This window comes from Carettochelys insculpta, chromosome 1 (assembly GCF_033958435.1).
Source record: "Carettochelys insculpta isolate YL-2023 chromosome 1, ASM3395843v1, whole genome shotgun sequence".
Taxonomy (NCBI): Eukaryota; Metazoa; Chordata; order Testudines; family Carettochelyidae; genus Carettochelys; species Carettochelys insculpta.
The window spans coordinates 244,371,402-244,659,759 of NC_134137.1; the positions used below are offsets into that span (position 1 = coordinate 244,371,402).

At 43.8% G+C, this 288,358-nt stretch overlaps 1 protein-coding gene across 2 annotated transcripts; it reads left to right on the plus strand.

Moving 5' to 3' along the window:
• Positions 1-107,054: 107,054 nt before the first annotated feature.
• Positions 107,055-235,791, plus strand: WNT7B (Wnt family member 7B). 2 transcript variants are annotated; one of them, XM_074983690.1, is made up of 4 exons: positions 107,055-107,125; positions 181,931-182,157; positions 225,647-225,918; positions 235,312-235,791. In XM_074983690.1, the coding sequence occupies exons 1-4, from the start codon at positions 107,055-107,057 to the stop codon at positions 235,789-235,791; spliced, it is 1,050 nt and encodes a 349-aa protein (XP_074839791.1). The 2 variants fall into 2 exon arrangements, with proteins under 2 accessions (XP_074839791.1, XP_074839790.1); XM_074983689.1 differs by lacking the exon at positions 107,055-107,125 and adding an exon at positions 114,751-114,833.
• Positions 235,792-288,358: the final 52,567 nt, after the last annotated feature.

Below are 288,358 nucleotides of genomic sequence, written 5' to 3' on the forward strand. Positions count from 1 at the left end.
GTGGAATTCTGCCCTGTTCCGCAGGATGGAGGCCAGGACATTTATACCCCGGTGGGAGCGCGCTGTTGGGGATGTCATGATGTCTCTCTGCCTCATGGGTGACCTGGCCTACCTACACGAGCCCTGGTTGATGCGTCCATACACGGGCCACCTCACACCCTCCCAGAAGCTGTTTAACGCCTGGCTTACACGGGCCCAGTATCCCATCAGTATCCCCCACCCTCTCCCACAGTAATCAGGGACACGGTGGTGCAGATGCTAACATATATTTAACCCTCAACCTTTAACAACCATGAGCAATGTAAATAGTAAATGGCTAATAATAAAAATAACAACAAAAACCTGATACAGAGTGAACTATATACATGGAGGTAAGGAGGCAGGGACACTTAAACTTGGATGGGGACTGGAGCAGGAATGATGGGGGGCCCTAATCAAGGGAAAGGTGGAAGGCCATGAGCCCTGGTGTCCACAGGTGCCCCTCCCACCCTGGGTGTGCAGTCCCCTGCGGGGCGCTGATGGGGCTGGAAGCACTGGCAGGTAGGGCTGGTCAGCACCTGGCCCAGCCTCAGCGGAGGAGCTGGAGGCGGGGCAGGTTGTGGCTCGGGCAACCCTCCATGGTGCCCACCGTGGCCACAAGCCCTGCTGTGAGGTCCCTCAGTACTGCATCAGCAGGCCCAGGGCAGTAGGGAGGCCAGGGCCTTCGGGTCATGGGCTGGGGGCACAGAAGCAGCCGAGGGGCCAGCAGTGGGGCAGCGAAGGGAATACAAGGGGGCAGCTGAGGGGTCAGCAGGGGGCTTTTGGGGGGCAGTAGAGGGGGCCTCTGCGGGACTGCAGGGAGCAGCAGGGGGGCCTTGGGGGGGCCTCCGAGGGGGACTGCAGGGGGATCAGCTGCGGAAGCTGGAGGCTGGCCCGCTAGGGCCCTGCACATGGTGCAGAGCATCCCCACCACCTCCCCTCATGTGTCCCGCCTCCACTGAAGCTCATCCTCGTTGAGGGCCAGCCGTCTTTCAGCAAGGGTGTTCTGGTGGCAGAGGGCCACTGTGTAGGCCACAACCTCCTCTTCGCAGTGGCTGCAGCGGGTCCGGCGCACCCGTGGCTGCCATGCAGCGGGGGCTGGTGTGGGCCCAGCTGGTGGGCTGCTGGGTCCTCTGGCCTGGATGGGGCTGGCAGGCCCCGGGCTCCTCGTCTGGCTGCCCCAGCCCTTGGATGCTACTGCTGTTAAGAGAGAGAGGGTGGGGAGTAGAGGGGGGAGTCAGTGCCACATCTGGGACCTGGGTGGCATGGCCACAGTCTCCCCAGCTGGTTACCCCCTGCACAGACCCACGGGAAGGGTATGAGCCAGGGGAGGCCACTGTGCGGGCCTGTGGCAGCCAATGGGGCATGATGCTGGGGCCAGGGCGCTATCCATGGTGGCCCACCCTGGCAATGGGCTTGTGGGCTGGGAGGGGCTCAGCTGTGGGGGATTCTAGATGCAGCTATGCTGGCCCGGGGGGGCCTCAGCACACCCAGGGGGGTGCTCCATGGGAGAGAAAGCTGGGTGCTGCTCGCAGGCATGGGTGCGCCCTGGTCCCTGACTGGATATGGGCTTTAGGGCTTTGGGGCCTGGGGTTGAGGCCTAGGTGTCCCCTTCCCTCCACTGTGCTTGTCCACTGTGCACATTTACCCAAGGTGGCCTCGTATATGTCAGGTGATGCCCGACTGGAGGGGGCCTGGCTGCTGGCAGTGGAGGGCACCATGATGACGAGGGACCCGTCTCTGGACTCCCCATCAGATGGGATGTCCACACTGATAGGTCCCTCGTCCTCCTAGTCTGGTGTGGCAGGGGGCTCAGGTGCGGCTGTCTCCATGGTGGCGCAGGGTGGGGAGGTGTCATCTGCAGCCAGGAGGTCCCGAAGCTCCCAGTAGAAGGGGCAACTGGCAGGGGCATGGCTGGATCTGTGAGCGCTATCCTGGGCCTGCATGTACCCCTGCTGTAGCTCCTTCAACTTGCATCTGACCTGCTCCGGCATCCAGGAGGGATGGCCACAGCCCTGGGTGAGGTGGACGAATGCTGGGGTGTTCCTCCGGTGCCCACTGGTGTCCCAGAGGACCTCCTCATTGTGCCAGAGCTCCAGGAGGTGCTGGAGCTCTGGCTGAATCCAGGAGGGGGCCCTCCATTTTGGAGCCCTGTTGGGGTCTTGGCTGCCCTCATCCAGGTTCCTGGGGCTCCCCTGGGCAGTGTGGGGTACTGGCCTGCTGCCCATCCCTGCGGGTCGGGACTCGTTGGGCCCTGTGGGGCCTCAGGGGAGTGTGGCAGGCAGCCCTGCATGGGCTGCCTGTCTCACACTCTCAGCTTCCCACCCCGGGGTCTCCGGGTCCTTGAAGCTATAAAGGCTGCTAGGACCTGGAGACCATAGAGGCCAGCTGGGGATGTCTAGAGCAGCCCCACTCTCCAGCAGGCTGCTGCCATGGAGGACTGCTTCTTTTGGAAGAAGCAGTCTGGGAACGTCTACACATGCCTTCTTTTGGAAGATTCTTCTGGAAGAAGGTCCTCTTCCTGATTCTGAAGCAGAGTACAGAATCCAGAAAAGAGGGTACCTTCTTCTGGAAGAAATCCAAAAGAGCGGCTTGCGTGTGTAGACACTCCTCAGATCTTCCAGAAGAAGGCACTGTTCTTCCAGAGGATCTTGCCTGTGTAGAAATAGCCAGATATTTTTCTGGAAACTTTGGACCATTACTTGAGTTTTCTTTTTTGACTATAACACAATTGAATAGTATGATCCTTTCCAGTAGAGGGAAGAGGCATTTCTACTGTAGTAGTCATCTCATTACAGTATTCTACCTGCATAAGACCTCATCTAACATGAAAGGGTGTGTGTATGTCAAGATAGGGATGCATACACACACAATTCTACAAAAGGGCAGTTTTTTCTTTGTTCTGTCCAGGTGCTTAGTAGTGAGCCTGGAGCACAAGAATCCTCTTCTTCAGACCCTGCCAAGCAGAAGAGTCTGACAGAAAATTGGCCATGTGCTTTCTTGTCACTAGCTAGCTAGTGCTTAGGATATATCTAGACTGTACTCAAAATAATTTACAGAATTTATAATGAAAAATTACATTTTCACACACTGAAAGTATAACTCTTCTGTTATTGTTAAAGTCACTACCAGTCTGCACATTTTGAATAGTTTGGAACAAAAACACCATTGCACTGACTTACATTCAGGATCCATTATATATGTATTTTGTCACAAGCATGACTAGAATATCACACCCTGAAGAAGGCCAGCTGAAAACCTGTAGTTGGGTATAATGGGGTCCACCCACACGTGAGGGTCCCTCTGCGGCCAAGGCTATCACATAAGGTCTCAGCTGTTGTCTTCAGCGGTCTTAGGGTGGGGTCTGACTAGCTCTGTCCAGTCTGTGGTTAATTCCTCTTGTAGGCTTGTATCCAGTCTCCAGCCACAGGGCCTGGGTCTTGCCCAGGTCGAGGCTCAGCTCACACCTGAAGTTGTTCAAGTGCTGCTGGTCTCCCAGGCAGCATAGAGATGGCCTGAGTTGAGCTCCTGTGGTGAACTGCCAGGCCCTAGCCCAGTAATTTCTTTTATACAGGCCTGCTGGGTCCTGATTGGCTGCAGCAAAACAGTCACTCTATCCTCCCTGGAGAACCTCTTTTCTGCTCCTCTCCCTGGGATGGGGTGTGGCAAGGTCTCTGGTCTCCTGCAGGGGGCATTGGAGCTTAGTCCACCCCATCACAGTGGGATTAAAACAAGATGCCAAAAGACTCACATCCTGAAGTTCTTATTAACAAATTAATTATCATCAAGGTGGAAATACAAGAATCCAGAACCTTCAAGTTTAATGAAGTATGGCAAGTTTATGTCCACATCAATCCAGATTGAGTCACACTAAAGCAGTTACGGTATAATGTATTTAATTCATTCATTGTACTATCATGCACATTCCTATTGAAGAAATCATCCCTCTCTTGAGGAAATTACAATGTGAATAAAATATAATACAGTACAATAGACACACCGGACCACTTGGAAGAGGGTGTTACTTCCAGTCCCAGTCCTTCACTGAGTATAATGTGAGCTGACGTCCACACTTAGACAATGTCCCTTTGAAATCAATGGAGTCCTCCTGGATAATTTTCAGGATAGTGTAGGATCAGGGCCTTAAAATAAAATTAAATAGCAATTAACTATTACAGTGTTGAGAGAACTTTGAGCAACTCTTATTGCATTAGGTGGAGGATCTGACAGACTGAACTGATTTTTCCACCAGTTAAATCTCTAATATTTCTATAGTGGTTGTACTTTCAGGCTTTTATTTGGGGATCAAGGACTTGTGCAAGGTACTATACTGGTGATATTCTTCTGCAGATATTCATCCTGAATGAGCCCCAAACCAAAGGGAAAACCAGGAAACAGCATATTTAGTGGAAAGTGTATTATAAAATGTTTTCCATTTTTAATATTCTAAACTCGTATTCATAACACAAGGATTTTTATGAAATATGATTTTTAACTTAGTAGTGTCATTTTAAATGGAGGAACAACAGCAACAAAACAGAGGTCCAACTCTATGATAATTGTATAGCATCAATTGTTAATCAATGAAATCTAACAAACGTTAATATATTTGGCCTGATGCTCAAGAATTAATTGGCTGGTAGCAAATCATATCCATCATATTCCATATAGAAGGATGGAAACCAGAAATTTAACAGGTTTTGTTTCACACTATCACATTTCACTGCACTAAAAACCATGAGAGCTTTAGAAAGATGAGTTTACCGGGTAGGCCCATTTTGCTAAGATATTGGTTTTTAATAATATAATAGACTATAAGAACTTACAATAGTAACTCAAACTGACAGTGTCTACAAAGTGTAAGATACAATATAATTCAATTAAATACCAAGCTAACACTTTTATGTAAGTTATTTTAGTCCAAGTTGCACTTTCCTTTATCTCAGGAGGATCATTCTCAATTTCCTTTTCTGAAGCTTTTCTACTCTTGCACTGTATTTTGATAATATTACATCTGGAGCTGAAGACAGTATTGCCACTATCAAACCTACCAGAAAATTGTGGTCAGATAGCTATCTGTTTTAGTTATATAACTTTGCTTTCTGCTGGCTATTCAAACTGCTGCCTCATAAAGTCTAGACGTTTCAGAGAGGATGTCCATTGTTGTCCTAATACACTGTCTTTTTCTATAACATCCCTTGGGGTCGGGGGGTTATTAGCATTTGTCCATGCATGTTCGTTAGAGGGGAAGCTGTTAGCAGCATGTAGTGTTAAGGATGCCTGGCACTCCCCACTAGATGATTATGTTTTCAGTTGCTTATACCTCTGGCAAGCTTTAACCATTTGAGCTGAAATTCTCTAGACAGGCTGTCTGCTTATGACCAAAATTTAATGGAAAATTTCAGAGGTGCCAGAGTGCACGGGTGAATGGAGGAAGTGGTTGTGGCTGGGCAAAGAGTCTGGTGCATATGGATGAGTGGAAATGGATGGACAGACTGGAGCCCTAAGGTGGAGTTTTGAACTGGGAGTCAGTGGGGACAGAGACTGAGCATGGGGGTGTCTGAATGGAGGCTGTGGTGCGAGAATGCCGACCTCTGGAAGATGACTGACATCATGGAGCAGCAGGTGCGGGATGACAGTGTCCGGGAAGTCTGGCTGCTCTCTGTCAACAGAACAGATCGACAGAGAGATCCGCTTGGCAGTTTGCCCATGATCTGTCAACAGAAGTTTTGTCAGAAGACATGTTCCAACAAAAACTTCTGTCAACAGATTACTCTAATCTAGACATAGCCTAACTGATAGTTTTGTACCAGCAAAAAAGCCGTGTGTAGACTAGCTCTAATATTATATTGAAAGCTCTCTTGAGCAGGAGATACGTTTTCATATTTATTCTGTATAAATACCTAGCACTTTTGGGTGACGTCAAGATAAATAATAGTATTAGAACCATACAGTAATGGCCTTCAAGTTTTCCCTTTAAGAGGAATATTTCTCAGTGTTTACATTCTATCTTCTGGATAGCCCTTTCAATCTGGTGCTGGATAGCCCTTTCAATCTGTCTCTGAAAGCATCTGCTGCCTCCCCTTTCTGCTGTAGAATTGTATCCTAGATAGACAGGAGGCAGTTCAGGCTTTTTTAACTTTGTTGGATCTACTACAGGGCTCAGATGTCCCTTGACAGCTTTTTAAAAAAACCATCCTGACATTGTAAAAAAGATGTAAGAGCAATTTTGCTGCATGGAACAGATAGGATTTTTTTTTATCTGGCAGACCCAAAAGCACTACCAGTAGATCCACTAGTAATTGTACTTCTGTTATTTCCATTAAGAGTAAAACCAACTTTTTTTAATACGGCAAATGCACTTCTCCATATTCATGCCAAGTTTGATATTTTAAAAGACAGTCAAGTTTGAGCAGAGCCCAGGAAAAAGACTATGACACCTTTTTTCAGGTGAAAAACATTTTTTCCTCTCATTTGAGTAACTTAAAACCAGCTAAACGTATTTTTATGAAACATTAAAATATGAACTCAGAGTATAGAAATGTATGCCCTCTTAAATTCTTTCAATACATTATAAAAAACTTTTAAAAGAAGGTTTAGAATGGGAATGCTGGCAATGCAACCTCAACTTTAGCACTGTTACCATAAAGAAGTCCGCCCAATGTCATTTAAAGATTATATGTAATCAGAATGATTTACATGATTTTACTTTACTTCTAGTCATTTGACAGGTACATTTTCCATTAATGTAGCAAATCTGAGTAAAAAATAATTTTGTAGTCCTATCTTGTTAAAACCCATGAAGCCAGCAGTTAATTTGACATCACTTACTCAGCCTATTTAAACAAAAAAAAATGTTCAGTCAATAAGCCTCAAAGGAATGCATATTAGAAATAGAAATAACAGGGAGGACTATAGACCATTCAGGATAAAATTTAGCCATACAGATGCATCTATAATATTAAGTCAGTACATTATTACTTCCAACATAATATTTTTGTCATTATAAATTGTTAAAGGGGAGACGCTTTCAGAATTATCAAAGAAATTCAGGAGAACAAGCCCCTATGGAAGAGCTGGACTTGTGCTCTGATATTCCTTGGAGATTTTTGAAAAATCGCTGCCTAATATTTCAGTAGCTGTGGTGGTAGTTTTTGAAGTATGGATTCTTGTTCCTTGGAACTGGACTGCAACCATCAATCTTACTGACCTATGAACAACTGAGAACTGGTTTCAGTATATAGGTCTTCCTCTTCTCATTACAAAACAGAACTGGCTTGCCCCATCCAATTAATTATCAGTGAAAAGTAGCCACCATCCCTGCACACCCACCAGAGGCTACTACTCACAAACACTGATTATGTGTATAACAAATGAAAACTTTTATAAAAAGGGAGAGGGAACTGAGTATTAAGTTGGGAAAATGCCATAACAGTGATTCAAAAGCATATGAAGTCTAAGGAAACACCTATTCCACCTTGTTCTTGTTAAACAGTGTGTTAAACAGTGTCCTTTTATCTCAGGCTTCTATCTAATGGTGTGAAAGTCTGATGGGAAAGTGTTCTGAGACATACCACTCCCCTTTCCCTCACTGCACCCGACTGGGCCTAGCGTGCCTCTATCTTAACCTGTGCCTGCTTCTAATCAAAGAGCTTTTTGTGTGGTTAGTTATTAGAATTGATGGTTGTGTTATGCCTTGTATTTATTTTTCTGTTGCTTAGTTCAACTGAACTTGATTAGATTACCCTCATTCTAACTACCTAGTGACCAGCCTGTGACTGAAGGGTCTTCTTATTCAGGATAACTGCATGAGAGGATTTTGGGAGTGACTTCACTGAATTTCAGATACCCACATGGATCTGAGATTTGGGGTTCCTACAGTGCTTGCCATTGGAGGTTTATGTCATAGTTATCATAGCTAACACCAAACAAATTATTGTGTACCCTATTCAAACATGACCAGGCTTAGGTCTACCTTGAGCAAGAGGCAGGAAGTCACTGCTGGTCTTTGTTGTGCTTACACTTCACACCTAACATAATGATCCTTTGCTGCTAGCAACACATATTTTCATTAAATTAACATAGTTTGGGAAAATATTGCAAAACTGAGTAATAAAACATGTATGTTCTCAAAGTACATATGCAATGGTTGGGTAGGAGGGAGAGCTTGTATTGTGTTTTGAAAACCAAGAGGGTAATATGGAATTAGATTTAATGATACATACTAGAACAATAAAAGTGCTGGAATGTGGGAAAAGTCTCAGTACTGTGAATTCCATATAGTTAGGAAGGTAGGAATTTAGTAGACCATAGTAAACAAGCATTACTTTATATAATATTAGAAAATCTGCCCATATTGCTCGGATCCTTAAATCAATTAATTTTTATTTGTCTATAGTTAAGTCACTGGCAGGCAGGCCACTACATTTCTCACGACTGACACAAACAGCCTTTCTTTGACACCCCCTTAACACTGCACAGATGGTCCTGGGAGTGTCTGTTGCAAAGTTCAGTGCATCTGGCCCTTAAACCCACCTAACACAGGGGACTGGGGTCGGGGATGAGCGGTTCAGTATACAGGCTGCTATGGGGACAGTGGACTAACCCAGACCTCTCTCACCACAGCAGTTTGGGGCCAGGTGAGAGGCACCTCTCCATGTCTGCTGCAGCTCAAGCAGACACAGCCGGGGAGGGGTGGATGTCATCCACATGGGGCAGGCCCAAGTTTATCTGCCCCCTGTGCTCCCCAGCTGACGTGAGGAATGCAGCAAATTGCACTTTCCCCTCACTCCCTGACAGAGGGGAACAGCCAGCAATGTTCCCATACAAAATAATAGGAGAGGAGGGAGAGCTTCGATTCCTTCCCCCTCTACATAGATTGCATGAGATGTCAGAGGCTTGAGGTGCGGGTAGTCCCAGACTGGGTGAAGCATACCCTTAGCCAGCCTCTTTCACCTGCCTGGTGTGTCTGTCTCTTTTCTGTATGGTTTTCTGAGAAGCAATCCCATTCCAGGCACATCCCATTTTCCTGGAACAACCAAACCTTTACCTTGATTTAAATAATGAAAGAGGAAGCTGTATAATAAAATTTGGTAGTTCTACCTCTTCCTGTTTAGGACGAGTTCTTGAACAGAGAGGCAAACAGACAGATGTACTGTCTCATACCCCAGAAAAATAGCTGTGTTAGTCTGTGTATTCACGAAACAAAAAAGCAGTCATGTATCACTTTAAAGACTAACAAAGTAATTTATTAGGTGATGCACTTTCATGGGGCAGACCCACTTCTTCAGAACTTTTTGTTATTGTTTTCTCTTTCTGTTATATATTCGTTGTGTCAGTTAATTTTCAGCACTATTTCCAGATCTGAAGAAGTGGGCCTGCCCTACGAAAGCTCATGTCCTAATACATTATTTTGTTAGTCTTTAAAGTGATACATGACTGCTTTTTTGTTTTGCGAAACTGTTTCAAATATATAATAGATAGAGGTCCCTTTCTACACCCCTGCTGTCTCACTAACGCATATAGTGTCCTGGTCCCCATTTGGCCCTTTTTTTCCTCTCTTGTGGCCATTCTGTAGTGCTTCCATCCCATCTCCCCTGCTGTCCCAATATGGTCATTATATTGCAGAGCTATGTCTTTCCATTTTATGAGAAGCAATCCAATTCCAGGCACATCCCATCTTCCTGGCACAACCAAACCCTCATTTTGCTTTAAGTTATGATAAAAGGAAGCTATATACTGAATGTGGCGGTCCTTGCTCTTACCGTTTTGCAGGAGTTCTTGAACAAACAATGAACAGGTTCACAAACTCTCAAATATATAGTAGATTGGCAATAATCATGACGATGGGTTTAATAAGGTAGGGGTCTAGATTATGAGTTCTTGCAATGCTCCAAAGCTGCAGGCAGATTTAGACACTGACAACAGAAGAAAGAGAGAAAATTAAAGGTCAAGAAAATATTCAAGATTTCCAACCTGGAGGTCGAACTTAAGAATCTGTGTCAAGCAGAGGTGAACAATTTTGTATAGCCACACTCCCTGTGTCTACACATGCCCCTTCGTTTTGAAAGGGGCATGTTAATGAGTGGGTTGGAAACGTGCTAATGAGGTGCTGCAATGAATATGCAGTGCATCATTAGCATAATAGCAGCCGCGGCGATTCAGAAGTGCGGCTTTTTGAATCGCACGCTGCCCGTGGAGACGGGACCTTCCAAAAGGACCATCCCAGTTTTCGAAAGCCCTTCTTCCAATCACCAGATTGGATCACCAGATCGGAAGAAGGGCTTTCGAAAACTGGAGGGTCCTTTCAGAAGGTCCCATCTCCACGGGTGGTGCACGATTCGAAAAGTCACACTTTTGAATCGCCGCAGCCGCCAGTATGCTAATGAGGCTCTGCATATTCATTGCAGCGCCTCATTAGCATCTTTCCAACCCACTTATTAACATGCCCCTTTCGAAAGGAAGGGGCATGTGTAGACCCAGCCACTATGTATTTCCCACTACATAAACATATCCACTCTCTTCCATAAGTTCTCTGGACAGCATGACTGACTGATAATCATCCGACTGTGCTATGCTAATTTGGCGTGAAGTGTTTAGCTATATAAACATGGACAGAAAGAGACAATATTATTCCTGCCTGGAGGAGTATCTTTCAGAAGACAGTACATTTAGGAATACTTCCAGCCAATTTTGATTATAGTATAGATTATCCAAAGTGCTAGATTCTAGAAGCACAGCTACTGGCAGCGACCAAAACCATGTTAATGCCCATAGGAGTCTGTGTAACAAATGATCTGATCCATGTGTTTCTAACAGTGAGGAATCATTTTAGGAGGTACTTAAGGGTGGGTTATGTTAAATTACTGCACCTAATTTAAAAATACATCTTATATCAAGGGCAGCAAACATATAGAAACAGGCACCTTTTAGGTATTTTTATCAACTCTAAATAAATAAATGCTTTACTAGTATAAATCCAGAAAAACTCCACTGACTCTGACACAGTTACTATAGATTTATGCCAATGAAAATGAGATCATACTATGTCCCACAGTCATAATACACAAATTACAGTTAGCATAAGGGGCTGGTGACAAATAAGAATGCTATCTTCCTTCTGACCCCTTTTTAATTGAGTTGACATGATGCTAGCAAGTCAGCAGAGCTTTATAATTTTCACACCTGCACTAGATGTGAGAAAATTATCTGCATTTAAGACAATATTTTAAAACACATTTTCTGCAGTTATTTAGGAGTTAATTACAAACAAGGAAGGTTCATTATACATTCTAGAATGTTGTTCTCTGAGACAAAAGGAGCTCTCATTTGTTAAATGAAAATGCATTATTCCTCTCCCACCTCCCTCTCTTCCCGGACTTTCTTACCCTAGCCAACCTCTCCCCCTCCCTCTTCTATTGAGAGTCAGTAATTAAACACTAAAGGCTCTCAGTTTCTGCAGCACTGCAGGGGAACTCCTCCCCGCAATAAGCTCCAATTACTGGCTGCCACTGCAGTTGATGAAGGATTATCCTCTCACTCAGCTACGGCAAACTCTAGAGTATAATCTTCAATTAGTTCAATTCACGTAGCACACTGGCAGGCAGGCCACTACATTTCCCACGATTTACACAAACAGCCTTTCTTTGACACCCCCCTAACACTGCACAGATGGTCCTGGGACTGTCTGTTGCAAAGTTCAGTGCATCTGGCCCTTAAACCTACCTAACACAGGCAGCAAAACAAAGAGGGTGGCTCAAGAGCTCTATAGTACCTATTTGTTTCAGTAACAGACAGCTTTTTTTTTTTTTTTTAAAGAAAACTTGATTTGGAGTCAGAGAACAGGTGGGTAAACAAACAAACAAACACACACCACATTTGTTTGATCAACACTGTGTTGCTGCCTCTAGTCACTTTTCAGTTATATTTAAATATAAAAATAACCCTATTTTAACATAATGTGAAAGATCAGCCTTAAACTGGAAAAAGCCAGGAATGTCTGTTAAGACTGTAACTCCATCTTTTAGCCCTCCCCATTGTGGTTAAGCACAGATGTCTTCAAACAATGGCTGCTTTCATATGCCATGTGTGTCCAGTACCTTGGCATAATGGAAAAAACTGAAGATCCAACTTCAGCATGAACTCAGATTTCTGGCTTCCTCGTATTTAAGACTGGGCTGTGATGTTAGGTTGGCATTTATGTCTGTTAGCCTCCTTAAATAATGAATAACAAAAGCTGTGTTTGGAAAATACTTAAGAAGAGTGAATTAAGGCTTTTTCATGTTCATTTTTGGCCCAATTTTAAAAAGGCATATTACTGCTTTGGTTGTTGCTGGTGACTGAAAGAGTTGACTCTTTGATAACTGTTCACTAGCCTATAATTGATTATTTCAATCCAGTTAAGAGGACAGTTCTCCATATATTCCAAAACACATCATCACAGTTGACATGCTAGCCGGCGGACTGAGAGGTGCACAAGTCTGAAAGGATGTGTAAGTAGATTTACCCTTGTACCCAGCCAAAAGGTTCATGTTAAGAGAGACACTGACATCAGCATGCTGGAAAACTTCAGCTGCTGCTGCTTGTACTCTACCTGTTCTATGTATGGAGGCCTTCAGTCTCTAGGCTGTTGGTCTGATGCTTTTCAAATAAAACTGACTTTACAAATGTTTTCAGTCAATTATATTAACATGATTATATTCTCAGACACTGCAGTAAAAAAATATTAGGTGCATGAATTGAGCATTTACTCCCTTACTCATACCAAGCAGGACTACACTTCACAAATCGCTCCAGTGAAATGAATGGGGCATGTGAGCTTGTAGGACTGGAATAGGTGTGACTGAAAAATCATAGGAGATGGCCCTTCTCAGACAACTTAAAAAAAATTAATCAACAGATCCCAATAACTTTTTTTCAAGCCTTAGAGATTTTTCATGCTTATGTGCACTTAAATCAGGCAGCTCATTACTCAGCTTGCATATTTCTTGCCCTCAACTATTCTAAAGTTAAAAATGAGAATTGTGGACCATGTCCTGGGAAGTGCTATATGTTGCTTGCAGTGTTCAAATAAAAAGACTTTTCTGCTTCAGAAGCTGGTCTATGAAAGATATTACCTCATCCTTGTCTCGAATAATCTGCTTCACAAATTCTTTACACTATTGCTATAATATTTGTATACAGTGACACAGATGCACAGGGTTCAGAAGTGGGGTCAATACCTTTAAGGAGCATACTGTTTGCTAAAGTACTTGTCATGCTATAAAGTACTCAGTTTGCAGGTTGTAGCTTCTGTTGTGAGTTCCTTATGTTAGGCAGTCATGCACCATGCGCCACTGTGGCTCTGTATAGAAATGTTAGAATACTACAGCACATCTGATGTAGAATTGTCTTCTCTATTTCCAATGGACCTAAAGTTAAAGGAAGGTTAAGGTGGTGGATTTCTGGCATTTGACAAGTTTTTTGTGCTGCACAGTGAAAAAGAGCAAATATGAGTGAGGAAAAACTGAGCTTCTGGGCCCACACTTTATACTTCCTGTCCCACCATTCTGCATTCAGGGGGTGTTCTGGCTACACCCATGAAGGACTGGGCAGAGGGTTCCTTCCAGTTTATCTGAGGAAGACCACCCCTCACTTTTATGTAACTGAGTATATTTTAACACTACTCATTCGCATAACACTCCCATGATCTTATAAAAATTATGCTTGATACAATATTAAAATATTTATATTTTGTGTTGGAAAAAGTAATCTATTGTGTTTTCATTCTGAATTCTTTTGAAACTTAGTTGAAATACCTGGATATGTGGCACAAGCTAAGAGAAACAATGACTGGTAAATCAGGGATATTCACAGGTTTCTCATTCCATAGGATTCCTCAAGTTTACATTCAAGATATGGCTTGGTTAAAGATGACAAAGTAATTTGCACATTTTAAGATGCTTTGCTTATTTTATGGTACTATATACAAATACTAAGCAGCCAGGAGTTGAATCTTGGCTTTAGGATCTGCTGCCCAAAACTGCAATTTTGTCCATAGGAGCTGCTCCCTAAGCTACCTGAAGGGAGGGAAGAGAAGAGAGACTTTACAAAGAGCTATTGGAGGCTTTACCTGCAATCACGACAGCATGCTTACAATATCGTGGCAGTAGGAGGAGAAATGGATCTGGAGCTCTCAGAAGGTTGACAAACTTGCTGGGCCCTGGGTTAAGGCAGGGGGTGGCTCTGCACGTCCAGGAGGGATGGGACCTTGAGCAAATGGGGATTCCATTAACCTCCCTCAGGCAGCCCTCAGCACCTCCTGGAATGTGCACCCTGCCTATCCCAGGCAGGCCTCAGTGCTGTCTGGAATGTGCCATGTGTGGCTCTGGCAGCAATTTAAAGGGCCTGGGTTTCTGGCTGCTGCCACTGCCACAGTAACACCAGTGCAGGCTGGGCTCCCTGGGCCCTTCTCAGTCATTGGGCCCATGGGTAATTATCCCCTTTGCCTCCCCCTATTGGTGGGCCAGGGAGTGGAGCAGCTTTCCAAATACACATTGGTATTAATTGTGGGTAAATGGAGCACAGTCTCCCTTCCATGGCTAAAAGCAGAGGGCAAGCTCTCCCTGGCTTCTCTATGCAACTTTCCCTCAAAGTTCTTCCCTCTCCCTGTCTGCTAGGAAGCTGGTATGGAAACTGCTGTTTAACTGGCTACATTTTTGTGGCTTGCACACTTCTCTCCTTAAACAAGTCCAGAGCATCTTGACTAAGAAACACCAATGTCGTCAAAAACTCTCAGTCACAGACATTGCCCCCTTCCAACATGGACCTGATCATTCTCTTGGTAAACATACTGCCAAGCACATTTCCATAGACAAGGAGGTTCAGAATACCTCCCATGAGGGCTCTGCATCACTTCTTGCTCCTAGTATAGTGGTGGTGGGCTGATGGCTTTGTCTGCAAGCTCACTTGGTCCAGTCTAAAAGAAATATTGACATCCAGTGTAAATTGAGGGAATTATAGATTGTTTGCAGTGATGTGGGAGCCATGCTGGGCACAGGATCTGAGAGAGATATGCTGAGTGAGGTGACATCTTTTATTGGATGAGCTTCTGATGGTGAAAGACAAATTTTTGAGCACAGACCTGATGAAAAATGCAGTGTAAGCTTCTCTCTTTCACTAACAGAAGTGGGTCCAATAAAATATATTACCTCCCCCTCCTTTTCTCTCTGCACTGTAGATTAAAACTTGTTCTTTTCAAAAAGAAGCTGGGCTCATTGAGCAAAGATTGGCTTTGAAGGTGCCTTTGAGAGGAGTACTAGACATTTTCAGAACTGCACTCATTACTGAATGTGCTATATTACTCACTATACGCTGTGCCTTTAACATACCATACTGTCAGGGAGACTGGATGCCTCAGAGAATTAGAGAATAGAATACAGAACTTTTCTAGGTTGCCAGCTAAAAGCTGGTTCAGGTGAGTAGTGATTGTCAATTATCAGCTGATGGATAATCAATGTTCTCATAGGAGGAATGCGTTGGTTGTACTCATGCTGTAACCAAGAAGAAAAGCTGGATATCCAGAATTGTTCCTCCACTAGCAGGGAAATAAGCCAGATGTGTCTTAGAAATATGTGGGAAGGAGGGAAATACTTTGCTAAGAAAGCAACGCTATTTCTAGATGATGATGACAACACACTGATGCCCCCTGTTCACTATTGTCATATAATTATTATATGTCTCGTACAAAGTATGCTTGTGAGGTAGCATTCTAAATGCCTTGATCAGCTAGCCATTCGTATTCTGTTGGATTGCATCTGCTGTCGTTTTGTGTGAAATTTGGCTATGTATGTGTTACTGAAACATGTTTTGAGACTGAGAACATCCACAAGCAGCCTTTCAGGTACAACAGTAGAAAGACCAAACAATGTGAATGGCTTATTGAAGAAATACACACAAGACAAAGGATTATCATCCCAGGAATTGTGTACAATAGAAACCTACGAGAGACGACACTACAAAATGGGAACTGTGTGCCCCAGGTCATAGCAAAAGGGCTTTCCAATAGACTGGAAGAAGATATAAAAGGGGCAAATGACATCATGACAGGACCTTGCTCTCCCTACAATACCATACCTGGAAACACTGGGGACACAAAGGCTGAACTGGGGGTAGTGAGTATTTTTTAGCCTGTGTATGGAAGCTTGGTGGACTACTTGTACCATCAGCCAGGATGAGAGATTATGGATGCAGATCCTGTCTAATACCGTAGGCTTAGTTTGTGGTTTGTTTTATTTCTTATTGTAATCTACTTTGATCCGTTTGTTCGCACTTATTATTTTTATTGTAGTGAATATATCTGTTTTATATTTTACCTAAAACACTGTGTGTCATTTGAAGAGCAAAGGGAATAGATCTCAGCACGTGGGTAACAGTTCATGAACATCCACTTTCCTTTGTAGAAGTGGTGGACTGGTGATAAATTCATATTGGTCCAGTTGTGACCAGGCCAGGATGGTATAGCTCTGGGGTCTTTGGCTGGGAGTATTTTGCCTGTAGTCTCTCTGTTGTGGGTTCATGAGTGGCTGGCCAGGGAACTCATGAAACAGCTGGATACAGTCCCTGCGTGGGGTTGTTGATGTGCATGAAAACTTGGAAGGCTTTGCAGATTGGAGCAATTCACAGGGCAAGAGAAAACCCAGACTGGTGAGAGGCTCAACTGTGTCTCAGTTCCAGGTGGTACCTTGGGGTGGGAGGAGGTTGTCATAATGATGGAAGGAAAAAGGGTCAGATTAGATAAATAGAGTTTGTCTTACAGTAAACCCTCGAGTTACGCGGGGGTTGCATTCCAGCAACCCTGGCTTAGCTTGAATTTTCGCTCTAGTCAAGCGGAGACAAGGACCAGGCTGCTGTCAGGTTCTCAGCTCCTCTGTGCTTGCAGGAGCTGGCAAACTGACTAGCCCACCAGGAACCAACGGGCAGCCTGATCCCAGTCTCCCTGCAACTTGCAGGACCGGAAAACTGACCAGCTCATGGCTGGTCAGCTTCCCAGTCGTGCAAGTGGTGGGGACCTGGGAACCAAGCAGCAGCCTGGCTCCTGGCTCCCTTGCACTAGCGGGACCCAGGAAGCTGACCAGCCATGAGCTGGTCAGTTTCCCAGGTCCTGCGAGCTGCTGGGAGACAGGAACTAGGCTGCTGCTTTGTTCTTGTCTCCCCGCCCCTTGCGGGACCCAGGAAACTGACAAGCTCATGGCCGGTCAATTTCCTGGGTCCTGCTAGTGCAGGGGAGCCAGGAAGCTGGTGGCAGCCTCATCTGGGGCTGCCACTGAGGGCTGGGCTGGGAGCCCAGCTGCTTCCCAGGCACGGGGCTACGGGTATCCCCACCCCCTGCTGGGAACCCCGTGGCTGGCTCTTCCGGCCTCCAGCCATGGTGCTGCGGGTCTCTCTGCCCCTGGCCAGGGACACCTAGCTGGCTCTGCCAGCCTCCAGCCACGGGTCTGAAGGTCTCTCCACCCCACCCCCAACAGCACTGAGCCCCCCCGCCCCAACCCCTGTCACGTAAATGCAAGATATGCACATTTTGAATGCGTGTATCACAAGGGATTACTGTACTGAAAATTAAAGTTAAGAAGATTGTTCAAAAACTGAACAATTAGGTGTTTGGTGTTCTAAACTCCAGCCCAGCAAAGTACAGCAAAGCTTCAGGGATCTTCTGCCTTAAAGATAGACATATACTCAAATGCCTTGTGAAATCAACCAGCTCTTAAGATAAATATTGGAAAACTCTACACAATAAGACATCTAAGAAATATAATGGATTAAAATGCATGAAAAATGTACATATTGAAATGAGTTCTAAAGTCAACAATGTAGACAATTATAATGCTTGTTTTAAACAATGCTCTAAGTTTCACATTAACACTCTATGTAGGAAGTAAGCCTGAAGTCAAACTGAACATTCATATTTTAATTTGAAAGCAATTGAGAGATCTGTTTAAACTCATGGCATCATATGAGCCAAGAACTCCTCTTTTGCTACAGCCTCATCAAAGTGCAGTTTGCTCTCTCTGCCTTCCCCCTGTTCCCCTCCTCCACCTTAGAAATACAAATGGTGTTTACCATAGAAAATGTTTGTAGGACTTCTACAAAGTTCGAAATCAACATCAACAGCTCAACAACAATGGCTTTGCTCGCCAATATGCATATGTAATTTATTCCATACAAAAACCATTATCACATGTATTGCAAATTCCAGAGCTAATAAGTGACAGTGCAACAATAAACAAAACTGGCTTTGTTCCACCACAGAACAGAGAGGTGATCCCTCTGTGACCTATTTGTTTTTGTCTAAGGGACAGAAATGCTCATTTATTAGTTTGTAAGCTCAACAGAAGTTGAACTAGAAACATTTTAATAAAGATGGCCCTTGTTAGCAAGATAAATATATAGAAACATAGTAAGCAATTGTGATGCTGGCAAAGCAGCAGCAAACTCTCACCAAGGGTTTAGGTCTCAGCTGAGTACTGACAAATTTATTGTTGGAAACCATTCTGTTTCTTTTGTTCTTTAGTATGGTTAAGATGGATACTGAACTTACAACAGTATGTTTATTGTGTAGACTTTATGAAATGCTTGTAAGTGGCTGCATTAATCTCACTTATGAAGTCTGTGTCCCAGGCAATAAGGCAGAGGTTCACAAACGTTATTTTGTTGATGGAGCCCTTTTCAAATGCAGTGGTAATCACGGACACTCAACTGAGAAACTGACTGGCAGATGTGTGTACTTCATATGAACATATACTATTAGTACTGTATTAATAATACAAGTCTAAGAGTACTTATACTCTTACGCAGAGATGGGTGTACCTGCATCTTACTGCATTGGTGTTCATCATTAACAGGACAGTTGACAAGCAAACTTGTAAATCACTAGACTGCTACATTAAGGTAAAACTTGAATGTTTGCAATGCAGAAGTAGAATATTTAAGCTAAACTATATAACTCATCACACAATAAATTTTAGCTAGCACAAAATGCTAAATCCCTGTGAATGGATTACATCTTGCCCATAAGGAAAGACTTTAGGTATGTCTACACTTGGGAATTAAGTTGTATTTATCAAAGTCTACTTTTTAACACTAGATTTTATAAAGTCAAAGTTGAGCATCCAAAAGTGCTCATGAAGTTGGCATTATATCCCCCTCAGATTGCCTAAATTCGTCTGTGGCAGCACTGCATTGTGGGCACCTATTGCACAGTTCCTGCAGCCCAGTTGCATTTTGGGATTATGTACCAGTGTCTTATAGGAAAAAACACTGCTGCCAGTGGTTCTGGGTTTCTGATGTCATCCTCCCAGACTGCATTTCCCACACTTCCCACTGAAAAGAGATGGACAAGGGAATTTTCACTCCGTTTTTAAATTGACAGCCACCTGTCATTACAAAGAATAACATGGATCCTGACATGTTTCAATGTTTGGTGCAGCGTTTTGAGATGACTTCCCACACTCTGATGCAGTATATTTTGAATGTAATGCCCAGGGAGTATCAGTGGATAGATGCAAGGAGCACTGACAGACATCACAATCTGGAAAGTAGCACCATGGAGTTGTTTGTAGCACTGGAGTCATTATACACCACGGAGCACAAGTTCTAGACCTGCAAAACCAACTCAGGTAGTGGGACTGCAGTGTTTTGCAGTCGTGGGACAATCAGCAGTGGCTGCAAAACTACTGTATGCATAAAACCACTTTCATGGAATTTTGTGAAGTGCTGTATCCCACCCTGAAGCACCTCAATGCCAGAATGAGACCTGCTTTGACAGCTGAGGTGGTGTGGCAGGAGGGGCGGCTGGTGGGACAGCAGGGAGAGCAGTAGGGGGTGGGGCGCAGGAGCCGGGCCATGGTCTCCTGGAATGACCTGGCTATGTCCTGGAACACCCCCAATAACTCCTGCCATGCTGCCTGGCACCAGGCAGAGTCCTCCCAGTCATACCGGATCCTCTCCTCAGCCACCTCCACCTGCTGCCAGAGAGTCGCCAGGAGCTGGGGGTGCATGAGGGCCATCCTCTGAGTCTGGCAGTGGCACGCCCGTCCTGGTGCTGGCGGTGTCCGCAGGTGCCAGCGGTCCCTGACTTCTGGTGGGCTCTCTGGGACTATGGAGGGTGCCTGGCTCCCTGGGACCTCAGATGGTGTGGCTGTGGAAAAGGGGGAGAGAGGGAGGGGAAGGCTGTTAGTATTGTGCCCTGGCCCATGCCCTTGTACCTGCTTGGGTGCTGGGTCACCATCCCCCATCCGTGGGTGTGGAGTCCCCGTGGGTGGCCCCATTGTGTGCCCTCCCCCACCCAGGGTTAGGGCACGGTGCTGTCCAAGGGTGCAGTTGCTGATGGGCACTGACAGCCATGCTGCTGTCCTGGGACTGAGCTGTGGCTGGGCAGTTGTGGTCTGGGGTCTGCTGGGAGTAGAGGGGGCCCCCAGTCATATCTGGTGCACCCGCGTTGTGGCCCGGGGGTATGTGCCCTGTGGGGTACATACCTGACCATCCACTGCCGCAGCTGGGGGGAACCTGATGGGCAGACTCTTAGCTGGAGCTCTGGGAGGGGAAGTCGATGAGGAGCCCCCACCCTCACTGCCGGACACCTCCTCCACTGTCCCAAGGCCTGGCTCCTTGGGTGGGCCCCGGGGTGTGGGGCTGGCCTCCGGGCCAGACTGCAGCTACAAGGGCTGCTGGGACTCCTTGGCCATGGCGTCCAGTGTGGCTCGGGGGGAGGAGGTGTCCCAGGGGCCCAGGATGGCCCTGAGCTTCCTGTAATAGGGGCAAGCAGTGGGGGCAGCCCCAGACTGGCTGGCCGAGTCCTGGGCCTGGGCATAACCCTGCTGCAGCTCCTTGACTTTCCTCCAGATGTGATCTGGAGTGTGGGCAGGGTGACCCCAGGCGGCCAGGCCCTCGGCCAGCCGGGTGAATGCTTCTGCGTTCTGCCGCTTGCTCCCCATTATGTGGAGCACCTCCCCTTCACCCCAGAGCCCCAGCAGGTCTCAGAGCTTGTTGTCCATCCAGGAGGGGCCCTGCCGCTTTTTGGCCCCCCACTTGGGTGCCTGAGAGCCCTGGGGTCCCTCAGGGGGGAGTCCTGGGGGTGCTCAGGGGGCAGGCTGGCTGCCATATGTGCCGGTTGGATGGGTTGGGGTCTGTGGATGGAAAAGTAAAGGTCTTAGAGTTGTTGTAATTTCCTTGAGGAATAAACTTCCCTGTACAAATGAGATAAACTACTCAATATGCTGGTGGATCGTGTAACGGCAAATTTCTTCAGTTCAGAACTCAGAAACAAATAATTTGCTTCATGTCTAAACTCAAAGCAACTATTGGACCTAAATTTTTATTTAAATATTTGAAATAGTATATTGTGACATTAGTTTAATTTAAATTAATTATTTGAGACTAAATCAAGTGATGAGCTGTAAAATAAAATGAAATGGTATGTGGTAAAAACCTCAATTGTTTCCATTAACTGTTTCCATTAACTTTTCTTCCATTGTTCATGTAAGAGCCTGACCCTTCTGATGTCTATGGGACTTTTGCCACTGACTCCAGTAATGCCAGGATTTTGCCCCTATAATTTCGGCCCTTCCTTTTCTTCTTTATTTTTATTTTTATTTTATTTATTTATTTATTTTTGCTACTGCACCAGAAAAGACAGAAAATCACTCTGCTTGGGAAAAAACAACAAGATCTCTACCACACTTTCATAAACCTGAATTACCCACCGGGAGAATTAAAAAAACAAATCAGCAGGGCCAGACGAATAGCCAGAAACCAACTACTCCAAGATACTCTCTAAAAAAACCAATAGCAGAACATCATTGGGCATTACCTACAGCCCCCAACTCAAACTAGTGCAATGCATCATTAAAGATCTACAACCAATCCTTAATCAGGATGCCACACTCCAGAAGGCCTTAGGTGACAGGCCTGTTCTCTCCTTAGACATTCTCCCAACCTTATGAGGATTCTCATCAGCAACCACATCCTATACCACAATAATACCGATCCTGGAAATTTTCCTTGCAACAAGCCCATTGCCAACTTTGTCCACACATCTATTCTGGAGATACCATCACTGGAGCTAACCATGTTATTCACAGAATCAAAGGCACATTCTCCTGTTCCTCAACTAATATCATATATGCCATCATGTGCTAACAATGCCCACACACCATGTATATAGGACAGACCGTAAACGCTCTTCAACAAAGAATGAATGGACACAAAACAGACGTCAAAAAACTCCTAACTCAAACCTGTCAGCCAGCACGTTAATGGAGTGGGCCATTCTGTTAATGATCTGGAAGTCTGTGTTTTACTGAAAAGGAACTTTAACAATCGTTTACAGAGAGAGTGCTCAGAACTCTCATTTATATTCAAATTTGACATATTAATACGTGGTTTGAACTGGGACAGCAATTACCTGGCCCGTTATAAGGACTCTTTTACATATTTTATTTGATCTAACTCTTGACTTCCCCATTCTAAATCCTCGTCTTGCTGCCCCTCTTCTCTTCTGATTTGCCAACCTTGATAACAATTTTTCTGATTTGTCAACCTTGACAACAATTTTTGGACCTCTGTGCATTATATATTGAGTCTGTTCTGGTATGGCTATGATCTGAAGAAGTGGATCTGTCCCACGAAAGCTCATCACCTAAAAAATTATTTTGTTAGTCTTTAAAGTGCTACTTTACTGTTTTTTTCCTATTGCGTCTGTCAGGGATTTTTCATCCCTTGGGCATAATCGTCCCCGTGGGCCAGGGGAAACAAGCCTTGGGCCTTTAATATCATTACAGGGGCAGGTAGACTCTAAAAGGTACATAGGCTGCCAGTTAGCAGCCCCCTGTAACGGTCACTCTGTGTCAGTTGGTTTTACCAGTAACCTGAACTCACAGACATTTCAAAATCATGGATTTGAAATCCAGGCTCCTCATTGGACAAAGGTGAGGCAGCTTCTAGAGAAGGACCTGTTTGAAAGCAGGACCTTCAGAACGTCCGTATGTAAATAGACTCATGAATAATGCATAAGATCAGGGAATATAAGGCAGCGCCACACAGCGCTCAAGGCACTTGGTACCAGCTGCCTCTGAGGCGAAGACTTTTTGAAGAGCTCCTGCCTTTTTGAAGATTCCCTGAAGCAATTCCACCTCTGCCCAGCAGGGTCCGCCCTGCTGAGGTACTAGCTGAATCACTCACACTAAAAGAGCTTAGGCAGCAGCTCTGAGGTAAATTGGGTGAGGGGCGAACTGGCCTCACCCTTAGGGTGGGGTACTGCGCTCTCGCTCGTTAGTACCCAGAGCCTGTCAAATCACTGCGGCACCCCCGACCTCGCCGCCAACAAGCAGCTCAAAGGTGAATTTGGTGCGTGTCGAACTGGCTTCACCCTTAGGGTGGAGTACTGCGCACACATCAATTGAAGCCTAGAGCCTGCCACCTTCGCAGCACCTACGCTCTCGCTGCTCGTCACTTTGATTCTTCTTCACCGGACGTGACCAACGCACTCAACTAGACTACCGGACTGGACCCTTACACCTGATTGGACACGTAAAACCCCCTCTACGCCCTGAGACACTAACTCTAAAACCTAATTCGGGCTGTGTAGGGGGATTTAACAGACTGTGGCTCAGGTTGCAGTTTTACTGGATCAACTAAGAGCCATAACCCGGAGTTAAAATTATTTGCTCCGAGCTGTGCAATTGATTAATAAGCCCATAGTTAAAGCCGTGTTAGTTAACTGTTATTGCTAAGGTTTCTCTTCTTCCTCCTAACCTTCCCTCTTTCTCTCTCCAATCCCCACTGGGAAATCCGTCATATATTATCTCAGCTGGGAGGAAACCTTGATAGGCTGGACCTCAAGGTTTTCCAATAGGGTGGCTCATCTAGCCATCCAGAGCATATAGGGGTAAAAAGCTAATTTATCTTCCCTAGCTCGGAGAAAAACTCACTTCAAAACTCATTAAGTCTCTTTACCTTTTTGTTTTATAAGAAAAGTCTCTCACAAACTCCTTCCATGGAACTCTTGTTGGTGTTTAGTGTAAGTGTTTAGAATATAATTAGACGTAGTTAAGTTAGCGAATAGTCCTATAAGTTTAGTTTACATACTGTGTTGTTTGTTTGTAAGTTGCTGTTAATAAATATAATCATCATTTTATTCAATCTTCCTCTCCTCGTCTCACCCTTGCCTTTAACGAGAGAGCCAGCTCCTGACCTACCGGGAATTAGCATCCCCCCAGCCTCTCCCCTCTAGCACAACGCTGGTCTCTAGGCCCCCTGCCGGAGGTGGGTGGGGTTAGCCTGCTGAGGAGCGGAGCGGCCTTTGCCTGTCGGCGGGCTTCTGCCGTCTCTTCTTTGCCCTCGTCTGAGGCCCCGTGGGGATCCGGACGGAACGCTGGTGCAGGGTCAGCGGGGGGTTTATTGCCCACGATTCTGCCCGCACTGACAGCGTCAAGTAATCTATCATGTGTGAATCAAAGCTCATATGTAATGCAACCAAGTTGAATAAGAATTTTACATGTTAACAGTGAGCAAACAAAATCTGTATTGTCCAGGGATGTACAAACAAGGGTGCTCCAAGCTACTGCGAGCATGCATGACGGGAGTGTGAAGATCGAGTGAGGTTTTGACGTTATCTGCACAAAGATTGGACTGTGAACCTAAGTATCCTGGCCAAATCTCAGTCTGGAGGATCTATTCCCATGCCTCTCCCTTAACATTATCTCACACTTGCAGTTCTCTCTCCCCTACACACTCATCTATGATTCCCCCCCTCAGCAACCTATTGTGTTACCAGGTGCCTCTACTCATATTTACTGATCTAAAGTGACCCTCTATCAATGATGCCTTTCTTTTTCTTCTTCCAGATCTATGGCTCTTTCCTGTTCAAGCACCTTGCTAGGGCTGGTCTCTTTGCACCTGGTGTTCTAGGGTTCTCTAAAGACATTCTCTGTTGCATGAGGTCCCCAAGTATAGATTCGAAAGTGAACAATGAGATAGTTTCTCAAACATTCATGGGAAGTGCTGCCCAGATATGAGGGGGCAAGAAGGAAAAAAGCACACAGGTACATTTTTGAAAATTTAACAAGTGGACAAGGCAGGCTGGTGTCTTGAGCTAGTCAGAGGCAAGAGCTGAGAGCTCAACAGCAAATCAAATGTGACTGGCAGCATTAGGATAGACTGGGAAGGACCTTGAATGTGAATCCAAGCAATTTATTTTTGATGTAGTAGAGATTTATGTTTGATGCCGTAGAGAAGGGGGGACAGTTGGAATCATGAGAAGAGAGAGCTGATTTGATCAAAGTGATGGGTGAGGGAAATTATTCTGTAGGCAGCATTCAGAGTGGATATGTGCAGAACAAGATTACATGTGTCAGTTCCAGAGAGAATGATGTTGCAGTAATTGAGACGTAAGAACCTCAACAAAAGTTGTGGCTGCATGGATGGAAAAATAAGGCTATGCCTTATAAGATGTCATACAGAAAGAATCAGTAAGATTTAGGCTTATCCTAGGTGTGAGGACCATTTGACGTAAGAGGAGGATAAAGGCCTATTGTGTTGCAGTCTCAGAGCAAATGCACCCCTGTAATTACCATGCCAAGTGCCACTCAGTGCCTACTCTCATATCTCTTTTACAAACGGTGAAAGCAGCTAAAAATTAATGTTGAACAAAGAATACAGCAGCTCTGGTGGCCCTAATACTATAATAAGCAGAGGTCAAGAAACTTGAGTTATGTGGAATCTCATAACCTCATCTTCTGTATGTTGTCCTCTTCCAGCTGAAAAGTTATGGATAACCTTCTAGGACCAGGAAGAGATGGGAGAAACAAAAGCGCTGCAGTGCTTCATAAGTAGTGGATCTGGTCCTGGCAAAAACAATAAACACTCCTCCACGCACACAGAAACACAGGTTCTGAAGTGTGTCAACAATGGAGCAGGAAGTATGATTTCCAGCTCAAGCAGACATATTACAGTTAGTGATCAAACAATAACAGTGTAGCCATGGCAGTATGGGCAATAAAATGAGCTAATCTTCCTGATCATAACCTCAGATGAAACCCCAGATCAAGGGTGGACAAAATGTGGCTCGTGAGCCACATGTGGCTCTTTTGCAGTGAAACTGAGGCTCGCAGAACTCTGCCCCCCATTCTCCACCTACCAGACTGTGGGGACAAAGCATGGGGCCTCTACCTTGCAGCAAGGTGGTGGGGCAGAGTCTTGGCGATTCAGCTTTGCAAGACACACTTGTGAGGGCTTGAGGTTTCTGTAGGTGCAGGGCTGAAGCCCCATGTCCTATCAGGCACTTCCTGCAGGGCTGAAATCCTGAGCCCCAGCAGGTGTGTCACAGCTCTTGAACTTCTGAATGTTGTCATATGTGGCTTGGAGGGTCAGCAAGTTTTGTCACCCCTCCCCTATATACATAGCTGCTCGCTTGTCCTGCTGCCCATACAGCTGTGGTATTCTACTCTCCTTAGCATGCTACCTCTCTGACTGAGCTAGCGTGAGAATGTCTCCTGAGTCAGAACTTATACCCCTAGCACCAATATTGACATATCCTGGGTGGAAGCGGTAATGCCTGAATTTTAGGAACAGAAGAGGTTCCTTACAATCTAGTTCTTAAAGCACAGACTGAGCATTGGGACACTTCAAATAGGAAAGACAGAAAATGAGCCACACAGAACTGACAAAGGGATTTGTGTTCCGGGTAATGTCCCATGTGCTCAGGCCCGCCGACAGGTGTGGGGCGGCAAAGGGAGCAATTGTGCCTGAGCCTGGTCTTTTAAAAGGACACAGAGCTCCAGGCCCCTTTGAAATGCTGTGGCAGTGCTGCTCCGGCTTCTCACAGCTGTAAAGGAGTGAGTGGGTTGAGGTGGGGTGGGGGGATCCAGCACCAAGGACCAGTTGGCATGAGGGCTGACTGCCCTTGGCCAGCCCCTTCTGCTCTTGGCCCCGCCACTCCTGGGGCAGAGCCAGGCCTCCCTTCCATCTTGCCCCAGGGCCCGCTGTGGCTGTCAGCGTTGCTGCATATACTACAGATACTTAAATTACTCCATCAAAAGCTTTGAAAGTTGAGAGAGTTTTGACACGAATATGGACTTGACAGTTTGGAATGAAACCTCTGTATTAGTCTTAGAAAAAGCTGTCAGACTCTTCTAGTGCCTGAAATCTAAAAACACTAAGAGGCCTATTCTCCTGTCATTCCTTCCACATACAGCTTTGGGTGTCATTTAAAGTGAGTCATCTTGTCAGTCCCAGTTCATGCAAATCAATATTCTTCTATTCAAAATATGAACAAATCCCACATTATAATTGCCCAAAGAAAGGAAACAGGGTTTCCTCCCAATATGGGGTCATTTCGCCATATGGATTAATTATTGACATTAGTTCTTCCAATAGTTTAATATAATTTTCTACCTCCTGTCCCCAAAATGTGTGTGCATAAGCAGAAATCAAGGCACTGTTAAAGTGGAGAACAATATGTAGACCAATTTAAAAAAAATCACACCCAAGGCAAATAAGTAATCAATGTAATTTAGAAAAGTTTTAAACACCTATATTGTTTTAGTAAATTTATGTATTCTGCATCTGGCTTCTGTGATGTAGGAAGCTGTGACTCTATCCTTTTCCCCTGGGTAAGCAGGATAGTCAGCTGTCCCATTCCCCCATGGTGTCTTTTCCCTCACTGTCCAAACCACCAAGCCCCTACCAAACCACTTAAACCCCATTTTTCCTCTCTTTGACCCTCTGCTTCCTACTAATCATATTTTCCTCCCGCGCTTTGCCACATTCAACAGTGTGTTTGTTTCTCCTTCGACATCCTCCTCAACCTGCCTCCTGTTCCATCCACATGACCTGCCTCCTCATAACTTCTTGAGAGTTTGTATAAACACATTCCCCTTCTTCCTCCCTCACAGTCCCTTTCCTTGGCACCTCCACATTCTTCTATGCTCTGGCTGGCCTTTACATGGTGATTAATGAGCCACCATCTTCCATGGCTCCAGACCCACTCTAAATACTGTTTAGGTGCTTAACTTTTGGCCGTGAGGTTTAATAAATGTGGTGTACACTTGTTGTTAGTGCTCATGTTAATAATGTTCATTATCAGAATCCTTATGTAGCCTATCAAATGCTCAGCCTTTAAAAGCAAGTCTAGTAATAAATTACATTTTTAGATAGAGATTTCTCTACACGCTGTGTATTTGTTAATATTGCTTCCACCTGCAGCTTGTACCAAGTCTAAGACCATAACCTTCATTCATCAGTAACCATAACATTGGTTTCTTAAGATATTGTTACTTTTAAATTTCATGTAATCTGATGCTTTAAGTTTTACAGCAGTTTACCTTCCAAACAGGGATAAAGATTACAGTACTTAAATGCCAGATATACCAGAAGCATGCTGTATAACAGGTAATTGTTTTTAGTGTGTGCTAATCCCTTTGGATGGTTGTATACTTTTTAATAAACCCTTCACAAGGCAAGGAACCTATTACAAAATGATAAACTCACATGGGAAAGAGTGAAATAAAGCACCCTAACCTTTCTCTTCACACTTATGCTATGCCATCAATGAAGGCATAATTAAGCCCAGTTACACCATGAGGTGGTATAAGGATTAAAGCTATATTTCATCTGTTTCTGTCATTGCAACACAGAGCTTATTCCAATTCCCACTGGAACTAGTTGCAAAACTTTCTCTGGTTTCAATGACAGCAGATTGAGACCCACAATGAAGTTATAACTTATTCTAGCTTTGAAGAGTCAAATTCTACTTTCCTAGGCATTAATGCAGTTGAGAGGAAATGCTGCTTGAAAAAAAAAATTATACGGTAATTTAGAGAACTTTCATACTACAAGGAAACTAATAGAACAATGGGATCAATTACAAAAAGATTGTGACTAAAAAACAGAGCAAGTGTGTTTAAAATTAATGTATATAATGGTGGGACCAAATCAATATTATACATTCACTCTTCCATTATTTACTAATTTTGAGCTCTTAACTATGAAACTTAAATGCTGTTTACTAGTTTCTGGGATTTAATCATGTTTAGTATCTTTTCATTTGAGCCCTCTGCAATTTACCACCACTGTAATTTTCATATTGCTTCAACACATAGTATATATTGAGTAAACATAGGGGCCACACTGAACTCTGGAACAAAGATAAGTAACTCCAGTGAAATTAAACTACTTACACCAAAATTAGAATATGGCAACAGCTCTTCTAATTTTCATTTCATAGCTCAGTGAAGCTGGAATTTTTGTTTTTAATTAATATAACATGAAATTTAAAAGAAATATTTCAACCACTCATTTTGCATAGTTTTCCCACAGTGAAATTGACTTGAATACTGAATATCTGTTAATTGAATGTACAGCACAGTAATTTATAGTGTCTATGATTTTTCAATAAATAGATAATGCAATAAATCTATTAAAAGAATGAGTATCCACATGTGGCATACTGAAATATGATAGTCTCTGTAATAAGATTAAAGATATTTAACCATCAATTTAAACCAAGCATATTTAAAAAGTTGGAACTATTCTTTAATTAATTCTAGCAAAGAATAAACTTTGCATTATACTAGGGATCCTTTTGCAACAGAGAAGTTTACATTTTATTGTTTTACTGCTATAATCCTTCAATTGTTTAAAAATCCAGTGGACTCTATACACTGATCCTTTTTCCATAGCACAATCATCAAACCGTTTATTATATAGGCAGAGCCACCCTCCTATTTAATAACAACAGAAAGGGCAGAGTGGCCATGTGGTCTAGTCCCCCGTTTGAAAATCCTTGCAATACATATTTCAGTATAGGTAAGCATATACATAAAGATAGCAACCTTCCTCCAGAGTTCATCTTTACTGCAGATCATACTACCTATTTTACTGGTTTAATGAGTTGTTTGCATTTTAATTTTGACCTGACTCCTATTGTTATGGCTGAATGGCTGTATCTCCGATAATTCTGATCCTGTGTCTAGGACCTTCTCACAAGCACTTGAATATTTGTGTGTGCCACTATCAGTGGAAGCTTCAAGAGTGCAGTGAGCTTTTAAATCTTTTAAACATTTTAAGTTTTGCCCGAGCGCACAAGAAAGGGTTAATCCATTACCATTTCTAGAACTGTAATAGACTTGCTGGCACTGAAGAGATCCAACTGGTTCTGTTCAGAGTTGTTTTTAATTACTTGGCATACATTATTCCTTTCTAAGCATTAGTGGCTTTTCTGCCAAATGAACAATAAGTCCAGGAGAAGACAAAGCTTGCCTATCAGAATATAAACCTGTTCAAAGCACATCCTGTTAATCAGCACCAACTTCCACCCTCCAAACAGAAAAATAGGATCTACTCACAGAAATTTGAAATTTTCAGGCCAGAGTTTTAAACAGCTTACTTTTCATTTAGAAATCAAAGTAAGTGGCCAGAACATCGAGAGCTGAAAATCTGTCTGTAATTGCCACAGTGGAAACTGAAGACTTCTGAAAACCTAACTACAATGATGGGTGCACTGTGCCCTTGAAAATTTAACTTCCTGTCCTTAAACCTCTGGCATTTTAGAACAAGTGATGAAGAACAAAACTAGGATACACCAGATGACCTAACAGATTTTTTCCAAATTTGACATCCACGAAAGCTACTGTCATTGACAGGATATATAGAATGTTTCACCACTGCTTGCAATTGTGCTTACAGGGAAGAGGGTTAATAGCATTTGTTTCATACTAGAGGTGAATGATTGCAGAGACACAAGGCCAATAGGGTAACAGCCTTTCTTGGACCAAAACCACCTATCATGACAAGAGGAAAGGTAGTTGAAAATGTACCTCCCTGAGGGTCAGTAGCTAGGTTGATGGAAGAATTGTTCCATCAGTGTTACACAGTCAACACCAGGGTTTAGGTTGGCCTAGTTATGATTCTCAGAAGTGTAGATTTTTTAACACCCCTAAGATATGTAACCATCCCCATGTAAGTTCCCAGTGCAAACCAGCCCTAAACTTAATCCATGCTGGGACAAATTGAACCCCTGCTATTAAACATACTTGCTGTAGGAGATACTTAAAATAAAGTGGGCAACTAAGGTTTAAAAGCCAGCAGGTGGTGTTAGAAATTGTTGTAGTGAGGCATAAAGTCAATCTGGGGTCCAGGTTTTTAGTGTCTAGCAGAATTGTGAATTTAAATCCCCAGGCTTGTCTTTTGAAGTGTTGTGCGTTTCCTTTCACGCTGAGACCGAGAGCTCGGGTATGAAGTGATGGCTTTGTAGAAAGTCTTCACCCATGGATGATCTGATGTTCTTATCTTTTATCATTTTTCTGAGTGAGTTCATTAGAAAATGAAGTGATTGGCTGGTTTAACCCACATGGTAATTGTTGGAGTATTTGATGCACTGAGATGAGCAAATTTGCATAACAAATTTTGCCTTAACTGTTCATAAAGCTATAGATGTAACACATTCTTGAATGTATTCATTATTCTAAACTTCTCATTAGTTACATCTGTGAATAATCCTTGCTGTGCAAATCAAGCTATGAATATTATAGTCAGATTCAAAATTTATGCTGTGAATTATGGAAAAGGCTTGTGCAGTTTGACATCCAGACTATTTAATTGCACATTTCAAGGTTCACACTGTATTGGTTAGTTACCATTACATAAGTCATACAATCAAGGAACAGAAACAGTGCTGTGTAATTTATGTAACAAACACACAGCAAATTGCAAAGTGATTTCATACGCAAGTGTGCACTTTGACATTCCCTTCTGGGCAAATAATGAAACAATTGATCTGAAAATGCACTTTCACAAGGATTTGCACTGGGGGCACTTGAGTGCACAGGTGTTCCCAGAAAATAGTGAACTCGACTCAAAATTAATCTTTAACAAGAAGTTTCATTCCTGGAAGGAAAAGAGGTGTTTCCACTGCTGCTTTCTCCAATATGTTCTGCGTTAAGATGGTGGCAATTCATCAGGGTAAGTCCCTCTATGTACCCTAACCTGCACAAGTTCAGGTGCCTGCAGCTTCTGTTGGGCAACTATCACTATTCCCAGACAATGGCAGCTGAGGGAAGTGGCACAGACTAGGACATTGCTTCCTGTAGCTCCCATTGGCTGGAACAGCAATCCACAGCCAATGGGAGCTGCAACAACCTGAGAACGCAAACTGTGTCAAACAAAATGAGAATTCATTGTTGCAGCTTACTGTTAGTAGGCTTCCTACCATGCAACATCTTTTTTTTCTAGTGATGTGGATGGGATCCTGTTGAAAATTACAGACAAGCAGCAGGATTCTGGAACTGCCTCATTAGAAAATAGTTATCTCAAGAATGTTCAGCAAACATTTGAGTCTGAAGATACCATCTTCAAATCTGAATCAACCTGGTTCACTTGCACTGAGGCACATTGAGAACTTCCATGTACATCATGAGATTCTTGTTCAGAAAGACTTTATGACCTTGAAGCAAATAAGATGGATGACCTTGAACAGAAATGAGGGCAGCCCTGCAAGTGACTGGTGGATATTAGGAAAAATTATTTCACCTGGGGAATGGTGAAGCACTGGAATGAGTTACCCAGCGAGGTGGTGGAATTTCCATCCCTAGAGGATTTTAAGTCCCGGCTTGACAAAGTCTTGGGTGGTATCATGTAGTTAGAGTTGATCCCGCTTTAGGTAGGGGGCTGGCCTTGATGACCTCCTGAGGTCCCTTCCAGCCCTAGAAGTCTATGATTCTATTAATTCTATAGCCATACACAGCCTGGAGCTTTGTAACAGCAGTAATTTAATATAGAAATAGTGACATACTTAAGCATACTCTATGACAGCTGTCTTTGTAGAGAAGTTGCAAAATGTCTTATGTATTTCACCTGGCAAGCTTCCTGCATAATGTGGTTAGCCGCATAACAACTGCTTAAACTCTCTGTGGTTACATGTTATAGTTAGCAATCTCTATAGGATGCAAAAGGAAATATGGTCACAGTATGAAGGTAGGTACCAAACTTCAGCATGGCTTAAAGAGAAGATTTAACACTCAACTGTGGTTTCTTAGCTTGTGCAACAACACTAAAAACTGGGCTCACTTAGGTTTTGTGAGGCTATCCTGATTTTAAAATAATTTTTACCAGTAATGCAATACAATAAAAGCAAATCAGTAGCATGGGGGAAAAATTATAATTTTAATTATGGACTCCATATTGGGTTGGGTTTTTGTTGTTTTTTGTGTGTTTGTTTGTATACTTTCAATGCCTGGTTCACTCTAAAGACTTGGGAAATACAAATCAGGATTAATTTGGAGCATCATATTCAACCATTTCCTTTTCCAGTATTGTTAATAACCCAGATAGCATCTTTTTGTCATAGGTCAAGATCCTGCAAACATGTGTTTAACTTTATAAGTGAGTAGTTTTCGAGGACTTACAGACTTAACATTTAACTATGTTCATAAGTGGTTGCAGGACTGGGGCCATAACCAGGTTCCTCTCTGGTTTATTGGGTAGTGCAATAACATAGTATTGGTCCCATCAGAATAATTTGAATCACAGTGATTTATGATGTCCTAAACCCTGAACTGTAACAAGATTTATGGAACAGATAAGAATACTATATTTCTGGAGAAAATTTTTGCTGCTATATTTTGATATCCTGTGTCTTCAAAAATGCAGGTAAAAAGGTATCTAAGGGTCACTGGGGCAAAGCCAGGTAGAAGTCCTGTGGCACCTTATAAACTAGCAGATTTTTTGGAAGATGTGCATTTAACGAAGCAGGTCTTTGCCAACGAAAACTTATGCTCCAAAAAATCTATTAGTATATATGGTGCCACTGGACTTCTCATTGTTTTGCAGATACAGACTAACATGGCTACCCCTCTGATACTTGGGAAAAAGTCATTTTTATTGTGAATTTCAGTTGTACTGTGACTTAATCATAAGCCTATTTCTTCAAGCTGAGCTGGACATTTACATTTAAATATCTCCACCTTTCCCCACCTAGATTGGTGTGCTTGGACAGGCAGTACATATATAACATACTTTGATGAAAGAACTTGGAACGTTCTCAGGCCTATGGGGAGACTGCAACCGAAAATAAATATCAATGTTGTTTTAGGATATTAACATGACGTTTCTTTGACAATTTTTCATTCTAACCCCAATCAACAGCTAAACTCAATACTGTTGTATGTTACTGGTGTATTTGAGGATCACAGGGAGAAGGCACATCTCTTCATTTGCACCAACACCTGTTGTTAGCCTGGTTTAGTTTTAATGTAAATCCATAGGACTTGCTATGTAAGCAGCATAAGATAATAGAGCATCTCCATTCCTGGGCTGCAGTGAGCTGACTATTGCACAGGCACTTTTAAAGGACAAAAGGGTTGTAAACATGTTTCCCACACACCCTTGACTGTACTTTTCCTGGCACTTTGTTGAACTTTGTTTGTTCAAGATTTGTTCAGCTCAGCATTCTGCAAGATTACATACTACCAAGCAACTTTACCTCTGTATTAATGGAAGGTTTTTGGGTTTTTTCTGCCATTTCATTAATTTATTCACCTTGTCATTAGGTATTGCATACTGAGACTCCAGTTACCTACAGCAACCAGGAAAGTGAGGGTTGACATCTGCTGTTAGCACAAAGAGAACAAAGAAGCTAGGTCTCATTGGTTCTAAATTGGGACATGGAACCAATTATGTGGGAGAAGCAAGTGGACTGTACCACACGGTGGTATCGCAGCTGCTACAGGACAGGATACAGTGGATTGGGAGCTGTGGTAAGGCCAGGATTATGTGTGGTCTGATTGCCCCCTACTGACAACAAGAAAGGATGGGTTTGGAGTGAAGATCTAAGAGTAAAGTTTAGAGGAGAGACCAAGAAATCAGTCAGTGTGCACATGGCTAGAATACTAAACATCACTTGACCACTAATAGTTCCTTTAAGAAAGAACCAGTTTAGTTTAATAGGCATGGACTTATCTCATGCTATTACCTAGCAGGCAGTACACAAAATAATGGGAGAATCTTGGAGTCTTTTTATGACTTTGGTTCTGCTGTGTACTGGAAGTTCTTACGAACTGATTCAGTTCATTTAGGGAACCAATGTGGCTTAGAGGACAGCACACTGGACTGTGACTCAGGAGACATGGAAGTGAGGTGGTGTCTATTCTTGATTCTGCCAATAGCAGGTGACCTACAGTAGATTTCTTCACCTATCTTGCCTCAGTTTCTCCATCTGTAAAATGGGGATAATAGTTCTGATCTTTTTTTAAAGCATTTTGAAATCTGCTAATGAAAAACTCAATATAAGAGCTATGTACTGTTGCTCTGTGTTATGTAAGTGGCCACAAGGACCATTTTAAGGACTACTTGCACTGGTAGAATATGGACTCTGTAACTTGAGACCATTGTTCTGTGTTCTGCCATCCATCTCTACAGTAAAACCCCAATTTATGTGATTTTGACTTACACATTTATTGGATTAACGCGAGTAGAAATGAACAAGTGAATGTTAAAGGGAAACCCTAGATGTGCATATATATGCAGATATGCACTCCTGGGGTTACTGGCAGCAACTGGGGGCTGAGGACTGGCCAGAATGCAGCTCTGCTGCCAGCTCCACCCACAGGGAGCCACCTGGCTGGGGGCATCTCTGAACCAGTGGGGGCTGGGAGCTGGCTGAAGTGCAATGCTCTGCCTCAGCTCCAGCACCAAGGAGGCACCGTGGCCAGGGGAAATCCCCGGCAGCAAAGTGGCTGTGACCGGGCAGGCAGTTCAGTGCTTCACCCACTGGCTCCAGACCCCAGCACCCCCAGCTGGGGAAAGCCAGGGAGCAGCCATTCCACCCTGCAGGTCTGTCCCCCAGAACCCCCAGGTGCAGCACAGCTGCTCCCTGCCTGCCCCCAGCTGGGGGTGCTGGAGGCTGGAGCCACCAGGTAGAGTGCTGCAGTGCCTGGCCAGCTTACAGCTGCTTTGCTGCTGGGGATTTCCCCCAACCAGGTGGCTCCCCAGGGGTGGAGCAGGCTGCTGAGTGCTGCTGCTCTGGCCGGGTGCATAAGTTGGGGTTTTAGTGTACTGAGAACAGCCTACCTCCATCTGCTTTAGAGCCCTCCTTCAGGAAGCTGAAGGCTGCTATCAAGTTGCACCTCACTCTTCCCTTCTGCAAACTAAACACGTTCATATCCCTCAGCCTCTCTTCATAGGTCATGTGCTCCAGCCCCCTAATCATTTTGGTTGCCCTCCACTGGACCCTCTCCAATGCATCCACATCATTTTTATATTAGGGGAGGAGGGTCCAGAATGCCATACTCCAGATGTGGCCTCACCACTGCTGAATAGAGGGGAATAATAATTTATCTAGATCTGCTGGAAATGCTCCTTCTAATGCACCCCAATATGCCATTAGTCTTCTTGGTTACAAGGGCACACTGTTGACTCATATCCAGCTTTTCATCCACTGTAATCCCCACATCCTTTTCTGCTGCACTGCTACTTAGCCATTCGGTTCACACCCTGTAACAATGCTTGGGTTTCTTCTGGCCCAAGTGCAAGACTCTGCACTTGTCCTTGTTGAACCTCACCAGATTTCTTGTGGCTCAATACTCCGATTTATCTATCAGGTAATTGGTGAAAGGAAAGGCGGTAATAGAAAGCAACAACTAATAAACACAACCAAATATGAATTTTTGTCAAGCAACATAGTCACAAATAAAGAATCATGGGAATTATTGTATAATGGACCTCTTGGTGCCACCACTGGTTCTGTGGCTGGATCAAAGGTTTTTCAGAACAGACTTTAAAAACAGTGAGCCAAATTCTTATCTTCTGTAAATCAGAGTAGATTATTTCACTTTAGTGAAATTACACTGATTTACATCAGCTGAAGATCTGGCTCTGGGAAGTGGACTCGACGACCTCTTGCGGTTCCTTCCAGTTTTATGAGTCTAAGTGTTCGTTCTCTATATTTGTATAGTAACCATTTATTCACTACTGTTTGCCATTTTTCTGTAATCAATAGCAAGCAGCACGGAAGGAAACTATCGAAGTCCTCCTTCACATTTTTCAACCTAAATCAAAAGGAAAAAGACTTTTTCACAGGAAAAAAAGGAAAGGAAGACTTTCTCAACAGAAATCCACACATGTCCTTAATTTTCACTTTACTGAAACATTTTTGCCTTTAGAGCACTAATAGAACTGCAAGGTGCACAATTATCTACCAATGTTTAAATGAAGATTTGGGGGAGAAAGTAGGTACACACTCAGAGGTCTTTAAGTGGCCCTTATTACAAGGGATTTTCTATCACTTTTTTCTTCATACTATCAATGTCAGAAGCATGTGATGGGAGAACACAGTTTTCAGGCTCTGTGATTTAGGCTAAGTAACTGATCCCACATGAATTTAAGAATTTTACACAATCCTTTTTCTTGTCTCTAGGGTGACCAGATTGTAAGTTTCAAAAACCAAAACATACAATCTGGGGTGGGGGATAAGAGGTTCCTATATAAGACAAAGCCCAAAATACTGGGACTGCCTCTATAAAATAGGGACATCATGTCACCTGACTTGCATTGCACATTGAGTTTGTGTCTGACATGGGGGAAGGGCAGCTCATCAGGAGAGTGAGTCTATGGGACAATTAACCCTTTTGTTAAACAATTTCAGGACATCTGCCTAAAATACAGGACTGTCCCAGTGAAAACGGGATGGAGGGTCACCCTAAACATAATGCATGGGCATAACTTTTAGCTCCACTGAAATAAATTAATCTGGGAGAACTCTTTGAAGAGACAGAGTGTAAGAGGTCAGATTGTTTCCCTTTTCACATAGGCATTTGCCTGCCCAAATATGAATGAATGATGTTACAAGCTCACTACTGAGCTGACAGAAACAAAGGTCTGTAAAAGCAGCATCCCCCTTTGCCAAGGAAGGAGTGGCTTCCTGCAGAGCCCAGTAGCAAGCAGTCCCCTGTATGGTCATCTGATTATCCAGGGACAGGAGCACATAACCTTTGGGAGGTTACTTTAGCCCTTCTCTCTTAGGCTACATTTAGACTGCATTGTTTTGAAATAATTAGTGCAATTTGTGCAACACAAGTTGCATAAATTATTTCAACGTACCTTATTTCAAACTTGGTGCCATCCAAACAGCACCAAAGTTTGAAATAAGGGACTACTTTGAAAGTTCCATTACCCCTTGGATGATGAGAGGTAGCAGAACCAGAATAGCATGCCCAACTTAGCAGTGCTATTTTGGGCTCCATGAAAAGCTGCACCATTGCTATTACGGGATACCTTTGCATCCTGAAATGGCACCCACAGTCTAAACATAGCCTTAGTGCTTCAACACAACTTTTATAGAAAGTCACGCAGGCTTTGTCTACGCTAGACCATAAAGTTGATTTTAAGGCACCTAGCCTGATTTTACAATGTGTCTGTCTTCACTGCAAATACCATCGGGTCGATCTTCAGAGCCACTAAAGTTGACTTTCTTGCCCCACTCTTCTCTGGTGGCCTAACATCAAGTTCTAATTTACAAAGTCAAATTAATGCTAGTGAGGAAACAGCGATATTTTAAATCAATTTTATTGGCCTCCAGAGTTATCCCACAATGCCCTCAGTGTGCCCGTTCCAGTCGCTTTCACCTCCACTTCTCTCCGGGTGTGCAGGAAGTAACAGGAAGCGTGGGATTTTGAATTCATTTTCTTTCTGGCCGGCGTGGCTAGCAGATTTCAAGAGCAGTTGCATCTAGCCATGAGTTCTCAGGGTCTTTAAAGAGCCCCACAATGGAGTCACGAGGAGATCCAGGATCTCATTTGTGTGTGGGTGGGGGTGGTGAATCTGTACTAAGTAAAGAACAGGGATGCTGAGCAGTGCATGTGAAAATCAAGACCCGCCCCCTTCCCTCCCCACCTGGCTGCCAAGCTGTGCAGACCATGCTTCCAGACAGCGGCATGTCCTGCCCTGTGCAGGGTTTCAGTGCTTGAGAAGGCTTCTTCCCTGCACAGGATTTATCAGGAGAGGCCAAGAAACTCATTTTGTGTGCGGTAGGTTTTATGGGGCTGCCCTCCCACTCAAGACACCATGTGGCTGTTACATTTTTAGGTGGAACTGTGCTTCAGGACATCTGCCTTTGCCCTGTTCTGCATAGGATATTTTCTAAAGAGCATTGTCTGCTCTCCCTTTTTAAAAAGTAACCCCAACCCAAGAGGTTCTTTGGTTAAAGACAGTTTCCTATGCTCTCCTGCAGGGCCACACTTCCCTCCCAAACTATGTGGTTCAGGGGGACGATTCCCTAAGAAGGAATGGAACTTGTGGGCTCTCTCTCTTCCTTCCCTCTCTCACACAGGCAGTTGAGCTAGTGCTTCTTTACCAGGAAAGGCAAGAGAATCCTGGCTATTCGCAGGCTAAATAATTCTTGAGTGGGGCCGGCTGACAGTCTCTTTCCTCAACTTTTCTATCGTCTAACGCTTCCTTAACTTTTCCTCCTCTTCTCTTTTCTTTAGTCTTGGATTCCAAAATGAGTCTTGAAGTAATTACAGTGCTCTAGCCACTATGACTTCAGACGGGCTCCTTGCCTCACGCCTCATGTTGGAGGCGTCTGTGTAATGGCTTCTTCCCCCACTCTAACCATTAGACGCCAATGCCCTCCCAGCACTGGGGAGAGCGCCTAGGAGTCCTGGCTATCAACACTTCCACCCTCTAACCTACTAGATCCCACTCTTAGAGCAGGAAGAGAACATGTCATTGCATATTCTTTCTTTGTGAAGATAGTGGTCCATGTAGTCACTGCAGATGATTGCACTGATATCTACCCCAGCCACAAGTGGCAGTTGGGTACCATGGGCTTCCCCAGGGGAAGCGACTCTTGGGCCAGAAGTAGTCTCCTCTGAATTTACTTAAAGTAATGACAGTACTTCAGCCACCACTGTGCTCGAGACAGATTGGCACATCAATAGACAGCTCTGATGGTGACACTCAAAGTGCCCTGATGCAGGGACAGGCTTCAGAAAAATGGCTCTTGGTTTTGAATGGCGAGGGAGGTGGGGTGAGAGCAATGCACTCTGGCATGATGACGTCACACCCCCACAACCACTTGAGGCAACATTTTTCCCCACAAGATGCTGGCGCAGAAATCCAGAATGCAATGGGGTTGCAGGAACTTTGGGATAGATGCCCACAATGCACTGCTGCCACAGTTGAACTTAGGCAATTTCGTGGGGATGCACTAAGTCAAGTCTGAGAGTAGGTGTGGACATTCAACTTTATAAAATGTAAGCTGCGTCTACACGTGCACGCTACTTCGAAGTAGCGGCAGTAACTTCGAAATAGCGCCCGTCACGTCTACACGTGTTGGGCGCTATTTCGAAGTTGAAATCGACGTTAGGCGGCGAGACGTCGAAGTCGCTAACCCCATGAGGGGATGGGAATAGTGCCCTACTTCGACGTTCAACATCGAAGTAGGGACGTGCAGACGATCCGCGTCCCGCAACATCGAAATAGCGGGGTCCTCCATGGCAGCCATCAGCTGGGGGGTTGAGAGATACTCTCTCTCCAGCCCTTGCGGGGCTCTGTGGTCACCGTGGGCAGCAGCCCTTAGCCCAGGGCTTCTGGCTGCTGCTGCTGCAGCTGGGGGTCCGTGCTGCATATACAGGGTCTGCAACTAGTTGTTGGCTCTGTGTATCTTGCACTGTTTAATGAAAGTGTGTCTGGGAGGGGCCCTTTAAGGGAGCGACTTGCTGTTGAGTCCGCCCCGTGACCCTGTCTGCAGCTGTGCCTGGCTCCCTTATTTCGATGTGTGCTACTTTGGCGTGTAGACGTTCCCTCGCTGTGCCTATTTCGATGTTGGGCTGAGCAACGTCGAAGTTGAACATCGACGTTGCCAGCCCTGGAGGACGTGTAGACGTTATTCATCGAAATAAGCTATTTCGAAGTTGGATGCACGTGTAGACGTAGCCGTAGTGTTACAAAGTCGACTTTAACAAATTCGATGGAATTATCTCAGGCAGGAAAATTAACATTGCCCTGCCCCTCATCCACCTGTGTCAGTTTTTATTGCAACTTTTTTTTTGGTCCCTTGTACTTATAGGCTACGTCTATACTAGCACACTACATCGAAGTAGCCTATTTCGAAGTAAGAACATCAAAATAGGCTACTTTGATGCATATCGTCTACACGTTCTCCAGGGCTGGTGCCGTCAATGTTCAACGTCGAAGTAGCGACGGGGAATGTCGAAAGGAGCCGCCATGGAAGGAAATGCGGAGTGTCCACACACACAAGCACCCTCTTTTGAAATAAGGAGCCAGGAAAGCCCGCGGACCAGGTCACAGGCTGGACTAGCCCTTCCGGGGCAACAGCAAGCCTCTCCTTTAAAGGCCCCCTCCCAGAACACCCGGCCTGCGCAGCACAAGGTCTGCAGAGCAGCAGCCACTCTCTCGCAGACCAAGTCTCAGCAGATATGGACATCCAGCAGCAGCAGCAGCAGGAAGAGGAGGCCCTCCAGGTAGTCATTCAGGGGGCAAGCGCCCTGCCAGGTGCTGCCTGGGAGGCCGCCCAGTGGTTCCTGCCAGAGGAGCCCTCCCCGGAGACAGACGGGGACGCCCCTGACCACCGGACTCCCATCTTCCTCCCCCCACCGGCTGCTCCCCCGCCTCTGGAGCTACCCCACCAGCTCCGAGTGGTGGGAACAGCTCATCATGTGGGAATGGGACGACAACCAGTGGCTCCGGAACTTCTCCATACACTGGCAGACCTTTCTCGAGCTCTACCAGTGGCTCACCCCAGCACTGAGGCACCACGACACCTAGATGTGGCGCGCCCTCCCTGTCGAGAGGAGGGTCGCAATAGCCGTCTGGAAGCTGGCCACTCCAGACAGCTATCGCTCCGTGGGACACCCGTTTGGAGTGGGAAAGGCCACAGTCGGGGCCGTCGTCATGGAGGTAAGGAGGCCTGGGCACACACCCACTGGGGGCTGGGGGGGCTGGGTGTGGGGTTGGGGGAGAGGGAGGGAGGGGCTGGGTATGGGCTGGGGAGGGAGAGGCACCGGGGAGGGAGGGGCTGGGTGGGTAGGGTACCCGGGGAGGTGCCCGGGAGGGGGGTCTGGGGGAAGGGCCCTGGGGCACCCTGCACAGCCTCATGGGCGCCTGTGTTCCCTCCCCACAGGTGGTCCGTGCACTTAATGCCATGTTGCCCCAGAGGGTCATCCGACTCGGGGACCTGGACGCAGCTGTCGCCAGATTCGCCTCCATGGGGTTCCTGAACTGCTTCGGGGCCCTGGATGGGACCCACATCCCCATCTGTGCCCTGGACCACAGTGGAGGAAGATACATAAACTGCAGGGGCTACCACTCCGTGGTCCTGCAGGCCATGGTGGACAGTCAGGGACGCTTCCAGGATGTGTACGTGGGCTGGCCTGGCTGCACACACGATGCCCGTGTTTTTAGGAACTCGGGTCTGTGCCGCTGGCTGGAGGCGGGGACCTACATCCCCCAGAGGGGGATCCCTCTGCGGGACACAACCGTGCCCCTCTGCCTCATGGCAGACGCGGACTACCCCCTCCAGCCCTCGCTCATGCGCCCGTACACCAGCCACCTCAACGCCAGCCAGGAGCAGTTCAACACCTGCCTGAACCATGCCCGCCAGGTGGTGGAGAGGGTATTTGGCCATCTGAAGGGCCGCTGGCGGTGCCTCCTTGCCCGACTGGATGTCAGCCTCCAAAATATCCCCCGGGTTGTGGGCACATGCTGCACGCTCCACAACATCGTTGAGAGCAAGGGGAAGGCTTTCGTCCAGGGTGGGTGGTCGACGCCGGCACAGGCTTCCCCCAGCTGGCCACCGCACCCAGCCGCCAGGCCCACCATGAAGGGGTATGGGTCCGTGAGGCCCTGTGGGCCCACTTCGATCAGGGAGACCCCTGAGCGGCTCCCTGGCCTTCCCCACAAGACCCCCCCACACACAGCCCGCACTGCCCGCATGCTACCCCCAACACCCGCACACCACCCCCCCAACAAGCACATGCCTCCAGCTTTTTGGAAAATAAAACCTTTTTTTCTGAAACCTCAAAACTTGTTTTGTTCAAAACAGAAACTGCAATGAATATACAAAAAGAGGGACAACTGTATACATGGGGGGACAACTATATATATGGGGGCTGACGGACGGCTCTGCCATTGGCCCATCAGTCCAGGGTGGGGGTAGAGGGGCATGACCCCCGCCGGGTACAGCTGGCAACCCCCTCCCCCCGTGTCCACGGTCTCCGGCGTGGCCGGCTGGGGGCTGGGAGGACCAGCAAGTATGTCCGGGATGCCTCCACTGGCCGGTCTTCAGCCCCAGTGGGCTCTGTGGAGCTTGCAGGTGGCGAGGCGGGTGGGGTGGCAGGCGGGGCAGCAGGTGGCGAGACAGGTGGGGTGACAGGCAGGGCAGCAGGTGGCAAGGCGGGTGGGGCGGCAGGCGGGGCAGCAGGCAGCGAGGCGGGTGGGGCAGCAGGCGGTACGGCAGGGGGGGCCTCGGGTGGAGCAGCGGGGAGGGTGGCCCAGGGGGCAGAGGGGGGCGGGAGCCGGGTGACGGCCTCCCAATCGACCCAGCTACGTCCCAAAAGGCCCCCATAAAGTCCTCCCATGCTGCCCACTGCCGGGTGGACTTCTCCCACTCAAACCGCAGTCTCCCCTCCGCCACCTCCGTCTGCCGCCGGAGGGCTGCCAGGAGCTGTGGGTCCACAGGGGCCATCCCCAGAGTCCGGCAGTGGTGGGACCGTCCCACTGCCCTTGGGGGTGTCTCCGGCCACTGGCAGTGGCTGACCCCTGGTGGGCTGTCGGGGACGACCAACAGTGCCTGGCTGCCTGGGGCGTCGGATGCTGCAGCTGGAGAGAAGGAGAGAGGGAGGGGAAGGCTATTAGTACAGTGCCCTGACCCATGGCCCATTCCCCCTGCCCCCTCTTGGGTGCTGGGTCTCCGTCCCCGTCGGTGGGTTTGATGTCCCTGTTGGCTGTCACCATGGCATTGTCCCCCCACCCCTGGGGTTAAGGCTGAGTGCTGTCCATGGGTGTGGGTGCTGACGGGCGCTGATGGCCGTGCCGCTGTCCTGGGACCATACTGTGGCTGGGCGTTTGCGGGTTGGGGTCTGCTGGGGGTGTGTGAGGCTCCCGGTTGTGTCTGGTGCCGCTGCCCTGTGGCCCGTGGGTGTGTGCTCTGTGGGGTACATACCTGACCATCCATTGCCACGGTCGGGGGAAGCCCAGTGGGCGGACGCCCGGCTGGTGCTCTGGGAGGGGAGGTCGATGAGGAGCCCCCCCCCATTCTCGCTGCTGGACCCCTCCTCCGCTGTCCCGAGGTGGGGGCTGCTTGGGTGGGCCCCAGGTTGCGGGGCTGGCCTCTGGGCTGGACTCCAGCTCTGAGGCCTGCTGGGGCTCGTTGGCCATGGTGTTAAGGGTGGCCGGGGGTGGGGAGGAGGTGTCCTGGGGCCCAGGATGGCCCTGAGCTCCCTGTAATAGGGGCAAGCGGCGGGGGCGTTCCCAGACTGGCTGGCCGAGTCCTAGGCCTGGGCATACCCCTGCCGCAACTCCTTCACCTTACTCCAGATGTGATCCGGAGTGCGGGCAGGGTGACCCCAGGTGGCCAGGCCCTCAGCCAGTTGGGTGAACGCTTCTGCATTCCACCGCTTGATCCCCATCACGTGAAGCACCTCCTCTTCACCCCAGAGCCCCAGCAGGTCTTGGAGCTTGGCATCCAACCAGGAGGGGCCCTGCCTCTTTTTGGCCCCCCCGCTTGGCTGCTGGGGGTGCCTGGGTCCCCTCAGGAGAGGAGCCCTGGGGGCACTCTGGATGCCATGGCACTGGGTGCTCAGGTCAGGGTCCGGAGAGGGAGTGCAGGGCTAGCACATGTGTGTGCTGCTGCCTGCACGCTCTCAGCTTCCTGCCACAGGAAATCCGGGTCTGTGGTGCTTTAAAGGCTGCTGTGTGCGGGGACCATATAGCCCCACAGGGGCTAGACTGAGCATCTCAACCCCTCAGCTGATGGCTGCCATGGAAGACCCCACTATTTCAAAGTAGCAGGACACGGATCATCTACACACACCCTACTTCGACGTTCAACGTCGAAGTAGGGCGCTATTTGGATGGGAATAGTGACTTCAATGTCTTGCCACCTAACGTCGATGTCAATGTTGAAATAGCACATGGCGCATGTAGACGCGACGGGTGCTATTTCAACGTTGGGCTGGCTACTTTGAAGTAGCCGGCTAGTGTAGATGCACCCCTAAAGATCAGTCTGTATTGGAAATGAGATTGATCTGATGAAGTGGGTCTGTCCCACAAAAGCTCATCACTGAGTAAATCATTTTGCTAGTCTTTAAAGTTCTACATTTCTGCTGCTATGTTTTATTCCCAAGTGTAGACATAGCCACAGACCCCCCCCCAGAACTCAATCTTGAAGATTTTCAGCAAGGATTGCACAGGGACAACCACCCCACAAACAAGTCCTAAAAGAACAAGGGGAATTAACTTATTTAAGAACCAACTCCACATAATTTTATAATCATAGAACACCATAACTGGAAGGGAGCTCCAGAAGTCACCAAGTCCAATCCCCTGGCTCCATGGCAGGACCAAGCATCATTACGACCATCCCTGACAGGCATCTGTCTGACTGTCTCTTAAAAAAATCTCCAGTGATGGAGATTCCACAACTCTCCTAGGCAATTTATTCCAGTGCTTTCCACCCTGACAGTTAGGAATTTTTTCCTGATGTCCAACCTAAACCTCTCTTGCTGCAAAAAGGATTAAAGAGTTACAAAAAGTTAGCTTGTGTTCTACTTCTGTAGCTGAGCTACTCCTAACCCATGTGGAGGTTATATCTCCTTCTGCAAAGTAGCTGCTCTGACTACTTATCCACAATTGAATGTATGAGTCTAGCTACAGAGAGTCTAATAGCATGGCCAAAAATAACACACCCATTTCCAGAAACTTCTGGGCTTGGAACAGAGCAACAATAATTCAGCCAAAATGTATTCCTCCTTCCTCCTCTTGCTTCATTTCTTAAAAGAGAGATCATCTCATTAGGCATGTGGTATACCCATGCATTTTTGTTTGCATTAGAAGTTGATTTTTAGCTTGACATCATCATTAGAACTCTGAATGGATACAAAATTTGCATCCAAATCTACATCTTCATCCACAAAAATGATCCATGGATATCTGTATCTACATCCAGGGATGCAGATGCCTGTGGCTACAAAGTGGAAATCCACAAATTTGCAGGGTTTTAGGTGCATAATTTGTATCTGCATCCATATCTGCAAAAATGAACTGTGGATATTCACATCCACATCTGTGGATGTGGATACCTATGGCTATAAAGCAGATATCTGCTGATTTGCAGAGCTCTAATTCTCATACACGTACACACTGGCAGAGGAGTAGAGGGAAGTCAAAAGACAGACACACACATTATTAGATTTTTACTTAAATCATGATTCTTAGGGTCTGACTTGTTATTGTTGACCTCTTAACATTGAGAAAACTTTAATTATGTCACAGACTTTAGAACTCTGTTTTCAGGAAGCACAATGGAAAAGATCGGGGTGCTCGGGAAGAAGGCTATAGAGTGCAAGTTGCTCTGTCCAACTGTTTGTGCCATTGCTGTGTACATAAACAGAAGTTTCATAAATGAGTCATTTCCCGGAGTTATGGTGTGAGAAATGAAATATTCTAATTGCAGTCAGACAAAGAGAAGAAAATAATAATCCTAGCACGTAGATTCCCACCCCAGAGTAGCTGGAGATGTGGGCCGCAAATGGACAGTCCTTAGATCACAATAGAAAAACTATTAAATTGCAACTGGGCTGAATCCAAAAGCAACCAAGAGCAGACACAGTATTAGCTACAGTGGGCTAAGGCTGCCACCAGATGCCAACCACGTGTAAAATCCTAAAAATGCTCCAAAAGCGTTTTTAACCCACAGAAAATGTCATATGCAAAAAGTTCTCTCATCAACATGTGTAATCCCAAATAAAGAGAAACACCCCCACAGAGGGCCTTAATATCACTCTGCTGCAACACTGACGTGAAGATGACATTTACCCTGGTGCCTACAGTCCCAGCAATACCACAGCTGGCAATGCTGGAAGGAGCAACAGACAAAAAGGAAGAGACACCTACAAAGACCAAAGTCTGCTATGACCGACAAGCTACAGACTTGCCAGAACTAGAACTGGCAGTCCCTGTTGAGATCAAATTACTTCCTCAGGACAAATCAGACACTTGGAAGCAAGCAATATGTGTTGAACAGATGAATCCTCATAGATATACTGAAACCGTTGTTGGGAATGTTTCACCCCAATGACAAATACATATACCCGCTATGAACACAAAATACAAGCATGGGCATGGGAGGTGATGAAATACGCACCCTGCTGAGACTTACTCAATAGGACACAAAGGGCTGATAGATCTCATGTGTCCATCAGAACATACTCAAAACACTAGACCCCCAGAAGAACGTAGTCGAAAGCAGTCTGCTGTCACCACAAGATATGAGCTATTAGTGGACAATTTGATGTTGGAGTGAGTGCAGGTCTACATTTTGTGCGCGAAAAATCAGACTTCCCAAACAAACAAACAAAAAAATAGCTTAGTTGTCAGATGGGATATAAGTTAAGTCCTGTCTACATTTGACATGCTACTGTGGCACAGCTGCACAATCACAGCTGTGTCACTGTAGCACTGCAGTGTAGACAATAACCACACCTATGGAAGGGGTTCTCTCATCAGTGTAGGTAATCCACCTTCCCGAAAGGTAGTAGCTAGGCAGATGAAATAATTATTCCATTGACCTAGTGCTGTCTATATTGGGGGCAAGGTCTGCTTTATTATGCTGTTAAGGTGTACAGATTTTTCACTCCACTGAGTGACATAATTGCATTGACCTATATTTTTAGCATAGGCCTAGACTTAGTTAATTGAAAAAAGAGTTGATGTGAAAATATATATTTACACACACATATGATAATAAAGACTTGATGGGTTATAATAAACTGTTAAAGAATGTAAGCTGATGATGGTATTCATGATAAGGTACGTAAACTTAGAGAACCCCACCAATGGGAAGTGCTTGATGGCAGAGAATAGTGTATGTGAAAGAGCCTAAATGTTGCTCCTCTCTCTTTTTATGCTCACACACAGAACACCAAACACAATCTAAAGGAGTAATGCCAATTTCATTTTCCTTAGCTCCAGGCTGCTCCGCTTCTAGAAACTCCTTCTGTTTAGTACCCAAAACAGCAAAGGGCCGACACTGGGAGAACTACTAATCTTGTTGAAATGGGGTGATTTGAAAGCAAAAGAAAACTCATGAGAGTGCAACCAACAGATAGATTTATTTATTTATTTTTGTGAAAGCTGATTTAAAAGCCATCTTTATGGAAAATGCAGCTGTGATGCCCACATACTGTAAGTGTAATAGATTTACAAATGCCAACACCCTTTGTGGAGATTGTGCAAATGTTAGGGCAATAATCATGCCTCCCTGCCTCATGTATTGTTGGGAGCTTCTGGGATTACTCAGCTTTCAAGAGGGGAAGCTCAGGCATTGCACGTGAAGCCACACTGAAGCTGAGGTGAGTGCAGAGAGCTACATACCAAATGCGAAGACACAGGGCCAACTGGCTGGGTCTCAGGGATTGACAGGTTCTGAGGGCAAAATTCACTACATATCCCACAAAGTAGTTGGGGAGGGAGACTCCAGAAGGGTAAATGTTTCATATTCCTCCCGACCCCCATCCCCTGTTAGCTACTTCCACGGGCATTTTTCACAAGAAAGGGGACATGTTTGTTCTTAGTCATGGAGGCAAAGCATATATGTGACATTATTTGGGCAAGAAAACTAAAGGAAGCTTCACACTAACAAATGTCTCTCTCAACCATTTTTTTTCATTTTGTGCAAAGAAAAAAGAAATGGCCTCAAGCAAGCTCAGTGTGTCAAATGATAGAGAGAGAAACTAAAATGACAAGCTACTCATGAAATAACTTTTCTTGCCAAGGCAAGTATTGGTAAGGTCTTTCCCTGGCCCAAACAATAGTCTCCAGCCAGTTAGCTATAATGTTATCAAATTCAGCAGGATGGATGTGAGTGATGGAAACCAATTAGTCAGTGCTGTCATGCACAGCATTATCAGATTTCAAGTTATTTAATTTTCCATATGTTGCACTGAGTTACAACTAATGAGAGAGTGAGTGAGAGGAAATACTGGGATAGAGTCTGAAGGTTTTCTCAGGCATACATTTGTTATGTTACCTATGCAAGAGCTTCAGGGTTCAACCCATAATTATGTAATATATCTCTTAAACTTAGGATGCACTTTTCATAGGCTTCTTGTATCTGTTGATTTGCAATATGAAGCATGCAAAGCATCTTAAGTTATACCTTTTTGATCGTTTGTGTGGGAGACAGTGTATTATAATGTCTAATTAGGTAGCGCTTAAATACCTCAAACAAGGCATCTATGCCTCAATCCACAGAAGGGTTGCAGTCCCATTCGCCCGTGCGTAACTCAAATTTCACGTAAATTGGGGGCTGGCTTTTGCCCAGCAGAACACACGTTCTGCAGCTGGAGCTCCTTTGGAAAGGTAAGTCCTGGGTTCGGAGGGGGCAGTTGGGGAGGGTTAAACCTGGCGGTGGGTTGGGGCTGTGGGAGGGGGGGCAAAGCCTGGATGGGTTAGGGCTGCAGAGGGCCGATGAGTAGAGTTCAGCCAGAACTGCATGTCGGGGGGGGGGGTTGGTTGACTGGGGCCGGGGGGAGCGTTGAGCTAGAGCCACACACTGGGGTGATGAGCTGGAGCTGTGCTTGGGGGGTTTGAACCAGGGCCAGAGCCGTGGTGGAGGGGTGGTGAGCTGGAGCCATGAGCAGGGGTGGTGAGCCGACAGGGGGTGTGAACTGGGGGCGGGGGTTGAGCTGGAGTCGTGCATGTGGGGAGTGTGAGTCGAAGCCAGAGCTGGATGTGAGGGTGGGTGGTGAGCTAGAGCCAGGCACAGGTGGTGAGTGGCGTTGTTGAACTGGGGCTGTGTGGGGCTGGGGGAATTGAACTGGGACCTGGGGGGGCACGGATTTTGAGTTGTGCTGTGAGTTAATCGCAACTCAAAATTGCATGTTTCGAGGGTTTGCTGTATAAGCAAGTCCCATTTGCTAGTGATCAATAATTATCATTTGATAACTGGTTGGTCCCTTGAAATAAAATATGAATTGGATCGGTTGTTCCCAGACAGATTTCTAAATGTACACTACAGTGGAGTTGCTCTGGATTACAGTGATATAACTGGCAGCAGAACTTATTCCTCAAATCACAACACAAACTATATCTCTCAAAAATCTCTCTTAAAGGAAATGGAATAGTCTGAAGAGCTTCAGTTTCAAGACAGTCCTACCAGTAATTAATGCCTCATGTAGGGAATTAAGAACATACCCCATTCCAAGAACTGAGACCACTTGCTGAGCTATGAGCTGAACAAGTTTAATACAGTCCCGGGTCATACCTAGCTTACTTTTTTAATGGTTCTGACCTACATGTGGCAGTTAGCTATGACCCCATTTTGAAGATGAGGCAGTTACCATGGTCTGATAGGGAGCTATTGGCTATGTCTACACCGACAAAAAACTTTGAAACAGCCATGCTAATGGCCAAATTGAAGATTACTAATGAGGTGCTGAGCTCATAGGAATAAAGGGATTTCGAAGTTGGTGGAGTCCTTTCAAAAAGAACGCCCGTGTAGACGAGCTGCGTGGGAGTGAAGCACAGCAATTTTGAAGAGCTGCAGCCAGCAGCATGCTAATGAGGTGCTGAATCTGCATTTCAGTGCCTCATTAGTAATCTTTGATTTGCCCATTAGCATGGTCATTTGGATGTTGTTTGTCAGTGTAGACATGGCCAAAGGCTGTGGCCACACTTGGCCAAAACTTTGAAATGGCCATTCTAATGGCCAAATCAAAGAATACTAATGAGGCTCTGAAATGAAGATTCAGTGCCTCATTAGTATTTGCATGCTGCCAGCCGTGGTGCTTCGAAAGCTCTGCTCTTGAACGCGCGCAGCTTGGTGCAATTGAAATCCCCTAATTCCTCTCAGCTGAGAATTTCGAAATGTGAAGGGTCCTTTTGAAAAGGACCCCTGTGTAGCTGCACTGAGCCGCACACATTCAAAAGTGGAGCTCTTGAAGTGCCGTGGCTGGCAGCATGCACACACTAATGAGGCATCGAGTATTCAGTTCAGCACCTCATTAGTATTCTTCGATTTGTCCATTAGCATTGCCATTTTGAAGTTTTGGCCAAGTGTGGCCACAGCTTAACAGAATGAAAAGCAACTTATGCCTTCCCTCCTGCCACACTAATGCAAGGAGCAGCCGCAATCTGTCTGTTGTCAGGATGTGGCGATGAACTTTGTCCATCATCTCCACCACTGACAGGACTTGTCCATCAGTTATGAAATTGAGAGCCAGGCCTAAATCCATAACTTCCATTACCACAAACTGTCCAAAGAGTCATGCTACTATTCCTTAAAAGATTTCACTAAATAGAGAAGGCTTAAAAAACAAACCAACAAATCTCTGTGTATTCAGACAGAGATCTGCTAAATCTATGGGTTGGTTTTTTCCCTTCCTGCTTGGCAGTGATAGGTAACAAGTGACTATCTCTGAATAATGAGAAGTTTGCCCTCAGGCCTTTGTCACCAGATTACTACTTTACCATCGATTTTATCTCGAACATGAAAATTGATGAGCATGGTGCAATATTAGTTCTCTCTTTCTTTAACCTACTGTACACTTCCAGAGATCCCTAACTGAAATAATTCCAGGAGATGACCTCAATGGCTATTCATTGCAAGTAGTAATTACATCTCAGGTGTCGTCTCCTCTGCTCCATTACATTATAGACTGCGCCACTTGAACTTTCATTATTTCAATAGTGCCCAGGGATCACAGTAATAACTAGTTATTTTTCCTTTCTCTGGGGTTGTGTTGTTAGTCTTGTATTGGGTTCAAACTCCCACTCTTTTGTCTTGCTGTTTTTTACCTGTGAAACAGCTACTGCTTATTCACATATTCCCCCTCCTTCATTATTGCTGTAATCCTAGAGCGTTACTGTATGACCTATCAAGTCCTTCACACAAAATTATTCTTACCATATTCAAACATATCTAAGAAATAGTGAGCCTTTATATACTCTACTATGAGGCACAGAGCAAGAGCAATACCTTGGCTCTGCTGACCAAATAATTCAAAAGACATGTTTGAGCAGTTATCCCCTGCTGAGGGGATTCCCTCAGCACCAGTTTATGAGATAATAAGGCTACAGATGGAAATTTTGAAACAAACTCTACCTGTAAGAAGAAAAAAGGAAAAAAAAAAAGCTGAAATGATTAAATTCAATGTAAATTTCAGCTTTATGTCAAGTGCACTAATGATGACAGAGAAAATTACTGGCCAACTGCAATTATAATTCAGATATTTTACTGGGGCTGGACAGGAGGGTGCAGGTTTTTCAGTGCATTCAGTTAATACTGTAATGGCAGTCTTCCCAGTTGAAAATATAATGTATACTGAATATGATCTGTTCAATAAATTGGCACTACTGTTATATCAGCTTAGACTCTTGTTTTGGTAATCACTCCTTACCCTTATCTTGTTAAGAATCGCCTTGTAAGCTTTTTACCTCACCGGTGTCCTTTATGTCATCAGTTCAAGATGACATCTGACAACATTATGTTTAAATAGGGCACAATGATTAGGCAATAAGGCAAGACAAACTGTGCATTGCTCGAAGATTATTGTATGCCTCAGTTACTGTCAGGAGGCCAAAGGGTGAATGACTTTAACTGCCCAAGAAGGGTAAAAATCCCCTAGCAGCGTACTGCCTGAAATTCCTATAAAAATTATAACATCTAAGCTCCGGGAAGAAAAAATGTCAAACAACTGAGAGATGACTGAGCACCATTTATGACCAAGAGTCTAAAGTTATTTCATAATTAACAAAAGCAAATAAACTCCATCTTATTTAGGAGCATAACTTGAGACACTGTTATAACAGCCTTGGCCTTTGCCTACGTATCCAGCCAATAGGAGCAAAAACTGCAAGAGCAAGAACCTCTGGAGATTTAGGTAGCTTTCTACAGTTTTTAACTCTACTGGCTCTACCTTGTGCTGACTGGTTGTTGGCTCCCACCTTTCCCCTTCCTCACATTCTCGAGACCGCGACTTCACTCCACAGTCGCACCTCTTTCCACCATCTTGTGCCCCTCAGCCCTCTCCCTTGTTCTTTTCCTATAGGTCATGGTTTCCCAAACTGGGGGACACGCTCCCTGGGGTGTGTGAAGAAATTCCAGGGGGGACACAAGGCAACCCAGCCCTCCCCAGTCATACCCCCCCAGCCCAAGAAAGAGCCGGCCCTTGCTTCTGGCTCTCAGCCCATGCCATTTCATGTGGGTGACCCGGCACACCCGCTATAAAAAGCAGGAAGCCGGTGAAGGCCCACATAGATCTAGCTGTCTCCTGCACAGGTGAGTGATTGTGGGTTGTGGGGAAGGAGGAGTAGGATGGGATTAGATGAGGGGCTGGCAGTGCCTGGCTTTGGTGGGGGGAGGGGCTCAGGCAGGCGGATCACAGGCCCCTGGGGTTGCTGGCCCATGGTAAAGAAAGAGGTGAGAGGGGTGCGTGAGGGTTTCTCAAAAATTGAAAGGGAGGTATGATCCCGAAAGTTTGGGAACCCCTGCTATAGGTGATCCCATCATAGCTAAACCCAGCCCCCCCTTGCTTCCCCCCCTCAAAAAAAAGTGGCACTAATGTGGCATTTGATGTTATACATTCTACTTGCATGCCTACCCCTTCTTCCACCCCATGTCTGTTTTGTCTATTGGACTGTAAGCCCTTCAGGGCAGAGCCCAGGACATGGCAGAGGAAACAATGATTCCCCATTCTTGGTTGATCCAGCAGTGTGGGAACATTTTGAAGAGGAGAGGTGCTGACATCCTCCCCCCTTATACCTGTCTTCCTTTCCCTTTCTTGAGCAGAGGCTGAGAGCAAAGCCTTGATGTGCAGGGCCAGCGACTAGGACCCTAGGCATGGGGCTAGTAGCAGAGCTCCCAGCGTTCAGGACAGCAGCTGGGACCCTGGATTTGGAGCTGGTAGCACAGCCCCAACAGTGCAGGATGGCAAGAAGAAACCAAATGGATGAATGTAGTGCTGTTCTATTACAGTAGCCTGTTTTAGTAGCCAGGATCCCAGAGACGCTGCAGCAACCCCCCCACCGCACACACATACTCCAAGTTCCTGCACCTATGGGTTGATCCTGAAGCACAACCAAAAATATGATTAAACAAAAATGAATCATTAAAATTGATGTAAGTGGACAGTTGTATCTTATCCCCATGACCATAAAACAGGCTACCATAATAGAATAACACTACATTCATCCATTTTTTGACTCCTTGCAGCTTCAGTGATATAAACTTGTTTGTTACACAATTTACTGGTGTAGTGAAATGTTTCCTTCCACTTACAGCTAACACTAGGACATTGTGTGTGTGATAAACAGCCCCCGGAGCCAAAGAGGCACTGTGAATTAGTAATACAATCAGGCAGCCATGAATTTTTGAGTTCTAATTCTAGTTCAGACTAGGCTCACTGTACTGCCTTCAGCACGGCGCACTCTCTGTTTCTCAAGTGTGACACTGGGGTGGTAACAGTGATCTCAGAAGGACAGTGTGTAGATAAAATAGTTAATGTTTGCACAGTGCTTTCAAATGAAAGAACTATATAACTGTTTATTATGTTTTTTACGTTTTCTTCTTTGTTGAAGGGAAAAAATTCGAAGTAGGAACTAAAGCCTTTCATGCCTTTTAACTTCCATGGGTGCTAGACTGAGACCTACACCAATTTGATTAAGGATCTGATCCATCAGCCACTAAGGTTAATGGAAGACTCTTGATTTCAGTAGAACAGGAGCAGGCCTATAGTTAAGTTTTAAACTATATAGTACTTGTAATAAGATAAGGGTGTAAACATAAATCCATATATCCTGGGCCTGGTGTGAGGCCTGAGGCCTACACAACAATAGTCAAGAAAACTATTACTGTACTTCATGTGGCAATAAACCTGGCCAGGTGCCTTCGATCCTTACCTGATTTTGTGGTGTTTTGGAGTCTGATACTAGCTACCTGGGTAGAGCCAGCTCAGCACACATGGGCAGTACCTGCATGCAGCCAAATGGTTAGTATAATTGGATAGAGCACGATTCTGTCAGGACATCACAGTGGTGACTTCTAACCACAGTACTGAACTAGGGCAGCATCACAGGAATTGTGGTATAGTTGCAATAATACCCAGGTCCACCAGACATGAGCCCAGCACATGCCCCTTCAAAATTTCCCTGAACTGGATGATAGCAAATTTATCTAAAGAGAGTTAAGCAGGTTGCTTCCTAAATTCCTGTCCATATAATATCAAGGATGTCCACAGTAAATGACCCCCCCATTATAATCACAAAGGATGCCTTTCCCACACATTGTTTCAGCTACACTATTAAAAAAAACAAAAACAGCAGCAGCAAGTCAAAAAGGCAGTCAAGTAGCACTTTAAAGACTCACAAAATAATTTATTAGGTGAGCTTTCGTGGTATGGCTATGGTCTGAAGAAGTGGGAGTGTCCTACGAAAGCTCATCACCTAATAAATTATTTTGTGAGTCTTTAAAGTGCTACGTGACTGCTTTTTTGTTTTGATAGTATATAGACTAGCACAGCTTTCTCTCTGTTACTAAGCAGCAGCAAGTGTTATTCTGGGATGAATTAGCATGAGTATTTTAGGGAAGATATATGAGGTAATTCTTTTGCTGTACTATGTGCTGATTTGGCCTCCGCTAGAGTATTGTGTCCAGTTCTGGGTGCTATGTTTCAGGTAAGATGAGGACAAATTGGGAGAAGTCCAGAGAAGAACAAAAAATGATTAAGGGTTTAGAAAACATGACCTCTGAGGGAAGACTGAAAAAATGGGAGGAGAGAAGACTGAGAAGGGACATGATAACTATTTTCAGGTACGTAAAAGATTGTTACAAGGAGGAGGGAGAAAAACTGTTCTGCTTACCCTCTGAGGATAGGACAAGATTCAATGAATTTGAGTAGTGGCAAGGGTGGTCTGTGTTGGACATTAGAGTAAACGATTGCTAATTTTCAGAGTAATTAAGCACCGGAATAAATTGCAGAGGGAGGTCTTGGAATCTCCATCACTGGAGATTTTTAAGAGCAGGTTAGACATATACCTGTTAGGGATGGTCTAGATAATACTTAGTCCTGCCATGGTTGCAGGGGACTGGACTAGATGACCTCTTGAAGTCCCTCCCAGACTTACAATTTTATGATACTTTTAAAATAATCCACTAACCATCATGCTGTTTTAAAATGTATCTGGAACGTGTTTCCCTTTTGCTTGCACTGCAATTATCCCACTTCTTTCTCACTTGTGCTGGAGCCAGTTTCTGATCTTATAAACATTCAGTTCAGAGCACTGAACATCTATTGCTGTCAGTTATACAACACAGCTCATACAACGACAGCTGCAGAGCTTTAGAGCTTCAAAGTCAAAATTTTACCTGAGCTGCTAATGTGAAATTATTCTCTTTAAGGATGAAGCCCTTCATTAAAAACATTAACTTGAATGAAACTACATTGATTTGTATTGGCTAAGGATCTGTTCCCTGGGCATTTAAAAAAACAAAACAAAACAACAAAATAACCCACCATAGTTTGGTCACCTTCCAAGTGAATGAGAGTTAGCAAGCCTATCTAACAGGATAGTAGCACTGAAGTCCACATAGTTGTCAGGACAAGATGCAAGTGACAAGATGGTAAATATAGCCAGATCCTTTACATCATCACTAAAACCAACCAGCACAGAGAATGCACAGCCCATCAGGCTGAATATGATCATAGCTACTCAGTCTAGTAAACAAGCATATTACAAGCTCCAGAGGAAGCCTGACTAATTACCCAAAAGGAAAGCCTTGCTCCTGAAGAGATGGCATTTGTAATTTTTTCCACATGGCCCATCTAAACCCATTATTGCATGATATGTACGTCCTGGGACAAAAAGTGTGACCCACCTCGGACTGGGCACCATGCCATCTGAACAGATGGCTAAGAATGTAGGAAGCCAGGAAGCCATGTATGTGTATTTATTGTGCGTATTGAGAGAGGGATTTTTAACTGGAAATATCCAAATGGCTGTTCATCCTGAGCTTTAATACAGAAAAGTGAAAGCCATAACTACAGTGATCACAGACACAGAAATCCGTAATACATATCTGTCTCTCAGATGTACATGGTGAGCAATAAGACATAACCAGGGTCATTTCACCTGAGATCTTTCTTTTCTGTTGTTTCCCAGATTTGCCAGGGGCTAGATTCTGGCCAGCCCTTATGCACACAGGCAGTTCCTGTGACATTGAGGGGTGTCCTTCCTCAAATGGCCTGTATATGTGTTAGTTAAAATTGCACTCCCCTGAAGCAAAGGGCTGCAAGGAACCAAGATACTTCCTCCCCTCACCCTCCTCAGTACAGCAGTTCACAGGGAAGGTGGCTAGGAGGATCAGAGGGGGCAGAACTGAGGACCCATCCCCCCTGGTATCAACAGCAGGCTGGTGGGCTGGGGCAGTATTCATGGAGTGCACTGAGCTGTCCCTGGCTTTGGTCCCCCTCAGAATTTTTTTTGGCAAACCTGGTCTCATTTTGGTTTAGGGAAAGTATTATCTAGCTTCTAGCTTCATTACGAGCATTCACACAGCCCTATTTAGGAGGAATAATCCCTGGCCTTGTTTATCAGATAGATTATACAAATCCCCTAGAAAGTAAATTGTCTATTAAGAGGAAGGTTGGTGCAGTAGGTTAAACTGACCCTTGTATTTACTTCCAACCGGAGGACTAACGAAGAGCAACATATCACGTCTATTAATTCAATGCTTAACCCTGCTTCAACTGCAGCTCTTACCACTGCAAATATTGCACCTTATCAGTCCATTACAAGCTGTTTTATACAAAAATTGTGTTCATTACTCAGTCTGATTACATGATTGACTTACTGATGTTTTAAATATAATTCCCTGCATGGTCTTTCCTTAGAGAACTTCAATGCTCTGGTGTTTCTAATGAATTCACCCTGCAGTCACCCATAAAGTATTACTTCTCCCATTTTAGGGATATTGAATCTGAAACAGAAATTAAGGCGAAACCTACCTAAAGCCAAACCTTGAGGGCAAGATTAGCAATTTAGGCTAGAAAGGAGTTAGTGGGTTTTTCGAGTGCTCCTGACATGTGAACCTTTTCCACTGCTAAAATATCATACAGATTGTGCCAAGGATGAGTTGCAAGTTGTTCAGGGTAAACATCATCTGCTGTCTAGCTTTGCTGCTACTGTGAGACACTACAGTTGGTCCATCTGAGCGTGTTACCATATGCCCCAGGTTGCTTTTGCAGTGTCAGAAAGAGAGATGTGGGATTTATTCTGCTGTCTGTGTAATGTGAGACATGTTAGAGGTTTAGGGTCAGGGCCTGTGATTTCTGTCTGGTTGCTGCCTATGTTTTCCCCACTCGGTCTTGTTTACTGTATTTCACCACTGAGCACTAAGAATGTTGTGTACAGGAATAATGCTTAGCTCTTGATCAGTAGCTCTCAGAGTGCCTTATGAAGGAGAAATGCAGCATTAACCCCATTTTAGAAAACAGAGAAGGGAAGTTATTTGGTCAAGGTCACCGAACAAGGTCACCTGGAAAGAGCCAGGAACAGAAACTGATCTCCCGAGCTCCAGTCCAGTGTTTTATCCACCAACACAGTGTCTCGTTAGTACACATTTATGTGTGGATACTCTTTACCAGCCAAATAAAAAATAATCAGAATGGGCAAGACCTAGAGGCCTAGGTTGAGGTAAGACCAACATGTGCTAGACATGGACCATATACTCACGCTCTAAATGGACAAGACAGGCACAGGAGAGAAAGGGGAACCATCACAGAGAACGGAAGTGACTTGCCTGAGGTCACCCAGCAGCAGACCTAGAAACAGAATCTTGGTTTCCTGACAGTCACTCCAGCATGCCATAAGAGAGGCAGACAGGCTGTTGCAGCAGGCAACCACCCCTCGCTCCCAGCCCAGGTAGTCCCTTTCTGTCTTCTCCAATTGTTTCGCTCATTCAGAGCAACCAAAGGAGGTTGATCTTCTTCCTCAGAGTGCCCAGCAGCCTATCTTTGCAAAGGCCCCATCTACCATCTACTCAAAGCTGCACAAAACCTCAGTGGCAAAGCATGGGGTAGACTGAAATCTACTGCCTCAGTGTTCTGTGAATCAGCCACAAGATCATCCTTCCTCCCTTTTTACAGGCTCGGTCGCACACATCTGCTCATCCAACAGCCTGGTCCCCAAATGTTTCTATATTTATCTATTTTTATTATAGGAAGAGAAGAGACAGATATAAATTACACATATGGTGCTCCTTACTTTAGCGCAAGTTTCCAGTAGGCTTAGTTGTTTTGGGAAAAAGTCCAAGGCAAGATGTTTGTTGTTTTGAATGCCAAACAGAACTGTAAGTATTGCCAGTGGTTTGCTCAGATTTGATAGAGCCGTTCATAGGATCTAATGAATGGAAGGAAAATTCCATCATGGAATAGCTGATTTAAAATGCAAAATCTCACAGACTCAGTTTAAGAGTATCTGTTAATACTAACCCAACTTGCAGATAAATTCTGACTTTCATAACGTAGAGCTTTCTATTTGTGCTAGAAAACCTCAACGTTTGGGTGGTGTTTCAAAACACACAAAAATTCCAATTTTGTAGCTGCCTTCTAATATGAAACTCCCTTGAAACTTCTGAATATGTAAAATCCAAGTCCACAGATTCATGATTCTGTTCTCTCTTTCCAGTTTCTTCATATATAAGCGGTTACTTGGTAATACTCAGAAAGAGTGGCTGGGATGTAGAGACATTACAATACAGAATACCCCTGCATCATTATCCACATGGGGATAGCAAATAAAGCTGGCAATGCTTCACATTAATTTGCTGGTCCTATTGGGAATTGAGAAGTGCGTGGGCGCAAGCCTGCCCACAGCTATAATATACTCCCTATGAGGGGCAGTGCTCCACTGAGCTTGGGGACCCAAATAATTATGGGGGACAACTGAAAAGAAAATCAGGGATGGGAATGGAGGCCATAGAGTCAGAATGAGGAAGCTGGAAGAGGACACTGAGTAAAGAGCCCTAGAGGTGCTGCCCAGAAGAACTCTACCCAGATGTGTGAAGAGATTGAGGAGCAAAGGTAGCCCCCCACAGTTGCAGTTTCCCCCCTCATCCAAACTCTTCTCACTGGTCTTATAAAATGGCTATCTTGGCCATCGCCAGGAGGAGGAGGATGAGGAGCTCCTGGAAGTTTGTGGGGCCAGGGATGGAGTGTGCAAGGAGCAGTAGGTGTAGGGAGAAGTGCAGCCAGAACCTCAACAGGAAGTTCTGGAAGAAATGGAAGAGGGGCTGTAGCCTGGCAACTAATTTGCTGGTAGTGGTCACACAAACCTGTCCCCATCCTTCTGTGGGGAAACAGAAAAATATTCAGGAAAATAGAAAGACACATTTTGGGGAATTTTAAAAACTCTTACAGGAAAAAAATTCCAAACAAATAATCCTAGTTCCTGGTGTTATGTGTTGATACCTTGCTTATGTACAGAAGGTGTCTCCCATTTCCTACAATCACAACTGATAATATATGATTTTATAATCACAGTGAATAAAAAAAGCAAGTGAGCATAATCACGTATTAATCACTGAACTAGTCAATCTGTATCCTCACAGTCCACTCCCTCCAGACTAAGAAGATAAAAAGGGAAATGACTGAATCCAGAAAATGCAAAGCCCAAGAATGGTCTTAACTTGGGGAGCTGGGATTTAAAAATATGCACTATATTTTATGTGCTTACATTTGATAGCTGCAAAGCATTCTCAACTGAGATAAACATTTTCAATGTTTAGACTGTAGCTTAACATTTGATAAGTTATTACAAAAAGTTTACTAAAAGGAATACAGTATTGGTAGCCACATCATAACACTGAAGTGACCATGTGCTCATGAGAGGACTGCTTTAAAAATACTGTACCGGATCCAAAGCTCATTGAAATAAATGGGAGCTTCCTTGGCTTCAGTCCAGGCCTGCTTTTATTACTAAATAATACATTAACAAATTAAAAGGGAAGAAGGAAAACTGGAAAAGCATTTTTAAAGCATGAGGCCAAAACTAGTTTGCCTTACTCGCGTCAGTAAGGAGTGTGGTGATTTGATCAGTATGAAAAAAAGAGACGTGGTCCTATAAATCGAAATGTTAGGTGCAAAGGAAAAAAGCTTTGGGGCAGGATTAAAATCAATGCTATGGAATTGAAAAACAAAAAGACCAATTTCAAATTAAGCTGCTTGTTCAGATCTAGGAATATTATATATTAGATAGTATCACATTGTGTATTCTTAGCAGTAAATATTTCCAACAGAATCCATTCCTAAAGGGCAGAAGTCTCAAAGTCAAGATCAATATGCAAAGAACCTCCAAGTTACAGTGGTTTTTGTGCTTCTGAGCCACCTCACAGAAATGATCCTGAGTTGAGCAGTCTGGAGCCTGATTCAAATTTCCCACAGTTTTTAAGGGTCCAGTGCTCCCATTCAGACTTTTAATGGAAGTTTGGAACTATCACATAAAACTTGCAGTAAGGTTTGCAAAAAATAATAAGCTCATATTCCTTTCCCACTGTGTGCATAGCTGAGTTGCTTCCTTTCATAAACTGATACAACTCATTTAGCCTTTGAATCCTCATGTCCTTTGAAATGACTGAGTGGGAACTGAGGCATATTGCAAGAAAAATATTTTAAGCTTGAGTTTGACAACTGAGGTTGAGTATTAGCTTACTGCATGAGTAATTCCACTAAGTTCAAGGGTACCACTCAATGCCAGTATGAGTGGCAGAATGTGGCTCAACAATTGTTTTAAATAAACATATGGACCAATTCAGAACTCCCATAAAAACGTAGGGAGGAGAGAGGAAAATTGAGGCAATGCACAACTGATAACTAATGAGCATGATGCAGTGAGCAGGGAAGAAGAAATTTCTGGCCTCCATAGAATGTGGTAGAAATAAATGAAGGCCAAATTAAAAAAATAGGTACCCTCTCTTTTGTTCATCTTGGGATCTACCTTAAGCTCTTTCATGCCTTAAGACAATTTTAGATTGATTTCATCATGTTTTTGTAACGTCAGCTGAATTAGATCACATACCTCATGTTAGGTAATGTTCAACAACAGAACAAATACAGCCAAACTTAATGATTCTCATTTCTCCCTACCTCCCCAAGAAAAAAGTGTCTAGTTCTTCGCATTTCTTTTAAAAAAGTATTTGTGCTGAGTTATTTTGGGGGGAAATTGACCCATTTGCACAAATGGGGTTAATAAAACTCAATGAGCTGTGAACACCTTTAATGGAGGGATTTGCAGTTCATGAAATTACAGCATTCCAAAGAAAGAGGTGTGCTTTTACTGGTGGACAAACTGCACATATGTAGTACTGTTAAAAGAGCAGCCAAGGCAAAGCTAAAACGCTTAGCGCTGTCTTACAAGTTATGATACCACTCCAGTAACCAAGCCACAAATCCCGTTGAAAGATTCTATTTGATCTAGTCCTGTTGCATATTAGATCAACTAAATTAATCTTCTTTGGGAAACTAATGCTTTGATGTTCTGCTTTACCTTCCCAATCTTGACATGATAATGTCCAAGCAGAAGCCCATGAAACTGAGTGATGAGAGATTTCCTTCCCCCTACAGCGGGGAATTTGCTTAATGAAGTGCTGCCTATGCATGGCAGCACTTCATTAGTGAACTCCCAACACCCTAATTACCATCCTTCCTTCAAAGGAAGGTGGTAATGTAGACACAGCCCATGTGAAGGTAACAGTACTGGAACCATGCGTCTAAGGGATTCAAGTTGGCCCTTCTCCTTGAATCCTTTTTCCTCATCTGGGAAAAAAAATTCTGAGGCCAACGGGGGATTTTGGAAAAATAAGCAATATTATAACTAGAGAACTTCAGTCACTAAATAATGTAATTTTCTTTTATAAATATGCCTTCATGGACCCTCCCATTCCTGGGCTCCATCTATATAATAGTTTCTATTACATCAGGAAAACATATTCAAATAATATTTTTTTAAAAAATGGTATCAGTTAATATGACTTAGCCAATCAGTGTACAAAGAGATAAACTAAAATCTATGCCATTCACAGCTGGGTCATATGTTTAAACGTGACTTAGACCATAGGCCCTGCTTACAATCAGTTTGCATTAAGAACAAAGTGAGAAGTAATATAGTTTTTGAGGCGACCCATTCAAATGAACCAGGGACTGGAAAAGTCATGGACTTGGCAGCTAAAGAAAAATGTGGTGGTAGCTTTTGCTCTACCTACCTAGAACTCTCAGTAGTACTGGGTATTATGGGTTATGTGCACACTGCTGCTTTGAGGGAAATTATTTGTAAATTGATCTATGGTCTTGAAGAGAGTACATACAGAATTTATAAATTACTTCCAAACTAGACCAAAGTTTTATACAGTAGTATCATAGTTTGTACAAGGTATGAATAACCCAAGATTAGCACCAACAGTCCCAACTACAGTATTCAGAAATCAAGAGTGCATTAAAAATTATTTTATTAAAATCTGGATTATTTATTGTCAGCTTTTTCAGCCATTAGGGGCCACCCTTTTAAATGTTTTCTTCACAATTGCAAGGGCTATAAATTTATTTTTCAGAAAACAAAAGCTGTGAGTCTGATGCCAGTCACATGACTTCAGGAGCTGGAGAAAAACTCCATATACTTCAAGACTTACTGTAAGACCATGAGAGCAACACCTCTGACATTTTTAAATGGTTGCCCAAAGCAGCACTTTTTATTTCTCTTAAAGAGAAATTTTTGCTGAGTCAAAAATTACTCTACCAAGCCCCTCCACCCCTCTCCTTCAAGGTGAAGTGAAGAGATGGTCCCAGGAACCATGCCTTTGCTGTTGCACTTCTGAATCCAAGACCTTAAGAAGAAGCAACTTGCAGCAACAGTCTTGTTTTATCTGGCTTTCTTCCCTTCACAGACTGGACAAGAGCTTCCATAACTTTTGACCCAGCTAAGCATACTGAGTATACTAAGATAGTTCAGTGTGCTGCAGAGACAAGATCTGCACAGAAAGATTGTGATCTAACAGATTCAAACAATCCTGTATGGCGAGTCTAAAGAAGGGCAAAAGACCCTGGTTCTCTGAAGACATCACTTCATCAAAACCAACCAAAGGAACAATCCAAATAGTAAGCAGCTGTAGTCATTTCCTGCTCCCCCGCTGCTGTTACAGAAGAGGGAAAATAAAATAAAATAAGAATTTAAAAAACCCAAATTAAACTAATCCTTGGCAGTCTCTTAAACCCTGAAGAAACAGTCAGAGCTGAACATGGCAATCACACGGCCCATCTTAGAGTTTAGGCAATTCATGCAGCCATAAATTACAGGCTATGTCTACACTAGACACAAAATCTGTTTTGTCAACAAAAAAGCTGTGTGGACATGCTGGGGGCCCTTTTGTTGACAGAGCGCATCAAAAGATCAATCCGCTTTTATGTGTAGATGCGGTCTGTCATGTTGTAAGAACGTCTCTTTGGACAGTAACTTCTGTAGACAGATGCTTCTAGTGTAGATGTAGCCATAGCATCATAGGGCTGGAAGAGATGGTTTTACCACCATGGCTACGTCTACACGTGAAGCCTACATCGAAGTAGCTTATTTCGATGTAGCAACATCGAAATAGGCTATTTCGATGAATAACGTCTACACGTCCTCCAGGGCTGGCAATGTCGATGTTCAACTTCGACGTTGCACAGCCCAACATCGAAATAGGCGCAGTGAGGGAACGTCTACATGCCAAAGTAGCACACATCGAAATAAGGGTGCCAGGCACAGCTGCAGACAGGGTCACAGGGCAGACTCAACAGCAAGCCGCTCCCTTAAAGGGCCCCTCCCAGACACAGTTGCCCCAAACAACACAAGATCCACAGAGCCGACAACTGGTTGCAGACCCTGTGCATGCAGCATGAATCCCCAGCTGCAGCAGCAGCAGCCAGAAGCCCTGGGCTAAGGGCTGCTGCCCACGGTGACCATAGAGCCCCGCAGGGGCTGGAGAGAGAGCGTCTCTCAACCCCATAGCTGATGGCCGCCATGGCGGACCCTGCTATTTCGATGTTGCGGGACGCGCAATGACTACACGGTCCCTACTTCGACGTTGAACGTCGAAGTAGGGCACTATCCCCATCTCCTGATGAGGATAGCGACTTCGACGTCTCGCCGCCTAACGTCGAAGTTAACTTCAAAATAGCGCCCGACGCGTGTAGCCGTGACGGGCGCTATTTCGAAGTTAGTGCCGCTACTTCGAAGTAGCGTGCACGTGTAGACACGGCTCATATGTGAAAGGGATCTACTTCTCTTCAGCTGGAGAAAGACACGAGACGTGCCTTAGACCATTGCCTTTGCAAGAAAGGATTCACCACCCTGCCCTCCAACCACTTTGAAAAATGTGACAGTCTTACCTATTCAGAGATGTTAGAAGTTATTAATTTAACTGCCAAAATCCTGTGGCTATTAGGACTTAGGGGGAACAACTTTAGATGGGGGAAATAAATCAGAGCTGCTCATTTTGTGAAGTTCTTTATACCCAAGTAGTTAATTTGGGATCCTACCTTTGCATGCTGATTTTTGAAACTCTTGACCTCAGTTTACCAATTCATAAATGGGGATAACAATATATGTCTGCTTTTGTAAAGGACTTTGAGATCACTGGATGAAAACAGCTATGTATAAATACAAAAATAGTATTACAGGCTGAATCTCTCTAGTCCAGAAAGTTTGGGACCTGACCAGTGCCGAATGAGAGAATTTGCCGGACCATGTGAGGTCAATATTGTCTAGCACATTACCAACACTTCCACTGCTTACTGGGCTCTTAGAAGACATTTAAGGATAAATTAGAGCTATATAAAAGCACAGAACACTGAGAGCCAGGACTGGTGGCTGTAAACTAAACTTTATGAGACCATGGGAAATTTGGCCAAGTGGTCATCCAGCTAACTAAAATCATGCAGAGAAGAGAGTGCTGAACTAGAGAGGTTCAACCTGTATTTACAATTCCTCACCCCGGCCCACAAATGAACATGCGGTCCTTCCAAAAACGTGCCCTGCATTCACTGTCCCATAGTTAGTCCTGAGAGGATGTTGATGTTTAAAAAATGAGAGGGAGGGTGAATAATCAGACATACATAACAGCTGTACCACTTGGTTAGTAAGTGAGAAATTAAAAGAAGACATTCTTTCACTGAAACATTGATTCTGGAAACAGATGACAGGAAACAATATCATACCACTACGTAAATTATGAGTATTTATATGGCAGAATTATACCAATGTCTCAAATGCAATGCCCCACAACCTTAGTTCAAAAGAAAGTTTTATTTATACTTCAACAACAGAGCTGAAAATAATTCAGATGATATGGGCAGAATTATAGCTGCCTATTTTCATCTTCTTTAAAAGCAGCTATCACATGATAGTTAAAAATCAAATTGGGATTATGTGGCCAATGTTACACGTATACCAAATAACACATGTGTTTTGAATAAGAGATGCTGTACAAAACCCTAACATCATTTAGTTATGTTTTTTGCTGCATGTGTAAAGGCTGCTAAATGAAATCATGTAGAAAAAAAATACATCATTTGAGCTGTAGCTGCTGCATTTTCTAGAATGTGCTGGTTAAAAGCACATAAGGGCAAAGGCTGTTCTATGTAACAAAAAATGTTTCAAAATATCAAATTTTCGTGGTTTCCAAAACTTCAATCATGCACTTATTAAGTTTACAGAAGTGCTATCATTGTCTTGAACCTGTGCTGGATCAGGTACCATGTGCGGGTGAATTAACCAAATATATACCAGATTTTTTTATACTTAACAAAATCATTTCTGGATCTGCTCCTCAGAGCTGATGTAGCAGCTGGAGCTGCAGCTGGAGATATATTTAAGTGAATAAGCAGGGATAGCTCGGTGGTTCAAGCATTAGCCTTATGAAGCCAGGGTTGTGAGCTCAATCTTGGAGGAGGCCCTGTGGGGATTGGGAGCAAATAGACTTAAACAAAAATTGTCGAAGATGGTGTTTGATCCTGCTGAGAGAACAGGGGAGTGGACTCACTGACCTTTCGAGGTTCCTTCTAGCTCTATGAGGCACATATTTAAGCATTTTTTGTTAATTCAGAGTTACCTTTTTCCTCCCATTGTGTTTGCTAGCAACAGTTATTTCTTTTTCTGAACTTAGACCACGGATTCAGCTCTGGCCTCAGACCAGACTCTGTGGATGCCAGCTCTGGTTGGGCTGCCAGATGCCAGCCTCATCCCCAGCCACAGCCACAGCACTGCAGAAGCTGGCTGTGGCCCTACTCAGGATGCTGGATGCTGATCTGCAGATGCTGGCTATAGCCCTGGCACCAAACAGGCTGCCAGTCCCAAGGATGCCTGTTGAAGTCCTGTTGAAGACAGCTCCAGCCCTAGCCAGGCTGCTAGATGCTGGCCCCATTGGTCTCCTGGCCCCCTGCCACCAGGTTGCCGCTGGACTTCCGGTTGGTAGGACTCCCATCCTTTCTACCATGAGGCTCTTGGCCCAGGCCTCTCTGGTTTTGTCAGACAATGGATGTTGCTGGCCCAGAGAGTTGTGGATTAGGGAGGTGCCACCTGTGGCAGCCATGAGCTGTCAGATGTGTCTAAATTAGAGAACTCCTGGAGGACCTGTGAACCCGGGTTTGGGGAGCAACCAAAAGAAACCCACACCCACTAGAAACTTATGGAGCCCATGGGCTTTCCAGTTCTCCAGTTCCCTGGTGAAGAACATTACCCACCCCAGCACCAGAGATGAGAGTTTAGCAGTATACAGTTGCTATCTGCTGTTCATAATCATTCATGCACTGGCCCTTTTAAACAGCCCCTCCCTGCCAGGAGTGTCATAATCCTCTATAGTTTTTCTGATGCCCTAATACAGATTCATAGTAACAGAGAGATAGCCATGTTAGTCTATATACTATGAAAACAAAAAAGCAGTCCAGTAGCACTTTAGAGACGAACAAAATAATTTATTAGGTGATGAGCTTTCGTGGGACAGACCCACTTCTTCAGATCACAGCCATGCCAGAACAGACTCCATATTGAAGGTACAGAGAACCAAAAACAGTAATCAAGGTTGACAAATCAGAAAAATATTATCAAGGTGAGCAAATCAGAGAGCAGAGGGGCAGAAGGGGTGGGGGGTGTCAAGGGGTGGGGGGTGTCAAGAAATCTCCTTATTCCCCTCCCTCTCAGCGGAGGGGAATAAGGGGATTTCGAAAGGCGTGGGGTCCTTTAGAAAAGGACCCCCGTGTAGCTGTGCCAAGCCGCAAGTGTTTAAAAGTAGCACTTTCGAAGTGCCGTGGCTGGAAGCATCCTAATGCTAATGAGGTGCTGAATATTCAATTAACTGCCTCATTAGTTATCTTCTAAATGGCCATTTGCATGGACATTTCGAAGTTTTGGCCAAGTGTGACCACAGCCTTAGAGTCACCTTGGCCCCAAGCAAGCTGTGAAAACATAAGGGTATACACACTCCACTCTCCCTAAGAGAGCTAAAGGCCAGTTAAACAAACAGAAATCGTGACAGCCAGTGGCATTTTGGCACTTGCTGCTTGTCTGATGGAGTGAGAAAGTCCCAAAGGGTCATAAACCTCAAGTCCTTAAAACAGTCACTGCCACCGTTCTTAGTGTCTGTACCAACTAATACAACTAAATCTAAACAAACAGCCTTTGGCCGAAGCAGGCTTCAGACCTACAAGGAGTGTGTTACTAATTGGGAAACCAACAGCTAAAATCTCACTGACTTCAGTAGGGCCAGATTTTCACTGCACGTGTCACTGAGCTACATGTTAGCCGTTGTTTTGCTAACAGCTGAACACTTCCTCCCTGTATCTTGCCAAATGCAATAAGGTAGTTACCAAATGCAACCCATGCACACACATTTCCTGAAGCACAAAAGGCCCAAGACAAAAAGGCAATCAGAAGCAACGATCTTGTTAACAGTCAATGACCAAAGGAAGGGAATGCAAAGACAGACATTACTCAAACTATAGGTTCTCTAAAGCAATGGCAAGACATTGAACACATTTACAAGCAGATTTTTACTGGCTAGAATTCTGTTGCGCAAACTGTAGTGCCAACAAAGGTCCGGCCCTCAACATCGCCAGCTCAGATACACGATAGCTGATCAGTCCCTGCTCCCACTCTCTGTGAGGACAGCCTCTCTGAGAGTGCCCTGCTGCATTTAGAATTTAATATCAGATGATCCTTATTAGGAAGATTTAACATCCAGATTAGATACCACTGCCACTCAATATATAATCCAAGAAAATCAGATTAGTAAACTACACAGGTTTGTCTAACAAACCAGGCCTGTCTAACTTGCCTAAAAAGTCTAACAAATCATACAGCAACAAACCAAGATGAATATTTGCAGATTCCCCAATGACAACTATGTTCCCCTGCTGGTGAGATATATAGTCCAAGGTCTGTTGAAGCTTTATCTATATTTTCACTTTGAGGGTCTTCTATCTTAGGCCTTTTAAGAAGAATTGGAGCACTATTCTTGCCTTTGAACATCTGGAGAAGTGCTGTCAGCATCACATACATCTCCTGAAGCTGTTTTAGGGTGTTCGGTTTTCCCATTTCTGCTTGATGCGAGATAACGATCGTGAATTGTATCAGTCATTTGGTACATGCATAAAATCCTGGCACTGGAACATTGTTGTTCTTTAATATAGCTACTTTGAATGATATCTAAACTTGGTCCAGATCCACACCAATCACTTGCATAATTTCAAAAACATGTTTGGCAAGATATGGTTTACTCAGAGTACATTAAAGCAAGTCTCACCATTGCTTGTATGCATCAGCATAGCCTATGGAAAGAGGAGCAGTCATTAAAACAATATGACAAGGTAAATAAAAAAGAAAGTGATTCATCAGATAAGAGCAAGCAGAACATTTTGGCTGGGTCTACACATGCCCCTTCCTTTCAAAAGGGGCATGTTAATGAGCAGGTTCAAAATATGCTAATGAGGTGCTGCAATGAATATGCAGTGCCTCATTAGCATAATGGCAGCTGCGGCAATTCGAAAGTACGGCTTTTCAAATCGTGCGCCGCCCGTGGAGACGGGACCTTCCAAAAGGACCACCCCCCCAGTTTTCGAAAGCCCTTCTTCCGATCTGGTGATTGGAAGAAGGGCTTTCGAAAACTGGGCGGGGGGTCCTTTCTGAAGGTCCCATCTCCATGGGCAGCGTGCGATTCGAAAAGCCGCACTTTTGAATCGCTGCAGCCGCCATTATGCTAATGAGGCGCTGCATATTCATTGCAGCGCCTCATTGGCATCCTTCGAACAGGCTCATTAACATGTCCCTTTCGAAAGGAAGGGGCACATGTAGACACAGCGTTTATGTTTAGAATTTACATACACACCCTGGTTAATGGACTGGAGTTATTTTAAAAAATATCCTTTTATAATGTACTTTTAATAAATTTTCCTAGATATATTTTCTGATTTCTCACTGATATATATGTCCCTGGGGCATTTAGCTAATTTAGTGCTTCAAAAGAGAAGACAGATTTTAAAGCTAGACAGAGGGAATGCTCTTATTCTGAGGATAGAAAGAAACTATCGAGAGCTTTAATGCAGACTGTAGGCTAAATGCTGCCTTTTCTTACATGTGTAGAGTCCGGAATAACTTCATTAACTCCAGAGAAGTTACTTTGAAATTATACCATTGTAGCTGGGTGCAAAAATTGGTTATGGAGCCTTATATCTTATTCATCAGGGGCCAAAGCCAACTGTCACTGAAATCCTAAGAGTTTGTCTATTCACCACAGTGACAAGTGGATTTGTCCTGGGATGAATAACATCCCTGCACCAGGAAACATATGGAGCAGGTTCATCATGGCATCATAAGATGGAAGAACTGATTCATGGGGATAGTCCTGACAACATTTTTTATACAGTAAACCCTTGAGATACTGCTCCTTTCATGGGAAACCGCTCCTCTCCGGGGCGTCAGCAAGAGTCAGGCTGCTGCCCCTGACAGGAGCGGTTTCCTGGTCCCTGGAGTGGAGGGGAGTTGGCTGGCTCATGGCTGGTCAGTTTCCCCGGTCCTTCAAGTGATGGGGAGCTGAGAATCAAACAGCAGCCTGATTCCCAGCTGCCCTGTGCTGGTGGGAACTGGGAAACTGACCGGCCATGGGCTGATGCACATAAACAACTGTGAGACTTGTGGGGAGCTGGGAACCAGGCAGGTTGGTCAGTTTCCTGACTCCTGCAAGCCCAGGGGAGCCAGGAACCAACATGCAGGAAAATTTGAATTATGCGGGAGTTGCAGGAACACAACCACTGCGTAACTCGACAGTCTATTCTAAAATATGCTGCCTTTGAATACTGGTGAAAGACCACTCCACTAGAATGCGATAGAAGAAGTTCTATGGATATTAATGGGAGATACATGCACAGATAAACAAAGAACTTATTTAAGATTCAAGTAAAGAAAGCATTTAAAATCACCAAGAGGTGGCACATTGGTGCTAAAAGGCTGAACAGGAAATTTGAAGAGAAATCTAATGAACAGTAGTTAGTTTGGAACAAGCTCTTGAACAGTATCACGGCCATAAAATACTGCAAGAGAAGTAACAGAAAAACCTCTGATATAAGCCTCATGTTGCATTTTTTTTGTTTTAGGTGTTCGAGAGGAAAACAGATTTTGAAGCTGGTGTTTAATGTTAGCTATACGACAAGTTTGTGACTATAAAAATAGTATAAACACAATTAATTTTTCACAGTGAAAATATGACCTCCTTAAGAATGTTGTCAATATAGCTTGTCTTATTTGGTATGAAGTGCTGGTCATTCAAGTACAATCTCCTCTGTGGAAGTCTGAAGTGTGATACTCCTCAGAACACTTTTTTCAAAAGATTTGCTGCTTATGACTCATCATTCTTTGGTTGCATGTGTCAGTTTCACCCTCTTTTCTCCTCCCAGTGTCACTGAAACATTTTTAATAGCTGTAGTGCTGAAAGCCAGCTTCCCCCCAACCCGCCCCCATCTACCTTGCCTCCCACCAAACCCTGGGTCAGGAGCAGGGCTGTATCTGACTCTGGGAGGAGAGGATCTGGACAGAGTTAAGGGAACTGACCCGATGCTGGGGCTGGTAGCTAGGACACTGGATCCATTACAAAACCTGGGGGAGGTAGAACACCCCATTCCCACCCCTTTGTCTCTTCCTGTCTTTCCCATTGGAACCTTCCAAATATCTATTAACAAAACTACCTTGTTACACTCCAAGAAACCTGAGGAAATTGTGTTGAATACAATTTATGTATGTTATACAGGAGAGGTGCTTTGGAAAAAATAGTTCAGTGTATAAAACTTTTAGGAAATTTATTCTTAATGGGAAGTATACATCATTCATGAAGTAAGCACTTAATTTTTATTACCTTGTTGGTTAACTTAATTGCTTTATAACTGCTAGCAATTTTTCATCAAAACAGGGGATTAATTTGCCACATTTTTTTTCCAATTTTGCTGCACTGGCATGTACCACAATCATAGACAGGAGATCATTGTTGTATGGTTAAATTTGTGCTAGCAGTTTTCCTGTACAAAAGAATTGCTGTAAATCCAGCATAGATCAATAGAAGACCAATACTTAGGAAAGTTGGTAGAATGGGACCCTGGATTAATCAAGAGCTGCATGCATCTGTAGCTCTGGATTCAAATATAATTTAGCTGACTGATGGGTTATTTATTTGTCTTGTGGCATTGTGAACAAGTATAATAGCACCCACTCTGTTCCGCTCCACAGAGGATATGAGCAGTAGAGCACTCACATAAGGGCCTTAGCTCTAGCTGTAGCAGCTCATGCTTTTTAAGGCCTGTTTTTTAAGTAGGAGGTCCATTGTTCAAACCCTTGTCAGCCACAATGGCAGCTGTCAGGGTACCCTTAAAGATTCCCAGTCATAGATTAGGATCCCTTTGTGCTAGATGTGGATCTTGTACATTTAACAGAAAGATGGTCTCCACCATGAAGAGTTTACTAATTTTAGGGAGTGGCTGTGGTAGTCTGTAGCTTCACAAAAAATAAGCAGGCCCGTAGCACCTTAAAAACTAAGGATTTTATTTATTAGGTAACAAGTTTTTGTAAGTAAGACCAATAACGTATCCATACTACAGCAGAGAGTTGCATTAAGGTATGCAATTCTAGCTACATTATATAGCTAGGGTCAGTGTATCTCAATTCATGCTTCCACACCATCACCACTAAGGGAGGTCGACAGGAGTGTGGACACTCACCAACTTCCCTTACTTTTCTAAGAAATGTGCCAGCAGGAACTCAATGCTGCTGAAGGCTGGGAGGAATGTGTTGCCAAGAGATCATTTGCATGAGAATGCAAAGGTGTGCATGTGATACCCTGCAAACAAAGCTAATACTCAGTATAAGAATTGCACCCTTGTAGCCAAGAAGGCTAACAGCATACTAGGGTGCTTTAGGAGGAGCATTTCAAGCAGATAGAAATAGTTATTCCCCTCTATTCAGCACTGGTGAGACCACATCTTGAATATTGTGTCCAGTTTTGGGACCCCCAGTATAAAAAGGATGTGGATTTGCTGGAGCAGGTTCAGCGAAGGGCAACAAAAATGATTAAGGGTCTAGAGCACAAGACCTATGAGGATAGGCTGAGGGATTTGGGCTTGTTTAGTTTACAGGAGAGAAGACTTCGGGGTGATTTAACAGCAGCCTTCAACTTCCTGCATGGGAGCTCTAAAGAGGAGGGTGAGAAACTGTTCTCAGTGGTGTCAGATGGCAGAACAAGGAGTAATGGTCTGATTTTGAAGAGCGAGGGGTGTAGGTTAGATATTAGGAAAAACTACTTCACCAGGAAGGTGGTGAAGCACTGAAATGCGTTGCCTGGAGAGATGGTGGATTCTCCATCCCTCAAGGTTTTCAAGTCCCAGCTGGACAAGGTCCTGGCTGGGATGACTTAGTTGGGGTTGATCCTGCTTGAAGCAACGGCTGGACTAGATGACCTCCTGAGGCCCTTTCCAGCCCTGTGATTCTGTGAAATGTCACCAATGCTCGAAGTCATTGTGGGGGACAGGGCAGTCATCATAACTGCATAAGACATGGATTGCACAGGGCTTCCCTGGTCTAAAGCATTGTAAAGCAGAAGGGGAGGGATATGGGTTGAGCCAGCTAACTGAGTGCCTTGGCCATATAGCTCTGAGTCTGGTTTGAGTAGCTTTCCCCACCTATTAAAAGATAGAGCTGGATACTAGTGTTTGTATCTTTTAATGAGACTCTAGTTTGGTAGACACTGAGAGCTGAAATCACAGGGGGAAGCTGAGGTCACTAAGAGCTGAAATCACAGGGTTCTGCCTCAGGCCAAACCCACAGCAGAAGGCTGGAGAGCATGGCCAGCCGGTAGGAGGAGCAGTGGGCAGCCGGACGGTACAACCGGTGGATGACTAGTAGCAGGAGCAGTGGACAGATGGCAGGTGTGACCAGCAGCTGGCAGGGAGCAAGCCGAATGTGGGACCAGTATAAAGGTGGCACTGCCTCTGGCTCAGTGAGGGTTATGTGTCAGGGCCTGCATGGACTGGACCAAGTTGTAAGTGGGGCATTTGAAGGGAGAGGGGTACAAAGAAAGTTTGGGTGTGTAGATTGGTTGTTTAAAGTATTGGACTGATGAGCCTCAGAAGCAAAGGACACTGCTCAATACATTTGAAGATTGGTTATGAACTCTGGGTGTGGTATTTCCCAAGCTTATGCCATATGGTTTTTCCCACCTTTTCCATTAAAAGTTTATTTTCTATGTGCAGACTCTGCGCTTGCGAATGGGGAAGCATTGCCTCTCCGAGGCACCCAGGTGTGTGTGAATTTCCTAGACTACTCAAGCCGGTTCTATGTGAAATGGATGAAAAGGAACCCTAGATGTTGAACCCGGCCCTGGTTGCTGCCTATTCCTTCTGGCAGAAGGGTTACACTTTTAATGGGCGACAGGAGTACTGGCACCCTGTAAGTTCAATTTAGCACATCCCTACTAGGCCCATTAAATCAAACTCCAGAAGATGGACCATGACAGGTTCGATCCTCTCTGTACACAATCTCTACACTCAAATCCTCACTGCTTTAGGGATATTTTGAATGTAGCTCCTCTGTATCCAAATTCTACTCTAGTCTTCAGTACAGCTAAGCGCCAAGGCCTGATGAGAAAATGCTGCTGGAATACATACAAGTTATTCTGTGCACTGGAAGAGTTAAAATTATTTTCATACTATACAGTAACACATAACACCTGTAAAAGTCCAGCCATCATGCAAAGGTCCACATTTTACAGATATATTTGTTTTTCATCTTAGTAAACATTATTTGACCAAAGATAGCCTAACCAGAGGTAGTCTGATGACATCCCAGACATCTTTGCTCTGCTGAATGGGGATACTTAAAACTTAAGGTATACATTACAACATAGCATTTGAAAGGGCCCACTGATGTTCCCTGCCCCATTTTTCATAGAAAATGAGTCCCAGACAAAATAGTTGTGTTATTAAGGCACTGGTTTGGACAGAGGAAATCTGGTGTCAGTCCCTTGCTGTGCTGTAGACTTCCCGTTGAGCTTGGGAAAGTGATTTAACCTCTAGTTTTGCTTCTGTGAAAAAGAAAAGAAGATAATAGCTTTTCCTTTCTTCTAGTCTTTGTCTTGATTGTCTGTTGAGATAGTAAGTTTGGGGGCAGGGATGTTGACTCAGACTGATTTTCTGTGTGTCTATACACTGCCTGCCTAAGTAGGGTCCCTATGCCTGCTGCTGCTCTTCAGAGCAATTGTAATATAAATCTGATTATTATGAAAAAGTCAAATCTATAGCTATGTATGCTAATACGTAAGTTTAAAAACAGAGGAAATAACTATATATCATCCAGTATACATGAGCATGGTAAGAGTCACTGTAGGGCACTTTCACAGCCTTGTAAGTTCTTTTACTTAGCATGTGAGCAGAGTACCGTCCTTGAAGAAGTGCCTGTATTGAGGCAGAGATGAAGTTGTGGGTGTGTTTTGCTCGGGCTGGAGGCAGAAAAGCCACAGCAAACATCAAGGGAATTTACTGTATGCTTGAATCTCTGTAAGTGGAGCAAATTCTCGGGGAGGAATTGCTTCCTAGAAAGCAGACCTCCACTGTTGGACTAAACAAAAAACACATGATAAGAAAAAATGTATAGACTTGGCCTCAATGATTTCTCTGTCAATAGGAAACTGTAAAAGCATGAACTTTGGTGGAATTTTTGCACCACTTCTCAGCACAGGTTCAGCTATACTTACATCTTGGTAGCCTGACAAATTGGACAAAGCAATCCGTCTTACTGGACCAGCTGGTTTCTCTAATATCCTGGGATCAACATGGTTAGGACAACTCTGCATGCATATAGGCAGAAACATGTGCAGTGCTGTAGTTGTGGCTTGTAAGCCGCTGTTGAGGTTTGAGGAAATGATATTTAAAAAGTGGCTCATTGGGTTGCTCTTACTAATCCCAAAGTTTGCTTTAAAAATTAGTAAACCTTCTTTTTTTAGCCTGACACCTCTTACCTTGGCCATTGAGTGTTAATTCCTGCTCAATACACGTTTTAAAAAACTACACTCTATCCAAAACACCATGAGAGCACAACAGTATGGTTGAGATGATAAACACTCCAACATAAGGAAAATGACAAGTAATAGTAACAGACATAATGCAGGTATTTATTAATACACAGAAATCGACACCATACAGAATCAATACAGGGCACAAAAACATGACCTAATTTGGGCAGGCTGCAAATACATTTGTTATGGGAAACCTAACTTTGAATTTCCTGAACTTTGTGTGTTTAAAGCTCAAACCACATGCTCGAGGGTTAGGGAGGGGTGGTGGTGGATGCATCCCGTAGGCACAAGAAACAGGAACAAATACAGGTGCTCAAATAAAATAGCTGCAAATATCTACCTCTGAATTTTCCTTTGGTCTTTGCATCATACTGCAATGCCGCTCTGTTTCGAGAGCCGTACCTGACCCCTCAGCTTAAATACAACCACCAAACTTTTATCCCAGCCACTTAAGAAGAAAAATGAAGTAACGTCAGCAAACGGGACCCAGTGACTTAATTAGAGCCAAGTTAGGAAGGACGGAGACAATAAATCGTTTGAGCTTCCTTTTTCTGCCTCTGGATGAAACCTTATTAACTGGCATCAGCGGCAGCAATCCATAGGTCACAACTCGTAAGTCTTTCAAAGAAAGGGAGTTGGGAATCGACTGGATCGTCAGGAAAAAGTGGTGTTTATCAACCAATGCAGGAACCCAGAATCAAGCTTCAGCAACATACCAAAGCAATTCAGAGACGCGAATCAGCAATCAGCCTTTGAAGGAACCCAGCGCCCTCTAGTGGAAAAGAGCCTAAGGTGGAAATTTCTTTTAGAAACCAGCTTCATTTAAAAATACACACGTGTTAGACAGGCTGCCTCTCACTAGGATGGGAATTTACTTTGCAGGAAAAAAAAACACCCTTGCTTAAGGGTGATTGCGGGAATACCTATCTCACAGAGCTGGAAGGGACCTTCAGAGGTCATCAAGTCCAGTCCCCTGCACTGAGAGCAGGACCTATCACCACCTCTGACAGATTTTTCTTTTTAATCTGTTTGCCCCAGACCTTTAACTGGTCTTGTCAAGGATTGAACTCACAAGTCTGGGTTTAGCATGTCAGTTCTCAAACCACTGAGCTCACCAGTATATCATTGCAGTAGATGATCAATAAATACACTTTGGAGCTGTGATGGGGTTTTGGGGTCCCCCAAGCTCTGCACCCTGTCCGCAGGCAGGAGAGTCTCTCACTTAGCAGGAAAACAGCAGGTTTATTAGCCAACAGGACACAGCATCGTACAGAGGAGTCAGTACAGCAGGCAGAGACAGCCAATCCCATCCATGTTGGGGAGAGGAGGCCCCGAGGGGCCCCCAGAGCTGGGGCCTTGCCCCCTCCTTTGTCTCTCTCTCCCTCAACCCAGACTAACTGCTTCCAACTCCCAGTTCCAATTCAGACCCCTCAGGCTCCACCTCCTCCTCTGTTTGCAGTACAAAGGTGTTACCTGGTCGTCAGGGTTACCCTCAGCAGGAGCCCCACGCCCTCTGTGAGCCACACACACACACACAGGTATCCCCCACTCCATCACAGGAGCTGATAAAGAAATATGGATGAGTGGCATGGAGTGGATTTTTGTATTGTTGCCATGACACACACACACACACACACACAAAATTTAAATGCCTACCCTCGATTTCAGGTTAACTAATTCAGAAGTGATCTGGGGAAATACTAATATGTACCTCTCAAAAACCAGGCCATAAAATAAAACACACCACGGCAGGGAGCTAGCACGATTACACGTGCCCTGTAACAAACAGCTTCTAAACCATTATGTGTCCATTTTCTGAGTCTGTAGAAAGTTCTAAGTAAACCACACTGAAATATCAAGGCAGGACCTATTTTTTCTGAGTTGTTTTAATATTAAAGTGACCCTGGAAAAATACACATACAGAAAATATTATATCTAACCCCCCCCTTTACAGTCGTATAGTCTAAGAATATGTATAACACATGCACGTTAGCAGTCCTTATTTTTCCTTGAAATTGACCAGATCCTTTCATTGCAAAAGAAAAACACATCCTTTTGTATAGATTTAACATGGAAAAGGCACTGGTGAAAAAACTGACAATTATTTTTAGCAAGAATTGCATAAATTGGCCTCGCTACAACATTAAGTACAACATCTCTAGCCACAAGATACTTTTCACAGAGAAACCCCCTAGTGCATAGGTTTATGACTGAAAATTCTTCATATATTTTTAGTAGGTGAGGGGCTACTAAGAGGTTTAGCCCAGGTTTGGGAGTATGTCAGCTCCTCTCCTTGGCTACATCTACATTACAGCGATCCTTCAAAAGAAGTTCTTCTGGAAAATCTCTTCCAAAAAAACTTCCTTTGAAAAAGTGTGTCCACACACAAAAGAACAGATCAAAAAAATCAATCCACTCTTTCAACAGAGATTGTCCACACAGCCCCCACTCTCTTTCGAAAGATCAGGCCAGATATCGAAAAATCTGGAGCCATGAGGAATGCTCTTTTGAAAAAAAGGGCCCCTGGGGCACGTACACACATTTTTTTCTGAACGAACCATTCAGAAAAAGGCATTCTTCCTCCTCTGGGAGAGGAAAAGGACTGTTGGGAAAAGTGCTGCATTCTTTCAATTTAATATCGAAAGAGTGAATTTTGTGTGTAGATGTTCTGTGAGATATTTTGTAAGAGCCCCAGCTTTTCTGGAAAAACTTGCTAGTGCAGACGTTCCCATTCTGTTCACAGGCACCAGGGCTATGTATACACTACAGCAATCTGTCAACAGAAGCTACTGTCAGAAGAGATCTTAGAGCAAAATCTCTGTGAATAGATTAAAAGCAGATCAAAAGAGTGCTGGACTCTGTCGACAGAGAGCAGCCAGACTACCCAGCCACGCTCTCAACAGAAGGACCATGCAGAAGCTCAGCAAACAGGGCTGCCTATGGAACTGGAAGCACTGTTTGTCGACAAAAGGGACCCCCAGAGCACATACATGGCCCTTTTGTGGACAGGGAACTGTCGCTGAAGGCATTATTCCTGAACACAGAGGCAATGTCTACACTAGCCCCAAACTTCGAAATGGCCATGTTAATGGCCATTTCAAAGTTTACTAATGAAGCGCCGAAATACATATGCAGCGCCTCATTAGCATGCAGGCAGCCACGGCGCTTCGAAATTGATGCGGTTCGCTGCCACGCGGCTCATCCCGTCGGGGCTCCTTTTCGAAAGGACCCCGCCTACTTCGAAGTCCCCTTATTCCTATCTGCTCATGGGAATAAGGGGACTTCGAAGTAGGCGGGGTCCTTTCAAAAAGGAGCCCCGTTGGGATGAGCCACGCGGCAGCGAGGCGCATCAATTTCGAAGTGCCACGGCCGCCCGCATGCTAATGAGGCGCTGAATATGTATTTCAGCGCTTCATTAGTAAACTTCAAAATGGCCATTTACATGGCCATTTCGAAGTTTGGGGCTAGTGTAGACACGGCCAGAGAGGCACAATACTGCCAGCAGATGTTCCAGGTTTTGTTGACAGTCTGTCAACAAAATGCATTTTGCGTGTAGATGCTCCGTGGGTTTTTCCAACAAAAAAACCTCTCATGTAGACCTAGCCCAAGAGATTAGCTGTCTTCTCCATTCAAAGCCCTTTTAAGGCAATTGATCTTGAATATACATTTTTGCCTCTCCTCCCAATAATATTAGAAAGTTTGGCAAAATAAACACCAAATCCCTTATGGCCACTCTGTCTCTGCGCACTAACCAAAATGCTGAGAGATTTCTTCAAGCTATGCATTCCCAATATAAATACAATATCCTTTAAAAACTCAAGCGATCTCAGCTTTCCAATTGTGGAAGATAGTTAATATGTGACCTTAAGTTTACATGATATGCTGCCCTTTGTCAGAAATACGGATCAACAATTTTAGAAGGGACTTTTGTGTTTCCACTATAGGTCCTAATAGGCAGCTAGTAAAGATATCAACACAAACTGTCACTGACTGCAGATAGGAAGGCTCATGACCAAGGAGCTTTGGCCTATTAATATGAGTCAGGAAGAGAAAAAAGACAAGATCATCTGAGAACCCCAAAGAAAATGTGGGAAGTTACCTTAGGGGGCGGATTAACAAGGACCATTTGAGATGCACTCATCAGAAAGTTCTTTCGTATGCATACCAGTATGCTGCTTGCTAAGTGTGTAGTATCACTGTACTGAACATGATTTTATTTAATAAATGGAATCACTAGTTTAAAAAAAATTTCTCCGAAGGGTAGCTATGTACTCGAGGCTAATCAACATTTTTGATTGTGAACTTTCAGCTGCTGCGTGATTCTTTGCTTGAAGTTGCAAGAATACACCGTGTCTAATTAAGGAACAACTTTTATTTTAACTTTGAAAAGATTAGGAAGTAATAAGAGATGGTCCCAAAACTGCTGGTACCTTAAGAAAATCCAGTACCTTTCAGTGAGCCTTGTTGATTATCTAGTATCAGAGGGGTAGCCGTGTTAGTCCGGATCTGTAACAGCAACAAAGGGTCCTGTGGCACCTTATAGACTAACAGAAAAGTTTTGAACATGAGCTTTCATGAGCACAGACTCACTTCATCAGATGCTGGTCTTGGAAATCTGCAGGGCCAGGTATAAATAAGCCAGAGCAAGGATGGGGATAACAAGGTTAGCTCAGTCAGCAAGGGTGAGGCTTACTACCAGCAGTTGATCTGGAGGTGTGAACACCAAGGGAGGGGAAGCTGCTTTTGTATTTAGCCAGCCATTCACAGCCTTTGTTTAAGCCTGAGCAGAGGACATCGAATATGCAGATGAATTGTAGCTCAGAAATTTCTCTTTGGAGTCTGGTGCTGAAATTTCTTTGCTGTAGGATAGTTACTTTTAAGTCTGCTACTGTGTGGCCTGGGAGATTGAAGTGCTCTCCTACGGGTTTTTGTATATTGCCATTTCTGATGTCTGATTTGTGTGCATTTATTCTTTTACATAGAGACTGTCCAGTTTGTCCAATGTATATAGCAGAGGGGCATTGCTGGCACATGATGGCATAAATTATATTGGTAGATGTGCAGCTGAATGAACCCACGATGGCGTGGCTGATCTGGTTAGGTCCTGTAATGGTGCTGCTGGTGTAGATATGTGGGCAGAGCTGGCAACGAGGTTTGTTGCATGGATGAGTCCCTGAGTTAGAGTGAGTGTGGTGCAGTGTATAGTTGCTGGTTAGGATTTGCTTCAGGTTGGCAGGTTGTCTGTGGGCAAGGACTGGTCTGCCTCTCAAGGCCTGTGAAAGTGGGGGATCATTGTCCAGGATGGGTTGTAAATCCCTGATGATGCGCTGTAGAGGTTTTAGCTGTGGACTGTAGGTGATGGCTAGTGGTGTTCTGTTGGTTTCTCTCTTGGGCTTGTCCTGTAGTAAGAGGCTTCGTGGCACACGTCTGGCTCTGTTGATCTGTTTTTTCACTTCCTCTGGTGAGTATTGCAGTTTCAAGAATGCTTGGTAGAGATTATCTAGTGAGCCTAGGTGTTACCCCACTCCCAGCTATTAGAAAGAAAAATGCAGCTTTAAGAAAGTTTGATTGTTGACTATGGAATTGCATGTGCCTGTATTACTTTAACAAAAGCTGACCATCTTGATTTTGTTAATTTTACTAAAATATTATCAAATTGGCATGCAAATAAATCCATTCCAAAAGCTGTAGAAATGCACTACTCTCTGTAAATGTGGTTTAGCCATATAAAATTCTGAACACAAGAATATGGCACGTGTTAGATTTTTATATTTAAACCAAGTTAACTCATCCCTGTCCTTAGGAAGGACAGGGTTGTTTTTTAAATGTACTCTGATCATGTATGCAGATTGGTCCATATTTCTTTAACTCAACCTCCATGCATTTTTGATTTATCCCTTTTTTTTAATTTAGCTTTCTCTTTGCTTTTTATTTATTTACAATATTTTTGTTGCTGCTTTAATGGCCTGATCCTGTCCCTTTACTAAATCAGTGTCCAGAAAACCCCTTTGATTTAAATAGGAGCAGGATAGGGCCCAGAGCAAACTGTTAAACCCAACCAAAAAAAGCCATCTTTTGTCCTCCATCAGTTTAGTCATTAGATAAAATACACAAGTAAGGATCCAAAAATATATTAATTATTATGTCTTTTGATGGACTGAGTGTGGACATACCTTCCTAGGCTAACACTTCACTTCAGTTGGAAATGAACTGACCACACAATTTATTATTTAGGAACAATAAACTTTTCCTGCCTTCCCTGTAAGTCTTTGGCTTCTAAACCCAGAAGATGTTAGGAAAACTCCAGGCTACGTCTACACTGACCTGAACTGCCAGCTGCAGTATGCAAATGAGTGGTCTCAAAAATGCTAATGGCTGCTTATTTGCATATTCACTCACCGGCAGAAAAATAGCCGTGTAAATGTGGTTCTGCTGGCAAAATCCCCGCCTTTGTCAGCAGCTTTTTATGCCTGATTTTCTTCCAGGCCCAAGAGGCTGTTGACAAAGTGGGGTGGGTTTCGCTGGCAGAACCACGTTTAAACTGCTTTTTTTCTGCTGGCAGCAGCCTCTGCCGGCAATCAGATATGCAAATGAGTGTCCATTTGCATTTTTGAATCTACCCATTTGCATACCCTGCTGCTGGCAGTTCAGGTCTGTGTAACCGTAGCCTCAGTGAATAGAGAAAGATGACACACATTGTTGCACCTGCAACCTTTAAGGGCTTTGCAATCTCAGTTTGCTTGAGGTTCACCCCTTCAAATCAAGTCTGATTGAAGACCCTGCTAGCACATACAGGCTCAGGACGTCTTTCTGAAGAAAGGTGTTCACAAAGAGAACCAAATCAATCCACAAGGCTTTTTTTGGCTTTTTTCAAAATTATTTTTACCAGCTCAGAGGGACAAATTTGCAGCCAGATAGCCTAAATAGACTACTCCTGTTCCTCACTCATGTTTTAAATAAATTATTACTACAAGGACAGAGACTATTAACTCCATATTAATCCACTGAAAGGATTATTTACCTAAACACCCTTTGCCAGCTTCCATTAATGTCCACAGTTAATGTGGCTTAGTCCAAATAAGTTCTGCAGGAGTGTGCTCAGATTTAGAACAGCAAATATTTAAAAATGTAAATACTGAAAAGTAGGCTCCTAAATTCCTATTTGGGCAACCAAAATAAAGTTATTTTTCATAATTGCTGAGCACCCACCATGCCTGTTGACTTCACTGGTAGCTACGAGCTACATAGCAACTTTGGGGGAAATTCAGGCCTCTTATTTATTTAAAAAACCTAACTTTCAGCACTACTTTGAAAATGTTGGCTGTAAGGTTGTTCAATACAGTTCCAAATTAGTCTATCAAGCTCAAGAGATCAGACAAACTAATACTGGGGCTACAAAAGCTGTGTGTAAATGCTGCATCATGTATATATTCTATACATAATCATAAGCTGTCATTGATATGATTTGCACTCTATGGCCCTGATCCTGCAAAGCCACACATGCTTAATTTCATGTATTATGAGTGCATCTACCACTAAGATTGGAGCTACTCAGTGTGTTTAAAGAAGTTAGATGTATGTTGAAGATTTTGCAGGATAAGGGTTTACAATAGTACCTCAGTATCAGTGCTTATGTAACAATGGATCTAGATAATAATTTTACAAATACAGTAGCTCCTTCCATGTTGCTAGGATGGGCTGACCTAATGCTCTGCGATCTCTATATCCCTGAATTTTTGAGGTATATGAAATCAAATTTGCACTTAGACTGAAAAATTAACATCCATCTCCATTAAAATTAGTTCTTTTAAAGTCACCTGAAATCCGATGAAGCCAAAACCTAATATAATTTCAAGGAAACAATATTTTTTAAACACTCAGACTCAAATGGACTCATCCCATTTCAAAAGCAAGCATGAGTTTAGGTGTGCAAAGGAAATAGGATGAGGCCCATAAGAGGATTTTTTATTTCAAATTTGATACAACTAAAAGACGAATGAAAATATAAAAATGCAAAAAAACCCAAAAGCCTTCAATATTTTCTATAGGTTCTTAGTAAAATAAAAATCAAGGTCCCAGTTCAGTGAAGCCATTCAGTGTGTTGTTAAGTACTCTGCTGAATCTTTGCTTTGATTTTGCTTCCTTTGCTTCCATCTTAAAGGAAACTCTTTACTTGCCTGTTTTTCACAATTTCTTGTATTTCCTACTCAAGGAAGCACCTATGTGTTAAGTCTCTGAAAAATGCCTAAAAGAGATATTTAAACATGGAATTAAGCATATGATTGAAGATTTAGAAAGATGTACAGGGAATAACTATTTTATGTAGTCATGTCTTTAATTAATCGAATACATTTTGGGACAAATTCACTACAGATATTATTCAAAGTTAATGATATTACTGAAGGGCTTAGAGTGCAAATTCTTCAGGGAAAGGACTATGGGTAGATGGGTATTTTGACTAACAGTCTGGGTTAGCACATCATTCCTAGAGGACCCAACCAAGGATCAACTGCAATACAAATTAACATTGTTTCATTCTGAAAATGCCTTCATTATAGTGCATTTATGATAGTAGCCCTTCCCCTGACTAAAGACTGTGATGCCAAGCTGTTACATCACTATAAGCTCCACCATGGAAAAATGTGGCTGTAATGGAGAAAGAAAACCTTATGCAGTCCCACCTTAAAAATTGTCCAGAGAGTATATGAAACACTGTGTACAGTTCTTTGTTATTGATGTTTTCACCTAGAAAGTATCTAAGTGTTTGCTCTAGGAAATATCTTTCAAGAGCCTCAAAATGTGGTGTATTTCATTACTCAGATGGTAAAGAATGGAGGTGGAGGCTCTGAATGTTCCCACACTGGTTAGTAAGGTAGAATTTAATAACTTAGGCAGGTTATAAAGAAAAATGGGGAAAGATCGTACATCACCAACATAAGGAACATTTTGAAATTTGTGAGTAGGACCCACATAGGCCCTTCTTCTGAGTTTCTCACATACTCAAGAGTAAGGTAAGATAGGATAGTCTGAGTACAGGACATTTGCAGGGAAAAAATGGGATTTTTGTCCTTTTATAAAAAAAAATTGTGACTTTCTAGTAGTTGTGGGCCCCTCAGACTGCGTTACTGAATCAAAAACACCTGAGAAAACCAAGGACACAAAATTCTGAGCTAGCTCTGCCTTTTAAACACTGCAATTTGAGGGAATTTTCATCTCAGATTTAGATTTGGTGCTCAGAGAAAAAAGACAAAATTGCAGCCTTATAGTCTCAGTAGACTACACCTATGGAAGGGATATTCCTTAAACTTGGTCTGAACTCGGAGTTCAGAAACTAACCTCACCTTTCTGAGCAAAGCTCATGGTGGTTCTCACCTAGGGCTTGTAACTTGCAGGACTGTGCTGCTACCCACACTTATAGTTTATAGGAATGTATTATACATATCTGCATACAGCACATTTTAAATAAACATATCCTCCCATGAGTCTGGTGATAATTAATGCTGTCTTTAAAGTCCCCCTCCTGGAGCCAAGTGCCTCTGTGATCATTCCAGGTCACTTTTTAAAAATAAATATCTATCCCTCCTGGTGAGAAAGCTTCAAAATGGACCAACAGAAGGAAAATAAAAAGACCACAATTTAATTATTTTTATAGACTCTTATGGGCTTAAAGCCAAGAAAGTGATTTTTGGTGATCCTGACATGTCTTGGGGATATCTGGGGTTGGCAATACTGCCTTGACCTGTGAACGCAGGGTCTCCCGCACCCTTTCCCTGCTAGTCCTTTGGGGGAATGCCCCTTCCCTCCGGCAGGTGGGGAGTCACTGCCCCCGGGGGTTAGTCAGGAAAACAGGTGTATTGGGGATTAGCCTGGGGCCAGGTACCTAGAAGGAGGGCCGTCCTTTGCAGAGCCTTTCGAAGGGCTTCCCCATAACAGAGTAAGGGAGGGGTGGGGGGGGTCGGCATCCGCTTCCCCACTGCCCCCTCCCCAGAGGGCAGGGGGAAGGAGAGGACGGGCAGGCGCGGGGACACTGCAGACCGTGGCCGAGGATCGGGTTGCTCGGGAAAGGAAAGTGCTGTGAGACGCTGCTGCAGCAGCAGTAGTCAGGCTGCAGCGTGCCGCTCTGTAAGGGAGGCGGAGCAGGTGTGAACCCGCCTCCAGCTGGCAATGCTGGAAGGGGCCGGAGCTGCACGGAGGTGGGGCGGGAGGCTGCATTTACTTCTGCCCTCCCGTCTGGCACTGCAGCTACCCTTGGGCACAAGGCATCGGCGCCTTGACTTGCCCGCGCTGGGCAGATGCGCGCCTTTCCCCAGCACTGCTGCTCCCCCACGGAGTAGGCAGGGTGCAGCCGGAGCCTTGAAGGGCCGCGAGCCTCCCTTCCGAAGCCCTGGGCTGGGTGGGGCAGCAGGCCACCCCGAGGCCTGTGAGGAGTTATGTTCCCACTGGGCTGCCCCCCGTCCGTTGCGCGGTCCGCTGCAGGGGTCAGATCGCGCCGCGCCGCCCTCTTCCCCCAAGCGCTCTAGAATCATGGAACCAGCTGGGGCGCGGCGGCGCACGGCTCCCGTGGCCAGGCCCTGCGAGTGCCTCGCTGCGGTGTTTCCGAGCCGGTAGTTGGCGTTCATTAGTTACACGCATACATTTGCGGGGCTGGAGAGTTCCGCTTCTTGGCGGAAAACCTGCACCGCCTCTTCGAGAATATTCTCTGCGCGGGGACTGACGACACTTTGCCCGTCCAACCCGCCACGGGCTCCCTCTGCTGGTCTCAACCAGCATCTCTTCGGCGAGTCTGAAGTTAAGCAATTGCTCTCCCGCTTTTAGAGCCAGACAATGACCAATTGTTTACACGTAAGGGATGGAGGGCTGTCTCTGAGCCAAGATCTGCCTCCGAATCAGTGAGATGCCAAGGGTAGACTGGCAGCTGGGTGGTAGTTTTGCTGTGTAGGTATCGAGGGTTTTTCAGAGAGGGCAGGCACGAAGAGAGCAGAGGGGAAAAAATTACGGACAAATTGGGTAATTGTTTGGTGGGGGAGGGAAGGACTTAAAAATAGATGAAACTCCTGAGCTGTCTTCATAATTGCTTTTTGTGCATTTGCACTGTACTTTCAAAAAAAAAGTCTCTCTCCTCAGAGATGGGAATTGGCTTGCATTCCCCTGCTTTCATGTAGAGGCTGAACGGTTTACAGCTGTGAATGGAGCAAAACTAGAGTGAGATTACCACAGCATTCTGTGCTAATTTTCCACAAATTAGGATGAAGGGAGCCATCAAGATAAACATGTTTTAATTAACATATTTGAAAAAAAATTGTTTGTTTTTTTAAATTCTCTTGCCACTTAATAGTTAAGTGAGTATATTGGCAAAATATTTTTGCAGCCTGCCCAAACCATAATGTAACATATTCCTGATAGCACAGAATGATGGGTTCAAGGGTATTTTTCAATGAATCAAGAAGTAAGAAGATTTCTGAGAGAAAAAAATGTGAACAAAATTCGGGTAAAGTTTATTTCTTTGCTAAACTTCACCAATATCATAATTACTGAGGCTGTTCAGTACAGAAATCTGAGTTTTACTGATTTTATTTTTAGGCTCTGGTCTTTCAGACACTGTGCTTGTGAGCAGCATATTTGCACAATCAGGGACTAATTTACATCCATCTGTAAGAAACAAAGATTATTTGATGTAAGAAACAAAGATTATGCTGACTCTCTAAAATGAAATAAAACATTGACTCAAAGCTCTCTCATGTACAGTGTTCTAGATTCATTATCCTACAGATTGAACCTCTCCAGTCTGGCACTCTCTCATCCAGCAACATCCATAATCTGGAATTATTTTAGTTTAGCCCGAAGACCGTTTATCATGGGTGTGGCCAGGTTTGTCATAGTCCCGTAAAGTTTGTTTGCAGCCACCAGTCCTGGCTGTCAGCATTCTGTGCTGTTATTTAGCTGTAATTTATGCATAATTGTCTTCTAAGAGCCCTGTAAGCAGTGGAGGTGTTGGTAATTCTGCTAGACAATATTGACCTCCCATGGTTTGGCAAATTCTCTTGTTTGGCACAAGTCAGGTCCCAAGGGTGCAGGAATAGAGAGGTCCAACCTGTACAGAAATATTTCTTTGGATTTAAGCAAAAATAAAGTGAGTTGCCTGTCTACAGCTGTGGATGCCCCCAACGCAAATTGACATGAACAGAAATAAAATTGCAGCTTAATCCCCCACAGCTAACAATGCAATCTCCTGCAAAACACAGGATTCCCCTTCACTCTGTCAATGTAATTTTCATTAAATTCCCTTCCTCTGTCTCAAGGATCGGTAATAATTTTCTATGGAGGCATTCTAAGCTATTGGTAAGTAAGGGGTCAAGGGCTGCATTTTCCTATGGACGGAATATGGGATCGGGGTGGACCTTGGGTGCAGAGGGGAGCTTGGTATAGTTGACTGTTGTGCTGGAAAGGGTGTGGGGTCTCAGAGGAACTCTGGGTGAAGGATGGTGCTTTGACCTGTGGCAGGGGATGGGGTTCATAGTTGGGCAGCACTCACCTAGGCAGCCCCTGGCCAGCAACCCAGCAGGAACTTGACACAGGCTCCCTACATGCTGCAGCCCCAGACAGCTAAAAAAGGCTGGCAGCACAGAGAATGCCATAAAGCAGCATGTGAAACCTCCCCCTCTCCCTCACACATGATGCAGAGAGCCACGTGGAGCAACTAGCCACTTTGAACCCTGGGGCTGCTCTGTGGTTGAAGGTCCCAGTGGGGCGGGCCATAGGCCAGCTTGCGGGGCTTGGTGGGTGCATTTACCTGTATTTTGCCCACTTTCCTCTATCTGTGCATATTCCTTGCCATGTGCCTCGAAGATTAAAAGATGGATTTTTTTGCATGGGAAAGAGTTAGTTTGTGATGCTGAGGAGAGTATTCTTAAGTTCAAGAGTTTTAAAACTAGGTTGATACCTACCCAGTATGCCATTGGTACATGCAACCCAATCTCCTTCAAAAGGCAGTGTATTGATTAAGGGGGAGGATTGCACACACATCCACCTTCCCCTCTCACCTCAGTCTTAAGTGAAGTATTGACAGTGCTAGTCAGTAATATCACCCTGGTCACACTGATGACTTTAGAAGGTTACGTACAGTTTTTCAGTTTTGACTGCTCTAGTATCAGAGGCGTAGCTGTGTTAGTCTGCATCCGGAAAAACAATGAGAAGTCCTGTGGCACCTTATAGACTAACAAATATTTGGTAGCATAAGCTTTTGTGGGCAAAGACCCACTTTGTTGGATGCATGTCAGGCATCTGATGAAGTGGGTCTTTGCTCACGAAAGCTAATGCTCCAAAAAAACTGTTACTCCATACGGTACCACAGGACTTCTCATTATTCTAGTACAGTTAAAGTGGCAAGTCCTTTCCTAGTACAGACACAGGTATGCCAGTACAGGTTTAATCTCTCTTGTCTGGCACTCCCAGGACCTGACAGGTGCTGAATGGGAGAATTTGCCAGACCACGGGAGGTCAGTTTTGTTTCGCATCATTACCAACATTCCCACTGCTTGCTGGGCTCTTGTGATGTTTAGGGGTTGATTACAGCTAAAAAACAGCACAGAACACTGAGAACCAGGACTGGGGGCTGAAAATAAACTTTATGGGACCACGGGAAGCTTGATCACACCCATAGTAAGTGGTTGCCTGGATAACTAAAATCATGCTGGATTATGGATGTTTTTGGATGAGTGAGTTCTGGATTAGAGAGGTTCAACCTGTATAAAAGTGTTATAGCTTGTTACAGTTAGGGAAACAGTAAGTTACACCAATATAACAGCATTCACATTAAGGCTTACACAGGTATAATGATATTTTTAAAAATGAATCACCCCTGCCCCCAACCTACTTATGCCTGTGTAAACTAGACCTTTAAGTAAGCGTAATCAGTATGGGTTGGAATGGGAGTATCAATGGGCCTCATGGAAGCTAGAAAACCAGATAGCTTCTATAACATGTTACTCTCGCTGTATCTGGAACTTCCAACATATTTGCTTTAAATAAACTGATAGCACCATCTTGTGCTGAAGAGGGGAAGAAGCTGCTGCACTTACCATTCTTAAACTGACTGAAGTTGTCAGTCACTGGTGTTTTTGGTTGAAGACATGTTAGCAAGTCAGATGTTTTGAAATTCAATTAACATAATTTGAATACTGTTTAAGCACCAGTTCCTTCAATGAGGTAAGGAACTACAACCTCATGTTAAAGTCTGTAAGAATGACTGCCTGCAATCGGGGGTGGAGGTAGGGTCGAGGGAGGGAATGCGTTATCCCCCTGTCAGCAGGACTGAACCTGAAGAACAAGGAGTGGTGTTACTTTAACAAGTGATCTAAGGAGAAAAAATGTAAGTGCTGAAGGCAGATTTGAAAGTAAAACAGTGCTAGAGGTCTGCGATAGCTTGGTAGCTCGGATTCTTAAGAGGTTTAGTGAATTTTTCATTTTGATTCATGCCTCCAAGTCCAACAGTCAAAGACACCCTTGAGGCAATAGGGAGTGGTTCAAGCCATTAAAGAACTATTTTACTTAAATTTCAGACTAGCATAAATGTACCATGTTTCTCAGTGCACATACAACAGCTACCCACAACTTTTAGCCCCAAATTCATATAATTTTTTAATTAAAAATAATCTACATGGACCCCTGGCTAATGCCCACAAAAAGAGGTGAGCCTCATACCCTAAAGGCCAATACATGAGACCCTGACAGTGGAAGAAGACCAAGCATGAGTAAAACTGGTGCATCAAATAAAATCCCAAAACATTTTATGCAAGTAGGCAAATTCAGTTAATTCATCATAAAGTGATTCATTACATACAAGCTGGCCATAGCAAACTTTCCTTTGTTTGGGCCCAAGACAGCCACTGTTCTCCCAAATAGAAAAGAAATAGCAATATTTGCTTCTGGTTACAATAGCCTCAAAAGTAATAACAGAGAAGCATTCTCTGGGAAAAATAATCTCAAAGACATTCCACTGTGAACAGGAGGCATAAGGCCAAACATCTTTGATTCTAAATATAACTTTTACAATCAAGGAACAAGCTGCTCACAAGATGAAAATGATTAAGAGAAACCATTGCTGGAGAAAGTGAACACTCACATTTCATGGGGCAGTCACTCAAAACAGGAAGGGGATGAAGGGAAAAAAAAAACCCACCACCTCCCCTCTGTCTCCCTTCCCACCAAAATCCTAAACAGATGATTATGCTGCAATAACATAAACATGAATAAAAATATAAAAATATAAATTCCAATCAGATCTCTGTAATGGCATCTTTATCAATCCTGATATGGTATTTACATTCACTGCAATAAACTACTGAAATATATTTTATCATCTTCATTTCTGTAAGATAATTTACACAATGTAAACTAGGCCAGATTTTGCACAGCTATAGCTACACTGACATAGCTCCGGCAATGCAAATCTCTAGAACATACACATTGCACAAGTGAAGGAAGAAGGGGATAAACAGATCTTCTCATACCCATTTCCTGTCCCCTTGCCTGCATAGCCAAGTATTGCTTCTCCTATTCCAGAGCCAAGTCTTGAGTTGGCTGAGAGGGGACAGGTGGAAGAGCTGCTCCTGGACTTCAGTGAGTGGGCAGCAACAACAGCAGGAGCGGGAGAGGTGGGAATGAGTTAGGGTTCCTGTAGGTTTCTTAAGCTATGGATTTTGCCACTCTCAGCTGATAGGGGTGCACCACTCCAGCACCTCCTTGTGACCCCTATTGGAGCCTTCCCCAAGTACTTGAAAACTGCAGAATTTGGATAATCATCGAAAACCTTGAAAGGGGAGTGAAAAATCATGGCAAAGATAATGGGATTAGCAGTTGACAAAGGCCAAGTCTATATTGGCAAGGTACAGCACAATAAATCAGCTCAGTGCTGTGATTCCTGAGGTGTCCACACTGGCGAGGTACTTAGAGGCTCATCTCTTGACCGCCTTGACAAGAAGTATGGAGCTTGAGGCACTCTGAATACTGTGCTGTGGTTCCAGCGTGGACATTGTAGCTTACTACAGTGCTGTGACAGGCCTCTGGTACCTGTCTTACAATGCCTGTTTTTGTCTCTCTGGTCACTGATTTCAACTCTACTGGCCTCCCCACAGGTGACCTATCCTCAGACCCGCCCTTTGAATTCCCTTGAAATTTTAAAAAGGCCTCTTCCTGTTTGCTTGTGGATGCATAGTGTGGTCTCAGCGCATCTTTACAAGTAACCTGCTCCAGGTGATCCCCTACTTAGAGCCATGCTGCGATGCCAGACCTCATCAGCATTTGGGGAGAGGAGGCTTCCAGTCCCAGCTGCATACTGGCTGCCCCCATTATGATACATACGGGCAGAGCTCCAGTTGCATGATCAGAATGCAGAGTCAAAGGCTATGGCCACACTTGGCCAAAATATCGAAAGAACCACGCTAAAGGCCAAATCAGAGAATACTAATGAGGTGCTGAAATAAATATTCAGCGCCTCATTAGCACGCTGCTGGCCGTGGCACTTCGAAAGTGCTGTGTTTCAATCATGCATGGCTCGACTACATGAGGCCCTTTTCGAAAGGACCCTGCAAACGTTGAAATCCCCTTAGGAATAATTTCAACCTTTGCGGGTCCTTTCTGAGTGTCCTTTTGAAATACCACAGCTGGCAACATATTCATTTCAGCACCTCATTAGTATTCTCCAATTTGGCCATTAGCATGGCCCTTTTGAAATTTTGGCGAAGTGTGGCTACCGCCAAAGTGAAAGAGCTTTGAAAGGCAGACCACAAGGTGTGGGAGGCAAACCACTGCTCTCGTGCTACACACATGAGCTGTCAGTTCTACAGAGAACTGGATTAAATTCCTGGGGGGCAACCCCAGCTCTGCTCTGAAGACCCCTGTGGATACTTTGGGGCCTCAGGGGCCATCCCAGGGCAGACTGAGCCAGGAGGAGGAAGGGAGAGTGCCAAGTGGGATGGGGAACCCCAATCCAGGGGATAGCTCTGTGTCCCAGAGGCAAGCAATCAGGAACTGTCTTCTACCCTGGAGGAGGCTAGCCAGTCACGGCTACGTCTACACGTGAAGCCAACATCGAAGTAGCCTATTTCGATGTGGCGACATCGAAATAGGCTATTTCGATGAATAACGTCTACACGTCCTCCAGGGCTGGCAACGTCGATGTTCAACATCGACGTTGCACAGCACCACATCAAAATAGGCACTGCGAGGGAACGCCTACACGCCAAAGTAGCACACATCGAAATAAGGGTGCCAGGCACAGCTGCAGACAGGGTCACAGGGCGGACTCAACAGCAAGCTGCTCCCTTAAAGGGCCCCTCCCAGACACAGGTGCACTAAACAACACAAGATCCACAGAGCCGACAACTGGCTGCAGACCCTGTGCATGCAGCATGGATCCCCAGCTGCCGCAGCAGCAGCCAGAAGCCCTGGGCTAAGGGCTGCTGCACACGGTAACCATAGAGCCCCGCAGGAGCTGGAGAGAGTGCCTCTCTCAACCCCTCAGCTGATGGCCACCAAGGCGGACCCCGCTATTTCGATGTTGCAGGACGCGGATCGTCTACACATGCCCTACTTTGACGTTCAACTTGGAAGTAGGGCGCTATTCCCATGCCCTCATGGGGTTAGCGGCTTCGACGTCTCACCGCCTAACGTCGATTTCAACTTCGAAATAGCGCCCAACACGTGTAGCCGTGACGGGCGCTATTTCGAAGTTAGTGCCGCTATTTCGAAGTAGCGTGCACGTGTAGACACGGTTCACAGCAGTTGGAGGGTGGGGAACACAAACAGCAGAGGATGTGCCTGGTAAGTGGCTTTGATTTCTGGAAGTGCTGAAGTGAGCTGCTGGGGATGGGAGGGGTGCAGAAAGCTGGCTTGGAAGTGTGTGGTGCTAGTACCAACCAGGCGGCTAGTCGGATGCAGGATAGGTTGTTGATGGACTCTTTCACTTCGCAATAATCCTCCTCATGGATCTCATAGAAAGTTTCATGGGAATGCTGGGCTATTTGCCGCCTCAAGTTCCTTGGCAGAGCTGCTGTGTGCACTCTCCCATTGAGTGTAACACTACCACACCACGGCACTGGAAGGGGAGGGGGAAAACACTGGCGCACACAGGCAACCTGCGTTAGGGCCCAGACGGAGGTCATAGTCGTGCAGAAGACCCTCCCTTGTTTCCCTTCTCCTGCTCAGCAGCAAAATATCTGCCAGCAGCATAGCAGCCTGTGGAAAAGGTGTTGATGTTAGTGATTACAGGCCCCCCCTGCTCCTGCCCACACTCCGTAAGGCCCTGCCCCAATGAAATCTCTGCCCCAGTGGTTAACTCACCATTCTGGGGGTCTTGTGTCTTATATGTGCTCACCCTAGGACAGCCGGAGCTATGGGAAGCAGAGTGACCCAGCTCCAGCCTGCTCTGCTGCACCCTGCCATCTCACAACCAGCTCACTCGGCTTCTCTGTGGCAGTGAGAAGTGGAGCCACCTGGCCCCAGCTCACTCTGCTCCCCTAGGCCTCTGTTGCTCCTCTTCCCACCATTGCAGTGGCCTGACTTGGAGATGGTGGCAAAGCAGAGCAGGCTGCTGTGGTACTGAGCTTGGCATGGCTGCTGCTACCATAGTGAGTGCAGGGAAGCCCAACCCCTGCTGCTACCTTGTGTCAGCTCCCCCCACAAGTAATGATCCAGGCTACCCTGCAGGCTGAGGCTAACATCAATATTGGCAGGGGGAGACTGCATGCGACACCTCTCTGTAGTAGATGTTTGGCTTCATAGATTTAACCTTGGGATCCAGCCTTGTTATCACCCGCTGAATGCCTGAACAAGGGAAGGCAGCGTTCTTGGAGCAGTAAAAATAACCTGGTGCTTCAGGTCACTCTACAGGCTTCTGCTGAAAAGAGAGAACTGACAGGCTGGAGGGACAATGAGAGGAAGGAGAACCCAGTGCCCTGGAATGAAGAGACAGAATGCCTCTTAACTATTGGAGTGCCACACTGACACGCCCCAGGTGCGCCTAGCCTTGCATATGCAGCAGCTCCATGACCAGCCCCTGCCCCCTAGCAGCCAGTATCCCAAAACTGTTTTCCATGTGCCCTCCTCTCACCTACAATTTTGGCCACTCTCCTGTCCCCAGGTGGCACCCCCTGCACTCCTCACCTGTCCCTTCCCCATCCAGCCCTGCAGGCTCCCCTGGGCGCCCAATTCACACCACCCCCATGCAGTTTAGTCTTGCTGAATTGCTGCCCCCATTGCACTGCACATCAGACAGAATGGCTGCACGTGATATCTGGACCTGCAGGTTCAGTTGCCTCACCTCCTCCTCTCCCCTCCTCATAAACTGCAGATGTGTCGTGGTGCCTGTATATTCTACATCTGTTGTTTTTAAGAAATGAAATTATTGGGTTTTAAAACAGTCTTTATTCCAGTACATGAAAACAAGCAAGTACACCCCAGCAAGTAACAGGCATGATTGTCCTAAGTGCATCATAGAGACCAGAGGCCTCTGCTGCTAGCACTCCAGCCATTGCACTCCTGAGCTTGGCAATGAACCTTACTGGCTTTCAACGTCAAACTGCTGCCTCAAGCTTTCCTTGAGCCTCATGGCCCTGTGATGTGCTCCCCCTATAACCCCAGTCTCCAGCTGTTTAAACTCAGACTTTGGTAGTTCAGCCCTAGTGAAGTTTCAGCCTTCCCTTCACAAATATGACGGTGGGCATAGCACACAGCTAGAAGCATAAGGATATTATCATTGGCCAAGTCCAGCGTCCTGTGGAAACATCGTTAGCAGGCTTTTAAATACCCAGAAGCAACTCCACAGTCATTCTGCGCCTGCTCAGCCTATTGTTAGAACCGCTCCTTGCTGATGTCAAGGCTCCCAGTGTGTGGGATCATAAGCCATGGAATTCGGGGGTAGGCAAGGTCTCCCAGGATCACAGTGGGAATTTTGCCTTCTCCCACAGTGATTTTCTGACCTGGGAAGAAAGGCCTATCTTGCAGCTTCCTGAACAGGCCGGTGTTCTGAAAGATACATGCCCTTTGCTCCTTTCTGGATCAGCCTGTGTTAGTGTCCGTGAAATGCCCAGGGTGATTCACAAGTGCCTGGAGAACCATGGAGAAATACCCCTGCCGGTTAATGTACTAGGAGGCTATGTGGTCTGGTGCTCAAATTGGACTGTGTGTGCCATCTGTCACCCTTCTGCAGTTAGGGAAGCCTATCTGTGCAAAGCCATTCACATTTCACAAGTCTGTCCTCCGGAACAGGAGGCAAGTGAAGACCCTGCACACTTCCATCAACACAAGTCCAACAGTTGACTTTCCCACTCAAAACTGATGGATGAACATTTGGTACCTGTGTGGAGCAGCCAGTTTCCACAGTGCAGTTGCTGTATGCTTTTCCACCAGCAGGGCAGCTCTCGTGCTCGTGCCTTTGCACTGCAGGGGCAGGAGGAGCGGGGCAAGATGACAGTCCCAGTGAAGTGATTTTCCTCATCCAAAAGTTCTGCAGCCACTGCTCTTCAGCCCAGACTTGCAGGATGATATGATCCCACCACTCAGTGCTTGTTTGCCGAGGCCAAAGGCAGTGTTCCACTGTGGTCAGCACCTCTGTGAATGCCACAAGCAATCTCATGTTGTATGTATGATGCATGGCAAGCTCAAAGTCTGATTCTTCATCCTCGCTTTGCAGTTTAATGAATTAACTTGGCTGCCATTCGTGACATGTTCGTGAGACCTATCAGCATTTTTTCCAACAGTTAAGGATCCGTTCTTGCAGACTGAGAAGGCAGAGCATGCAGCACAAAAACTATTGAAAGATGGCGTCAAATGGAGATATAAGCACATGGGTGCAGGGATGCAAAGCAATGCACCACAGGGCATTGAGATAGGATCCAGGATGCCTCAAGCTCCCACAGGATGCCTCAGGACCCTTCCCATGGACCTTGGTGGCAGAAGAGGAAGAGGTGCTCTGTGTGATACCTGCCCAGAGTGCACTGTTTCAAGTGTTACAAGTGTGGTCACGCTATTGTGCTGGAAGCTGACAGGGTAGACACACCAGCAGTTTCACTGCTGCACTCTCTGAGCAGCCCTATAACTGAGAGTGTTTAGCATTTGGCGACGTAGGCAAAGCTTAAGGTGCTAAATTCTGCTCATTTTCACTGGTGCAACACCACTGGAATATGATCTTAAAGACACTGAAGGGATTAAATGTAGTTTTATGAGGACTGAGAACGGTATAAAAGGAAAAATGAGAGGCAGAAAAATTAAGCATACAAAATAATATGACATTTAGTCTTGTGGTTTGGTGGAAATACACGTAGAAGGTGACACTTTTAGTTTCTGTGGTCAGTAGCATCTTGTACATTCAGAGGAAGAAATCCAGAGAGTGGTAACAGCAGTAACAATGAAAAAGAAATGGAAAGCATTAGGATTAGTAACACAGGTACAAACAAGACCTGTTAAATGAGTTATTGAGGTTTACATAAAGGCAAAAGTATTCAGTTTTAGGATACAGCTTCTCTACAAGTCAGATCTTCCTGAGTTTGATGTAGTGTGCCTAGTAGGAATGCACTAAGTCAAACTTACAGCACCACCCCTCATTAGAGGTAAGGGGAGTTGATGGGGAGAGTGCTGAATCTACGGCCAACTTCCCATGAGCTGAATTTTGCTCTTCATGGTTGATGAAGAGCAGTGGGAATGTTCTAAGTCCATTATGGATGGGTACCATTAATGCTCCCCTTGAAAAAGTACTCGCGAGAGAATTCTGTGCTAGTCTGCACATTCAGATATAAGCCCCTTTTATACCCTGCCTTGCTCTTATGAAGGATAGAAAGATCGTACCTTGACAACAGTTCTGAGCAGTGTCATCCATTAGCCCCTTGCAGATATACGTGATTCCAGTTATATTTGTATACATACATGATGTTAAAGACTTCAGCATCTATGTACTATGCAATTCACTTCCCCATATGTGCAGGACAGTCCACCACTGCATGGTGTGTGGAGGTGGAGGAAGGTTCAGGCATAGCGTACACATACAGTTACATAGAAAAACATGGCCTGTTCCCTGAGGTGCCCAAAGTCTATATAGTAGACACACTGCCAATGCTGACAAGGAGGATGTACAAATAAGTCGAAGCCCTAAACCACAAAAGCAGGCATCTAACTTGAAGGATAGGAAGTATTGTTTTACATCAAGTAAGACTTTTCACATGCTTTAGTGCAGAGGTGTTAGGTATATGGTCCCCCGCTGTGCACATTTACATGACCTGAATGACATATCAGCTTTTATTTTATTTCTAAATACTTTCTTAGCACTCGCATTGTGACCAAAACCCTCCAAATGGAAACCAAGGGGAAATCAATTCAATGATGCCTTTCTGAGTCTACAGAGAATCTGAAGTAAAGGCTAATTGAATTGTGAACTTCTCCATCCTCTGTTAAACTCATTGCCATGTCAGCTAAAAAGATGACACTTCTATGTCAATGTTAACTATTTCACTGCTGATTATTTTAGCTGATAGAATGGAGATAAGATGGGAATTGCTGTAGGGAAGAGCAGGTAGAGTAGGCTTTCTTAAACTGTGTTCTGCCTAGCACTGGTGTTCTGGGAACAACTCACCAGTGTTCCCCAAGCATTTGACACTTTTTTGATATCATGCACAGATAGTATGTATTTTCTGTTTTTAAAACCAGACACAATGTAACTTCTTCATTGCTATGATACCAGATTAAATTACTTCATTTTGGTTTTGCTGCTTGAGTTCCTTTTTGTATTGTTCTAACAATCTTTTGAAGAATATTTTCATAGGTGTTCTGCATAAAAATATTATTGTTTGGTGTTCCATGGTCTCACAAGCTGCCTACACTACAAAGTTTTGCAGACAGAAGAGGCCTTTTGTCAACAAATCTAGCAAGTGTCCACACCACAAATGCGTTCTGTCTACAATCTGTCAACAGAACGCAACTTTTTCCTGGCAGAGTTATATCTTAAAAGTTTGAGGCATAGCGCCTCTGTAGACACATTCTGTCAACAGAAAAATAGTGTAGATGCTCCAGAGGGCCCTCTGCCAACAGAGAGGGCTTCTGGTTCACCTGGTAGCCCTGTTTGCAGAGCTTCTGGTTGGCTGTTCTGTTGACATAGGGTTGGGCAGTCTGGCTGCTCTCTGTCAACAGAGGGCATTGATGGGGGGGCCCTCATTTGACGTGGACATGGTCTGTAGACAGAGGTTCTGTTGGCAAAACTCTGTCAACGGTGACTTCTGTAGACAGACCTTTGTAGTGTAGACCCAGCTACAAAGTTTGAAAAACACTGATGTAGAGGAACAAAGAAGAAGTGTAAAGACAGGAACAGAAGAAAATGAAACAGAAAGGAAAATGGGAAGAAAGAGAAACAGAGGGAAAACACAGAAATGGCCCAAGAAGGGAAATATTTTCCTATTGAGTGATGTTGAATGTGGTGATATAATATTGAATGACTAAAACTTTAGGTACCATATACAAGCCAAAATCCACCCTTGATCTTTGTGCAAATCTTCCATTGACATCAGTGGGCATCCTTCTGTGTACTGTGGTGAGTGTGCCATCCTAAATTTTTACCTCAGCATGTGGTCCATAACTACAAGTAGAGTTCAGTCTTCTCCAGCCAATGGCCAATGGCCAATGGCCAGCCAATGGAGAAGATGGCCCTGGAGCAGAGGTTGGCAGCAAATGCTAACTGAAAGAAGTGAGATTTAAGCAGGGATTTGAAGACAGAAAATGAGGTAGCTAGATGTACAAGCCTGACAAATGGTACAGAGGCATCAATTAAAAGATGAAGAGTCGAAACACTATACTATATTCATATATAAAGTTAAACATAGATAGTATGTAATGATACATAGCTTTACAAGCATTCACTGCTTGTATAGTAGATATATCTAAGCACACATTGCATTAAGCTCCCATTAACTTAAAAGAAGCCATTAATCTAGAAAGACTTATCAAGAGTAATGGTACTCTTAATGCATACTAGAAGAGCTACTTGGCATTGCCTGGGTCCTTCAGGACAGGGGCTTGGCAGTATGATGTGTGTGTGCAGGAGACAGGACAGGGGTTTGAAGATGTGGAGAGCTCATGGTAGGAGGCTGGAGGTATGGCAGATACTGGAGTCATGGTTGGGGGTTGAGGAGGGGCTCAGGGCAGGGGGCTGGTGATGTGGGCAGGTTATGAGGGCCTGGGTTGAGGATGAGGAAGGGCTCAGGGCAGGGGATAGGGGTGCTGGAGTCAAGGCAGGGGACTGGGAGAGGAAAGGGAGGTCTCTGGCTTCTCCACGGGGGTGGCTTCAAGCAGAAGGGGCCACGGACCCTGCCCTCCATCTTCTCCTCAGAGCAGGTGGCATACACCCCACCCTCCAGCTTCTCCTCATGGTGCGGGGGGGCGCACACAGGTTGCGGACTGACACTCTCTGGGCCCAGCCTGGGGGTGGAGGATGCACACCAGCATTCCCTAGGGCCAGCCCATGGGCAGGAGAGGCCATGCAGGTGCAATCTTGGGGTGGGGAGGGGGCAGGGCACACAGGCTACCCGTTGGTGCTACCCTGGGCCAGTCCAGGGTGGCAGAGGCCACATGGCAGCCAGCAGCTGCTCCCTGGGGTAGACCAGGGTGGTGGGTGCTGCTGACCAGTTGCTGCCCAGCTGTGGTTATTTTTGTCTCTTTGCTTGTAGCCCCCTGCCTGTCCCCCACCCCACTACCCATACACATCTGTGGTCACACCTGAGCATCACTGTCCCTGCCATCATACCCCTTCCTTTCTGTTCAACATGAAGCATCATACTGCAGGTACATCCCATTACCCTGGCCCAACCAAAACCTGGCTTTGCTTTAAGGTCTGATAAGCAGAAGCTGCCTACCGAATTTGGTGGTCCTAGTTCTTACCGTTTAGGAGGAATTCTAGAACAAATGCATTCACTGATGGATGGGCAGATGCACATTTCATATATACCTTCAGTCAGTTTGATCAGAAAAAAAAATCCAAAGCATGTGGGATTAGTACATGTGAAAAGAGCACAGGAATCAACACGTAAAGATATCTGGGTGCATCAAAAGAATACAATACATCTCCAAGATTTAACCTAGTTGTAGGAGAAATTAGGTGTAAAATGCTGGCCTATTTTCTCTTTCTTATTTTCAGTTTCCCTCTTTTAACACATAGCTGTATTTTACCTTTCTTTAATTTTCATCTATATATTTTCTTCAAGAACCATTTGTGTGTGTTTCTGTTTTGTTAGAGCTAAATAATAATTTGTCATCTACAATTGCACGGAACAGCCATGCCAGCCATTGGCTAGCTCAAATAAATGCAGGTGGGTATTCCCATGGCTGCCCCAGGCATGTGACAAGAGGTAAAGATGCTATAGGATGAAGATAGTTACTATGTTCCTGCCTGTTGTATGTTGAATCTGAGCGGCTATGCAAGAGAAGAGGAAGCTGATGCAAATCCAGTTCCAAAGAAAAGAGGTGTGTTCTCTCACCTCCTACACAGAGAGGAAGCTTGAATGTTTACTATCTAGTAGCTTGCATTGATTTGTTTCAGTTTTGAGTCTTGGAAATAAAGTAACCTCCTGAGGAAAGGGATGTGACATGACCCCTCTTGAGCCAGGAGGTATGTGTGTTTGCAGTGCCTCTAGGCTACATTGGTTGGGGACTCCTTTTCAGTATAATTCCCACAGCAGCTTTGCTGTGGAGAGGCAGCAGGGGCCAGGCAACAGTGTGATATGGGTGGCCCATCCTTCTGTGGGTTTCAGGGCTGAATTTCAGATTTTCTTTCAGGGCTGCCCTGAGGTAGAAGGGGCCTAGGGCAATCACCTCTTCCCTGCCCCCAGGGGCCCCCTGCCCAGGGTCCTGGGCAACCACATCCCCTGTGTCTCATGCCAGCCCCTTCCCCACCAAAGGGCACCCAAAAGCATGGGACCTGGAGCAGTTGCCCCACCTCATCTTATGGACAGGACCACTCTCTCTTCCACAAAGGAACAGCTCCCCCAGCCTGCCCCAGATGAGGTAATGAGTAGGAAACTTCAAATTGATGTTCACCTCATTGCTACTCTCCTATAGGGGAGTAACCTGCTTTTTGGAGGGGTTCGGTTCATCCGTCTGAGCAAATGTAGTAAACTAAACGGTGCCTGTGTATAACAAAGCCCTTACCAGCCAAGTTCAGTGTTTCTCTACTGAATTTACAAGCTGTAGCACACACTCAGGGATGTTTCCATTGGTAACACGTTAATAGCAACAAAATGTTGGTAGCCAAGATGTTGCAGAATTCTGCAGCTCAATGCACCAAAATTAGGTGAGGACGAGAAGGTGTAATTCACTAGACATCAGACTATAACTAGTCTTTCTTTGTTGCTTATGCTAAGAGATGAATATGTAAACAAACACCTTGAACCTTAACTCCTGTGTTATAAGAACTTTCCAGTCCTGTTCCATTAAATATTTAAAAAGTATTCTATACCACTTTACAATTAACAAACTGAGGGACAGAGACAGGGTGGTTGAGGTAGTATCTTTTATTGGGCCAACTTCTCTCAGGAGCCGTAGCTTTCCAGCCACACACCAGCTCTGAAAGATACTGAGAGCACAGCACACTGCTTAACCATTGAGCAGCTGCAGCACCTGAGCACTTTTAACTAAATAAGCCCAGTCTAGTCACCACAACCCCTAGTCCGGGGATGAATAATGTCTGCAAACAGCGAAGCAGTATAAATAATCATGTGCACTAACATGGCATTTTAATCCCTAGCTCCTAAACCACTTTGCAAGGATGGGCATCACAGATTAGCAACCTGGGGCAAGCAGCGGCCACTGTAAGGATCAGTGGGAGAGCCTGGTCCCACTCCTATAACCAGAGAGACCATTCATGGATCTACTCTTGACCAATGTCCCAAGCTGTGAGCCAAGCTCCCCTGTCCAGGGCTAGTTAAAACCCCATCGTTCACAGTATGTTCTTTCTGTCTGCCCTGCACTGGGTGTGGGGAGTAGGTGTGCAGGTATGGAGGGAGGGGAAAAGTTGTTCCCTTTATTTAGAGCTGATCTTTTAAACGCTAATGAGCCTTTCTGGTCCATTCACACCTTCAGCAAAAATCGCAGACAAAGCGGTGCCAAGAGCGTGTGAAGCTATGCGCCACAGAAAGTGACAGGCTTAATCCTCTTGCCTCCAGCTTTTCTCTTCCTCTTCATATAGCAACTGTCAGTTTTTATTGTAATATTTGGACCTCTGTGCTATATAACTGGTTCTGCACAGGAAATGGTCCAGATCTGAAGAAGTGGATCTGCCCCACGAAAGCTCATCACCTAATAACTTACTGTGTTAGTCTTTAAAGTGCTTCAGGACTGCTGGTTGGCTTCATATATTAAGTAAGCTACAGGCGCTGTTCAGAGACGTTTCACGCCCAAGGCTGCTCCTGTGCAAGCTTGCTTCCTCTAGGTGGCAGTGTTATCCCACAGCTCATAGCTGCTGGCCTGTGAAAAGCAGAATCTGCGTCTTATTTCCATCAGGGGGCGACCTGCGCCCAGCCGGCCTCCGGCCACGGAGGATACTGCATGAATTTTGACGGCTTGGGAAACAGAATTCTGGCGAGCTATCTACCTCCAGCATCTCTTCTCTTTCCACGGCCCGCTGAAGGTCTCAGTTACCTTGTTTGCAGCCAGCCCGGGTTGGGTCTAGAAAACTTGCTCGCTTTTTTCCTCCAAGCAAAGAAAGGACCCGATTGCATCTCCAGTATGGACCACCCATCTGCTCGGGGGGCTCCACTTTCTACAACCACTTTCGAAAACATGCTCAGCAGAAACGCTAGGTCTAAACCAGCGTGTGTGTGTGTGAGACAGAGAGAGAAAAACTCTGTTAGTGTTATAGACACACAGCTCACAAACCTGTGAGAGAGAGAGAGAGAGAGAGAGAGAGAGAGAGAGAAGCCCTGTTCGTGTTATGGACACACTGCTCACAAACCGGTGTGTGTGTGAGAGAGAGAGGGAAGTAGAGAGCGAGAGAGAGATTATATTTTTTCCCTGAAAGGGTCTGAGAATGACAAAAACCTGGGGGGAAGAGGAGCTGGGGGGATTATGAGGACTAAAGGACTTTTCTCTTAATAATTCTTGGTTGAAAATGTTCGCCTATGCCGTATGAATACTGAGGATCAGAATAGGAAAGCGGCTTTGCCCCCTTTGTTTTCCAACGGGGGCCGTGGTCTCTTTGGTGAGAACAGGAACTTAAACGGGTTACAGGGAGCATGGCAGAAAACCAAGGCGGCCAAGATTGCCCAAGCCCTTAAAAGCAAAGCCAGCGGTCATGTAGCACTTCAAAGTTCAGTTTTGTGCGCGCGCTGGTTTGCTGGGTCAGAATACGGGCTACGAGGCTAGCTCTGTGCCAGCGTTACGAGGAGCGCGCACCGAGGAGGAAATATGTACCAGAAGTGGCTGGGGGAGGGCCGGTTGCCTCGACACAGCCGGCTCGTTGATTATTACAGCACAAAACGTGGGGCGCGCCTGGGGAAAGGACAGAGTGGATTCAGTGAGCTGCAGCCAGAGATAACTGAGCTTAGTCCTGGTGGTGGTGCAGGGGTTAGCAGGCTCAGCCCCTGTCTGTCACTGGTGGAGGTCTGGTTCCTCCCTCGCCCCACGCGAGCTAGAGACCCCCGAAAAAATCAATGCCCCGGCACGGTTTAGCCTGTCTTGTTTCCCTCTGCCGCCTTCCCGCGCTCGCTTGGCTGCACGGCGCTGCAGGTGCCGCTTCCCAGCTAGGTGGGCTTCTCAGCAGCGCCGCCGAGCGTTTTCACCAGCGGTGCCCGGGGGGCGGTTGGGAACGGAGCTACTCCCCCCCCCGAAGGTGGCTGGGGGCGCGAACACGCAGACACGATTAGCCAGGGAACTGCCGGGGCCCTCCGGAGCGCGCCAGAATGTGCCCGGGCAGCGCAGAGCAACGCCTGGACAAGAGCGCTTTCCCAGGCAAAGGAGGCTGGGCTACCATCCGCTTCGGGCTCGCGCTCTGCTGTTGTTTACATTTGCATGGGCCGGGGGGAGGGGGCTCTCGCTGTTTCTCACTGTAAAATAGGCTTCTTGTTACTCACATGACAGCCGCATGTGCATAGGTGCAGGCGCCCGTAACTGGAACGCACCGATGAGCGTGCACGGGAGTTAAACCTCTGCATGTGCCTGCAGGTGGAGGCATGGTGCCATCCACCTGTCACGCAGCGTGGCAGCCCAGCTTCTCGCAGAGCGGGAGAGTCAACAGAACCCCAAACCGGGGAGATAAAAACATCTCGACATCTGAGTAGCACTGACTGAAACATCCGCGGAGGAGTATTAATCTCTGCGCGCCCTGCGGCAAAAGCGAGCTGGATAACTTAACCCTCGCTAAGAAGCGGGGCATGTTTGGAAGGCGAAAGAATGCTTTCTTGTTCTGCAAGCCTGTGTAGAGCTACCTGCCCATTCAGCGCCGGGCGTGTCGACAGGCACACACGCCTTCGGGTGTCTAGCCAGATCAGGAGACAGACACACGCTACCTTGTACAACACTGAACGACCTCTGCACAGAGAGGGACGAGCTGCCTTCATCCCACTGTCTTAACCATACGTTGCATTTAGCCGACACAGCAAGCCCCGCTGCTGCGCGAGAGCCAGAGCCCGAGCGCGCTGCTTATAGGTGTGCGTAAAGCGGAGGGGTGAGGTAGATTCCGACACACGCGGGGAGGGCAGGAGGGGAGGAGAAAGAGAGAAAGTGTGAGTGAAAGAGAGATCCTCCTCCTACCTGAGCCGGGGCTGGCGAGATACGTCGTGTCACCTGGGGAAGGCAGAACAAGTAACAACACATTGAACTTGAGGGCTTTCGGAGGGAGTCGATTAAGATCAGCGCTCGCTCGTTTTCTCCCTCAGACTGTCTGCCCTGGGTTTTTGTTCTGCCTTTTTGCGAAACTCTTCCCGTCCCGTCCCCCCGTCCCCAGCATCAGAGCCAGTTCTGGTCACCATGGTTCTAGGAACTAAACCTTCTCTGAACGTGACCGAGTTTCTGCACAGCTCAGTTTTTGGGTAGCCTCCGAAATGCTCTTGCCTGGGATTTAATGGGCAGAGGGCCGTTCCGCTTTTCGTGCATTTTTATGGCTCAGTGCATTCTCTAGATCATGCACAGAAACTTCCGACGGTGGATTTTCTACGTGTTTCTCTGCTTTGGCGTCATCTATGTCAAGTTAGGGTAAGTGTTTGTGCCCGGGGGTGCCCTGCTTTCGGGACTCCAACTCGCGAACAAACTATCTCGCCAACCGTGTGTAACGTGTCTCCCCGCGGCGCGTGTGAAGCAGGGGCGAGGTGGCCCGGACAGCTGCACAAGACCGATGCCACCGTGCATTGCCTTTAGGGGCCTTGTGATGACTCGAGTCAGGATGCGGGCTTGAAAAGGGAGCCCCGCAGGGAAGCGACAGCAGCTCTCTGTGCCGAGGGAGCCGGCGGGCCGGGAGGGGAGATTCTTTTATTCTGAACACTGCGTCTCGCGTGCAACCCCCGTGCCCCAGACACCTGAGGGCTGGGCTCAGGCGCTGCTGAGCAGACAATGCAGCAGAGTTCAGGCAGCCCAGGGAGGGCGGGAGGGAGAGCGAATCCCTGTTCTGAACCGGCTCTCGGGGGAGCTGGTTTTGTTTTTGAATACAGGCCTAGACACAATTTGCGTTTCCAGCCAGCACACGGGCGTGTTGAAATTCACTTGACAACTGGGCCGTCTCCCTCCCTGGTAAAACAGCCCGGCGCGGAGCCGGGCACGGAGAGCTGCCCTGGCGGGGCTTTGCTGAAACGCAGCTCTGCAGCCAGGCCGGGCCACTTTTCAGGGGGGCGAGTGGGAAGTCACCCCCTTTGCTCGTTTGAGCGCGGTGCTCTAGATCGCTGTGTTATTTTAGTTGCCAAGTCCCCCACCCCTCACCCCGCCCCCGCGCCGCGCGCTCTCAATCACTCACCTGTACGGCCTTATTAATATTGCTCCCGCAGGAGGCTGCCTCGAGTTGTATTTCCACATTCCTGAGCCCCAGCCGAGTTCCTACCTGTCGAGCTGCAGCCTCTGAAACCATCCTGCCTTAGCCGAGCGGCGGGATTTATTTATTTATTTTTAATGAGCAAGAATGCAAGCGGGGAGCTGTGATTTGAAAGATCTCGCCCCGCAGTTTGGGATCAGTACGGGGGCGGGGGGGGGGGTGGAGGAGCCGCGAGGCTCTGTGATTATATCCAAGTGTGTGCGTGTGGGGGGGGGTTACCCCGAGCGCAGCCAGAAAGCCCCACAAGAAGACACGGTGCCTCCTGCTAAAAGACTGGGGTTGAGCGTGCAGCCTCCAGCCAGGCTGCGATACAGTTCTGGAGCACCAGCTGCCCCTCTTCCCCGGATACCGTTTTGCACGCTCGGCTTTTAAAATCGCGCAACACCCTCGGCCAACGCGAGCGTTTGGCTTGCTCCCTGCAACACAAAGCGGCGCAGCCTCCCGCGGCGCGCTGCCGTGGCGAGGCAGCCCAGGCTGGGGTGGGAGCGAGGGGGTGAGAATTCGGGAGCGAGCGCACGGAGGAGCAGAGACCTGACCCCGCGCTAAGATCGGGTGGAAAAGCCAGTTTGCAGGTGGGCTCAGGTGCTGCTAACTTACACTCGTCCCACACCCAGCCAGCCCCCTCCGGCCGGCAAGAGTCAGGCGGCTGCAGGTGATTGGCACGGGGAGAGGATGCCGTTATTTACAGTGGGACGGGAAAGTCAAAAGATGTGGCCCAGGGGACTGGGCTTCCGCAGCGTTTCCAGCAGGTTGCCTGGGGGACAGAAGCCATATTTTGCCAAGGTCCCCATCATCAACAGCTCTGCTATTGGCAGGTGTCCGGTTCCCCAGCGACACACGACCCGTTTGAAATGCATTCAGGAATCAGGGCACAGAACTGCAGTTACTGCAGAGGGCAGGACACAGAAAATACAGACAGCGCTGCCCTGGAGTGGTGCACGAGAGAGACACGCAGGTTGGACAATACTGTCTTGTATGGGACCAGCTTCTATCAGCGGGAGGTTCTGGCTGGTGGGATACACGGAGCTTTTCTTAAGGTCCTTTCTCCGACCTGAAGGGAAGAAGGGAAGCGCCACTCAGCAATAAGAAAAGCCTTGAGAATAATGAGGAATTTAAAGTTACAGCTAACCACTCACACCCGCCGGCAACGGAACTAGGTAGACCGAACTGGAGTGCCTGGGTATCTTTCATGTACTTTCATATGGCTAAGAGCCCTGCCTTGGGAGAGCAGCCCCGCGCCTGGAACAGACTTTTCCTGCATTGGCCTATTTACATATGGGGGAAAATTAGCTGGCACTAATGTTTCCTAAGGGTGTCTGCCGGATGTACGTTAGATTTCCCCTGTTTAATCCCGTTGCAGCTTCTTATCAGAGCTAATCAGATGTTGTTATTACATAATACAGTGCTAACTTCTGTCATCCTTAACGTTTAGATTTACACCATTAAAACGAGGAACGAATTTGACATTTCCGTATGTTCAGATGTTACACACTCCAGCGATGAGAACGCTAGATAGCTGAAGAAAGATTTCCCACAGAGAAACTGACAAACCAGTTTGCAGCACAAGGCAATGATTTTGTTAGCCTAGGGTCCTTTGCAGAGTGGCTTTATATTTAAGTGAGCAGGAGATTTGAGAATACGGTAAGGTTTGGAGGGCAGGTTTCTGTGATGTTAGAAATTAAACATGCAACTTTAAAAAGAGAGTAATCAGGACAAAACCAGAAACAATGATGAATTGTCTCTGCAACTAAAAATGAGTGCATGTAAAAGCTCCTACAGAAACTCCATCTGATCTTTCACCGTTCCTTGAAGGGGATGATGATACTTCACTTTCCCTGAACAATAGCAAAGAAATTTGCTCTGCGATCCTGGGCTACTTCGAGGCCAGGCATGTGGGATGCAATTATTTCCTCTTTCATCGAGCACTGGAACTACCATTTTGTTGAAACTATATCCTCTGGCTGTAATGATACCTTTCTGGAGTCAGGTTTTAGCATAGAAAGGAAAGGCTGGGATGATAAGGCAGCAGTCTGCCTTCCTTCCAAGTGCTCTTAGTTTAATGTTCGCTGTGAATACCAGCGTTGTTTTAGCCACATCGCAAAGAGTTTATATTTTGCAATTGTTTTATTAGCAGTGGAAAAATACTAAAATCTTACTAAAGTGGTGCAAAAGCTTCAGTTAAATCATGACAGCACGCCGGCAAACGGAAGCCTCGGAAAGGAAGAATTAGATACCCATTTGCCTCCCCAGTGGTACACGAGGACCCTGGGTGCCAGCGCTTTTGGTTGAACGAGGAAAGTGGCATTTGTGAGAAGGAGAGCATGTGGTTCCGATACAACACTCTTCACTTAGGCAAAATCCCCATCGGCTGCATTTTCATTCTGGGACTTGGCAGTTTTGCCAGAGTGACAGGCGCGAGGTAAAGCATCACTTAGTATTAAGAACCAATAATCGGTCTTGTCCTTAACGATTTCTCCAATTGTTTAACACAGGGAATCACAAGAGCGGGCTCAGGCAGATTTCTGGGGTATCCCTATTTAACCAACGCTGATCGTGGTGGCATAACGCTTCCCATGAAACCCTGGAGATCAAAACAACTTTTTTTATCCTGATTTAAGCCAAAATCCCTTAAAAAAAACCCCTTTAACTCCGAGAGGTTAAAACGTCAAACGTCAGGAGGGAGCAAACCTTTCCTATCGTTTTCAAATAGGTACGAAATAGGCACGTCAGTTGCGTTGCACTGCAGGCAAAATTTGCCCAGGCACAGACCCTGCTAGGAAACTCGCCAATTAAAACGGGCAGCAGCTGCGAGCCTAACGCTAAGGTCGGAGAGTAGCGGAGACCCGCTTTGTAAGGGTGACCTCCGCTGAAGGAGCTCCGGGCTCCATTGAAACCCTGGGTGCCCACGTGGTGTTTCCTTTCCTCTGAGTCTCTCGCGGGGACCGGGTGAGGAGCGTGTTTAAGCAGCATCCCCCACGGAACAGGCTGCGGAGGGCGAGCCAGAGGGGTCCCAGAGCGGGGCGGGGTGGGGGGGCGAGGAGAGGGGAGCAGGTCGAAAGCCCCTTCACTAGGTGGTCCCGCCTGATCCACGTGGACACGGGCTGGGGGTCTGGAGAGGCGGACGCGCCGTTAAGCAGCGCGCAGCCGGAACTAGACCGGGCTGCCGTCCCCTCCAGTGGGCGCCCGCAGCTCCGCAGGTGGCCCCCTTGCTTCTGCGCCGCAGGGTGTGGCAGCGGAGGCGGCTGGCGGGGGTGATTTGTGGCCCGCGGAGGAGCGGCCGGTCCGTGGGCGGAGAAGGAACTGGGGCAGCCCCCGCATCGGGCGCGCCGTGTCCCAGCGCGGGGTTTGCCGGGGGGGTGGGCAAGGCAGAGGAAAGCTCAACGAAATTGCGCCTGCCTGGGACGCGATCTTCCCCAGCTCGGTACTCAGGGACGCCGAGGGACTCCGGGGGGATCTCTGCGGGGACCAGCCGCCCCGAACCGGGAGAAAGGCCCTGCCGGACCCCACTTCACCCGATTGACTTCAGCCCTAACGATGGCGCACGGGGCGCGGGGGGGGGGGGGGCAAACCACTCCCGAGCGCCTTGTCCTCCTCCTGCGCCTTAGCGCACTGGCCACACCTCGCGTGTCGCAGCTGCCCCGGATAAGAGGCTCCCTCGCCTCCCAGAAACCAGCGGGGACATTCATTCATTCATTGGGCCCCGGCTCCCGCGCTCCTCCGCCCTCGAGGGGAACGCGCTACCCCCCTGCTCGGGACAGCCTGGCGCGGGGGGAACCCCACCGAAGTGCGGTCAGCGAAAGCGGTGCTCGGGTTTCGTTGGCGAGCGAAGACCGCGGCAAGGCAGGGGCAGGAAACACTCCAGTTACAACGCGCAAGGGAGCGCCCTGTGCCAACCTCCGCCAGGACTTCCCCCGCGGGTCCCAGGGGCCCGGGGACCGGCTGGTTACCCACAGGTTGAGGCTGGCCATTTCAGAGCGGTCCGGGGCGTTCACACACGGCGCCCATGTAAAAGCGAATGGGCTAACTCGCCAAGACAGCGATCCCCGGTGGTACCCGCCCGCTTGGAAGGGGTGGCCGCTGGGTTTGGTCGTTGTGCCCCTTTTGCGCTCACTTGGCTCAGGCGAGAAGCTGAAGCTGGAAAGAGAGGGGCCAAAGAAAGTGCGGGGGGGGGTCGTTTATTCACTGCCTGCCCCGGGTTAGGCTCTGGCACGTTTAAAACACCGTTGTTTGCCGGAGAACTGCTGCAGGCTCACAGCTGGGTTACCGATGGGTTACACCAGCATTTCATTACAGGGAGGGGTTCGGTTTTAAAACCTAGTGGGAGCAAATGTATCCCCCCACCCCACACACAGACACCAGGGTACGGGATTTAATCCCACTTCTATTTTCTCTTTGTCATCTCGTAGTAACATTTAACCCCGAAAGACTAACTTGCCTCGCTTCATTTTGTTGTCCAGCGCGTTGATCGATTCGTGCGCCCCGAATTAACTAGGGGTGCCACGGACCTTTCAAGGAAGAGGACGCCCCTGCGAGAGAGTGTATCCGTATCAGTATCTGCCCCCTCACCTTGTGTTCGTGCATTGGAGTGTGGATAGTGCACAGAGGAAAGTTCAAAAATTAACGCGGTAGAAGATAAGGGTCCTCCTACGAGGTATCCGTGGGCAAATCGTGTGGAGTCCAGCTGTGCTGGGTGAAAGGTTCCCACCTCGTTCAGAGGGTTTCCAGAGCCGAGTGAGGAAGGTTTGGCTGCTCAAACACGGATTATCCGACTCTTCTTTAAAAGAAGCAATGTTTTGAAATGTATCTGAACGGTCACGGTACAAGAACGCTGGAAACAAACATTGAAAACGTTAAACTCTTCTGCTCTCCTTTTATCCCAGTTACACTCAATAAAGCATTAATTGTGTCTATACATATGTACAGGAAACTGCGCGTTTATACACGCGCTACAAAGAAATCTGACCACTTAGAAGATCCAACTTCGACTCTAAACACTGCGAAACGATTTAAAGCGTTTCCCGTGATTCCCTAGGGGTCAATATGTTCAGACAATGCTAATTACCCGAAGGGATGACACGGAACTTGTAAGTAAAACGAAAAATTCGGGGTTCCGGTAATACAGCTAGAGAAAATGAAACATTTTAGATGCATCCCGCAGCTTTAACTTCTCGTGGAGGGTTATTTTGTTGGCTAACAGACGCCTCAAGATATCCAGCTACCTGTTTTAAGAGAGGCGTTCGCGATATTGGCAACACCCAAGTTTAAGAAAAGCCGTGCAGTTATTTGGGAAAACACACCCTTTGCATACGAACTAAGGAAGACGTTTATAGATGAGCGCGCTGGGGTGCTTCCCTGCATCTCTGTTCAAGTAGCTGTCGTCCGTATTTCTTTCGCGGGGCTCCTCTTGAAAGTCTAATTCTTGGGAGCTTCGGCGTCTCACACCCCCAGTTCTCCTCCTTAACAAAGACAGCGCCCCAGGACTTTCCCCAGCTAGGGAAACGCCCAAGGGCGCAAAAAAAAAAAAAGAGGGGATAAACGCGCCTCAGACTTTCCCCTGGCATTGGGGTTACTGTCTGACTTGGAAATAAGTTCGGAAACACCGTAGGTGCAAATCCCGTGTATTACCTACCCTACCTAAAGATGCTGTAGGACACAGCGGCCACGCTGAGAATGTTTGCAAGGAATACAAACGGATAGCGCGAGCCGCCAGGTAGCACAGGGCAGAGGGAACTACCGGCTCCTCCAACTTGCATCCTGGGACGAAGACAATCTTACTCCCCGTGAAATGTAAGGGGGCGGCTCAGGGTGTGCGGATGCCCCCCGTCCGGCTCAGAGACAGCCACGCGCGTTGGCGGCCCCCCAAAACGAGCGATTTCAGTTCTCCCAGCAACTCCAAGCCCAGGAGGCAAAGGATTGGCGCTGGCTTTTCGACTCAGGTGCCTGTACAAACATTGGCTTGCTGAATGATAGGGAAACCCTGTTTACTTTCGAACTCAGGGGGCTGCACCAACAGCTGCTCCCCCCTGCACCAGCTTCACTCGCGCTAGTGCAGATGGCTGGGGGGCACCCTTCCCTAATAAACCGAGTCACTCAAGCGCTGCGAGCTGCCGGCTGCCCGGTGCCTTCAGAAGCCCCTCAGGACCAGCGTTTGACTTAGTGCCGCCTGCGCTGCCCCCTGGCTCGCAGCCCGAGCGGGCGGTTTGGTTTCAGCCCATCCTCGCGTTGCTGCGGCTTGTTTCCCAAGCAAGATGCGCCGGGAGGGGCCCGGCGGCAAGCGCCGCTAGACCGGTGCCCGGCCACTGTCATCCTCCCCTTTAAAAAAAAAAAAAAAGGAAGAGAAAAGGGAGGCGGCCTGCGGGGACTGCCTGCCCAATGGCAGCGTGGAGTCTCGGGGGAGCCAGCGAGCAAAGAGAGCGCGGCGCTGCCTGCCTCCCAAAGCCCTGACACCACCAGCCTCATGGCAAGGCGCGAGCCCACTCGCCCGGCCTCTGACCGCTGAGACATGACAGGCAGCGTTCCACAGGCGGCGGCGGCGGCACGCGCGCTGCCCGGGGAGCAGCCTTAGCAGGGCGGGGGAACTGGAATCCCCCCCCCCCCCGCTCCAGCCCAAACAAACACTCAGCCCGGGCCCCCCCAGGCCCCAGGGACTGGCTGCCACCTCAGAGTGCAGCAGGCAAACGGCCCCAGCTGACACCAGAGCGGGGGGTGGGGGGGTTCGCCAGCGGGGAGGGGGGGCTGGGGGGGGCCAGGAAGGAATCACCACGGAAGCGACCTCCACGAGTGTAAACGGGATCCAGCCATGATTTTGTTCTCCTCGAGCAGTGTGTTACTCTCAGTCTATTACCCTCAGATTTTCCTCATCCTTACCAGTGGCAGTTACCTGTAAGTGATCCGCATTCTTTTTTTCCATGCGCTTTAACACCCCCCCCCCCTTTCCCCGGTAGCTACCGCGGGGCAGCGTGATAGGAGCGCGGGCGGCTCCGGGGTAGCGGGTCTGTGCGGGCCGGTGCGGGGCGATGCTGCGGCTGTTTCCCATCTGGCGCGGTGCCGGCGGGATGGGCGGGGGGGTGCAGCCAGGTGGCTGCGGAGGCTGGTGGCCGGCGGCTCGTTTCCCCGCGAGGGGGGGATGCGGCCAGGGCTGTCTCCGCGTGGTCCGTGTCAGCTGGGTGCAGGCGGCGCGGGGCAGGTACACCTGGGCTCCCGGGGGCGGGCAGGGAGGGAGGGAGGGGCCGGCTGTTCGCGGCGGCGGCGGCGGCGGCCGGGCAGCGCGGCTGGGTTGTGGACTCCCGTGGGCGCAGGACGCGGGAGCTCCGTCGCGCCCGCCCGAAAGCGTCTGCCGGGGCAGTCAGGCTGGGCGCGTGCGGCCGCGGGCTTTGCCCAAGCGCTTTGTCGCCGAGCGGACTCGGGAGCCAGACGCGGTCCCGGCCCCCTCCTCGTGGCCGGGGGAAGGGGGCGCGGGACGAGGGGTAGGCAGCCGGGGGCTTTAAATAACCCCTCGCCGGGCACAGCCCTGCGTCCCGGCGGGCTGCGGAGCCAGTGCCGCCGCTGGGGCGGCGCGGGGGCTCTCTCCCATCAGGCTGGCGAGCTGCCCCTGGCTGGCGCCCAGCCGGTGTTTCTGGCTGAAAAAAAAAGTCAAGCCCGGGACCCCGCCGCGTCCCCGTCGCCGGGCGAGGCAGCCCGCAGCGGCGCGCACGTGAGACGGGCTAGACACCGGCCGCGCCCTGGAGGACAGGAAAGCCGAGCGCCCAGCGCGGGGACCGGGGCGGACAGAGGTGGCCGGGCCAGGTGTAGGGTCCGGCCCTTCCACGCTCTTCGCGCGCCCCGGAAGGGCCACGGGCTTCCAGGGAGGTTTGGCACCTCGACTCCAGAGAATGTCCGATCGGGCCCGGGGCTGGGTGGGGGACATGCCGGGTGCGTTTCATCCGGCAGCTGCCCGGCATACCTGGCTCTGGGGTTCAGGTAGGCTGCGAGGGCTGCCAAAAGCCTTGCCATGCCTTCAGGGGACGAGCCACCTGCACCTCCAGGCAGCCTGTTAAGCAAAACCCCTTTCAGGGCACCGGCTTCCAGTTAAAGCGTCTACACGCACGTCTACCTTCTGACGCCGCACGAGCAGACGTTACCTTTTGTATTGTACGTGCGTGCGGGGTGTTAATATCTTTGCCCTCGTGCTGTCTGCTGTCTCATAAGGGTATATGGTCTTCATGGCGTGTGTGTGTGTATCTCCGGGGCCACGGTAGAGATCTACACGACTGATGTAGATAGTAGCCCCTGGAAAACCATAACCCACCACCCTGCCAGAGAAGCAAGAGTAAACACACCCATCAAAAGAAACTCAACGTGTCTATTTCTGCACCCTTGAGCCTTAATGAAACGCACATGCCTTGGCTACCGATTTTTAAAGCCGCTTGATTTATGGACCCTTGTTCGGTTTAATTTAGTTGGATGCTATTGATTAAACCCAAATAGCTGCAGCTCTCTGTTTTTCCCAGGCGGGTCATGTGTACTGGTAGGCAACCATCTGCTTGTATAAAACACAGCCTGGGTTTCTCCTCCAGAAGGTCAAAAGTTATAATAAATAAATAAACCCCCCTTTTAATATAAACGTAGCCATATTTTCTCAAAACCGGAGGAAATTACTAGCCTACAAAGTTTGCCTTCTATAAATAGTTCAGATCTTGAAACAAAAGTTTTAAACCGCACACCAGATGCTGGGATGCTGGCGGTTTCCCTTGCTGTGTGACATAATTATAAGGTCCGAATGCAAAAGCTATAGAAGTATAATAATAATACTAAGGCAACTGCGCAGGGGGAATACAAGGGAGCGAAGGCAGGCTTTATTTAGCGCTAACTGCTTGGCGACCTCCTGAGCTCTCATCTGTGACCATGAGAATTTGCTGGGGATAAATAATTCCCTGTCTCTTCCCTGGGCCACCCCCCTCCCCCAGTTCAGCCTGGGAGTCAGGTCACTTGTTCCGCTGCGTGCAGTGGGCTCGGGGAGGTAGAGCTTTGGTCCCTATTGCGATCAAGTAGAGCAGAAAGGAACGGGATCAGGAGGTGACACATACCAAGGCAAAGGCGAAAGCAGCCAGCCCGGTCCCCGCTATTAATCAGTCCGGCCGAAGCGTGCCCTGGAGAAGCGCGGGGCTGGGACTGCAATTCCCGCACCGGCGTGCAAGCAACTTGGCTCCTTCCCTCTCCACCCCGGCAAGACTTACTGAAACCAGCGCAGTCCAGCTACCTCCATCAAACTCGCGCTAGTGGCGGCCTGGCCCTTTGTGTAGGGCCCCAGAGAGCGTGTTTTACACGGCTAAATTCTTCCCTTCCGAGAAAGGGTGAGCAGGGAGGAAACCTAGACGCGCTGGGCTTTCTGGCGTGGTCCTTTGACAGCTAAAAGAGAGGCTAGCTGAGTGCCCACTGGATTTGTGTTGTTTCTCTTGTGGTTTTGGTTGACTATTGACAGTGCTGGAAGATTAGAGCGCGGTACAGGCTGGTGGAGTATTAGCTCCTGGGGGCTCTTGCCCTTTGCACGGAGGCTGCTAGTTAGCCAACTATCCATAAGGGAGCGTGGGGTGATGGTCATTTCCCTACGGATCTGTTTTAATCCCGAGGCACACAAGCCTATGGCCCTTGCATCTACGACTCTAACTCGTGTGCATTGTATTGAAGGATGCAAAACTCTGGCTTCTAGGGCGTATGCCGCGTTTCTGTTTCAGAAGGCATAACACAAACAAATAAAAGCCCACGTAATCAGTGTGTCGCTAAAGAGGCTGTATATTTTGCTAGATGGCAAAGTTGTTGCTCTTTTGGTGTGAATTGCCGGTAATAATTAGAACCGCTGGTCTTTTGTAAACCCTTGCCACGTGAAGCTTTGGCTGGTCCGATGGTAGTGGGTTATCAGAAACGCTTTGTGTTAATTTAACTAAGGTGACACTTTTCCTTTATAATTGTTAGAAGAGAAACAACAAATAAAAGTAAGCTGCTGGTAGTAGGTTGATCAATGGCTTTTCATACAGCAGACAGATTTTGGAAAGAATATGATACACGAAAAATGTAAAATAAAAATAGGTTCTTCTTTATTCAATTAGTCAACTGTCCAAGAAACAAGATGTCCAATGGGGCATCTTTTCCTACAGTGAGGATATGTGCATTTTCTTGGTAGCAGCTTCTATAATAGAGTAATTGTGTTGTATTGGTTGAAGGTGACATCTGTGCAATGTTTTTCACTAGTCATCTGTATGGTGAGGTGTATGCATTGACTGGGGATTCATTTCTTACATCTTGTGGAACACCAGGCTATGTATGCCTGGAGAGTTTGGCCAGTCAGATTTATTTGACAGGAACTGACATATAAAGTAACAGCACAAGCCTTCAGTTGAGCTGAAGCCAGCCTTGTGCCCTGGAGAAGAAGGGGGCTGGAACTGCAATTCCCACACTTTCATGCTGACTTCACATTAAAAACAGCAGGGCAAAGACCATCTACATGAGAGAGCAGCACTGTGCCGAATGATTTCATAATACAGGAAGAGAAAACTGACTCTGTGGCTATGTCTACCCGGCAGGCACTATTTTGGGGTACAAAGGTATCCTGAAATAGCTGCCTGCATCTACACAGCGCACCCATTATCTCGGAATAGTTTTTGAGATAATGAGCTTGCTATGTCAGCATCCCTGTAAATCTCACTGCATGAGGATTAAGGGATGCCTTGAAATAGCACTTTACTGTATTTCCACACGTGGAGCCATTTAGCCAGTCCCACAGGCCAAAATTGCCTATTTTGAGTTTAGGCCTTCGTGTAGACATAGACTGTGGGTGCTAGTTCAGCAGTTATGAAACTGCGGGTAAGACCACAAAGTGGGTCACAACCCCATTTTAAAGGGGTGGCCAGGACTGGCTTAAACTTGCTGGGGCCCAGGGTCAAACCTAAAGCTGTAGACCCACCACATGGGGCCAAGGCTAAAGCTTGAGGGCTGCTGCCCTAGCTAGCAGGGCTCAGATTAGACCCTCTGTCTGGGGCTGAAGCCCTTGGGCTCTAGCTTTGCATGCACGCACATACACAATTGTGGGCATAACACACACACACACACCCCCCTCTGGAGTGGTGGGGGCTCAGGCTTTGGTAAGGGGTGGTAAGGCTCAAGCAAGCTCAGACTTTGATCTCCCTTTCTGGGGTCATGTAATTTTTCTTGTCAGAAGAGGGTCACAGTGATAGAATGAAGTCTGAGAACCTTTATGCTAGTTAATGTTCCTGATGGTGTCATTTTTGATACCCTAGAACGGGGATCAGCAACCTTTCTGAGAAGGAGTGCTGAAATCTGACCTCTATGTATGGTCCAAGTGCCTGTGATACTTTTTAAAGTCACTAAGAGTCCTACTTGCAAAAGCTTTATTGATAAATAAATTAAGATGCAGAGTTTTACTATTTAGGTGGTGGTTGGTAGCATTAGTTGGTCTTTCTTTAATCCACAAGCGACATGGCTTTGAGCAAGCTCATGGCTGCATGGGGGAGGAGGGGCAGAGCTGAGCTCCCACCTCACGTGCCAAAGGAAATCAGCTCAGGTGCCACTCTTTGCACCTGTGCTGGGGTTGCTGACCCCTGCCCTAGAGGTTCATAATGCCACATCCCTTACTATAGGGGATACCACATGCACTAAAGGGATGGGTTGAACAGGATTTCTTGGCTTTTCATGTGGCAATGGGAGATAATTTTTGAACTCTTAAAGATTGGGGTTGCTGATCACTAAAAGTTTTCATCTGCTGTATGTAGCTTTGTAAGGAGATTCACAAACAGCATGGTACATTAGATAGGGTACTAGATTCAGATTTGTTCCTGGCTCAGTCACCAAGATGCTGTGTACGCTTGGGCAAGTTACTTCAGCTCTTTGTTTTCCCCTTTCATACTTTGTCTTTCTTGTCTAGTTAGACTATATGCTCTTTGGGACAGGCAGGACAGTCTTTTATTAGGTATTTACTCAATGTCTAGTGTAGTTTGTGTCGAAAGCTCTATTCACTACTGTAATACAAATGATGAATAATAAGAGGTTTTTGAATGAGATTCCATACTGCAAGATTGTTGTGGGATATGTTGTCTTACAGATATAGGGGAACATACACATCGGAAGAGAGTGGCCTGTTCCTAACATGGGCTACAATAAATATTTTCTTCTGAGAGAGATGGCTGAAGAAACCTTGCACATCCTGCAGGGTGTTAAAGTCAATGTGTGGTTTATTGTAGCAGACTGTTCCCACACATTAAAGATGTCATATAAAGATATGTAAACTAATTTCAGAAAAGTTGAATAGCCAGCTGCTCCAAGATGAAACCCACGTAAGTTGTGGGTTCTTAGTGTTCTGAAAATGAAGCTCTCATATCTTTTAGAAGTAGACCAAAACTAACCACCTTGTTGCTTCAATGAGGTTTGGGTCCAGATTGTAAAAATGTGGTGGCTCTTCTTGTTGTCATAATCTAGGCCAAAATCCCAAACTTCAGGGAAACTCAATTGTGGAGATACACACATTTCATAGAACTGGAAGGGACCTTGGGAAGTCATCAAGTCCAGCCCCCTGACCTCTTGGCAGGACCAAGCACCATCCCTGACTGATTTTGGCTTTTTTTTTTAAAAAAAAGAATTTATTTGCCCCAGATCCCAAATGGCCTCCTCAAGGATTGAGCTGACAACCCTAGGTTTAACAGGCCAATGCTCAAACCACCAGAGGTCAGCAACCTTTCCAATGTAGAGTGCTGAAATTTGATCTTTTGACCTCTATGTAGAGTTCCAGTGCCAGTGAAACTTTTAAAAGTCACTGATAGTCCTGCTTACAACAGCTTCATTAATACACAAATTAAGATGCAGAGCTTTATGCTACGTCTACATGAGAGGGTTTTTCCAGCAAAACTGGGCTTTTGTTGGGAAAACCCGCAGAACGTCTACACAAAAAATGTGCTTTGTCAACAGTGGCAGCAAAACTCAGCACACCCCCTGGCAGCATTATAGCGCTCCGTGTTGAGGTGTACCACCTTTCTCGACAGTTTCCTGTTGACAAAACAGCCGTGTAAACGCTACGGGATCCTTGTGTCAACAGACAGGGCTTCCGGTTCACTCGGCAGCCCTGTTTGCTGAGCTGCTGGTCAGCCGTTCTGTTGAGAGAAGGCCGGGCAGTGTGGCTGCTCTTTGTCAGAGGAGGTTGCTTTTTTGATCTGCTTTTATGTGAACATGAGATCTGTCAACAGAAGTTTTGCCAGGAAATCCCTTCCGACAGTCACTTCCGTCGACAGATGCTTCTCGTGTAGATATAGCCTAACTGTTTAAAGGATGCTTGGTAGCATTAGCTGGTCTTTTGTTAATCCACAGGCTTTGAACAAGCTCCTGGTTGCATGGGATAGGAAGGTTGGGGCTGAGCTGCCACCTCGTGTGCTGATAAAAATTGGCTCATGTGCCACTGCTGGCACCCGTGCCAGGCGTTGCTGACCCTGATCCAGACTTTAGACTTCTAATATAAACCTAACAAAACAGAGATAATAGATAATCAGAAGGGTCAAGTGTTAAGTAATTAAGAAAAGGGAGTGACTACACAGTCATTGTTCATAATCTAAGATGTCATTCTAAAATTGTTTGATTGTTTCAGGGAATAGTAAATTAAATGTAAAATCATTTTAATGATTCAGGTGAGCAGGGGAAATAATCTAATGCAAAGATGTTAGCATATAAACTAAAGATGGAAAATTCTCTAGGGAATCTTTTGGAAGAAAAGTCAGGGAGTCAAACAAAGGGCTAGATTGAACAGAGTATTTTATATGGGAAAAATCAAAACCCATTAAATTTATCCAGCAGTATGGGATTATTTTCTGTCCTTGGGTATATGTGGCTGTATAATTGAGATTAACCTACTGTCAGGAAAGCTTTCTGACCCCTAAAATATAACGAGTCTTTAGTTCTCCCAAGTCATTGTAAAGGAAGATTGGGAACAGCTGCTAGATCAGCAGGTGGACACACTGCAGCTGTTCTGGAACTTTTCTGTACAGAGCTGGTTGCACTGGACTAACTTTGTTTTGCTAGCCCATTTCTTCACCATCGTGGCCTTTTCCACATAGCTATTTCCTCAGTGCATGGCCAACACACAAAGGTAGCTAGCTCCTTCCCATAGGCTGACAAGTACACCTGCACCTGCTAACTCCTTGCCACATGCTTGCAGCAGCTCATGGTCCTTCTGGCTGCTCACTTCTTCTTCCTGCTTGGCAGCTGTTCCTCATCTCCAGAGCTCTACCCAACTCTACCTTCAAGTCCATACTTAACCACATACATTTTATAAACTTGTCCATGGTATCTAACAGGGAAGAACTCTGCACTATATGACAAATAAACAACAGAGGTTATCTATTATAACCTCAGAATGAGATACAGTAAGCCTTAGAGTTCCAAAATTTTCCTGTTTTTGCAAAACTTTCCATGTTCTCTTGGGAAATTTGGAGTATGCCATATCAGCAAATAGCTGGCATGAATGAATATACCAGCAAACAGTAAAACTTGTAATTGAAAGCTGCAGAGTTAAGCCCTGAGCTGCATGGGAGGCTAATAGAGATCTGGAGCTCAGGCAAAACAATGCAATCAAACACAAGACAAGGCCGGTGGATTCTCAGTGAGTGTTTTAATTCCCTCAAGAGTCATGCAGTTCTTGCTCTCTCCCTGCCCACTCCTTTCTTCCCAAAAGTAAAATAGATTCCCCGGCCCCCAAATGTGGAGGGTCAGATTGGGTTTGCAATGGTCATAATAACCTCTATATTTAACAGCATTCACTCTTGACATGTATTGCATTTTTATTTCCATTAATGGAAACATGCAGGGTGGGGAGTTGTATTCTGGCTACAAAACAATGTTGCAGATTTAATTTTAAAAATATCCATGGCCGTGTCTACACGAGCCCCAAACTTCGAAATGGCCACGTAAATGGCCATTTTGAAGTTTACTAATGAAGCGCTGAAATGCATATTCAGCGCTTCATTAGCATGAGGGCGGCCGCGGCACTTCGAAATTGATGCGCCTCGCCACCACGCATCTCATCCAGATGGGGCTCCTTTTCGAAAGGACCCCGCCTACTTCGAAGTCCCCTTATTCCCATGAGCTAATGGGAATAAGGGGACTTCGAGGTAGGCGGGGTCCTTTCGAAAAGGAGCCCCATTGGGACGAGCCGCGCGGCAGCGAGGCGCGTCAATTTCGAAGTGCCGCAGCCGCCCGCATGCTAATGAAGCGCTGACTATGCATTTCAGCGCTTCATTAGTAAACTTCGCAATGTCCATTTGCGTGGCCATTTCGAAGTTTGGGGCTTGTGTAGACGTAGCCCATGTTTTCTATCTGATTCATTATTTCCTTGTCTCTCCCTAAAAATCAGAAGACTAAAATCACAGTCCTCTATATACAGCATTAAATCAGCTTTTTCACACTTACCTCTCACGTTATGCCTCCAGTTCCAAAAGGGTATTTTATTTGTAGCCTGTCATTGGACAAGTACACCCCCATCTCCCTCTGGGGAGGGATAAGTTTGTTGCATCCCCTCAGTGACATCAGCCTGTCTGCTTTTACCCTCAGAGCAGCATGTCTTGATGGCTGAAGCCATTATACGCTCCCTCTCACTCAAACTGCAAGGCTCAGTGGCCACAATGAGTATGACGACCACTTCAACCTAGTTGTGCAGCCTACTGGTCAAGGTCAATATAAGCGCCATCCCATATGGGTGTAGGGCCTAGTGGCCAGAGTGAATATAATTGCCCTGCTCAGCAGGGCTGTGCAGCTTAGTAGCTAGAGTCACGGAAGTGGGCTGCTACTTGGTGTGTGTGAATGGGACAGGGGGACCGAGATGATCTCAGTCCACTGGATCCCAGCCCAAGGCCCTGGTAGTGGCTTGTGTGTGTGCCACTATGTCAACCAGGGATCCGACTGAAACATGCTGACTCAAGGTTCAGATCAATAACCAGTTCTCTGTTAAACTTCCCAGGTTACTTCTTAACATCTCCCCCAGTGCTGTGGTCTGGCCATCTTCAGGCCTCTGGCTTCCTCAGCCCGCACAGCTTCTGATGGCTCTGGCCTCCCCTGAGCATCGTCTAGGGCTCAGTATCTCTGGCCTTTGGGGTTGGAGGTTCCTGCTGCTCCCAGGTGGGAACCTGAGTGCATACTTCCTCTTTGGTGGCCAGCCAAGAATGAGTGTGACGAGTAGAGGTGAGAAGGTGTGGTTCTTCTGCCCCATATTGTCCAGTGCAAAGCAAGTATACCTCGTCACACTTCCTGAAAGCTATCTTGCTGTAAAATCCCAATGAAGACATAGGGCTGGTAATTTTTAGCATGATGCAGCTGAGCCAGGTCAATTTTGTTGCCTTCCCCATGGTTCATCTCACTAAGCTACTTCATGGCTATAAATTTCAGAGCCTTGTTTCCACTAGGATTTACAATGAACTAGTTAAAATGCACGAGTTATTGTACTGTAAAAGCACACCTAGTTTTGGCAGTGAAGATATGGCTTCAAATGGAGCGCTAACATGTCTTGGGCAGGAAATAGCATTAACTAGTAGAACAGACAATTTTTTGTCTAGGTATCAACTGCACTTTTCATATTCATGTTCTTTTCAATCAATGACCAGAGAACAGATTTAAGTGGTAGTTTAAGCCTCGCAAAGCTAAACTTTACCACTTGCAAGGGTCCAGCAGGTTCCATATGCATTGGGTAAATCCCAGTTAAGGACTGCATTGGGCTAAAATTCCTAAGGAGGGGGTTTCCAATACATTTGGATGCAGTCTGTAAAGGACCTGGGCCTAAATAACCAGAAAAAGGGTAATAAATGGGATTTCAAGAGTATAACTGAGGCCAGATGTTAACCTCAAAATTTCTAAATGTGTCATAAGAACTGACTCTGGTGAAGAGGCAGCACATCCAGCGGCAACTGGTACTGTGCCTCTAAAATGTTCAATCTGTTGCAAGAAATGTTTATCACAAGGCTGCCATTAAAATCAGTTTCAGAGTGTTGTGTAGAATTCTCCCACAAAGCTGCCAGTGCCTTTAATGGGTGTCCTATGGTTTAATCCCATGCAAAAGATACGAGAAATACTAGTGCCCAGCTCCCTTGTGTTGATCCCTTTTCATAACTGAATTACAAAACCATTCAGGAAACACCTGCTCCTTAGAATCATAGAATCAGACTCCTAGGGCTGGAAGGGACCTTAGCAAGGTCATCTAGACCAGCTCCCCCTGCCTAAAGCAGGATCAACTCTAACTACATAATACCAGCCAGGACTTTGTCAAGCTGGAACTTAAAAACCTCTAAGGATGGAGAGTCTACCACCTCTCTGAGTAAAGCATTCCAGTGCTTCACCACCTTTCTAGTGAAACAGTGTTTCCTACACCTCTCCCTCTGTAACTCGAGACCATTGCTTCTTGTTTTGCCATCTGTCACTACTGAGAACAGCCTCTCATCATACTCTTTTGAGCCCCACTTCAGGAAGGTGAAGGCTGCTATCAAATCACCCCTCACTCTTCTCTTCTGCAGACTAAATAGTCCCAAATTCCTCAGCCTCTCCTTATAGGTCATGTGCTCTAGCCCCTAATCATTTTCGTTCCCCTCGGCTGAATCTGCTCCAGCGAATCCACATCCTGTCTATACTGTGGGGGGGGGGGGGGGGCCCAGAACTGGACACAATACTCCAGATGTGGCCTTACAAGTGCCAAATAGAGGCAAATAATAACTTCTCTAGATTTGCTGGAAATACTTCTCCTAATGCACCCCCAATATGCTATTAGCCTTCCCGGCTACAAGGGCACATTGTTGAATCAAATCCAGCCTCTCATCCACTGTAATCCCCAGGTCCTTTTCTGCTGCACTGCTATTTATTCAGTCAGTTCCCCAACCTGTAACAAAGCTTGGGATTCTTCTGTCCCAAATGCAGGACTCTGCACTTGTCCTTGTTGAACCTCACCAGATTTCTTTTGGCCCAATCCTCCAAATTTGTCTAGGTCATTCTGGACCCTATCTCTACCCTCCAATGTATATATCTTTCCCCCATCTTAGTATCAGCTGCAATTTTTCTGAAGGTGCAGTCCAGCCCCTCACCCAGGTCATTAATAAAGATGATGAACACTACTGGCCTGGAACTGATCCTTGGGGCACTCCTCTTGAAACTGACCACCAATTGGACATAAAGCCATCGATCACTAACCATTGGACCCAACTGTCTAGCCAGCTTTCTATCCATCTTATCCATGTTTCTTCTATCCATCTATCCATCTTTCTATCAATTTGTATCCATCTATCCATCTAGTTCATGTATCCAACCCATACTTTCTTAACTTATGGGCAAGAATGTTTCAAAAGCTTTGCTAAAGTCAAGGCATATCACATCCAGTGATTTCCCCATGTTCACAGAGCCAGTTACTGCATCATAGAAGCTAGTCAGATTGGTCAGGCATGACTTGCCCTTGGTGAATCTATGTTGACTACTCTTGGTCACTTTCCCTTCTTCCAAGTGACTGGTCTATAGTTTCCTGGACTGTCCTTCTTTCCCCTTTTAAAGATGGGCATTACATTTGCCTTTTTCCCAATCACCTGGGACCTCTCCCGATCTCCACAAATTTTCAAAGATAATAGCCAAAGGTTCAGCAGTGACATCTGCCAATTTGTCTAGCTTTTCTAAATAGCTCTTAATCTGTTCTTTACCCACTGAGGGTTGCCTACCTCCTTCCCATGCATTGCCTAGGGCCATAGTCTGGGAGCTGACCTGGCCTGTGAATATTGAGCCAAAGCCTAATGGAAATTAATATGTCTTCCTCTCCCCACTGCTCCTCTGGCCAATTGGCCCTAATTATCACCACCTATGGAGCCAGGAGGAGCGGACATGAAAATTACACAGCTTTTAAAGGGGAAAAGATTTCAAAAGCATAGCCACATTTATTCTTTGTGTGCAAGCCATTCTGGGCCAGTTCATCCTTCAAGTCTGGAAGTAAGCACATGTCAAAGATATAGCTATTATCTGTCTGGAAGCAGGGTATGAACACCATTTGAGGCATATTTCATTTATAATTATTTAAGCATTGCTGGCCTGGAACTGGCTGTTAGATCCCTTTGCCTGGCTGAGGTGAGACATCGTTATAAAATGTTACTAATATTTAAAGTGTGTCTTTCATTCAAAGATCTCAGATGAATAAATCTTGCCAATATTCAAGTAACTCCACCAAAAGTTGGAAGGCAATAGTGAGAGAGGCATCAGACAGCAATGGGTGCTGAGCGCATGGTTGTTGTTGATGATGATGATGATGATGAATATTCAAGTGAACTTGGAAAGGATCATTTCAGCTATCACTGGGGTGGAATACAACAACTGATTAATAGCACACACCATCACTGCACATACACTTAAGACAAGAACTGAAGAGGATGACTATCCCCAGTTGAAACAGAAAGAAAAATTAGGAAAACCCAAACAAAATGTCCCGTGTTGAAAGCTGATGAGCTTAGCACTCCTAAAGAGGCAATTTTGCCTAATAGGTTAAGTCCTGACCTGGAAACTAACAAGTTCTGAATTCTAATGCTATCTCACTGAATCACTGTGGTCTGAGACAACCTTATTTAACTTATTCATGCCTTAGTTTCCGTCAACTTTATCATGGAAGTACCACTTACCAGGGTGTTTTAAAAATTAACATTTGCACAGTACTTTCAAAATGTAAAGTGGAATATAACTGCTACATTGTTATTTTTAATAAGATATCCAAGGAATCATAAATGACCACAAGTGGTTGGGTTTGCACTTCCATCTCTCATCTAAAATGTGGCACCTCCATACTGACGCAGTGGCACAGAAGTAATCCATGGAGAGGAATGGTCATATGCTGAAATCAGCAACCTTATTTCCTGTTCTATGGAAGTTTCCAGACATTGACATAGTAGAATTATGCTTAGCTCACAATAGATGACAGCATCAGAGAGCAAAATGGAGAGCAAAAGACTGGATAACAGCCATGACATGGTTAGAAGAATTTTGAGAGGAATGGCAGAATCTCCCATGACTTTGCTGGCAGGATGCCAATTAGCCATGGGACTATTTGGTTAAAAGAACCTTCTCAGCCATGACATCATTTTTTGTTGCCTCTCATTCCTTTTTTAAACTTACAAAAAGAAAATAAAGTTACCACATACCTTTCTGCACTAAAGTCATATTGAAATTGGATGACCCAAGAAGAGAAATTCAGGGGAATTTAGAGAAAGGGAAAAGAGTTCTTTAACAAACCGGCTGTGAAGGGTATCAAAGAGGTAGCCATGTTAGTCTGTATCTTCGAGAACAACAAGAAGTCCTGTGGCACCTTATAGACTAACAGATATTTGGGGCATAAGCTTTCATGGGCAAAGGGCCTTTTCCACCCCAACTGAATAGACCTTGTCAGCTCTGGCTCTTCCTTTTACTGGGACCCCACTCTTTAAATACCCCTCTGAAACCACCCCCCCACTCATGCATCTGATGAAGTGGGTCTTTGCCAATGAAAGCTTATTCTCCAAAATATCTGTCAGTCTGTAAAGTGCCACAGGACTTCCTGTTGTTCTGCTGTGAAGGGTATCCTGGAGCATTACATGATTTTATATACTGCATGATGATCAATATTGCCAAGCAACATAGCATACTAAGGATGGAGAACAGGATGTAAATCTGAGTGTCAGCTATTGTTGCCTTAAACTCTTCCTGTAGTAAGGGTAATTTTAATATAATAAACTTAACATTGGTGTCATTACTAGGTATTTATATGAATAAGAGTGGGCTAGATCTGGCCCATGCTAAGTACTTCTTCATTCCTAAAATGGGGAGGTAGCATTACTATTACAGTTTTAGGTTGTTTTCTTTTACTGGTGCCCATCACCTTAGTAGCTGAGCACTTCCCACGTTCATTTGATTGGCAAAGCTAAGTCCTTAGCAGATTTCAGGCAGTCTTTTGTCTTCTCTGATTATAGGAAGCGCTGGTTCAGGAGAGCGAGTGTGTGGTGGGGATTAGATTATTATCATTAATGTCATTTTAGTTCTGCTCAAAAAGATTTATCAAAGGGGGAAGTTCTTGGACTGTGACCTAAAGGTCATCAGACTCTGGATTAGCCTAAAATCCTCTGTAAGTTTGTTCCATAGCCAGATATTCTTGAACAGGAATGCCTTACCTCTGACTCTTCCCAGAGCCTTGTCTTGTGCTTTACAACCTGCCTTGTTCTGAGGAGTGCAGCTAACTTGATATAGACAGCAATATGGTCTCTAACTGTGACCTGCTCCATTAATCGCTTTAAAGGTTAGGACTACCACCCATGGAAGGCTTGGAATGTGGAAATAATATACATATAGCAATCTAATTAGCAGAAGAAGGCAGCTGTCTTCTGCACAGATCGGAGCCTTTTTCACATGCAGGTCCAGCTACAGTGAGTTACAGCAACCCGGAGTGAATGTGACAAATGCAAGCACCACTGGGGCCGAGTTCTCAACAGTGATGAAAGGGCAAAGGTTCTAAACAGGCAGCAGAGGATTTCCCCAAGTGTTCAGGATTTGTTAGGGGTTGTGCTCAGGGTGGTAGAGGCTATGGTTGACATGTGCTGAGCTCAGGCAGTCTTTGGCTGGATTAATGACACTTAGTAAATAACTGAAACCCTTCATAGAACAGTGTAACTCTGAGACTGCTCCAACTGGGGTTCTCAACCTTTTCCTTACTGAGGGCCCACCCCCAAAATGCTATGAAAACTCCATGGCCCACCTGTGTCACACCCCCTGTTTTTCTGCATATAAAAACAAGGCCAGCGTTAAGCAGTGGGAAGCAGGCAATTACCTGGAGCCCCACACTACAAGGAGCATCACAAAACTCAGTTGCTCAGGCTTCTTCTTCAGCCCTGGACAGTAGGCCCTGGGCTGCAGTTCAGCCTAGTGGAGCTTTGGTTTTCTGTTCTAGCCCCCAGGGAGTCAAATGCCAGCCACGTTCATGGTGGATCACCTGAAACCCGCCTGTGGCCCTCCCAGGGGTCCCAGACCTCTGGTTGAAAAACACTGCTCGAAACAATAAAGGCAGGTCTGACATAAAACTAGACCTATGATTGTGAAACCACACATGACTACTCTGCAGTTCCCTCAAACAGCTGCACTTACTGACCACAACTGAGGGTTCAGCGTGTGTCCATACATGCTAGTATTAAAGAACATGCTTCCAATGACCTGCGTTTGTGTGTGCCTATAAATGCACACATACATACACTTGCTCAAGATTTCATGAAGGCCAGACTACTCAGCTGAATACTTAAGCAACAAGACTTGGCAGGTGACATCTTAGGAGATAATCACACCCCTGAGGCATGAAAGGCATGAATACAGCCAGATGTCTCTAATCTTTCTATGGGTATGATTTTCTTATGGTAACCACAATTTCACGTACGGTCTGATTGCCATTACAAAATTCATTCAGTGTAAGGCCAAAGGGATGGCATTCTTGACAGCCTTAATTTGTTGGTATTGCAGTAGCACACAGCGGCCTGAATCAATGATCCTGTGTGCTAGGCACTGCACATAGATACAGTGAATACAACAGCCTTTTCTGATGGTTTTTTTTTTTTTTTTGAGTCTGCTCAGCCTTCAACAGAGTGAAGCAAGGGGCTGGAATAAACACTGAACATTCCTTCTCTTCCTCCCATTTCAATCCTGACTAAAACACTGGCTCAGGCATAGACAAATGATTGAAATAACATCAGTGGGACCTGCCACTTCCTTTAAGAAATGTCACTAGCTTGCAACATTTTAAGCAGCTACAACTGTGTGAGTCCTGATTGTTTTCTTTTGCAGTGGATGTGTGACCCACCAGGGCTTTGGGAGAGATTCTTCCCACTCTGGGTCAGTGTACGGCCACTCTCTCTCACTACACCCTGTTCAGTTTCACATGGGAATCAGCTGCACTGTTAGTTTGGGGCTCAGGCCTATGATCAGGCCAGGCATACAGTAAGCAGCCCTGGCCCTCACTCATAGCTCGCAACAGTTGTCCGATCTAAGTACAGAGTCAATAAGCCCAGGCCTTCACTCAGGGCAGGTAACAACCATCCAGGGGCTCAGGACTGTAGTCAGGTTGAGCATGGAGTTAATAAAAGTCCAACCCTTAAATCAGAGGAGGGCACCAAACACCTACAGTTCAATAGCTCAGGCCAAGCAGCTGTCGCTAAACCCAGGCTCTAGTTCAGGGTGGGTCTGCAAACCATCGGCTCTCCTAGCTCAGGTAGAGCATGGTTGCCTTTGAACGGGGGGAGGGGGCAGGGGGGAAGGGATGGTAATGTTATCATCCACAGACAGCAGTGGCAGGGAGGACGCAGGACCACCCACTCCACTGCCTCCATCTGTCTGTCTGTCTGTGTGTCAGGGGGGATCCTACCTGCAAAATGCTGATCCAGTCATGGATTCTCATTCAAGCAGACTAAGGTCAGCTGTCCCTGGGCTACTTCCACATTCCCCTACCAGGCACACCTGGCTCTAATACAGGTCCTCCAGGGCACTGGGGGCTGGAACCTCTGGCAGGGTGCGCAGTTCCACAAGGTTTAAGTCTGTCTGAGGTCCACGTGATCCTGGCCAGTCCTGAGCCTCCTTTAGCTCCCCAGCAGTCTCCCATCTCAGGAGTGCAAGGCAGGTGTCTGGCTTCTCTGGCAGCTGGGGCCTGACTAACCTCCTGGGCTGGCCTTTTGTATCTCTCATTTGGCCTCCTGGCTTCTGGTCAGGTGACAGGATGGGACCAGACTCCACCCACCACGGTTTTGGGAGGAGCTCTTCCGCCTGTGGGTCAGTGGGTGGCCACTTTGTACATTATTTGTCCTCTAAATCTCACTCACTGTATGTTGCACAGAAGCAGCATATGCAACAGCAGATATATGACAGCTATTACATAGTAGAAAACATTTGTATTCGCTACAGTCCTTATTAAGAGCCCTGTGCTGTAAGGTGCTGAGGCCCTCCTCCATGATACTGTGCCCCTTTCAACTCCCACTGAGGTGAACAGGAACTGGGGCCCTTTGCACTTTGCAGAATTGAATCCCATGTCCCTTCTCGGAAAAATACTCACTGACTTCAGTGAGACTTTTAAAGTTACAAAGCCGCAAGAGAGACAAAGACAGCATGGTACGGAGGACTGGCTCACTTCTATTTCCAGTTCTGTTAAGGGTATACTCTGTGACCAAATCACTTCATCTCGCTCTGTGCCGGTTTGTTACCACTGTTTATGCAATAAGCTATTTGGGGCAGGCTAGGGCTCTGACTCTGTGCTCCATACCCTAGCACAGTGGGGTTCTGATCTCAGTGCTACTAGAGCACAAACAATGTGTAAGCTCTCACCCACTGGACTTTTTGGCTATGTAACTTAGCAGGATTTAGCTCGGAGAGTTTTGTTCTTCAATAATTGTAAACAAATATGAACAAGTAAAATCACTGAGGAGGATGTTTTACATGGGTAACGATGACACACGCAACTGGGTTAGATACTGTTCAAAACATTTTACTTCAGTGGAAGTAAAAATTCATTTAGTAGGAACTTAAATCTTTGTTTTGCCTTTCTTAGTATCACATAAGTATGCATTCCAAGGAGTATAATATCTTTGCCTGAATGTTAGCCACTTAGTTGCCACCAGGTAATTAAGAAGTCATCTTTAGCTTTATGCAGTCCCTGGCATAGGTTGTGTTCAGTGTAAGATATCTCTGGAGATAATTAAAGTGCTGAGTGATGAAACTTGTTGCAGTAAGAATTTCTCTGGCAGTGCAACCATTTATAAAGCTGCCTGTGGACATTTTGTCAAATCCATTCCTGGTGTAAAGTCTTTGAATTCAGTCAGTCGCACATGGAATATGTTGGTTCCTTATTTTTAAGCAATGACCCTGAACATTGCTTTTTTAATGAATAATTTCTATATGTATGTAAGTGAATTTAATTCTCTTGAAGGGTGTCTGAATCACAGCCCTGGGGATTGCACTCTTCTCCTTACCCACAAAACCAGTGCATCACAAACAGAGGGTTTGTGAGTTTCACCACTCTACCTCATCCTTGTGCCTCATCCATGCCCCAAAGGGACTGCCTCCAGGCATGAGTGGATAGCTCAGTCTCTGTACTTACTTAATCCTTGGCCAACCTGCTAAGACTGACAGTAAGTGCCCCAATTGTGGTGGTGGTTTCTGTGATGTGGATAGCAGTCCACTTGGAACTGGACTGAGACCATCAACTCATTTCAAGTACTCTAGGCCACAAAACATTTGCCAAATGGTAACAATTCCTTTGGTCACTACTGACTTGGCCCATATTTGCTTCAGTGATGAAAGGCTCCAGATATCCCCATACCAGTCCCCTGAGCCATTCAGTTTCCTGGAATCATTTATAAAACAACATTATGTTGCCTACATTTTCTTTGCTGTGCTCATTTTAAGTGTGCAAATTGATCATGTAGGTGTAGAGTTCTCATTGTGAAAATATTTAGGACTCAAGCTCAGGAATGGTCTTTAGAGGATGGCAGGTGACATCCAGAAAGCACCAGTCTAAACTGAGTATTGCCATATGGGAGATATTTTCCCATGGACATCAGTAGGGGTTGTGTCAGCTTGCACCTGGAAGTACATTTATCTCATATGGCCAGGTCCACAATTGGGCCCACAGCTGGGAAATTTCATTACAGCAAAGGTTTATATCTGTTTGGTCTTATTTAGCTTGCAGATAGTTAGATCTCAATGTAGCTTCCTGTAAATGTATGAAGAGCTGATATTACGAAATACACACTGTCCACTGCTCCAATTTCCATAGCATCTGATTACAGGCTTTAGTGTATTTATCCTCTCAACAGCCCTGAAGAGTAAGGGAGTATTAATGGCCTTGCTTTACAGAGAAGGAAATGAATAAAACAAGAGATTTGCCAAGGTCTTACTGGGCAGATTAGAGATGTGAACCCAGACTTCTGAGTAAAACCATAGCCCATGAGCCATCCTTCTCCAAGGAATAGGTGAAGGGAGATCCAGGGCCCATTGGAGTTATACACTTAATAGAAAGTGATTTTTACATGTTTTCTGACTACTTACTCATGTAAAACAATAGACCCAGGCTCAGAAAATACCTTGGGATGTTTGGGTTAGGATCTGGATGGAAGCACGTAGAGAGCATTGTTGCTTAAGTAGGTTCATGCTGACTTTTCCTGGCTAATGTAAAGTGGCACTGCAATGCAGCCAGTTCCTTCTAGCTGGAAGAGACCATAAGAGGTGATTGGGGTTTTATTCTAGGAGGTAATTTAAATTTGTTTGTGCTGGCACTAAAACACTACTTTGTGTAAGTTACTCTGGGCAAAGAGTTTTCTGCTTTGTTCCTCTCCGTTAGATGTGAAAGAGAAGCATACTGCATCCAGGGGACATTTGTTAGGCTGGAGTCTCCTGGTCAGGATCTATTATAGGTGTGTACAGTCATTTACCAGAGTTAAGAGGAAATAGCAGTGAGCCACAAAAGGGTGTGTGTGAGTGGTTATCATATACACATCGAGTGTGCGGTGAAGCTTTAGACTTGGTGTTTTTCACTCCCCAAGAAAGGCATCGGTAGCCTACAAATGTTTATCGCAGTGTGTCTTATGAAGAGTTTTAAATGCATTTTTAGTTCTTTTTAAAAACAAAATGATTATAGGCAGCTCATGCAATGCGTCCTTTTATTATGCAAAATGTTCCGACTAGGAGAAAGGGAAAGAGCTAACAGATTACACAAGCCTTTCTTCTACTTTTTTGCATATATTAATCACTTTAAATGTTACCTTATTCCCTCTCTCTTGTTAAGGTTTGCTGGTCTATTTGGGGTTCTTTTCTCCTCACCCCCTATTCTCAGATGCCCACCTGCCCTTTCAGCAGCAGTTTGCAGTCAAGACACCAAACTTTAACTCACTTTCTTCCATAAGCATTGTGGCCCTAATTCAGGAGAGCATTTAATAGCATATTTGTTCAGGACCGCACTTAGGCACATGCTTAAGCTAAGCAGCTGCTTAAGTAGTGCCTTGAATAAAGGTGGACATAACCTCATGATCAATTATCCTAAATTGGGGAGCAATTGGAATAACAGCTCTTAGGTCAGCTCATACACCAAAAAGTGAGTTATAAGTGGGCTGAAAGGGCTTCAGGCTAAAGACAAGTTGACACATTGGGCCTTGTAGGGATGAGACATTTACACTCCTGTTTTTCTCTTTCAGCTCCTTTCTCTTTATTTCTCATAACATTCTCTTTTGCCATCCTCCCCGCACCCTTTGTTATTTATTAAATGCCAACATTGTGCTTGGGAGAGCTGATTTCAATTCACGGCCCTTGCAGGAGCAAAGGCAGCACACTGGTGCAGGAGGAAAAGAAAAAGTGGGATCCTGCGTTCAGCACTGGGAGGGAAGAATGGATGGAAGGTAACAATGGGAATGGCAGTAGCAGGGCTTGGGCATTCAAGAGAGAGGGAAGGAGTAGGAAGCCTGAATGTAGTGGATGGGAAAGGAATAGTACACTTAGGGGAAGGGAGCAAGACAGTGAAATAGCTTTGACAAAGGCAGCAAGGGACATGTGGACACCTTGTGGCATGTTTCGCTTCCAGGCTGATCATCTTCCTTGAAAAAAAAAAGGTGTCTTGAAAGAGAAAAAGAAAGGGTGTCAGACGTCTTGCTGCCTGAGATGCTCATTCTTGTGACACAGGTAGTCAATGCAATCCATATCCACCGAAGTCAGCAAAAACTTCCTTGTGTAGCAGGTAGGAGAAACACGGGAGGAAATCAGGCAACACAACAAAATTGTCAAAATTTGCACAAACCCCAGCATTATGCATTTGGGCAGAGAATTTTTGCACAGCTGTCTCAAACAATATATTCCTTGGCTGACTCTGCAGATGCAAGATTTAAGGGGTCTGAAAAAAGATAGACCCTGCATGAATCAGCAATGTTACGATTCTCTAAGATGAGCCTTTTAGGGCAGAGGCATTCTTGTACTGTCTGTCTGTAAAGTGTCTAACACAATATGACCCCAACCTCACTGAGATGTTAGGCACTACTGTGCAACAAATGATACATCTTTGTAAACCTAAAGCTCTGAATAGATTCCCCTTTTATTATTGTAAACATTCAGTATATTAAGTGGAATAAACCATCTTTATCATTAGTAATTCCATGTAAGATTAACTGTCGAGGGTTGAGAAACTAGGGAGAAGCCATCATTTTCTGCCTGAGTAAAAGTGAATTCATACCATTATAAGACTATTAAAATGTTCTGCAGTAATGGCAAAATGTCTGCGGTAACACTGCTGTAAAATGTGGTGATGTGCTATCAAGTAAGTCTTTCTGGGAGTGTGAGAGATGTCACATTTCCTGTGCACTCTTTTTGCAATCTTTAGTTTCCTAGACCCACTTCCTGCTGAGTACAGAACCAAAACACTCAGGACAGGGCAGGTACATGTTACAGCTATGTAGGAAAGCATACAGTTGGTTACCTCATTTCTGCATGTAGTTCTGTTAATAAGAAAGGGTTTGTTTTGATACTGACCTGCTTGTCACTAAGATGCTCCATGATACCAGGACTGGAAGGCACAGTATGCTGGAGAACCATTTAAATGTCCACCACACAGTATGTAACTTCCCTCACTAACTCTGAGAATTAGGGGACATGGTGAGTATACCTGGAAAAATATGGACAATTTGAACTGTACATGAAAGATACTAAGGTAAATGGAAGGTGTTCAAAAGATTGATCAGTCACAGATGTTCTAGATATCTCAAATACATTCCATATAGATGGTGCATGGGGATGGACGAGAAGAGAGGAGAACTTTTCGGAAATAATGAAAATGTTTGAGGACTGTCATATCTCTAGAAAAAATGTTGCTTATGAGAGAAAGACATTTGGGATGAGACAGAATGAAAGGAAAACAATAGATGAGTTTGTCGATCGTGGGAGTACAGAATGCTAAAAGATTCTCTCATTAAGGAGAAGATTGCCCTGGGGCATAACAGTAGAAAGGTAGATGGATCTGTCATTAGAAAGGGTGATAGGGATATGCCAAATAGCTGGAAAAAAACAGAAACACAAATAATAAGCTTGGGGAAAGGCACAGAGAGTATGGCTGTGGGTACTATGACTAAATAAACAAGGTAAAAGTCCACAGAAATTAAATTGGCCAAGGAGAGAAATACAGAAAGCAAGAAACAATGCCAGCAATGGGGCCAGCAGCATGAGTGTAAGAAATACCTAGCATTTAACAGCGTTGCATCAACACGGGAGGCAACAGTTACCAGTTATAAGCTCTTGCTCAATTGGCGTAGAGAACGAGCGCCAGGGGTTGCCTTCGATGGTGGGAGGGATCCTCGCATCTCACTGGACAGTCACCGCCCGCCTCAAGCTGGGCAGCCCCCAGCCAATAGGGTACTGTCCCACCACAGTTCACCTGCCTCGCTGGGTGCGTGAGGCTTAAGGTTCCTGAACCTGACAAGTGACTGAAATTTGGGCACCAGGCAAACCAATAAGAAAATCAACAAGAAATGAGAAACATCAACAATTCAAGCTTGCTTGCTGGAATGTGCGGACACCCACTACATCTGCAAGAGATGCAGCAAGGACTGTCACTCTCGTGTGGGTCTTTATAGTCACAATAGACGCTATAAATGAAGTCTTCAATTGAAACTTTTAAGGGCGCGATCCATAGTCTATGCAGACTGAAGGATGCCTACCATGATGGGTTAGTTTGTAGAACCATCCATTGAGATAGCATAAGTAAAGAAAGCAGGAAGGTGCATGTATTAAGTGCAGAAAGATATTCCTTAAATGAAGAAGAGCTGTTCATAAGCACAATAATGGACGTCAGTGAAAACTCAAAGGGCCTAATTAAAATGTGCACAAATGGCAAGTATTACATACAAGATACACACTGAGGCATATGCAAATGTGATAACAAAAACTGAAATTAAGAGTGGGTGTGGATCACATGAACGTAGAAGAGTCAAAAGTGTCTGCAAAAAGACTACAAAGGAGGACAGTTGTGACATAGTCTAACATACTGAATGCCAGTGAAAATGAGGTAAGATCAGAGGCTAAAATAGGGAAAGAACAATTTAATTTCTTAGACCAGTTAGATGTCTTCAGGTCACCAGGGTCTGATCAAATGTAGCCTAGACTACTAAAGGAGCTGACAGAGGAAATAGCTGAGTCCTTCTTGATTATCTTTGAAAAGTCATGGAAGGCAGGAGGGATTCTGGAGGACTGGAGAAGTGTAAACAGAAAGCCAATCTATAAAAAAAGAAATAGGACAACCTGAAGAGTTGCAGACTAGATAGCTTAACTTCAGTACCTGAAAGATAAAGAAATAAATAATTAAGAAGTCAATTTGCAAACAGAGAGAAGACAATAAGGTTATAGGCAAGTCAGCATGAATATGTCAAGAACAAATTCTGTCAAACCAACTTGGTAGCTTTCTTTTATGGGCATTGGGTATCATAGGCATGGGAAAGTTTTGCCTTCCCAACAGCCTGATGTGGCCCTCCTGCCCTTGCTTTACCTCCAAGTTGCCTTCTTGTGCCTGAGGTGGGGGCAGGCAGGCTGGGGGTCATCGTGCACCCCCAGGACTACACCATGCTGCCTGTCCTCCCAGCACTGGGGCCACTGTGGTGCTGCACTGGGGCTGGTGAGGCTGTTCTGATGATGCCACCAGCACAGCAAGGGGACTGGTGTTTCTGTAGAGGTGATGGGAGGAGCATTCCAGCTAGGGACTGGGTCAGGAGGGCAGCACAACTTAGGGACACAGGGCTGTTCTCCCTGTCTTGGGGGCATGTGTGTGTGGGGGGGCAGCAGGGGTGCAGAGTCTGGGTCCACATTGCCTAGCTACCTGGGACTCTGAGGTTTGGAGGGCTGGGTTCTAGCATGCGGCAGGGGCCAACAGCCACAGTGTGGGGTAGGGACTGGGGGCACTGAGCAGAGGCCAGCAGCCATAGTGGGGGTTGGACTCTGGTAGACATGGAAGAGATAGGACCTCAGGCGGAAGAGGTGGGGCTCAGGCCCCCTTAGCTAGGGGTTCACCCACTGCCCATGGTTTCTTTGTCAGGGCAACAAGCCTTGTGTATAGGGGAAAAATGGTAGATGACATTAATCAAGCATTTGATTCTGTCTTGCATGACCACCACAGAATCAAACCAGGGAAATACAATATAGATGAAATTACTGTAAGGTGGGTGCATAATTGATTGGAAAACTAGCTCATATTCAAGCTGGACAGGCGTATCAAGTGTGGTCCCACAGATATCAGTTCTAGTTCTGGTTCTGTTCAATATCATTGTCAATACTTTAGACAATGAGAGAGAGTTCATGTATAATATCTGCTGAAGACACCAAACTGGGAGGGAGATAAAAGTGCTTTGGAAGGTAGATTTAAAATCCAAAATAATCTGGATAAACTGGAGAAATGGATTGAAGTAAATCAGTTGAAATTCAATAAGGACAAATACAAAGTAGTGCACTTGGGAAGGAACAATCAGTTTCACACATACAAAATGGGAAATTATTGCCTAGGAAGAAATACTGAGGAAAGGATTTAGAGTTCATAATGGATAAAAAACAAAATATGAGTGAACAGTATAACACTGTTCCAGAAAAAAGCAGACATTCTGGGATGCATTAGCAGGAGTGTTGTAAAACAAGCACAGTAATTATTCTGCTCAATGGTGCACTGATTAGGCCTCAACTGGAGTACTTTGTCCAGTTTTGGGTGCCATATTTCAGTAAATATGTGAACAAATTGAAGGAGGTCCAGAAAAGAGCAATAAAAATAATTGAATGTCTAGAAAATATGAAGGAAGATTGAAAGAATTGGGTTTGTTTAGTTTGGAGAAGAGAAGATTGAGAGGGAACATGATAACAGTTTTCAAGCACATAAAAGTTTGTTAAAAGAAGGATGGAGAAAAATTAATGCCCTTAGCCTCTGAGGATAGGACAAGTAATGGGAATAAACTGAAGCAAGAGAGGTGTTTAGTTTGATTGTTAGGAGAACGTCAGCTGATAGGAATAAAGGGATTTTGATGTTTGCAGGGTCCTTTAGAGAAGGACCGCGTGCAGCTGAGCCGCACATGATTGAAAGTGGCACTTTCAAAGTGTCATGACTAGCAGCATGCTAACGAGGCACTAAATATTCATTTCAGTGCCTCATTAGTATCCTCCAACTTGGCCATTAGTGTGGCCATTTCAAAATTTTGGCCAAGTGTGGCTACAGCCATAGTGGTCAAGCACTGGAATAAAATGGCTACAGAAGTTGTAGAATCTCCATCATCTAAGATTTTTAAAGAGCAGGTTAGACAGATGGTCAAGGATGTCTAAATCAATAGTTCTCAGTCTTTCCTACAGGAATCAGATTTGTCCTTTATACCCCCAAGTTTCACCAAGACATACAAATCAATCAAAAATACAGAAGTGTTACAGCGCTAGTAGTGAGAAATTGCTTACTGTCTTATTTTATAACTATATGGTAAAAATGAATCAATCAACTGGAATATTAATATTGTACTTTAATTTTGATGTATAATATATGGAGCAGTATAAGCAAGTGATTATCTGTGAAAATTTAGTTTGTACTGACTTCACAAGTGAGTTTTCTGTAGCCTGCTGTAAAACTGGGGAAATATTACATGAGTTTATGTACCCCCAGACCACTGGTCTAGATAATACTTAGTCATCCCATGAGTGCAGGGGAATGGATTAGATGACCAACCACTTGAGGTTTCTAGTCCTATGATTCTATGATAGATGAATAAAAACAGAAAACCAGGTCTGTGATGATGCTCAGAGAAAAGCAGTCAGTCTTGGGCCTAAGCATGTGTGAGATGCTTGGTCTTGTTAAAAAGAAGATAAAAAGATAGAGCTATAAAAAGGTTACACCAGAACCGGGCATGAAAGAATTAACAGCATCGTATGGAGACATATTCACAGTAAATGGGTGCTAAGAAAAGATGCAGATCCTGTGGTATATGCTACACAAAAGATTCCACAAGCCTTAAAAAGAAGGTCAGAAGAGCTGCAAAACATGACAGCAAATGGTATTATTCCAAGAATAGAAAAAACAACGGAATGGGTTCATGCCTTAGTAATTGCAGAGAAAAAGGGGCAGGAGATCACAGCTATTTATTAGTCCTCAGGAACTGAACAAAACATAAAGAGAGAGAAATTTCATTTGCCCACAAGAAATGAGCTATTGTCTGAGATGGTAGGAGCCAAATTCTTTGGTAAATGAGATTCCTCAGCAGGATTTTGGCAGCTCCTTCTAGACACTGAGACCTCCATCATCTAGTTTTCCACATATTTTTTGGCAGATACCGGACTCTTCTGAATATGTTCAATTCCAGAAGTGTTTCACTATACAATAAACCAGATGACATAGGATCCAGCAGGCATAAAAGTACTCACTGATGACATAATTTGAGACAGCACTGTCACTGAACTGGAGGAAAGACTGAGGAGAGTACTGGAAATTCTGAGAGCTACGAACCACCTTCCACTGAATAAGGTTAAACAACAGACATATCAGACTTGGAAAGAGGCTGACCTGTAAGGGAATCTTGCCCTGATGAATCAAAGATGGATACAGTAGTATGAGCTTTCTGCTGTAGAATGGTTCCAAGCTGTATGTCTCTTGGTATTATCTCTTGAAAATGGGCAGACACTCTGAAAAGTATATACTCCATCTGTAAGTGCACAGCCTTATGGCCTGGAACAAGTACTAACATTGCATATTAACATCACAAAAGCGTCATGTTCTGTATCTCCAAACACATGGGATGAACTGGAGATGGTGACAGTTAAAGATGAGATGGAACAATACAAGCAATAAGTAAAGGAGCAAAATATCACCACTTCTCATCCACTTATCCTCACTATAAAAAAAGAGCTTCCAATAATCCCAGAAATGCTTCAGAAAGGGATACAGAGTGAGACTCTCACAATGATGAGACAGAAAATACAGGATACAATACACCAATGGAATGATCTACCAAAAAGAAGAGCTAGAGAAGTTGTATTCTGGCCATAGCTGAAGAGAAAGAAAAAAATTGTGGGCCAGTGTGCAACATGTCAGAAATACAGAGATTCCAAGCAGGAAGAAATTAAGGTTATTTAACTGTATCTGGAGTTCTTTGAGATAGTTGAGGGTGAGGCTATGCAGGAGTGGAGTACCCTCACCACCTCAGTTCCTTCCACGTCAAAGACGAAGACATATTATAAGGAGTCTGACAGACAGGGTAAGGATAGCTAGTGAATATGTAGAGCCAAAGAATTCCATTTACAGGTACATAACCTTCATTTCTTCTTCAAGTGGTTACACATATTCCCACTTATGGGACAGATTGACAAGTAGTGCTGAGACTAACCAAGAGGTGGGAACACAGGTCTAGTTGAATAGACAGAAGCATTGCCTTGCCAAACCTGGTATCCACTATGTAAGACAAATCCAGACCAAAGGGCTTGGTGATGGTGTGCACCAACATCCAGGTCATGCCTCTGCAGATCTCAGCAACAGGCACCTGCTCAGAAAAGCAAAGGAAGTCACCACAACCCTAGTGGAATATGGCCAAACTGAGGCAAGACCAGGAATTTTTCCTGATGTGTAACACTCAGCAATAAATTGCTTAATCCACCAGGAAATAGTCTGAGAAGAAACTGTATGCCCCATCTTGTTCTTGGCACACAAAACAAACAGTCTAGACATTTCACAAAAGCTTTCAGTTTTGAGCAAATAATACGCAAGAGCCCTTCTGGCATCCAATGTATGGAAGACAGATTCACTTTCATTAGAATGTGGCTTAGGGGGAAAATGTAAATTAATAGGCTGATCTGGTTTAAGGACTACCTTGCCCTTATGAAATGAAGAAAAGGTGGAACACCCAGGGATACATTCAATTCATTCCCTCTCCCCGCTAATACAGTGGCAACAATTGAAGGCCATTTTCATAGATAGATGATTAAATGAACACTTAGCCAGTCATTCAAATGGAGATTTCACCAACATGGCTAACACAAGAGTGAGGACCTAAGTAGGTCCAGGCTCTCTAACAGGAAGGGGCTTATTCAATAAATCATTAGCAAACTTTTTAACTGAAGCATGAACAAACAGACTTCTACCATCAACTAGAGTCGGATATGCAAAGATGACTACCAAATGTACCTTTAACAGTGAATCAAATAAATCTTGGTAGTTTTAAATACATCAAGCATTCCAGAACAGAAAGAATGGAAATTGAGAATGAAGGATCAGACTTACTCTGCATCTGTGCCTGAAATTTGAACCACTTTAGCTAGTAACAGTTTCTAGTGGACCGTTTGCCAGTGTTAACCAGCATGTCTTGAACAGGTAAAGAACAAGCCTGCTTAAGTGCAGACAAAGTCTAATCACCCACGCAACCAGGTGAAGGGACTGAGGGTCGAGGTAAAAGATCCTGTCCCCATCCTGGGACAGAAGATTTGAAGACAGAGGAAGGCACATAAAGACTCCTCTAAACACTGAAACCACTAATGATGTGGCCAAGTCATGGCAATGCGTATCATCCTTGCTCCATCTTGATGTATCTATTACCTTCCGTATAAAGGAAAAAAGGAGGGATGGCATACATCAGAGACTTTCCTCAGTGTTGTCAGATGCTACCAGCATGGTGCTCTGCTCTCTCCACTGTTGGTATCACTTGGCTCCGTGTGTGTGTTCCCTCTGTGCGCTGCCCCAGCTCTGTAGATAGACGACACAGCAGACCCGAAGAGAATCCCCAATGGCCACAGAGTCTAGTAAGGTGTGAAGGCACGTCGGCCAGGTTTATTGCCGTATTGGACACAATAGTAGTTCCCTGTAGACTTCTAAGTCAGGGCATACTACAAATATGCACCCACGGTCAATGGACTCAGCTCAGGCAGTGGCAGGACTTTCCACTGCCCCCTCGGCCAGCCCCAGACCACACCCCAGGAATACATTCTTATACACAGGTACAAACAATTTACACATCACTCCTGACGTATTGAGGTACAACCCTTCTACGTAGTCAGGTGCCGCCTCTCACCTTGCACATGTTGGTTTGAACAAAATAACTCTATCCATCATATTACCCTTTTGCCCCTGTCATTGGGATGTGTTGGCCTCTTCTTTCTTATCTGTGGAATGTTCCAGGGTCAGGTGTTCTGGTACCATGTTCCTACTTCAATATGCTAGGTAGATATGTTTATGCAGCATCAACCCTCTTCTTGCCAGCTTCTGTGAGCAATGCATTCCTTTAGCTCACAGCTGCACTTTGCTTTCTGTGAGCAAAGTCTTGACCATTACTTTGGTTTAGGCCTAAGGCCTCATACTGGGCCTGTACTTACTACACTCAGCACAGCAGTAAAGCATCGGACAACAGACGGTTTCTGCCTGCTCTGGAACAAAAGCAGTGACGCTTTCTGTTGAAGTTCATCATCCTCAATTGGTCAACTCCATTTGGAAAAAATGGTCTGAGCCAAATGATCCTTCCCGAACTACTTGTGCACCTGGAAGCTTTCCCTGCCAAGGTGATCTGCAACTGTATTGTTTTTTCCCAGCCAGATGTATTGCTACAGGCTAAATCTTGTTGCAGATGCACCAATCTAACAGATTTATTGCCTCTGCAAATAAAGGGGTGGAGTGAACACCTTCCTGCTTGTGGAGATAATAGATATAGTGGGTGAATTGTGTATTATTGACTATGCTGCCTTCCCCTGTAGATGTGGGAGGAACAATCTGAGTATCAGGTGTGCGTATCTCTATTCCAGTACACTCACGTGCAATGTTTTTGCCTCAGGCAGACCAATGCCCATAAGTGTTAAATGATTCAGGTGTGCCCCCACTCACCCTGCAGCCACTGATTGACACATTCAAAGTCAAACCTCTGCCAGCAAGTAAATCTTAGAGGAAGGGTGGCATTTTCTCCTATAGACGGAATTGATAAGGTACAATGATTTTATACCCTGATATAGATGAAAAGGAGAAATCCATTTCTTCCCTTTATCACCTAGAATGAGGTGTGTCTAAATTTTGCCCAATTGCTGGCAGCAGCCACCAACGGTGAGTTGGGCACAGACATAGGGTGTGGAAGTGGGAGAACTTTCCGAAGTTATCTGGCACAGCGTGTTTGCTTTCTCGGAGATCAGTTGACAAGAGGCATGGCTGGACCATATTGCTTTGGCCATCTGTAATTAGCCATTCAGGATGGAGAGTGATCATCCATGCTTGGCTGCAACACTTAATATATCAAATAACTGCTGGAAAGTCTCTTCTACTGATATTTCATGAAGATTTAAGGTAATATCATTGATCCATGAGATCCTGGAGATCTATAGTGTCCTTGGAAGAGGAGGAAACAGTTGCCACCCCCTTATGTCAGTCTGTTGGTAGGTCAGGCTCCAGGCCTGTTTCTAACCATCTCTGCTCAAAAAGAAGGGCTCTTTCTTCCTTCTGCTCCTCCTCCTTGGACATAATTATAACACGTTTAATTAAACAGCCAGTGGGGGAGAGGCAGACAGATAAACAAGGAAAGATATAGCTGTTCCAGGGTTGTGTGGTAAGTCATGGGCAACTGTGAAAAGTGCAGTTGTATGGCGCTACTGACAAATTATATGCATATTCCTTGAATAAAAAGATTATTAACTCTCTTTGGAAGTTGGAGTGTGTCTGGTTTATATTAAAATCTGTGCCAATGAGGTGCAGTTGAACTCACAAGACTGAAAATGAGAAGCAATGGCTATTTTACCATTTGATCACAACACCAAAATTAGGAAGAATGCTGAAAAAATGCTCTCTTACTTTTTCAGTGTTAATGATATTAAAAATGAAAGTCAGAAGAACACTATCATACAGGGCAGTGTAGAGGCCAAGACTTATAGTTCAGCGAGAAACTTGTTAATGCCTGAAGAGTTAGAAGCCAAAATTTTTAATTAACTAGTCAGTCTGTCAAGAAAATTCAATCCAACAGTGGTGGAATAGTGAACTGAGTTAAATTTAACTCTTGGGCAAGGAAATCTGGGGAGACAGTAAGAGGAAACCCATAGGACTGGTTTATCATACAAGAATATCTGGATGACTTTGAGAACTGAAGTTGTAGACGTTCCATGAAACAGTGCACAGTGTCTGTTCATGAATATAGGGACCAACAACAAGAATTTCTGCTAAAATTTGGGGCCTGGTCAGCTGAAAATGAGAGAGGAGGAGAAAGATCTGGGTGTACTGCTTAATCAATGCAACACGGCTATGCAAAATGCTAATGCAGTCCTAGGATGCATCAGGAGAGGTATTTCCAGTAGACACGAGGAAGTAGTAGTGGTTATTGTACACATTACTGGTGAGGCCTCATCTGAAATACTCTGTGAAGTTCTACACTCCCAAGTTTAAGAAAGATGAATTCAAACTTAAACAGGTGCAGAGAAGAGCTGTTTTGACAATCAGGGGAATGGAAAGCCTACCTTATGAGTGGAGACTCAAAAAGCTTCGTTTGTTTAGCAGAAGCAAAAGAAAGCTGAAGGAAGATATGGTTGCTCTGTATAAATGCATCAGCGGGATAAACACCAGAGGAAGAGGCATTATTTAAATTAAACACGAGCATGAACACAAACACAAATGGATATAAACTGGCCATCAACAAACTGTGGCTTAAAATTAGAAGAAGGTTTATAACCATCAGAAGAGTTAAGTTCTGCAATAGCCAGGTCAGATTAGTAGAGATTTGGGGAAAGGGAGGATGCCGCCTTTTTCTGCAGCATGGCCCATGAATCACTTGTGGGTTTAAATTGGTGTAAGTGGCAAATTGTCTAGAACTTGAAATCTTTAGATCATTATTTGAGGATTTCAGTAACTCAATCAGAGTTTTTGGGCTATTACAGTAGTAGGTGGGTGAGGTTCTGTGGCCTATAATGAGAAGGTCAGTCTAAATTATCATGATGGCCCCTTCTGGCCTTAAAATCTTTAAAATGACTGTGCAGTATATGAGGGATGGAGTGCTCTTTTATTTATTTATTTATTATCATTGTTGAGTCTATCATCAAATGGACTAGCTGAATGAGCAATTCAGTCATTTTAAAAAGAGTATTAAAAGACTACCTGGAGGAACTATAGATATGAAAATGTCTTGTTAGCTATTGAATTGCTAGATAACACCACAATCAATCACAGTCCTGTCCCCAGAAGAGATGTTAATAGGAAGGAAACTAAGGTTAAGATTATATCTCATGCAGCCATAGCTAATGACAAAAATACAGGGAAAAACATGAACAAAAGCATATATGTGACAAAGGATGTGGTTTTGTTGCTGAAAAAGCTGATAATATTTAAAAATGGTCCTGGTACCAGCTGGATGCCAGCAACCATTCATGGTATAACAGGACTAGTCTACTAAGCAGTAATTCTGGAGAATGGTAGGGTTGTGCTTTGACACATGAATAAGCTGATGAAAAGGATTGTGGATACTTCTGGAGCAATGCAATTAGCACTGCAGCAATGTAATTATCACCTTAGAAGACCCAATTAGGTTCATCATCAGTTTCTTGAAGCCTGGAGGGGCAGCCATCAAGCACAAAATTCAGACAGACCTCATGGACAGAATGTTCACGTTACCACATCATAGAATAAGTTTGAATCAAAAGTTGATCCTAACGCAACACTGACTGCAGAAGTATAAGATGCAGAGGTTGCATTGGGGCCTTCTATATAGAAGAAATAGGCATCTACCTATTTAAAAAGATTATGCAGAGTATAAGGGATAGAGTGCTCTTTCATTTGTTTATTATTATTTTTGTTTGCCATTTGAAATGCATTGTTTTTTGTTTTTGTAAGTTGCATAGTAAATATTTAAAAGGGGAAGATATTATAATGTGTATAATAAATCAGACTCTCAGAGGAAAGGCAGGTAGTTAAGCAAGGAAATGTAGCTGTTCTGGGGTTAGTGTGGTGCGTTATTGGCCACTGTGGATAGTGGCAATATGTGATGCTATTGCCACTTTATTTGCTTTTTAGTAGTGTTAATACTCTACGAAGTTGGGCTTAAGAACGTGTCAGAAGGTGGAGGGCCAAAGTGTGGACCAAACCTTGCTACATGTCCTTCCATTCTTTCTCTATCTTCCTGAAAAGGATCTGGATCTGAGAAAGAGCATATAGGAGACAGCAACAAATCTGGAGGTGAGATTGGAGATCCTGCTTTCTGTGAAGACCCTGGCAGAGTCCTAGAAGGAGGCAGCGGAAGGGTTTAGCGAAAGAGACAGAAATGGGATCTTGTATCTTCTTCCTAGCAGGAGACAATGAAGGACATCCTGGAACTGAAGACACCTGCTTCATTTTGTGTGTGTCATACCTCAATCCAAGAGAGGCTCCAGAGCCAAAAGCTGGACTTGGGCTGCCATAACAACAGAATTTTCTGGAACCAAAATAGAAGGTAGATCAGGAAGCAATAGCAGGTCTGAAGGTTTGAATACCATTGGATCTGAAGATACATGTGGATGCATCTCCTTCATTACTGAAACTACATGTGGAACAGGTATCTGCTTAGGAGCAGAAGAGATCACATCCAAATTGGGCAGATCCAAGAGTTCAGATGTGTGGTAACTGGCACAGATCACAGTTCAAGACTAGGTAATTCCTGAACTTTATTAAAATGTACAGTGTTCATCGTGCGACATCTCATCCTAAATTTCTTCAAGCTAATGGACTAGCTGCATGTGGATATATGCTGGTGAACTTGCTCAGAAAAGCAGTGAATAGAAGGGAAGATCTACATTTAGCACTACTCAACTGTAGAACTACATCACTGTAACATGGAAAGTCACCTGCTAAAATCTTCTACAGTGCTGTATAAATATTCAGTTACTAGGTAGGTACAAAACCAAAGGATGACTAAGTAGTATGTGATAGCAAGGAAAAGACTTGTTAGGTACAATCAGGTGAAATATTACAACAGAAGTGCAAGACCTTTTTACAGATGGGCACTGGCCAGTCAGGACTATGGTAATCAAAGAAGAGTCACTTCACTTAGATCCAGGATCCCAGATGTAGGCAAAAGACCCCATAAACATCTACTAAGGGTACCTGACAACTGGACCATGATAAGTGAAATGAGAAAAGATATAATAATAATTCACAAACAGACACTAATTTTGACTGTAACACTGAACAGTCTGTTACAAACAAGGACTTGCATAAGGAAGGTTTGCAGTATAGCTGAAATGCCCTATGAGGCTGATTTAGACATGGTACGGTTCTGCAACTTTAAGGGCGTTCATTCAGTTATTACATTTATTATTTGTTAGTGTTTTACATCAGTAAGGAAAATTTGAGAGGGAACTGAAAAAAGGGGAAGATGTGCTATATAGTAAGTCCTCCAGGAATTGTAGAGATGCCCCTCATCCTGTGCATGCTATACAGTCTTTGATTTCCTGTGGCACACTTCTTGCTGGGACCAGCAACAGAGAACTCAAGGACAGGGCATTTGCAGGCTACTGATACACAGCAGAATCTGAAGAAGTGGGACTTACCTACAAAAGTTCATTTCCTAATGAATAAAATGGTTAGTCTTTAAGGTGCTACAGGACTGATTGCTTTGTTTTTTAATTTGTTTTGTTTTGTTTTGTGAAGCTACAGACTAACACAGATACCCCTTTGAGACAGGAGAACATTTGTGACTTTATTTCTGTATGTAGCTTCTGTTTCTAATTAAGGGCTTGTCTATACTACAGGGAAGATTGACCATTACAGGTTGATCTTCTGGAGTTCGATTTTGTGCATCCAGTAGAGATGCGCGCAATCAAACTATCTGGTGCTGGCAGTCCACCACTGTACTCCTCACTGTTGTAAAGCAGAAGGGAGATCAATGGGAGAAACTCTCTGTCGGAACAGCCAGGTAAGTCGATAGCAGATAAGTTGATTTTAGCTATGCAACTGCCATAGCTAGAATTGCTTATCTGCAGTTGACTTACCTGCCTAGTACAGACAAAGCCAAAAGGTTCATCTTGACACAGGTCTACTCGCTGTGGGATCTCTTGGCTTTTCTCCCACATAGACTTGAGTTCAGACCCCAAATTAACAGCGCATTATACCGTAGCATTACGAGCATACAGCCGCACTCTGGGGATTTTCTCCTCCAAGTTGAACTGAGCTACCTTCTGCCCATCTGTACCTCTTTGGCCCTCCTGGCTGGTGGAAGTTAGAGATCCTAGTGCACTTTTTTTTTAAAAAGCACATGGACTAAACTCCATTATGTTTACTAACATTCGTTCTCCCAGCTAATTGGGTTAACTGTATCTGAGCTTTCTCTCAGTACAAGACACATTGATTTCTTATGGCATCAATGCACTCTCTGTATCTGACATTACTTTGTAAAGTATTTTGAGATACACTTTGAGTATGACAGGCACTATACAAACCCGAGTCCATTACTGTGCACTCTCATTTTCTTCATAAATACGCTTACATAGGGAATTCAGACACTGGGGAAAATTTCTGGAAAATTACACATGTGACTAAGTGAATTTTTGTACCCTACTTTTTTTGTCTGTATTCAGTTCTTGCTGTGAAAGTATCATACGACTCTGTTAGATATGCAGAATTTGTATACAGTTGCCTGTGTTTACAACATGCACATTATCAGCCTGACTTAATAGTGCTCTGTATTTAGCAACTTCCATTGAGAATAAATAAGATTGCACAAATATGTATGCACAAATGTTTAGATTTGTTAGCTATTGTTTCTTGTAAACTACTTGAAATATAGACAGCCAGATTCTCAGCTGATGTAAGTGGAGCTGTGTCTGTTCACACTGGTGATCTGGTTTACAGTGTCCAATCTTTCTCCGTCTCTCTCTTCGAATAAATTAAATTGTTAGAGAAATAACAGAGTGAGCTATATATAGCAGGTAAATTATTTCTCAGCTCAGTCAAATGAGAATCAGAGACCACCTTCCCATCCCTATCAGAGGGCTGTCTCCTCCTTCACTATATCTGCTACTTTTCACTTTAGTGAGATCTGATGTGATATATGCACAGACAAGCAAGCGAACAGATCTCAGATACTGAGGTGATAGGCACATTACAGACACTTAGAGAGACACAAGCACAGGCCCAGCAACACATGCTTGCATACACGTGCTCTTAGCCAGGCAGAAGAGTAAATGCTAATTACAGTGCTTCCAAGTTGAGAACACATGTCTGGGCATATAGAGAAAGTAGAGGTTATTATAACTCTGGACTGAAAACCACAAAGGCATTCAAAGAATCACCACCACAACATTTTACAGAATATTATTACAACTGTCACCAACAGTTCTGTCAGAAATCTGAAAATTGCAAAGGACAAAATTTAACTACTGAGAGGCAAGGGAATGTTCAATTGACATGACAGCTAGCAGACAAAACTCGTATCTCCTAGCAGAAAAACCAGCATTTGCCCAACACCCTGCAGAACACAATAGCCCTGCTATTAGAATGTTAATATAATATTGTAATGTTATTAATATATAGCTCTCTATTAGTTCCACAATAGACAGTCATTATGGGAGGGGTATCTGTTCTCTCTCTCTGCCTCCCCTAGGTAGGTAGATAGACAGATAATCTCAACATGCAGTCTGTATACGGACCCTTCAAAGCTCAGATCCTACCTTCACAGACAAGAATCTGAACCAAAATCTAAATTGTCTCACTACTTTGTGAACATTTGAATCTCTTCTGAACTTGTGACTCAGACTCATCTTTATGATTATGAAAGGAGGAAATATCTGATCATGTGGTATGATGCTTTTGTTGGAAAGAGTACGTTGCCAGTGAATAAGCTCCCAAGCTGAGTTAAATTATGCAGTGGGGGACTAGCTATATGTGACAGAGACTCCCTATCTTTTTCATTGTCTGTGCCCTCTCTGGTTCAAATAATAGTTTATTCCATGTTTTTATTTTGATATTAAATTCAATTTATGTTGTGCTGCTCAAAGTATCCAACATGGTATGAAGAAAGCATTGCAGGATATTTCTGGGGACAGGTTTTCTGGGAACAGGCTTTTGACAGCAGAGAAGATGTGGGTGATGTTATGAGTATCCAGGCAAGGAAGATGGAGGTTTTGGTACTGGGAGTGAGATGCACCTCCTCTTTCCTTCACCCTTTTGGACAGAAGAAGAGAGGGCTTTACACCTGAGGGAGCAGAGTTTTAACTCCCTGTTTCCCAGCTCGGCACTTGCAGGAGTTATTGGTCACTCTCTATTTTGTTACAATATCTGCCACTTCTTCCAGCTATCAGAATAGAGCACATTGCCAGAACATTTCTGCTAAAATAATCAGCAGCAAAATAGCTAACACCAATATTTCATGAGATTTCAGGATGAGCACTCAACTGATAGAAAAAGGGCAGCCCATGCTTTATTTCCAATGGTTATTTTGGGCTGTCTGCAGCCTCAGGAAGATGTGGTATATCAGTTACATTGTACTGATACTGCAAAAGGCTCAAGACTTAATTTTGTTAAATAAACATTTTGATTGTGGAACACAATTATGCAGCAATTTACAAATAATTTGCAATGATGCAGCCACCCAACCATCTCATACACAGGGTCCTGTTCAGCAGTATTCAAAGCCACAAAAGACTTCTAGTCTGGTGCCAATGAAATTGCTTTATCGCAATGGACTCTGCACACAGGTCACTATTTGTAGCAAGAGAATTCCAGAAATGCATGAGTGATTTTTCAAAAGTTTGATTGTTACTCTAATTCACATCCCTTCGCCCAGTGCCACAAGTTCAAAGGCTGGTTTGTGTGTCTGCCCACCTCTGAGCAACCAAGTTAGCTGCCACCATGTTGCAGACTTAGTAATCAGTGCATACCAGGAAAGATAAGTTCAGCATCAAGCCAACTAACATTATTCCCAGCTACGTAGTGCTGAGTGTGATTTATCCTGGTCTACCTTACCTAACTGATTTGTTTGCCACCAGATTCCAACACAATTACGTTTCTTAAAACGTGCAGGTCATAGAGGGAGAGAAAATATGTAGCTAAAATAAGAACTTTTAAAATGAACTAAAGCAGCCTACCTGTAATTAATAGAACCAGTTTAAGTTTACCAGGACTAGAAGTAAAGGCTGTATCTCTTCTAAGCCGCGTCTACACGTGCCAGCTACTTCGAAGTAGCCATGCCAACTTCGAAATAGCGCCTGCCACGGCTACATGGGGCGGGCGCTATTTCAAAGTTGACATCGACGTAAGGCGGCGAGACGTTGAAGTCGCTATCCCCATCAGGAGATGGGAATAGCTCCCTACTTCGACGTTGAACGTCGAAGTAGGGCACGTGTAGCCGATGCGCGTCCCGCAACATCGAAATAGTGGGGTCCACCATGGCGGCCATCAGCTGAGGGGTTGAGAGACGCTCTCTCCAGCCCCTGAGCTCGATGGTCACTGCGTGCAGCGGCCCCTTAAAGGTCCCCGCCCCCTGCCTTCCTGTGCAGGAAGCTGAGAGAGCGTGCAGGCGGCAGCACACCCACGTGGCCAGCCTGCACGCCCCTCTGCAGCCGCAGTCCACCACCCCCACAGTGATGGCTGCCCGCCAGCCCCCCAAGCGACCCCAGGGCACCCCCCCCAAGGGGAGACAGGGCTCCCAGGCTGGCAGCCAGCTGGGGAAGAGGCAGCGGGGCCCCTCCTGGACAGAGGCCGAGATCCGGGACCTGCTGGGGCTCTGGAGCAAGGAGGAGGTGCTCCAGGTAATGGGGAGCAAGATGCGGAACGCGGATGCATTCGCTCGGCTGGCCGAGGGCCTGGCCGCCTGGGGTCACCCTGACCGCACTCCTGACCACGTCAGGAGTAAGGTCAAGGAGCTGCGGCAGGGTTATGCCTGGGCCCGGGATGCGGCCAGCTGATCTGGGGCCACCCCCGTCACTTGCCCCTTTTACAGGGAGCTCAGGGAAATCCTTGGCCCCTGGCACACCTCCTCCCCGCCGGCCACTCTTTACACCTCGGCTGATGAGTCCCAGCAGGCCCCGGAGGCGGAGTCCACCCCGGAGACAAGCCCCGCACCCCAGGGGCCCCCCCAGGAGCCCACCCCTGGGACACCAGAGGAGGAGGAGGAGGGGGGATCCTCCTCCAGCGATGGGGGGCTCCGGATCGCCATCCTGTCCCGGAGCTCCAGCAGGGCGTCCACCCACCGGGTGTCCTCCGACTGTGGGAGCGGACCGTCAGGTATGTACCCCCCCACCGGTGCACACCCCTGGGGTTGAGGGGCGGGGTCAACAGACATGACCAGGGCCCTCCACATGCCCAGATGACCATGGCCCCAAGGACAGCAGTGGCATGTCCCTCAGAAGAGTGCATCAGCCCCTGCCCCCCAAGCACGACAGTGCCATGCCCCATCAGCGGAACCTAGGGTCCCCTGGGGTGGGGAGCGGGTGGGACACCGATCAGCAGCAGCAGCATCTCCCGGGGATGGGGATGGGGAACCAGCAGCAGAGGGGTGGGGGGGCAAGGGCCACGGCTCGGGGGCCACACTAACGGCTGTCTCCACTCTTCTTCCCCCCTGTGTTCTGCAGCTGCACCATCGGAGGGACCGGAGAGCGCCGGCGAGGTGTCAGTGGTCCCGGAGAGCCCACCGGGGCCATCACTCCAGGCCAGCCCCTCAGCGGAGCACTGACCAGCCTCAGGGTGGGGACGACGGCGGACCCAGCACCACCCCCCGGACGGCAACAGACCCCCCAGCTGCTGGCGATCCTCCGGCGGCAGCTGGAGGTCTCAGAGCAGCACTTGTGGGTGGAGAAGTGACGCCTCCATCTGCAGGAGCGGGCGCTGGCCTGGTGCCAGGAGCATGGGGGGCCTTTATGCGCATATTTGAGCGTATCGCGTACTACCTGGCCCCCCCATGCCATGCCGGCCGCTGCTCTGCCCGCTCCACCCACCGCTCCACCAGCTGCTCCACCCACTGCTCCACCCGCCATCACACCACCGTCCGCCACCAAGGGGCCATCCGCCGAGGGGGACCTGGGGCCAACTGACACCCACCGGCCATATCTGCCGGTCCGCCCGGCCCCCAGCCAGCCCCGGCCAGGGCTGAGGCTGAGGCGCGGGTCACGGCCGCGCACCCCCAGCGCTGGACATTAGGGGGTGTGGGGCCCAGGACGTGCCCCCCCCCTTTGTACATATCCCCGTTTACTTGTGTTGTATATAGATTGTATTAGACCCCTGTTATTTTCTACCTGCCCCCCCATGTAAATAGTTCTCCCCTTCCTTGTGTTCCCCTGTTTTTTGGTTATCCATATAATATATAATATTTATGTTTGTTGTAAATAATATAATAATAATAATTCAATGTTTGGTGGTTTCACAAACAACAGGTCTATTTTTATTTGCAAGAAAAGTGGGGGGGGGTGTGCTCTTGGGTGCTCTGTGGTGTGGGCGTAGGGGCAGGGAGTGTTGTGGGGGATGGGGGGGTGCAGTGGTGGGGGCGCTGCCAGCGTTCACCCTGCGGCCTTGTAAAAATGGGCCCGCAGGGCTTCCCAGACCCGGATCCCCTTGGGGTCCACCTGGCAACTGGGGGCAGTGGGTGGCTGCACGTCAGCCCTGCCAGCCTCCACAGCCCAGCCCTGAAAGAATGCCTCCCCCTTGCTCTCCACCAGGTTGTGGAGGGCGCTGCATGAGCCCACAATCTGGGGGATGTTGGTGGGGCCCACATCAAGGCGGGTGCGGACACACCTCCAGCGCCCTTTGAGGCGGCCAAATATGTGCTCAACCACCTGGCACACGTGGTTCAGGCGCTGGTTGAAGCGCTCCTGGCTTGCAGAGAGATGGCCCGTGTAAGGGTGCATGAGCCAGGGCCGGAGGGGGTACGCCGCGTCTGCGACGACGCAGAGGGGCATCGTGGTGTCCCCCACAGGGATCTCCTGCTGGGGGATGTAGGTCCCCGCCTCCAGCCGGCGGCACAGGCCCGAATTCCCAAATACCCGGGCGTCGTGGGTGCTGCCAGGCCAGCCAACATATATGTCCAGGAAGTAGCCCTGGCTGTCCACCAAGGCCTGGAGGACCACTGAATGGTAGCCCTTCCGGTTCAAGAAGCATCCTCCGCTGTGCTCTGGAGCGCAGTTGGGGATATGGGTCCCATCCAGAGCCCTGAAGCAATCTGGGAAGCCCAGGGTGGCAAACCCTGCGATGGCAGCATCCAGGTCCCCAGGCCGCACGAGCCTGTGGAGGAGCAGGGTGTTGATGGCGCAGACGACCTGCAGGGGAAGGACATGGGAAAGCACCAATGAAGACTGTGCAGGGTGTATCTGGCCCTCCCCTGCCAGGGCTCCCCTCCACCCCCAGGGCTGCCTCCCTCTCCCCGTGGGTCCTCTTACCTCCATGAGGACAGCCCCAACGGTGGCCTTTCTGACGCCAAACTGCTGGCCCACGGATCGGTAGCTGTCTGGAGTGGCCAGCTTCCAGACAGCGATGCCGACCCGTTTGAGGGCATGCTGCATGGCGGTGCCCTGGTGCCTCAGTGCAGGGGGTGAGCCACTGGCAGAGCTCCAGAAATGTCTGCCAGCTCATACGAAAGTTCTGGAGCCAGCGGTCGTCGTCCCACTCTTTGAGCACCAGCCGCTCCCACCAGTCGGTGCTCGTGGGGTAGCTCCACAGCTGACGGCGTGTGCGGCAGTGGTGGTGGGGCGGGGGGCTGCAGGGTCTGGGGTTGCTTCCTCCTCCCCTGGGGGGCAGCTCCTCTTCTGTGACTAGAAGGTGCTCAGCTGCCTCCTGCATGGCATTGAGCAGGGTGAGCACTGCTCCTGCAGGGGCGGCTAGGTGGACCTCTGGCTACTGCTACTGCTGCTGCTGGGGGGGTCCATAACTCCTTCGCCAAGGTGTGTGTGCCTATGGCTCTGCAGACCGCGTGCTGTGCAGGCTGTGTGTGTCTGGGAGGGGCCCTTTAAGGGAGCGGCTAGCTGTTGCCCTGGAAGTGCTAGTCCGCCCTGTGACCCTGTCTGCAGCTGTTCCTGGCACCCTTATTTCGATGTGTGCTACTTTGGCGTGTAGACGCTCCCCTGCAGCGCCTACTTCAATGTGGTGCTGCCCAACGTCGACGTTGAACGTCGATGGCACCAGCTCGGGAGGACGTGTAGACGTTATTCATCTAAATAGCTTATTTCGATGTCGCCACACGTGTAGATGTAGCCCTCGAGGGGTGAGAGGCAGTTCTCAGCAATCTAACATTCTAACACACGGATTTCTGACCATGGTTTCTGAGATATTAGACTTTAAAGCTATTATTGATCCTGGACTGAATATTGCCTCTTGACCTGGGAAATGTCACATTTTAGGGAAATAAGTTTGGCAGTGCTGGATTGTTAGAAGTTGTCCCAGCAGACGCAAATTAATGAGAAGTGCTTGGTAACTACAACTGCAGCCAATATGACCGATCAAGTGTTTAAAGTTAAAAATGTGCTTCAGTTTTTTATTGGATTAGGGCCAGACTGTTCAGCATCTTGTAGAATTGAGCCTACAGCTAAAGTGGTTTGTGTGTCAAGAAGCTGAAAGTTGAGTGCCATCAGCAACCACTTATAACTACGCTTTCTAGAGTGTGCTATTGCGGCTACAGATTATTTTTTCACATTCTTCTGACCACATCCGGACTACTGCAGTTGTGTCAGAACCCTGCATTCTCACAGAAGCATAGCTCATTAGTGCCAGATTTTCAAGAGCTTAGCACATCAGGTTCCAAGTGCCTTAGAAAATCTGGCCAAAGCAATCAGAAAGGGGGATGCTGGCCTTTATTTTGAATAAAACTAGAGGTTTTTAGATCATCTGTACTCTTCTACGAATAGATTTAGAAATCTGTTCCTGAGCTCTTGGGAAGTTTTGGCCCTTTGACTTCTGTCACACTCTGTCTCAACGGACTATCCATGTGACTAGCTTTGTGACTAGTGACAGTAGCTTTGTAAAAGCTCTGAAAATATCTCACACACATGCATGTTCCTGTGTCCATGATGTGCATTTAAGTGCAATGGCTTTACTCAATTGTTATTAGCCCGCATGGGGTGCCTTGTCTCTCTCAGAATCTGGGAATGAGCAACAGGGACTGAATTACTTGATATTCTGTTCATTTCCTTGGGGGCACCTGGCATTAGCTGCTGTTGGAAGACAGGATACTGGGCTAGATAGACTACTGGTCTGACCTGAATAGTCATTCTTATGGCCTTATATCATCCATTCCCACTGACTCTACTGAGGGGACATCCCTCCCCTCCCCATCCCAGCTAGCTCTGCTCACAAGAAGTATCTATTCCAACACTCAGACTTGGCTGTGCCTATAGATGGCATGGCTCCTGACTCTCCACACACAGTTAGCTTTGCTCAGGAGAGGGAAGCGAATAGAAGGAGGGGAAACATCCTTCCTCTAACAGTTCTGATTACCGATTGCTCATTTTTTATTGTTTTTTACAAGTTGTGTCTGCACTTTCTACTTGCCAATATCAAGTAACCTTGTGCAGTGTCAAACTCCAGAACCAGAGGAGTCTGCTATCCCTATGCCATGAAGAATCTAATAGGAAAGGCTGTAAGGGAGCATAGATAGGCAGCAGGCAGCCCCCTGGGTCAGACAGCAGCACCATCCTTGACCAATCTGTACCAGCAATGGGAGCTGGCATCACCACTGATATCTCAAGCACATGAATAAGTAATATGCTTCTATCATGGAGTGTCTTTATCACATGCAACAGTGAGCACAGTTACATCCTATGGCTGTGACCCAAAGTCCTAGAGATTCCCATGTGCTTCAATAGGCTCTGGATCAGACCCCATCCATTTTCTAAGATTGTTTTAGTTAGGGAACGATATTGTTCCAGATCCTTCACTACTTGATACTTATTTGATTGACTGCAGAGGGAGGTTGGGGGAATTTCCTCTGAAAGGAAATAAATGTCACTTTTGCAAACTGCATCACAATCAAAAGCTAAGCCATAAAAATCAGTGTATCTCTGAGATTAAACTACAGACTGTCATTCAAATGCAGGCTTCATTGTGAGGCAGATATAGAGTTTAGCTATCAAAAATCCCTCATTGTCACTGCTTAGACCACTTAGACAAGCCACCCTCTGCCTAACAAATGAATGTTCAGAGAGTGAGAATTAAGCAAGTTACGAGATCAGGTACAATTCCAAGAAAAAAAGATACTTAAGCTTGTGAGATGGGACAATCTGGGGACACTTATATCAGCCCATCACCACTCCTGCACCAGGAGAATTTCTCTTTGTTGGCTTCTGTCTCCTTAACAGCTCATGGAGCAGGTGGGGTAGGGCGGAGAATAAGGCACCATGTTATGTGAGATTTGTATGGGTGACTGATTCAATAGCTTTGTGGGATGTAGGGATAGAGTTCCTAATGGATGTAGCAGCTCACGGATGTATTAGTAAGATCTTTGTTGTGGAAGTGAGTGTTCGGCCAGGTCTACACCAGACATTCAAGTTGATTGTAGAGACACAATTCTAGCTATGGCAATTGCATAGCTACAATTGACTTACCTGGCTGTCCTTGCACAGAGAGTTTCTCCCATCGACCTCCCTTACTCCTTGTGATATTGATGAGTACAGGGGTCGACTACCAACAGGGGTCGACTGCCAATCCCAGATAGTCCAATTTCATGCATCTTTTGGATAGTGAAGAAATACGCATTGGGTGATAGATAAAGAAAGCCAAAGTGGTAGAGAGGAAGAGAGCGGGTAGGAGGTGAGACTCTTAAAGGAGCAGAAAGATACAGTAGTAGCCATCTGGGTGCTACGAATTACGAATACATATTACGAATGCCAAAAAGATTTTAGAAACCACAAGGTACTGGAGAGTTGTAAGTAAAGAGCTTTCTAATGGGTTGTAAAAGTGGTGTCTGAGAGAAAGAGGTAACAAGAAGGTACACAAGGGTTATGTTGAAATAGTTGTAACATAGTGGAATATGGATTAGTAGCAATTCCTTGGAAAGCATAATAAAATCAAGTGCCTTGTTCCCTCAGAATTAGCATGTGATAGAACTGTTGTTCTAGTCCCGTCAAGAAAGAAAGTTCACTCACCACAGGATTGTACAATAAAAGAAGAACTTTGCTTTTTTCACTTTGCTGACTGGTTTTTCCAGAAGTCACTAAGCTTTGCACCTCACATAGCTGAATAGGGTTCCCTTTTTAAAGTAAATGCTACTGAATTTTTTTAGTATTATGTTGTTTTGTTCAGTTTTTACATGGCACATGTTAAGAGGTTTACATTTTGTGGTGACAAGTTCTAACACCTGTGGGTGATTCTGGAAACTCTGGAAATGTGGGAGTCGCTGTTTACAAGTTTCTGCTTCACTGCAATGTATTTCCCTTCACAAAGAATTTTTTCTTATACTATGCTCTGGATGGTTGTATTGTAGGAATTGATTTCTGTTCTTTCTTGGACAAATCAACTGTTTTGATGTAGAAAATAGGGAGCATAATACATGTCTTAGGTTCCTCCCCCCACCCAGGCTCTCTGAATGCTACACACAAATTAAAACAGATATTTCTAATAAAGTTATCGGAACAAACAAACAAACAAACAAACAGAAATAAATCTCTGTAAGTAAGAAAGAATAAATAAAATATAGCACATAATACAAGGGAGTTCCTCTTACATGGTGAAAGGGAGGTGTCAGTGGTACATAAGTCTGGAGCAAAGCATTTACATGGGAGATGAATTTCACTCAGCCTTTGCCATCATCCAGGCTATACTATATTGCAATGAAGTCAAAAATAAAATAATAGCGGGCCAAATTCTGTTAATCCAAAACAACTAGGCCCACTGAAATCAGTGACATTATTCCAGGTGTAAAATATAACTCAGTATGGGTAGAGGTATAACCATAATTATCTGCATAAATATCCACACACACCTAGATAGATATGTTTTTATTCATGGCAGAGCAGGTGGTATGACTTGTTGTTAAGGTTGCCTCACACTTCTCATTCTAAGACTCTGCAGTCAGTTGCTTATAACTCAGCCAGCCCTGACATATTTGGGCTCTGTTACATGTCGCGGGCCGTTTGAATTTTTTTTTTAAATTCCAGCCATTTCTGAGAATGAATTTGGAAAAAAATATGCTTGGCGTAGTTAAAAATTCTGATGACCTTTATTTTAAAAGACCTGGGACTGGTTTCACAAATAGATTTAAGTGCCTAACTGCCACTTTTGTACCTCAATCACAGAATCAGACCTCACTGTGGTTCACAAATCCCCTCTCAGCTGCCCCTAAATGCTGTCAGTGCCCTAACTTGCTTGACACCTATATTTTTGCAGTCAACGTTTCCTAGTCATCTGTGTTTGTGCCCATGAGGAGGCATACTGCTGCATCACACAAGGTGTCCAGATGCCTAGGTCCCAGGGTACGGCACAGCAGGAGGGAAAACAGCCCCAAAAAAGGAGAGACAGGCCAACTTCCTTGCTAATGAGAGATGGATTACAGTAGGGCAATCAGGAGCAGCTGGCAGGGAACTGGCCCAGGCAAATTAGGACCACTCAGTAGCCTGTTGAAGGCCTGTGGCAGGCCTTTTAAGAGTTGTTCCAGTTCAAGGGTGGCTGGGGATACATGAATGTGTGTGAGTTCTCTCTCTCAGCGACCAGGCACACGCGTTGCTACGTGTGGGGGATAGGTGGGGTGGGAGCCCAGAGGAAGTAGCCAGACTCCCACCACAGGAAGTAGCTGCTAGGCTGATCCTTGACAGAGGGAGAGGGCTGCTGGCCCCAAAGACTGGCAGAGGGAAATAGGGGCCCTTGCCACTGTTCCTTTTGAGAATCTAGTCCCTAATTCCCACAGGACTTCAAATTTGGTGGGCGGTGGCCTTTATGTCATTAAAGTGCCTTTTGCTTTCTCTGTGAAAGTCTGTCCAAATTTGGCCAAAGTGGGGATGGGGGTGGGGGAGGGGGAGAAGAAACCGTTCGTGCACTCGCAGTAGAGACTTACATTCAGCCTCTAAATTCCCTGAAGTTTCCACACTAAGCAAGAATTTCACTGCCGTTGCAGCTCTGGGCCACTGCAGGCAATGCTGCAGTGGAATTCTTATAACTCTTCCTGTCCTCTTGTTGGGCCCAGGCAGCATGGTATAGGAAGCTGGAGAAGAGCCAGACCTGCAGGAATGGGGGCAGGAGGAGAAGTAGATTGGGATGAGGAGCCTGATGTGAGATGGTAATTGACATGAATAATGTTTCTCTGACATCAGTTTCTCTTCACAGTATTAAGTGTATGATCTCTTAAATTTAACAAATTAATTTATTTCTATGAAAATCTGATAATTAAGAGTCTCGGCTTTGGCACTATTGGCCAAACATCCCTGCTATTACTGTAATGACTTCACATATTGGTTTATATTGTCTCATTTGCCTTTTGAAGCATATTCTGGCTAGCCTGACTCACATGAACAGATACATAGATTTGGCCCTTTACTTTGGATTCCTTTGCATCAACAATCTAATAAATGAAGTGACATATTTGGATGCCTTTGCAGGGCGAAAAATAATTATGTTGTGTTTCCTGGAGGAAATAGAAGCTTTCAGAGGACAAATTAGAGTTTTTCCACATAGCTGAAGGAAAACCACTAACTGATGATTTCAAACTGGAGCTTAGTAAAGACCGCATCCTGCTTATAAACTCAGATTATTGTCTTAAAACCATAAGCCTTATTATAATAAGATATATTTTAGATAAAGACATTTGAACATGTTTTAATTTCTATTGTTAGTTATGGCACCATGAAGGAGCAGGCCACATCTTGTCCTTCACTGAGCGATTGTAGATATATGGGTATAACTAAAGAGAGAATTTAAATAGTTCTTTGAGGCGGGGAGGAAGCAAAAAGTCATACAACAATTTCTGGCTTTTAAAAAGCTCATACAAAAGTTGCAGCCTGCAAGGCAGCTTGCCTGAATTATTCTAGGGGAAAGTGAGAAGATAGACTCTTTCGGAATACACTTACTGGGAGAGTGCTTTGTTTAACTGGGCCAGGGATGATAGGATAGGGAACCTTCCCCGAATGCCCTCCAACTGAGGTCAGTCCAAGTCACTATGTGGTGGTCTAGCTGCAGTTCCCACAGGACAGTTATCAACATCACAAAGCCACCTCCATAACTGGCATTAATTCATACCCTTGTTGGCCATTTCAGCACACAGGCTGAGAAACAGACCACAGAGACTTTAAACATTGGTTGTAAATGTTTACAACTTGGAAATGTAAACATTGGTTTAAATCTTGTATAATCAACCACCAAGATATTACCTCAAGGCTGTGGATGAGGCCCGAGCACAAACTCACCCAACCCTTACCTGTAATTGCTTGTGGACAGAGGAGGTCAGTCTTCAGGGATGCCATTCCTTCATAAACACACAAAGTTGGTGGTGTCACAGGCTACCAGGCAGCATTAGTTCCTGCTGAATAAAGGTCCTAGCCCAACTATTCAGAGGAAAGGGAGCAAGAATGACTGCTGAAGGGAGTAGGAAGAATGCTGCGTTGAACCTCTGCAGGGGAGGATTCAGTTTACTCTCTGATGCCATCAACTTCTTTAACTTTCTTGTTAGAAACATTAATGTCTGAAGACAAGACATTGCTGGGGGCATTATTTTCTCCTGCTGGGTCATTCCACCAGTTTATAATGTTTGCTTATTCTGACTTAAGACTAAGTTGGGGCAGAGGGGAAGAGTTATCACTCATTAGTGTTAACTTTAATAATTCATTAAGCTTCTAGTGTCCACTCATTTGTTTGGTTGTGCCTAAAGCCGTGGATCAGTTGATATCACATGTCGGGGTACTTGTAGATTTCTCTGCTGGTTAAAGCAGGAGTCTGACCTAGTGCTCAGTGCAAAATCAGCAGCCAGAACTGGAGATGTGGTCAGGAGACAAGCCAAGGTTTGGAGCCAATGGTCAGGCCTTAACAAAAGGTTGGATTAGAAGACAAAGCAGTGGTCAGAGCCAGGAATCAGGAGTTCAGAAGCAAGGAGGACTAGAGCTGAAGCAGAACAGGCAAGAGTTGGACAGGAAGCAGGACTGACATAGCTGCAGGCGCAGAATGCATTGAGCAGCCATGATGCTGCTCTTGCTACAAGGCTTGGATGGTGATCTGGTACCTCTTACGACCAATCAGGGAGCACAGTACTTTGTGTGGGCTTTTTGGGCTTGTCAGAGCTCATTGGGCTTCTAGACAACCTGTCTAGAGGAAGCTGAGTGCCTGGCAGCTGGCAATTGAAGCTAGCAATGTCAACAAACTTCAGCATGTGGTTTTGCACTTTCCCCTTGCCCAAAGCAGAGAGGGTAAAACTCATCAGTCCACAAGCTTCACTCAGCTGAGAGGAATAAGGGAATTTTGAAATGTGCAGGGTCCTTTCAAAAAGGACCCCTGTGAAGCTGCACCGAGCCGCGTGCATTCGAAAGTGGCACTTTTGAGGCACCACAGCCGGAAGTGTGCTAATGCTAGCTAGGCGCTGAATATTCAGTTCAGTGCCTCATTAGCATTCTTTGATTTGGCCATTAGCATGGCCATTTCAAAGTTTTGGCCAAGTGTGGCCACAGCCAAAGTGTTTGTTTGCCAGAGGCAGCATATATGACCAAATTTCATTAAGTTAAAAGACTACAAAAATGTGTTGGAAACATTTTTCACTTCCCCAGAGACAGAAATAAAGCTTGCATTAAGAATCAGGGACACCTTTAAGAAATTAAAAACGTTCAAGGCTGGGTAAGCAAACTCTTTGGCCTGAGGGCCATAACTAGGTATGGAGGATGAATGGTGGGACATTGTACGGTGAGCGCCAAACCCCAGGTGACAGTGCTAGAGAGAGGCAGCCTGGCTCCCTGGCTGGAGTGCTGGCTCATGCAGCAGAGCAATCCCCTGACTTTGCTCCCAGTGAGAATGCTGGAGTGGGGCAACAGCTTGAGTCCAGATTAACTGTGATGGGCTGGACGCAGCCCATGAGCCATCTTTTGTCCACCCTTGGTTTAAGTGAATCACTGTACTTGAATCCCAAATTAGCTGATATTTACATGGGCTTGTGTTTGATAGTGTAACGTTTGCAAGCTTCCCTTACAGCTAGCGTTTTCTGCCGGGGGTCGGGGAGTGCGGGGGGGGGGGGGGGTTCTTTTAATTTGTCATTTATAAAAACTCCACCTATCTTTTCATTATACCTGAAAAAAAGAAGGGGTCTAAAAATGATTTGGGACCATGATCGTTTATTGGTTGGCTTGTGTTTTGTTTCAGGAAGATTAATGAGAATCCCACTGATTCAGTCATGCTATTTTAGCAGACATCAGCATAAAGCAAATGGGATATTCTCTGAGAGAAATATGTTTATTGCTGGTGATACTGGCTTGGTGGGGGATGGGTATGGACAGTGGGGAGGTTCCTTTGGTAAAGTCACTGTCTTCATATCATGAAGATCCAAGTTTGGATCTTGTCTGAGACAGCCTTAAAGCCATGGACCTGGGACTCAATTTTTCACTACCTTCTGCAGTCATTCTTTTTGCAGAAGTAAAGTTCTTATTTGGCAACCTGTCATATACCCTTCCAATTCATTTTGCACAGGTAGAACTGGGTATATGTGCTACAAAACAGTGGTGAATCAAACTCAAGAATTCCAGCCACTGAGAAGGCAATCCGGACCAAGGACAAAAATAAACCTTACAATCTGGCACAGTGCTTTGGAGACACAATCATCATGAAACATATGCATGTGCTTGGTTTGAAAATATTAGCTTAATACAACAGGTGAGCAACAGAAAATAAAATCTCGGCAGTGAAGATAAGCCTGGTGGTCCCTGTGTTCTCACTGAACACTAAGACCACAGTAAATATAACCAGGAATCACTGATCTAGAAACAAGCAAAGATGAATGGGGAGGCTGGGCAAAATAGATTCCCTCTCTCTCTTGGAATTTACCAAAGAGATTCTTATTTAAATGAGGCTACATATCGCGTAATAGATGGATGCTAAAGTATTTGTGAAATGTGCACCCCTTTGGCATTGTGAGAAAGTGCTGGAAACCAACACATAAGGGCTTTGTCTACACAAGCACTGCTCTTTTGAAAAAGGTATGCAAATGAGGGAAATTGAAAATGCAAATAAGGTGCAGATTTATCCAGGTTTTTTTTTTAGGAAGAAGGGTGGTTTCAAAAATGGGGTTTGTTTCTGAAAGACCAGCACCCACACTGCTTTTTTTCTTTTGAAAGAAAAATATGCAAATGAGGTTCCAGATATGTAAATTTGCACCTCATTTGCATTTTTGATTTCCCTCATTTGCATGCTTCTTTCAAAAGAGCAATGCTAGTGTAGACACAGCCAAAGTAAGCTCATTTTTCAGAGCTTGGGAACATATGTTTCCTTACACTGACGACTGTCAAACTTTATTTTGGTGTCAGATCTCGTGAAAATGATAGGTTTTCGCAAAGCCATGCTTAACCCTTTTAGGCTCTGTAGGACATTACACTGATATCTTCTACAATACACAACATTTGTGAAATAGCTATATCTGATCCCTGCAGGAATTTGGGTTTGATCTAGTAGGTCTCTTTCACCTCTTGGACTCCTGAAACATTAACATGTTCCTTTAATTTATTTTTCCTTGTAAGAGTCAATACCTTAGTTTATTTGATTGGAACTATTTAGTCTTACTATTATTTTTCATTGTTGTTGTTCATACTGTAGTATTGGCTACAAGCTTCAATAGAGATCGGGCATTTGTTTCATTGAGCATGCTACAGACCAAAGGATGGCCCCTGCCATAAACAGCTTGCAATCTATATTTATGATTTGCACTTAAATGGAGTAAGGGTGAGTCTGTGGCTAAAGAGCAGGAGTGGGCCAGTTCATGGTAGGAGTGGGATTATAACCACAGATTTCCTGTTGAAGCATCAGGAAGTCACCAACATTCTGAGCCTCAGTTTCCGGTCAGTAAAATAAGTATAATTAGATCTATTCCAAAGGGGTACTGGTGGTGTGTTGATTCATTCATTAACATTTGTAAACAGTTTTGGGATACATAGTAGCAGCATACAGTGTAATCGCAAAAGTCCACTGTTATTTTTATTAACTCTACCCAAGATGGAAGCTTAATGAAACTATTGATTAAAGGCATATTAAATATTTATTTTCCATTACAATAATTTGCAAAGACTAAAGATTGAGAGGAAAAGAAGCCATTTCTTTCTTCAAAAGAGAAAGGTTTGTTGGTTTGCTCTTTGCAGAAGGTTTTAATTTACTCCACTAGATCAGGATTCAGACATTTGAATGTGGCAGAACACAATGTGACTGAGGTTTTCTGCGAGGTAGAGAGCGGGAATACATTACGTATCTCTTGGGTTGATTCTCACCTGCGTTTATCTCCAAACAGACGTCAGAAAACTGGTGATGGAGCCCTGATTCACTGTTGCTCTTGGTGTGTGTATTGCCTTAGCCACCTGTAGAGAATAATAGAATCATAGGATACTGGAATTGGAAGGGAGTTCAAGAGATCACTGAGTCCAGTCCCCTTCACTCATGACAGGACCAAGCATTGTCTAGATCGGGGTGAGGAAAATTTTTAGGCTTCGCCCAGCTTTTTGGCCTTACAATTAGCTGGGTCCCCCTTTCCGCCTCCCGCCTCTCCATCCTGTGGGAGGACCACAGAAAGGGATGTGGGTGGAGGCATGCGCTGATGGCAGAGGGCTGGTGGCACAGCAGAAGCTGGTGGGAGGGCCCAATTGCGTTGTGCCCCCCCCCCCGACAAAGTGTTGTGCCCCCCCATTTTGTGCACCTCTGGTCTAGACCATCCCTGATAGATGTCTGGCTAACCTGCTCTTAAATGTCTCCAGTGATGGAGATCCCACAACTCCCCTAGGTGATTTATTCCAGTGCTTAACCACCCTGATAGTATGGAAGTTTTGCCTGATATCCAGCCTAAACTTTTCTTGCTGCAATTTAAATCCATTGCTTTTTGTGCTATCATCAGAGGTTAAGCACAATAATTTTTCTTCCTCCTCTTTTTTAATACCCTTTCAGGGCTCACGCTAATTCCCAGGTGAAAGCATATAATTCTGGAGTATCAGCTGTTTAGCAGGGCACAGCAAGAATACACAACAACTTATACAGTAAATGAAGACTATATTATACCATTAAAACTTAAGAGAGATTTGGGTAAACAAATGTAATTACCTGATATTTCAACAGTATTACTCTTACAAAAAAGTGCCAGGACAAGCTGAACACCCCAAAAGACCAGGGCTTCTGCTTTATCTCTCAGCCAAACATTAAAATATGCTACAATTATGATAAGTAAACTCATCCATAGTCATCTAAATTCAGCATGAAGTATGCCTTAAAGGAATTCCATAGCATTGGAAGATCTGACTTTGCGGTTATGGTGTGCGTGTATTGTTCTGTTGTATAACCAAGACAGTGACCCCTGCCTGGAGTTTAGGAATTGGTTTGTGACGTTTGGACTTTATTGTCAGTGTAACACACTGTATGGATTAGTTATCAGATCCTGCATGCGGCTATAGTTTTCCAAATACCAAACAATAAAACAAAACAAGGTGGTTTTCTTACCTTAGCACTTATGCAATGCAGAAAGAATGTGGTGGAATTTTTTTTCCTAGGGTGGGGGAAGTTTTGAAGCATGAAAAACACAGAAGGCCAGTTTAAGAGAGTCTAAAGTATACTTTAAGACGTGGCATTAAGGTATTATTTTATAATAGCTTTTAGTGAAAGCATTCAGAACATTCACTTTTATTTGCTAAAGTTACTCACTGAATAAATAAACATCATGCACGCCCACTGCATTTATTTTTTCCTTTATAACACAGATCATTAAAACATTCTTTAAATATTTTTCTTTAGGGTGCCTGAGAAATAAGAATAAAAGCTTCCTGAGTGGTGTGAATCAACTTGGAAGACATTAGTTACTGCAGAAGGAGACTGGGGGTGGTAGGAAGTATTTTGAATGGTGAATTTGCAGTTTATGGATGCTCATGGGGTGGGCCTCTCCACATAGACAGCTTCAGTCTCATGGTCAAATTCCAGGTCTTCTGGAGCCACGAACAGTGGTGATTCTGTTGACCTGCTGAGTGGGTGGCCAGCTCATCACAAAGATTTGTCTGTCAACTCAGTAGATGTGTGATAGGTTGAATGGGCTAGGTTAGTGACTGAACCCATGACCTTCTAATCCTATAGCATGGGTAGTGCCTCCTAGGATGCTCCATGCTGATTTGACCTGGGTGAACAATTTAGAGGAAAAATTGACCCATTCTAGGGATTAAGAGTTCAAGGAAATCAAAACCCAGTATTCAAACTTAGAATTAACTTCAGCTGTTAGGCAGCACTATATCTCAATGTGACACTTCCCAACATACCATTTGTGTCTTCCCATTGAAGTCATCTCAATCCTAAAGAACAGAGGTTAAACTTTTAAAACTACAGAATACATGTTAAGCTTATCACATTTGGGCTGGCAAAACTTGACTTTAATGGTGCACTTCACTGCTATGGAATAAAGTAAGGTATTAATATCTGGACAATTTAGTCAATTCAGTCTTCAGTAACAGTAAAATGCCTTGATATTGATCAGAAAATATAAACATTGGTTTAAATCCTGTAAGTATTTATTTTAATGATGGTTGTAACAAGGTGCAGAGTATGTTGAACAGGAGATCCAGGCATGATAACATCCGTAGTCCTGTCTTCAGGATTAAAATGCGTGATGGAGAATCTAAAAAAAGTGCCTCATAATTTGGGTGTTTAATACGAACTATCTGAATCTCTTTAGTCTACAAAACCAGGCAAGACCACTCTCAAGTAGCAGCCCACTGATCAAATTTCTCACACTTTTGGTTATGGTCAGAGCCTAAAACTGAAATGAGTGTCTCATCAAATGATGTGAGGATCTCAGAAAAAAAGTGGTTCTTTACTTTGTTTTGAGAGACAAATGATGGGTCAGTGATGCTGGGACTAAAGGGTTCTTAATTTCTTTGAACCAGTTCACATGTTCCTTGTCAGAGCAGCTTCCTCAATCACTAGCTTGATTGATCTGAAATACTGTGAGATCAAAACACCTATACACTGATTTTGTTATGGGTCAGTGACAATCCTTTCTCTCTTAAGTAATTCCAGTGATTAAATACCCCATCAAAATTTGACTCAGATTTGCCAAGATGCTGTTTACTGTTAGAAACCAGGATGTTTAAGAGATGAAAGGGTCTTCCAGTAGAATTGTTTTGCATTTTAAGTAATTATCTTTGTTATGCCTGCCAAGCATACCCTGCAGCAGACATCAGATGCTTGTATGTGGATTTGTGCATAGACTGTGTGATTTCACATTTCTGTACACTTTCTTCTTTTCTTTCTTCCCTCTCTTCCCTCTTCCCACTTCCTGCATGTCAGATTAAATGCTACCAGCCCAGAGTAGCAGCAAATAGCTCCATAATTATGGCATAACTAGCCCAAATCACCTGCTACTTTTAGTGTACCATTAAACGTCAAGATACTTGGAGTGAGGCAAAGGGCCCTCCCACACAGAATGGAAATACTTCATCAGGGCCAGTTTTATACCACTGTAGGTAGCATTAACACCGGCGCGTAGAAGGCTCTTCACAATATATAGAAGAAATAGTAACTCCTCTTCTGCCCTCATCTTCTTCACCCTTTATTCTTTCCTGTCTTCTCTTTTCAGACTCAACCCTTTTCTTTCTCTCTTATTGTGCTTGTAGCTAAGAAATAGCAGTGTTGAGGCAGCTGTGGTCATGAAATACAGTAAATATACTAATTTTTAGTGTAAAAGTCATACTAATGAATATTCAAAATCAGCTTAACCAGTTGGTCCATGTTTCATCCAATAGGGCAGTGGTTAGTTATACACAGGCATTAATGGGCTACATTTCTGTTAACTGGGCTGGAATTTCTGCTCCTTGAGGTTGTCAGAGATTGTACCACAGATAATTCCCATGGTGGGTGAAGTCTCCACTCTAGAGATCAAATGGAATGGGATTTGCTGCCTCCTGTGGTGGCTGAACTTTCTACCCCCTGCATAAAAGTGGGCCATGTTGGGTGTCTTCTACAGTGTGGCAGTGGTTCCCAGCCTATTTATCACAGTGGGACACATATGTAGCTCTCTGTATGTTGTGTGAGATGCATCCACACAATATATGTGCTGGCTGCATGGCCCTGAGGATGTCACGTGGGCCACAGCTGCATGCTGATTGGGCTGCAGGATGAGAGCCACTGGTCTAAAGAGCTGAATGCTGTTTTTATTTAGCACCATTCACAACGACAGACCTACTTTGAAGAGTTTACACTGGGAAAGACACATTCATAGGTCTCAGTCCTGAAAGGTGCTGAGCTCTCTGGCACATAAACATATATTTCATTTTAATCCCCACTGATTTCAGTGGTACTACTCACACGCTTGAAGTTTAGCATGTGTTCTGCTGTAGTAGGGATAGAATGCTCAACACCTTGCTAAGCGAAAACAAAACAGTAGTCATGCAGCACTTTAAAGACTAAGAAAATGATTTATTTGGTGATTAGCTTTCAGGGGACAGACCCACTTCTTCAGATCTATCTTCCGATAAATCATTTTATTAGTCTTTAAAGTGCTACGTGACAGATGTTTTGTTTTGTTAGAATACAGACTAATACAGCTTCCTCTCTCTTACCTTGCTGAGTGGTAAGATGACTTGCTGAGATCACGAAATCCATCAGTGTCAGAGCGGAAAATAGATACCAGGTCTTCCGACTCCTAGTCCACTGCCCTTTTAGAGACACTGTTCAACCTCATGGGAACCCATTAAGCAACATATGAAATAGTCTTTCACTGGAAAAAAATCAACCGAATTTAATAGGAATAAAACCAGCAGGATTCTACAGAAATCCATGACAGTTCTACACAATTGAACAAGACATTTTATCCTTTCCATAGGGTTTTTATTTTATAGGATCGTTTAAAACAATCCAGACAGAAAAGGCTAAGGGACTTTTCTATAAGGTGAACTTGTAAAAGTAAAAATGAATAGATGTCTTGGAGGTGGGTTGGGGGAGGACACAGGCTATATGTTTAATTAAAAGTAATTTAATAATGGCATGAGAGCATGTGGAGATGTGTACCTTGACCAGTTCCATTTCTAGCCTTGACTGTTAACACAGTCATATTAGTTCTCACCCAGGACTCTTTTCAACATCACCAAATCTGACCTGACACAAGTCATATCTTCTGAGTATACACTGAGCGTGAGGTAGCAACAGAGAGGTAGCCATGTTAGTCTGCATTCCAGCAAAACAAAACAGCAGTCTTGTAGCACTTTAAAAACTCACAAAATGATTTATTAGGTGATGAGCTTTCATGGGACAGATCTGAAGAAGTGGGTCTGTCCCACGAAAGCTCATCACCTAATAAATCATTTTGTTGGTCTTTAAAGTGCTACGGGACTGCTTTTTTTTGGGGTGGGGGTGGGGGTGGGCTGGGGAAGTGAAGTGGTCACGTATTCCAGACAGACACTTTGAATAATGCAAGCCACTACTTCCCCTGGCTGAGTTGTGAATTCCAAACTGAATAGCCAGTACTTCCCTCTAAATAACATTTCCTCTAACATTAGGACAGGCGTCAGCAGCCTGCGGCTCTCTAAGGAGCCTCTTGTGGCTCTGGAGGCTGCCGCCACTTAAACAAAAGTCTAAGTTCAGTTGCCTGTCATTGAGCCAACTGACTTTAGTTTTGTTGTTTAAGTGGCAGCGGCAGCCGGAGCCTCTCAGCAGTCAGCTGCAGCAGGGCGCCTGGAAATGAAAGCTGGCTGGACAGGCACCCGCTCCATGTGGCGGAACTCTAAGCTGGCAGGAGAGCTGGAGGGAGGGTGGTCGAGCCTGCCTCTGAAGGAGCCATACAACCTCACTGAGAGGTGGGGAACAGCAGGGGGAGGTGGTGGCAGCGGCTGTTGCAGAACTGCATGCACGGGGGCAAGTGAAGCCTGGGGGAGGTTGGGGCTCAGAGGGGTTAAGCCTGGGGATGGGGGTGGTGGTTTTGCAGGATGGGGGGTAAAATGTGGGGATAGGAGGTGGATTTGGGGGTTGAGGCAGGTAAAGCCTGGAGAGGGGGTTAACAACTTTCTAATTTATACACATCATTGTGCATGCGCTGTTCTTAAAACTGGTGACAAAAAGCAGTTTGACCTTATTTATTAAGGACTGTCTCATATTCACATGCATTGTGGCCCTTGAAGGATTGATTTTGTAACTGAATTTGAAAAACAAATCTCTTCTCACTATTTCAGTGCAGATCCCTGTACTAGGACTACAAAGGGAATAAGATAAAAAAGACTGGCAAACTCCAGCCTTAAGTGAGACAAACTACATAAGAGCATACAGTAAAACAGCATCTCTACTGCAAAACCACTGGTAAAATGACTGGAATTCAGCTGCACTGCATATAACTGTAGTGGTGGAGAATTTCCAAAGGGGTGATGGACTTGCTGCTGAATGAAGAAGCAGCAGAGAGCTTCTCTATGAGGTTTTCACCAGCTCACAGTGATTTGCAAACGACTCAGAATCCAGACCTACATCCAGCTCAGACACAGCCAGTGCAGGAATAACAGAGATACAAAATTTGAATGCCTGGGCCAGAAGGCACATACAAAATCCCCTTTGGAAAAAAAAAATTCTGCTAACCCTCCTGAATACCTGGGGTAAGCTCAGCCAATCAGGAACTAGAAGGAATACAGTGTCACTTTTATCATTGGACTTATATCACTTCAATCATAAAATAATTTTACTGGCACTGAGCACTAAACCCAGCTTGTCTGCAGACATTCTGTGAATTCAGAACCAAAACCCTTTCAAGGGTGGTTTGAACTTTTGCATAGAATGTCTTGCATCACTCCAGTGTTACGCTGAATGCTCTTTCAGCTGGCAGCAATATCATAACAATGCACAGGGCCTGAGCGCAGGTAACAAGTCTGAAGTGCCTGGGAGTACTTGTGGGTGCACTGAATAACCCATCAAATCCAGTCATGCCCATAATAATGTGAGCCCCCTTGTGCGTAGGAGCCTCTCGTTCTGCGCAGGTGGATTATTAAGACAAGCCAATTAAGCAGATTCTTAAATTATTGAAGGATCAGGACCTAGGAATTTTCTAGTGATATGAAATTGATTGGCTGCAGGGGGGCGGAGAGCAGGGCACAAAGCAGTGTGTAGTTCTACTTACAAGAGGCTATGATGTTGCAGGTCTAGAAACTGCTGTCTCCAAGGTTACTAAGCAGATCCTACAAAGAAATGGAGAGATTCGTGGCCAATGAACTCACAAATACACACAAAATAGTTCTGTTTAAATTATAGTTTGTTTACAGACTTGCTGACATGAGGCTACGTAGCAATGACGACAAATATTTATGTAGGGCCGGATCAGCAGTTCATTTCATGGGTGGTCACACTGAAATAACCGGGTCGTTTCACCAAATAAGGTAATATTCAGTTTCAGTACAGTTGGCAAAATGTGACTCATTGGGTATAATGACACAAACCCTCTGGTGGTGTTGTTAATTATTTATTAACATTATTTACTATTTGTATTACTGTGGCACATATGAGCAGCCACTGTAGAGCAAAATCCTGTTGAGGTAGGCATGGAGCAATCACGGAATAAAAAGACACTCCTCCTCACACCCAGAAGGGCATACAATATAGCTGTATCTATACTAGCTCCAACTCCGAAGGGGGCATGGTAATTAGGGCGTCGGGAGATTACTAACGAAGCGCTGTGGTGCATGTGCAGCACTTTATTAGTCAAAATCTCCCCCGCGGCAACTTCGAACAGTCAAACTTGAAGTGCCAGCTTGCGTGTAGCCGTGGGTCAGGCTCTTTGAGGAGTAAAGGAACTTTGAAGTAGCACGGGCACTTCGAAGTACTCGCAGCTGACCCATGACTTCACGCAAGCCGGCACTTCAAAGTTTCACACTTAGAAGTTGCTGCGGGCAAGATATTGACTAATGAAGTGCTGCATATGCACCGCAGCGCCCCATTAGTAATCTCCCGACACCCTAATTACTATGCACCCTTCGAAGCTGGGGGCTAGTCTAGACAGCCTATGAAGAGTGTTGGTTCAAGAACAGCCATCAGTTGAGGCTGGGATTACAACAAAAGGGGGAGGAGGCTGAGCAATAATTCTGCATGCTGTGCTGGCTCAGCTCTGTGGCTGGGTGGACTGGAACGGAAAGTGGGTGCAGACCATTGATGCCATCATTCCTTACCACACTCACCTTCTTATGCTCCACCTAGGTGGATGGACCAGCAGCAGCAATATCCCTGCAAGGGCTGCTCTGCCCATTAGATGGCACAGGGGAGTACAGATATGTCTTCTACCTCTTAAATGTCCATGCCTAGCTATTTAGGACAAGGGACAAGCTTCTTCTCAGCATTAACATAGAACTTAAGCACACTTTTACCAGAGCTTTTGCTCCAACCTGTAGAATGCGATTCCAGATTATATGCTATCCAATGGTCCAAAAAGTCCTTTTTAGTAGCATACCCATCCAAGAAGAGTATTTGTGCTCTGTGGGTGTTGCTGTGCTGTGTGGATAAGTGGGTGCTCCTTGGGCAAGGAGGTTGTCGCTCCTTCCCATCTCTGAGGGGCAATGCAGAAGAGGGTTAGTCTGTGCAATCTGCAGCAGGGAAAGACTGACACTGCTTGCATCTGCAGCAGCAGCAGCAAGAGGAGGGGAGCTGCCTCTGCACCCAATCAACAGATGTAAGTCTTTTCTTTAAATGAGCTCACGCCTCTGTCGTGACTGAGGGACTCTGCCTGGCTGTACTAGCCCACCAAGAGGGAGCATGTAAGGTTGTGGAATGGTGTTAGCTGGGTAATTTAGTTTTCTTAAGAAGAAATCTTGGGAAGTGTTAGGAAAACCTTGGGGGTGGAGGGGGTCTATTCGAACAAAGAATCTAGCATTGCATTTGAACCACAGGCTAGAGTGGTTAGACACCATCAGCTGGGGGCCTAGCTTCTCATCTGACAGTCCTCTCTTAGGAAGGGTAGTACCTAGCTCTGCTAATTCTGCAAAAGACCAGAGAGGTGATGTGTGATTCTGGGAGTCACAATGCATTTCTTAACAGCAACGAAGGGTCCTGTGGCACCTTATAGACTAACAGAAAAGTTTTGAGCATGAGCTTTCGTGAGCACAGACTCACTTCCCATCTGATGAAGTGAGTCTGTGCTCACGAAAGCTCATGCTCAAAACTTTTCTGTTAGTCTATAAGGTGCCACAGGACCCTTTGTTGCTGTTACAGATCCAGACTAACACGGCTACCCCTCCGATACTTGACACAATGCATTTCTTGATTCCTGCTTATGCCAGGAAATAATCTGCTAGAGAATGATACTTGCAGATCATTCTAAACTGGCTGGCCCAACCTTAGTGCAAGGCAAGCAAGTCGGTTGCATTAGGCCTCATGCCTTCAGGGCCTTGAGCTCCAACTGGCCGAGTCCTGCTGTCAGCGTGCTGTCTTGGGCCCCACAGATTCTTTGACCAGACCTGAAACTGGTCTGGTATATACTTGGGCAGTGAGGACTGATGTATTTTGTAGTGTGGAATCAGGGCTCCATCCAGTCTTCCCCCCACCCCCACCACATGCTCTCTGCCCACTTATACAGGTGGGGATGGGAGGATTAGTGGAGGCTGCTTTTCTTCCCATGCAATGTAAGCTTCTCAGGGAAACCAGGTGAGGCTCCTATACAGCCTTGCTCCTGTGCATCAGCCCATAAAGCAAGCAACAACCTTTCCTGGAATGTGATCTTAGAGCAGAGACCAGAGGGACACAGTGCCACTGTTTAGAACATGAGAACCACTACTGCATTAGGAGTAGGCCAAAGAATAAAGACAAGCAACATTAATGGGTTTTGATTCACGCCACAGCCAACAAATGAAAAACTAAATAAATTTAGACAGTCTTCCTGGTATATTCACAGAATCAAGAAGCTAGTGACTGTGACAAATGCATTTTTCTCTCTTGTTAAACTACAAATTCAAAACCTCTGAGTCATCATGCTGCCAGGCAGATAGCTTGATTGGTGGTTATGTATCTGCACAGAAAAAGCAACCTCCAACAGTCCCAATTACATATTGTGTGTGAGGTCACTTTTCTTGCTTAAAGGAAGCCCTCAGAATATAGTTTGGGTGGTAACTGAGTTTTCTCAGAAGTATTCAAAGTCACATTCATTCTGTCATCTTCACATTTGACTACGCACTGCAGAGGTATCCTTAAAGCTATCCTAGACATGTTAAAATTTTCAGACTAATGGCTCAAATCCTCAGTAAGCATAAATTAGCTTAGCTCCATTTACTTTGTATTTCTTGACTTTCACTGACAACTGAGACTCTTGCCTAACACATAAAGAGCATTTACCTTAATTATCAGATTGGAATGGCAAGAGTATGTCAGTTTTGAAAGCAGAATTCTTCCCTTACTGCAGATCCAGACTCAGATATTCAGCTCTATTCACATGCCTTTAACTCCTACTGATATCAGTGCAAATTCTATGCATACAAGAAGAGTTGAATATATAAATCAAGCTATATTGTATTCTAGGGAGAGAATAATTTAGTCCTTATATTTATGATATTAAAATAATATTACAAAAACCATGGACTCCACCCAGAATCCATATTTAATATTTCAAGAAAACATATGTGTGTTCCCTGCTTTTGAATACGTAAAGTTAAGCTCAGCCAAAGAGTGTGCAGGGCCAATGGCTGCACATTGACAATGGGGCCTGGCTGGTGGAGCATGGGGCCCTGAAGATCCAGGGCCCAAGGCAATCTCCTTGCACTCCTTGCCCTAAGGTAGGGCCTGAGTAAAGCTAAATAATGTTTTGTGGTGAACTAGCCAAAACAAAAGTCCTGTTTTTATCCACATCTGCCCTTCAGTGCAGTCATAACACCTCACGATATAATCTCATTAGATCTCACAACTGAAATAGGATAATATCTGGCCAATTCTTTGGATAGCAAGATTTCCTCCCCTTCTTGCAGCTTTTTCTGCAGCAGGGAGCAATCTGGTTCTGACTCAGGGCGTACACTCAAGATGAACTCCAGTTGAATGAAGATTTGAGGCTTACAGGATTTGGGAATACATAAAGTTATATGCAGTATACATTCTTGCATGTTGGATTGTCTTCTGTTTAAAAGTGTGAGAAACATGGCTCCTCTCTTCCATCACGTTGCACCTCAGTTATTTCCCAGCGAAATCATTTGTTTCCTGGTTTCCGCTATCCAAAAAGGGATTATCCAATGCCCTTGGTGTGTCTTCCTTTGGGAATAAGAGTGATCTTTATAGATGAGGGAAACCAAAATGATGTGGAAAGCAAATAATAGGTGCAAACTTCAACATCATCTGCAAATGGTGGGTTGGTACACTGGTATTCAGGAAATAATACAGACATTATTGAGAGTCGAGGGTGGTTGGAACTTTGCAGGTGTGGCCTTAGTAACTTCTTGTATGTAGTTTGAACTGAAGGGATTTTCTAGTGGTTGAAATCAGTGGAGCTGGCAACAACTATTATTTAAAATATGCATAGGAATAAATAGTATGAAACAAAAATTCGGTTTTGATTTTCTTTTGATTCCTAACATCACAGACTGTTGTTGGTTTTAAAAAGGGGTACATAATTTTATGAACAACTATGTATTGTCTGTGTGAGGAATGTATGTTGAGTTATGCTTGCCAAGAGAAGGGCAAGTAAAGGTCGTGCGTCAGCACATTGATCCATGAATGTGTCAGGACTAGTGTTCCCTATAAGCTGAGCACATGGCATCCACGTAGAAGAGATTCGAGTATCATCCAGCTGATTAGCAGAGCACCCAGAGACTCCTACAGTGGATAGCAGGTGTTTCCATTGGTGGCACACATCATCCATGCTTTGGTGCACATAAAACTTATTTTTCCCATGGATGCAAAAAGTTAGAGGGAACACTGGTCAGGAGGAGATATTTTATCCCTTCATGCCACATTGTGTTACAATTCAGGGTTAGAGTTTACCATTCTTTCTTACGTGGAGTCCCTCACTATATGAATCATGCGATTGACTGCAGTGGACTAGAATATGACTTTAGGCACAAACGTGCACTGTCCCGAGGGACACTGTTTTTTCCACCTCTGAGTCATAGCTCCTGTCTACTTTCAAAGTGCTCTTGAAGGTATCAGTTTGCTGCTTCTTTAGCCCAAGAAGAAATTTCAAAACCCTTTGTGCCAGATCTTATGTGGTTAAGAGGGTGGAGCCCAGGCTCTTGCCACTCCCTACACACCTGCTTGGGGTGAGGTGGTAATTGGCTGTGGGAAATCTCTTTACTCTGAAGCACCCACATCTGAGTTCTAGGTAGCTTGCACAGGGTAACAGAGGCAACTATTATTCTCCCTTGCTGCCTTGCGCACACATACATATAGTCCAAGTCACACAATGGGACTATGCATGGAGTAGAATCCTTGACTTAGCATGAGCCATAGTGGAAGATGCTGGTCCAGAGTGCTAGGGTTTTGACATCTCCTGTAATAAATCTCACCCTTTGGAACATTTCGTCTGACATTCAAAATATTGGGCGGGGGGGGGCCACGATATTTTTGCAATACGTTTGCTAGAACCTTAACAACATCATGTTCAAACACAGACTTTATATTTGTAAGGTGTAATCATCCAGACGTCCATGAAACAAGGGACCTGCTTTCACCTCATGTCTGAACTACTGCTAATTGCTAGGGCATAGCTTGCAACTCGAGGTGAAGCCCTCAAACAGTGGGGGCGCATTGGCCACACCACTATAGGCGTTGCCCTGGAATGCATTATGACTCAGAGACACACCTCTTGAGGCACAATTTCTCCTCTGTTTCCTCCTGGCTCCTAGGGAGTAATAATTTACTGCTATAAAATTGCACCAGCCCTTGCCAGCTCAGTCTGGCAAGCTGGCGCGTAAAGAGATTGAATCCAATACTCTGCCCCTGTCAACCAATCTAATGCAAATAACCAAAGCAGGAACATAAAGGGAGCTTTTGATCCCTTTTGCGCAAGCATTGCATCCACTCCTGTCCCCAGGATGACTCGTCCTTCAAGTCTTCCTACCTTTATTAATGCCATTTTGGAGTGGATGGTATGTCAGTAAGGTGGTATTTGTTTGGTCATATCCATTGCACTCCCTGAAAAATCTCTCCCTTTTATATAAGATAAATAATATGGAGACACCCATCTTGTAGAACTGGAAGGGACCTTGGGAGGTCATCAAGTCAAGTCCCCTGACCTCTTGGCAGGACCATTCACCACCACCCCTTTTTTTTTTTGAAAGTCTATTTGCCCTGGCTCTTTAAATGCTGCCCTCAAGGGCTGAGCTCACGATGCTGGGTTTAGTAGGCCAATGCTCAAAGCACTGAGCTGTCCCTCCTCCATCTCTTGTGTTTTGTAAGTGATAACATTGCCATCACATTAATTTTTGAGACTCAAGTTGGAGCTCCAGCAGGTATCAGCATGCTGCAGGACAAAACTGAGGAGGGCTATTTCTATTTCAATATCGTATGCACTGAACACCGAACCCTGCAGTGGAAAACAAAATTAAAAAGCATAAATATATGCAGATAGAATTCAGAGCTCAGAAAGCTTCTGCCAATTTCTGCAACTTATGCATGCTCAAATTATTTACTTAGGAATTCTTAATTAAATAAACCATTCAGTAAGGGTATACTATTTCAGATGTGTCACAATGTCACCACAAAATATGGCCGTGGTTCTTTCTTAACAAAGATTCCATTATGGAGCTTTTTATCAGACACTGTGGGGTAAGTTTTCAGTACAGTGCACAGGGATTTTAGCCATACAACTCCTCTTCTAATGGGATTTGTGTGTCTAAATCTCTTCATTCCATGCTGAAAATGTATCTGTACCTGACAGGGACTTAAGGTTAACATTGAGCTGCACAGTTTGGGGTGATACACAGTAACCAGAAGGGGATCTAATCAGACTGCTCTAGTGGGAAATCTTGTGGGACCTGGGCTTGTATTTCAAACACTTGTAAGGTTTGCATATTTTTACCTGTACTTTATCACATAATTAAAAAAAATCAGGTTTTACTAACAACTGTAAAAAATCCTCTTTGACAAGGTGTGGGGTTATTTTGTTTTTATGCTCTTTGCTGTAATGATGGATGCACAGACAGACTGTCAGAATAATTCTAAGGCTCTGCCAACATTTATGCATGTGATTATCTCAATGTACATGAGCTGCCCCAAGAGTTAGTTGGCTCACATTGGACAGACACAAGGCATATGCAGTCTTTGTAATGTGTTGTAACTCATTAGATACTCTGCAAATATATTGAAAACTAAGAATTACAAACGTTTTAGTTATAGCTGTTGTATGTTGAGCACTTATGTCCAGTCCAAGAAATTTATCAGGTCTGAAAATCTGATTTTGGGCCATATATTGACGGATGCTGATAAAATTCTGAGTACCTCAAGTTAATAGGAATGGGCAAGGATGTTGACAGAATAAACTCATTCTTTAAATTTTATTCCATGGTTTAAAATTAGAGATGGATGAACTGGCTCTGGTAAATAAAATACCGAGGCTAAACCTAAGCACAGCACTTAATATGAACCTGAAATTTTGAGATTCGCCAAAGTTCAATGACCTGTTGTCTTAAATTTTTCCATATTACTTTTCAACTTTCCTTACTTCCTGGTGCTATCTTGGTCCAGATGCAGAACTGCCAATATTCCATGAAAGAAGCTGTTCCTGTGGCCATTCTGGCCCAGATGAAAGGAGAAATTACTGGAAATTCTGCAAGATTTCCAACCCCAATTGCCAGACCAAAGTGGTTGGAATAAGTCTGCATAATTATAGGAACAAAACTTCCAAACCTTTTGCTGTTTGCGCATTGCCTTGTTGACCACACTGCAACGTGGAACAAATGGAGTTAATGCTCTCAAGTAGCTTCTAACACCTCTTTCTGGTTTTCTTTAGAGCTTTGTCATCTGTGGTGGCTTTAGGAGCAAATATAATCTGCAACAAAATCCCAGGCTTGGCCCCTCGGCAACGAGCGATCTGCCAGAGCCGCCCTGATGCCATCATAGTGATCGGAGAAGGGGCACAGATGGGAATCAATGAATGCCAATATCAGTTCCGCTATGGCAGGTGGAACTGCTCAGCACTGGGAGAGAAAACAGTCTTTGGACAAGAGCTTCGAGTAGGTAAGGGATTCTTTAAAATACCACTAGTAATAATAAATTGGCTCTTCCCTTGTAGTGCTTTAGAGATGTAATGCCATAAGACATTTACACCTCACACAAAATAAACTAGTGCACGCTCCAGAAGATCAGAGGTACTTTTTTTGATCTTGTGTAGCCCTATTTTCTAGCAGTTGAAAAATATCCAGTGATTTCTAGATTGAGCTTTTCATTATCCATACCGATCCACATGTGATAATGACTGGGAATTTTTGGTAGGGGCAGCCATGGACTGAGTCAATTTCTAACACATTCTTAGGCATTTAGGACTTCATCATTGTTACTTTGTGGCACATTCTGAACAGTTAGAATTCCACAGTAATAGTGTGAATGGAACTAAAGTCAGCTCCAAATATACAGTCACCTACAGCTAGAGCGAAAGGCGAATCTCAGGTAGCTGCTAGCAATTCCTAGCCTAAGATACACAGCTGACAATCCAGTTGAGAACAGCTTTGCATAAATATTTTACTCAGATAGCATCACATAAAGCTAACTCTACAAATTACCTGAAGTGAAAATCATTTCTGAAGAAAATAACTCAGCATAGCAGACCATGGCCTAACAAACTCTTACAGGGCAGTCGGTATCATGTGTTATCACTTTCCACCAATTCTATGTGGGATATTATTTCACAGGTGCGACCTTACAAAATACCTGCCTACATATCTACTATTGACATTGCCACTGTCATCTTCAGCTCATATCAGGATTGTGGTTAGATAGCATTGCCTTCATCTGTCCCTCAAAAGCTGCCCAGGCACCCTCAGTTGCACAGTGCTGCTGTTTAAATTCAAGATTACTAGTTTGTTGTGTCTGGTTATCACAATGTTGCATTAACTCAATATGCTAGAAGGAAAGTGTATCTTCCTACAGCCATCTTCCTTTGTGTAGCTGTAACATATCTACTGTGGGTCAAATTTTGTTCTTTATGATGCCTGTGCTTGATTTGAATAATGTTAGTCAGTCAGATTGGGCCTGTGGTGTTCAAACAGTGATTTTCTGTCTCAGAGGGATAGTCGTGTTAGTCTGTATCTGTAAGATCAATGAGGAATCCTATAGCACCTTAGAGACTAATGGATGTATTAGGGCATAAGCTTTTGTGGGTAAAGTGGGTGTTTCCCATGAATGCTTATGCCCTAATAAATCCATTAGTCTCTAAGGTGCTACAGGACTCTTTTGTTGTGTGTGATTTTTATAACACTCGTGAAAGAATGACGTAACTTTCTGCACTGCTCATGAGTGGAGTGAAGGGCTCATCTGTCGAGTGACCAAATGTCCCAATTTTACAGGCATAGTCCTGATATTGGGGCTTTCTCATGTATAGGTGCCCACGCTTCCCACCCCACCTGTATTTTTCACACTGGCTATCTAGTCACCCTACTAATAGGCAGCTTGGGTTTTCTTGGGAGAGTAAGGCCGCCCCTCTAACATGAGTGAGGAGTGAATGTCAGAAAGCTGAGGCTTGGTTCACACAAGCATTGATTTGAATGTTTACCCACCAATTATGCAAAGCCTTTGTGTTTTACACTGGGCTGAAAAGCTCATGGGCTCAATGAGTTATTTCCCAAACAGCTGTAAACCAGCATAACTCCACTGAATTTAGTGCAGCAGATTTATCGCAGTTGAAGATCTGGCACAAGGTCACTCACCCTTTCCAAGTATTTTAGCATTCACGCAATCTCACTTGCCAGTGTTTTTTTCAACATTTGTACTAAGATATTTCTAGCCTGGAGAAAGCAGTTTTTCCTCTTTTAGACTCTTTTAGACCTGCTGCAATTTTCTGATAGGGATGAGTAGTCGGAATGTTTAGCATAAATAGGACTAGATTAGGAGACTGAGTGCTGACTATATGAACACAGGTTGTTACAACCCAAAACAAGAGGCGCACTGAATAAGTGACATATGCAATTGGGCAAAGGTTTCAGATAAAACGTCTCAGCCCTTCTTTACTCCTGCTCACAGAGACATATTTTGATTACTTTTGGACAAATAAGAGGCAGTGGGAGCCAGACTGTTCAATGCCCCCTAGCATGTATTTACCCAATTCCTTTTTCTGGCTTAACCAGAACAAAATATCTGGTTGTTAAATCCTAACAATTTTCTTGGGCTTTGGAACTTAAACGGGGGTATCAATAGATGATGGTTTTGCAACTTGAGGCTTCCATTAAGAAACTGATGGTAATAGTGCACTTAAGGGCAGCTGCAGCATTCACAAGCCTGACTGATAAAGCCTTGAAGGTTTCCAGTGTATCAACCCTCCCCTCTCTCTACCATGGCAAGGAGTCAGATGCTGCTCAAAACAGAATTTTTAGAAATGCGTATGTGCCAAGTATAATAAGTGCTACACTGAAAGAGAGCTCTGAGTTTATGTTCTCAGGCCTTGATTCACCAAAACATAGTTAAGCATGTGCTTGCCTTTAAGCATGTGAGAAATCTCGATGATGTCAGTGGCATAACTCATGTTCTTACAGATAAACCATGTTTAAGTGCTTTTGCAGGTTTAGAACATCAATTTGGTCTTTGATGAAGGTGCTTTTAGCCCTGTGTAATTTTGCCTAGTAGCTGTAGACTAGAAACTGAAGTACGAGACCTTAAATCTCCAGGCTTGAGCAGCTTTTGGTTTCTATTTTTTGCATTCTTCTTTGCTAATCACCATAGGTTTTTTATTTTCTGTTAAGCACAGCTGAGAACTTCACTTTTAAAAACCTCCTTCTTTTCAAGGGTAATGCTAATAATTTTAGGGAAATGTGACATGAGAGAGGTGCATCCAGAATAGCTTCTATAAGGGAAAAAGTGCCTCTGTAATCTGCTTGAATATTTTTTGCTTCACAAGAAAACAATGAATAATGAACCACTGTCATAATTCATTTCAGGCCCCAATTTACTTTGTGGTCACTGTTAAAGAGTGGATTGGAAATGTATAAAAGAGGCAGTAAGAATGGATGGTCAACTTTTAAACATGGCAAAAAATTAGATAGCAATGAGATGCCACAAAGTTGCATACTAAGACCCATGCTTTTAACACAGTAATTAAAACTTTGGGGAAGAGAGTGAGGAGTGAGGTGGAACTTTTGTAGATGACATTTAGCAAATGTAATCTAAATAGATACTATGACTTGCAAATGCTAATCAGGCCTCCCTGCCTTAATGTAAATAAACAGATTCTCTAAGCCAGTGGGTCTCAACCAGGGGTATGCAGAGGTCTTCCAGAGGGTACATCAACTCAACTAGATATTTATCTAGCTTTGCAACTGGCTCCATTAAAAGCACTAGTGAAGTCAGTACAGACTAAAATTTCATACAATGACTTGTTTATATTGCTCTCTATATGCTATACATTGAAATGTAAGTACAATATTTATATTGCACTTGATTTATTTTATAATTATATGGTAGAAATGAGTAAGTCAGCAATTTTTCAGTAATAGTGTGCTGTGACACCGTTACATATTTATGTCCGATTTTGTAAGCAAGTAGTTTTTAAGTGAGGGAAGTGAGGTATGAAAACCAAATCAGACCTCCAAAAGGGGCACAGAGGTCTGGAAAGGTTGAACAACAATGACTAAGCCCAGTGCTTGCTACAAGGTTGGACCTTTCTTCCTCCCACCACACTGGCCAACCCACCCTATTCCCTCCTTCTGGTTTGCACACCACCACCCTGGACCAGATTACTAACTCAGGCAGCCAGTCTGTTCTGAAATCTGTTCTGTCAGAACTTCACTGGTATTGTTACCAGAGCTACCTAGGTTAAAGCAAGCCTGAGTACAACTACATGCTCTGCAATCACACCTGTGACTGACATAGCCTGGGTGAGGTCCTTCAACCCTCCATTTGTGCCAATTAGCTCATACTGCAGCTACTCCTATTCCCTATGTCCCCTCCCAGCTCAGTTTCAGACCAGCACAGGTTGGGATTAGAGAAAACCATATCCCCCACAATGGCAGGGGAGTAGGCAGGTACAGTGGGATAGAGAAAAATCACCCTTCTCTACTTGAGGGGAAAGAAGGACATAATGGATGGTTCACCACAGCTTGACTGGGGAGATGATAGAATATTAAGTCATTTCCCTTGATTTGGCATTGGAAATCATGAGCCCTTAGTTCCTGGCTTGTGGGGAGGAGGAGAATATTGTAGATGGCCCTTGTTTGCAAAGTTTGTAGCAGGTAGCACGCATATGTATGTGAGGCAGATATGTGTACATACACACATGGCAAGGTAGTATGCTGAAAATGGGTGATGGGATGGATGGTTACCAGTTCTGTTCATTCCCTCTGGCGTAGCTGGCATTGGTGAATGACAGAAGACAAAGAACTGGGCTAGATGGACCTCGAATGGGGTTAGCATATATTAATCCCAGGAGGATCAAAGGCCTTTGACAGGGTCCCATACTGGAGACTATTAAAGGCTACTAAGTAGTCATAGGAGGAGAGGCATAGTATTGCCATGGAGCAAAAAACTGCGTAACAGATGAAAGCAAAGGGTAGGATTAAATGGTCAATTTTGTTAAAATGTTAAGGGGGAGAGGGAACCTCAAGGTTCTGTACTAGGTCCTTTGTTATTCATTACATTTATTAATTGTCTGGAAAAAGGGCAAGTAGTGCGGAAGCAAAATTTGAAGAGGACACAAAGTTATTTAGCTTAGTCAGGGCCAGACTTCAGAGAGAGCAAACCAAGAAAGATTGGACAACATGATGGCAAATATCACAGAGGTAGCCGTGTTAGTCTGTAGCTTCGAGAACAACAAGAAGTCCTGTGGCATCTGATAGACTAACAGATATTTTGGAGCATAAGCTTTTGTGGGCAAAGACCTGCTTCATCAAATGCATGAGTGGGGGGTGGGGTTCAGAGGGGTATTTAAAGAGTAGGGTCCCAGTAAGAGAGAGGGCCAGAGCTGACAAGGTCTATTCAGCAAGGTGGAAATGGCCTAGTATCAACGGTACTTATCAAGAGTCAAAAACAAGTCAGATCAGACAGGGGGATGTCAGCCTGTATCAGAGTCTAATGGGGAGATATTAGCACCCAAAGCAGAGAAACTGCCTTTGTAAGCTGCGAGCCACTCCCAGTCTCTGTTTAATCCATGGTTAATGGAGTCAAATTTGCAAATAAATTGCAGCTCAGAGATTTCTCTCTCCATTTGATTTCTGATTTTTTTTCTGTCTGATCTGACTTGTTTTTTCCTCTTTTGATAAGTACTGTTGATACTGGGCCATTTCCACCTTGCTGAATAGACCTTGTCAGCTCTGGCCCTCCTTCTTACTGGGACCCCACTCTCTAAATACCCCTCTGAAACAACCACCCCCCACTCATGCATCTGATGAAGTGGGTCTTTGCCCATGAAAGCTTATGCCCCAAAATATCTGTTAGTCTATAAGGTGCCACAAAACTTCAAGATGGCAAATGGAATTCAGTGTCAATAAATGTAAAGTAAGCAGACTCAGAGGAAAAAATTAAACTACACACTTACCTATCAGGAAGGAAACCAGATATCACTGTAGATATCTTAACAAGGACCTTTGCTGAGTGTTCAGCTGCAGGCAAAAATCAAACATGATGTTAGGATGCATAAGGAATTGTATGCTGAATAATATGGACAGTATAATGCCTTTCTATAAATCAATGGGGTGTCTCTTCTCGATAGCTGCATGTGGTACTGGTCTCCTATTCTCAAAAAGGGCACTGCAGAACTAGACAGGCTTTGGAAAAAAGTGGTGAGAATTATCAAAGGAATGCCAAAACTTATACAAAGAGAAACTGAAAAGTTTACACTTGCCTACCATAGAAACTAAATTAATAAGCCAGGACATGATGACTAATGAACGTCCTTGAGATTCTGTCCTCCCTGTCTCATAACACAAGAGCAAGGGGACATTGGAAACATATTTTTTATTAGATATGAATTTTCCACTGTCTCATGATCATTCAGAAAGAATATAATTGAACTATGAGACCAAGAATTTCACAAGATTCAAAAAGGGATTGGATGTTTATATGAATATCGAGTGCTATAATAAGAAATAACAATAAAAATTTAGAAGGTGTATGAAGCCACATACTTCAATCTGTAGCCAATAATAATAATAGCCAATCTCTATTAGAAAGCAGGCTGTCGCATAACCAGGGTGGAGAGTGAGGTGCAACAGATTGTCTGACACCTAATTGTTGCAGGGTTCTTCCTCTGGCCATGGCTGGAGACTAGAGGGACCTTGGGTTTGATCCAATATAGAAATCCCTATGTAGCTGAACATTTAAACTTCAGTATGAGTGAATATTGATTAATTCATTGTTCTTTAGGAAATGTTCTGACACTGTTAAATTAAAATAGGTTAATTGTGCCACTATAGCTTTGACTTTCGCCTCAAACTTAAAACATAGGGATGAGATTTTATAAAAGCGGTGTAAAAATAAGTAAAAATAACTTTAAAATAAAAGCAATTAATGTTGATGTATGGTTAAATTTGTTGCTCAGCCACAAAAGCTCAGCATGGACACGCTCAGTTTCTGTTTTATTTCTGTTCCTTGCACTTTTATGAAACTCGTATTGCAATTCTCTCTTACTGTTTGTCTTCACAATGTCTGGAACAATAGAGCTGTGTCTACACGTGCACGCTATTTCGAAGTTAACTTCGACGTTAGGCGGCGAGACGTCGAAGTTGCTAACCTCATGAGGGGATCGGAATAGCGCCCTACTTCGACGTTCAACATCGAAGTAGGGACCGTGTAGACGATCCGCGTCCCGCAACGTCGAAATTGCCGGGTCCTCCATGGTGGCCATCAGCTGGGGGGTTGAGAGATGCTCTCTCTCCAGCCCCTGCGGGGCTCTATGGTCACCGTGGGCAGCAGCCCTTAGCCCAGGGCTTCTGGCTGCTGCTGCGGCAGCTGGGGATCCATGCTGCAGGCACAGGGTCTTCAACCAGTTGTAGGCTCTGTGTATCTTGTGTTGTTTAGTGCAACTGTGTCTGGGAGGGGCCCTTTAAGGGAGCGGCTTGCTGTTGAGTCCGCCCTGTGACCCTGTCTGCAGCTGTGCCTGGCACCCTTATTTCGATGTGTGCTACTTTGGCGTGTAGACGTTCCCTCACAGCGCCTATTTCGATGTGGTGCCGCGCAACGTCGAAGTTGAACATCGACGTTGCCAGCCCTGGAGGACGTGTAGACATTATTCATCGAAATAGCCTATTTCGATGTTGCTACATCGAAATAAGCTATTTCGATGTAGGCTTCACGTGTAGATGTAGCCTAGGACTCTCATCCCAGTTAGGGACAGGAGACACTAGTGTTGTCCTACACATAAGACGGTATGGTGTAAGTAGAGAAACTGATATTTTATAGTCTGTCTTTAAACAGAGTGTCTGTGCTTTGTTTTGAAAAAAGACTTTACAATCTCTCATTTAGTGTTTCAGTGCTCTATGGCTCCACCAGAAACTCACTGATCACTGTTTGCAAAGTTTTGCAAAGGGAGTATATGCTCCCCAAGTTATGAATAAAAGATCCTAGCTCAAATTCTGGGTCATTACTAAACAGTTGGTAGAGATGGGTGTTGACATCCTTATTTCTGTTCAAGAACATGCAGATAAGTATGCCCAAATGCCAGTGAAGTTTTACTATGTGTAAGGGAGCAGTACAAACTTTTAATTTTAATTACAAATTATATAGCCCTTTGATTGGAAATTATCTGCACAAAATTAAAAAATGATTTAAGAGCCAACTTGTTTTGCTTAAGGATGAACACAGATTACATGTTGGACTTTGCTTACAGCTATGTAAAAACCCAGAAAAAATGGGCAAAACTTGGGCCATTTTGCCATAATGTACCTCAGCTCTGGGAAATTTTCACTAGATCTGGTTGGTTTCAAGCATTTCTTAACTGATGTATCAATTTGGTGGGAGCGATTTATGGTTTAACACAAACTCATTCTTAAGTTGGCAGTTTTACTTTGAGATTTTAGGTTCATTTGCAACCAAATATGAGGTTATATGGTATGGGTGTGAAGCCATATGAATTATTACTGATGAAAAAGATCCACAAACTCTCTACAAACTGAACCAGATGAGTTTCACCAAAGCCTGTGAAGATGTTAAATACATGATTTCATGTATATGTTTGTTTTATTACCATTTGCTTTACTACTAAAGGCTCCACAATGCCAGGTGCCAAAAATGTGGCTAGGTACAGTAGTTTGTACACATACCAATTCAGACAGGTAATATAACCTTAAACGAGGTACACAGAAATATCATGCAAGAGTAGACTGAGCTCACTTGGGGTTGCAGTATCAGAGCTGTTCTAATTTATGCCTAGCCGCAAAGGCACCTGACAGGTTTTTCCAGCAGCGGGGGATCAATGGCATGCCGGTGTGTTCTAGACATGTATGTTCTGGCATGCTGCATACAAGGAAAGGCCAAAAAGCAGTGGCATTCAGTCAACTTTTGCATCTTAAGCCACCTGGGGAATGCTACAATGCAGCTGCTTAGGCTGGCTCCACTGTTCTTTTTGCACTGATGTAGTTCAGTGGTTCAGTGCTGTATTGGGGCCATGATTTGGCCCACGGCATAAAGAACATTATGACAATTTGTACAAAGGGGAGAATAGTGTATATGTAACAATCATGTTGAACTGTAGAAGTGAAGCATTCAGATTCAAATGGGTCAGAGACAAATGACAAAGTGACTCACTCTGGTAGCAGGAGCAATGATTTTGCATGGCCAATCCATTGGGATCAATTATCAAAGTAATTGCATCGTTTTTGTGCACTTACAGCTGTTTCTGTCTCCAAAGCCATGATCTTCCCAGTCAATATCTCAATCACTGGCACTCCCACTTCATTAAGCCCACATTCGTGCTCCTTAGCATTCTGCTATTGGTCTCGTCCACAAGAAATGGAGCTGTGTTGAACCTCCTGCTGCCCATTCTTGCAGCAGTGGTTGCATCTGATACCCCTTTGGCCTGCTACCACTAGTTGAAGGCTGATAGTCCAACCCCTTCCTCTGACTCCTGCTGTACATCACCACCTAGCTGTCAGTCAGATTCCCTATTGTCCCAATAGATTCAAGAATGATCCAGTTAGTTATTTTTATGCAATTATTCATTGATTGGTATTATTCAGATCTAGGAATTCCTCTTTATTTAAAACCCATCCCCCGCCCCACACAAACAAGGACTGGCCTCTTGCCCCAGTGGTTATCAAACTCTGATCATTGGTGGAAGGGAACTCCAGGCTAGAAGGCTCATTTGCCACAAAGATGCATGGAGACAAAGGCAATTTCTCAGGAAACTAGGATCTCAACCACATCAGACTTTATAGATCATTAACGACACTGGGAAGCAAATCACCATCTGGAAGCAAAGAGGAAGCCAATGGAGCCTCTGAAGCATGGAGCCAGAGTGAATGGCAAAAACAGATTTACTATTGTTCTTTGAAAGAAGATTATTCAAGCTAATGCTTTGTGTATTGGCCATTCCTGCTGAAACTCTAAATATCTCAGGGCTCATAAATTACTCCTCTTATCAGGGCTAAATCCAGTGCAAAACTGAGGGCTGGAAGATGAAAGTGTCTGTGGCAGGTGTAGCTGACAAGATGTCAGAATTGATCTGGGGATGACCCCTGTGCCAGGCCTGGAAAATGATTGGCTTTAGAATTGTTCATCTGACTCTATTTCACATCTCTGGATATATTTCAAGGGAAAACCTTTGAGATTTGGTTGGCCGGGGGGTGGATTGGGGAACGGACATGAACTCAAATGATTGAGACAGTCCTCTGATGGTTGTAAAGAACCAGCAAATTACAGGGCAAGAAACAAGGACATTTTGAAGGCTTTTTACATCTATTAACTTTCATGGGGATTTGTGAATCTCTGACATTTGAAAGGATGCCTGAGTGGTGACAGTAAGCTTTTCTCCTGTGTGTGGCTTAAGAGAATAGTGTCTGCAGCGTTTAGAATCCCCCTCCTGTTTGTCCCCCACAAACACTCACTTTTTTGTTTTGTTCCCTATTAAATAAATAAAGGAAATACTCTAGGATTTTAAGGACCACAATAATAAGAACATGGATTTTATTGCACCCACATTGCCAGGTGAATCAAAAACTTGTAAGCCACTCAGGGTTAAAAATGGGCACAAAGCAATGCAAAATATTTGTATATATGCCAGAGATAATGAATTACCAATTGTGGGTGAGAGGAGAAAGGGGAACAAGTTCTGGACTGAAGCAACCAGTAAGGAAAATGGGAATTGTATGGATTCAGTGTGATTAAATCCCCACTGGATCTTGGAATAAATTTAGAAAAAAAAATGGATTTGGGTACAATGGTCTCCAGAGAGAATATGGGAAGTGGGTTCAAGATGTAGCCACAAGAGCTGTAGAAATGAATGGCATGTTTTCACACATGTTGTGGGAGTGCCAGCCAGTGAGTTATTTTTGGATTTAGGCCATAGATAAGATTGATTTAATTCTAGGTTCAGACCTGCAGATAGATATAGGAATCTTTATTCTTGGCTATGATTGGAGTTTACCTGACATGCCAAATGTTCATAAATATTATTACCAAGAGATTCACAAGTAGTCAATAGTGCTACTTGCCAAAAAAGAAATCCACTGCCTAGATACACACATGTGCATCCAGTACAATGGTAAGTACTGGCTTCAATGAGCCAGCCAATATGGAAAGCATGCCTTTTCATAAGAGTGGAACACTTCCAATAAACAAGGACACTCAGCACTGACAGAAATGTATTACAGTCACACTTGTATTGCAGTGCTATTATCAGATCAATAAAGAACAATAGATAAATCCAGAGAGTTTGGCTTAATAGGATCAAACTTCTACCTTTCTGTTTTCCTCTCCTTTTCTGGTGCTACTTCTTTCTCCTAATCCTTTTTCTTTCCACATTCTCATTTTATATCCCCATTTATCTGGTTCTTCATATGCTTAATACATGACAATACATCAGATTATATGTTCATGATAAGAAAATTGATCTTTTTGTGTTTGTGTTGAAGACAATTAAACAAGTAGTGGATTCCGGGTAACTCGAAGGCTTTGAATCATGGCCTGAGGACTTCAGTAATGCACATGGAGATTAGGAGTCTATTACAGATGTGGGTGGGTGAGGCTCTGTGGCCTGCAATGTACAAAAGAATGGACTTGATGGTTTTGACTGGCCTTAAGCTGTATGACTAACATGGGGATAAAAAAGGAATCAGACAGCTGGAAACACATTGGGAGCAATACAGAATAGGACAGTCTTTAGCAAAAGATACAGGAGCAGGTGTTATAGTGATTTAGGCATTTGTCAGTCATTTTGAGAGTGGATTGAATCATGGGCTGCAATATTTATCTGGATCTTTTCTTATCTTCAGATAAATAGGACTGGGAATCCAGCCTACTAACTTCCAAGAAAATCATCAGTAAGAAGTTTGGTCTCAACAATCTGAACTTGACACTTCAATTGGTTATATCAAGTCCTTCTCATAATTCACCCCAAGGGTATGTCTACACTACAAAGTGATTCCGGAGGAGCTTATTCAGAGTAATTATTCCAAAATAAGCAATTCCAGAATAACATGTTTACACTACAGGGAAGCCCCAAAATAAGCAAAAAGTTATGTGCCCACAAACAATAGAGCCTATTTCAGATTATTGCCCCCTAGAAACAGCCCTTTTCCAGGGGCTCTAATTCAAAATACTATGTCTACACAGCAACCTTATGCTGGAATAAGATATTCCAGAATAGTTTATTTCAAAATAGACCCTATTCCCTGTCTGCACAGCCCCTGTTCTGAAATATATATTTCAGAATAGACATTATTCCTCACAGAATGAGTTTTACCAAATTTGAAATAATCCAAGTGCTATTTTGAAATTATTTTGAAATAGCAGGTACATTGTGTAGACACTCACAAAGTGATTTCAAAATAGCGGTCGCTATTCTGAAATAACTTTGCTATGCAGACACACCCCAACAGAGGTGGCTTGAAAGAAAATATCAAATTTTCAACTCTACAATATTTGCAAAACTGTGATATTTGAAACATCAGTAAAAAAACATGCAGCTCGTAGTCATTGTTTAAATCTCTGCTAATTTCAGATCTTCCGGAAAACATTATGGATTAATCAAATCTTCAACTTGAGTTCATGGTTATCTTAGCACCAGCTACATACTGGGGGAGCATTGCCCAGAAATGGGTGTCTGCCATTGGTAGCTGTAGTACTTGCTTAGGTCACATAGAATATAGCATAAATAACATGATACATTTAACATCCACGCAAGAAAAAAGAAATCAAGGGTTTTAATGACCTCCAGTCTATATCCTACTACAAGATACATAATTCTGGAACTCTGGCATAATCTGAGTAAGGATGGTTACAGAGAAATCCTTCTCTTAATTTGACTGAGTCAAAAATAACAAGATGTCACTTACAGCAGACAAAGACAGGCAGATAGTTGAATAGAAGCAGAAATAAAAGTTTTGTTGACGCTCAATGGCATCATTTTATAGGGAAAAACATGAAGTGTCTTTGTTACTCACTAAAACATCTTCTGCCAACAGTTCAAAATATGGACTTCTTTCCCAAATCAGCATTGCTGTTTTGAGCACACACACAAAGGCATATGATGAATAAGGATATAAATTGTGTTTGCAATATATTACTGGGAGATATAATTTCAGTCATGTAAAGGCATGCACCTTTAAGTTAGGATCCCTAAAAGCTGTCGAAAGCATGTCAGAACAAAGAAAAATTTTTCCCTCTCAAAAGAACAGTGAGCACACTGCTTTATTTTAATTGCTCAAGAAGTAGTAAGTTGGTGCAAATCAGGCTAGCTGCAAATGTGAAGCTTTCTCCTAAGCCAAAAACTGTCCTTAGAGTGTAATTTGGGGCCACTAAGGAAAACTAGCGTGCGTGTAAAAGATAAGATAAAAGAGAAGGCTATTCCTGGTGTCGATTTGTATTATTTTTGCTTTGGAGGGAGTTTGAGAGAAGACACATACAACCCAGCCTTTCTGACAGAAAAAGATGCGGGTACAGTGCTTTCAAGGAAGCAACCAAAATAAAAGGTACCTAAATGTTAGTAATAAGATAGACCCCTTGGAAATAGCTGTCATTTTAAAGAATCTAGGACTGGGTAAGAAAAAGCATCCCTTATCTTTTACCAAAAAGTAATATTGGTATTTTACAGAAGAGATATTACACTATTTTACATTGCTGCCATAATGGAAGCGATAGGCTCTGGCTTCTCAAATTTTGGAAGATTTTCTTTTTTTCTTTCTTTCTTTGAGGGGAAATGAGCAATAATTAGATAATCCTCCAGAAACCAAGCACTTATTTTTTAAGCATTTAGTCACAAACAGCAAAATAAATTAATGTACTTTTTCACAGAAAAAACTATTAAGAAGGGAGTCTGAGCACTAAATATAGGATTTTAAAACCATAAATGCATGTGTCCTGGTGGAGTATCTCATGGTAGGTGACACTCTCTAGCAATCAGAAGTGAAGACTGCTGGATTGTGCTTCTAGCTTTGCCATCTATTTACTCTGTGGCTTCCAGTAAACCACATTACACATTTTCAATGTGTCCACAAGTTAAGGACGCCTCAAATTTTGGGTGCTTAGCTTGATATTCTGCTCCCCAGATTTTTTCACATGCAAAATATTCACACCACCCAATGAAGTTTAAAGGGAACTTGGGATACTCAGCATTTCTAAAAATTAAGCCCCATGCATCTGGAGTTGGGTATCCCAAAACTGAGGATTCACAACTTGGTGAACATTTTTGCAAATGTATCAATCTCTTTGTATTTCAGTTGACCCATCTGTAAAATGAAAACGTGGGTGTATATACTGAGGCTAGGTGAATATTTACAAAATACTTTGGGTGTGTCTACACTAGGAATTAACTTAGAAGTTAACTTTGAAGTTAGGCATTCTAAGTTAGGCATTACATCGAAGTAGCCAGCAGAGAGTCTGTACACATTTTCCCTTACTTTGAAGTTAACTTCGAAGTAGGGAGCCCAACTTCCAAGTCCTTACTCCATTCCTGGGAATGGAGTAATGCCCTACTTTGAAGTTTAACATCAAAGTAGGATGTGTGTAGATGCTCTACTTTGAAGTAGTAAGCAACTTCAAAGTTATTTTCGTAGTGTAGACACAGCCTTTGAGATCCATGTGTGAAAAGGGAACTTGGAAATTCTCAGAAATATTTTAAGCAATGATTCTTTATTATAAACTTCTTGTTGACTTCACTAGAAACTGCACACATCTGGCTTCTTTCATATCATCTTCTTTTTCCCCCTCTCTCGCTCTCTGTCCCTTGCTCTAACCTACAATCAAATTCTCCATAGGACAACCATTGTTTCCTCATCCTCCTATTCCTTACCTTCCTCTACAATTAATTTTGTTACTAGTAATTTCAACTGCAATGCAGTAGATTTTGGTTTCAAGGGTCATGAGTTTAAAGAAAAGTATGGATTGTCTTTAGGGAAAATTGCACTGACTTCCATTAAAACAGCTGCACAAACAATAGTAACTTGTTCATATTATTACATAATGAGCAGTGTATGAATTGCAGGGTGGTGGAAAGTAGTAAAAGGTAAAGTTGAGCAACATTTGAAAAAAATCTGTACAATAGGAAATACAAAAATTAAAATCTTTTTCAATATTTAAAATATTTATTAATATAAATTTATATATATATTTTAATATATGCTTGATATTTGAAACTTTTCACAGAATGGGAATTCTGAATAACCTAGATTAGGAAATACTGAAACATTTCCTTTTGACATTTGTTATTAAAACAAAACATTTTAACATTCATGACACTAAAATATTTCATTTTGGTCTATTGGACATCCCCAAAACACTTTGGACCCATTTACACTACAGTGACCTTCAGGAAGAGATAGTCTGGAAGATTGTCCTTCAAAAGATCATGTCCACACATAAAAAGCTGATGAACTGAGTGATCAGCTCTTTCAAAAGTGAGCACCCTCCCCCCCAACACAAACACACCCCTCTTTCAAAAGAACGGGCCAGAATCGAAAAATCCAGAGCCATGAGGACAGCTCTTTCAAACAAAGGGGCCCCAGCGAGCCTATGCACACTTTTTTCCGAAAGAATCTTTCAGAAAAAGGCATTCTTCCTCATTTGGGAGAGGGAGAGGGCCTGTGGAAGAAGCACCATGTTTTTTCTAAAGGAATTCGAAAGAGCTCATTTTGTGTGTGGATGCTCCGCTTGTTCTTTTGGAAAAGGGCCTGATTTTCTGAAAGGACTTGTTAGTGTAGACACAGACTTTGTGCCAAGACAGTTCAGTATTAAATTGCATTTTCCCATAGATAAACATTTCCTTGAAGAAGTTGTAATTTGGGAGGCTGATGTCTCCCTTCTCCTTATGGGCATCTCAAAGCATGCATCCAAAGTCATGAGCTCAGTCACAGGAAAATCTGCAGCGCACTGTGGGTGATGGAATTATCCAAGGAGAGAATGGGGGCTCAAACTACACCTCCCACAAGGAAATGTGCTAATAGGGCAGTGCATTTTAATCCTTTCTTGAATTGATTGAAATAAGTTTCAGTGTTCCCAGCTACTGCATTTTCAGACTAGCTTTAAAATAGAAAGTCTCTGGAGGCAGGTCAGTTTTTCCATGTAGAATGGCATTATAGGCAGAGTTGGTGGCATGTGCTCTAATTAAGATTTCCTGTCATTTCCCTATGTAAGATCCCATGTACAGCTGCATAGAACTTTGCTCATTTTAACTATTCTAAATAAAACTTTCCATGTCTGAGGTCTGCCGCCATGTGAATGAGGTAGGTGGAAGAATAATATGCAATCATGAAATTAATGGATACATAGTTGCAAATTTTATAAACATACTTTTCATCCTATTATCCAAATTATTAATTAAAATGTTGAAAAGTATCAGACTGAGGACTGGCCCCCTCTGGAACCCTACTCAATAGACTTTAGCAGTTTGACAGCAAACCGTTGATAACTACTCTTTGAAAGCTGTCTTTTGATCAGCAGTGCACCTTCCCTGTAGTAATTCATCTTGACTGCATTTCCTTAGTTTGCTTAAAGGAATGTCATGTGGCATTGTGTCAAAAACTAAAATCAAGATATATCACATCTAGACAGTGTCTACACTAGCACCCCTGTTTCAAAAGGGGGATGCTAATGAGACACATTGGGATATGCTACTGAGGGGCTGCAATGAATATGCAGACCCTCATTAGCATAATCATGGACACGGCACTTTGAAAGTGCTGCTTTTGATTGCGCGTGGCTTGTCTACACAGGGTCCTTTTCAAAAGGACCATGCAGAGGTCGAAATCGCCTTATTCCTAAAATCAAATAGAATAAGGGGATTTCGACATCTGTGGGGGTCCTTTGGAAAAGCACCCTGTGTAGACGAGCCACACACAATCGAAAGCGGCACTTTCGAAGTGCCAAGTCCGTCATTATGCTAATGGGGGCTGCATATTCATTGCAGCTCCTCATTAGCATATCCCAATGTGTCTCATTAGCATTCTCCTTTCAAAAGAGCGGTGCTAATGAAGACATAGCCCTACTGTTTTCCCTATCATAGGACTAGTAACCCTATCAAAGCAGGAAATTAGGTTGCTTTGTCATGATTTATTCTTGACAGATCCATTTTGTCTATTACTTATTACCCTATTATCCTCTAGTAACTTGCAATTGATTTGATCCAGTATTTTTTCCAGTATTGAAGATAGACTTATTAATCTACAATTCCCAGGCTCCTCTTTGTTTCCTTTTTTTTAAGATAAGTACTATGTTTGTCCTTCTCCAGCCCACTTGAACCTCACCTGTCCTCCAGGAGCTCTCAAAGATAATTATTAGCAGTTCTGAGCTTTCTTGAGCTAGTTCCTTAAATACCCTAATTTGAATTTCACAAGGGCTGCCAACTTGAATACATCTAATACATCTAAATGTTCTTTAAACTCTTCTTTCCCTATTTTGGCTTGTGTTCCTGCCCCACTGCTGTTAATATTATATTAAGTGTCTAGTCACCTTTAAAGTTGATAGTGAGAAAGGGACAAAACAGACATGAAACATCTCAGCCTTCTTGATGTCATCAATTAACAGTTCCCCTTAGCTGCTGTGTAGAAGATGTACAATTCCTTTTTCTTTCACTTAATCTTAATGTAATTAAATAATGTCTTATTACCCTTTATGTTCCTTGCCAGGTGTAATATATTTTGTGCCTTAGCCTTTTTGATTTTCTCCCTAATGCTTGAGCTATTCTTGTGTACTCCTCCATGGCAATTTGTCCATGTTTTCACTTTTTGTAGGATTCCCTTTTGATTTTCAGATCCTGTTCCATATTGGCCCGCTTCCTATTCTTCATATTTTTCTTTGCATTGGCAGGGTTTGTAGTTGTACCTTTTAAGTTGGCTTCTTGAGAAACGGACACGTCCCCTGAGCTCCTATTTTCATTAATGTGGTACTTTGCATTTGTCCATATTGAATTTTATCCTACTTTCCTCAACTTTTGTTCAGTTTGTCCAGATCATTTTGGACTATAACACTACCCCCACATCTTCGTATAATCTGCACACTTTATTGGCACACTGTCTGTGGCATTATCTAAATCATTGAGGAAGGTATTGAACAGAACCAGACCCTGAACTGATCCTTGTGGAGCACCACTGAGAATGCCTTGATTCCAACATGACTATGAACCATTGATAACTACAATATTGGAATGGTTTTCCAGCCTGTTATGCATCCACCTTATAATTGCTCCATGTAGGTTGTATTTCCTTAGTTTGTTAATGAGATCATGCGAGACTTTATCAAATGCCTTACTAAAGTCTAGACATACCATATCTGCTGCTTAACCCCCATCCACAAGGCTTGTTGCCCTGTCAAAGGAAGCAATAAGGTTGGTTTGACATGATTTGTTCTTGATAAATCTATGCTATTACTTATTAGCTTATTATTTTCTATATGTTTGCAATTGATTCCTGAATTATTTGCTCCCACTTTCTTTCCTGGTATAGAAGTTAAACTGAGTGGTCTGTAATTGGGTTTTCCTTATTTTTCTTTTTATAAATGCACATTGTGATTGTCCTTTTCCAGTCTTCTGGAATCTCTACTGTCTTCCATGACTTTTCAAACCAATATCTAATGGCTGAGGTGTCTCCTCAGTGAGTCCCTTAAGCATTCTAGGGTGCGTTTCATCAGGCCCTCGTGATCTGAAGACATCTAACATGTCTAAATAATTTAAATTTGTTCTTTCCCTATTTTAGCTTCAGAACCTACCCTGTTTTCATTGGCTTTAACTACGTTAGGTGTCCAATAGCCACCAACCTTCTTGGTGAAAACCAAAATAAACAAGTCATTAAGCAAATCTGCCATTTCCACATTTTGTCTTCATTGTTCCCATGGGAAGCAAAACTGAGGAGAAAAACAGCTGAGGAGAACTGGCAGTTTTTCAAAGGGACATTATTAAGGGCCCAAAAGCAAGCTATCTTGCTGCGTAGGAAAGATAGAAACATGGCAAAAGACCGCCTTGGCTTAACCAGGAGATCTTGCATGATTTCAAAATAAAAAAAGAATCATATAAAAAATGGAAACAAGGACAAATTATGAAGGGTGAATATAGGCAAACAACACAAAAATGCAGGAGCAAGATTAGAAAGGCTAAGGCACAAAATGAGCTCAAACTAGCTACAGGCATAAAGGGAAACAAGAAGGCTTTTTATAAATATTTTAGAAACAAGAGGAAGATCAGGGACAGGGTAGGGCCATTGCTCAGTGAGGAGGAAGAAACAGTAACAGGGAACTTGGAAATGGCAGAGATGCTTAATGACTTCTTTGTTTTGGTCATCGCTGAGAAGTCTGATGAAGGAATGGCCAACATAGTGAATGCTAGCAGGAAAGGAGTAAGGTTAGAAGTTGAAATAAAAAAAGAACAAGTTAAAAATCACTTAGAAAAATTAGATGTCTACAAGTCACCAGGGCCTGATGAAATGCATCCTAGAATACTCAAGGAGCTGATAGAGGAGATATCTGAGCATTTATCTATCATCTTTGGAAAATCATGGGAGACAAGAGAGATTCCAGAAGACTGGAAAAGGGCAAATATAGTGCCCATCTATAAAAAGGGGAATAAGAATAACCCAGGAAACTACAGGCCAGTCAGCTTAACTTCAGTGCCAGGACAGATAATGGAGCAGGTAATTAAAGAAATCATCTGCAAGCACCTGGAAGGTGGGAAGGTGGTAGGGAACAGCCAGCATGGATTTGTAAAGAACAAATCATGTCAAACCAATCTGATAGCTTTCTTTGATAGGATAATGAGCCTTGTGGATAGGGGAGAAGCAGTAGATGTGGTATACCTAGACTTTAGTAAAGCATTTGATACGGTTTTACATGGTATTCTTATAAAAAAACTAGGCAAATACAATATAGATGAGGCTACTATAAGGTGGGTGCATAACTGGCTGGATAACCATACCCAGAGAGTAGTTCTTAATGGTTCTCAATCCTGCTGGAAAAGTATAACAAGTGGGGTTCTGCAGGGGCCTGTGTTAGGACCGGTTCAGTTCAATATCTTCATCAACGATTTAGATATTGGCATAGAAGGTATGCTTATTATGTTTGCAGATTATACTAAGCTGGGAGGGGTTGCAACTGCTCTGGAGGATAGGGTCATAATTCAAAATGATCTGGATAAATTGGAGAAATGGTCTGGGGTAAACAGGATGAAGTTTAATAAGGACAAATGCAAAGTGCTCCACTTGGGAAGAAACAATCAGTTTCGCACATACAGAATGGGGAGTGACTGTCTAGGAATGACTACAGCAGAAAGGGTCTAGGGGTTATAGTGGACCACAAACTAAATATGAGTCAACAGTGTGATGCTGTTGCAAAAAAAGCAAACATGATTCTGGGATGCATCAACAGGTGTGTTGTGAACAAGACACGAGAAGTCATTCTTCCGCTCTACTCTGCGCTGGTTAGGCCTCAGCAGGAGTATTGTGTCCAGTTCTGGGCACTGCAGTTCAAGGAAGGTGTGGAGAAATTAGAGAGGGTCCAGAAAAGAGCGACAAGAATGATTAAAGGTCTAGAGAATGTGACCTATGAAGAAAGGCTGAAAGAACTGGGCATGTTTAGTTTGGAAAAGAGAAGACTGAGGGGAGACATGATAGCAGTTTTCAGGTATCTGAAAGGGTGTCATAAGGAGGAGGGAGAAACCTTGTTCTTCTTGGCCTCTGAGGATAGAACAAGAGGCAATGGACTTAAACTGCAGCAAGGGAGATTTAGGCTGGACATTAGGAAAAAGTTCCTAACCCTCAGGGTGGCCAAACAGTGGAATAAATTGCCAAGGGAGGTTGTGGAATCTCCATCGCTGGAGATATTTAAGAACAGATTAGATAGATGTCTATCAGGGATGGTTTAGACAGTACTTGGTCCTGCCATTGGAGCAGGGGGCTGGACTCGATGGCCTCTCGAGGTCCCTTCCAGTCCTAGTATTCTATGATTCTATGATTGTGGAATAGACCTACCCTGTCCTTAGACTTCCTCACGCTTCTAATGTATGTGTAGAATGTTTTCTTGTTACTCTTTGTGTCTTTAGTTTGTTTGAGCTCACTTTATACCTTAGCTTTTGTAATTTTTCCCCTACATACTTACGGTATTTATTTATATTCATCCTTTGTAACTTGACCTAGTTTCTACTTTTTGTAGGATTCCTTTCTGATTTTTAGGTCATTCACAATTTCTGTTTATGCCAGGATGGTCTTTTGCCACACTTCCTATCTTTCCCATACAGTGGAATAGTATGTTCTTGTGCCCTTCATAAAGTCTCTTTGAAGAACTGCCAACTCTTCAGTTGTTTTTCCTCTTAGATTTGCTTCCCACCCGACTTTTGAGTGGGTCCAGAATATTAATGCAGATCTGAGTTTCAGCCTGATTCTTAGGTCTAAACATTGGAGCTACATCTACACTGGCCCCCTCCTTTCAGAAGGCACCTGGTAATGAGGCAGTTCATAAGGTGCTAATGCGGTGCTGAGCTGAATATGCAGTGCCTCATTAGCATAATGGCAGCCACAAGTGTTTCAAAAATGCTCCTTTTGGAACACATGCAGCCCATTTAGGTAGAGGCCTTTCGAAAGGACTCCCTGAACTTCAAAAGCCCCTTCTTCCTGTTTGGTTTTAGGAAGAAAGGGTTTTCAAAGTCCGGGGGTGGGGGGGTATCCTTTTGAAAGGCCCCCGTCTACATGGGCAGCATGTGTTCGGCATGCACGGCAGCCATTATGCTAATGAGGCACGGCATATTCATATCAGTGCCTCATTACCATCTTCTGAACTGCCTCATTAGCATGCCCCTTCCGAAAGGAGGTGGGGGGGGCTAGTGTAGACGTAGCCTGGAATGTGGAGTTGTAGAAATACAGATTTGGTTTCCTATTTTACAGCATGGGCAGAACTCAAAAAAAAAAAAAACGCTCAACCTTAAATGTAATTTCTTTTCAGGAACACATTCATAAAGACAAATGCTACCTGATATTATTGTAAGAAAAACAATTTATGATAAAATTAAAAGTAATGCAGGTAACTAACACACTAATTTAAAATTTATGCATGTTTTGGAGGTACTAATGATATTACAAATCAGTTTTTACTCTTGTGGTTTCTAGGTTGCCAAAATCTCTTCCCTAGAATTATAGATGATAGGTTTGGTTACCCAATTCAATTCTCTACATCAAGTACGAAAGAGTAAACATAGCATTATAACTCATAGTTACACATGTAGCGTCTTTTCTTATCTGTTGTTTCACTTATATCCTGTTTGGCATTACATAGGCTCCTAAAAGGAACATCTAGAAATAATGTGAGAAACACAACGTAATGCTGCATAAATTTATACCTATGTTGCAGAATAATAGTATGGTGCAAATTAGTACTATGTGTACAAAACACCCATGTTTTCAGCCACCTCTTTGGCTGACATAAGGCGTTTTCTTTCTGTTATTTAAACAAAACAAAAAAAGCAAGCAACTGTATCAGAGGGGTTTATAGAGATGCCTTGTGCATACACACTCTTACATATGAGAGAATCTAGGAGAGTACTCTGATTGCATTGCCTCATTTGATTCAGTAATAGCATTTATTAACTAGTACATACGAGTTTGCAAAACTAATGTTTTACGTACTGGATCAGATTAGTGATCCACCCAGCCTACCAGCCTACCTCTACCAATGAGCAACTCTGCAAAATACAAAAGAGTCCGCAGAATGAACTATAGCAAGTAAGTTATTCTCTAAAAAGGCCAGCTTTCCTTCCTGAGCCCTGCATTTCCCTTTAGCCAGCACTCTGTGTGGCTCCACTGCATGAGCTCTGATTATCTGTCCCTTTATTTTATTTCTGGTTTAATAAAACACACTACCGCTAGCACCAGGGCATCCCAATTTTTATTCTTAGGGACAGAAAGGCACAATCATCAGGCAATCAGAGAAAAGGAGAAGAAGAAGAAGAAGAAGAAGAAGAGGGAGAAGAAGGCAGTGCCATAGAACATGGGAAGACCTGAAGAGATGGGCACATGTTCTGCGTTGCTCTTTTAGGGCTACACTGTGTACCGAGGGCCGCTCAGTTCAGCAAAGTGCTTCCACGTATTCTTAGTGTTAAGCACATCCCATTAGAGTCAATGGGAATTAAACATGCACTGAGCTTTATGCACATGCTGAAATGCTTTGCTCCATGGGGATGTCTTGAATAAGAGATTACTAATTAACAAATTTGTGAGGAGATTCTCTGTTGATGGAAACTGTTTGTGCTCCAGCACTCAGATCAGAACTGGGAACTTGCTCCTTTGACTCTGGTCAGAAGTGACCTTAGCATTTTTGGGTGGGTCTGTGAAACAATTTCTAGTTACCCACAAATACAGGAACATCTTGAGAATTTGGAGGTGGGTAAGTAGGGCTATCTCTACATGGCAGAGCTATTTTGGGATCCCAGATGTATCCTGAAATAGCTACTCCATGTCTTTGACATGTGCCTGTATTTTTTAGACAGTTTTCAAAATGATGGGTGTGCTATTTCAGCATCCCTGTAGTCTTTGTTGCAGGAGGAATAAGGAATCCTTTGAAATAGTGTAGTATTTTGACAGCCTGTTTCAAATTACACTTGAAATAAGCTACACAATTTGCATAGTGCAAATTGTGCAGCTTATTTCGACTTTAGACTGTCACGTAGACATAGCTTAAGAGAATGACTAGGGACAGAACTCCAAACAAATGTTAAATAAAAATTGTGTTTGGATGGGCAGGTTCTCTTTCATCAGTTGTACACAAAACCAACAGTGGGGTAAGCAGAGGGAAGGCAGGAGGAATCTCCAGCTTCATACAAAATATGCAGATTGGCTCTGAAATCAATTCATAATTAAAAAGAAATTGCCCTTATGTTTAAAAGCTGCAGGCAATATAAAAGGAACACATTTTTCCCCCGGGCACTATATTATTGCTACTCCTTTGCCTCTCCATGACAGCAGGAAACCCTGCCCTCATCCAGCTGAGCCTCCATCCCATTCAGGGAGGTTTCCATGCAAGGTTGTGTTTGACAGGGTCAGCATTATCTTGTGGTTTCTGAGGGGAATGATGTCACAGAGAGTGGCAATCCTGCTTCTGCCGCAAAATTAAGGGGTTTCAAACCACTGAGGCAGAAAAAGTGGTGAGTTCTAAAAATCTCCCCCACCCTCTTTTTTTAATGTCCCTTTCTAACTGCTACCCATAAGGCTTTGCCACCTCTCCACATGCTGAGAAGATCTGGCCCTCAGATAAGACTATGCATACACACTCCATATCCTAAACATGGAGGTTTTCCCTCACTGAATGTTCTTGTCACCTTTAGAAACCCCAAAATCATAAGCAAAGAAATCTTCAATTTGAAGGCTTTGTGACAACGCATTAAACACCACAACCCCAGAATTAACTGGGGATTAAAAATAGAAATACAACCCACCACTGATATCTGAGAATTTGACAGCAATTGAGAGTTCAAAATTAGCAACAGACTGAGCTCCTCTTTGGTGAGGGGATGACATACGCTCCAGCTGCAAGGGAAACCTCAGAACTCACCAATCCATAAAGTTCCTTCCCTTCACCCCCCTTGCACACACACACGGTATGAGTGACAATCTAAATTAAATGCATTTGAAACATGAGTCGGTCCAATAGTTATACCTAGATGATTGCATTTAGTGTTGAGAATGACTTGGTTTTGTGCATGTGCATGTGAGTGCACAAGTAGTAGTGAATGACTGTGGGAAGGTCCAACAAAAAGCAGTGGTCAGGAAAGGGCAACTATGAAGGGATATTTGATAAGGGAGTTGGTTTAGGGAGCTAAAGAATAGGTAACTGGCAAGGAGTATTTGGGACCAGGAGTATTTTGTAGAGTAGGGTTGATGGGGAAGTTGGCGTTACGGAAGATTACCAGCTTCAATAACCTCAACCAAAATGCCTGGAACCTTGTGTTAAGTGACTGATAAAAGTCATGGGGCTTATCTACAATAGCCCCCTCCTTCACAGAGGGCATGTAAACGAGCCCAACTGGTGAAGAGCAATGAGCATACGCAGGAACTCGTTAGCATAATTCTCGCCATGTGAACTTCGAAGTTGCTAACTTTGGAGCGCTGGCAAGCTGTCCAGTCACGGGCATTTCAAAGTACTCATGCAACTTCGAAGTACCCATGCAACTTTGAAGTTCCATTACTCCTAAAACGTTTTACATGCCCCCTTCGAAGGAGGGGACTAGTGTAGACAAGCCCATGCTGTTTCCCCAAAATGTGAACTGGTTTTCTCCTCTCTATATATGTGCATTTGTGGTAAATGATGATTCCCACATCACTGCTCTGATGAAGATTATAGTCCCCCAACACACACATTTTTAGATTTTCTGTAGCTGTAACAAAACAAGATTTTGCTTATATTCCGCAGTGATTTGATCTAACTGTCATAATATGGCAACTGGGACAACACCATGAATACAGCTTGGGCATGTACTAATTCCCCGTCTTCCCTTCCCCCTTGTTTCTCAAGACCATTTTAAAAGATGTAGGTTATTAGCAATCTCCACCCATAAACTGCAGAATATTAGGGAATAAGAAAATATTGTGGGAACTGGATTTTTTCTCATTTCTTTGCAAAGGTTTGCTTTGATTTTGATTGCTTTTGTAGAATTCCATACAAAAAGACCTTGAAAATAATACTGGGGAATTATTTTTAAAACCTGATGTCACTAATATAGAAGAGTTTGAAATAAAACTATTGTTTAAATGAAGACCAACAGCATCATCTGTGTTGATTAAAGATTGATTAAATTTGCTCTGAATAAATAAAATAATTCTCTTCCCTCTATGTTTTAATCTCCCAGCCAAAACCCGAATTGAACTGATGTTGGCATTTTTAAAAATGCAATAAACTTGCTTACTTTTTCATTTTCACATGCACCTGTACTTCCTGGTTCATTTTGGGGAAAGATCGCCTTATGGTTGAACAGCAGAGTAGAAACCTGTGTTCAATTGCCAGCTTTGACACTGACTTACTGTGTGATCTTGTACAAGTCATTTTACCTCTCAGAGTCACAGTTTCCCACTCTGTCACTTCAGATCATAAGCCCATTCTCACTGGGGAGCAGTGAGACTTAATTTACTTTGGTAAGATGCTTTGACATCCTCAGTTGAAAGGTGTTCTATAAATGCAATGTCGTCTTATCTGAAAAGTTAGCAGGAGGGCAGAAATACTATAAAACAAGGACTTGTTCTCATGGCCTTTGTGCCTTATCTAAAAGTTGAACTACTGTAAAATGCCACAAGAAAGCCTGGCTGGATAAGATTTCTAGTCCAGTTTCTGTAGATAAGAATTTTGGATGCTCTGGATCAGTGTGCAGAAAGAGAGACACTTAACTTCACAAAGTTTGTCTATTACCAGTATTTATAAAGGATGTACGAAAATAGAGGACTAGAAGCAAGGCTACAGGGAAAGAAACTAGTGATTACTGTATACTCATTGTTCTAGCTCTGTGCAGTCATTCTTTGAGTCACTCTTACTGGCCAAGAAATTCTTTTTCTAGCTACTGGTGCACAGTGACATTCTGACATTAGCAGTGAGGCTTGAACATTTTCTCTCTTGCGCTCTCTTTTCTGTCTCCGATTTACTTTTACTTCAGCAGTTCAGTAAAGCTGAAACCATGTTCCCATCTCTTTTATTTGCTTTTCTCTTGTCCATTGATCAACTGTGTTGCTTTATTATAGACACAGTAATATTAACTACAATATAAACAGAAGTTCTTAGCAGGAAAGTTAGCTGGGATCTTCCTGACCTATTACACAACAGGATTTTCTGCAGCAACACTTTTTTGTTTGTTTTCAGGGATTAGTGGCAATATTCCACATACTGCTGACTAATGAGGCATGAGGTTCATACAAAAAAGGCCAGAAACTGATTTTTTAAAGATCCCAGGCATACTGCATTACTGAGGATATACACTGAAATATTAAAAGGCAAAGGACTATGCCTGATATTGAGAGCCAAACAAGACTGACTGTAGGTTTTTACACAGCTTAGGTTATTTTCCTGTGTACAGTATCTTGTACAAAGTTAAATTCAAAGTGGTCGCCAGGAGTATTTTTTACAACAGCATGGGCACACTGTCACTTTATGGTACACAGAACAACATTACATCACATGAGAGAATAAAACACAACTCAGTACAAAGTAACCTAAGCCAGACTTTTCACGTGACACATTTGTTTTGTTTTGGTTTTAAGACATTTGCCTTTCAAAATGGTTTGTTTTAATTAGAGATCAACCTGAACCACAAAAGATGGATTTGAACTTTCCCAGAGTTCAGTGGTGTTCAGATCTGGCTTTTGGTTTGGCCCATCATCGAGAAAGGGGTCAGCTGAAAAGTTCAGATCTGGAGACAAATGTCACCAAAGTGTGGGGCTATTGAGAGTGTGTGGCGTTTTGAGTCAGCTCCATCTCTAACCGTAATTGTGGGTTTGGCATACAGACACTTGCTAAAACTTTTTAAAATAATGGTTATTTAATCAGCGGCTGGAAGGTGGTGTTAATATAAAACCAATTATTTAATTGTTGGTGTATCTCTGAAATGGCTGGTGTATTCTATTTCTGGCAAGAGGTGGGGTCATGCCACAAAGACTGGATCCAAGTCTGAACACCATGAAGTTCTAGGGTGTTTGCATCTGAGGTTTGGTTAAAGTAAGCCTCATCTCCACTTCTGAGATATTTCGCCTGAAAAACATCTGGCAGTTCTGTACAGACTAGAATGTTGTTTCCTGATCCTTCTAATGGTTTAATTAAAGGACCTCCTTGTCTCTTGTCTGAAATTGCAAAAGAGGGGCAGGGACCATCTTTTTATTCTGTGTTCGTACAATATCAGGTACAATGCGGACCTGGATGCTGCCAAAATAATTTTTAAAAAATTGTAATTGATATGAAATAATAACAGCTAGGGATCCAGAAAAAGTAAGAGGCAGTCCCATCTGTTTTCATTAAGTCTGAAAATATTCAAACAACTGTTCTGTGAGTCCTGTCATTTCCAAGTCCTGTCGGGACTAAAGCTCAGGAGCTGAAATACAGCCTACGCCCATTTATCCAAATATCCCAGTTATCTGAATCCACTGTGCACCCTCCATATAGACCTATAGCTCATAGCTTCTCAACTTACTTCTCAGCATGATGGCTTTGTACTTTTTAATAAACACAAAGTATTAAGCATTAAGAGTAAAAAAAAAATCTGACAGTCGAAGTTATTAAAATATCAGAATTGTATTAAAACCACAAGGGATATAATTTTAATACATTTTTTGTGTCAATACATTCAAAGTTTTAATTTCACTCTTTAATAAGTACAAAGTAGTAAACCTTAGAAATACAAAGTGACTGATTAGCACTAATAGATGCTACAAAACTAATTGAGATACCTTTGTGCCAATCCTTCAGACAGAGACAAACTCCTACAGGATCTTTATCAAGTATTCTTAAAACTACAGTACCTACCTAGAGAAGTGAAGAAATTGATTGGCAAAGCCACACAGCTACTCAGAAGCTAAGAAAGCTACACAGCACCACTAGCTGTTACCTACAGCTTCCAGCTACCTTTCCTACACATGACCATCTACAGTCTGTCGTAGAGGATGATGCCTCGCTCTCAGAGACCTGGAGAGGCAAGCCAATCCTCACTTACAGACAGCCTCCCAACCTGAGACAGCCCCCCAGTCTCACCACCAATTACACTCCACACAACAGAAACACTACCTCTGACACCAATCCCTGGCAACAAACCCCATTGCCAGCTCTGACCACACATCTTCCCTAGTGATACCATCACGGGACCTAACCACATCAGCCATAGTATAAAAGACTCATACAACTGCACAGCTAATGATGTAATTAGTATATGCCATCATGTGCCAGCAATGCCCCTCTGCCATGCACATTGGACAAACAGGACTGTCTCTGCCAAAAGAATAAATGGACAAAAATCAGGCCTCAAGAATGTCAGCATACAAAAACCAGCAGACAGAGAGGTAGCCGTATTCATCTGTATTCTATCAAAATGAAAAAGCAGTCATGGAGCACTTTAAAGACTAACAAAATAACTTACTTGGCAATGAGCTTTCATGGGACAGACCCATTTCTTCAGTTCATAGCTATACCAGAACAGACTCAATGTATAAAGCACAGAGGTCCAAAAATTGCTATCGATGTTGACAAATCAGAAAAATTGTTATCACGGTTGGCAAATCAGAAGAGCAGACAGATGGTGGGGTGAGGGGCTTTGTGGGGTGGGAAGTTAAGAGGTAGATAAAACATCAAAGTATGTAAAAGAGCCCTTATAATGGATCAGGTAATTGCTGTCCCTGTTTGAACCTGGACAACAATTACCTGACCTATTATAAGCTCATTACCTAATAAATAGATTTGTTAGTTTTTAAGGTGCTACAGGACTGCATGTTTTTTGAGATGGCAGGAAACTACTGAGATGGAATTAATATGTACATTTGACACCACCAAAATAGATTTAACCAGAAACATGGCCTGCCTTGCTCCCTGTCATAAGTAATTTCCCCGTCAGGTACTCTCACCTTCTCTTCACTGTTGGAGATGAGCCACATCCACTCTGATTTAATTAGCACTGATGTCACACTCCTATCTCTGTATTCCCACCTTTTTTCTTTTCTTTTCAAGCATCTGAGGAAATGAGTTGTATCTTACAAAAGTTTATGCCCTAATAAATTTGGTAGTCTTTAAAATGCCACCTGTCTCCTCTTTGTTTCTATTTACAAGTGATTAACTAGTGTAGGCCTACCTACAGTGAAACTGAAGCTCAAAGTAGCACTTTTCCCTGTCTAAACCTCTGATTGTCTGTGTTTTGGATATCATCCATGCCATTCAGATAAATACGAGTTTACTGTACTGAAAAAAAAATTGCTTGTGAGATTTCTAGACCCATTTTGCAAATCAGTAGGATTAGCACCCATATATTGAGGTAAAAAAAACCAAGCAGTCCTGTAGAACCTTAAAGACTAACAATTTTATTCATTAGATGATGAGCTTTCATGGGTAAGACCCAGTTCATCAGATTTTTTAGTAAAAATAAGAAAACAGAGGAGTTAATAGAACTCCCTCCCCTTTTCTCCCTTCTTCTCCCTCCCTCCCACCCCCCCTTGTTAGTTTTTGAGGAGCAACAGGACTGCTTGTTTTTTTGTGAAGCTACAGACTAACATGGCTACCCCTTTGAGCCAAATTTTGGGATGCCTATCCAAAAATTTGGAACTTTTCAAAGTAATGAATGGTATATTTATTCTTTTAAAACTGGGGAAATGTTATGTTTATATTTTCTAAAGCGGGAAAAATGTTCCACAACTCTTTTTTTTTTTAATTTGAAAGCAAATTTTGATTTGGCTATATTCCTAACCCTTTTTGCTTGCTTTCCACAAAATTCGATTCAGTTACAATGAACTCCTAAGAAGTTAACAGATCGAAAGCTCAAATGTAAGAGCGTTCGTTTGTAAAATTTACATGTCATGCTGTTGTAGTTTTAGACGTAGCCAAACAAGCAGTTGAAACAATACAATGTAACTTATGTAACCAATTGACTATCCACAACACAGTGTTAATGAAAAAAAATTCAGAATTAGCTACTAAGGAAATTTGAGAATGATTCAAGCACAAACACCTGAATAGTTTTGTAAGTTCACTAGAATTATAACAAGCTAGGAAAATTTACTAAAATAAGTGTCATATGTAGCATAGCCTTTTCATCCTAATTATTAAAACTAATAGAGACCTTTCTGTTTCTATTTTCCAAAACAAGATATAACACAGTATAATGTAGTAATATTAGGACAGAAAGGATGCTATCAGTATTTGGGGCTAAATTGTCATTTGCACTAAAGCACTATTACACCACTCTAGCAATTAAATGTACCCTCATGTTATGGACCCTTCACACTGCCTGAATGTGTGATGAGATCTTAGTGCATACAAGAATCAGCCATGTTATATTGATTACATATTGATAGTCTCCTGTTTCTTATACACAGAATAGGAAATGCTACAGATATTGCAGTAAATTAACTACTGCCAGGAGTTAACTCAAATTTTCCATCGCACCAATTAAACATTTAAATTCTATGCACACAAAGCACTAAATTCTCAGCAGGTGCAAAAATGAGTTCAGCTCTGTCTGAAAATACATTTATCTGAAACACCTACTGCTAACTGCATGTCAACAAAAGAGTAGTATGTTCAATACACATATATACTATAAATGCAGTGACTATCTACCTTTGAGAAAATGAGTCATATGCCTTGAATTGTCTTAGCACTCTAAATTCTCATTGTATTACACCTTTGATGGGGAGACCACAGTTACATAGTTGTTTTTTTTTTTTTGTTTGTTTGTCTTTATATTTTGTATAGCAAAGCAAGGCACTTCATTCAAAAGTATGTGCAGTCTGGACGAGCCCTAAAAGGAAATTCCATCAGTTCACATGTAGTATTCAAAAACTCTAAATAGTTACCATGACCTTTAATTCCAACTTTCACCATTTCAAGTAATAACTACACTTTTACATTGCTCCTGTGCTTGTCAATGATTGTGCTACATATTTGTTCACTTTGGTTTAAGACTTTATGGACTCTAAAAAAAATTTTGGCAAGTTAAGCTACATAGTGGTAAAGATTCATATGGTTCCCATCAACATATGAATTCAATGGATTTATTTTAGCAATGGCTCAAAGATGCAGGGCAGTGCTATTATCCCTATTTTACAGATGGGTAACTGAGGCATGCAGTCAAGTAATTTACCAAAGATGACACAGAAAGTCTGTGGCAGGCAGAAAATTAAACCTAGGTCTGCTAAGTTCTAGGCTAGTACCTTAACCACTGGCCATTTTTCCTCTCCTTAATTAGCCTTCCTCCTGACAGAATGGATGTTTTTGTGCTCAAGACATAGGACTGGAGCTCGGGGAATCTGGCTTCAATTCCCAGCTTTATTACTGATATTCTGAGTAACATTGAGCCCAATCCTGCAAAGAGAATCATATAAGTGGACCTTTTAATGTGCTCACACAGTTTTCCTGGCTGGATAGAGGTCTTAATGTCTGTTTCAGTTCCCTCTTTGTGAAAAAAATAATATTTCCTTTCTAGCACCTTCTGTATGTCTTGTCTATTCAGATTGCCAGAAGTTTGTGGCAAAGACTGTCTCTCCTACACACTGTGCTTAGTACACCAGAACACCAAATTCAGTTGAGTTCCTTTGTTACCACTGCAACACAAATGGAAACAATTGTACTGGACCATTAAAAGACACTGCACACATCTATTCAAGTAACACTAGTGACTTGACCAAAATCCATATAAATAAGGCATGTTGGTGTTGGAGTGGCCATTCCATTCTGACAACACACTAGCAGGCCTAGAAACTGCAGTGTGATATTTAAAACTACCCATAATTCAGTGAGCTTCTTAAAAGGTGTTATTATTTTACATGTTTCGGCAGCAAGCATGCAGGTGTGCCTGGTGATTTACAGAAGACTAAAGACAGGACCTCTGCCCCAAAGAATATGTTATCTGAGTTGCACATAACATAATATAATACTGGAAAAAAGATGACATCATGCAAATGGCAGTGAAGAATACTTAAAAAATAGGGTCTCTGCATAGTATGCATCACTCTAGATTCATTGCTATTGTTTAAATTAATTAAATGTTAATGATTTAAAATAAATTAAATTAAAGTTATCTATTTCACACATACAGAATGGGGAGAGACTGTCTAGGAATGAGTACAGCAGAAAGGGGTCTAGGGGTTATAGTGGACCACAAGCTAAATATGAGTCAACAGTGTGATGCTGTTGCAAAAAAAGCAAACGTGACTCTGGGATGCATCAACAGGTGTGTTGTGAACAAGACATGAGAAGTCATCCTTCCGCTCTACTCTGCACTGGTTGGGCCTCAGCTGGAGTATTGTGTCCAGTTCTGGGCACCGCAGTTCAAGAAAGATGTGGAGAAATTAGCGAGGGTCCAGAAAAAAGCGACAAGAATGATTAAAGGTCTAGAGAACGTGACCTATGAAGAAAGGCTGAAAGAACTGGGCTTGTTTAGTTTGGAAAAGAGAAGATTGAGGGGTGACATGATTGCAGCTTTCAGGTATCTAAAAGGGTGTCACAAGAAGGAGGGAGAAAACTTGTTCTTTTCGGCCTCTGAGGATAGAACAAGAGGCAACGGGCTTAAACTGCAGCAAGGGAGGTTTAGGTTGGACATTAGGAAAAAGTTCCTAACTGTCAGGGTGGTCAAACAGTGGAATAAATTGCCAAGGGAGGGTGTGGAATCTTTATCACTGGAGATATTTAAGAACAAGTTAAATAGATGTCTATCAGAGATGGTTTAGACAGTACTTGATCCTGCCATTGGGACAGGGGGCTGGACTCGATAGCCTCTCGAGGTCCCTTCCAGTCCTAAGCTGTGTCTACACGTGCACGCTACTTCGAAGTAGCGGCACTAACTTCGAAATAGCTCCCGTCACGGCTACACGCGTCAGGCGCTATTTCGAAGTTAACTTCGACGTTAGGCGGCGAGATGTCGAAGTCGCTAACCTCATGAGGGGATCGGAATAGCGCCCTACTTCGACGTTCAACGTCGAAGTAGGGACCGTGTAGACGATCCGCGTCCCGCAACGTCGAAATTGTGGGGTCCTCCATGGCAGCCATCAGCTGGGGGGTTGAGAGACGCTGTCTCTCCAGCCCGTGTGGGGCTCTATGGTCACCGTGTGCAGCAGCCCTTAGCCCAGGGCTTCTGGCTGCTGCTGCTGCAGCGGGGGATTCATGCTGCATGCACAGGGTCTGCAACTCGTTGTCGGCTCTGTGTATCTTGTGCTGTTTAGTGCAAGTGTGTCTGGGAGGGGCCCTTTAAGGGAGCGGCTGGCTGTTGAGTCCGCCCTGTGACCTTGTCTGCAGCTGTGCCTGGCACCCTTATTTCGATGTGTGCTACTGTGGCGTGTAGACGTTCCCTCGCTGCACCTATTTCGATGTGGTGCTGCGCAACGTCGATGTTGAACATTGACGTTGGCAGCCCTGGAGGATGTGTAGACGTTATTCATCGAAATAGCCTATTTCGATGTCGCCACATCGAAATAGGCTACTTCGATGTAGGCTTCACGTGTAGACGTAGCCCTAGTGTTCTATGATTCTATGATTAAGCACACAGACCAAACAAGATGAGCCAATGATGGGGGTCGATGTCCCCATTAAAATTAATGTGAGTTAGCATTGCTCAGCACCTTTCACGATTGGGTTCATAGCAATTCACCTATAATCAAATTTCATTTAGGATAAAGTAGAATACACAACCTAACCTTTTTTTAATTGATGGAGAACCTGATCCTATGAGCCCCTCTCACATGGATCTCCCATTAACTTCAGTGAGGTGGGTATCTCATCAGCATGGCCCTCTTAAAAAGCAACAGGGTTTTTAAGGAAACAGGACCAACCTGAAAACTAATCCACTGAAAAAATGGGGTTAAAAGTACACCAGCTGCTCTGAGTCCCCCTGGCTGTGTCTAGACTAGCCCCGAGCTTCGAAGGAGTAAAGGGACTTCGATATAGCGTGGGCACTTCGAAGTACCCGCAGCTGACCTGCAGCTACATGCAAACCGGCACTTCAAAGTTTCACACTTTGAAGTTGCCGCAGGGGAGATTTTGACTAATAAAGTGCTGCACATGCACCACAGTGCTTCATTAGTAATCTCCCGACACCCTAATTACCATGCCCCCTTCAAAGTTCGGGTCTAGTCTAGACACAGCTCCTGCTAATTATTTGCATTATAACCAGATTTTTGTATTTTAAAATTCTGTTTTCTGTCCTTTTCCCATGTGAAATGCCTGTGCAAAAAGAGACCGTCCATGCAGAGAGTATTCACATGGTTGTAAGCATTGTTGATACTGAATGAGTGGGCACATTTATTATTATCATAACATTTGGCCTTACTTTATCCCAAATGTTTTAGTATGCAGCATTGTTGTAGCTGGGTTGGTCCCAGGATATTAGAGAGACAATATCTTTTATTGGACCAACTTCAGCTGGTGAGAGAGAGACAAGCTTTCATGCTTACAATGCCCCACTTGTTCTAATAACTATTACAGTAAACGCTTTCATATCCAGCATTCTATCAGCCAGATCTCTCTAATAACTGGCATTTTAACCATAAGTAAATTTTAGTTACATTTTCCATAAGTACAGTATAGCAAAAGTAAATACAAGCACATACAGCAAATACAGAGTAAGTTTATAGTGTACAATACTACTGTTGTTCGTAAATGAAACACACTGCATACATTTTGGTTTTTCTTAATATCTAATCTTGTTTTTCTTTAGTGTTATGCATTGCTCAGTATACCTCTCTATTATCCAGAATATTTGAATTTCCAGCAACCTCCCAGTACCGGGGCTGCCGGATATGAATGAGTTTACTGTATGTGGCTGAAACCAGCCAAACACTGCCCTCTCCAATAAACTTACATAGGAAAATGATTAAAAACAAGAGCATCCTGTCACCTGGGGTAAACACCTTTCGAAATTGGTTCACTGCATAGCTGACCCATCAGTACCCATCTTCAAGAAACCTGCACAACACGTTCAAAAAAATGAGTCTTGCGGTTCAATTCACAACTTTGCTAGATACTAAAAATCATGGACTGACTAGACACACTAGATTTATGGTTTATTACAATAACACACTCACAACCCCCTCCCAGCTTCTTTTCTCCCCCTTCCCCCCACGATTGGACGAGTGTTACAGGCCACTTTATCTTGGCAGGTTCCTTAAAATGTGTGCTATTTATGCCAAAGGATCTGTTCCACCTTGTATTTACTGTGACACTTTGAGTATGTTTCCCAGACCTGAAGAAGAGCTCTGTATAAGAACAAGCACTTATCTTTCTCACCAGTAGAAGTTGCCCAACAAAAGCTATTACCTCATCCACCTTGTCCCTCTCTAAAGTTTTATAGGGCTCACATTTCTTTCTCTCTTAAAATCAGATGTCTCAAGTGGACAAGCAACAAAAACCAAAGGCCTCTCAAACCAACAGCCAATTTCAAAATTTTAGCTGTAGAAACATTAAGCCCTGCAGCAAGTCATTAGTAGAGCTAGGAATAGAAGCCGTGCAGGAATCGCTCCCTGTTCCAGCTACTACTTCACAAATTATGCTTTAACAGTATTACCAGCATTGTAAAAACACAGCAGACTGTGACTGGGACACTCTGCACAGACTGTTCTCAATAGTACAATGTATCTGGAATCTTTCATCTTACACTTTAGGCACTGTATATTTTTTGAGTCATGGACCCTTTCATTCTTTAAAAGACTGCTTAGCACCATGTTTTGATAAACGTCTGACAAAGAAAAGCGGCAGTGCTTTTTGGATCAAACTTTGCATTGCAAATTACTTCTTTTGTAGGAATGAGACTGGGTTCACAGGAACAGTTTGCAACAGCAAGTGAAAGTCTGAAGGTCTGTATTTTAGGGGGTGAGATTTTTAAAAGCACCCAATTCTCTTATGTATATTTTAAAAAAAAAAACTGAATTCATAGCTATTTCACCTAGTTCACATGAACTGTGAAATAAAATCCACCCAATAACAAACTCCCAGCATGCAGACTAAAATACAACCGAATTATGCACAGGTTAAAGAGAAATGTTGAAAATAGCTTTTGGTTGTGAGTGGGTTAATGAATACAGTTTGAAGACAAATTATTTGGGTTAGAAACAGCCCATGAATTCCATAAATTAATGGACAATATATAACAGAGGCTATTGTGTAAATCACGTTAAGATTAGAAAATAATCATGAGCAGGGAAAAGAACGCAAGTGTGAACACCACAGGCATAGCAAGCAGGTTCTTAGAGTAGATATAAGAGGACCTGTAAATGGTGAAAACGATGGTGAAAGTCTGAGAACCCCAAACAAGGAACACAAAATTGCCCACTTATTTGAGAGAATAATTCTAGATGGGAAGCCAACAAAAAAACACATCATCTCCAAACATAAACATTTACTGGGACTCCAGGGATGAAAATACTGCATAGGGTGCAATCCTGTACATAGGCGGTCATATTATTATGTTCCACAGCCTCAGGTTTGAAATGCTAAGCATTGTTTGCAGTGCTCATCCATGCGTGAAATTTGCAATAAATACAAGGAACAGAATGCAAAGGACCCACTAAGAGCACATGAAACTCCTAACAGCCAGTTGTCCAAACTCAGCGCAGATTTATTTGAACTAAACAGGAAACAGTCTCAAAGGACTACTACTGATATTTTGTTTTTGAACTTCAGCTGTTGCATATCAAGTAGCAAAGTTTGCATGACACAGGATTTGAGAGGAGTTACTCACAGATGTTGGGCCGCATTTTCAAGTCGTTCATTTTGGCAAACCTTTTTGATATATCAAGTTCAAGCATACCGCACTTCAAGCCATACACTGTCAAGTAAGTGAACAGAGAAAGCAGTGTAATGTAACACACATCTTGACTAGAAAAGTGCCTTCTACATGCAAGAGATCCATACTTAGCCTGCCTAAAATTTCACTGACCACTCTATAAAGCCTTATTAAAATCATCAGCTCCAAAGTTCTTGTTCAGCAGATTAAATTCTTCATACCAGCATCTAAAATATTTTTGAGACAAAGTACATCTACATTAGAGTTGGAGTAGGAATTATATGTGTAGTAGGTACACTCCACTCACCCAGTGCTTTTATTTTTTTTATTTTTTTGGTTAAAAGCAAAGAGGAACCGGTACTTACCTGGCTCCCAACCCCGACCCCCAAATCAATCCCAGGGCTGGGGCTGTTGAAATGTTGGTACTCAGTACCAGCAAGTACCAGCACCAAACACCCATTGACCTCACCCATGCTAGCTCAGTGAGAGTGACTGCACTAACAATAGCAGCGTAGATATGGTTGCATGGCAGGATGGATGGGCTAGTGACCTTGAGTACAATCCTTTCTGAAATCTGTGGTACATACTCTGGGTGGCCAGTCCTTCCTGCTGATTACTCTGCTCATTTTAGCCTGAGTTGAAAATTATACCTCCAGCTATGACGACATGCCTGGAGATAATTCATATTAAAGCAGGTGGGTAAAGACTATAGGACAGGGAACTGGGTGGTGTTGGCGGTGGTTGTGGGGAATAGTATAACATAAAGGCTGATCGGTTATGCCATATTGCAACTAGGAGTGAATTTTAGATTTCAATCCAGAAGCGTCTGGCAATCTGTCCAGGTAACATCTATACAATCCACATGAAGTTCATCTGTTGTGTTAAAGACACATGTTCTGCACTGTCAGGAGCAGCATATGCCCATCTAGTCACTGACAATGAAAAACACCAGGAGCAGCAAATAGGGTGCAGATGGCAGGTCTGTCTCAGCAGCTGAACAGGCATGAGCAGAAAGAGTTGTTCTGAGAACTAGTTTCCAAATGATCAGAATTCCATTGCAGTTCGGAGTTAGTGGTCATTGATATATAAGAGGCAAAATAATCCTTGTCTGTCAGGAAATTTGGGGTCACTTACCTTGATCTCCACTGTCGAGGTCTGTGTATTTTATTTTATGAGTTTATTCATTTGTAGTTGTTTGAGTTTTTTTCAGTTAAAGGTCTATTTCAACAGATTTAATTACTTTTTTGAAAGGAAAGATGCAACAGCAATACTGGGGGTCAGTAGGTACTGACTTGTGGGGGAGTATACCTTTCCAAACTTGGCAATGGTTATATGACTCTTTTCATAAACTGGCATAAGCACTATTAAGCTGCGCAGCTTTGATCTTTTTCTTTGAGATACAATGCGCAACCTTAATTCAACTGTTCTTCGCCTGATCAGAAATTAGGCCTCCTGAAATTAACACTTAAACAGACTGATCTTCCCCAAGTCTATGTAACTCACTATGTGGCTTTTGAACAGAATAAAGAATATGTGTGTTGCTTATATAGTTCTTGCAATGTTGAATTATTTGACTGTAGTGTAACCGTTTCCCTTAACTTTGGTTCTAACATCACATTAAGACCACATTGTGGTTGAGGTGGCTGTTGACTGTGGGGATACAGCACATGTTGACAGAGAAAAGGGAGAATGTGGTCTAAAGGGATATATTATTGTCTATCTCTCTGTCCATCCTTACGTCAATCTTTTAGATGAAAGTGCTGCTGGATTAGTCCTATATATAAATGACTTAAAATGCAAGGGGCAGGAGGACATGATTCAGAGCCCACTGAGGATAATGGAAACATTTCTGTAGACTTCTGTGATCTTTACATCAAGCTCCCGAAGGACTTTTGAATATTCCCTTTGGAAATTTCTAACGTGCTTAATTATAATTATATTATATTATATTATAAATTACTGTTAAATAAATTTAATTAAATAATAATTAATTGTATCAATTAATGGTGTATATGTAATTATTAAATTAATACATGATTAGTTATCTAATGGTTAATAAAACATCAGTCAGACCATTATGAAATGCACTAATTTTGCATGCAATCACACATCCCTGCTTCTATGCTGTTGTTGAATTTTGGTTTAGATTTTTAGACCTATAGGTTACCCATAAGAAATAAAACAGAATTCTTCCTGGCCCTTCCACTGGCAGAGAAGACAAAAGGATATGTGAAAAGGGATATATTTTGCAATAAACTTGACCTCCTACCAAGGTCCAGTACTGCATCCAACTAACTTTTACAGGAATGTATCATAGCACTGTGGATTATACAAATAGCTTTTGAATTAATTTTGTTCAGTATGTTTGCCTTAATTAGCAGCGCCCAATGTGTATACATAGGCAAAGAAAGAAAAATGCTGCTTGAGAACTTACTTGAGTTTGATTTAAGAAAGTTTGAACTTCGACACGATGCTGATAACTTGTGTAAGAGTATTGAGTTTTTTTACTTTCAACAGCTATGATAATAAAAGCTATTCTTCTGCCCCCCCCATAGTGTGTTCCCATAACTTCCCACAACAGTGAAAATTTACATGTAAAATACTTAAAATCCATAATTTTTACATCTGTGAAAATTTAAATTGATAGACATCTCAAAAATGCTTTAAAATAAACAGCATTACTAATCAAATTAAATTATATCAAGTCAATGTATACCTCTTCTGCTATGGTTAATACAACATTAAAAAATTACTAGCTGAAAGCTATACATTGCACAGTCTAATACTTTATGTTGTCATAATGGACTATCCTCAGTGGCATTCATAATTTACTCAACTTCTGGTTAAACAAATCTTTGAATCATGTTTGAAAAATAAATATTTAGGAAAATAAGTTGTAAAAGTAGTCTGTAACTGTTAAACAGTTAACTCAAATCCCAGCCCCTCCTCCCCATAGTTGAAAGATCAAAGTATTATTTTGTATATATAAGCCTTTGCTGAGTGTGGTTTTACTATGAAAATACACTGAAGTACATATGTACACTACAATCCAGTCAACTACAGCAATTATTGAACTTGCAACAATTTGCCACAATGGACCATACAGTACTTAGCTTAGTGCTACATTAGCAGTTTAAAAGTTACTCAGAATTACATAACTTAGGTGCAAGCTATAAGCTGGTCCGAGACTCCAATAAAAGAACAGACCGCCCTCCTCCTATCTGCCAGAAATAGTTGGGTGTGGAAAATACTGAGCCTATATCCCTACCCTTTCTGATCACAATTCATGTATGTTAATGGGAACTGAAGTCTTTGTCAGACTTTATTTCTTCAAATCAATTGAAAATAAGAAGAAAGTGTAATATAGCTGTGATTTCTTTATTGTACTTTTCAAAAATTGCAGTTAGACTGCAAATGTTGAGAAATACACCCATAGAGAAGGGTAAGTAATCCAGTGTGCAAGCACACAGCAAATCCTGCGTGCCTTTGTAAATTTCAAGGTGTCACCACCTCCTATTGCCTGGACCTAAAAAGATTAAATTCATTTTAGGCTGTGTTGATAGATATGTTCTAGCTGAGTTATTGGATAACACTATCTCTATTTGCATTCTAGGCTTTTAAAATGCAATTAGGAATTGCATGCTCTTCCTTGACACCCACAAAGTATTTTAACCTTGTTTCCCCTAACAATGATGGTATCCCAGGGTAACAACCATTATTTCAAGTTTCATTACTAGGCATATAATAATACCTTAAGACTTATGGGAGGGGCAATGGTTTGGGCTAGTTTAATCAAAGTATTAATGCAATTACCTTGATTTTTTTCTCTGACTTACGGTTTGCGATAAAAGGTTATTGATGCTCACAAAAGCTGAGATGGTTGCTAACACACTGGTTTAGCCTAATGTTTGCAACCTCTTGTGTTTGCAAAATCCCATTCTGTGCAGGGTGTGACACATTAACATGCTAAAGGAGTTAACTCCACAAGCCAGAAATGAGTCCGTTGTATTCTAGAGCTGTACTGAGGTGGAACAATTGTCCTTTCATCTTGTCAGTGGGGTTCTCAGGTGGTACTATACAATAACTGCTCTTAATTATCATCGGGATGGCTCTCACATGGAGGAAAGAAACTTCCTTCTGCACTAAAAGATGATCAGGGTTAGAGGGGAGAGAATACAGATTATCCTTCATTTTACCACAACTGACCTGAAGGCCTGTGAAAGCTTCTGGACAGATCAGGGACAATGTGGACTCTCTAAAACGGCATATCTTCTGCTCTGGATGTGTATTAAGACTTCAGCTTTAAAAATATTTTTTGACATCTGCTTGTAGTCCATCTCCTGGTGAATATAATAGTTGGTGGATGTGACGTTGCTCCTGCAATCTGAGAGGAATTTATTTATTGGCTTTTCTATGACATTACTTCCATAGTCTCCAAACACCTTGGAATAATTAATGAAAAAGATTCTCCAATTTGCCCAGTTTTCTTTGTGCCCTACAAGCCATTTAGAGGCCTGCCAACACAATGGGCAAAGGGGGTGACTGTCCTGGGGCTCAGCAATTCAGTGAGGCCTTGATTGAAGGCCTCTAGGTGCTACCGAAATATGGGCTTGTTTACACTACCACTTTCCTTCGAAGGAAGGATGGTAATCAGGGTGTTGGGAGTTTACCAATGAAGTGATGCTGTGCATAGGTAGCACATCATTAAGCAAATTCCCGCCCCGGAGCAGCGTCCAAGTTTTAAACTTCGAAGTACCGGCACGCATTTAGCCATGGCGCACCCGCTGATACTTTGAAGTGCCAGGGCAACTTTGAAGTCCCCTTACTCCTCACTCCTCATAGCTCTTAGGGGTATCTGAGAGAAGTCTGGAGGTACTCACAGTGTTTTTTGAAAAAGGGATACTTTATAAAAAATGGTTGAGAAACACTATTCTATAGTAGCACATAGGACTCTGTTCTCAGGATGAGCAGCAAAAGGCATTTTGTTCAGCATGAGTATGTTCAGCTATTGAACATACTAAATCATAAAAGATACACTGGAGATGTATGACTGAAAGCAATTTCAAACAACAAATCCAAACTTTTTTTTTTTTTTCCAAAAATGTCTGAGCAAACTATTTAGATTTCTTTGGCATTTTCTGGCACTTGGGAGGTTGCTGGATATTCAAAGATTCCAGATAATACACTAAAGAGAAACAAGATAAGATATTAAGAAAGAAACAAAAATGTACGCAGAGCACTTTATTTACCAACAACAGTAGTATTGTACACTGTAAACTTATACTGCATTTGCTATATTTATTTGTATTTACTTTTACTATACTGTACTTATGGAAAACATAACTAAAACTTACTTGTTGTTAAAATACCATTTATTTGAGAGTTCCAGATAATAGAATGCTGGATGTAAAAGAGTTTACTGTATTTAATTTAACTCTTGTTATCTGTATTTCTTGTTTGTTTTTCAGTGTCCATTGGAGTGATGAGGCATCATTTCATATACGCAGGTTCAAAAGATACCACTTAGTTAGGACACGTAGCAATACCATAAAAGCCATTACTAAACTTTGTGAGGATTAAGATAGCCTTTGCACTACAGTATGCCAAAGTGTTCTTTTTGAAAACTCTTATTGGACTCAATCTATCATATATACAGTGTTCCAAAATGCCAGCAGTTTCACACTCTGAACACATAGCAACAAGATACTGCAGAATTTGGATTCAGAGAATTACTGGGGAAAGGCTGCAGCTTTATCAAGGCAAAATTTACAGCAAATAAAAGTCAGCTCCACTAGACAAAACAACAGACCATACCCAGCCTAAAAATCCACCACTCTAAAAATCTACATCTTATGAGCATCTCAGCTTCTTATCAGTATTCAGCCTCACTGACCAGATCTACATGCACTCTAAGAAGGATGTATGGTCAGCCTTCTCCATACGGCCTAGCCTGGTCCTGACACAGCCTCCATCTTAATGGCCATTATATTTTTTGAAGCCTTTGCAAGCTTTCCCAGCACACTGGGGGAATTACTAGCATCCCTGGTAATTATTGGCCTGCAACCCACCTGAAGTCCATTCACAGTCCCTGGCCTCAGCTTAGTAAACAATCTTGGGATAAACAGTCTTTCTAACCCTGGTGCAATACTGTAATGCTTCAAATAGTGCAGCCCCCCCCCCCTCCCTCAACTGAACTCCTTGTTAAAGGGCCTTCAATCTAACCGATAGGTGAACATGGCTGGGACCCAGAAGGCAGGGGAATGGTGTGTAGGTAGCTGGTCACTAGACCCTCAGGTTAGCAAAACACTTAAATATGTCCATAACTTTTTAAAGACAGAAGCGTACAGGTTACTGACAATACTACCCTCCTGCTTCTGACTTAATGCATTACCTTACATAATGGATGTACTTTGTAGTAAGCACTTTCTTCATCCAAACCCATTAGCTCTTGATTTCTCTCCACAGGAAGCAGGGAAGCAGCATTCACCTATGCCATTACCGCTGCTGGGGTTGCACATGCTGTTACTGCTGCCTGCAGCCAGGGCAACCTCAGCAACTGTGGCTGTGACCGAGAGAAACAGGGCTACTACAACCAGGAAGAGGGCTGGAAATGGGGAGGCTGCTCAGCGGATATCAGATACGGCATTGAATTCTCCAGGAAGTTTGTTGATGCACGAGAAATTAAAAAGAATGCACGGAGGCTGATGAACTTGCACAACAATGAGGCTGGAAGAAAGGTATTCTAGTCTTGTAGGGAATGGGAAAACATACTCTGGCAAGGGTGGGGTGGCTCTCAATAGGCAACTGAACTTAAGTGGGACTGGTCAGAATGAGGAATGCCCCCAGTCTTCACCCTCCTTCTAGACTGTCCCTCTACACCCATCTCAAATGTCATCTGATGTTGTTTAATGCCTGAATTTGTTTTACAGATTCAGAAATGAATGTATGTTAATGCTCTATTGACTACTCCATAGTTTATGCACCTCTAACCTTTCCTGCTTCCTTAGGCCTTCTTCCAAGCTTTGTTGAAATTAAGCATGATCTTGCAGGAACTTTCATAGAAAGTGCTAAAGAGTTGCATTTTCTCTAATGTCTTATGTTGCTGGACTCCAACAGCTCCAGTAGTTTTACTCATCCCACACAAAGGCAAAATGCTGCTTCAACTATGCCTTTAATCAAATACATACTTTGTCGCAAAGGCATAACTGTCAGTTTCACATTGGTGGAATGCATATAACCACATGATCACTAGGACAAGTGTTATTTAATCTTTTGAAAAAGATGCATAGTTAAAGGTCTACAATCATAATTTAGCTGTTTGCCAATGAAACCATAAACGTAATGGAACTATGCCAATTTATGCCAGTTGAAGATATAATTCCCTAGCTCCAAATGTTTACCCTTTAAAAGTTAAAATTTGTCTTCTATCACCATACACCGCCATGTTCAAAAGACATTTTGTGAAACCTTTTAAAATGTTATCAACCTAAGAAACCAGGGTATGCATTTTCCAAAATGAAGTTTTTGTATGAATTGAATTGTAATATGTATTCTAGTGTACAGAAATAGAATTTCAGTCTATCATAGATAGGCCTGACAAAAAATCTGACATTATGCTTTTCAAATTTCTTTCCCATTTTTAATGGAGACTGAAGCAATTCCTGTACTTATTGTATTTTCAAAGACATGCAATTTTCATTTGATCCATGCATGAAATTTGCAGGGATTGCAATGGAAGCGCTGTACAAAAACTGAAGGTACAATATGTCCAGTCATTTTGCAAATGTATGTTTTCAAAATTCGTTCTGTAAAAGCAAGAGAAAGAAAGAGAAAAAAAATTCAGTGAACGATCCAGAACTGGAACTGGAGTCAGGAATTCCTAAACAGAGGGGCACTGCAAAAAACAAGCAGTCCTGCAGCACCTTAAAGACTAACATATTTATTTTATTAGGTAATGAGCTTCTTCAGCACTTCTTCAGATTGGAGTAGATAAAAAGAATCCAGAGCTTATACAGCTAGGGGAAAGGGAGAGGGAGGGGCACCTCTGGACATTTTTATGTCATAGGCAGAATGTGGGAGGCAAATCACCTGACGTGCATGATGGAAGTCATCCTTGGAAGCGGTAAAGCACTATACCTGAAAGTTGTCCTGGCTGAAGAAGACAGGGACAAGGCAGCCAGAATGTGGTGCCAGGCCAAGTTGGTGCAACTGGTCTGAGGCTGGTTGTCTCTTCAGTGCTTAATATGTCTCAGAAGACATTCATTGGGGTGTGCATACAGAATAATAGAAGTTAGTCATTGAATTTTTGAAGTGAAGAAGTTAGTTCAGTGGCAGGTAACCTGCAGCCTGTGAACCACAGGCAGGTCTTCAGGGTTCCGTGTATGGCCTGTGAGACATTTTATTTACCATTGCCCATGCACAGGTTTGCCAGATTCCACTGGTTTCCATTCGTGTAGCATTTTTCCTACCAGTATCACTAAAGTGACATGCACGGAAAGCAAAGGCACAGGAAGTGAGGTGTGTGCTGATTGCCCACAACACTGACTGTGAGAGCCGTGCATCCCTCTGCAGCCAAAGTGCTGTTATAAGTCAGTCGGCACAGTTAGCAAACCTATCCTATCCCAGGAGACTGTCTTGTTTGTGACAATTTTACCCACTGAGATGAAGGTGGGCCACTCATGCAGCCACTCACTAGCCTAGGTTGCCCATCGCTGACTTATTTGTATTATAGTAGCATCTAGAGTCACCAGCTGATAGCGGGATCCTGGGTGCTTAGACAGTGTTAGTAGATGGTCCCTGCCCAAGCAACTTAATATTTAAATAATCATGAGAGGTAGAAGGTGTGAGTGGCAGAGAGCTGCAGGGAGTTGCCCTAAGTCACACCACAAGTCAGTGGACAGAGCTAGGCATGGAGTCAAGGGCTCCTGACTCCCTGTCTACTGCCCTAGTGGGTAACCCACACTGCCTCTCTTCTTAAGCAAATAAAAATAACAACATGAATTGAGACTTCATAAACAGGAGGAAAGTAACCCAAGCATTTTCTAGCAGCTACATGAATACTTATGGAAGGAATTTTCAACAAAATACATTTGCATTGATATTTGTGAGGATTTAACTTTCTGCAACCATTCTCACAAACTCCAAAGGTACCAATTGTATGAATGATTGTAGACAATGCATAAAAAGGGTTGTGAGTGTTGTCAACATGGTTTTATTCAAATGAATGTTCATAAATAGTAGTAGTAGGCATCCTTCAGTCTGCATAGACTATGGATCGCGCCCTTTAAAGTTTCAATTGAGGACTTCATTTACAGCATCTATTGTGACTATAAATACCCACACGAGAGTGACAGTCCTTGCTGCATCTCTTGCAGATGTAGTGGGTGTCTGGCAAGTCCTTATTGTGCTTTCTGTGCGCTCGCTTCTCCTCTGCTAGCTGTCTGATCTTCAACTCGCCCTTCTGAAGGCCCTTGTGTAACCCCTGCCTCCATCTGCTGTGGTCATCTGCTAGATCTTCCCAGTTGTCCAGCTCAATGTCTACCTCTCTGAGGTCTCTCTTGCAGACATCTTTGTAACGCAACTGGGGGCGTCCGGGAGGTCTTTTGCCAGAGGCTAGCTCACCATACAGGATGTCTTTTGGAATCCTTCCATCGTTCATCCTCTGGACGTGGCCAAGCCAGCGGAGTCGACGCTGCCTGAGGAGGGTGTGCATGGTTGGGATTCCAGCTTGCTCAAGGATGGCAGTGTTGGTCACTCTGTCCTTCCATGATATTCCAAGGATGCGCCTGAGGCAGCGCAAGTGGAAGACGTTCAGCCTCTTTTCCTGGCGGGCATACAGGGTGCAAGTCTCGCTGCCATAAAGGAGGGTGCTGAGGATGCAGGCTCTGTAGACTTGCATTTTGGTGTGAGTGTACAGCTTGTTGTTATTCCACACTCTCTTGCTGAGTCTGGACAGAGTTGTGGCCGCTTTTCCGATCCTCCTATTTAGCTCAGTGTCCAACGACAGGGTGTCAGTGATGGTGGACCCGAGGTAAACGAACTTGTGGACGACCTCTAACGTATAGTTGTCAATGCTGATTGATGGGGATTCAGCAACATCCTGACCGAGTACGTTTGTCTTCTTTAGGCTGATGATAAGCCCAAAGTCCTTGCATGCTTTGGAGAACCGATCCAGCAGTTTTTGAAGCTGGTCTTCTGTGTGAGACACTACAGCAGCATCGTCTGCAAACAGCATGTCTCTGATGAGGACTTCTTGCACCTTAGACTTCGCTTTCAGCCTTGCAAGGTTAAACAGTTTTCCATCAGATCTTGTGTGCAGCAAGATGCCCTCTGTTGAAGATCCAAAGGCATGCTTCAGGAGGAGTGTGAAGAAGATCCCAAACAATGTCGGAGCAAGCACGCATCCTTGTTTGAAGCCGCTCCTGATTCTGAAAGCATCCGATAATGCGCCGTCATATTGGATGGTTCCTCTCATGTTTTCGTGGAATGACTGGATCATCTTCAGAATTCACATACCCGTCTTCTGGAGATTCATCAATAAGCTTTTGTATCTATGTTTCCATATTAATAGTTTATACAGCTTATAATTTTAAAACAACGTGGTCACATCTACATTATAGTGATCTGTTGACAGAAGTTACTGTTGGAAGAGATCTTCCAGCAAAACTTCTGTTGACGGATCACGTCCACACACAAAAGTGGATCAAAAGAGCTACCTACTTTGTCAACAGAGAGTGGCCAGACTGCCTGGCCACTCTCTTGACAGACTGGCTAGCTGGAAGCTCAGCAAACAGGGCTGCCCAGTGGACAGGAAGCCCCATCTGTCAAGTGCGGCCCGCCCGACCCCCGACTGTCTATGCATTTTTTTTGTTGACAGAAACTGTTGACAAAGGCATCATTCCTCATTCCGAAGAGGCAGGCCTCTTTCGGCAGAAGTGCTGAGTTTTGTCAATGCATTTTGTATGTAGATGCTCCATGAATTTTGTCAACAAAACTGTGGTTTTTTTGTTGACAAAACTCTCTAGTGTAGATGTAGCCCTAGAGATAAACTGAACAGGCTTATGGCTGTATAGCTTGTTGAAATACTAGACATACATAATTCAATTTAAAATATCAAACACATTTTTATGTGTATGTATGTCTGGGGGACCCCCCCCCCCAAAATCTGAAACGTCTAGAAATAAGTCACTGAAAAATTGAATTTCAGAAATTTTTAGTTAGTTCTAAATGGTTTATTGGTCAATGCTGGGACATATTTCCCCCCTCAGAAGTTATTATTTTTTTAACCTGCTAGAGAAACTCTCCAAGAGAGACCTATCTGCAAGAAAGAGCTATCTGCAGGAAACAATTATAGATGTTGGAGGATAAGGCTCTAGGCCCCATCCATGTACCTGGCAAGAGCAGCCCTTGTTGGATGGGCAGCAGTTTTTTGAGCCTTCTTTCATTTCTCCAGTAAACAGGAGACTTTGGGTGATGGAGGAATGGATCATTTTCACCAGGAAGTGAGACAGGGTTGAAATAATGGAATGGCTTTGTTATATTCTCTTGTAACACAAAATTTAAGTATTGCTTGACTGAGCGGTGGGGGTTGAGGGCAGCTCTGAGTCTGATTAGGAAAACATAAGGAGCAACGGTCAGGCTAGAAGATCTATATTCTTCAGGCTGATGCCAGATCATATCAGACAGGAAATGCACATCACTCAACTTACATAAGCTATTACTATGTGATCTTCTATTATTCAATAAAATGTTAGTGTGTCAGCTGCCTGATAGCAGATGCTCCTTAAGATAGGCAATCAGATGGCATTACTAACTTCAGACCTGTTCAGAGACAAGCGTATAGACAGTAACCATTCCTGTAGTATAACTCATGGGCTGTAGGGGCCCCAACCTCTCCAGTCTCAGGGGAAGTGATGAGACATTAGTATAAAGAGTCAGAATCCATCTCTCTCTCTGGATGAGTATTACCAATGGCAAGAGTCGATCTCTTGCATATTTTTAATAGAAAACTGAAACAGTTTTTCTATTTCTTTTAACACTGCAGTTAAAAGTAATATGAGTTGTGTTACATTCAACATCTGGTCCAAAAATGTGCTTTTCCACCAAGGAAAGCACAAACCAAGAAGTCCAAGCCAAAATAAGCACACAAAATATTAGTATTGTTTTATGTATCTTATCCAGATAGGATTTTAACAGGCACAGAAACTGTATCTGATATAATGCCCTTGGGCCAAGATTTGAAATGTACAATATGTTTTTAGGGGGAAGGGGGGCATTTTATTTTGATTTTTATTCAGTCAGAAAGGAGGGAGAACCCCACAATAATTCTCCATGTAAAGCTTGTCTATTGAACTGGAGGAGAAAAACACTCCAAACTGCATTTTACTATATGATTTATATTGCTGCAAAATCTGTAGAATAAAAAGCTTTGCCATTATGTGTCACAAACCATGTCTTACAGTAGCAGTAGTAGTTAGAAAATTTTACTTGGCAAGGCCCTATTGGACCTAAAGTGGCTTGCTTATGGAAAGTGTTCTGATATTAGTCTGAGGCTGCAACTCAAGTGATGGGAATTTGGTTTGGGAAGTAGATCTTGCTGTCAACTCTTCAAGGTTAGATATGAAATCCTGACATATGACAAATGGAATTTTTCAAGGAGAGAGTCACGCAAGCTAATGATTTTTAATCTATAATCAGGCATCCGACCTGGCAGAGTGTGTTAAATCTTAGTAAATAAGTACCTTTCAGGTTCAGGGTCAGATCTACAGTATTTTGCTGAGACAAACCAAATCAGACAGAAAAATAGGAACAGTTGTTCTTAAGGTCAGTAGCAAGTACACAGGCCTGATTCTGCCCCCTTTGCTCATCTTCAGAACCATCTGACTATACCAGTAGGAAGCCAGTGAGGGTATTCAAGCAACAAGATACCACTCAGTGTTCAAAGGTGAGAATTAGGCTTTTCATGAATATAAATGCTGAACACAAGCCGCCTTAGACTCTCTGGCTTCCAATTTTGTGGGCAAAACTTTGCACCCACAAATAACTGTGGGCAGAAATGATAGCAGCTAGCAATTTAACTACCTGATTATGGGCCTGAATACATGGTTGAAACGCCAACCCTTCAAAAACCAGTGCCCCTCCTCCCAAAATCATGAGATTTGTTTAAAAATCACAATTTAACACATTTTAGGATCTTCTGGGCATTCAAGCCTTCAGTGTTACATTTTTCAAGTTTCCTCCAGTATCATAAGGCCTGGCAACAAATTTTGAAAGAAAAGTGGAGATTCTTGTTAACAACATGTCCTAGGATCTGGGGCTCAGGTAAAACACCAAGTACTGCAAGACCTAGTATAAAATGGCAAGATTCAGCACCACTCTGCATATCAAGTAGCAAGGTGTGAAAATGAAGTTGTCTAGGTCCAGTGTATCAAAAAGATCAAGTAATGCTCAAGACAGGGTACATGGGTCAACAATTCCCCTCTTTAGGTACAATGGTCATTTCCGCAAGACTCGTCTGTGAGAGGGAATGTTCTTGAGGATAGGTCTGAGACTGATACAAACTCTTCCAGGAGCTCAGAATAATGAGGACCCTCATCTCTTTCCGCTCCAAGTGCAAGATACGCTTTGTGTACCTTGATTTCTCCAATAACAAACACACAGCAACATGTACATTTAAAAGCAAAACACTACAATGAACACACAATTCTCCCAGGAAGAGAGGGAGCATAAGACAGAACAAATTGTGGTGACAGATGTTAGTCATTTAATGCACAACTGGAAGGCATGCAGATTCTACAGTGACCTAAGGCGAAGACGGTATAAAATCTCCATCGGCTGTAGATTTCTGTCCATAATTGTGTATGATTTTTTTCTACCAGGTTATTGTGGATAACTGTGGATATGTTGATGAATGGCTGAAGCTGGGGTTCAGGACTGGTCTGGTTTCGTATTTGTCAACCAGTGCTCACAGCCATGACTAATGCTCCTTTTTAATGGATGTGTGTATATGTCTAAATGATAATAGATTATTTGCAGGTACAAAATGTACACAATAAAATTGAAGGTAGAATTAAGGGCCACTGGAAAAAAAATCAGACCTTCATATTGACATAGAACTTTTAATTTGGAAATATCCCAAAAGACACCACAAAACTTGTACATCCAACACTAATGAAGTGCTACTGCCTCTGTGATAGAGAGGGCAGGCTCTCAACATACTGTTCAACAGTCAAGGGGGAAAAGAAGTTTTGGCCATGGTCACCACAAAACCCCTACCCTTAAGGAAGAATGCAATGACCACATAAAGCAAATTGGAACCCAGGGCTGGAAGAAGCTCTAGCTTGACACAGTAGCCTTCTTGGAAATCTACTTGATCTACCTCAGAAGAATGATGGGGTAACTTGACAGTGACTCAGTCTGTGGCTGGCTTCAAGGATCTTAAGGTAGTTGGGAGCCAGATACTTGGCCTGCTAGTATTTGCTATTGTATGTTGGCAGAAGAGAAACAAAGCTAGATATTCTCTTTAATAATGAAACCCCAGAAATTTGGAAAAAGAAAACATACAATTTAAGTGAAACTTAAACAACCAGGAGGGTGCCCTCTATTTGCAGGGCTAACCAAAGTTCTACTGCATTTATTTTAAGGCCTTATTCTTTAGCAGTAAGCACTTTTTGCTTGCCCTCTGCTCCATTATGCTATTGTACTCAGATTTCGGCCCTTTTATCCTCTGCCCATTTCAATCATGGTCTGGGATCTGCTGTGAAACCACTGAAGGAGATGGGCTGCATTAGTGCTTCAGTGGAGCTGGGGAGATCATATTTCCTGACTCTCATCCTGCTGCAGATACACCAGAGAGAAAGACTGGTTTATTTTATTATTAGATCTAGATTCTCATAACATGAAAACTTGCTGATGATTGTGGGCCAAGCTGCGGCCAGGTTTGCACCATGGCTTTAAGAGTCATATGTGGTAGAAGTGTAGCAAGCCCAACAGCCTCTATTGATCTTCTGTGCTGTCTCCCCCTGCAAACCTGCACCAGGCACAGGGAGCAGTTCCACATCTGCTCTCTCCATCTCCCTTCTTCTTCCCCAAAAAAAGAACTGAATAGTGTAGCTACACTTGTGCATTGAACAAAGTATCTTGTGCCACAAATGTGCCAGGCACAGGGTACTCAGACTGCAAAGCAGGGTGTACCTAGGCTATCACTTGTGTCCAAACACTCTCAAGCTGCCTTTGGGTTTGCTCCAGAGACAATCCAAGAACATGCAGCCTTTTGCTAGGGACTGTGGGAAAGTCAAAACTGAGCCCTAGATATGTTTCCTGTCTGCAGGGGGCCACATTCCTGGACTGGAACCTTTAGGCACTGGTGCAACATAAATATTAATAAATAATAAACATGTTTTTGTTTAACTTTGTGTTTGACTCTTAGATTCATGGGACTGTTAGATTCATGGGACTGATTCATGGGATCTCATTTTGCATGGTGCAGGGACCATGTTGATGGCCAGCCACTACTTGTTCTCAGGCTAGATCAACTGAGGGCAGTGTTACTGACGGTGGCGTTTAAGGCAGAGTGGGAGCTGGCTGGTCAGTAGATGAACATATAAGTTGATGTTTTAAGCATATAATGAGCAGAGATGCCTCAGCAATTTCACATGAAGTGTCCAGTGAATGTAAGAGCTGATCAAAATATTTTTAAAAATTCTGTTTTTATCCTATTAACCTTTTTTGAAAAAATGTGCATCAAGATTTCAAAAACCAAAATTTATCATTAAATTTTTTCTTTTACTATTTTTCATTTTCAAAATAAGATTTCACAAATGATTTTTTGGTGAGCATAACCACAAGATGGGGTCCTTCCTCAGCTCTGCTCTTCTCCCATAAAAGCCCATATTGATTTTAAAAAATTAAAAAGTACTTTCAAAAGGTTATTTGAAAGCAGGAAAAGTAATATTTTTGTATAATAAATGTCACAAAATCTTGGAACAAATATGTTTTTGTGACAAATAAAAGAATATTTATTAAAATGCCCTTGAAAAATCTCAACCAGCTTTAATAAGTATTAACTATAGACAAATTTGAATATTGTTTGCTCTCCAATAATATGTTTATATATACAAAACCACCTACAGGTTCTTGAAGAGAGAATGAAATTGGAATGCAAGTGTCATGGCGTTTCAGGTTCCTGTACAACTAAGACCTGCTGGACCACACTTCCAAAATTCAGAGAGATTGGATATATTTTGAAAGAAAAGTATAATGCAGCAGTACAAGTAGAGGTGGTGCGGGCCAGTCGACTACGACAGCCAACCTTCCTGAAGATCAAGCAGATGAGGAGTTATCAGAAACCAATGGAAACGGATCTGGTGTATATTGAAAAGTCGCCCAACTACTGCGAGGAAGATGCTTCCACAGGGAGCGTTGGTACCCAGGGACGGCTCTGTAACCGTACATCTCCTAATGCAGACGGGTGTGACATGATGTGCTGTGGAAGGGGTTACAACACACACCAGTACACGAAAGTGTGGCAGTGTAATTGCAAGTTCCACTGGTGCTGCTTTGTGAAGTGCAACACGTGCAGTGAGCGGACAGAGGTGTTCACATGTAAATAGTGGCATATGTTTAAACAAACAGAACAAATCACCACAAGTGAAGAAAGTGGAGTATGACAGACAACTACAGCATCATTTTGCACATCTATTTCTCTTTGGGAAAATAAATCTCTCCCCACAACTTACACATCTAAGGATGATGCATTTTGGGCTGACTAGCCGTTGTGACTGCAATGGAAAGAAGGGCAACAGGATCAAGGTGATGTTAACAAACACATGCAACTTCTTCTTTTGTTTGTTTTTTACTGCAATTTGGGTGTTGTAGAGTTTTCTTCTTAGATTTTTTAAGTTATGCACATGAAAGAAGCTGACTGAATTACGGATCCTAGGAGGTTTAAAGAAAAGACACCTTTTTTTCATATTTTACAAAAAAGTAACAAAAAAACCCTGTTCAGATAAGACTTTTCTTTTAAAGACAATGAAACTTTTACTGAAAAGAATGGCAGTATTGCTGCAAAAACATTAATTCTAAAAAAAGCAGGTATAACAAAAACTAAAATTGATAGCAAGGCAAAAATACTAAAATGGAAAAACTTCAATATCTGTTTGCAAATTAACATTCACAAAATCATGTCAGCTGCCAGTGACACTGGAACTCTATGAATGAACATTAAAACTTATTATTTATGTTTTTAATAGTATCAGAAAGTTCTAAGCACTAACGGGTAGCGATGTCTTAATCCTGTACTAAATGTAAACTTATTGGAACTCGGACTTTATAATTTTTGTATTTGGTTCTCCCTAGGTTCTTTAATGCTACTGATCTATTGTCACTCCACTGCTAAAGAGTTCAATTGCTGTAGGCCTTAAGCAATGATCAGAACTGAGCAATAAGATCATGCAAAACTGTGGTTACAAATGCTCGATACCGTGGTTTCCTGCCCGTCCCCAAATAAGAACTAACATTACAATCCAGAGGTGAGGCAGGGAGCACCTATTTTCATCTTGGCATGGGTAGTTTTAAGGCACAAAGACATGCTTCAACAGGTATTAAAGGTTTTGCTTTGAAGAGGAATCCCACAGCAGGATCTTTCTTTGTAAGAGTTACAACATCCTAATAATTCCCAGCACAAACTTGCCCATTACTAATATTTTGAAAGAGCTTATGCTCACCCTAATTTAGGAAATTAATAAAAATATATTAGCTACAATATAGTTGATATAATCTCTGACTCATGATGGCTTAATTAGCATACCACACACATCTAATAAATTGCTGATTGGTTAATCTGGGTTACTTTTTAAAAGTCATCATTCTAAGCTTGGCAGCAATAAATGATACCCCGACCCCTCCTCCCGAGATAAATATTTGGAATGTTAAGAAGTTGAATCTTTACATCTCTGTTCAACTTCAACTCAGACACCTTGTTCTCCACGTGGAATATTTCCTTAGAAATCTCCATTCAAAATAGTATTATAAATCAGAGCAAGTTTAATCACAAAAGCCAGCTATTCTCTAGCTGCAATAAAACTGCTCCCATAAAACCGCAGCAAGTGTAATTTGCAGCAAGTAGGGATGTTGAAGCGTAGCTGGTTAGCCTCACCCTAAACAGATGAGGCTTACTGGTTATGGTTAAATGGTCAGGGCTGCAGCAGCTCCTACCCCCACCTGTTGCGGACAGCGGGTTGCTCCAGCCCCACAGGGCATCATGGGTGTGGATGCTCCTGCTGGGCTGGAGTAGCCCCTTCCGTGTTGGCCCTTGGAAGGAGGGGCAGCTGGGAAGGGGAGGCTGCTCCCGCCAAGCTGGGCTGGAGTGGACCCCCCGCCCACATGCCCTGCTGCAGACTGGGACTGCTCCAGACTGACTTGAGCGTTGCTGCTCATGGCATGCCCTGGGCTGCTGCAGACAGGGATTGCTCCAGCCTGGTTGGAGGGCCCCAGTCCACAATGCTCCCAGGCCGGGTAGCTGTGGACAGAGACTGCTCCACCTGTGCTAGAGTACCGCCTCCCCCCAACACACCTATGGCAGTACTATGGGCAGGAACACTCCAGCTAGGCCAGAGAAGCCCCAGTCCATTGCAACCTCTCCAGCCCCACCCCCCACCTGTTTAATTGGTTATCCAGTTAAACCTAGCATTTAACCCGTTATCCAATTTAATGGGATTTCATATCCCTAGTAGCAAGTGCTGCTCTCTGACCGGCAGGAAACATTAACTATTGTCGTGTTACTGTTATCTGGACCTTTGGTTGTGCGGTTTCAAGAATCATCTATCAATTATTCCTCAATTTTTGGGCCTACATTTTCAAAAGTGACCACTAATTTTGAGTATAGGTTGAACCCATCTAATCCGGCACCCTCAGCACCTGACCAATATGGACGAGAGAAGTTGCCAGACTATGGGAGGTCAATATTGTCTAGCACATTACCAACATTTCCACTGCTTACTGGACTGTTAGCTGTAATTTAGCCCTAAATGTCTTCTAAGTAATAGCACAGAACACGGAGAGCCAGATCTCATGGCTGCAAACAAACTTTATGGGACCACAGGAAACTTGGCCGCACCCATGTTAAGTGGTTATCCATCCAACTAAAATCATGCTGGATTACAGATGTAGCCAGATAAGAGCGTTCCAGATTAGAAAGCTTGAACCTGTCCTGACTTGAGACACCGAAAGGGACATGATTTCCACCTGTTGACCACCAACCTTTGAAAATCAGGCTGATTCAAAGAATCTCCAGTGGAGCACCCAGAAGTTGAGGAACCTAGAATCACTTTTGAAAATCTCAGCCCAGGGTCTAAATTCAGCTCCGGAATAAAATGAGCACAACTCCATTGAAGTGGCTGTCCCAATTTATGCCAGAACCATGCTATACAATTTAAATGTCCCTTTTGATTCGTGGGTATTGTTGTTAAACAATAATTATATACTGTACTTTCAGCTCATTCTTGAGAAGCAAATAAAGCTCCCATGCACAGTAATGCACAGTCATATGGTACTAGATATTGTAAATATATTAGAATAGTATTTGTTAAGTACAACTGAGGAATCCAATTAAGTTATATTATTGTATATCGTTTAAATGTCTATAGAGTATTTTAAATTATTGTGAACTACACTGAGTAAAAAAAATATATAGTAACACCAACCACCCCCAAAAGTGGACCAAAATGACACTTTCACATCCACTCCTATTTTTAAATAGCTAGGCCAGCTATTCTTTATGTTGATCTTTCTACTGTGGATTTGTCAGATCGTCCTATAAAAGTTTTACTCATTTGGGGTGGTGTGTTCAGAGAGGTACTAGATAGCGCCAGACGGGCTGGGCTGATCACAACAAGGCAGGGATTTTGCTCTATGTACAGAGAAAAAACAGTTTTAATGTATTTTGGTCAGAAAGCACCATTGCCCGTACTGACCTGAAACACACAACACATGGCATCAAATCTATTAACAAAGGTGTTCATAAAAGCAAAATGCTTACAAATACCATTTCCTGGAAAAAAGAAAAAAAGTAGTTCAATATCAAAGACCTGTAACAACAGGAGGTTTGAATGCTACCAGTGACACCACATGGTTTATAGTGATTTGCAATGACGGAGCTCAAAATACTGTATGTTATTAAAGAATTTAAGAACAAAGATCAATTTGTTTACTATGTTAATGTTAATGTACAGCAAACAAAAACAAAATATGGAACACACTTCCATTAAACTTTAATTCCCTTCCTTCATGTCCTTCCCTTTTTTGTTTTTGTTACTTATCAACCTTTTTTAAAAAGGTTTTAAAACATATATTTTAAAACTTGTGCAATAACCATTGGGGTTTGAATGGTACGCTGTATGCTTCCCAAGTTTACAGTAGCTGTGTGTGGGGGGGGGGTTAAAATATTAATGGAGGGTCTTTGCATTAGTAAAGTCCAAAGTCCTCTATGTACACTGCAGATGAGTGAACACTGGAGGACAATGAGGAACATATAAGAGGTCCCTGGACTTTGTAGGCCCTAAAAGAATGAAGTACTTAAACTCAATAGGACAAGTCACATGCTTAAAGTTACATACATATTTAAGTACCTCAGTGAGGCAGGACTCAAGACAAGCTTCTAGAACATTAAACCAGTGGCACTTCGGTTAGAGAAGAAATAATCTCTCCAATGCATGTGCCATTTGTATCTTTTTGCACTAAATTTAGTCAATATGGTCTGTTATAACATCCCCCTGCCCTCAAAAATGATATTTAACTACAGACCTAGCCAAAGTCAGTGTAAAGTAAACCCAGAGTAACTTCTTGAAACAAATCAATTTACTCTAGGTTTAAACCAATGTAAGTGTAAGCAGAATATTACGCATAGATACTGCATTTTTTAACTTCATCATGGGAAGGTTATTAACAGAGTTGTATGAAACTTTCATAGTAAATTGGAATATAATTAAATTTCTACAACAAATCTGGAGAATTTGTTAATCTCATCAGAAGGTTTGAAAATCTTTTAACAAACCTAAAACAAATTGTGAGTGGAAGCTACAGGAAACCATAAAGGTTTTTTTTTTGTTTTTTTTTGTAATTTGGTCAATCCTAAAACACAAAATGATACTGGGCATTGGGTGAGGATCACAGAATAGAAATCTGCGCTCCACAGAAATCTGCTTCTTGAAACTTGAAACAATTAGTGGACATGGTGATGGACACAGCTGCACATTCCACTTGGTATCATTAAGCGGTGCTCTTAGAATGACTGTGGCCAGAATGAAGTACAACTGTAAGTATGGGAGCAAATACCCAGCAAGCTTTTATGAGCATCTCAGCAACAGATGAGGCCAAAGCATACAGATGCACAATCAAACTATTTCCAGGGGCAAACAAGGGGGAGAATGTTGTTGTACCACAATGGAATCTCATGACACTTACTGCCTACAAAACAAAAACAGGGTGTGCAGCACTCCAAATACAAAATTTCATCCTCAACTGGACGCCCCTATTTGCATCTCTCACAATTAAGAATGTTTCCATTTCAAAACACAGGCCCACCCAAAATTGGCAAGTATTTTCCTTTTGGTGTTTGTACTGTTGTTAAGAAACGGGAAGAATGTCTTACGGACATGGGAGGACAAAGTTGAGATTTTCTATCATTTCATTTTTTTTATTCTTTTTGTCCTTTTTAAATAAATGTATGAGTTCATTTTGCAAAGTTGCTACTAAATAGATATATACATATTCACCCTCCCCCAAATTTTTCTTGTTTGTTTTTTGGTTTACGGAGAACACAGCCAGCCATTTTTACTTAATTCCTGGTTGGTTGTGGTGAACAGCCCCACAGTACATCATAGCAAAAGAAATAACATTGCTTCAAATTTCAGAGTTAACAGTTAAAGATAAACCATTTCTTAATAATATACACTGTTTTTAGAGTCTGTGATGCACTAACTTTTGGAGACTTCAGGGTCTGATTCTCATTTACATTAAGGTCCCTTGCCATTGCTCTAATAGTGTAAGAGGGCTTTACAATCAGTGTAATTCACTCCAACTTGAAGGTCTCTGTCCACAGAGTGTTGTAAAGGGGCCTTACTGTAAATGACCATCAGGTTTTATAGAGGTTACACAATAGAATGGTAGATATGCCCACACATTACTGTACAGATGGTCCAAACCAAATCCAAAATACCACTGACTTGGGGAATATTTAGATAGAGGGCCAAATGTTCTGTTTCCAGCATCCATTTTAGATGTATTCAGAAGCATTCATTTGTCTAGCAGCCTGGAAGCTGCCAATATTTTAAGCTTGGATCCATAAAAGTGCAAGGAACACCCTCCCAACCAAGCCCCCCACTTTCTCCCTGGTTACAAGCATAAGGGGTTTGAATGATGAATTTGAGCTGTTATATAAGAAAAGGAGCTCTCACTGTCCCAAGGAAAGAATACTATTTTATTATAAGCATGCCCCTTTCTTGGGTGTTTATTTTCTTTAGATTTCTAGCATTGCTTTGGATTTCTTCATAGAAAACTAGAACTGGAGGGCACCTCAAGTCTAGTCCCCTGCACACATGGTGGGATCGAGCACCTTCTAGACCATCCCTTTTTTATACATGTTGTTATCCTACATGTTTGTTTATTATTATTTGTTATTTATTACTTGTATGACAGTAGCATCTAGAACCAATCCTCATGGACCAGGAGCGCATCATTTCATACGTTGTACAAACACAATACAAAAAAACAAGCGTGATCCAAAATTCTAAATTATGGTCAGGGATGGATACTGGTTGTGCCAGTACAATTCTGGTTATGTAATTTCCTTTTGCTACCAACCTTTTCTTGGGTCTTTCCCCTACCCTATGTATCCTTGGGCAATATGCACAGAAATAAATCAAGGTTATCTTTGGAAGTTGGATCAATACTCCCTTAGACAGTAAGACTGTTCTTAAATGTGGGTAGCATTTAATTGCCATTGCAAAGATTTGGGTGGGGTGAATTAACTTAATCCTAATGAGTAAATGTTTAATTAGGACTGTGGCACTTAGAAGCACTGTAACACAAGCTTAATACTTCACTAGGTGTACGTCAGCGTGCTCTCATGTTGCTTTAATTTATCTGTCTTTTCCTGAACACACCTGACTAGAGTTTTAAAATCCCCATTGCTAAAGACCCAGGCATCAGCTGCATTCAGTAAATTGCATGCGTTATAGCCTGACACTGGATTTTAGGTTGGCCTATAGCCCAAACATGTTAAAAGGACAGTGCATCTTTAAGACTCAGAGGAAGTGGGAAGTTTTACCTTGTTTCTTAGCAAATTATTTTTACAACACAATTTTTGAGTTCCTGATACTCAATAGCTATATATTATCGAGGCTACCGCCCATTACACACCAACCCTCCTAACACTTCTTTGAGTTGGCTGAGTATATATTGTAAAAATGAAAAACTATCAGAGAGAGGGTTATAGGGCTCTGTCATGGCTCTTTCACTGTGGTTACAAGTAGTGGTTATAGTCCTGCTAGTGACTTCCATGGGATGATACCAAAGCTATTTATAAACGAGATTATTCTGTATTCTACAGGTGTCTAGAGAACTTTCTAAACTTTCTAAAACCTGCTCATCTGATCCCTTTAAATCCCACAGGACTTTTCTCTAAGGTCATCCCTTACTAGGAATGACCTTATGCCCACCCCAAGCAGGTGTGCCATGGTATGACACAGTGCGACATGCTCACCTAGTACCAGTGCTTTTTTCTAGGAAAAAATGTGCCAGAACTCTGCTCCCACTCCAGTTTATTCCCCCCAGCCTGATGCTACACTTAACCTCCCCCACCCCAACCCACTGAAGCCTTGCCACCCCCACCACAATGTGACCCCCCAACCTATTGCAGCCTTAACTGCCCCCCATCCCCCCGTCGCCCCATCCTGCCACCAACCTTAACCCCCGCCCCCCCACTCCCCTAGGCCCCAATCCACCACAGTCGTAGCCACCTGCATGCCCCATGGCCCCAACCCACAGCCAGGCTTTAACCCCACTTGTTCCCCATGGCACCAAACCACTGCCAGCCTTAACCCCTTGCCCCTTCACCACCAACCTTGAAGCCTCCTCCCCCTGTGTGGCCAGGCTTTAACCCCCCTGCCCCCCCAGCCCTAACCTGCCGCCAGCCTTCACCCTCCCCACATTGCCCCAAACCGCCCCAGCCTTTAACTCCTCCCAACTGCTCCCCCAAAACCCTGGATTCAGTTACTTTTCAAACGAAGCGCCACATACTGCTTCTCCTTTGCTGTGCGCCATGTTCCCTTCCATGCAGCTATGCAGTTCCTCCCAGCTCTCCGGCTCCCTTATGTACAGTGCGGCAGGGGCAGCTCCCTGACCTGCCATGCCAAAAGAGCAGGGCTCGATTTAATTGGTTTAATGGCTGGCACCAGCCATTAAACCAATTAAATTGAGTCCTGCTCTTTTATTGGCTGGCAGGGAGACAGAGGCGGAGCAGTGGCACACATGGCTCAGAGCTGCCCAACTGCCTTTTAAAAATGGTGTCCCTGCAGAAAAAAAGGTGGTAGAATTCCGCTGAATTCCATCAGAAAAAAAGCCCTCATAGTGCCTCTCATCCTACAGCACTTTACAGTGGAAGCCAATCACCTTATTCTGACTTTACAGGTGAAAATTAAAAAATGGCTCTCTGAACTTTCTCCCCCCAAACCCAGCGTACTTACACAGTAGGAAGATGCAGAATTGACTGCTAAAATGCCTTGTTTAGGACCCAAACAGAGAGCTGTATGAGATCCAGGACTAGAATTCAAAGCTCAGACCCACATACTGTAGTTATCAAAAAGCATGAGGAAAATTTATTATCCAGTGCAGTAACCCCTACCTTCCTTAGCATTCTAAAATAAAATATCAACTACATACCATGCCCCCTTGGCCAATAATAATGCTGTGTGATAGCGTGAACTCTCTTTTGTGCCCAGTATAATCTTTTCAACAGATACTTTCATGGTGAGTCAATAATCACTAGCCACATAGAATGTACTTTGTTGCTATAAACATACTAGTGGAGCACAATAAATGATCTCTTTTTTCAAGGGCCAGAAGCAATGCAGCAAGACAGGTTTGTCTACCCACCACATTTTGTTCCAACATTTCTGGCACAGGGGTGCCTCTGGTTTCAGATACTCATATGGAGACTCAAACAGGAGGTTAATGCAAATATCACTGAAATGAAGTTGTGTGTACTAATATGTGGTACAGAATACCTGTTTGGGGGATGGAGTGATCGGATGTTCCAGTTTTATAGGGGGAGTTTTATACAGGTGGCTGTTACTCCCCACCCCCAATCCCACTGTCTGTTCCACCTAGATGGGGAGTTATTTTGTTGTGAAGTAACAGACGAGGTGTTTAGTGTTTTTATTCATCTCCTAGGGGCAGGAGATGTGGTTACCCAGCTAAATTTTTAGGGTTTCTAGGTTTCTAAAAGATTTTTCTAGGTTTCTAAAAGAAAAAAAGAAAAAGAAAGTGTGAATCCAAGTGAGAAATATTTGGAGCTGGCTTTCTTACCTGTGAAATGGTAAGAAAATATGCATTTTGGCAGTTGCAGCTGAATACCTGATCCGAACCACTCCTGAAGGAAGGGGAAGGAATGAGGAAGTGTGTTTGCGGTCACCAGTTTCTCTGTCCATGACATCCAGTACATAATTACAGGGCTGCGTTTCAGCTAAGTTAGGACAAATAAACTAACAAGAGTTTTATTCCCCACATGTTTCTTATTCAAGTGTGTTCAGTTATAAATAGTTGGTTCTAATGGTATTTGCTTAGTCAAACGGGGCCTCTCCTAAGTAGTAATAATACACTGTATTCTTATTACAAACCACTGAACCAGATTATCTTATTCTGACTGAAGGACTCTTTAGAGCAACGGCCACCTGCAGTACAGTGGATTTTACTAATAATTGCATCCATCCCCACAGCTTTGTGCTGCCTGTAGTGATTATGCTGGAGTCAGCATAATACCAAGTCATATTTGAATTTTCATCTCCACAGCACATTGCAACATTTACTTTTCTGTGAGCAACATGCCTGTGGGAATGTTATTATCCCCAGTGATCTAAATGGAAAAGCCGAAGCATAAGGAGTGAGAGCTCAGACCAGTATACAGAAGTTCTCTGGTCCCAAGCATTTTACTCACACCAACAGGCTTGAGTTCAGTCCTGGCTGGAGATGCCCACACAGGGCTCCCATTGGCTTATCTGGGCACATGACCATTTTAGAATGGTCTCATAGATTTAAGCCAACCTTAAAAAAAGAACAATCTGAAAAAAGAAGTAATGAAGTACAGTAATGATTACCCTAGTGCAATGGGATGACTATAGCTTAGTTACAGATTTTTAAAATGTTGACCAATACAGAACATTTTCCTTTTAAATAATCATTATTTTAAATTATTAAATATTCATTTATTAAATTTAGGGGTCCCATGTTCTCCTTCTCTCCTCTTATCTCTAGCTTCTTTAACCTTTAAATTGCAGTATCCGTCCTAATTCTTTCACAGATTACAAAGTTGCTTCCATTATCCAAATGCCCATTTGGTAAAAATTAACTGAACCATACATAAGACATAAAGAGCTAACTTTTCAAAAGCGTCTCCCCTTTCCCTCCATTTGTGCCTGCATGATTAAATACATATTATCACCTGAGTGTGTAAATAACAGAGTTTTCTTGTGCAAAATACACAAGCCATACACAAAAGTATGAGAATTCTTCTCCTATATGTGCAGGTTAGAGTGCTCAAAAATGTACACAAATGAGTCTGTTTTTCCAAAACCAGCCCAAAGAAACACTTCTGGAGGCTCTGAACCTGCCTGTTAAAAACTGTGGCTGCAATTTTGTGCTTGTTCGCTTTTGCACATAAGAGTAAAAAGGACTTGGATGAAAAAGGACTGTATCAGAGTTTCACAAAGATAGTATGGGGCCATGGTTGCCAAACTGGGCTGTTTTCATGTTCCAATAAAGTTTTGCATCTGGTTAGTTCTCAATTTAATTAACTTAAATGCCAGGTAAGTGCAATGAGTTACCAAGAGAGGTTACCAAGAGCAGCAGGGGTAGCTGGAGCCCTGGGCCCTTTACATTGCTGAGGAAGAGCTGCCCAGTGCTTTCTGGCCAGCTCTCAGAGTTGGCATGGCCTGGACAGCACTGAGGGCTTGTTGCCCCCAGCCCTGCCCCTTCTGTTTGAGGCCCTGCCCCTTCCAGGAGCGGAGAGCTGCCCCCTCACACATTTACTCAGGGGCCCAGCAAGCCTGTCTGCATGAGGCTTATTGGGTTGGGTCAGATGATCAATTTCCCAGTATTGCTTTGCTGCTTGGTTTTGGCTCACAAACCCCATTTCCAAGCTGGGCTGGATGGAAGCACAGGTCGACAGGGAATGATGGAGAGCATTTCTGTACCTCCTCTTTATGTATCTGCCCTACTGAATCCACACATGACTTATTCCCTTCCCTCCTCATGTGCTTCTTACATGGTGGACTTTTGTGTTTATTCTCCCCCATATAAAGCAACAAAACCAAAACACCATTACTACATTCATTAGGGTGTGTCTATGCTAGGAACTAACTTCAAAGTAGCCAGCAGAGAGTCTACACACATTTTCCCTTACTTCGAAGTAGGGAGCCCAATTTCGAAGGCCTTACTCTGCTCCTGGGACTGGAACAGTGCCCTACTTCGAAGTTTAACTTCCAAGTAGGGTGTGTGTAGATGCTCAACTTTGAAGTTGTACTTCAAAGTAAGCACCTCTGATGTTATTTTTGTAGTGTAGATACAGCCTAAAAGATTGTTCTCCCACGCCAGAGCAACCGACCAAACAAATAAAAAAAGATGGCTCTCGTCTTCTGCTCCTTTTTGGATAGATGATGAGCCAAATGCACATTAGGAATATTTTCAAAATGTCAACAGGCACATTTATTTATTTAAAAATACATTTTCAAGATGGCAAACAAACTAAAAACCAAGTCAGAGCTGGTGAACACCAGTACTTTTGGAATTCAGGCAGGTGTTTCAATATGGAGTCAACTGAGCTCCGTTTTTGAAAATCGTATTCAATATATTTAAAACTACATTTTGCCCCCCAGATTTCCCTGAAAAATTCTATCCGGAGTTGAGATTGGATAGGTGAAATTTCCAAGGGTCTGGTTTCTTTTTGGGGAAGGTAGGGAGGATGTAAATGAAAAATAAGGCTTCATAAATTGTGAGTCAGTACAGGCTTTTCAAAGTTTCCAAAGCCAAGACCTGTCAGAAAATCTAAAACACTAGTGCTCATCTGATATACCTCTTTCCCTGTATCAGTAGGCGCAGTAGGATAATAACTCAAAACAGCTTCGCTTCCCTGCCACCCCACTCTTACCAGGCCTGCAATGATTTTTGCATCCACAGAGAGGACTGGTGATCAGAACTTTAGCTTCTGGTTCAGATTAAAGTCGGTAAAATCTGAGCAGGACATTGATGTGGCAATGGCTGCAGGTTGTGGCTCTAGCAACACATCCTGACCAGGGGAAAGAGATAGATGGAAGCTCTCCGAGAACAGGGCTCTTCTAAGGCAGCATTACAATGATGTACCATTATTAAAAACTTACTCAAATCCACCCTATTAAGCTATGCTAACTTGGAGTTGGTTCATATGACTTTTTAAAATGTTTTCCAAAACTTGGCAGGAAGTTTCTTTATTTTCAAGATCAGGAACAAATAGAGGCAGAGTTCAAGTGTGAATGTGATGTGGTGAGAGCACGAGGCTGTACATCTTCAACAAAGATGTCAGAATCATGCTGGTACCAAGCAAGGAAAAAGAAAACTAATAAAGTTGGCTAGCAAAGCAAATACTTCATAAGTGCCAGGAAATCAATACAAGGGAAATCCATCCACTCCCTCAAACAGAAAGGAATTTGTTCTCTTGGAAAGCTGCCTCCAGGTAAACAAAGTTGTCACCATTGAGTAGGAGGAATCAAAGAGAGGAAAGTCCTAACTTCCAGCCTGCTCCATTACATAGCTAGAAATTTTGACTGAAGAGATCACGACTGCATCCTCAGGGCAGGAGTAAAGGGTTAATTTTCTGAGCTATTTTTAAGTAAATACAGTAGAATACACAGCTAACCAACTGCCAGTTTATCTGGGATGACTGCCAGAGAACAAACTTGGTGCAATGCATTAACATTGGGAAGACTGGACACCCGCTCTATTTAAATGACCTTACCAGTTACGGTCCACAGGTCTGTCCACTGCTACTAACCATTAGGAACGTTTGTGTACATGAACACAATGGGTCACCTGGATTTGCCTGCCTGTTCTATTACAGGCGCTCCACAAGTCAGATTTACGTTAGTAGAGTTTTACAAAACTAAAAATGAACATTCTCATTCGAATTAACACTGTACATCACAAAACCCACTGCCACCCCAGTGAACCACTGCCACCCCAGTGAACCACTGCCACCCCAGTGAACTGCTACAAAGCTGGAAGAATTGGAATTATGACTTAAACTCTAGTTCTGAAATTCAATATATATAGGCAGACTGCTGTGCCCACACACAGTCCCAGGCTACCTCTACACAAGGAAATAAAGCTGAATTTATTAAAGTTAAGTTTATACCACTGGATTTCATAAAATATTGATGGTGAGTGTCCACACATATTTAGAAAGGCAACAGAGTGTTTCCCCATTACCTTTGGTAAGTTTGACTCTGTCAGCAGTACATTGTGGGTACTTATCCCACAGTTCCTGCACCTCCATTGCATTCTGGGTTTCTGTGCCAGTGTTTTATGGGAAAAAAATGCAATGCAAGTGGTTGTGGGTGTCTGATGTCATCCCAGAATGCCCTGCTCCCACTCCCATTAAAAACTAACTGCCAAATGCATTTTTGCGCCACTTTTCCACAGCCTGCCCCTGGCTCATGCTGCTATAAGGCTAACAGGCCAGTCTTGGGAAATGTAAAATGCAGAAATAAAAATCAGCAAAGTTTCAATCTGTAGCTATCAAAAAATTGTTTTGTGTTATTGTTGAAATACTTCATATTGATAGTGTTACTTTGATTCATTTCCTTTTGACCCAGCAGCCACATGGCTGGGGAAGTGGGGGAGGCAGCCAGGGAGCCCGGCAGCTGCATTGTGCAGGGGGCAGCAATAGAGCTCAGGCTGATTACTGTGTCCTATTTCCTGCTCCCCTGGAGAGCAGTGGAGCTGAAAGCAATGGCAGAACAGACACATTGGGGGCATTGTGGGATACTGCTGGAGGCCAATAAAATCTAACTAACATCTCTGTGTCTACACTAGCATTAAGGCGTTCTTGTAAATTCAAATTTGGCTTTACTCCTCAAAAAAAAAGCTGGAGTAGAAAAGTCAGCCTTAGATCCCCATCAGATCAACCTAATGATATTTGTAGTGAAGACAAGCACATTATAAAATAGACCTAACTCCCTCAAACTCCACTTTATGCTCTAGTGTAGACATAGCCCCAGTGACTTCAGCATCAGGTCTTAAGCAAATTTTAACTCCTACCCAACTCTGTGCTAGTTGGAGATGATCGATTTTGAAGAACAGTTTAATTCATGAATTTTGTTCCCATTTTTCTTGGCAAATAAATCATCCACAAGCAGATCTGAACTTTTTCAAATTTGTTTGTTGGTCAAACATTTTCAGGGGCTATTTTATGTAAATCTCTTTCAGTTCAGGAGCTGCAACCCTACCAGTTGTGACAGTTTCTTACTTGTTACCCTATGCTGAATTTGGTCACCTAACTTACATAAGAGATCACTTCCAAACTCACACACAGAGCCAGCAGGATGGTCAACCTAACACTTCTCCCACAAGCCACGGGGAGCAGAAGGAACACTTCCTATGCTTTTAGCCGGGTGGACAAGCTGCATTTATTTCTCTCTCTTCCCCTTCCTTTAGCCACTGTACACCTGTACATCCAGTCAGCTGCCAGTGCATTTATCCTCAAGTATTCTCTTTCCACAAACAAGCTTAGAGCCAAATTAACAGAAGACAATTCTGGCAATTGTTCATGAAAAGCAAATGCCAAACTTCACAAGTACTCCCAATGTGAATTCATGGTCTCATAAATGCCGGCAATTATTTGTTAGTATTGCAGTACTCAGATAGCTCTAGTGCTAAGAAGTATTTTCCTATGGCATAATGATGAGAGGAGGAACACAATTTAATAAAAATCCCTCTAAGGGGCTTTATTGAACTTCAGTGGAATTACTCAGGTGCTTAAAATTAAGAAAATGCTTCAATCCTTTGCTTCATTCAGGCCAAAGTACCTTACAGAATCCGATCCTTAAACAATAAGAACGTAAGAACAGCTGAACGGTCATACTAGGTCACACCAAAGGCTTGTCTAGCCCAGCATCTTGTCTTTCATCTGTGGCCAGTGCCAGGTGCCCCAGAGGGCATGAACAGAACAAGTAATCATCAAGTGACCTATTCCCTTTCGCCCTCATTCCCAGTTTCTGGCAAACAGAGTCTAAGGATGCCATCCCTGCCCATTCTGTCTAACAGCCATTGATGGACCTGTCTTCCATAAATGTATCTAATTCTTTTTGAATTCTGTTATGGTTTGGCCTCCACAACATCCTTTGACAAAGAGTCCCACAGTTTGACTGAGTGTTGTGTGAGGAAATACTTCCTTTTTGTTTTAAACTTACTGCCTTTAATTGTGTTTGGTGACCCCTCATTTTTGTGTTGTCAGAAAGCATAAATAGTACTTCTTCACCTATTTTTCTCTACACCAGCCATGATTTTAAAGACCTCAATCCTATCCCTCCTTAGTCATCTCTTTTCCAAACTGACGAGCCCCAGGTTCCATACTCCTAGTCATTTTTGTTGCCCTTTTCTGAACTTTTTCCCATTTCAATACATTTTGAGGGGGATGAGGCAACCGCACCTGCACACAGTGTTCAAGACGTAGGCACCATATGGATTTATTTAGAGGCAATATGATATTTTTCTGTCTTATTATCTCTCCTTTTCTCAATGCTTTCCAACATTGTTTGCTTTTTTGACAGCTGCTGCACACTGAGTGGATGTTTTCAGAGAACTATCCACAATGATTCCAACTTTTGAGAGAGCCTTTTGTGGCTTTTCACATTTTTCTTGTGATTTAAATATCTTGAGTACTTTGTATCATCAGCATATTTTGCCATCTCACTGTTTACACCATTTTCCAGATCACTTATGAATAAGGACAACAATGAAACAGGAAACTTATATTTTCAAAGTGTTCTGCTATGGCATTGTCCTCTAAATCCAATCACTATTCAAGCACTTTTTGTATACAGAATCATATACTATACACAAAGTACTTAATTTCTCTCATGCAATTTCTGCTGCTTTCCTTCAAATTGCAGAATAGGGAAAAATCGTCTGTGTCTACAGCAGTACCCTTGAGCCTTTCGACATGTCTCTGATACTCTACTTTGCTGTGGTACAACTGGAAATATATTCTGGCACACCTACACGAACAGTTAAAGTAAGTCCTTTCATAAAACTGAACAGTGCTTACACCAGCTTCACATGTGTTACAATGAAACAGCTTTACCTGTTCAGTTTCATCGGTATTATACAGGGCGTAGTTTCTCTTCAAAATGAATGATAATGGCTGTTTATCTACAACTGGAAGGATCCACACTGACATAATAGCTATACAGCATCTCTCCAAAGCAGCTTGTTGGTTTTGAGCATTAGAAAAATCCTCTTCCGCCTCTTGTTAATCTTCACCTTTCAAGTAGAACAGCTTTTCGAAAACTCAGACAGGTGGATAAAAATGAGGGATAAGAGGCTGTCAACAAGGAAGGGTGTGGTCAACAGAACCCTAGCTACCTGGCTTGGCTTGTGGCAACTGAAGCCTCTGCCTGGACAGCGATCATGTGAGAATATGCAAATGAGGCACATGATTTGTACCTGAGTGCCTCATTTGCATTGTCAAATGCCCTCATTTGCATGACTCTGCCAGAAGCAGCATGCCATGTGGACATAGCCAAAGTGTCTACATCAAAGTTAGCACTAACTGCTCCGTTTGCAGGTATGCAGTGTGGTTGTAGCCATGTCAGTCCCAGGATAGTAGACAGACAAAGATTTTGAGGGAATAACTACTATTGGATCTAGCATTTATTGGACCAGCTTGCATGTGGCTCAACAGCTTGTCCCTCTCATCAAAAGAAGTTGGTCAAATAAAAGGTATTATCTCACCCAGCTGGTCTCTCTCATTGGTCACTTTACTAGCAAAGCCAAGGCGTGAACCAGATGAAGAAACATTCCACTTATAAGGAAAGTCCTTTTAGCTCAGACTCAGGGCCAGATCTCTTCTCTCCTTATTGGGAGGATAGATAGACAGTTACCAGAAGAACTTCATCCTGATTTTCAAAGATTGCAGGTGTCTAAATATGTAGGCAGGCATCTTGTCTTTTTCAAATGCACCTAAGCAGTTTAGGTCCCTTATGCCCATTTAAGTTGGTACTTTCAGCTTACACCTTAAAAAACAAATAATTAAAATAAAAGTACCTCACCCCAATGTAATGGCACTAATTACAAATAGATTGCCTATTACTGGTAATTTTATCTCCTGGTAACAATGCAATAAAGTTTCTTTCATCCTTATATAATGAGTCTCTTCTAACGTATCGCCTAATGTAGCCAATAGAAAATAGATGGCAATTTATTGTGACATGTTGCAACAAACTATGACAAGAATCAATCATAAGCATTTTAATGTGATCAAACTGTTAAAATAATTCACTGACAAACTCCTGGTATGCTCCATCCTGATACATGTAAATAACATCAAAACAAGCAACTTTTAACAGTTCACTTTGAGCGTGATTGTGGAGTCCCAAGGTAGGCAGAACTCCTAATCGTGTTTATTCCCAGCCCAGATTTCACATCAGCTGACTGCATTCTGACTCCTTACAGAAAATAATCACAGTATTAGGATCTACATAATCACTCCAAAAAACACCTTACGACCATTGCTGATGCAGAATGATTACCACAATTCTATCCCAGAGGTCACATTTCAGTGAAGTGATTCATTTGCATGTGTTGGTGCAAAGCATTTTGGGAGCCTTTGGGATAAAAATTGCTATAATAAACAGAAAGTATAATTATTTGTCATCTCAGTGAATTTATATTTTATATATTCCAGTTAATTAGGAAAACTCTTAATTAGATGTCTTCCATGGAACTGATTTAGTCAAACAAGAATGAGTATCAATGACTGCTGCTTAATCAGAATGCTATTAACATAATTTCCACTTAATGAGGACATATTTGGCCAGTGCCCATAGGTTAAGTGGTGTTGAGCCATAGCATTACATGCAAGGTAGATTGAAGTTCTGATCTTTTAATACTGATTTAACCAAATAAAAATTGGTGGCATAACAAATAAAAATGAAATGTACTGAATGTCCCTGTCAGTTTAGCACTTTTTACATAGTATTTAACTTATCGTAAGGTTTTTCTAGATTGCCCAAAGTTTTCTCAACCATTTCATTGCATTGAATAAGACACCCTGGACAACAGCCTATACTGAAGAGTCTACTGTGCTCTCTTAACCTCCTGTTCACCAAAACCTGGTACGCAGGTCACCATGGGAATTTGTTTTCTTTCTGAATTAATATTCAATGCACAGACTCTGCCAAAAAAAACCAAACCAAGGTGCATTTCTCTTTTATGCATGTGCAAGCCTTTGTTTTGCCATAACTCCTCATTTCAATATCACCAGTGCTACATTTACTTCCCTCACCCTGTTTGTAATGTCAGCAGAAAACTGCTCTGTCTGGCTTTCACATGGTACATTACAGCAGCTATAGTTACCAAAGAGTTAAATTTAAATGGGAGCCAAGAGTTGATATAGGTATCTTTTCTCCCTCTTTATACATGATGGATATTAAAGAATTTGAAAGGTCTGTGTGAACAATATGAAAGTATTTTTTCCTACGGTGACATAAAGGGGTTAGAGTTCAATGCTCTCACAAAATATTTAATCTTGTGAAATGCCATTTGTACTGCCATTCTTCTATATACCTGCTTTGAAATGCCTAACCTTAGATTCTTCTATGGAAAGGAATATACTGCACAAGTGTTCTTACCTTTGATATACTATAGGATCTAACAATATTTAACCGGTGAAGTCATTTTTGTTTCCAAACCTATGTCTCAAATATGCTTGGGAAGGTGGAAATTCACAATACCCTTATTCATGACATCAAAATCAGTTCCATGGTAACACATTGTGATGACAAAATACACAGATTGCAAGGTCACAAGTCACACTTAAGAACAGACAAGGGAGAAGTTGTTAGTTTAATGAATAACATTAGTCAATCCCAATAAAAGAAATAAAACTAAAGAGAAACAAAGTGTCTAAAGTAAATGCCTTTAAACACCCTTCAGAACCATTTCATCTTCAAGTTAAGTAGCTCTTCAAAGATAGAAGGGTAGAAGATTTTTCTTCTGCAGCCAATGGGATGCACTTTAAAAATAAAATAAAGTTTCTGTACAATAATGATTCCATTGACTTTTAATGGTTTCCCTCCAAGGTTATAATAAAAACACAACTGATGTGGAAAATTAGGTCTGTCCCATGAAAGTTCATCACTTAATAAATTATTTTGTTTGTCTTTAAAGTGTTACATGACGGCTTTTTTTGTTTTGATAGAATACAGACTAACACGGCCATCTCCCTGTCACTATAACTCAACTAGGGATGTTAACTTGAATTTTCAAAAGTAATTACTAATTTTTAGAACCAGTGTGAGACACCTTTAAAGGCACGTGATTTTTACAAATATACGAGCATTCACCCTCCAAAAATCAGGCCTATTTAAGGTGTTGCAAGTTGAGCATGCAAAATTGCTAGTTGCCTTTGAAAACTGACAACCGTGTAATTGCTTGGTTTATGTTCAAATAACAGTAATGTTTATACTACATCCAGTCAGCTACTCACATTTTGCAAATGAAAGTCAGTATTGTTACAGCTTCTGCAAAAGTTGGCATTTTAAGTGATTTCTTCAGTGCACTGGATCTCGTAACACAAGCAACAATTATGATTTATATTACATTATTACCTAGAGACCTCACTGACACTACACACGTAAATAAGAGAAAGTTTCTTCCTCAGACTCCTTACTATTGAAATAGAGCAGTGCTTCCCGACTTTTTCAGTAACACAGCATGCTTTAATGAGACAAACAATTCCATGACACATTCACTTTTTCAGCTGAATCAATTATTTGTAAACCAACCCCTCCAGCCCAGTAGAGATGAGATGCAGCATTTAAACCAAGTCCCAGCTCCAACAGGCTCTGACCCTTCCTCCTTGCCACAGCAGGGAGAGGTAGCAGGCTCCTGGCCAGCCTATTTGGGCCAGGAAGCTGCATTTCACCTTCCTCCTGGAATGAATGGTGTCCTGCAGGATCGACATTTCCCCTTGCAGTTGCTCTGCAAAGAACATATGTGGGGGGAAAGTGACCAACTCCATGCCAGCTGGGACTCAGCCAGCAAGGCTGGCATGTGTTGTGGATTTCCCCGGCCCCATGGTGGCTCTCTGCAGAGTCTCCGCAAGGAGAAATTGACGAATCCCACACCAGCTGGGATTCAGGTAGCCTTACTGGCATAGGGTTGTCAATTCCCACTCTCCACTGCCCACTCTGCAGAAAGCGACAGAGAGGGGAAATTGATGAAACAACTGATGGACAGTTCTCATGGCACACCAGCTGAAAACCACTGAAATAGGGTGTGCAAACAATGAATGCAAAGAGATGCACAGAGGGGTAAGTGATTTGTCCAATTATCAAAAGATTGCTAAAACGGATTAACAATGCACTTGTGCACTCCCCTCATTGTATCTGCTTTCTACCTTTTTACAGCTATGATAGGCTAGGTGCAGTGGGTACAAGATGTCTTAAAATATTTAGGGCTTGTCTACACTCCCACCCTCCTTCAAAGTGAGGATGGTAAGTCAGGTGTTGGGAGTTTACTAATGAAGTGCTGCGCTCCACACGCAGCACTTCATTAAGCAAATTCTTCCCCCGCGGCAACTTCGAAATTTTGAACTCCGAAGTGCCAGCTGGCATCTAGCCGCGGCTCACCCACCGGTACTCTGAAGTGTCAGGGCAACTTCAAAGTCCCCTTACTGCTCAAAATTTTGAGTAAAGAAGTAAACGGACTTCAGAGTTGCCCCAGCGTTTTGAAGTACCGGCAGGTGAGCCGCGGCTAGACGCAAGCCAGCACTTCGGAGTTAAAACTTCGAAGTTGCTGCAGGGGGAAATGTGCTTAATGAAGTGCTGTGTATGCACGGCAGCACGTCATTAGTAAACTCCCAACACCCTAATTACCATCCTTCCTTCCAAAGACGGTGGTAGTGTAGACACAGCCTTATAGTCATAGGAATGTTCTTATATATGGAATGTTTGAATGTCAGGTGTTTGTTCCAGGCAGTTATTATAGAAAAGACAACAAAATATGCCTTCAAACTAATATTTCATTCTAAATATTTCATTCTATACTTTACGGTATAAAGTCCCTATCTGAAATCCCAATGTAGTGCTTGTAGTGTAATTGGCAGTATTGGTTTCCTGATCACCACAGTCTGAAAGGTCAAGGAAGAGGGTATAAATTTTCTTTAACTTCTTATATAAAGAACATCTTATTTTTATTAGAAATGACTTTTTTTTTGCATTACCATGGCAGACAGCCCTGGCCCAATACTTCCTTATATAAACAGTGACTGTATAGCCAAAAAACAAACTGTAACTTTAATTCTACAGTATGAACCTCAATTTAGTTTTTCCATATACCAAGGCAACATATTTTAAAGGGTGCAGTTCCTGAAAAATAAATACGTTGGTTGCACTATTTTAATTTTGTTTAAAAATTGGCATAAACCCTAGGACTATTAAAAAATAAATGAAAAGGTTTGATGTAACACTACATTTTTGAATATCTCTTTTATTTCCTACCAATCACCAGGGAGACACTTAAACGTTCACCTATATTATTATACTATGTCTGATCGTGACATACATACATACATACCACAGGTGGGGGTTCTTCTAAAATTGGTGCCTATCATGTGATGCTTCATAAGCAAAGAATAGCAGGCCATGCTGCTTTATTCAACTGGTTTATGCTTTTACTCTTTCTCCCTGCATGTGAAAAGCATAACAGAGAACTAGCAGAGCAGAAGTAAGATGTGTTTTGTTAGTTGTCTGAAGCCCTGGGGCCCGGAACCGGATAAGTCCTGATATTATACCCCGGATTGAGCAAAATAAATCCATTTTGTTTCCTACAAACATTTAGCCATTAAAAATATGGGATAGAAAAACAGACTTTGCTGTGTGCATGCCTTCTTGTAAAGCTTGTATTGTGGAAGTGTCAGAATCATTAGCTCATTGGCATATATTTTGCAAGCTAATACTTCTACTTTAATTCTCACTGGGGACTACATGTCTGCTTTTCCAATACAACCCAGACTGAAGAAGGTGAAGAGAGCTTAAACTGATGCCATTAATGCTTTGTAATGACCAATAGCACTTCTGGATATGAATAATTATGAAATATCAAGCAAAGTTAATATAACCATAGATCTCTAAACAGTTGCTGTCATACAATCTACCAGAAGTCATCTATGTATGTTAAAAATGACCTACAAATGGTTGTGTTTCATTCAAACAAATACAGAGTAATGGACTAAATAATGGTTCAAAATATATAAAGTGAAGGAAGTAGGTTAAGATATGTAATTCCTCAGATGGAATTTTGTCCATTCATAGAGGGACACTGCTGAATTTACTTCTGATTCACAGAGGAGACTCAGAGCATGTGGTCACAAAACCAGGCCTATAACAAAGCCTTATTATTCTTAAAACCTGGTCCAAAAATAGTTACCTCCCTCCAGAAGAAATTGCTGCTGAATTTGGGTGCATATCAACATCAGAGGTTATCAGTAAGAGACACAGCAATGCAGGCAGACACATTCTCACCATGCACCTCTCTGTATAAGCCTTGTTCTTGCAACATAATGAATACTCTGCCTTGACGTGTATCCCTGGCTCATTTTTCAAATCTCATACAAACACACACACACTCACATCAGTGCTGAAACACACACACGCTTTTGCTGTGTCTTCAGTGCTAAAGAACAACAGGGTTTTATTCCACAGAAAATAAAGACACTTCAGAGCTGTACAGAATTCAGCCATTCACATTTGTACGATTCCCGTGACTTCATCTTTGGTTCCAGGTTGTGGGGCAGAATATGGTGATGTTTACACTCCCTCGCTGTGTCTACACTAGCTCCCAACTTCAAAGGGAGCACAGTAAGCAGGGTGTTGGAAGATTACTAATGAAGTGCTGCGGTGCCCATTCAGTACTTCATTAAGCTAATTCTCCCTTGCAGCAACTTCGAAGAGGAAAACTTCAACGTGCCGGCTTGCGTGTAGCCGTGGCTCACCCACGGGTACTTCTAAGTGCCTGGTCTTTTTCAAAGTCCCTTTACTCCTCAAAATTTTGATTTGATTTGCTCAAGTTCACAAACCTGTCACCTTTTGAGGAGTAAAGGGACACCTAGCCACGGCTACATGCAAGGCACACACTTCGAGTTTGCCACTTTGAAGTTGCCGTAGGGAAGAATTAGCTTCATTAGTAACCTCCCGACACCTTACTTATCACGCTCCCTTCCAAGTTGGGAGCTAGTATAGACACAGCCCCTGAGTTTCATTTTGAGCTTCAAACTCTAATGAATTCAAAATATCAAACCGAGCCTCAGTCAAAGCCACTAAAAGTTATCTGGTTTAGTATCATAGCCAAGTGAAACCCGCACTTTAATATGATTTTGACATAGTGCTATGAATCAGACCAGATTTATTTGAGTGTACCCAGAGTCAGCTGACAGGTTTGCGAACTTGAGCAAATCTTTTGTTGAACAGTCTTTGTTCTGACTCTTCAGCCAACTCCCAAATCAGGCAAGCTTCACTTGTCTTTGTGAACATTTCACACAACTCACCTGTAGCCACTTCACAGTTTTACAATTTCTAATCCTTATTCTGTGATTGTCTGTTCCATATGTATTCTACTGGACATATTTGGATTGATTTGCGCTGGAATTTTATGCTGCATAACACGCTAGCTTAATGTTATATACCTACAAATACGAGAAAGTCCAGTGTGAACATCAAAACTGCTTTTTTCATGCCTTCAAGAATCCCTCTCCATTTAGCATTCTTCAAGTAACTACTTCAATTGTCGAATATTTTATGTTCTTCAGGCCTCTTTGTTGGACTGACATCATGCTCACTGATCTTCTTATAAACAAGATGCCTGAGCCTAAAACGTTATGTCTATTAATTTGATTATTTTAAAAACAAAATACAAGATGAACCTAGATTTTAGAGAAGGTTGAAAAAAAAAATTACTGGCTACCGTAGCCGCTTAACCCTTTGAAACAAAAAGAAAAAAAATCTACAATTTCATTTTCAAATGGTCAAAATGAAATGTTTTGACAAATTTTTCTGTCTGAGCTTCAGTGCTCCCCTAAAATTAATTTTTCACTGAATTCATTATGTGCCCCCCAAACTTGACCAGCTGTACTTGTAACTCAAAATCAGTTTTACCTAATCTGTTCATATATTGCAGAGTACGTTCACTGGATGCCATTTTGCAATGAGCCTATGACTTTAAATATACATATACACCGCAGTTAGTAGTTACACCACACAGTCTGGTAAAACCAAGACCAGAAAGCCTCAGAGATTAGATCCAAAACCACAGAGTTCTACTGCGCAGGCTAAGGTAAATACTGTCTATTAGAATGTTGAGGTACGGCTTCAGCCTTATGTGCTCTCTAAGCTACAACCTGCTGGTGGGTACACTGCTCTAACTTTAAGAACTACAGTATATAGACTTGTTAATACTGTTTTTTAATTATACCTATTTTATTCAGTTATGCATATGTTCAAGGGAACTGGGCTGTACAGAAGGTTCAAATGAGTGCTAGCAAGACATTTGTGAGCTAAAGCAGCACAAACAGAGCAGGGAGCAAATTTCAAACTAGGGTAACTTTCTAAGGCCCAATACTTTAAAAACAGCTTGACAAATTCTTTCTCAAACTTTGCAGAAATGCTTTCCCTTCTCTATAGAGCACAGAATTGCCAGAAAAATTTTAGTAGTCCTAAAAACATACTTACCTGTGCCTCTTCTAATTATTGTTCTTTGAGACATGCTGCTCATGTCTATTACAAGTAAGTGAGTGCACACCACGTGCACAGTCACCAGACGATTTTTTTTCTACCAGTGGTACCCATTTGGTCAGCTCAGGTGCCCCCTGGAGTCGCAGCTTCACAGCAATATATTTAGGGCCCTGCCAACACACCAGCTCTCCAGTTCCTTCTTGCTGGTTTGCTCCAGCAGAAGAGAAGGTGGGTGGTTCTTGGAATGGACATCTTCAACAACAGTTACGAGAGCCTGGTATCTGTTTTTTCTTCTTCAAGTGCTTACTCATGTCTATTTCAAATTGGTGACTCCTAAACCTTACGTAGGAGATGGGTGAGGAATGGAATCACTCATTGAAGCGCTCCCCTCCCAAATGCTGCATCCTCCCTGGCATGCTTGGTAATGGCAAAATGAGAACTTAATGTGTGGGCTCATGAGCATGTCATGTCAGATCTGCTGGATTGGGACCTGGGCCATGAATGCTGCTGATGCAGCCTGTGCTCTTCAGTGTGGGGGCACGTGTCTTTCTCAAATTGTAACATGCCTGGATAAAGGACATGATCCACAATGAAATTCTTTGAGAAGTCACAAGAAGGCCCTTCAATCCTGTCTGCTACCGAGATGAACAGCTGGTCTGACTTCCAAAACAGGTTTGTCCACTCAGTATAAAAGACCAAAGTCTGTTGAATATCCAGGGACTGGAGTCTTTGCTTCTGAATTTTAGTATATTGCTTAGGGTAAAACTGGGAGAAAATCTTCTAATTGGCATGAAACTGAGGGACAACCTGTGAGAAAAAGGCTGGGTGAGGCCAAAGCTGCACTTTGTTCTTATAAACAAATGGTACGAGGAGGGTTGGAAGTAAAGGCCTTACGCTTTGACACCCTCTTAGCTGAAGTTATTGGAAAACATAAATGCCACCTTCCGCCACAGATGAAGCAATGAGCATGTCACTTGAGACTTGAAAGGGGGAGAGGGGGTGGGGGAAAGGCGCATTAGCCTTGAAAGCATCAAATTATGGTCCTAAGCTAAGACAGGGTGTAACCTATCAAGATTTTGAGGAAATCGCAAACCTGATGGTTGATGAAGACTGAGCACCCTGACACTCCTGGGTGTAATGCCAGTTTATTGAGTTCAGTTTGAATTTTCATACTATCCTCCAATGCACTTGCAGTCCCATCCAGCTGGCATCTAAATCCTTGATAAAGATGTTGAACAGAACAAGATCCAGAACTGATCCCTGCTGGATCCCACCTGATATGCCCTTCCAGCTTGACTGTGAACCACTGATAACCACTCTGTGGGAACAGTTTTCCAGCCAGTTGTGTATCCATCTTATAGTAGCACCCTCTCGACTGTATTTCCATGATGCTATCATAAGCAAACTAAGGAAACAGTAATCAAAAGCTTTACTCAAGTCCAGATATATTGCGGCTGACCTGCGTCACGACTCAGGCTCGTGGGCTCAGGTTGCGAGTCTAAAAATTGCTACACAGACATTTGGGCTCAAGTGGATCTTCCCCCATCACAGAGTTCCAGACCTTGGGCTCCAGCCCAAGTTTCTAACACAGCAATTTTACAGCTCAGCAGTCCCAACCTTGTGAGCTGGAGTCAGCTGACCCAGGTCATCCACTCACATTGAATTGCTCTGTGGCCCTACACAATAGCTACAGTGAAGTAGCACAGGAGCACAGATGCATCACTGTAGCTATGCCACTGTAGCAGTTCAAGTATAAGACATAACCTAAATCTCTTCTGAAAAGGGATTAAGATTCTTGGAGCCTAAGTCCCACCGAAAGTCAATTGAAATTCCGAACCAAAGTGCCTCAATCATTTCTGAAAATGAGACCAAAGAGATGTTAAAAATATTACCCCCTAGGTACAACGTACTGTCCCTGCAGCACCATCACAGTGAGACGTTTCTGAATTTCCCATTCAGTGGTGAGAACGGGGAGAGGAAAATCCATTGCCCACATCCAACATAGGTTTGAAGATGAAGATAAAAAGGTTTTCACATCCTCAGGCTTATGATAATGAATGGGCTTTAAAGAATAGTTGGGTGTACCTCAAAAGGTTGCATTCCCGTGGAGTGAGCACCTGGCTGTAAAATACTACACTGAATATCCCTAAGGAACCTCCCATAGAACTGGTAGATCCTGAGCCTTTTGTAAATATGACACCAAGTTTTTTGAAGACTTTATTGGCTGTGCAAAACCCACGTAAATACTGAAATCTGGGTAGCATCTTCATTTCTGTTATATTTATTTCTGTAAAGCTAATAACCTAACTTTAAATGTAATTCAGTTAATTAAGTCTCTGAAGTTTCCAACATCGTGCGGCTGAATGATACCACAATGCGTGATTGAGCACAGAGATTACATAAAGCTACTTTAAGGCCTCCACTTTGCTCCTGAGCTACAAGCTCAGCTCAGCCTGTTTCCACACTACTGCGGAAGATCAACCCACTCAGGGTCAATCTTCTGTGGTTTTGTTTCACACATGTGCGAAGCGGTGCTTTCCGGGGTCAACATCAACCCTGGAATTCCTTGTGAGCAGCGAGGATTAAGAAGGTCTATGGGAGAAACTCCCCCATTGACCTTAGCTGAGGACAGCCCTAGCAGTTGACCACTGAGAAGCTGATTTTAGCTAAGGAGCTGGCATAGCTAAAATTGTGTATCAGCAGTCGACTGCTAAGTCTAGTGTAGACATCGCCTCAGACTCAGTCCAAGGTCTGGGCAATATACGCATACAGAAAACACATTTAGTTTCTTCTACTCTCTATTTCTTTACTGTTGCCTCTCAACTCTGTTGAGAAAAGTTTTTTTAAAAATTAAAGGCAATGCATACCTTTCAAAAGATATTCAAACTGTTCAAAATTTTACTACCAGAAATATTCAGAAAAAGGACATTTTCTGCATGGATGTTTGAGTATTGGTGGAAAACAAGATTTAAACTATGTGTTCAGCTGGAACACTAAAAATGTGTGCTATTCAATAGAAATCATCCAATCTAGGCACAAAGAACCCAGTTATGAATCCTGCAACAGTAGAAATTGACCTACCACCTGGTTCTAGTGTAAACTCTGTGAGCTATTCAGCTAGGAAAATTTGTGAAGATAACTTTATAAAATTGAGAAGAACCTTAAATACAAGAATTTCACAATCTGCAACACAAATGGTATGGATGAAACATGTATTTAATAGAACTGGAAGGGACTCACAGCAGGACCTATCATCACTGATGACTGATTTTTTAAAAAATCTTACCTGCCCCAACCCTTTAAAATGCCTCAAGGATTGTGCTCATAAACACAGGTTTACAAAGCCAATGCTCTAGGCACTGAGCTATCCCTCTGCACCATATTAAACTCAATTCAACTCAATTATTTCTCACACATTATTTAGTTCTGATCTAAATCCACATTTGGTTGCTTTTACCCTTTTAAAAAAGGTCTACAAAATATTAGCCAACTGCCAATAAAGATCTGATAGGTGATTTTTCTTATACTAAAATTCAAGAGCACTCAGATCATAATCAGAAATATAGAGATGTAAGCATATTTTATGGCTATTGCCAGGATGACAACCATGCTTTATAGATATGGAAGACAAACAACAAGGTACTGGCCCCAAAGGTTCTACAGTTCAAATATATAAACATAATCATGAAAGATGGGCACAGAGAGGCAATAAAAGTGAAATGCCAGACATGTGACACAGAATATACTTCCCTATTAGTTTCCCAGCTATAGTTTTAGAACTTCTTTTTCCCTTCTAACTCAGTTTTATGCTTCCAAATTAGTACTTTGTTGAAAGAAGCAGGGAACCTTTGGGAAGAAGTGAATTTTGAGAAGAGACTTGAAGGAAGATAAGGTGAAGAAAAGACCCATAGCAAACACCTTTTAGCTTGTCTTACAATGTCTTCAGCCACAAAAGAACCAGCCACACAACACAAGTTGTTTCAGTGAAAGGAAAAGTAAAATGTGTAATCCCCCATTTTCTACCACCTAATTGTGTCACTGAGTTAATGAATATTGATGGTGCTGGTAGAGTTGTCAAAGAGCCTAAGCTCACTTTCGGAACAGTAAAAGCTCCTCCTTTAATTAGTGGCTATGAAGAACATCCCATTATTCTGGTAAATGATTTCCTAAGGGAGTTTCTGGATTTGTATTATGGACATGAAGTCTCACAATAGGTAGTTTTAATTCAGCCATTTGGCCAGTCATGAATCCTCAGCATCCCCATTCTGTTTTATGCTCCTAGGCCAATTCAGAAAAGCATCCCTATTCATAGAATCACTGAAATACTTGCTTAACTTTAAGCATATTATTAAGTCCTGGGGGAATCCATCCTAAATAAAGATGCAGAAACACTTAAGTCCATTTCTAAATCAAAATATTAACAGGTGTGCACTTTATTTTACCTGGCTGTGAAGTCTATCACACTGTTGGTGCCATCCACTTAATTAAAAATAGAAACAATACTTTTAGGATGGGTTTTGTTTGTTTGTTGTTAATGACCCTATGGTTTTTATTTACCTGTCATGTGTGAAGTTTTTAGGCAAAATTTCTTTCTCTCTTTATTTCTTTCTTTCTTTTGATTTGTTGACAGCATTCTTCATGAATTCACATTGACTTCATTGACTTGTTCATTTAAAAAAACAAAAATCAAACAATTTAATTTAATCTCTATGTGTCTGAAAATAAAAAAAACTCAGTTTTTCAGTCTGAAATCACTTTCATTTCAAAATGTCTTTTAATTTAAAAAATTCAAAAGCATTTTAAAAATAAAGTGAAATATTTTGCTTGACCCGCTATGAAAACTCTTTCAACTTTTAAAGTCATTGCTAATTTCAAAATGCTTAGTAGTGATCTGACCCCAAGCAGTTTTCCCCTTGCATTTAAAAGATGTCAGTGAACCAAAGAATTCATCATCTAATTGTGCACATAACACTTAATAGCTCCTTATGTGAGATATCCTTTTTATAATCATTCATAGTTCGTTCCCTGCTGCTTAGTTCTCTTGAAAGATGGCATAGTCTACATTTGGGTTTTTCCAAATACATGAGCATATAATTACCCTCAACTGGACTATTGTTTCTGTGATTTTACTTTTACATTAGTCTCCATCACTTGTGCATCAGTTGCCAGAGTCATCCAACCACAGTAAACAATAATCTTCCTATTCCTGGTTTTGGAAAAACCCTGTTTAATGCCGATTCTTGATCAGAGATTAGTTGTTGACTTGTACATGTATATGAGGGTTTTTTTTTAGTGTATGAATCATAACTGATCTTGATCAATATCATTTAGGAATAAGATATTTAGAGCCCTAGAAATCTGTGGATATCTGCTTTATATCGGCAGATATTCATTGACCACATTTGCAGATGTCATAACAGGATCAGATGGAAATTTTGCATCTACACAGGGCTCTAAAGATGTTTCATTCTAGGTTTCCCCATCTTATCTCACCCATGCTCATTTGCAAACACTGTGAACAAATCTAACTGGAAAAATGGGGATTAGAATAACTAGGGAAGCACTGCACAGGGTCAGATACAGAAGTCATTCTGTAAGCACATCTCCCCTACTGGCATTTATGAACATTTTACCTGAGTAAGGATTTAAGGTCTGGGGCCACTAATGTGTGTTCTGGCCTCACCGGCTGTGCCTGATCTTTAGCTACCTAGGAATTTCAGATTGCTGGAGGTCCATTAAACTGCATTCTAATATATTTATTTTTTTACTAAGGTTTTGTAAATAATTGAAATAAGTAAACAAATGTGTATGTCATTTTGCCTCTTGTATGACATGATTAGGACAATAGTTAACATGTTTAAATTTAGTTACAGGAGAGATGGTATGGGGGAAGAGGGTGATAGTATCTGTTTAGACTGAAAATAATGACAATCAAATTGAACCATTTTGGGGTATCTGCTAATTTTGCTTCTTTTGGAAGTAAGTGTTCACCTGCCTCCATGATAGAATTTCAAAGGTGTCCTCCCAGTGAAGCAAAATATAGCCCGCTTGGTTTTTAGGTCTGGCAAGACAGGCAAAGCAAGACAGGGGGCTATGGACAGATAGAAAGTATACAGCACAGGAAAGGCAATGAGCCAGAACTATGCCTCTCTTTGCTACCATATACAAGGAAGAGGGGAAGCATCCACAGAAGGTGCAAACCAATGAATTCCTTAAAACAAAAGAAGTTAATTATGTCTCTGATATTTTTAAATTATAGGGAATATGCTGAGCTCCCTTTCTCTGACCCCTTCTGACAACTGGAGGAGGTTCACATGCCCTCTTATGCTCACACAGAATCCTATCTACTTATTTGGATTTTGCACAGGCACAATGCTGTGCGTAGCTATATCCCTTAGGAGGCCTGACACCTATAAGCCGTGTCTACACGTGCACGCTACTTCGAAGTAGCGGCACTAACTTCAAAATAGTGTCCGTCATGGCTACACGCGTCGGGCGCTGTTTCGAAGTTAACTTCGACGTTAGGCGGCAAGACGTCGAAGTCGCTAACCCCATGAGGGAATAGGAATAGCGCCCTACTTCGACGTTCAACATCGAAGTAGGGACCGTGTAGTCGTTGCGCGTCCCGCAACATCGAAATTGCGGGGTCCTCCATGGCGGCCATCAGCTGAGGGGTTGAGAGACGCTCTCTGCAGCCCCTCAGCTCAATGGTGGCCGCATGGAGCGGCCCCTTAAAGGTCCCCTCCCCCTCCCTTCCTGTGCAGGAAGCTGAGGGAATGTGCAGGCAGCAGCCCAGACACGCGGCCAGCCTGCACGTTCCTCAGCCACCCAGAACAGGGCCAGCACCTGCGATGGCTGCCCGGCAGCCCCCCCAAAGCCCCCAGGGGACCCCCCCCAAGGGGAGCCAGGGCAGCCAGCCCAGCCAGGCGGGCAGCCAGGCTGGCAAGCGGCAGTGGGGCCCCTCCTGGATGGAGGCCTAGCTGCGGGACCTGCTGGGGCTCTGGAGTGAGGAGGAGGTGCTCCAGGTAATGGGGAGCAAGAGGCGGAACGCGGATGCGTTCGCTCTGCTGGCCGACGGCCTGGCTGCCCGGGGTTACCCTGCCCGCACTCCTGATCACATCAGGAGTAAGGTGAAGGAGCTGCGGCAGGGTTACGCCTGGGCCCGGGATGCGGCCAGCTGATCTGGGGCCGCCCCCGTCACTTGCCCCTTTTACAGGGAGCTCAGGGACATCCTGGGCCCCCGGCACACCTCCTCCCCTCCGGCCACCTTTGATACCTCGGCTGACGAGCCCCAGCAGGCCCTGCAGCCGGAGTCCGCCCTGGAGGTAAGCCCCGCACCCCGGGGGCCCCCCCCAGAGCCCACCCCCGGGACATCGCGGCAGGAAGAGGAGGAGGAGGAGGAGGGGGGCTCCTCCTCCGCAGAATCCAGGCTGCAGATCCTCCTCCTGCCATCCCGGAGCAGCAGCCGGGCCTCCGCCCCCTGGGGATCTCCGGACCGTGGGAGCGGACCGACAGGTATGTACCCCCCTCTGGTGTACACGCCTGGGCTTGAGGGGCGGGGGGTAATAGATATGTGTCCAGGGCCCCTCACATGCTCACATGGCCATGGCCCCAAGGACAGCAGGGCCATGTCCCTCACAGCTGTGCATCAGCCCCTGCCCCCCCCCACCCCGCACGACAGTGCCATGCCCCATCCCCGGGGCAGGAGGGAGCGGAACCTCGAGGGGCCCCCGGGAAGAGGGGGTAGGACACCCTGCAGCAGCAGCAGCAGCAGCAGCAACAGCAGCAGCAGCAGCATGTGATGGAGTGGGGGGAGTGCAAAAGGGAGATTCAGGCTAGATATGAGCAACAAGAGCCGAATAGCTCCCAGGGGCAAAGGATGATCATGGGGCTACAGCTGGCAGGTGACACCTCTGCCCTGAACAAAGAGGAGGGAGGAGCCGAGCTGGCTTTGAATTGGGGCGGGGAGGGCAGGGGCCACAGGTAGAGGCTAGGGGAAGGGAGAGCTGGAAGGCAGCCAGCCTGAGGAGGGGGAAAGCTGCATCCCAGAGGGGCACCCCTTGGGGTCTTCTCCCCACGACGGGTTGGAAGGACTGTCTCTTCCGACAGCTGGTGCTCTCACTCCTGGGAGAAACTGGGCATCTGTGGCCTAAGAAACCTCTCCTGCTGTCAGACCCTGCGGAGTGAAGTGAGAGTCGCTCCCACCAGGGGACGGGGTGCAGTGCAGGGGGACCCCTGAACCCCATCCATCACAGCAGCATCTCCCGGGGACGGGGATGGGGAACCTGCAGCACAGGGCTGGGGGGACAAAGCCCACGGCTCGGGGCCCACACTAACGCCTGTCTCCATTCTTCTTCCCCCCTCCTCTCCTGTGTCCCGCACCTGCACCATCAGAAGGACCGGAAGAGAGCGCCGGCGAGGCCTCAGTGGTCCCAGAGACCCCTCCGGGGCCATCGCTCCAGGCAAGCCCCTTGGCCGAGGACCGACCGGCCCCACGGCGGGCTGGACGGCGGACCCCGCGCCACCACCAGCTGACGGCGACAGACCCCCAGCTGCTGGCCATCCACCGTCGGCAGCTGGAGGTCGTGGAGCAGCACCTGCAGCTGTAGGAGCGGGCGCTGGCCTGGCGCCAAGAGGCATGGGGGGCCTACATGGAGACTTTCAACCACCTGGTGGACTACCTGGCCCCCCATGCCGCGCCGGCCGCCGCAGCGCCCAACGTGCCTGCTCCACTCGCCGCACCACCAGCTGCTCCGCCCGTCGCCGTCCCGTCTGCCGTCGCCCCGCCACCCACTGCCGAGGGCCGGAGCGCCGAGGGACCCCTGGAACCAGCTGAGACTCGCCGGGCATATCTTCCAGTCCGCCCCGCCCCCAGCCAGCCCCAGACAGGGCTGCAGCCGCGGCGGGGCTCCCGGCCGCCCACGCACAGTGCCGGACTTTAGGGGCGAGGGGCCCGGGACGTGCCCCCCCCCTTGTATATAGTTGGGACTTATTATTTTGTGCCCCCCGTTTGCCCCGTCCCCCCCATGTAAATTATTCTCCCCTTTATCATCCCTGGTTTTCTTTTTATTACTGAGCACACTTTTTTATTACTATTGTTTTATTTGTACATATTACTTTGATTCCACACATGTTGCATATAGTTTGTTCTTGTTTTATATTTATAGTTAAAAAAAAAAGTTCTAAAAGAAAAAGCAGTTTAAGTTCAGCCACAAGTGCGTGCTGTCATTTGTCCAGGAAAAGTGGGAGGGGGGTGCGGTTGGGTGCTCCATGGTGTGGGCGTTGGGGCAGGGAGTGTGGTGGAGGAAGGGGCGGGCAGTGGGGAGCCTGGCAGAGTTCACCCCGCAGCCTCATCATCGAAGTGGGCCCACAGGGCCTCCCGGACCCGGGTCCCTTCGGGGTCCACCTGCCGACTGGGGGCAGCAGGTGGCTGCACGTCGGCCCTGCCGGCCTCCACAGCCCAGCCCTGGAAAAAGGCCTCCCCCTTGCTCTCCACCAAATTGTGCAGGGCGCAGCAGGCACACACAATCAGGGGGATGTTGTTGGGGCCCGCATCCAGGCAGGTCAGGAGACATCTCCAGCGTCCTTTCAGGCAGCCAAATGAGCGCTCCACCACCTGGCGCACGTGGTTCAGGCGCTCGTTGAAGCGCTCCTGGCTAGCGGAGAGATGGCCCGTGTAGGGGTGCATGAGCCACGGCCGGAGGGGGTAGGCCGCATCTGCGATGACACAGAAGGGCATGGTGGTGTCCCCCAGAGGGATCTCCCGCTGGGGGATGTAGGTCCCCGCCTCCAGCCGGCGGCACAGGCCCGAGTTCCGGAAAACCCGGGCGTCGTGGGTGCTGCCAGACCAGCCCACATAAATGTCCTGGAAACGGCCCCGGCTGTCCACCAAGACCTGGAGGACCACAGAATGGTAGCCCTTGCGATTCATGTAGCGTCCTCCACTGTGATGCAGGGCGCGGATGGGGATGTGAGTCCCATCCAGAGCCCCGAAGCAATTGGGGAAGCCCAGGGTGGCAAAGGCCGCGATGGTGGCATCTGGGTCCCCCAGCCTCACGAGCCTGTGCAGGAGCATGGCGTTGATGGCACACACAACCTGCAGGGAAAGCACATGGGACAGCACCAATGAGGGGTGAGCAGGGTGTGCGTGGCCCTGCCCTGCCCTGCCCTCCCCTCCCCTCCCCTGCCCTGCCCTCCTCTGCCCTGCCCTGCCCTGCCCTCCCCTCCCCTCCCCCGCCCTGCCCTCCTCTGCCCTGCCCTGGCCTCCCCATCCCTCCCCTGCCCGGGCCCCCCTCCCCTGCCCTGCCCTGCCCTCCCCCCGTGGGTTCTCTTACCTCCATGAGGACAGCCCCGACGGTGGCCTTGCCGACACCAAACTGCTGCCCCACGGATTGGTAGCTGTCAGGAGTGGCCAGCTTCCAGACAGCGATGCCGACCCGTTTCTCCACTGTGAGGGCACGCCGCATGGCGGTGTCCTGGTGCCTGAGTGCGGGGGTGAGCCACTGGCACAGCTCCATAAATGTCTGCCGGCTCATCCTGAAGTTCCTGAGCCAGCGGTCATCGTCCCACTCCCCAAGCACCAGCCGCTCCCACCAGTCGGTGCTGGTGGGGTAGCTCCACAGCCGCCAGCGTGTGAGGCGGGGGTGGGGACGGGGTGCTGCAGGGTTGGGGGTTGAGCCCTGCTGCCCTGGGGGCAGCTCCTCCTCTGGTGTAGCAAGGAGGTGCTCAGCTGCCTCCCACATGGCACGGAGCAGGGCAAGCCCTGCTCCTGCCGGGAGGACCTCTGGCTGCTGCTGCTGCTGCTGCTGGGGGTCCATGCCTGCGTCGCCCGGGATCTGTGTGCCTATGGCTCTGCAGACCGCGTGCTGTGCAGGCTGAGTGTGTCTGGGAGGGGCCCTTTAAGGGAGCGGCTAGCTGTTGCCCCGGAAGCGCTAGTCCGCCCTGTGACCCTGTCTGCAGCTGTGCCTGGCATCCCTATTTCGATGTGTGCTACTTTGGCGTGTAGACATTCCCTCGCTGCGCCTATTTCGATGTTGTGCTGTGCAATGTCGAAGTTGAACATCGACGTTGCCAGCCCTGGAGGACGTGTAGACATTATTCATTGAAATAGCCTATTTCGATGTCGCTACATCGAAATAAGCTATTTCGATGTAGGCTTCACGTGTAGACGTAGCCATACTGTCCTTTGCCTTCAGCAATGAGCGAAGAATACTTTGCACTAAATATCAAAACATAAAGATGACTTTGAAAGAGTATTATCAAAGATCGAGGTCCAAAAGTTAAAATAAACACCTCCCCACCCCAACACACATTCTTGTATATCTCTTCTTACCCTATCCATTTTATTGCAGTATCTATATACCCCTACAGGACTAGGAATCAACACATCTTTTGTGCACCAGCAATGTTGTGTCTTAATCCTATAATAATTTACTAATACCTTTCATATTTCTGTCACCAGCACTTAAGGCAAAACTTGGCAAAAGTGCCTTAAAACATAAAACAAGGTATTGCACAACTGGTTAAAGAACAGAACAACAGAAGGAGTTTGCCTATTATTAGAGTAGTAACAGAACAAATATTTATTTTTACTCTTAAAGAGCTTAGATGACTGATTTTCAACTCTAAGACATTTTGGATCAAGGAACAATCACAATTCGGATTACTTGGCAATTACAGCAGGGTAATGAGCCAATTATTTTGCATAGAGATATGTTACTTCTATTGCTTTAACCAAAAGGAGGGCATTGTATTGAATGCCAGTGACCTAAGAAACAGCTGCTTTTGGCAAGCAGCCATCCGTCACCCGGCCACAAAAATCTATGTTTAAAGCAGCATAATGGGCCTCCTCCCGCTAGAAATTCCAGTGGGTGTAGATCTTGGGTAATTTTCTGTGTAGCTGGAGGTTTAACTTAATAGAAACTTAATTATTTTATTGGCTTCACACTTGATTCTTTCTGCTTTTCTAATACAATACCCACCAACTGTACTATACCACAATATCTGATTTAACAGATTAAGCACTGAGAATGAGGAAATCAAGTTGTGCACAAAATCTATAAGGGAAGTTAGCTTCACAAATATTTCCAATTAATTCTAACATTGCAAGGCCAAGTTTGGTCTCAAAATGGCTCTGTAATCAGATTTGAGCAGGCAGTCAGCTGAGCTCAGTTTGATTCTACTATGCTACATTCAGTCTGACACAGCAGAAAGATGGACGTACAGTGGGGAAGATCACAAATAAGTGTGTGGTTCAAGACTGGAGTCCTTCACAACTGAAGGCCTTTTGAAGCTTTTCAGAGACAAAGAAACCACCCCTATTAGTCAGGACTGACGACAGAGGGGGATTGCTGGCAGAGGCACATCTACACAGCCAGTTTACTGCTGGCAGCGCCCTCTGCTGGCAGCGAGATCTCATGCAGCTATGCTAATGAGCCATGGGAATATGCTAATGAGCAGCCATTTGCAATTGTGAGACTACTCGTTTGCATGAAGCTGCCGGCAAAACGTCTCCACATAGACCCAGCCATGGTATCCCAGATGCAAATCCTTTTATACAATCATAGAAGATTCGGGTTGGAAGAGACCTCAGGAGGTCAACTAATCCAACCCCTGCTCAAAGAAGGACAAATCCCAACTAAATCATCATAGGCAGGGCTTTGTCAAGTTGGGCCTTAAAAACTTCTGAGGATGGAGATTTCACCACCTTCCTAGGTAACCCATTACAGTGTTTCACCATTAATATCCAACCTAGACCTCCCCTACTGCAACTTGAGATTTTTGTTCCTTGTTCTGTCATCTGCCACCATGGAGAATAGCTCTTCTCTCTTTGATTTTGACCAGAAATTTTAATATGTACCTAAGAAAACTTTCCCTTCTGAAATTCATTAAACCTGGTATAGTATCAAGAAATATTTTAATTTGAACACTTCTGCATTTAAGACATTCCTGACTAGCTCTATCGTTAAAGTGTCAGCATAAATAACAATACGTCTGGTAAATATTCAGTTAGTTATGCCGTGATTCATCAAATCCCTCTCAATAGAGATGTTTGCCATGGGAGCCTACGTGTGCTAGAAATGACATTACATTTGCTTAGAATTAGAAAACAGAAAATAACATTGCACAGAATTCCCAAACTAACCTGAGCTGTCAAAACAAAAAGCAGTCAAGTAGCACTTTAAAGACTAGCAAAATAGTTTATTAGGTGAGCTTTTGTGGGACAGACCCACTTCTTCAGACCATAGCCAGACCAGAACAGACTCAATATTTAAGGCACAGAGAACCAAAAACAGTAAGCAAGGAGGACAAATCAGAAAAAGATAATCAAGGTGAGCAAATCAGAGAGTGGAGGGATGGGGGGGAAAGGTCAAGAATTAGATTAAGCCAAGTATGCAGACAAGCCCCTATAGTGACTCAGAAAGTTCCCATCACGATTTAAACCATGTGTTAATGTGCCGAATTTGAATATAAAAGCCAGCTCGGCTGCTTCCCTTTCCAGAACGGTGTGATAATTCTTCTTCAGTAACACACATACCTTTAGGTCATTGACAGAATGCCCCATTCCATTAAAATGTTGACTAACTGGTTTGTGGATCTGGAGTGTTTTGATGTCTGTTTTGTGCCCGTTGACCCTTTGTCTAAGGGAGTTAGAAGTCTGTCCAATATTCAAAGCATCTGGGCATTTTTGGCACATGATGGCATATATGATGTTAGTAGAGGAGCATGAGAAAGTGCCTGTGATTCTGTGAGCAACCTGGTTAGGTCCAGCGACGGTATTTCCAGAGAAGATATGTGGACAAAGCTAGCAGTGAGCTTTGTTGCAGGGAAAGGTTCCAGGACTGGTGTTCCTGGGATATAGACTGTGGCTGTTAGTGAGGATCCTCTTGAGGTTGGGAGGTTGTCTGTAGGAGAGAACCTCCCAACCTCATGAGGATCCTCACTAACAGCCACAGTCTATGCCCCAGGAACACCACTCCTGGAACCTTTCCCTGAAACAAAGCCCGCTGCCAGCTTTGTCCACATATCTTCACTGGAAATACCATCACTGGACCTAACCAGGTTACTCACAGAATCACGGGCACTTTCTCATGCTCCTCTACTAACAACATATATGCCATCATGTGCTAACAATGCCCAGATGCTTTGAATATTGGACAGACTTCTAACTCCCTTAGACAAAGGGTCAATGGGCACAAAACAGACATCAAAACACTCCAGATCCACAAACCAGTTAGTCAACATTTTAATGGAATGGGGCATTCTGTCAATGACCTAAAGGTATGTGTGTTACTGAAGAAGAATTATCACACCGTTCTGGAAAGGGAAGCAGCCGAGCTGGCTTTTATATTCAAATTCGGCACATTAACACATGGTTTAAATCGTGATGGGAACTTTCTGAGTCATTACAGGGGCTTGTCTGCATACTTGGCTCAATCTAATTCTTGACCTTCCCCCCCATCCCTCCACTCTCTGATTTGCTCACCTTGATTATCTTTTTCTGATTTGTCCTCCTTGCTTACTGTTTTTGGTTCTCTGTGCCTTAAATATTGAGTCTGTTCTGGTCTGGCTATGGTCTGAAGAAGTGGGTCTGTCCCACAAAAGCTCACCTAATAAACCATTTTGCTAGTCTTTAAAGTGCTACTTGACTGCTTTTTGTTTTGGTAGTGTATAGACTAGCACTAGATTAGACTTCCTCTCAGTTACTATTTAACCTGAGCTGGTAACTTCCTGATAGAAGCTAGTAGTAAATTGCTTTTCATAGGCAAGTGATATATTCAGTGAAAACCTAGGACAACCCAATCACAGTTTTGTGTAGATTATAACAGTTTCCAAACACTGATCCTCAAGAAGATAGTTTACAAATGAAAAGCCTATAATTAGTCTCCTAAATCCATATTTAGACATAAAAAAAAGGGCTGAGTACCCAGCAGCTCCCACTGGAAAGTAACTACACAGATCTGACCTTGAACTGAAGCTGGTGGGTTCTTAACACTTTTTCAAAAATCAGGCCACTCATTTATATACATACGTTCTTAGAAACCTTACTTTAAGTCTCTGTGTTTGAATATATTAACCCAAAACTATTAACATGGATCTAGAAACAGCGATGACGACGAAAGGGACATACTAAGCAGAACGTTTCTTATTTTAAATATGTGGTAGCATATTTTAGCATGTCAAAAGTTGCCTCCCCAAACAACCCTACTTAAAAAACTGAGTTCAGTAGTCCATGATCCTGCCCAAACTTTCTCTTGTACCCTATACATTTGTACTGTACTCATAATTATTTAGCTATGTGACCATTTTGGGGGACAGGATGTTAGGCTGTACTTGTTATATAGACATTTTAAAAATAGTTTAAAAAGCAATGTGAGCATGTGATACCAGCCTAGTTTTCAACTGTATGCACAAGGAACTCTAATACCACACCAGATTTATCTGCTCAAAATTATTATTATTGTAAATTTAAAATGAAGATCCCACTTTGCCAGGAACTGTACATACATGTAGTAAGAAAAATACTTGCCCCAAGGAGGTTACAAATTAAAAAAGACAAAGGGTCAGATAGTAAAGAGAGGCTGAGAAGATGAGGGGGTAACATTTTAAATTGTCTAAACCAGTGGTTCCCAACTTCAGGTCTGTGGACCCCTGGGCTCGGTGAGGGTATTTCAGGGGACAAAATAAAAGATAAATAAAAATGATCATAGTAAATAAGTTTTATATAAATTGCAAAGTTACAACCAACTATTATTTTAAAATGAAATATCTTCCAACAATGTTATTAATTCCTGTCTGAAAATCTATATTGTTGTTTCCTTTTTTGCTTAACGATGTGTACATAGCAGCTAGAATCGGCTTTTATGGGGATCTGCGAATGGTTTGGGAGGGGTGATTTTGCGTCCGTGGTAGTGCAAATGTTGGGAACAACTAGTCGAAAGCTATGTCTACCCTGCATCTATGCATACGTTGCCCTACCAGACAGACAAGCACTAGTCCTGAGCAAGATAGCATTCTGAAAAAAGCAGTAAGGCTGGGAATAGCCCGGCTCATACTCAGGCTACGCTGCTGTTTTTAACCAAAACATGAACACAGATTGAAGCCAGATCAGAGCTAGAAAGAGAAAAAAAATAATTTGACAGTGCTGCTGAACGCAAACAAAATGGCACTGATGCTATCATAGACCTCAGCACCCAAACCATTGAAAAGGAAGCTACAGCTGCAAGGTTCATAGAAGAAGTAAACTCAAAAGTAGATGGGAGAGGGAGAGAAATCTGCAAATTGTGCAATCACTACTACAAAACTATCCCAGAAGGGTTTAGTGCTTAATGAATAAATTGGCAGTTTCTCTTTGTGTGATGGAACAAGGCATAACTGATGATTCAGTTTAGGCTCAAGATGAGAGAACTGCAGGCTTAGAAAAGAAAACGCATTTAACTAGGAGAAAATATGGTGTGTGTGTGTGTATACGTGTACGTGTGTGTGGGTGAGAGACAGAAAGAGAGAGACAGAGAGAGAGAGATTGAAAAATTAGGCTCAAGTGTGTTTCTATCTCTGATATAGCCAAAGTTCCCACTGTTGAGGAGTACTTGAAATCCTGGCTTCTCTCCTTAGTGGACATTTTTATGCAATATGTCAACTGAGAAAGTCTACTATGCTGTATATTACAAGACACGCCCATAACTATGTAAGTAGTTAATATACAAGGTGCCACCTATATTAGCTTTCGATACTTTATAACACAGATTATCAACTACATATAAGCTTCCAAAGGCTGCGTTAAGGTTGAAGATTCAGTCGTAGATGCAGTCATTTGAAAACTGCAAAGTGAGAGCACAGTATGCCTATCTTTTGGCCCCAGCCACCTTGCCTCTTAGTACATCAACAGAAAAGCCTCTTCTTCTATGGTTCTGCTAGAACAGGTGGATCACTGGAGATGCTTCACTAATGCTTGTGAGAGCTGGTTAGGTGAGATGCAGAACACTTGCAGTCTTTAAGAACACAGACTGTTCAAAAAACTGTAACCAAGAACTTTCTTTTCCAATTGGAAATTAACAATGGCAATGTCTATAGTGATCCTAGATAACCCAGGCTACCCTTGCTTCCCTGGCTCATGAGGCTATATACACTATACATATATGAGGCTATAAGCCACTTTGACAGCACCAAAGCACACTTCAATTACAGGCTCTTGAAAATATGCTGGTGATGTTTACTCACAAGACTGGATCTCAGAGAGAAAAATATCCCAGTGGTTATAGCTGCCTGCTGTGACCTGCATAATATGTGTGAAGAAACAGAGGAATGAAAAGCAGATGGCTACTCTATTTCTCTTGATTTTATCACTTCCTCATCTAGAACAAGTAATTAAAAGTAAAAAGATGTGTCCTACTACTGTGGGGAGGGCCATGGCTATTATTTAAAATTAAATGACACACTGACCTGAGATTTCTTCCCTTTCATCATGCTTGATTGTGCTCAACAGCAGGGATTGATTGGATTGCAGTAGAATCAAAAACAAGTACTGGGTTGCTGCAAAGTTGGATCTTTGCAGTTGCCCATCTCACATGCTCATCTTTTCATCCACTAATTCTGTCTCCTCCTCTGTATATATTGGGGCATGTAACCTGGGTTCCTCACAGTTAACTACTGTACAGGGGTGTGGGAGAGGGAAGGAATAGTCTCCAACAAGTATGTATGGAGTTATTTGTGAAAATAGCAGGTCTGCACATCAGCACTGGACCAGGAGTAACCCAACATTCATACTTGCATTGCATTGACTTAAGTACACTGATCTTGGCTCTACACTGCTTGAAGAAGTGCTGCTAATGAGTAGGTGTAACAGAGTACTTGTTTTGGCAGAAGCTAAATTTAAGTCAGAAACATGAGCAGCTAGGTCTTACATTACCTCAACTTTGTAGAGTAGACCAGGCTTAAGACTTTTGTACTGTTATTTTGGAAGGTGTTAATGGCCTCTGTTAAGCAGGACTTTGATCTCTACACTATTGTAATCCTGGTTTACACTAGGACCGTGTCTACACTACCTCCATCATTTCAGAAGGGCTATGGTAATGAGAAATTTCAGCAGATGCTAATGACGCATTGCCATAAATATGCAGTTCCTCATTAACATAATGGCAGCTGTGCGTGTTTTGAAAGGCTACTTTTGAAACGCACTCTGCCCGTGTAGACAGGAGCCTTTCAAAAGGTCCCCCTAATTTTGAAAGCCCCTTCTTCCCATTTAGTTTTAGGAAGAAGGGGCTTTCGAAGCCCAGGGGGTTCTTTTGAAAGGTTCCTGTCTACATGGGTGGTGTGCATTTTGAAAGCGGCACTTTTGAAACGCCTGTGGCCACCATTATGTTAATGAGGCACTGCATATTCATGGTAGTGCCTCATTAGCATCTGCCAAAATCCCTCATTACCATGCCCCTTCTGAAAGGAGGGGGTTAGTATATATCTGACCTAAGAGATTAAGTCAAATTTAAGGACCTAAGTTCAATTTTATAAACTATCCACACCTTGTAGCCAGGAGTTCCCAGTATCTCAAAAGAGCCCCAGCAAGGATCCATCAGGAGATCATTAACTCTCAACTATATAAAATCTAGTGTTAAAAATTTTAAGAAATTTGACTTTATTCCCAAGTGTAGACATACCCATAGACCGGGTTAAAGCTGATAGGTATGCTAAAGACTCTATTTTCAGGAGTAATTAAGCTCTTTAAACATAGTTCCCCAGCTGAACTGGGCATAAAACTGACTGGTGGGGCAGACTTGCCAATTATGAGCAAAGACGGTGCCATCTATTGTTGTTTCCAGTCTCTCTGTGACTGGGGAAACAGGACCTTGTGTACTTTCTTTGTAAATAAACAGCATTGCCCCAAAGAATATGCTTGGGGTGTGTCAGCCATTTTGCCTCCCAAGAAAAATGTGCAAGACCCCAAATATTGGCTAACTGTTAAGAGGGGCAACAATATTATCTTATTTTACTGTGAAGCGTACTAAGAAAGTACAGCATCAGGGCGTATTAGTATTTGTTCTAGCTAGCACAATGCAGAAGTATAGCCCCAACAAATGTGTACTTTTTGTATGAAACTTACAGCCAAAAAGACTAATGCCATTTAATACAACTGTTCTATTAAACGGGAGAGGATGTTGTAAAATCAAAACCAGTAATTCAGTTCATTAAAATTATAAACTTTTTATGGTCTGTGTGCTCCCTCCCCCACAGGTCTGCAGAATTCATTGCTCTACGTGGGAAAAGAAACTAACGTTCTGCTCTTTATCTTTCTATATTTGTGAATAAAGTCCACCAAGAGCTCAATCCTGCAACTCACTCAGTTCAAATGGAGCTGTCTGCAACAAAACAACAGGCTCAAGGGGCAAATCTTTGATCTTGCGTTGTAAACTACGCGTAAGTTATGTATCGGAGGGGTTGCCGTGTTAGTCTGGATCTGTAACAGCAACGAAGGGTCCTGTGGCACCCTATAGACTAACAGAAAAGTTTTGAGCATGAGCTCTCGTGAGCACAGACTCACTTCATCAGATGCTGGTCTTGGAAATCTGCAGGGCCAGGTATAAATAAGCCAGAGCGAGGGTGGGGATAACAAGGTTAGCTCAGTCAGCAAGGGTGAGGCTTACTACCAGCAGTTGATCTGGAGGTGTGAACACCAAGGGAGGGGAAGCTGCTTTTGTATTTAGCCAGCCATTCACAGTCTTTGTTTAAGCCTGAGCTGAGGGTGTCGAATTTGCAGATGCTGCTGATTGCAGATGTGCAGCTGCACATCTACCAATATAATTTATGCCATCATGTGCCAGCAATGCCCCTCTGCTATATACATCGGACAAACTGGACAGTCTCTACGTAAAAGAATAAACGCACACAAATCAGACATCAGAAATGGCAATATACAAAAACCCATAGGAGAGCACTTCAATCTCCCAGGACACACAGTAGCAGATTTAAAAGTAGCTATCCTGCAGCAAAGAAATTTCAGGACCAGACTCCAAAGAGAAATTGCTGAGCTACAATTCATCTGCAAATTCGACACCCTCAGCTCAGGCTTAAACAAAGACTGTGGATGGCTGGCTAAATACAAAAGCAGCTTCCCTTCCCTTGGTGTTCATACCTCCAGATCAACTGCGGGTAGTAAGCCTCACCCTTGCTGACTGAGCTAACCTTGTTATCCCCACCCTCGCTCTGGCTTATTTATACCTGGCCCTGCAGATTTCCAAGACCAGCATCTGATGAAGTGAGTCTGTGTTCACGAAAGCTCATGCTCAAAACTTTTCTGTTAGTCTATAAGGTGCCACAGGACCCTTTATGCGTAAGTTATGTGACCTTTCAAACAGAGAGTGACAGAGATGTTTGGCATACAACAAAAAGTCCTGTAGCACCTTAAGGACTAACAAATTTGTTAGGTCATGAGTCAGACTCACTTCTTCATATGATAATTTGAAATTTTGTTTGGAATTACTGGAGACTGCAGTTATTTAGTTGGAAAAAACCTCAGAAAAATGTGAAGAAAGCAGCACAACTTTTCAGACTGAGGGAACACAAAGTATTTCCTTTGCAAATATTGGTAATAAACATTTCACCAAAATATTACAAGGAAGTCCAGTTAGCCCATGATGGGCAGTGTGACTGACTGTGGGACAATGGTCATGGCTAGGAGATCATATTGCCAAATTGGACTAGCTAAAAGCATTCACATGTATTAGGTACGGCAAGAGGCAACTTTAAGTAGGTACAATGGAAGTAAAGAGAAAGGAGGCCAAGACGTGCCTAATAGTTTCAACTGTAGGACTCTGCTCACCTCATTTCTGAAAGCTACTGTGTTGCATTGACTATTATAGTGTACGTATATTAGCACCGCAACAAAGACATTCAGTAGTCTGATTAAAATAGCATCTTCTAATTCTCTTTGTGTTGTAATTCACAGTCTCTTTCCTTTGGCTCAATCTGCCAGCCATGAATTAAGAAAATGTGCTAAAGTTGCCAATTCTGGGACCTAGTTTGAAAGAAAGCTTTTGTTTTCAGAGCCTGTACTTACTCTGGAGAAAGTTAATGAAAGCCTCACAGAGCATTGCAATTCTTCTGTTACTTTCAGTGTCTGATCCCCATGACTGTCTTTCAAATCCCTCAATAAGCTAACTCAATTGTAACTTACACCCATAATGGGCAAGAAAAATGTGGTCTTTTTCAATATGGCTATGGATAACTAAATTACACCACTGGCATTACGGTATTTCTTGTTCGTACTAGGGACACCTGCTAACTTTCACAGTAACTGAAATGTGTATCGGGCCAATCCAGCAGAAATGAATTGTGTATCAGCAGTGCAAAAGGAAAGAAGGAAGAGGGAGGAGAAAAATCACCAGTGCCCCATATCAGAATAGGATAATCAACTGAAGGAGACAATAGAACATTTATAATAAGTGTTTGTAGTATAAAATCCAAAGATTATTTAAAAATAGTCCAACTAGCATTCAAAGAGGATGAATAGTTCAGTTATCTAGGCCAAAATTGTTTTCTTGAACTCCTCACGCTCATTATTGCTGCGGAATGATTTTGCACCTCCATGTCTGCAATCATATGTAAAGAGTGAATTTTACTTTTCACACTGAATGAATTGCTGCTCATTTGTTGCTTTTTTTCTTTCATTCAAAAATTGCTCAAAAAATATAAATTCTTGTACAATTTTTGACAGAGCCAGATGGACTAAAAGACAAATCATGTGAACTTAGCAGAATGACAACAAACTGTCAAATATCACCAAGAGACACCCCATTACCAAACCATACATATTTTCTAAACCAAAACAAGCCCATCCTGCAGTTGTCTTGTACTACTGAGAGATTTAGTAAAACTGAAGTCCTTATAAGTAAAGCAAGAATCTCTATGATCATTCCGTTCATGCTAGTTTCAGTAAAATGGTTTTTGAAGCGAAAGGGAACTTACTGATGAAAATATTAAAATGCAAACAACATAAACAACATAACATTTTAAACATTGATAAACTCAGAGTTTTAAATGCATAAAAGGCCTCTTGTACATCAACACTTGTCTGGCTGCCAGTTATCCTAGACATAGCATGAACAGAAAAGTAAAATCAGTTTGTTATTTTTAAATGGCTACCTAGTGTTTCACTATAAAAATGCAAAACAAAACATATGAGACCTATATAAAGTCTCCTATGCATTTATTGTGTGTATATACCCAGCAAAGTACATGCCCTGCGGACAGTAAAGTACAAAACATTGACAAAACAAAACAGCAGAAACGTAGCACTCTAAAGACTAACAAAATGATTTATTCGGTGATGTTAGTTTTTAAAGTGCTACATTTCTGCTGTTTTGTTTTGTTGGAGTACAGACTAACACGGCTACCTCTCTGTTACCACAAAAGACTGAGATAACCTCCTTGAGAAGCATGCTGTTGTATTTGGGTCCAGCTCTGGGTGATCTCTGCTTGCACTGGAGAGTTGGTTTCACTACAGAAAATTTAAAGTATTTAGTAGTTCATTTGAAGGAGACAATATCTAAAGAAATGGAATATTTAACACAGGCCCTTCCCTGTAACCTTCAGCGTATCTCTACATTTTCCCTAGTCATGCACCATTGCCACCTTCAGACTGTTTGGAGTGAAATTCGGTTAAACGACTCCAGCCTACGTCAGACACTGAAATTGAGAAAAAAACCCACCTTGTACAGATCAGGTGAGCACCAACAGACAAAACACTGGCCTAGGAGTCAGGAGATCTGGGTTCTCTTCCTGGCTTTTCTACCAATAAGATATGACACATTGCACTTTCAGTGCCCTGTGGCTGTGCTTCCTCTCCTTTTCCTATTGGTGTTGTCTTTTGAGATGGTAGACCCTTGAAGGTAGGAACTATCTCTTGTTTGGATGCACAGCGCCAGGGTAGGGCTTTAGGTGCTATTACAACAAACAAGAATATTTATGACAGTATATCCTAAACAGCATCTCATGGTTCACAGACATTCGGAATTGGAAGGACGGCAGATCAGAATACAGAAGTACCCACACCTCGGTAAGAAAGTGTTTGTAGCAGACTCTGATCCCAAACTCTGGTCCACAAAGAATAGCCTGGGTCAGATGGTATTATTGCTTCCTCCTCATTTCCACATGCAAAACAGAACTGAAAGCAAGAAAGCCAAACTGGCACTATATCTTGGATATTACTTGCTATCCCAGAAGTATCTTGTATGACCAAAATGGGAGAAGAGATGAACTGTGACAACTTCTCTGTTAAAATGTGGCCCACCCTCTGAATAAAATTGAGAGCCCTGGCTCTGGGATCTCTCAGCAAGGTAAGAGAAAAGCAACTCAACCACAATTCCACATACCCTTGCCAATGTCTGCAGCTGCATCAACAATAGGTCATGGTCATTTGTAAAGAACCCTCTCGAATTGGCTGGGACACATGACCTTTGTCTATCACCAGAAGGAGATCATGGATTAATAAGACCAGCACAGCTTCTACTGCTCCCTTGATGCTGTCTCACTTTGAGACTCAGTTTATTTGCTTTTGTTGATTGAAGTCAGGCCTGTGTCAATATTTGAATGAAGGGTTTTTGTAATTAAATATAGACAAACAACCAGACTGCCTGCGTTTGAATCTTAATGTGTTATGTGCACAGTTTGAGAGGCAATACAGAATGAAGTAACAGAGTTTAAACCATATAGTATTAAAAGATTCTAGTGCTTTATTTCACCTATGGCTGTGTTGCTCTCCACCAATGGCGGTGTTTCAGTCTATTCACTTTTCATTAGATATTAAGATGATTTCACTGAAAATCTAAGGTAAAATCATGAACCCCTTGGAGACAATAGCAGAACTTGCACTGATTTCAAAGGGGCCGGATTTTAGTATTTACAGTGACTCAGCTGCATAAAATGTATATTTGAGACCTCAAAGTCAAAAAGCAATGGGCAGCAAGCCCAATGAAGCTGGTTTTCCCAGGGTACTCAGAAAACAGAAGAGAAATAAAATAAATTCTGGAATATTTTAGCATTTTATTTCTCCAGCCTCTCTTCACAAGTACCTACAAGCCTGCAGAATTTCCCATCTCCAATGGCTGATGATATCATACAGGGGGTGATTTTTCTACACTCTCCTTTCCCTGGCCTTTCTGAAGGCTGCTACAATTTCCTGTTGGCTTTGGATTTGATCTGTGTTTTTCTTGGCTGTGAGTTTGCCTGAAAATATGAAGCTATTCCAGGCAAAAGTGCTTTTTTTTTTTTCATTTCAACATCTGCTTTTTCAACCCCTATGGCCACACCCCTGTTCTTTCCACTATTCAGCCCACTAAGCATTTTTTAACGTTATTTATTTATTTCTGTGTCCAATTGAAACCATAGGAGTAGTTGAGGCAGGCAGAATATAATTACATGGACTGAAATTTGGCAATAAAACTCAAACTCTGTCAAAAAGTGCCACAGAAACTTACAGCACAAATGGTCAGCACGTTGGTTTTACACATCAGCCAAACCAGTGATCTTGCAGCTCTACAATGCCACTTCAAATCCATACTGGGGCCACTGGAAAAGTGCCCACATCTCATTTCTTGCAACATCTGGGTGATCCTTAGAAGTTTTCCTTCCAGTACTTTTCCTATTTTACGTGCAAGATCTGATGAGCTCACAGCATGAGGTGATATCATCATGAATGGTAAAGATGATAATTCTTGCTTCCTGCCTTCCTTTTCAGGATATGTTCCAAGCTTGCCATAGTACAAATTTGCGTGGTACTTTAACAGACTCTCTATATCTCTCTGGACATCTGAGTGTATAATTGAAGGCATTTTTTAATATTCAATTAGTTATATTTTTCAGCTGGAATAGTACTAACACTGTAATCATGGTATTATGGGGTGCATGCATATTTTGATGTGGTCTGTTTATAATAACACACAAAGCAATGGCATCATTTCGTCCAAGTAAAAAGCTACATGGTGGCATTGGATCTAAGTTTTTCCACTTGCTGAAATAAATCTCCCGATTTAGGGGGGAAAAAACCTAAGTATATTGAATACAGAAAAAAAATACTTCTAATTGGCTGAAAGCTTTACTTAAAAATGCAATGAAATGGAAGTGAAAACTGTAATTTTTCCAGAATTACCCAGCCTCTCGCACCAAGCAGAGGGGTTTACATGAATTAGGATGTGTTGCTATTGTGGATGAAAAGCACCTTGAAGGTGAGCAAGGTTGATTAAAACTGCATTCTTTTTTTTGCTACAAGAAGGCATGTATTGGAGGGTGCATACCACAAAATTATTCCAAAGTAACTGAAACAGAATGATTCAAAGATATGGGAAACAATATTGCTTTGGGACTACAGGAAAATAGCAGAGTGTGGGGTAATCTTGATTGTAGTCACTGCTCCTGAAACTGACTTGCTGCAGAAGTCTCTTAAGCTGTGATCCAGCAGAAAACTTAAGTGTATGAGCTGTGCCACTGATTTAACTATATGCTTAAGTTCTTTGCGGAATTGTCTCTGGTTAAAGTTGAAAGATGACATCTAAGGAGCCCTGCACATGGGCTGGGCACCCTCTTGGAACGCCCAAATGCATGGTTTATGTTTGGAGATTTTTAAAGGAAAAACAATTATGAAGAGAAAACATTGCAAAGTGCCATCCCATGACTAAGAAATATGTGATTGGACTATTATGGACAAGGCTAATCTGTACCAAACCCCTATTCTGCTTCAGAAATTAAGTCCTGTGCACAGATAGCAGGCACTTGGCCTCCAACTCTATGAACAACTTGTCATGCAAAATGACTGCATGTGTGCTCATCTTTGCAATCGCTTTAATTATTGCTTACCTAACTTCCATTTCCATCACGCACCCATCTGCAGTGTTGAGTCAAATAAGGGTTCAGTAGTTGAGAGATGTAGCTTAGTTTTGGGCTCACATTGCAACTACACTGATTATTTCATAGAGTCACACATATTAAGGCCTGAAGGGACCATTAGATCATCTACTCTGAGGCCCAGCATAACACAGGCCAGGAAGTTTTACCCAGTTACTTTGCTTGGGTAAAGTATACCTTCCAAAAACGCATCCATTTTTTATCTGAATACATCAAGAGGTGGAGAATCCATCACTTCCTGAAGCGGTTTGATCCAAAGTTTAATCATCCGCATTTGATCATTTGCATCAGCTATTCCATCTGTAAAATCAGGACAGAGATACTGAGCCACATGGGTACAGCTCTTCAAAGGCTTTGTACGAAATATACAAGGGCTATGTCTACACTAGCCAAAAAATTCGAAATGGCCATGCAAATGGCCATTTCAAAGTTTACTAATGAAGCACTGAAATACATATTCAGCACCTCATTAGCATGCGGGCGGCCACGGCACTTCGAAATTGACAGGGCTCGCCGCCGCGCGGCTCGTTCCGATGGGGCTCCTTTTCGAAAGGACCCTGCCTACTTTGAAGTCCCCTTATTCCTATCTGCTCATAGTAATAAGGGGACTTCGAAGTAGGCAGGGTCCTTTCGAAAACGAGCCCCGTCTGAACAAGCCGCGTGGCGGTGAGCCGCGTCAATTTCGAAGTGCCACGGCCGCTCTCATGCTAATGAGGCACTGAATATGTATTTCAGTGCTTCATTAGTAAACTTCAAAATGGCCCTTTGCATGGCCATTTTGAAGTTTGGGGCTAGTGTAGACACAGCCAAGGTATTATATCTCTGCCTTTCATCTCTTGCTGGTGTTTTTTCTTGTCCTACTAAGACTGCTTTGATCTTGTATTTGGCCAGTTTCCATGCCATCTTTTAATTCCTTCTGGAAAACTTCACTGCTTCAGAGCTGTGTTTATTTTATGCCAAAGACTTTTAATTGAGATGTACAAAATTGTTGAGTTACTTAGGTATCTATCTAAGAGGCCTACAATTTTCCATAGTGCTGAGCTCAGCCATCCATAGGAGTTGCTAGACGATGAGCACTTTGGATAAACCAGATTACTTATGTGTATAAATGGATTTAGGACATTGACAACTGTGCTTAAAAATCTTGGTGAAAATGTCTCTACCTGAAAATATTATTCCACATTTTTGGTAGCAATTGCCCAGATTGTCAGAAAGACTTGACTTCTACCACACTGAGTCATTTGCTTGCTGGGAGTGGCTCGCACCTTACAAAAGGAGCTTCTCTGCCCTAGGTGTTACCATGTTCATATTAGACTGACAATGGGCCATATCGCCCCTGTCTTATCTGACTGGGTTTTTCCTCTTTTCATACATACTACTGATAATGGGCATTTTCCACCCTGACTGAATAGACCTTGTCGGCTCTGGCCCTCCCTTTTACTGGGACCCCACTCTTTAAATAACCCTCCGAAACCACCACCCACCTCATGCATCTGATGAAGTGGGTCTTTGCCCACGAAAGCTTATGCTCCAAAATATCTGTTAGTCTGTAAGGGGCCACAGGACTTCTTGTTGTTCTCGATGATACAGACTAATACGGCTACCCTTCTGATACTATTTCATATGGGTGCTCATCATCTGACTGTTCTCTGTATTGTATTTTATGTCCACTATTTATTTTTAAATGTATTATATCTTAGTTGTTTTTTTCTTTGCTGTTACAATTAATTATGGCAAAATATGGACATTTTAGTAACTTTAGTAAAATTAATTTTAAGACAATGTTAAGCAACAAAATTTGAATGACACTGCTGCAGGTAATGGTTTTGTTTTATTTTTGCTATACAAAATGAAGTAAAAATATAGTATATTATTTGGTCTTTCTGAATATTCTTATAAATTAATTTTGAAGTATACATTTATGCTATCAACTACTTGCAAAATGTGATTAATCAAATGAAAATATTTTCATTCACAAAGCTATATCGCTGTTAAAATGGTTTATTGTGCTTTTTATAATTATTGTTGCCCTGGG

Excerpts from the sequence above, each read along its gene's own strand:
- WNT7B (XM_074983689.1), top strand. The coding sequence starts at position 114,751 with ATGATTTTGTTCTCCTCGAGCAGTGTGTTACTCTCAGTCTATTACCCT. Across the intron at positions 114,834-181,930 it reads CTTACCAGTGGCAGTTACCT|AGCTTTGTCATCTGTGGTGG; the intron begins GTAAGTGATCCG and ends GGTTTTCTTTAG. Across the intron at positions 182,158-225,646 it reads TGGACAAGAGCTTCGAGTAG|GAAGCAGGGAAGCAGCATTC; the intron begins GTAAGGGATTCT and ends TTCTCTCCACAG.